This window comes from Lepisma saccharinum, chromosome 20, assembly GCF_977018435.1.
Source record: "Lepisma saccharinum chromosome 20, izLepSacc3.1, whole genome shotgun sequence".
Lineage (NCBI taxonomy): Eukaryota > Metazoa > Arthropoda > Insecta > Zygentoma > Lepismatidae > Lepisma > Lepisma saccharinum.
In genome coordinates, this window is record NC_139248.1 from 16,193,933 (window position 1) to 16,482,290 (window position 288,358).

The 288,358-nt window shown below is 38.0% G+C and overlaps 5 protein-coding genes across 11 annotated transcripts in view; 2 read left to right on the forward strand and 3 right to left on the reverse strand.

Moving 5' to 3' along the window:
- Window positions 1-30,171: 30,171 nt before the first annotated feature.
- Window positions 30,172-167,561, reverse strand: LOC146003744 (uncharacterized). Of its 5 annotated transcripts, none has more exons than XM_083142143.1 (6): window positions 167,427-167,443; window positions 99,789-99,903; window positions 97,629-97,762; window positions 92,350-92,453; window positions 42,231-42,318; window positions 30,172-33,101 (listed from the first exon to the last, which is right to left on the reverse strand). In XM_083142143.1, the coding sequence occupies exons 5-6, from the start codon at window positions 42,301-42,303 to the stop codon at window positions 32,599-32,601; spliced, it is 576 nt and encodes a 191-aa protein (XP_082998269.1). In that variant the 5' UTR covers window positions 42,304-42,318; window positions 92,350-92,453; window positions 97,629-97,762; window positions 99,789-99,903; window positions 167,427-167,443; the 3' UTR covers window positions 30,172-32,598. The 5 variants fall into 5 exon arrangements, with proteins under 5 accessions (XP_082998269.1, XP_082998268.1, XP_082998267.1 ...); XM_083142142.1 differs by lacking the exon at window positions 167,427-167,443 and adding an exon at window positions 109,535-109,593 and having other exon boundaries at window positions 92,350-92,450; XM_083142141.1 differs by lacking the exon at window positions 167,427-167,443 and adding an exon at window positions 109,535-109,593.
- Window positions 51,879-90,886, forward strand: LOC146003356 (uncharacterized). The gene is made up of 8 exons (XM_083141635.1): window positions 51,879-52,060; window positions 53,990-54,063; window positions 55,357-55,472; window positions 58,160-58,269; window positions 71,323-71,441; window positions 75,428-75,544; window positions 89,440-89,575; window positions 90,439-90,886. Exons 1-4 carry the CDS (start codon window positions 51,879-51,881, stop codon window positions 58,181-58,183), a joined length of 396 nt encoding a protein of 131 aa, XP_082997761.1. The 3' UTR covers window positions 58,184-58,269; window positions 71,323-71,441; window positions 75,428-75,544; window positions 89,440-89,575; window positions 90,439-90,886.
- LOC146003357 (uncharacterized) lies at window positions 78,215-78,949 on the reverse strand. The gene has a single exon (XM_083141636.1). It carries the CDS (start codon window positions 78,947-78,949, stop codon window positions 78,215-78,217), a length of 735 nt encoding a protein of 244 aa, XP_082997762.1.
- A 16,720-nt stretch (window positions 167,562-184,281) lies between the features above and the next one.
- On the forward strand, window positions 184,282-254,340 carry LOC146003743 (apyrase-like). Its single transcript, XM_083142138.1, has 9 exons — window positions 184,282-184,714; window positions 222,480-222,677; window positions 229,911-230,112; window positions 230,929-231,129; window positions 234,312-234,475; window positions 239,462-239,555; window positions 243,518-243,673; window positions 246,018-246,218; window positions 253,140-254,340. The coding sequence occupies exons 1-9, from the start codon at window positions 184,385-184,387 to the stop codon at window positions 253,343-253,345; spliced, it is 1,752 nt and encodes a 583-aa protein (XP_082998264.1). The 5' UTR covers window positions 184,282-184,384; the 3' UTR covers window positions 253,346-254,340.
- A 9,762-nt stretch (window positions 254,341-264,102) lies between these two features.
- LOC146003745 (heterogeneous nuclear ribonucleoprotein H-like) overlaps window positions 264,103-288,358 on the reverse strand; it is a 36,038-nt gene continuing 11,782 nt past the window's right edge. The window contains exons 6-12 of one of the 3 annotated variants that reach the window (XM_083142146.1): window positions 277,175-277,338; window positions 272,438-272,640; window positions 271,687-271,806; window positions 271,283-271,427; window positions 269,220-269,312; window positions 265,877-265,970; window positions 264,103-264,588 (exon numbers count right to left, since the gene is read on the reverse strand). In XM_083142146.1, coding sequence (XP_082998272.1) covers window positions 265,906-265,970; window positions 269,220-269,312; window positions 271,283-271,427; window positions 271,687-271,806; window positions 272,438-272,640; window positions 277,175-277,338 — 790 coding nt within the window. In that variant the 3' untranslated portion in view covers window positions 264,103-264,588; window positions 265,877-265,905. The remainder of the gene's footprint in view (window positions 264,589-265,876; window positions 265,971-269,219; window positions 269,313-271,282; window positions 271,428-271,686; window positions 271,807-272,437; window positions 272,641-277,174; window positions 277,339-288,358) is intronic. The other 2 variants (XM_083142145.1, XM_083142147.1) reach the window with 2 other exon arrangements.

The following is a 288,358-nucleotide window of genomic DNA, read 5'->3' on the forward strand; positions in this document are numbered from 1 at the left end:
CTTATTACTCTGCCTGATGTGCTGTTTAATTAACGTTACAACTAATATTACTTTATTTAAATTAATTATTAAAATTAGTAACATGTGCGACATAAGCAGTAAAGCAGTGGCTATATCACTGTGTTGCTTATTCATAAACATTTTGGCGCAAGGTGTAATCTATACTTTGTGGGTGGGTGATGAAATAGAACATTGAGAAGATCAAAGTCGAAAGTTTATTTACGTTTAAATACAGTATCGATCCGTTCTATATGCATTTAAAATAAAACGTATTGAGTGAGAGTGAACATGGGGGGGGGGGGGGCAAAGAGAAACTTTACCTGCTTGAGGTATTTTAGAGGACATGAAGTGCTTTGGGCGTTCAGAAGGGAGCAAGAAGGGGCCATGCCCCCTCTCCCCGAAAATGAGTGTCAACCTACGATTAGTCAAAAGTGGCAGAAATGCGACGTTAAATACCCCAATTTTGGTTAGGGATCCGGGTATCCGAATTTCGGTTAGCTAACGGTACCCGATTTTCGGTTCCGGATCCGCGTATTCGATTATGGTTAGAGATTCAGTCACCCGATTTTCTTTTCAGGATCCTCGCACCTGGTTTTCGGATTAATGTTTTCGTAATCGGTAACCCGGATTCGCAAACCGGATACAAACATTTTTGGCCGCACTATACCACATCCTACTTTCTAAAATCCTTGGTGGTGTTTATATTTTCCTAATCTCCTCACGTTAGCCTGAAATGTACTCGTGAGAACGTTTTACTTTTGTTTCTCGTGTGCATCAGTGCTGCCAGGTCGAAATGACAGCGGCTCGTAGAACTTCAGCCGTTGTCACTGTTGGAGATCAGGCGTGGCAAATTAGAAATGTTACCTACCTGTTCTTTCAATTGTTTTCTTTATTATTCCTTCTGTTTGATATGGATCAGCGGTTGACTTTCCAACTGTGTTGAAAATCTAAACATATATTTTACTGCTGTTTCATGATGACAAAAACTTGAAATGCCAGTTTCACGACTACTTCATTAAACTTCTAATTTGCTTTCGATCAGAGCACTTCTTGATTCAGTGCATTGCGTGTCTAGATTAGTCGATTTGGTAAGATTTCTACTTTAGATAGAATCATGAAAAATAACTCTTTCTTTCTTTAGGAATGCACACAACAAACATTTCATAGAATTTAGGCAACAATCTTGTGTCCGTTTCATAACTCAAGGAGATACAAGCTAGTTCTCCAATTCGAATGCTATAAAAATATCGCACTTAATAATCAAAATAATGTTGGTGCGCTACAAAATTTATATCATCTCAAATAAATTAAAGCTTGTGACATCATGCTCTCAAGATGTATAAAATACGGTGCATCTATAGCTTGAAGAAGCACGCTTACTGGTTGCTGAAGCACTGGGTGTTATGAAGCTACGTACTGTGTAAGAAGTTCATCATCCATTTTCATTGTTATGTTTAGCCTAGAGCTGTGGATAGTGGTGTACCAAGACTGTTATTAGTATGGGCTCCCCGTCAGTGCAGTGGCTATCTCTGTCCGTGGCGTTGTAATGAAAGGGTTCGGGGTCGAACCCCGATGTGCTTTCATTAATTGATTGTTTTGATTTATTTTACTTCGCTTTTCTGCCACTTTTGACTAGTAGCGATGATGAGGATGAGTGATGATGATGTGATACTCACAAAGACCACCCATGCCGGGATTCGAACCCGGGACGCCTGTCGTCGTGGCGCGTTTTCACGGAGGTCGGTCCCGGTGTACACATTGCACAGTTGTTTCGAGTGAAAAAAATGCAAATATCTCGTTTCCTTTTATATTCGCCCATCTCCGCGCCGGAGTGGTTAGCACAGCTGGCGCCCTATGACGCCTTGGTTCCGGGTTTGAATCTCGACCTGGTCATGAATGTTCTTTGGGAATGACCCTTCATCAGTTTCATCATATCATCACTAATTATCTTCGCGATGAGCCTAAAGTGGCAGGAAAGTGAAGTATAAACCTAATCTTTCAATCGATTCTACAACGTCAAAATAGTTAGATAAAGGCAATTAATGGGAACCATAGGTGTAAGGAGGGCACTTGCCCCCCTCCCCCCAATTTTCACACTTATGAAAACTTACAACTTAATGGTACTTTTGTTAACCTCCTGGAACTTGAGGAGCAAAGTAACGAGTAATTTTTATGGTTTTGCAAATCTACTAACAGTTATCAAAATAGTCCTGGATACTATTTTTATGGGCTTGAAAACTTTTTGATTCTCTCCCGCCCAAAGTTAAGCTCCAAGGCCAATCATGCCCCCATAAAGTTACGCATCTGATGGGAACGATCGAACATTGGGCAGTGATGTGCATCTACGTGTAAACAACAATAGTCTACATTCTACACGTAGACTATTTTGTACACGTAGATAACGTAATCCAGGTAAACAACATGACGAAAGGTAAAACTTAGGTAAGGGCGCTGTAGAAGCAAAACAAAATTATACGGCGTATCAGTTGCTAATGTGTGAGAAAACACTTTCATAATCTTCCTTTCAATTTCAACAATTTCTCACTTAGGAAAAAAGGCTAACGTAAGAAATATTTTAGTGTTTTGTGGGAAAAGGGCTACTTTTGCCTCACGACTGCCATCTGTTGTTTTTTTTTTTTGCATAAGATTTATTTTCTTTCGAGAGGAGAGAAATCTTGTTGTACGTAAATAGGGTTTTTGTCAGTTCATTAGGAACAAATATAGTTGAAAACAGGGCCGGCTCTACCGTACGTGCAACACGTGCATTTGCACGGGGCGGTAAAATGTATAAAAAATGGAAGCTGCATTATTTGTAGCAGTTTGGTCTTCTTGGTGCGGAGAAAATTCAAATTAAATCCATTTGCATATGCAGTATAAAGCAGAAACGGATAAGAAAAGCAAACAGTAACTGTGAAAGAAAGCTGTGCCGAAAGTTTCGTGTTCTCCCGTTTCGCCTTATTGCGTTTTCATCTTCCCCCCACACAATTTCAAATGATTTATGTGACATGAACTTTCTAAGGCGAAACGGGACATCCCATTTCGCCTTATCCTGTTTCCCACCTGGGAATATTATCGGCTTGAAGGGTAATTCATAATGGGTTAGGTTAGGTTATCTGGAAATTATTTGTTGCATCTGTAATTGTAAACTAAGGTGTGTCTGATAAAAGGGGAAAAAAAACTCTCGGATGCAGAATATCGTAAACGCAAACGAGAGAGAGAGCGCAATATAGAGAAACAAAGTGGAGCTTTTGCACAAATTTCTGAAACTTGAGGCAAGCGATGTAGTGAAAGCCGAAGAATTCGAAACCGGTGATCCTGAACTCGTGGCAGGTTGTTCTAATTGCGATCCTGATGATAATGGTGTATTTCAGCAAAAAAGTGAAACAGAATCTCCTTTTGCGGTGCTCAGGATGTAGTGGAACTGTGTGAAGAATATACAGATCCAGCAAAATGGAATCCACATTTGAGTGACGCCGAAAGAGCAAAGATCGTTAAAATAAAGGCCCACCTGAGAGACCGAAACCTGATTTTATTTTCCCTTGCAGCTCTAATGGTAGGAAATTTTCACCTGCATATTTCACTAGCGAATTAAGTAATGGAGAACACATTGATAGAACGTGGCTGGTTTATTCAATAGAAAAAATAATCTGTCTTCTGCTTTTGTTGTAAGTCGTTCTGTAATAACAAATTCTCACTCACAGTTGAGGGCTACAATGACTGGGGACACTTGTATGTGTACCTTAATGAACACGAAAGATCTACGAATCATTTACAATGCCACAGGAAATGGGTTGAACTTTCGTCACGTCTTAAATTGCAACAGACGATTGATTCCGTGCAACAAAAATTAGACTATGGTTATGTTATTCGCGACTTTGCAAATAGAAAAGCTAGAATAGTTCATTTGTAAGCTTTCCAATTTAAGGGGGGGAAAGGTACGAAGTGAATAGTGTAATCATGAATAAATCGTGCTTTACGAGCGTACATAATTGCACATACATAGTTTATTGTAAATAGTGATGAAGTGAAGATATGTTACTTCATGCACGTACAACGTTCTGGAAAATGTACATAATTATGTACAGTATAAATAGTCATGAAGAAATAGTGAAACAAAACAGGAGAGCTGAGAGTTCAGCACAGATATTTTATTATTATTAGGCTTAAATATATATTATTTTTTTATTTATGAATAACTTATCTTCTCACATTATGTATTCTTTCATTTTATTATGTTAAAAATTGGTTATACCATGTAAAATTGCCACGGATAACAAGCTTAGTTGTTCATACAGTACGTTTTCTTTGTACATATTTTGGGGTGGGGGCGGAAAGAAGTAAAATTGCACATGGCGGCAAAATTCCTAAGGCCTTGGCTGGTTGAAAATGTCACTTCCCTTTCATGAAAGCCTTCACAATTATTTTTGGTGTACTTTATATTGTCTACGTAGTCTATGTTAACTACAACCAAATGTAATTTACGCGTAGATTACGTGTAGACAACGCATGTAGACGTAAACTTAGAGTGTACTGATGGTGGATAGATATCCTTGCCTTAAATTTAATCTGTGCATTTTTAAATCGTCAAGGAATGAACTGGAAAATTTTGAAGGTGAATCAACTTGAGATGTTTACGCACTAAAAGGTGGCAGATAACGGGCTTGCTTATCAGATATAAACAAGTTTTGTGCCTGAGTGCATTGTTTGAAAGTTTTTATTGCTGCGACAATTAGTGCTGCAAACAATAAAGAAGTTTTAGTATCACTCACCAAACAGGCAGCGCCACCTATTGTACGGGTATCGCCTCGTGTGAAGAATTCCAATTTGTTCTACCACCGTTGTTTGCCAGTTGCTTTTACAAGATTGATTCCTTTGTTTTTGTTCTTTCACTGGGGAATAAGAGATTGCTGTTTTTTTATTCTTACTGTTGCGTCGGCGTCTGGGAAATGTACTCTTTTCTGTGCGACCTGCTTGCAAACAGTTCTCGAGTAGCAGTTTGAGAAATTGTGTTCCTTAATTGCTTTGTTCTTCTCCTGTGTCTGGATGTAAGCTGCAGACTTGTTTCGCTACATATCTCGAGAAATAACCTCATTTTATGCGAATGCATTTGACCTGATTCTCAAAGCTATTGTAAAAGTTAGTTGATTTTTTTTTTTCGTCTAAAGAAGGACTTCATATGAGCTTTAAGTTGCAATGTAACATTTGCATGATTCTTCACCGTCTCCTTGGGTGTAGTGTGATAATGCTCGGCTCTCGGGTTCGGTACTCATTTGAGATAGTGGTTCAAAGTTTACTCTTTTCCATTTTCTTGTCTCTTGGTGCCTCTTTGCTTAGCACCAGCGGCGACTCCCTCCGTATGGCACTATCTCTAACCCATGGACGCACACAGGGTGGGGCAAGGAGGGCAAATACCTTCCCCCCCATGGGTTTCGGAAGTGGGATAATTTTTATAGGTTGTAGCGCTGACAGAAGATACATACGTCAATAGTTTGTAGTTCCTGTGCATAAAATTAATACAACATGTTTCAAACTCCATGTATGGTGTTTTAGCACTTAGAGTAGTTTCTATTTAATGTGTAGACCTATATTTAATAGTAGTGATTGCTGCTACAACCTTTTCAAGCATTCCCATTGGCTGGTAGCTTTTTGGGGTAGCATATTATCTGTGATGGTTAGGTTAGGCTTGTCGGGTTTGGTTCTCTTAGAAGACGACGAAAAATGAAATAGCTGTTTCCTGTTAATGCTATCTAGATATCTAATCTTGCAACCCGTTCATTTATATCAAGTTATATCTGCGGAAATAATTGTCCAATTTCACATGAAGTATTATGTGCATGCATGCATCAATGTGTGTGTGTGTTCGTGACTGCGCTTGTGATTGGGTCTTCTGCCCCCCCCCCCCCGAAAGAATCTTCAGGGCGTCCATGCGTCTAACCTCTATTGTGCGCCTTTTACATACCTATTCCGAAGTCACATTTTCTATTTTTGGATGCATGTTGGGCGATACGATTATTTCTGGTGTTTTGGAAGTAACGAGCTACAAGTAACGCAGTTGCAAGTAACAGTTACTTTCTGCAAAGAAGTAATATTGTCAACAGTTACTTTTACAGATATTTTGCGACACTTATATTGTTGACTTAAAAATTTGTAACATGGGGGAAAAGCTAAGTTTTGCAACTCTGTGTACAACTAGGTATTTTCTATGGATGCTAAGGTGAAAGGATTTTAGTTTAGTTCAAAGATAACCCCAGTATTCCCTGGACAAATGGTCTGCTCTTGTTCTCATCTCGTTCTTACAGGCCCTGTCACATTTCTCTCTTCAAAATAAAACTTTATAGAATCTTGTAGAGCTCATACGCTAAATCGTTAGGAATGATGAAGCAAGACTTGCCAGTGTCAGTCTCGTTTTGTGAGTTCGATACCCGGTGCAGGCACATGCCACAGTGACTCGGATCCCACATTAAACTGTAGGCTCAGTCCCACTGTCTGTGAATAGATGAAACTTAAAATAACCATTCGAATTCATTTGTCTCGAGTTGTAAATGCCTGTCTCACGGTTTCGTCCCGTGTCTCTCCGACCTCCGTGGGAAAGTGGTTATCTCAACGCGCTACGACGCCAGGGGTCTCGGGTTCGAATACCGGCCTGTGCTGTGCATGGGTGTTCCTCGTGAGTGTCCCTTCATGAATTTCATCATATCATTCACATTCATCTTCGCGGTTAGCCAAAAGTGGCAGAAAGGCGAAGTAAAATAAGTTAAATCAATCAATAAATCGTCCCGTATCTCGCACACACACACACACTGTACAACCTGCAAAGCATATATAGAGGTCTTACAAGACTCTTTGCAGGGTTGCCCGGTCAAGCAAGCTTTAAAAAATATGATATTTCAAGAGAAGAAGCAATTAATTAATTTTCGGAACGTTTATGCAATAAATCAAAATATCACAAAGTTATTATCTAGAAACATCCTTTCTCAGTGCTCAAGTAAAATTTGAAAAGTTTCTGTAGACTGGTTCTCGACATAGTCGTGACCAAGTTGAACCATAAGCTTACCCGAGCTTGAAGAGGAAAATGTCTAGTTTCGCCAGGGTGTAAGAACGTCTTAATAGCTTTACTTCTCTGTAAATGCTAAGAAGTTGCATAGTAAACTAATTTTTAAAATATCTCACCGATCGTCAAATCTTGAAGGATTTGCCTTCGTTCTATTCTTGAGTGATAAAGGTTCTGTCCCTGGTAATCTAGTACACCAAAAACGGAAAATTGATTTTCCTCTCACAGCCAAAGACGTATTTAAGAGGGCCCAGAGGAGTCCAGACCCCCCGAAAGATTTATCAAGACTTAAAAGTAAATAATGAAAATATACATGTTTAGCATTTGTTGGATAATCTCGATGGTTAATTTCTTCTGAACTTAATATATTCGGATCATAGGGTTTTGAAGGACAGTACCAAAGAAGATTTATGCACACTGCTACTTATGATTATGTACAGTATGTAACATTCTTATTCGTACACACGGATTTTCAAAGAAAATGCTTTAATATCTGAAAGGAAATTCACCCTGCTTTACATTGTTCTTCAATATCTCCAAATAGATATATGCATCCATGATACCATCAATAAACTGGATGGTACCAACACCTTTGGACGACATACAGCCCCAAATCATTAATGACCCACCACCGTGTTTAACTGTTGGAACTGTGTTAATGTGATCATTGTCTTTATTTGATTTTCTCCAGATTCTATTTATCCCATCTGACCCGTATATATTAATCTTTGACTCGTCTGACCATATGACACTATCCCAAAATTCCTGGTCCTTGTGGATGTGCTCATTCGCGAATGAAAGTCTATTGCTGCGATTCACCTTATTTACATACGGCCTCTTTCGTGGTATTCTGCCATGATATCCATGCTTCCAAGTAGCCTAGTATGATTTGTGGTATTATTGGCGCGATAAATGATGAACCCCCCTCAGGCAGATTTGGCTACACTTAAAACTTGCTCAACATGCCCATATGAGCTTTTTGCTCAAGTGTGGTACTCCGTCTAATCCAAGATTTTTGTAAAAATGCCCTCGGGAAGTTTCTGTGAAATGATGAGCCCTCTCAGATTGATTTGTCCACACTTACAAAAGGCATTTCTGTCAGATTGTTGTCCATAAATTTGTTAAAAATATGCCCCTCTTGATATTTTTTTTGGATACACTTAAAACTAAGCCAAGATACACACACACACACACACAAAGCACATTGTTGAACCCAACTGATATTTTTTATTAAGTATAGAGTTTTGATTTGAACCCCAAGAAATTTTATATAAATGCCAAAGCCAAAAATATTCACACACATACACACACACACACACACACTAAATATACAAAACACACTGCTGAACCCAACTGATATTTTTTTATTAAGCATAGAATTTTGATTTGAACCCCAAGAAATTTTATATAATAAACCAACAAAATTCTAATATTTATTTTTGTTTAACAGGTACAACAAGTTCTGAGCACATAAGCAGTTTCTGAGGAATACAAGGCAGCAGCAGCAGCAAGCAAATAACTTATAGAAGGCAGTGTGTATTTTTTCTAATTGCATGGATAATCTTGACACAGGATTTTTTGAGAGAAGATGTATTTCAAAATACATAAAATCTAAGTCACTTGTTGATGTAAGCTTAGATTCTTTGGCCTGTCCGAGTATGACCTGTTTACAGTGCAAAATGAAACTGAAATGCAGTGGGTGCTTGCCAGTGACAGGCCATTCCAATGCCTATTTCTCAATTTTATCAGCAAGTTTGAAAGGCTTGTATACAACAAGTACAAGAGAATTGTTGGATTGTTTGTTAATTTTTATACAGACAGGTGCCATTATTATTTAAGGTTGAAATTGTTTGACAATTATTGGTTCAACAATTGCTATGAGCATTGTTTTGAGTATAGGATGCCCATGATTGCATCTCAGAGTTTAAATTGGAGACATTATAAATATTCAAATAAAATTATTAACAAGATATCTAAAAATAAGAAGATTGAATTTGTTACAACTGATAATGGGAATTTGTACAGTGGTGAAGATTTCAATCCAGAGTTTGTATCATATTCCAACTATATATATTTGAATGAGCTTGTCATGTATTTTATAAGGCAAAAATTTAGAGATTGCACTTATGATTGTATTGTTGAGGCACTGGGGCAGAATAATTTGCATGACATATGCAACTGTGGGAGAGTTTTGTCCAGCCTCTCAGTGTGATTTCAGGCACAGGAATCTGGCAGTTGGGAATCAACTCGCAGCAGGCAGCCCTGATTATTTCAGCAGAGACAGCAATCAAGGTAAATAAATATTTGCTGCAAGTGTAAATCCCTGCCCATCATAGCCAGGCTCGGGTCTGTATGCAGGAAGAGGCAAGATGTTTGTTTGAAATCTGCTTGGGTATAATTTTCTGAATCCTGTACCTAATAATAGCATCACAGCATAACTCTGATAGAGATAGGGACATTGAGTATCAATAAAATATTCAGAACAAACCTCTATAAGATATCACAACCTGCAACAATCTGGATGTATGAGATGTTTTATTGATTCTCTATTTTTCAGGCTCTCTTGTTACAATCTTGTTTCTCTCTGCAATATTGCCATCACTATAACAATATCTGCCACATGTTCTATGATTATATGCTCTAACAACATAAACCTGAAAACATATCTGTAATCAATAACTTGTCAGTAATCAATTCTAACAAGTTTAATTTTTAATAGGCTCTTCCTGTCTTGTTTTACATGCAGTTCCAAATCCCTGCCCATCAGTGCTGTAGAAATATCAGCCAGGCTCGGGTTTATGTGTGGGAAGAGGCAAGATATTTGTTTGAAATCTACCTGGGTATAATTTTCTGAAGCCTGTACCTAATAATAGCATCACAGCATAGCTCTGTCAGAGATAGGGACATATTTTTCAGGCTCTCTTGTTACAATCTTGTTTCTCTCTGCATCACTATAATAATATCTGCCACATGTTCTATGATTATATGCTCTAACAACTTCAATAAAAACATATTTGTAATCAATAATAATTATTCTTGTCAGTAATCAATTCTAACAAGTTTAATTCTTAATAGGCTCTTCTCCTCATCAGTGTAACAAATTTCCTGTCTTGTTTCACATGCAGTTCCATCCATGCCCATCAGTGCTGTAGAAATATCAGCCAGGCTCGGGTCTGTGTGTAGGAACAGGCAAGATATTTGTAGTTGAAATTTGCATGCAATAATCTGGATGTATGAGATGTTTTATTGATTTTATGTTTCTGTATTTTTCAGGCTCTCTTGTTACAATCTTGTTTCTCTCTGCAACATTGCCACCACTATAATAATATCTGCCACATGTTCTATGCTAACAACTTCATAATCTAAACCTGAAAACATATCTGTAATCAATAACAGTAATCAATTCTAACAAGTTTAATTTTTAATAGGCTCTTCTCCTGTCTTGTTTTGCATGTAGTTCCAAATCCCTGCTCATCAGTGCTGTAGAAATATCAGCCAGGCTCGGGTCTGTATGTAGGAAGAGGCATAGTTGAAATCTGCTTGGGTATAATTTTCTGAAGCCTGTACCTAAAAATAACATCACAGCATAACTCTGATAAAGAAGCAGCCATTAATGCAGATATTTGTGAAAACATTGACAGGCAAGACAGTGACCCTGGAGGTAAATCCAGAGGACACTGTTGCTGCTTTAAAGCAGAAAATACAGGATAAGAAGGGAATCCCTCCCGATCAACAGAGGCTCATATTTGCATGCAAGCAGCTTGAGGATGACAGGGTGCTTTCAGATTACAACATACAGAAGGAATCAATAAAATATAGTTATATTCAGAACAAAACCTCTATAAGATATGACAACCTGCAACAATCTGGATGTATGAGATGTTTTATTGATTTTATATTTCTGTATTTTTCAGGCTCTCTTGTTACAATCTTGTTTCTCTCTGCACCATCACTATAACAATATCTGCCACATGTTCTATGCTAACAACTTCATAATCGATGCATGAAAACATATCTGTAATCAATAATTGTCAGTAATCAATTCTAACAAGTTTAATTCTTAATAGGCTCTTCTCCTCATCAGTGTAAAAAATTTCCTGTCTTGTTTCACATGCAGTTCCATCCCTGCCCATCAGTGCTGTAGAAATATCAGCCAGGCTCGGGTCTGTGTGCAGGAAGAGGCAAGATACCTGCAGTGGTACATAAAATTTTGAAATCTGCTTGGGTATAATTTTCTGAAGCCTGTACCTCATCACAGCACAGCTCTGTCAGAGATAGGGACATTGAGTATAAACTTAATTGAAAACATATCTGTAATCAATAAGTCAATAACAAGTTTAATTCTTAATAGGCTCTTCTCTGTGTTGTTTCACATGCAGTTCCATCCCTGCCCATCAGTGCTGTAGATATATCAGCCAGGCTCGGGGGGTCTGTATGCAGGAACAGACATAGTTGAAATCTGCTTGGGTATAATTTTCTGAAGCCTGTACCTAATAATAACATCACAGAACAGCTCTGTCAGAGACAGGGACATTGAGTATAAACCTCTATAAGATATGACAACCTGCAACAATCTGGATGTATGAGATGTTTTATTGTTGTTTTTTTTTATGTTTCTGTATTTTTCAGGTTCTCTCTTGTTACAATCTCATTGCCCTGCCACATGTTCTATGATTATATGCTCTAACAACTTATCTGTAATCAATAATAATTTTTCTTGTCAGTAGCTCTTCTCATCAGTGTAACAAATTTCCTGTCTTGTTTTGCATGCAGTTCCAAATCCCTACCCATCAGTGCTCAGCCAGGCTCGGGTCTGTATGTAGGAAGAGGCAAGATATTTGTTTGAAATCTGCTCTGAAGCCTGTACCTAATAACAGCATCACAGCATAACTCTGTCAGAGATAGGGACATTGAGTATAAATTTAATTGAAAACATATCTGTAATCAATAAGTCAGTAATCAATTCTAACAAGTTTAATTTTCTTCTCATCAGTGTAACAAATTTCCTGTCTTGTTTCACATTTCCAAATCCCTTCACATCACTGCTCAGCCAGGCTCGGGTCTGTATGCAGGAAGAGGCAAGATATTTGTTTGAAATCTGCTCTGAAGCCTGTACCTCATCACAGCACAGCTCTGTCAGAGATAGGGACATTGAGTATAAATTTAATTATATTCAGAACAAACCTCTATAAGATATGACAACCTGCAACAATCTGGATGTATGAGATGTTTTGTTTCTGTATTTTTCAGGCTCTCTTGTTACAATCTTGTTTCTCTCTGCAACATTGCCATCACTATAATAATATCTGCCACATGTTCTTTCTAACAACTTCATAATCGATGCAAAAAATAAACCTGAAAACATATCTGTAATCAATAATAATCTTATCAGTAATTAATTCTAACTCATCAGTGTAACAAATTTCCTGTCTTGTTTCACATTTCCAAATCCCTGCCCATCAGTGCTGTAGAAATATCAGCCAGGCTCGGGTCTGTGTGCAGGAAGAGGCAAGATATTTGTTTGAAATCTGCTTGGGTATAATTTTCTGAAGCCTGTACCTAATAATAGCATCACAGCATAGCTCTGATAGAGAAGCAGCCATTATAAATATACATATAATGCAGATATTTGTGAAAACATTGACAGGCAAGACAGTGACCCTGGAGGTAAATCCAGAAGATATGTATATTTATAATGGCTGCTTCTCTATCAGAGCTATGCTGTGATGCTATTATTAGGTACAGGCTTCAGAAAATTATACCCAAGCAGATTTCAAACAAATATCTTGCCTCTTCCTGCACACAGACCCGAGCCTGGCTGATATTTCTACAGCACTGATGGGCAGGGATTTGGAAATGTGAAACAAGACAGGAAATTTGTTACACTGATGAGTTAGAATTAATTACTGATAAGATTATTATTGATTACAGATATGTTTTCAGGTTTATTTTTTGCATCGATTATGAAGTTGTTAGAAAGAACATGTGGCAGATATTATTATAGTGATGGCAATGTTGCAGAGAGAAACAAGATTGTAACAAGAGAGCCTGAAAAATACAGAAACAAAACATCTCATACATCCAGATTGTTGCAGGTTGTCATATCTTATAGAGGTTTGTTCTGAATATAATTAAATTTATACTCAATGTCCCTATCTCTGACAGAGCTGTGCTGTGATGAGGTACAGGCTTCAGAGCAGATTTCAAACAAATATCTTGCCTCTTCCTGCATACAGACCCGAGCCTGGCTGAGCACTGATGTGAAGGTATTTGGAAATGTGAAAAAAGACAGGAAATTTGTTACACTGATGAGAAGAAAATTAAACTTGTTAGAATTGATTACTGACTTATTGATTACAGATATGTTTTCAATTAAATTTATACTCAATGTCCCTATCTCTGACAGAGTTATGCTGTGATGCTGTTATTAGGTACAGGCTTCAGAGCAGATTTCAAACAAATATCTTGCCTCTTCCTACATACAGACCCGAGCCTGGCTGAGCACTGATGGGTAGGGATTTGGAACTGTATGCAAAACAAGACAGGAAATTTGTTACACTGATGAGAAGAGCTACTGACAAGAAAAAATATTATTGATTACAGATAAGTTGTTAGAGCATATAATCATAGAACATGTGGCAGGGCAATGAGATTGTAACAAGAGAGAACCTGAAAAATACAGAAACATAAAAACAATAAAAACATCTCATACATCCAGATTGTTGCAGGTTGTCATATCTTATAGAGGTTTATACTCAATGTCCCTGTCTCTGACAGAGCTGTGCTGTGATGTTATTATTAGGTACAGGCTTCAGAAAATTATACCCAAGCAGATTTCAACTATGCCTGTTCCTGCATACAGACCCCCCGAGCCTGGCTGATATTTCTACAGCACTGATGGGCAGGGATGGAACTGCATGTGAAACAAGACAGGAAATTTGTTACACTGATGAGAAGGAATTGATTACTGACAAGAATAATGATTATTGATTACAGATATGTTTTCACAATAAAGTTTATACTCAATGTCCCTGTCTCTGACACAGCTGTGCTGTGATGTTATTATTAGGTACAGGCTTCAGAAAATTATACCCAAGCAGATTTCAACTATGCCTGTTCCTGCATACAGACCCCCCGAGCCTGGCTGATATTTCTACAGCACTGATGGGCAGGGATGGAACTGCATGTGAAACAACACAGAGAAGAGCCTATTAAGAATTAAACTTGTTAGTGACTTATTGATTACAGATATGTTTTCAATTAAGTTTATACTCAATGTCCCTATCTCTGACAGAGCTGTGCTGTGATGAGGTACAGGCTTCAGAAAATTATACCCAAGCAGATTTCAAAATTTTATGTACCACTGCAGGTATCATGCCTCTTCCTGCACACAGACCCGAGCCTGGCTGATATTTCTACAGCACTGATGGGCAGGGATGGAACTGCATGTGAAACAAGACAGGAAATTTTTTACACTGATGAGGAGAAGAGCCTATTAAGAATTAAACTTGTTAGAATTGAGTACTGACAATTATTGATTACAGATATGTTTTCATGCATCGATTATGAAGTTGTTAGCATAGAACATGTGGCAGATATTGTTATAGTGATGGTGCAGAGAGAAACAAGATTGTAACAAGAGAGCCTGAAAAATACAGAAATATAAAGTCAATAAAACATCTCATACATCCAGATTGTTGCAGGTTGTCATATCTTATAGAGGTTTTGTTCTGAATATAACTATATTTTATTGATTCCTTCTGTATGTTGTAATCTGAAAGCACCCTGTCATCCTCAAGCTGCTTGCATGCAAATATGAGCCTCTGTTGATCGGGAGGGATTCCCTTCTTATCCTGTATTTTCTGCTTTAAAGCAGTAACAGTGTCCTCTGGATTTACCTCCAGGGTCACTGTCTTGCCTGTCAATGTTTTCACAAATATCTGCATTAATGGCTGCTTCTTTATCAGAGTTATGCTGTGATGTTATTTTTAGGTACAGGCTTCAGAAAATTATACCCAAGCAGATTTCAACTATGCCTCTTCCTACATACAGACCCGAGCCTGGCTGATATTTCTACAGCACTGATGAGCAGGGATTTGGAACTACATGCAAAACAAGACAGGAGAAGAGCCTATTAAAAATTAAACTTGTTAGAATTGATTACTGTTATTGATTACAGATATGTTTTCAGGTTTAGATTATGAAGTTGTTAGCATAGAACATGTGGCAGATATTATTATAGTGGTGGCAATGTTGCAGAGAGAAACAAGATTGTAACAAGAGAGCCTGAAAAATACAGAAACATAAAATCAATAAAACATCTCATACATCCAGATTATTGCATGCAAATTTCAACTACAAATATCTTGCCTGTTCCTACACACAGACCCGAGCCTGGCTGATATTTCTACAGCACTGATGGGCATGGATGGAACTGCATGTGAAACAAGACAGGAAATTTGTTACACTGATGAGGAGAAGAGCCTATTAAGAATTAAACTTGTTAGAATTGATTACTGACAAGAATAATTATTATTGATTACAAATATGTTTTTATTGAAGTTGTTAGAGCATATAATCATAGAACATGTGGCAGATATTATTATAGTGATGCAGAGAGAAACAAGATTGTAACAAGAGAGCCTGAAAAATATGTCCCTATCTCTGACAGAGCTATGCTGTGATGCTATTATTAGGTACAGGCTTCAGAAAATTATACCCAAGCAGATTTCAAACAAATATCTTGCCTCTTCCCACACATAAACCCGAGCCTGGCTGATATTTCTACAGCACTGATGGGCAGGGATTTGGAACTGCATGTAAAACAAGACAGGAAGAGCCTATTAAAAATTAAACTTGTTAGAATTGATTACTGACAAGTTATTGATTACAGATATGTTTTCAGGTTTATGTTGTTAGAGCATATAATCATAGAACATGTGGCAGATATTGTTATAGTGATGGCAATATTGCAGAGAGAAACAAGATTGTAACAAGAGAGCCTGAAAAATAGAGAATCAATAAAACATCTCATACATCCAGATTGTTGCAGGTTGTGATATCTTATAGAGGTTTGTTCTGAATATTTTATTGATACTCAATGTCCCTATCTCTATCAGAGTTATGCTGTGATGCTATTATTAGGTACAGGATTCAGAAAATTATACCCAAGCAGATTTCAAACAAATATCTTGCCTCTTTCTGCATACAGACCCGAGCCTGGCTATGATGGGCAGGGATTTACACTTGCAGCAAATATTTATTTACCTTGATTGCTGTCTCTGCTGAAATAATCAGCGCTGCCTGCTGCGAGTTGATTCCCAACTGCCAGATTCCTGTGCCTGAAATCACACTGAGAGGCTGGACAAAACTCTCCCACAGTTGCATATGTCATGCAAATTATTCTGCCCCAGTGCCTCAACAATACAATCATAAGTGCAATCTCTAAATTTTTGCCTTATAAAATACATGACAAGCTCATTCAAATATATATAGTTGGAATATGATACAAACTCTGGATTGAAATCTTCACCACTGTACAAATTCCCATTATCAGTTGTAACAAATTCAATCTTCTTATTTTTAGATATCTTGTTAATAATTTTATTTGAATATTTATAATGTCTCCAATTTAAACTCTGAGATGCAATCATGGGCATCCTATACTCAAAACAATGCTCATAGCAATTGTTGAACCAATAATTGTCAAACAATTTCAACCTTAAATAATAATGGCACCTGTCTGTATAAAAATTAACAAACAATCCAACAATTCTCTTGTACTTGTTGTATACAAGCCTTTCAAACTTGCTGATAAAATTGAGAAATAGGCATTGGAATGGCCTGTCACTGGCAAGCACCCACTGCATTTCAGTTTCATTTTGCACTGTAAACAGGTCATACTCGGACAGGCCAAAGAATCTAAGCTTACATCAACAAGTGACTTAGATTTTATGTATTTTGAAATACATCTTCTCTCAAAAAATCCTGTGTCAAGATTATCCATGCAATTAGAAAAAATACACACTGCCTTCTATAAGTTATTTGCTTGCTGCTGCTGCTGCCTTGTATTCCTCAGAAACTGCTTATGTGCTCAGAACTTGTTGTACCTGTTAAACAAAAATAAATATTAGAATTTTGTTGGTTTATTATATAAAATTTCTTGGGGTTCAAATCAAAATTCTATGCTTAATAAAAAAATATCAGTTGGGTTCAGCAGTGTGTTTTGTATATTTAGTGTGTGTGTGTGTGTGTGTATGTGTGTGAATATTTTTGGCTTTGGCATTTATATAAAATTTCTTGGGGTTCAAATCAAAACTCTATACTTAATAAAAAATATCAGTTGGGTTCAACAATGTGCTTTGTGTGTGTGTGTGTGTGTATCTTGGCTTAGTTTTAAGTGTATCCAAAAAAAATATCAAGAGGGGCATATTTTTAACAAATTTATGGACAACAATCTGACAGAAATGCCTTTTGTAAGTGTGGACAAATCAATCTGAGAGGGCTCATCATTTCACAGAAACTTCCCGAGGGCATTTTTACAAAAATCTTGGATTAGACGGAGTACCACACTTGAGCAAAAAGCTCATATGGGCATGTTGAGCAAGTTTTAAGTGTAGCCAAATCTGCCTGAGGAGGGTTTCATCATTTATCGCGCCAATAATACCACAAATCATACTACTCTTCCACAAGGCACGTCGGACAGTTTGATCGGACATCATCTTGCCAGCAAGATTTTCTACTAACGGTCGTAACTGAGGAACACTTATTCGGGGGTTTTCTCGCACTCTTTTTAAAATAAAGCGTTCATCACGTTTATTCAACCGTCTCTCTTTTGGTTTTCTCGGCACATTCTGTGTTGAGCCTTCCTCTCTAAATATGTTTACTATGTATTGAACTGTGGAGTGTGATTTATTGACTCTTTGTCCAATTTTTCTTAACGAATAACCTCTAAGGGCCAAAATTTATAATAGCATTTTTTCAGATCGGAACTAAGTTCCTTCACCTTGACCATTTCGAACACGCTGATAGATAGACGATAGGCCTACAACAATACATACGCCAGCATTCCACTTGACGGGGAGCGCACCTGCATGTTCAAACTTGTAACGAAGTTGAAAACTGTACGAAATCGCCCGAATAGCGATGGCGCTGTATGCGAGGAAGATTGAAACTTGCCTGTACGAATAACAATGTTGCATGAAACAGCGTGTTTTTATCTTTTCACACAAATTATATGCTCTCTTTATACACTTTGAACATACATTTTTATTGGCATTTGTTGGTGAAACCTTCATTGCCATTAATTTCCAGGTACATATGAAAATGATTGGGTTGGCCGCGGTGGCTCAGTTTGGGCGGCCCCTGTGGCGGAGTGGTTAGCACATCGCGCTACGACGCCAGGGGTCCCGGGTTCGATTCCCGGCTCGGCCATGGATGTTTGTGATTGTCTGTCCTGAAAAGTCCTGAAATTGAAATATGAATGTAATGATATGAGTGAATGAAGTGTGATGGGGGAAGCTTCCGCATAGGGGCTTTCCTTTTAGAAAAAAAAAAAAAAAAAAAAAAGTCGGTAACGCGTCTGACTACCATGCTAAAGGTCCCGGGTTCGATCCCCGGCCGGTTCAAATCCGGGAACTTTTCTAACTGTGAAAGCCGCCCCGGCGCCCACCCAGCGTCGAATAACATGGGTACCTGGGGGAAACCCTGGGGGGTAAAGGCGGTCAGGGGCGTGATGCTGATCACATCACCCCCACTCACGACCGGATCAAGAAAGTGTGGGGCGTTATCCCCACACCCCCTATACGCCTTCATGGCGTGGTGCTATGCACAGGGGCGCACTTTACTTTTACTTTTTATATGAAAATGATTATATTTACTATTAGATATGACATTTTTTTCTCGGAAATTCTATGTGTACGAATAACAATGTTACATACTGTATATAAAGAATTAATCAGGAACCTTTGGTCTAACATTCTTTTCTATTATTCAATAAATGTTCAATCCTTTATCTATTTGACATTAATTTCCTTGCCAGGACACTTGTTTTTATGCATATTGTGGCGATCTTAACTACACGTAAGCTATGAATACGTGATGTCATATCTCTATTCTTATGCCGTCTTTTTACCTATTTGTGCAATAATAACAATACAATATTATTAATTTACATATTTTAATTAGTATTATTTGAATTTTGTTTACTATAATTATTTTAATTTAAACATTTATTGTATTTCTGAGACATTTGGTCCGGACCTCCCTTCTCCCTGTAATATAGTATTTCTGCTCACAGCTGTTGTGGATCCTGAAGGGTTGCAATGGTTGTGGATAAGAAGAGGACCTGGCTATTTTGCAACAGACACCAGGTCGACTATTTTCAAACTTTTTGTCTCTCTGACGCCAGATGGCATACTAATCGGCCCAGGAGTTCTGAAGTCGGTTATCAACTTCTTTCTCGAAGTCGGCCACTAGCCATATGTCGGGTCTGCTGCTTCACCTCTGTCAGAAGCAACTCTTTCGGACCAGCAGACACTTCTTAGCGTCAGTGTCGAACCTTAATTACACCCTGTCTCGCTGGATCTCTGACAATTCCAAGCGATCGGGTCGGTTTGATAAGAGGGCGAGGCAATCACTGGCTGCCATTTTTGTTTGCACAAGAGATTGGAACACAGAAGACTACTGACTTTTTCTTCCTCTTTTATTGAACTCTTCTTATTCGGTTACGTTCATTTCTCAAGAAGCATGTCTCACTTTCAAAACCTTACAAACGTGAGACAAGCAAAATCAAGATATATGTCTGAGGAAAAAAGTGTTAAAAAGAATTACTGTCTGGAGCTTTTCATTTCTTTTAGTACCTTTATCCCAGTATTGTCAGCCGCTACGCATGAATAGGCGTAGCTTAGCAGCGGAAAAGGGAAGCGCTTGTTATTAAAATTTACAAGTTAAGGGCACTTTTGTTAAATTCCTGCTGTCTGAGGAGCAACGCAATAAAGAATAATATTTGTGATTTTACAAATAATCGTATTCGCTATTTTTATGGGATGGAAAACCCTATCAATTGTCCCCCCCCCCGAAGTTGAGGCCTAAGTTCGATTCTGCCCCCCCCCCCCCAAAGTTAGGTACCAAGTCACGCTCATGCAAGCACGTATCTAAAATATATTTCGGGAGAATTCAGAGCCATGTGCATCATGAATAATAATAATAATAATATAAATGTTTATTATCAGTGGCGGCGATTAGGGAAGGCAAGGGGGCAGTTGCTCCCCCATTTTTACTTTATCCCCCGCACTATGCTAAACCTTATATACAAAGGAAATTAAACTGTCCTTGCACCCCCAGATTTGGCACCTTGCCCCCCCCTCCCGGTTTTGGAAGCCAATCTCCGCCACTGTTTGTAATTGATGCATTAATATAATTAATAGGTCCAAATATCATAATAATTATTGAAACAGGTACATTTATTAATATTGTTATTACTATTGCATGAATAGGTAAAAAGACGGTGTAAGAATAGTCATAAAACAGCATGTATTCATTATCTTGCTTACGTGAACTTAAGATTGCTAAAATTTGTATAGGAACAATTGTCCTAGCAAGAAAATTAATGTTGATTATTTATTGAATAGTAAAACAGGGTGTTATGCTCAGTTAACGAAAAGTAAAGTTCCTGATTAATATTTTATGCATATTATTAGTAGCGTGGTTAAATCTTTTAGGTACTGTCAGTTCAAAGCCGTATGATCCTAATCCAATCCTTGCGTGTAAACTCGGTGGTAACAAATACTTAAAATTTTGATTATTTAATAATACATTAGAGTGTTAACATTTGAAGGTATTACGCGTATTATTGTCCACAACATAGACCAAAAATCATACTTTAACAGTTTTAAGATATGCACCTTTCATGTTTTTCTTCGTCATTTTCTCTTTTTCAGGGAAACAGGGAGAGGGAGAAAGAACGAACCTTTCTCTCAATTTCTGCACTTCTTTTCTCCCCCCCTCCCGCAAAATATATATGTATACTTATATTTATATTTTTTTATACCGGCCAGGGAGGTTTTTATCCCCCTCAAAGAAATTGAATTGAAAGCATATTTTCAGTTTCATAACTGTGTAACGAACACAATTGAGAAATCATTTGTGTCCATTAATGATCCAGTCATCAAAGATATCACTGTCGAAAAGTATGCGGCCTTGTAACCAGAGGCGAGTAGAGAGGCAGCACTTCATTCCTACGCGTCAGCAAAAATTCGATGCCACTGGTGTTATGTTACATCCGGTCGTAGCGGTGTACGAGCGATTTTATTGTTGAGTCAGCAGAACGTGTCTGATCACGTTGAAGACATCGGAAGCGGTGGGGGAGGGGGGTCAATGGATTTGTCACGTTGTTTCTTGATGTATGCTAACCTAACACGTGCGTATGTTTGTGTGTGTGTGTGTGTGTGTGTGTGTCTTTGGAGGAAATGCGCGCGCAACCATTGCGTATGATGCAAACACATGAAGAAATGATTTAAAGATGGCGCCGAAGGTGTTGTACCCCGAAAGCTTAGCGGCTAAGGTTATTGCTCTGTAAAACAAGAGGCGTCGAGGGTTCGATTCCTGGCAGAGTCAATATTGATTGATTGATAGATTGAGTTAGTTTTTTTTAAGTCCACTTTATGCACGGCAAGACTAATCAGGAGTGGACCTACAGTTGAAAAGTGGTGATTCGGACCACTATGTGCCTCCACCGAGTATCGAACCTGGGACCCCTTGATTACAAGTCGACGATGTCAATATTGAATGATTTCGATTAGCCTGTGTGTAAATAAAGCCAACAAAATGGTTGAGTTCGAAAATCGAGTTGGGTTAGTGGTTAATGTTGTCACCTGGCAATGAAGAGGTCGCGGGTTCGATTCTCTAGGTAGTTAAATTAGGCCAATTGTTTAATCCCGCCATTATAGGTTCCGATTAGTCCATCTGTGCATAAATAGTGATTGAATAAAATCAATATGGCGGCCTTGGGGTAGTGGTTAATGTTGTCGCCTGGTAATGAAGAGGTCGCGGGTTCGATTCTCTAGGTAGTTAAATGAGGCCAATTGTTTTGTCCCGCCATTATAGGTCCCGATTAGTCCATCTGTGCATAAATAGTATTTGAATAAAATCAATATGGCGGCCGCGTTTTGTGTTTAGCGGCGGCGGCGGCGGCGACCGGGGCGCGGGAAGCACTGGGTAGCAATTTACATAGACAGTAACTCCCGGGGGGAATTTTTTGATAGTTACGGAAAACCTCCACATGTGCATAACCATTTGCGATTTTTGGAAAATAACTCTAAATTCTATACGTACAACACTCATCAGATACAAAGTTACGGGTCTGTGTACTGTGGGCATTACTGTTTTCTGTATTTATTCCATAGAGCCTCTGGTAAACCCATGCATAAATTTCAAATTTTATTCCCAGTACCGATAAAAAACGACAATATTATAACAACTTATTTGCTGACTCGTAAATTAAATTTATAATACTCGGTACGTATACTAGAAAATATTGACAGTAAATACTGTTTGAAATTTTATACAAGTTACATATAGTCCTAATAGTATATTAATAATTTTGTAGCGTTACAGTTTACAACAGCTTACTTATAATATATATCTTGTTTTGTGTCTTTACAGAACAATGACGCAATATCCAGAGATGGGATCTTTCAATGCTAGATTGTCCTCTTTCAGAAACTGGCAATCAAAAGAATTCTCGTTTGTAGAAGCTCTGTCCGAAGCAGGATTATTTTACATTCAAAAAGAGGATAAAACAGTATGCTTCAAATGTGGTGGAGGATTATACCGATGGAAATACAGAAACAATCCAATACTAGAACATCGTCGATATTTTCCATTTTGCCCCCTGTCTATAAACCTAATTTCAGATCGACAATGCGGTTGATGCTTTAATTAAATTAATTAATATTTGTTATCCAATATTTCCTCAATATGACGTTTATGATATTCTGCTGATTTTTCTCTCACCATTGATCTTTGTAATGCCCCGCCCCCTCCACCTTTTTTGTCCAGCACATGCTTGGTTTGCTACGCGCGCATGCGTCTCAAAAACACACCCACGCATTTCTTCAAATGTATACCTGCACGCTGCGACATGCAGTATCTCGCAGTTCTTAGTCATGGAATCCTCTATTTCGATGCCGCTGAAAAAAGGATTTCAACCGTACACTAATTTCAAGGGGGTTCTTCAGAAAGAGAGCGATCAGCATTTACCTGAAGAACAAAAACAAGTAACTAGTCTTATACGCCAGTCGATATTATTTGATCACGTCTACTATTTGAATGCTTCGAAAACAAAAGTTATCTCAATCGGACTTTCCTCTCATCTGGATTTCCAACCTGTGGTCAGGCTACACAGAAGCGGGGCGGCCGGTGTTGAACTACAGTTGCAGGAGTGGCACGCTCTTCAGGAATTGTTTCCAGTAATCGACAATTACAGTTGAGCAGCCTCGTGTTTCCTACCCACTAAGTGAGCAACATGAATTGCTGATAACCACACTGTACAATCGCCGTCAGATCATTATAAGGAAGAAACCAGCTTACGGTTCCCTGGAGATAGTGTTCATCGCAGAAAGTTCGTGGCGGAACTTTATGAACATATTTGTGTGCATCGAGCATGCGAAAGTTATGTGTGAAACAGTGTCGCCGTATCTGAAATCATATTTTGGAAACTGTGTGGAATCTTGCATTCTCGACCTTCGCGAACAATGTTTCGGTTGCACAGATATTTCCCCTGTCCATGCATGTAATAAGGAGAAGTTTGTGCTTTCCCATCTACATGGATGTACAAAACCTGAGCCTTTGTCTATACAAAACATCGACGGAAAAGGACTTTCCAGAGAAGTGTTTGTTTTTTGCGAGAACATGCTTGTGGAAAAAATAGTGAAACATTTTAATTCAGTGGTTGCAGCAGAAAATGGATATGATAGTGACACAATTCCTTATGTGGGTGAGTGAACAAACTTGAAGAATAAAAACTTGTTAAATAACATGCTGATAAACTGGTGACACAATATAAACATTTTACATATGTATGTGTCTGTGTGTGTGTGCGGCTCTTTTGAATTTTGTAAATATTGGTAATAAACAGGGATAAAATATATGTCTTGGCTTTTTTTCACTTATCACCCCTTTAAAAATCCTCATGGTTTATATTTTTACTGGTAACAACGTTAATAACAACATTAATAATTAACTATATAATGAAAAAGTGTGTATTGTGGACTTGTCGAAGATAAAGCATGAGAGCTTTTCTTCACACTGGTAAAACTCGGTGTTAATAACAACATTAATAATTAACTATATAATGAAAAAGTGTGTATTGTGGATTTGTCGAAGATAAAGCATGAGAGCTTTTCTTCACACTGGTAAGAATCTGTGTTAATAACAACATTAATAATTAACTATACAATAAAAAAAATGTGTATTGTGGACTTGTCGGAGATAAAGCATTAGTGCTTTTCTGCACAGCGCTGGACACGCAAAGGCAAGTATCTTTATTTTCATTCTATTTCTAACAATGATTCGCTATTTTTTCTTGTCACTATAAAAAACTAATTCAATTTTTCTTTTATCACATCTGTCGCCATTTTGCTTGTTTTTGTTTAATTCCTCTTTATGCATTGAGGTTAATCGAAACATAACTTTAGACTTTTACATGGAATTGAAACAGAATCTTGCCTCCTTTGATTGAATCGAACCTGTGACTCCTTTTTGATCACAAAACAATAGTGACGGCCATCTTGCTTATTTTACCTTTATTTATGCATTTAAGCTAATCGGTACTGGGGCCCCACACAGCAAAACAACAGATTCTAATTTATCTTTATACATTAGCGGTAAAGTCTTTGCGTTGTAATCAAAAGGCATTTTGTTTTGATTTTTAATATATGTTCCTGCCTAAATACTAATGGGGACTCAACACACTTCTTTTTTTTTAAAAAAAACATAATTATCAGCCAATTTGATATTGTGAATCGAACCCGGGACCTTTTCATTACAGCATAAACATCCTATTTCCAATTAGTTCATTTTCTCTTTGTGCACAAAAAGCTAATCGGAACTTTTAAACAAATACAATTGAATATCCAATTTTCACCAACATTGGGAATCGAACCCTCAACCACTTGGTTGAAACATCTCGCGGAATAAAAAACACCCCCCGCGCCCGCGCCGCGCCGCGCCGCCCCGCGCCCCGGTCGCCGCCGCCGCCGCCGCTAAACACAAAACGCGGCCGCCATATTGATTTTATTCAAATACTATTTATGAACAGATGGACTAATCGGGACCTATAATGGCGGGACAAAACAATTGGCCTCATTTAACTACCTAGAGAATCGAACCCGCGACCTCTTCATTACCAGGCGACAACATTAACCACTACCCCAAGGCCGCCATATTGATTTTATTCAATCACTATTTATGCACAGATGGACTAATCGGAACCTATAATGGCGGGATTAAACAATTGGCCTAATTTAACTACCTAGAGAATCGAACCCGCGACCTCTTCATTGCCAGGTGACAACATTAACCACTAACCCAACTCGATTTTCGAACTCAACCATTTTGTTGGCTTTATTTACACACAGGCTAATCGAAATCATTCAATATTGACATCGTCGACTTGTAATCAAGGGGTCCCAGGTTCGATACTCGGTGGAGGCACATAGTGGTCCGAATCACCACTTTTCAACTGTAGGTCCACTCCTGATTAGTCTTGCCGTGCATAAAGTGGACTTAAAAAAAACTAACTCAATCTATCAATCAATCAATATTGACTCTGCCAGGAATCGAACCCTCGACGCCTCTTGTTTTACAGAGCAATAACCTTAGCCGCTAAGCTTTCGGGGTACAACACCTTCGGCGCCATCTTTAAATCATTTCTTCATGTGTTTGCATCATACGCAATGGTTGCGCGCGCATTTCCTCCAAAGACACACACACACACACACACACACACAAACATACGCACGTGTTAGGTTAGCATACATCAAGAAACAACGTGACAAATCCATTGACCCCCCTCCCCCACCGCTTCCGATGTCTTCAACGTGATCAGACACGTTCTGCTGACTCAACAATAAAATCGCTCGTACACCGCTACGACCGGATGTAACATAACACCAGTGGCATCGAATTTTTGCTGACGCGTAGGAATGAAGTGCTGCCTCTCTACTAGGCGCAACCACGAATTTTTGTCTGGGTTGAAGATAAACGTACCAATAATAATAATTGTAATAATAATAATGCTAATAATAATAATGTTAATAGCATTATTTTTATTATTGATTTGCTCACAAACATCCATGCCCAAGCCGGGGTTCGACCCCGGGACCAATATTATTATTAGTAGTAGTAGTAGCAGTAGTAGTAGTAGTATCAGAGACGTTGTTACCCTCGTAAATTATGCAAAAAGGGGGTATAAGTTGGTGCTAAAGCATTTGTGTTGGAACAAACGATTTGAATTATTTTTTCAACACCTTAGAATGCAAATATACGTGTAAAGGTTATCATAAGATTTAATGACTTAGGTTAGAGCCAATATTCGAATGTACTTAGAATCACAAGGCAATATTTTAGTATACTGACTGGTAACATATCGTTACGAGCTAAGGTTCCTGTCCGAGGGCTGGACCCTGGAGAGACAATTGGGGGCGTTAAAACTTTGGTCGTACCGGATTTCACCCTCTGTATTAGGGGATAGGACCCGTTGACCAACGAGCGACGTGTCAGAGGTAGAGCAGTTAAATTAACTAACTAACTCCCTAGCCTTCTTAAACCCGAAGGTTCATGGCTCCAGCAACACAGGCCTTCCATCTTTCCCTATCTTGAACAAGATCTATATACTCTTTTCCATCCCTACCGATTTCCCTTAGGTCCATCTCAACGTTGTCCCTCCGTCTTCGTCTTGGCCTTCCTACAGGTCTCATACCATCAGGTTTCCCAAGAAGAATCCTGTAAACTCCTCTTTCCTCTCCCATTCGTGCCACATGGCCTGCCCACCTAAGTCTTCTTGATTTAATTATTCTAATGATATCTGGACATGAATACAAATTATGTAGTTCTAAATTATGTAACCTTCTCCACTCACCTGTCTCCTCATCCCTTTTAGGTCCAAATATTTTCCTAAGGATCTTATTTTCAAATACTCTCAATTTATGTTCCTCTTTCAATGTAAGGGACCAAGTTTCACATCCATATAATACTACAGGCAAAATTACTGTTCTGTATATTTTAACTTTTAGTTTCTTAGATATTAAACGAGAAGACAAAAGTTTATGAAGAGAGAAGTAACATGCATTTCCTGAATTAAGCCTACTTTTTATTTCCTCTTTAATATAATTTTCATTTGTTAATATTACTCCTAAGTATTTGAATTTGGAAACTGGTTCAAACGAGTTGTTATCAATAATTAGATTTTGATTATTACCTAACACTTCGTTTCGGCCTGTAAGCATATATTTAGTTTTCTCTTTGTTAACTTCCAAACCTATCTCTTTAGCAGTTTTGAAAAATATTTTAGCATTATTCTTAATTGTATTCACATCATCCCCCGGTAAGTCTACATCATCTGCATATGCTAACAACTGAGTCACTCCATTTAATTTTAGTCATTCTTTAGTTTCTTTTACCTTCCCAACAGCATATTCTAAGGCAAAATTAAAGAGCAATGGAGAAAATGCATCTCCTTGTTTTAACCCATCATGAATTGTAAATTTGTCAGACATATTAATACCCACACGAATTTTACTTTCTGTTTCACTGGTGCATATTTTTATCATACTAACAAGCTTCTTAGGTATTCCAAACTCGACCAATATATTATATAATTTATCTCTTTTGACCGAATCATATGCATTTTTGAAATCAATGAATAGCTGATGGACATTTTGATTATATTCCCACTTTTTTTCAAGTGTCTGTCTGATGTGAAAAATTTGATCTGTAGTTGATCTGTTACGTTTAAATCCACATTGATAATCACCTATAATTTCATTAGTATATGGGGTTAGTCTTGTTAAAAGAATGTTAGATAATATTTTATATGTTGTTGAGAGTAGAGAAATTCCACGGTAATTATTGCAGTTCATTTTATCACCTTTTTTAAACACAGGAACAATTATGGATTCTTTCTACTGTTCAGGGATTTCTTCTTTATTCCATATTAAACAAATTAATTTATGAATTTGACATATTAATGAATTTCCACCATATTTAATTAACTCAGCTGGTATTAAATCAATGCCAGGTGCTTTGTTATTCTTTAGCCTTTTAATAGCATCTTTAACTTCAGTCAAGTTAGGTTCTGGAACTAAAGGTTCTGCTGTGTGGACTTCATTTACTTCTTTCTGATTTATCTCCTACATGGACATTTAAAAGGTCATTAAAGTAGTTCTTCCATCTATTTAGAATATCGCTTGGGCCAGCTAGAAAATCACCGTCTTTATCTTTTATCAAGTTTACTTTCGGTTGCAGTTAAATTAAAGAAACACTAATTGAATAGTTAAGTGACTGAGTTTATTGTTTGGCAAGCACTCCAATATATTATTAAGAGGGAGAAGTTAGGGGAGAAGGATTAGCACCATAAAGGGGCAGATACTTATCTCCGGATCGCCTGGACGCTGGTCCCGCTGCTGGCCTGGCCGGCTTTCGTTTAGGCACCCTATTATATTGGTTCCTGCATTTTTTGTTGAAATACATATATGAAGTGAAAGCTAATAGTTTGTGCTTCTCATACCTACAATTTTATTCTTTTACTGTGTCTTGTTTTTGATGCAGAAGCAAAATAGTACCAACTGGTCCAATTTCGGCAACTCTCCCGTACATCTTGTGGAGACCATAGCGATTAGACTTCTAGATAGAAAACACTTGGCGCCATTGTTTCCCTTCCAATTGACCAATGAAGATACCAATTTTGAACTTTATATCCGTAGAGTGCTGTGTCAAATAGTTAACTATCGATTGGAGAAATCGATAAGCAATGAGATCATATACTATCCATTAGTAAATTCGTGCTTTATTTATACATTAATCCTAACTTGTGCTCTCTTAGCCAAGTCATGGTCCCATTTCTCGTGGGTACTAACTTATTCGCTGTGTTAGGTCTTAAGTCCAAGCGCACGAAAGCTGTTAAATTTTGAACTTACTCATTTAGGTCAAATTCCTCTGCGCGAATTGAATGGGGTGGTAAGAAACAGCCCCCTCCCCACCCATTCCCAACAGGGAAAAGAAAATTATGTAGTGTTGTAGATATAGTACAGTGGCAAACTGAATACTACTGGAATGTGAAACCTTTGTGTAAAAATGAATATTTTGCACATGTAAATTATAATTACACAAAATTATATTTAAAAAATATACAATATGGATTTTCATAAGTGTACCTTAAATAATAAGGTTTTTTGCTACAGTTATTGAAATTGCAAACTAGAAATCGCTTTCATTTCACACATTTCTGAATCGCCACTTCTCCCTTTTGCTCATTTCGACCACTGAACACAATAGAACACATAGTTTCTTTGTGCACAATTACGATACTTTTCCTGTATTTATGTATAAATAATGCCGGAATCGACTCGTACATCTCAGCCACTGACGTACGCAGGGCGCAGCTGATGGGGCTACAACCCCTCCCGAAATTTTGAGGAAACCAAAATTTTCAAGAGAAAGCAGAAATCAACTCGGGAAAATGAAAGTGATAAATGCAAATCCACCTTGGAATGGCCCTCGTTATCATTTTTGTCTTTGAACAACTTTTAAAATGAAGGTTAGAAATAGTGATTACAAAATATGTTATAGCCTACTGCATAACGCCCACCCTCAGGAACGCAGCTATGCAATATTCACATTTACGATTCCAGCCCCCTCCGAAAAATAATCCCGCTTACGCCAGTGATATCTGCTACACTTTTGTTACAATTTAGTACACATTTTGTACATGTTATGTAGAAGAAAGTGCACCGAAAGTGTGCAAAAGGTGTATTTTTTACAGTGCGTGTTGAGTCCAATAAAGGCAAACTATTTGTATTGATAATATTTTATTATCTTCCAGATTGCTCTTCACAAAAACTGAAAGAAATGTACAAAAATCGTTATTTCTTTTTTTAAAAAATCACACATATGTGTTAGTAACAAATACAACCTTAACTGAGCAACAATTTACAGTTTTAGAAACTCGCAATCAGACAATTCACTCCTATCAAACTCTGGACTGATAAAGGGAAGATATTACACTTGTACTATATACATTTTTTGATCATCAACAACTCTATTACATAGTAGAAAAACATTTTTATTTCAATTTACGAAATTATGTTACTTTCATCTGTAAGAAACAACTCGAGGGTTTATACCGTTATGAAATTTTATTCAAGAAATTCACTACATTAGGTGGGAAGTTTCTGAGTTTTATAGTGAGTTTGTCAGTATAGTCGTGAGGTAGTTTCACGTGTCCATTTATGGTATTACATTATATTTTCTCGGACTTTTATATGGGATATACATAGATCAATCTCAAAATATTAGCTATCTAGAAGCACTTTTTCAAAGATTAAGTAGTTGTGCATAATAGATTAATTCAAAGAAAGTCTCAAGAGAAATAAATATCGCTGTAATTTTAGACAGAGGCGAAATAATATGGAAGAAAATACAAATATATAAGCGATGGTAAACGAGGATTGCACCATGAAACACATCTTAGATGAAAGCTACATCTTATAAATGTCATCATACACTGAAAATTGCAGTAAAACATTGCTGTCTCAAACTCAAATATTGTTTGCTTAATATAAACGTGCTTGCATTGTTGGGATCATGAATTTGTTCTTTAAAGTGGACTTAAAACAATTCATTCCATACCATACCATTCAATAATTTGTTCTTGCATAAAATATTGCACAGAATTCTACCTTTTAAAATATGTATAAAATATTTACGTACATAAGAGAAATATTATCTTGCAAGGCATTCGTAAATGAATAAAATATTTAAGTATTGTGAGGTTTTCAATTACCAGCATACTACAATACCGTATTTGATATATTCAGATTCAATCAATTTCTGTGAATATTTTGAGTGGGATACACAAGCATTGCCCAGCAAATTGTCCATTACCATTTACATTAACCTTTCTCTTGCACCATAAGTGTTTGTAAGGAATGAACATTTACGTAAGCTGGTAGCTTGTTTGGAGTTTTGTTTTAATGCTTGAAGCTCTCATTGCATAAAACAAAAATAATAAACTTGGTCATGGACAATTTGTTTGGTAATACTTATGCATCCCACTCTACAAAGTGCAGAGTAAAAGAGAAGATGACCTTCTTTTAGTTTCGAGCGGTAACTTGTTTAATATTTTATGTGAGGATTAAGACTGCATCTTAATGTTTTTCTTTCATGTACCGTTGCAGGTCAACCCAGGCACTGTACAGTGTTCAAACTACAGTAGCTATCAGAAATAGAAACGAAATGTACAAATTACGCTGATGCCTTTTCCGAGAGGAATACACCCACTAACAGAAGAGTCAAGTAAAGGAGGGGCATGGGTTTAAAAGGTATGGACAAGTGATAGGTGCAATGTGTTTCTGCTGAAACCAATTTGGGAATATTCAACTTGCCTTTATTGTTCTAGTACAGAGATAGGAGAAAGTTAAGTTAATTTGATAGAAATTTCTGTGTAGGTGGTCTAAGAGATAATCTTATTTACAGCACGAGCCAATAATGGCATATAAGGTTGAGTTAGTGTGACATCACTACTCAGCAAATCTTTGTGACCTCTTATTTGACTTGTAAGTTACTAAGATTTTGTGTACTCAAAGTTTTCCTTATGTTTTCTTCACATAGTTATGTGTTCCCTATTTTTACTGTATCATGTAAAAATCCTGAAAAACAGTAGTTATTACTCAGTACTTGTAGTTTAGTAACATTGAAACCGGACAGAAATAACCATCAGATTCTGGATTCCAATTTGGCATTTAATTGCATGAAAGTGCATAACCAAAGTTAAAGCTAGTATTCAAACAAAAACTTCATTATATCATCATATTGTAACTGTAAACTATGACTTGTAAACAAAACAATCTACAAGAAGTTATCTACATGTTTATTCCCTTTGGGATCCAAATAATTTCATATCGGTATCAGGCCGGATTGAGTTGTAATGTATATGAAAATGGACATTTCTGTTACAAAACTCACACAGTTTCCACATTTGATACATACTAACCCCAGACTATAGACTCGTTCATTTCCTGAGCAACTGTCATGTTATCATGTTAAAGCATCTTACGAGTGCCAAGCACAAGTACACATTAGTCCATCCATCATCAAAGTACAAACGGCATATATACAGACGCTACAACAATACAGTTCTTAGGTATTGAGTACCACAGTTGTAGCTTGAGCATAATAGAGATACTTCCATGTGCGGCAACAGTGATAAACTGAAAGGTAACAGGTGCAAGGAAGAAGTAGTCGAGTTGTCCCAGAACTGAGCACTGGTATTATCTATTGTTGCAGGAGAAATCACTGTACAAACTGGCAACACTGGGCAGGCTAATGATGTTCGAACCTAACTCAGTCGAAGTTGATGAAAACGCACTGGTTGGGTTCACGAGCACAGCGTACTGACATTGTTCGTTCACGGCTCTTGCAGATTCTATGAGTCTCTCGATCTCGAGTCGCTCTTGTTGCGAAAGTAGGTGCTGTTTCAGCCCCTGGACAACAGGGTGCTCGGAAGAATACTGCTCCTCTTCAACGAGGAACCGTATGGCTTCGTCCATGCAGTTATTGTAACCTGCCAATATGAGGTTACGATCGTGGATGTCGAGTTCATTCTCCCACTGTTTCCCCACACTGCTGTCTTCAGCCTCATCGTGCTCTTCATCCTCTTGGTTTTCGAAGTCTTCTGCATCATCATCTTCGTCGAACGAGAGGTCGCTTTCATCGCCAGACATGGTCCCCGATGAACATCTTCCAAGGATGGTAGTTAGGCGTTCGGCCACACCTGAAACGGAGAATACAACAGTTATTACTTCATATACTACACTGTAATTTTGACATTCCTTGAGCTAAGAAGCAAAATTAAAATATAAGGTGTCTGGAAAGTCATTCAACGGAGACTTTAAACATACGTAGCTTTTGTACACTCCTATTCACACAAAGTGCCACATTTTATAAGATTGAACAGTTCAAGAATGTGCCACTTTATCTGAACAGGACTACAAAAAGCGATAAAGACAAGAACGTTCAGTTTGGAAGAAAATTGCTTAAGCGTACAAGAGTTTTTGTATGGAGTAATATGAAACATGGATAAAAGATAGCTATGGAGTTTCATGCCATACTTTTCGATGCGTACCGATTGTCTCTGTGGGTATTTATGGAACTGATAAAAGAAGGATGCATTTTTACACATATTATGTATTACAGACGATGTATGGGGTTAATTATGACATATTAATAAAAACCTATGATTTTTTTCGAAATTACGAGGTGTACTGGTAACATTGGTCGTGTCAGAGGGCAGCACCAGTTCTGCCAGATATTTCGTTATGTTATTTAATCTATGCCCAGATGAAAGAAAAGATTTGAAATTTATCGTACAAGAAGATGTTACCACTACACCATCGGGAGTCACCGACTGGAAAAAGACTTAGGAGGAACCGTGGGGGTGGGCAAGTCACCAATTTTGCGACCTGCAACCACGATATCTTTTGTAAATTTAGAGCTTTTTAGAATAAAATTGTACAGCTTGTAGATATCTTGGGAGGAATGGTCAGCGAAATCCGGTGACGCGTTTCGAGATGGCCGACAAAAATTCACTTGGTGCGGTTTGATGAGCGAGAGGGAGATTTTCAAACTCACCTCATGCGGTAACTCCGATTTCCACCGCCAGATGGGGCAACGACAGGAAAGAGTGATTGCAGGAGGTCACTTGGGCCCCATTATTTCGCTCGAACGTGACCCAGGGGCGGACCGCAGCCGGGAGTTCTGCAAGCGTTCGTGAAGCATTACTTCGTGGTAAGCGCCATTTCTCACAGCGAGGCACCTATCCCTCTCCTGACTGATGGCTCGTGCTGTTTGCGTAAAAAGCTCGGAAATGAGACACGAAACTGTAATTACTCAGGAAATGGGTATTAACCGACATAATAACTAAAAATAATGAGCTGTTTGTCTAATACCCCCCCCCCACCCCCGAACCGCTCGCTGGTACTGAGAAGTGACGTCATTAGACGGGAAGTTTTCATTCTGGGTTAATTTTACGCCGCTTTTCTGACACTCTGGACTAATCGCGACGATGGGTAAAATTTGATTGATTGATTTTGATATCATCACATATGCGTAACTTGGCGAGAGCATAGGAGCAGCTTTCCCCTACCCAATTAAGGTTTATGAAAATTTGTAAAACAGTTGTTAACTAACAGGAATCTGAGCAACAAAGTCACGAGTATTTTTTTATGATTTTGCAAATGTAACAGTTATTTATCAAAATAGTCCTGGATGATATTTTTATGGGTTTGAAAACTTTTTCTAGTTGCATGCGACGACATTGCTCGCAGTCACAGCCCGCCGTGTCCATAGTTCAACAGCCATCACTGTAGTGACCGCATGTACGGTGTAGGACTACCCAATACGAAGAAAAAGTTGCTTCACAAAATTGATAAGAATCTTTTTGGTGGATTTAAATTTTTTTATTATTATTTATAGAATTTCAAAGAGAGCGGTCCTTTGGAAAACACAAGAAAAATACAGTTCTCACGATGATAAAAAAATTGAAGGCATATTGAAAAAGAATGGTTATCATAGCAGAACGCAGAATTGAATAAGCTAAATTTTGATGTAACTCGTTTTTATGTAGGTCTACTGGTTAATTTTTTATTGAAGTTCGAAGTCGAGTATCGACAAATGTTAACCCTATCGTAAACGAGACTTTGCCATTTTTTGACTGATCGCAACGATGAAGGTGAGTAATGATATGATGAAATTGATTCAGGAACACCTAAGAATAGCCAAGCTCAGGCCGGGATTCAAACCCGGCGTCGTAGCCGCTGTGCTAACCAATCCGGCACGGACATCAGCATTTAGTCATATTCTTCATAAAATGAGACATATTGATGGGTTATCAGTCGGTGCTCCAAAACATTGAAGAAAATCACCCAGCACAATTGGAACGACTGTTGTTGTGTTTATTCCCTGCACCAAAACAAGTGGCAATGCTCGAGCGAGGAGCCTGGCAGCTGCTTCCAGCAACCAAATCCTTGACCTGCTTCGTGGCAGCTGTGCCGGAGACGATCTTCCATGCATTCAAGACCTGGAGTCGAAATACATCTGCTCCGGTCGCCTTGAGGCCCTTCAGGCCGAATGTAAACACAACCTTGCACTAGCTCTCATTCAAGAACATTGCCACGGATAAAATAATGCCTAACCTCGAGTGCTGAAATCTAGGATTCATAATCTGTAAATTATGTTCACAATACTTGTGGGGTGCACAAGTATTGCTCGTCAAATTGCCCATGACTAACTACATTTTCCTCTTGCATTCTTCCGGCCTCTTGTTCGTGTCCCGGTGTGGGTATGGATGTTCTTTGCAAGCGTCCCTTCATCAATTGCATCATATCATCACTCATCCTCATCTTCGCGATTAGCCAAAAGTGGCAAAAATGTGAAGTAAATATTCAGGAATAAAATGTTTACGAATGCTTCTGCAGAAGCTTGTTTAGTGTTTTGTTTCAACGTGATAACTTCATTAGGTAAAATAAAGAGCATGAACTTGCTGATGGACAATTTGATTGGCAATAATTATGCATCATACTGTACAGGTAGAAAATGGACTAATCAACACTTAGTATGTTATAATGTGTTCGAATGATGTTCAAATGTTCTGGGATCCGAATCCCGGCCTCCACATGGGTGATCATCAATTTTATCACTCATTGTTATAGTTGCCAAAAAGTAGCAGAAATGATACCTAAATAACAACAATCAAATCATTTCAAGAGCTATATTATCAAATAAAACTAGCACTAATAGCCGCGGTGGTTCAGTAGGTAGGGTGTCCGACTGTCACGCAGGAGATCCGAGTATGATTGCAGGGTTGTGTGATTTCAGGTGGGGATTTTACCAGCAATGCACTTGCATGGAGCCTCAAATAAATGGGTACCTGAGGGAAACACTGGAGGGTAAAATCGGCCGCAGTGCTGTACTGATCACATCACCTTCACACATGTCCGAGTTGTGCATGAGTGGGGCCTTACTTCCAGAACCTTCACCTCCCCTATATGCCTTCAATACATGTTGCAACGCTACGACACCAGGGGTTACGGGTTCGAATCCAGACATGGACATGGGCGTTCTTTCATGAATTTCATCATTCTCATCGTCGCTATTAGCCAGAAGTGGCACAAATAAGGGCGTGCATTTGGATTGATTGATTGATTTCGTGTTTTAAGTTCACTTTATGCACAGTAAGGCTAATCGGGACTTGACATACAGTTTTAAAGTGGGACCCGAACCACTATATGCCTCCACATGGTATCGAACCCGAGACCCTTTGATTATAAGGCGACGACGCTACCACTGTGCCATCTGGGAGGCCCGTGTACATTTGGAGACACGAGTTTCCTTAATATAAAATCAAAACCCCGTTAGTCTAGCATTACTAGTTTCAGAAATATTTGGATCTCTTATTGATAGTAATTCTACCGGATACACTGTACACCAGCAACAACTACGAATACACGTTATTTTCTCATTGTGTCATAGACTTACGCATCACCCTGTACAGGAAGGAGGGGTGGGGGAACGCCCTGATTTGCATTTCCGTCTCTTCTCCCTCAAAAGTTCAATTACCCACCAGGATGTTCACGAAAAACAAGAAAAAAGTTACTTTTTAAAAGCTAAGTGACCAGCACCTCGGCAACTTGTAATGATAATGTTACAAGCCTTGAGCGACAAAAGTTAACACCAGTCCAACCAGAACATGGTCCGTTATCATTTCTTTCTGTCTTCTTTCTTTTGTAAAAGAATCTAGTTTCTGGAAGTAACCGTCTGGGGAGGGGAGGGGGTAGAAGAATAAGAAAAACCGTGTGGGACACTGAGTGATGTCCGAATAGATGCGCGGCGCTGCTTTCCAAAGTCGAAACACATCACTCGGCAACACTGAGTGATATACCGGGGCGTACAGGATTTATTCCGCAAGATGGCGGTTTCTGTACTTTTCCCCGCATGTGCCAAATTACGCATGCAAGCCCTTAACTTGTCCCCGGTTGAATGCACTCTTAATAACAGGTCGCGTAGGTTCCTTCTCAGCTCTGTCCAAATGAACAATTTGGTCGCGTTCGATATACCAGTATTTCAGGTTCTAATTGCAGCTTGGTATCGTCAATCACCGGTTCAGTTTGCTCTGCTACTGTGCTTCGGCTCTGAGCAGACTGGTTCACTTTTTGAAAGTCGTTCATTGACGTGATCCGTTCAAAAAGATCAGTTCGTTTGATTCGATCCCAAGCAAAGAAGGTACTGACGAAAAAAATGTAAAAATATACCAAACAAATGTAGCTGATAAGTGCTTATAATTGTAGAACACGTTTTGTTGGACATTTATGATTTGAAAATGATAATATTTAAAGTAAATCAAATAGTAAATTGCATATATGGAAACGGATACAGAATGTCAACATTTGAGCATGAAGACTAAATTGTGCTTCCCCTATTTTCACCTACACCACATTTTACCAAACTTTATTATTTCTTGCCTTCACTTCACAAAGAAAACTTTCTTCGGCCATATTTTTGCAATGTCTTGAACCAAAAACTCGCCTGCAAGAACGAGCGAGTTCATAATTGTTAAAATTGTGAGAAATACGTCATACTTTTGTCATCAATATCGCCATTGCCAGAAGGATTATGCCCCGTTTCGCCTTATTGCATTTTCACCTTCCCCAACACAATTTCGCGTGATTTATGTGACACTAACTTTCTAAGGCGAAACGGGACATCCCATTTCGCCTTACACACAAAAAAATTCCCCCAGGGAATATTATCGACATGAAGGGTCATTACTATTAACGTATTATTAACCTAACCTAACCTAACCGATAGGACAATGGGAACCAAGGTAGGCAACATCACAAGCTCTGCGCTCTCATTATGAATTACCCTTCAAGTCGATAATATTCCCAGGTGGGAATATTTTTGTATATGAGGGGAAACAGGATAAGGCGAAATGGGATGTCCTGTTTCGCCTTAGAAAGTTTGTGTCACATAAATCATTTGAAATTCTATTGGGGGAGGTGAAAAGGCAATAAGGCGAAATGGGATAAGGCGAAACGGGAGGACACGGCCAGAAGACACAAGGGAAAATGTATATAATTCCTTATAACCTTCGTTCAACAATAATGAAGTAAATTAAAGTGCGCTAGAAAAAGTTAATCTTCATTTTGAGATATAGGAGTTTGCTTTGGATTCATTACCAACATATTTTTTTTTATATATTTAAAATTATGAGGCTAATTATAATCTAATGAAAATTCATGTTTATTTTTCATGGTCATCGGCAAGATAAAAGAACAACCCGTTTGCAATTAATGCATGAAATATGTTATACGAGTTACATCTCGTCTAGTGTCTGTAAAAGTTAATTACCTTGTTTTATTTTTTAAAAAATAAACTTTTCTGTCACTAAGTATTTTTCACTTCGAATCTCGTGGTCGAGCTCGTCGGGGTTACCAAAAAGTGGCAGAATAATTTATTAAATATGTGAAACATTAATTTTTTTATAGGATACATTACCAAATCGTGCCTTTTGTATCAGGAAGGATTAAATTTTAATTGATTATTCTTTTTTCTCGAAGGGTGAGGAGTTAATAAGCTGGCTTCTCATCTCGACTCTGTTCATACCCTAGAAAGCATAAACTCGTGAGCGACACAACGATCAACTAACAGCATCAACTCTATGTACCACCCTGTTACAAGGAATGGTGAGAACGAAATTTTCGCGTGCGTCTTCTCACCGTAATGCTTAGTACGGCACGCCCCCTGTCATTAGGTATTGCCCGAAATCGCCCTGCCTTCAAAAATGAGGTTGGGGAAAAAAAAGATCATTGTCTTCCTTCACGTGCTACTTCGTCAACCACGAGACATATTTCACCTCGTGCCTTCGTTTCGGAACTGCATATTTAAAGATTTCACAGCGAAAAACAGCACCCTACGGAGATATTCAAAGGGGCGAACCATATTCAAGAGGTCAGCCTGGTTTCCTCTTCATATACCTTTACCTCCCCTTTCCAGCAGAATCGAATCGGGGAAGCCGGAAGAAAAGGAAAGAAGAAAAAAAAGATGAGCGCTGTTGCCACTTTCACTCGCACTGGCGCGGCGATCGCAGCGTGAGAATTTTTCATCCAGTCCCCTTTTACCTTTCTCTGTTATTCACACAAACGTACGAAACTTGGCGAAAACGATCTTTCTGTCCTTAAAATTCTCTGCCGAGACGTTGAAGGAAGAGAAAAAGGAGGAGGGGAGGTTTTGTCGTCCCTACGAGTCCTCCTTTCTCATGATATCTATGCGTGAGTCTTTTTTTTTCCCAGCCGTAAATTGTGTTTTGAGTTGCCAATCCGTGTGAGACGAAAACAGGCAGAGCCCTCTAGCCGCCGGTTCCAAACTCTCACGGACCGTACAAAACTGAATGCCTAAGATGGTCCGGTAGGGTTTATTCAAGAAAACACATTCAGAATAAATAATAAGCCTAGTAAGATACAGCATTGTTCGTGCAGAAAAGGGGGAGGTGGGTCCATCGGGTGAAGATTGAAACGAACCAACGGATCGTGGCGTTTGTATCTTACAGATAACTTCTCGAACAAATGTTGAATCACAAAATATCAGGTAAAATGCAAGGCAACTCTAATGGCCGCTAAGCGCCTTGTTCTATTAAATATTCTCGAGTTCCCTTGTACAGTGGGATCCGTGAGTATCACCGTGCAAATTGTCCATCACCATGTTCGTGCACTTTATATGATCCAGTAAGAGCTTCAAGAATTAAAAAAAACAAACTCAAAACAAGCTGTTGACAACTTCTGCACCAGCATACATAAAAATATATCGCTCAAAAACACATAGGATGTAAGAGAAAAATTTATGAAAATAGTCACGGACAATTTGCCGAGATACTAGTGGATCCCACTATACAAGGGAACCCGAGAAAATTTTATAGAACAAGGCGCTTAGCGGCCATTACAGTTGCCTTGCATTTTACCTGATATTTTGTGATTCAACATTTATTCGTGAAGTTATCTGTAAGATACAAACGCCTGTACAGGGTGATGAAAAGTCGCCTTTTCATTTCCAAACTCCAGGTCTACTTTGCCTAAGTTATGTTCTCAATGTCAGTGGTGCGGCTGTATAGTGATATTGTAGCGCATTTTCATTTGCAATTGATGTAGTTCCAACACATATTTCGAACAATGACATTTGTGCCTGTAATATTCTGTTTGTTCTTATCAAAGCTTGTTATTAGTTTGTGTCAATACTTTGCCAGGAATGGCTTAAACTACGAACATACATTTTCCGATCTGGTAATGTCTGTAATCACGACAAATAACGACGTCAATTTAACGAATTAAAAGGAATAATGTTACATATGTTATTCTTATGTGTGGGTCGTAATGGATAAAACGAGGACAAGTAAGCAACCGTCCTGTTAGGCCTCGCCATTTTATACACTACATCACAGATATAAAACTTTTTCCGTGAGGTTCTAAAAGATATGTCTGAAGAAGTTCCGATCGGAAGGCCTGTATCGTGTGAGTCTTATTATGACCACCAACCGACCATCTTTCTTCTGCTTTCTCAGACATTTTTTACATAGTTTTCCCAGTTGGCAGACACCGTCTTGCGCACAGTACTGCCTTTTCTGCGTTCAACTGTCGTTAGATTTAAGAAAGGAAGAAGAAGAAGTAGATCGTGAAACAAATACGGACGAGGAAGTGTAGCGTTTCGCGACCATCTTTTGTCAATTTAATTCACCAGCCCAAAGACGTTTCATGAGAATCTAGACTCCTTTCTGGGTTCTTCCGCGTGCCCTTGAACCCAACAAAAACTAGGGCATAAGGGTAGCCGAACCTTTGAAGAAAAAATTCCTTTTGGTAGAACCTCTCCTACCGTCTTCCCAGACCCTACCAACCCTTATTCTTTCTCCACCTCCCTTCGTTAACCATTCTTCCTCTTCCTCATGCACTTATAAGTCTTTGGCGAACCTAAAATATATCCTTACCCTCTGTCACTATTTCTTCCCCTTTCTTTTTTTTGTCTGTACCAGGAAGGACGGAACAGCGAGGAGAAGACAATATTCACCGACCCTTAGCAGGAAGAACCGTGGTCAACAATTAAGATACCTTTAAATATTTTGGTTCGTTAATCTCATGTTCAGCGAGGGAAAGCTGTAGTGACTTTACTGCGTTTTAATGCGTTCCTTTTAACATCAACTCACTGTCAAGTATTTATCTGCAATATCTATATACTAGGAATCTAAGAGAAAAAGAAGCAAAACATTCGTTTCAGATCGGTCCGTTTTTAAGTAATGTGCCCCGGAATGGGGATATGGCTTCATTCTTTTCCGCTTGTCGCTTTGTTTTGCTTCGTCTCACGTGCTCAACGGTCTTTTTTGCGTGGCCTTTGACGCAATGAGGGATCTAATCTCCACTTTATCCCCTTCTGGGAGAATTCTTTGTGCCTTTTCTGCTTCGTATACTTTGCACTTTGGTTTTGCAATGCGCAGAATTTTCTGATTATCTCCCGGGAAGAATTACCAAATCATATCTTTAAAATATGTGTATTGCCTAACTCTACGGAGAGAGCAAACTTCAATACCAACTTTTCAATGACAAGTCCTTCGATTAAAAAGGATTTCCCTCAGTTTAAAAAATCACCTTAATAAATTAGTTACGAAATTATATAGAGTACACTTTGATTCTGAATATGTTTATGAATTGTTGATTTTTTAAAGCCCACATTATGCATAAATAGGTTAATCGGGACTTGGCCTACATTTTTTCTAAGAAATGTACATGGCAACCCTCACCCAACTTCCAGGTCCTGCCATGCATCCGTGGCTCTTAATTATAGATCACTGAAAAATGTTACTTGCCTTGAACGTCTACTTCTCCATCTTCAAAACTTTTGGTAAGATCAAATAAGTCTTCAAGCTCTTCTGCAGCCATCACATCGTCGTCAGTCTGGAAGAAAAAAAATATACAATTACCATGGTGCACTAGTAAATACTTCAAACCTATAATGATCACATTGATGTACGAAACTATGTTTCATCTCATTGCTAAAAAACATATTTTATCGAATGAGATTTCAACAAACTATACGCCTAAAATATTATGTCTCCTACATTTATCAGTGGCCTCCCCTCCCAGTGGCAGCATCGTCGCCATGTAATCGAGGGGTCCCGGGTTCGATACCCGGTGGAGGCACATAGTGGTTCGGATCCCACTTTAAACTGTAGGTCCAGTCCGATTAGCCATAGTGTGCATAAAGTGGACTTAAAAACACCAACTCAACTCAGCGGTCATCGTTGTGAATTGCGTATGCCCGAAAGTTCGATCAACTTCATCTCTGTAATGGTGCACATGAGTAATAATCACTGTAATACATTCATATCAATTACAGTAATTGTTGTACATAATGTTAACATCACATCTATAACGAGATCTTAGAGGAAGAAAAAGAAGAATGGATATATTCTGTTCTGCTGTTAAATAATTACCATGGTGATTGGGTTAGAGATTGGACATCTGTGGCGCTTCCTCTCTCCAGTGTGGACTATTCAATTTCGACAGGCCATTCGATTTTGGCACTATCTACGGTGAGACGTTAATTTTTCACTCGCTTGATCACAAATAAAGACCTAACTCAATGTTGATATATCTCAATGAACTATGAGCTCTCTACAGCTTGAGGCTAATAAGATCAATCTCTTATATATTTTGGCGGAATCTATTATGTACACAACTACAAAAAATAGTATGTTAGGCTTGCGCACGGGGGAGCAGTTGCCCTCCCTAATCACGGACGTTCGCAGATTTTTTTTTTCACGAGGGGACAAGCAAAGCAAGGTATTTTTCCATGGGGCATATTACCCTGATAATAGTGTTGCCCCCTCAAAAAAACACCACCTGAATTTGAAATTATCGCATAATCATTAATGCAAGTTACTATGACTGAATTGTAAACGTGTAAAATAAATACTTTCAGGTTGACATTCGTTTTCGAAGGGGGAGGTGTGGCCATCCTTGCCATCCAGACGTTCCATACCCCTATATTATTATACTTTCACTTTAGAAATTTACGGAAGTAGTGTAGATGAATCTTATTGCTGTTATTAAACGATATTATACTCATAAAGAAAATGAAGTATTTTCAAGCCGATGAAAGTTCGAAGCAACTACTGGGGAAGGGGGTTCAGTGGAGCAACCATAAGGGGGCAGGGGGCATTTCCTTTTCCCAATCTTGGACGAAAATCAATTCTAGGGGGGCAAAAATTGAAGTAAAAGAATACAAGACTAGAGTGCGCGTCAAATCACTTGCATATGGCCTTGAACGGCTGAACAGCACCAGCGAATCACAGACGTGCGGCGTTGCCATGCTCTCCTTGACAAGCGTTTCGCTCAAGCACGCTCTGCCTTTTCCGTGTGAGATTTCGACATGGCACCGCTGCAGTGCGCTGCTATTGGCTATCGCCATATGCAGGAGAGGGGGTCACAGAGAGGCAATTGCTTCCTCGACCTCAAATGTTATACAAATAAAATTTATTCTCGTAAAATTTACTTGCTTGCTTCGCTCGCAATATCTGCTTTACTAGTAGCTACAGGGCTGCGAGAGTTATCCCTCTACGCCTCAATTTATATAAATTTGGATCGAAAAAATTTCTTGCTCGCTTCGGTCGCAATTTCTTACTTTATATAACAGTTTGGTTTGGAGGAAAAGGAGCGCGCACATTTCAAACACAATTTATATAATTTTCTTCATTTGGTTTGTTATAGGCCGGATGAATTGATTATGTAATGTATATAAATAATGTCATATATATATATATATACACACACACATGCAATAAAACTAAAAGAGTGACATAAAATGACATTTTTCTTTCCCGACTGAACTTTAATCAAGGTTTTTGCCCCCCTAATCGGATGGTCTGCGCACGCCTATGGTTTTCCACAATCTGATTATAATCAATTGAAATAGAAACGTCAACAAGTAGAGAATATCTGCTTCGAATCAGCAGAATTCCATTCCGTAAAACAACACAGGATGTAGAACCCCCCCCCCCCAAAGGATGAAAATATCGGTGGACTGACACTGTGCGTACCATGATATTTGCTGTTGGCTGTACACTGCTCTATACTGCACATAATCCAAATCTATGACAATGAAATAACAAAATTGTTAATACAAAGCATTATTTTCCCTCCAGAACTAAAAATCAAGCTTCTCCTTCCAAGATTCTTACACCCAGGTAGCTCCATTTCCTCCCAAACTATGTTCATTGGATCATTACGGAAATCCCGTTACTTAGTACACTATATATGCATTCACAATTACCATCTTCTGCAAAGCATTTACACATGTTTTATGCAAAATATTCAACATTAACTCCACGAAGCAAACCTCTCCACTGAAAACATCAAAACAAGATTAGGCAGATTTTCATAGTCGTATAACAACATACAGACCTACAACAATGTTACTGAAACGATATTTGGAGAAACATTGAAGACATGAACTCATAAAAACGCACATGCAATTAGTGCGTCTGCTGTAAGACTAACAGCTTCCACAAGAGACGAAACACTGTCGAAGGTTCTGCCTCTTGCATGAGTACAAAACATTATATTAAAAAACCACAGAGGATGAGATGCAACTTTGGGGGTTCCTACGGGCACTGTTTTGACAAGCTCCATGCCCACATGTTACCGTTGAGTGGCACCTCGCATATTACAAAGATTAATGGAATCTCATTGGAGGAAAGCACTCGCCTAAATAGAGCAGCTCATCTGCGTATGGCTGAAGTTTTTTTTTTTTCCAAGTAGTCTAACGAACGCCCCTCCGTGAAATTATGAAACTGTCTTGTTATGCAAATCAGTCGCGTTGGTCAAATGCTATGCATGGACTTGTTTCATTAGGGTGACGCTGAACTTTAGCATGATTTTGGAAATTTCTCTTTTCGAGAAGGCGATATCATATACTACCAATTTTGAATTCGTTCCAGGACATTTCATTAATCTTTGTGTGGTCTGCTTCGATGTTGTCTATGTATCTAAGATTGTTTCGTGGTACCTAAACCTATTTTCTAAGACAAGCATCTAGACCAACGGTTCCTAAAACTGTGCTTCAAAAAGACATTGTAAAAAGATATATGTGACAAGATCTCACATTCGTAAATTTGTGTGGCCAAGGAAGTCACCAGAAACTTTTGTAGGGAGCAAACTTGCTGATAAAAAATAATAATTATGATAATGATTATTATTGTACAGTTTTAACTATTGTAAACCAATAAAAGTAACCCATTTCATTACAAATTTATTACTATTACTATATTATTAAATCCTTGGGAAAGAGACATCCACCAGATGAGCGAATATCTAGCACAAATGTTTTTCATTAGGAGGGGCACTAATGTGGTGACTTCTCGCCCAATTTCCTCGTACTTCGACCATAACACAGCCATGGACGTCCGGAAGGGGAGAAAAATATGCCTCCTTTGCCCCCCCCCCCCCACCGGAAAAATCCTGCGGACGTCCATGCATACAGCCACATTATGCACAAAGATGTTTAGAAACACAGCCAGCTTATATCTGTTAAATATCAGATGCTTCAGTACTTGACGGTACGATCAAATATTTACTCTAGCATAAAAACGGTTTCGAAATTAGGGAAGGAGGTTTCAAACTCAAACGAAACACCCTACTACGGTGTTCACTCCACAATTAAACATTTTAGCACTGTGTTCAATCTGCGAGTAAATATTTTAGCAACTGAATAATGTAATATTGTATTTACTTTACTTTTACATATTTTTTTTTGCACTGTGTTAAATCTACAATATAATATTGTGGCACTATGTTCACTCTACAATTACATATTGTAACACGGTGTTCAATTCACATTTCAGTTGCATTGGCTTCAATTTATAATTATATTCTTGAACAGTGTCCAATCTGCAGTTCAATATTGTAGACACGGTGTTCAGTCTGCGATCAAATATTGTGGCACTGAGATCAATCTATGGTTAAATATTGCTACACAATTTTCAATCCACAATTAAATTGACATTATGTTCAATCTACAGCTAAATATTGTGGCGCTGTGTTAAATCTACAATTTAATATTCTAGGACGGTGTTCAATCTACAATTCAATCCTACCACTGATTTTCGATTTCAAGCAATTGTTGAGGGAGGTGTATCTTCCTCCACTTTCAGATACATTTTTAAGCAGTGTAGCTCTCAAATTGTTCCACTACAAATAACAAGAAGTGTGGAAGGTTAGGCAATTTAATGTAGATTTAATGAAAGCTAATATGTTAAAAATTCCAATTTTCTTTCCCCATGTTAGGAACGAATTTAGAAATGTAGTGTCTGGGAAATAAAATCGATGGGAATTCCCTGATCCCCAGAACACTGTCTAGCAAGGAATTTTTGATCTTCACAATTCAAACTTCTACTTGTACTTTCATCATAGACATATTTAGTGGGGGGGGGGGGTCTAGATCCCATTAAGAACTTACCAAGTCCAAAATTAAATAAGCAAAATACTTGTTTACTGCTGTATAATTTGAAGTGGAATAGATTGTGTGATTATACAGCTTTGCCTCCTTGATATTCCCTGCGAAAATTCATGCATACCAGTCATTGCTACTAATAATACTCATAAAATAATGAACAGGGAGAGAGTTTGCTTTTCATCAGCCGAATGTATTCAATAAATAATCCACTTAAAATTGCTATTGGCATTGATTTATTTGGTACGACAGCTGTTTATATACATTTTTTTGTGATTTTAACTAGACATACGCTAGATAATGAATAGGTACTGTTATATCTCTGTTCATATATCATATTTTTACCTGTTTATGTAATAATAACAATAACTATTATTAATGTACCTAATTTTATAATATTATTAGTAATACACCTATTAGTCTTATCGATCAATTATTATAATCTGTATTGTTGTTGTTATTATTATTACTTGGTTCGTACGCGTACCCTTGCCGAAATATGGATCTAGATACGTCTCTGGATCCGTGGCAGAGTGGTGCCATGGGGGTCCTGGATTCGAATTCCGGCCTGGCATGGGTGTTCTTTGTGAGTGTACTTAACTTCATAATATCATCACTCATCCTCATCTACGCGATTACTCAAAAGTGGCAGAAAGGCGAATTAAAAAGACAAATCAAACCATCAACGTCCCTGGCTTTCATGCGGATACTTTAACAGTATCCACTACATGCTTCATGTCTTAGCTTTATTTGGACTAGGAGAGGAAGTTCACCGGTGTATAAGCATCTATCAAACTCCTTGCTGGAAGCATTCCAAGGTCATGGTCATGCATTCGCGGGCGGAAATGCCTCCCCCTCCCTCCTCCTGTGACGCCATGAAGGCTTTTTAGATGCCCATCAGGGCTTGAATTTCGAGAATTGACCATTTAATTCCCCACTTCTTCCCCAAGGTGGAGGATAGGTCATTGTTCCTATTCGTATCTAATAATTACGACGCTTTACTCTCTTTTCTCTTTGGAGATACGCATTGCAGACAGGAAACGAAATATTATAAAAGACTAGCGTTGGTTGGTGGCTTGAAGCCAGGCAGGGTTGGGATGTTTAAAACGGAGTTTTAAACATGCTCTTTATGCTTGTTTAAAACGCATTTATTTGACACTCTGTGGTTATCTGCGTGTGTTGTAACTTTGTCTTTTCATTCAACTCGTGTCATTTTGTTTGCTGCGCAAAGAAATCTGTAAAATGGCTGAAAATGTATATTCAGTTAACAAAGAAGAGAATCCTATCGTAATCAGTACCCGTGGTCTATTACTGAAAGTTAATTCTTGTAGCTTTACTGAACTGAACACTTGACTGTACCTGCCCACCTAAATCCTTCATTTTATTTATCTAATGGAATAAATATGGTGCACCTAGTAGCAAAAGTGACTTGGAACCAGCTGAAGTAAATGAATTACGTTGATCCCCCTGCCTTATCGCACATATTGCAGCATGGTGCCAAGACATAATATTTTTAAATATATATTTTAGAAAAATATTGGTTAGCGTATTTCGCTGCGAACTCCGAAGTTTCAGGTTCAAAACCTGGCCAAGGCAACAACGGTTTTTTTAGTGTTTGTCCCACCATTCATTCCAACTGTTCTATCATTCATCGTCACGTTTAACCCAACAAGGGATGTAGAAGAACGAAGCATAAATTCCCCTTTACACACATTATTTAGACATAAAAGTCCTTTCACTTTATTCGACTCACTCTTTCACAATACTATTAATGCATTATCTGTTACTATACACAGTACACTTAGTGATATTATTTCCTCTCCCAAAATGCATAATTACTTCAAATATACTTTACCACTATAAATTCTCTCTCTACTTCATATGTTTTAATATTTCGAATTATTACAATATTCTCCTATTCATAAAAAAAATTGGCACACCACGCACTCCCCCCCCTCAATCCCTGCATTTGGAGCAAATTTCAGGTCCGTCGTGGGCGGGGCGGCTTAAGGACCCGGGGCGATCCCTTTCAGTGACACCAAAACCATGTATATATGATTATATAATTGCGGCTATTTGTTATAAAAACAAACGGAATTTTCTAGACAAGAATGAATTCAAGTTACCGTGACATAAGTACATTGCAAAATCACGTGGCAATTCAAGCTAAGAGATTTCTGTCATTTTGATTTCATTATGTAGGTATTAAATAAACAGATACCTACAATAAACATGTTCTTTAAACAGTAAACACTTAAAATATTTTTTTTAAAAAAAAATAAGGCTATTATGTTTCATTGGAACCGTAAATATATAACGTGGTCATGTTTCTCTTATTGGAGGAAAGTGCAAAGTTCGGGGGGATGGGGCTAAAAATCCACCTCGCCCGGACGAAAATTTTGTCTTGGGCGGCTCCCGGTCGTAAGTGCGATCCCCACCACCGGCAGAAAGAAATTTGCTCACATGAAAACGAGAGATAGGTGCTTGATATTGTCTGTCACTCTTACAAATAATATTATTAATGAAAATTTGATCTTTAGTAGCTGAACATATTTAATTGAATTGAACCTTTCAATGTAGGGATCTACTATGCATTTATCTACTTCAAGAGCTAGCCCCCCCTCCCCTCCGATTGCGTAGTAGCAACGTCGTCGCCTTGTAATCAAGGAATCCCGGGTTTGATACCCGGTGTAGGCACATAGTGATTCGGATACCACTTTAAACTGTAGGTCCAGTCCCGATTAGCCCATCTGTGCATAAAGTGAACTTAAAACAACAATTCAATCAATCAATTCTTGAAGAGCTGACAATACAATCTACACGAGCTAAAAACAAGACTGTGCTTTCAGCTTATATGTACTTCGAGGCGTTCGAAATTCTTTACTGTTTCTTTGATAATCATTGACTTTTGGTTCTACTTGTAACTGTAATTCTAGTCCTAGATATTTATTGATTTCAAAACCACCCTTTTCCTGCGTTGATTTCTGCGTTTATAGTGTCGCATATCAAGATAATACAAAATACTAACAATTCGTGCGTTCTCATCATAACACGTTTACGTTTTAATCATGGAAGTTTACTTCGTTTGGCAGTGGAAAAAATATTACACAAAATCCCGATTTTATATTTCATCAGTGCCCAGTTTGTTTATTTTGTTGCATTTATCGATATTTATCATCACGATGTGAATGGATCAGTGATAATGTGAAAGCTTATGAAAGTCTAAAAGCAAACATACCGATAGGTCCGCATTTAGGAGAGGGGGCTGCATAGGAGGTTACGTTGGGGGTAAATTGCTTCAGAAAAAGGTCCACAAAATTAGAAAAGTGAGATATTTGGAATGTTTTGAAAATATAAAACATATATAACTAACCATTTGATACACGTTGCACTGCGCCGGCATACCAGCCATATTCGTACACCAATCTCCAAGTTGTCGTGGCCAAAAAAACACTGAGACCTTAATTTAAATTGTATGAAAAATGTCTCTACACAAATATCCCTGCAATGTATAATCGTTTTGTACAAAAGTTAAAATGTAAATCTAGTTATCATCAGACCACAAACATGAATGTAAGCTCTGTTATAAAGATTAGATTACTACCGGTTCAGTATTATTGTAAACCTATTTAAAAGTCAAGTTGCGAAGAACATTTGTAGGCGAAATTAAATTAAGTATAGTATAACATTAGCAAAGGTCAATGTAGCTAATAATCTTGTGCCGTGGTAAGACAAAATTATGTTTGGGTTACAGAAATGTTTACATACAGAAGTTTTGTAGAAGCAATTTAAGACACCGGTACGCCTGTGAGCAGTAACGCAAACTTTTGTATTTGCTAAGCCACGTAATGATGAGCAACATATGGACTTACCTCTGATATTAAAAAATCTTCGATATCACAATCAGCACTTCTATAACTTCTGTCCCTCATCCTAAATGTTCAAGATCGCGATAACTGAGTGTTCTTGTAACGTTAACTTCTTCGAAACACTGTTCTAATCTACAGCATTATGTGAATCGTGCAATGTTCAGTAAGTTTGAAATGCCCTTGCACATTATAGGTACGAGATAGAAGTTCACAGATTATATATGCAGCCCGTGGAAGTTTGAATAAAACATCGATCCATATTCCGCTGCATAAAAAATAAGCTTGTTTTCAAGAAACTGACGTGTGGTTTCAATATCAGATTAGGAAGATCGTTATCGCTGATGTGGTTTGAGTGTAGCACTAGCAATGTACGAATATTACAACACACCCTTCACAATCACAAGAACACACACTCATACACAGAACTCGTTCACGACTTGTTACGTCTATCCACCACCTTTGGTGGAATGGTAGTTTTCGAAACGCTTTGCACGTATAGCTTCATCCAAATGCAAGCTTCCCCCTGGCTCGGAGGGGGAGGGAGTGCTCCAGCCAATGGAATCGCTCTGGTCCCGTGACGTCATCCAAACCGAAGCGGTATTCTGCAGGAGCTTCTGTACCTCGAAGGCATGCGAGACGAAAAAAGAAAAATAAAGCAGGAACGAAATAAACATCAAAGGGAGGCATCACAAGGTTCGGATTTAATTCAGAGCACTTCAAGCAGAATTAAAGGGTACGATACCCATCTATTCTAGTACCAAGAATAAAGCTAAATTTCCAAGCATGAAAAAAACAAAACGAAACTGATTAATATAACACAGGATGTTGAATAATAGTGAAAATAGCGAAAGACAATTTGCCTACTGCTATCTTAGTTGTTGATTGTACTATTTGGCCAGAAACTAAATGTTCGGTTGATGGTGATCTTACGAACAAAAACTCAACTCACACATAGAAAGATCAAATAGTGTGAGTTGCAAGTACCATTCCCTATATTGATTGCCTTTTCAAGAAGTTATGTTTAAAAAATGAGCGATAGAAAGATTTGAGTGGGTTACAGAAGGTAAGAACTTATAGCAGTGTAAGTAAGAACTTTGCAAGCTTGATAAGGCAACAAGAAGCGGAGGAGAAAAGACATGGTAGCAGAGAGGGAGAGATATAAACAAAGAAAAGAGGAAGATGTGAATAAAGAAGCAGAGGGAAATGGCACAAGAGAGAGGAAGAAAGAAATGAATATATATGGACACAACGGCCGAGGAAGAAAGACAAAGAGGAAGAGAAAGAGAGTTAAAGGCAAAAAGAGAAATAGCGAAAGCAGGTAATACAACAGAGAGAGGAGGATTGTTACCATCGGGAAGAAAATACAGAGACAGACATAAGGGAAAGGGACACAGAAATAGAGAAAAAGGGAGGATTACAGGCGGGGAAAGGGGACAAATAAAATAACGATAACACACAGAGAGTGAGGGGGAGGATATAATCAGTGAACCAAAGGAAGAGCATTGGCATGCTTTCCGTTTCTCTGTGTCTTTCTACATTATTTCGCTTAGTTTCCATCCACCTACCCCCGTCTCTCTCGATCAGTTTTTTTGCTTCTAACTCTTGCCCCTTCCCCCTCTCTGTTTTGCTTCTTTCTTTTCCACTGACACTGACACACAGAGAGAGAGAGAGGGGGAGAGTGAGAGAAACAGGAAGAAGAAGAAGCAAAAAAGTGAGTGAGAGAAAGGGGGAGTAAGTGGAAGAAGCTAAATATTTTAGAAAGACACAGAGAGAAAATGAGAAAATAAATGAGTGAGGGACATAGAGAGGGGGAAGAGGAAGATATAGAAGTAAAAACAAAAGAGTGAACGAGATAGAGGAAGACGGAAACAAATCAAATAATGTAGAGAGAAAAAAGGGAAAAATAAAGTGAATAAATGACCGAGAGAGAGCGAGTGTAGAAGAGAGAGAAGCAAGATACGGGAGAATAGAGGAAGAAATAGAAGTGAGCTAGAGAGAGATAGGGGAAGGAGAACCGTAAGGGCAGCCTGCAGAAAAACATTTCAAAACATTTGAGTTCGCTAAAATTACGACGGGTTAGTGTTTTAGGGTGAGTGGCGTGTCCAGGATTTTCGAAGGGGGAGATACGTTTGCCATCTTTTCCTTCCTCTTTTTAGGAATGCTGGGCTAAAAGGAGGGTTGTGGTGCCCCACACACCCCTTTGGGCACGCCACTGTCTAATGTTAAGTGATTGCTTTTCCATTTCTGGAATAAAAACTAATAATTTCCGAGAAGTTCCATACACTTACAGCCGACCTCCATAGCGGAGTGGTCAGCACAGCGCGCTACGACCCCAGACGTCCATATCATTCACCTTTGTAATTAAAAGGTCCTGGGTTCGATTCCCGGTGGAGGCACATAGTGATTCGGATCCCACTTTAAACTGTTGGTCCAGTCCCAATTAGTCTTACTGTGCATAAAGTAGACTTAGAACAACAACTCAATCAATCAATCATTGCTCATCCCCATCGTCGCGATTAGCCAAAAGTGGCACTAAATAACAAAGCGAAAACGGAAATTCGATTAGAAATACCACAATTTTAGGAAAATTTGAAGGCATCAGACTCAATGTTAGTTCAGATTCGTCCCTTTTTTTTCTTGTTTGAGTAGAAGCCTATGTCTATTTATATTTCTGTTATGTTTATTGTACGTCGCTTTCCTGTAATGATGAGAAAGATCGATTAATTTGAAATCTGATCAAGTTTCAAATCATGTACAGTCACGGATAGTTCTGGATTGTAACGATTCCATTGACTTTCAATGAAATTGTTGCAACCCAGAAGTGTCCGTCAGAGGCGAAACCACGAATTTTTGTCTGTGGGGGCGAGTACCAGGATAAACGTACCAATAATAATAATAATGTTATAATAATATTGTTATTATAACATTATTATTATTATTGATTTGCTTAATTTTACTTCGCTTCTTGTGCCACCTTTGACTAATTTGCGAAGATGGGGATGAGGGATGATATGATGAAATTGATGAATAGACACTCGCAAACATCCATGTCCAAGACGGGATTCGAACCCGGGACAACATTATTCTTATTAGTATTAGAAAATTCTACTACTACTACTACTACCACCACCACTGATAACAAAAATTATTAGTTGTTATAAATCATTATTAAATTGTATGAAGGGAAATATTCGTCCAGAAAGGGAAATTTTGCCCCTTCTTAACAGGAAATTGTACCCTCAGTCAGGTTGTGGCAACACTGGTATTTTAAAGATGGCGCCGAGTTTCAACTACTTTCGCTGGTTGATGATTACCAATTTGGTATGTATTAAAATTGTATTGTTTATTGATATAAAACTAATCACATTATATTGTGAAATAACGATAAGTTAATAAAACTCGTGAAGCTACGTAAAGTGAGCTTTTATTTATACACAGGAAGGGATACATTCGGGTGACCCTTCGCAGCATGTTGCAAGTCGGTAATCATGCTGTTGTTGCATCGTTTATTTTTATATACGTATTGTTAAAATATGTCAACTTCGCTCAAAAGTTAATGGGGAGAATTCACTACTTTCAATAGATACAAGAAGTTTGGCCATGCTTGTTTTTAGTCGCAAGCACAATGCCTTGATGTTGATTGTCACATGATGTAAATCCATGTCACATTGTGCTGTTGACTGGCCATTTGAAGAACTGAAACATCATCACAACCAAACAGGAAATTACTCTGGTAACAGTTTCATACATCGGAGACACATTTCTTCAATTTTACACAAGAAATTAGTTACGGAAATGAGTTTCTCCAAGGTTTACAACGTTCGTCTAGGTATTTTCTTACATCGTGGAATATATTTGACCGAGAAATCATGTATTTTTCAAGAGAAATATCTCACCGACGCAAAATTGCCATTGCTTTCATTTGCTTGCCCTACGACAACTGGATGCTGCGTACGTTTTATGACGTAAGCCCCTGTCAGTGTTTCAACCCCCCTTTTTTTTACTATGCTTGCCTAACGTAACCTAACCTAACCTTATCGGAAATGGTTCGTGGGGCTATCCGTGAATGGTTCATGGGGCTATCCGTCAGCTACCGTGCGTAATGTATAATTCCAACCAGTGACTAACACGATAGAAGGTATTTTTCGGTGCAGAAGGTTGAAACTGCACACCCACAACGTGAGTCAAGATATGCCCGCCATATTGTGTGTTCCGGAAGCGAAGAAAGGGATAAAAAAAAGCACCCAGAATGTGAAAAATTGTGTTTGTTTTCGTGTAAAAACCATAATGGCACCTTGAACTATGTTCCGCAATACACAATTGGTAAGTACGAACCATGCGAAACACAAAAATATCAGATTTTAATGTGTCTTCGATCTATGGAACTGTTACCAATTACTCTAACATATACATTTATTTTCAAATGCAGTGGCTCTGTTTATGCGGACAGTCAGCCAGAGCTTCAGCTGTGATTTACAGTCATGGAAAGTTTTTTATTAAAGCTTGCACAGTCTTGCGTTAATACTCAAGTAGTAGGTTTATTTCTGTTATCTCAGAAGCAAAGTACTCAAATTCATAATGTAGTAAATTAGTAATTAATTTTTTTCTCCTCAGTGTCTTCGTCGATCTTCTGGTTTATCCTGCTGATACAACTCCTTTGGCAAGAACTGCCCCTAATGAGGATGTCTTGGTTTTGGTTCAAAATTAAGCGAGAAGGAAGTAAGTTCGAAGTAAGTATTCTCTTTGGGGCCATTGACCCACTGAACCCCCTCAAGAATTATATTGAATATTTTTAATTAACAGATTTCGATATTTTAAGTAATATAAAATTAGTTACATGTGTGGAAAATCAAACAATGGAGATATTTGATCCTAAAATATGACCCGGGTCAGTAAAAACTTTCCATCTCTGAGTACTTTCGCTGCTTTTTATTAGTAGGAACCAGTTGTATGCACACTCAAAATAGCAAAAGAGCACGTTATCAAACTTCACAGTTCTAACCTAACGACATAAAATTTTTAACACCAACAAATCTAACACTCCTAACAATAATCACTTTTATTTTGGTTTGATAAGTTTTGAATCCTTCATGTTCGATTTACTTTATTTTAGAATACATATATGAAACGGTAGGTAATGCCCTCTCTGCTGCTTTTCTGGAATATGGTGTTGGGGGTGCTATATTCACTTGTACGAAGCCTTCAGGTTGTTCTGCTACATGCCTTGGTAACAGACCCACTTTACTTCACAATAAAACATTACCGCGAACTAAAAACAAATGAAAACATTCATAAACAACGTAATTTTCATAATCCTTGCAAAATAATTAATTTTTTCAAGGATACCTTCTCTTTTACTTGTGGTTTCATGGTATTCTTCACACGTTATTTTACCTAATGTTGAAAAGTGATTGAAACATATTCAAACTGAGTAACTTTTCTTTACGAGATTTTATATGAGATGGTAATTGAGGTGGCATCAGGGGTGGAAAATTGTCAGTAAAGTCAGCTTTTCATCTTGGTCTGATTTTCTAAATTTAAAGTCACTATTTTTGTATTCATGATCTCAATTGGTGGCCAAGCTCATTAAGTGGTCGACTTTCGATCTCGTCACCAAAGTCCCTAGGGATATAAGTGGCAGAAAAGAAACACTAAATATTAAAAATAATAAATGCAGCAATTTGTGATTTTTTGCATTTGTTACTGCATTTTGCTGGCTACCTGAGGGAAGTAACATTACTTACTATGTTTACAATACAAAATACAAAAACAGCATGATAAAATAGGCAGTAAAATTGGTTTGTGTTGTGCTTTCGACTCCTTAGTGGAGTCATTCGTCTGGCTCCTGAATTTTCAAATCCAGTTCAAAAATATTTATTTTTCACAAAAGTTCAGTTGAGGAAATTTCAATTACCTTTTTTTAAAAAAAAAATAATGAGTAAGTGATAGGTGCAGATTATAAAGAAAAGGTAACCAAATTTATAGTCTCTGTTGGTTACCATGATGACTTGATTTTGTTACAAAAGCAACTAAAAAATGAAATTTTAAAAAAATGGTCAAGCAACCAGAGCTGGACGGACCGTTTGGTATGACCCTGCAGTCAACCAGTTTGTAATTATTGCCATTCTAAGGCACAGTTTGTGATAAACAGAGGTATTGTAACACACTTGATGGGTTTGGAAATAGCAGTTTTATGGGTGAAATGGAAAAATTATTATCCTACTGAGCTTTGGTCTCCCTGGTGGAGTGGTTAGCATGGCATGCAATGATGCCAGGGGTCCCAGGTTGGAGTCCCAGCCTGAACATGGGTGCTCTTTCTGAGTGTCCTTTCATCAATTCCATCATATCATTATTCATCCCCATATTTGCCACTGTCCAAAAGTGACACAAATGCAAAGTAAAAGAAGCAAACATATTTCTTCGAATCCAAGGCTTCATCAAATTTGCTTCTGCTTTTGAGGGGAAAAAATACTTTGATTAAAGGTGCACAGATGAACATACCTGTACTTTATTAGAAAATTACCATGTAGTAAAATTTTGTTCAGGGTGTTTTTATCAACAGCGATATTTTGGTAAAACATCAAGGAAAAGAAACTAGATTATTGAGATTGGAAAATACTCCCATTCTGTATTACACTAATGCTGTGGTATATTTATACATATATACTCAAATTCAAGATGCCATCAAATCCAAGGTAAGGATTAGATTCGAAAAAGAAAAATCGTTTTGCTTGTACTGGATGAGACTTGGATGAACACTCTGGTGCAGGAATTAATCATTTTTTAATTGAATCTTGTGTTAATAAATAAAGATCACATTATAAAATGTGTAGCTTTATATTAGTTAGATTTATGGTTTTCTTTGGCCATATGAGGAAAATGAAACTGGCGCCTACTAGGTAGTGTGGCCTTGCAAAAGTTCTGGGAACCGAAAGTAAATTTTTCTAGAAATATACTTTCGAAAGAAGATTCATTGTACAGGAGTCCACGTGTTGTATCTACCAACCTCAAATGACAATGGAAAGATGCAAATGCTTGCAATAGCTTTATATGTTAATGAAATAAAAATATACATTACTCGTGGGGCTCTCCAATGTGTAACCCACCTCAGAGTGCTGTGTGTCTGGAACAGGTGCATGGCGATCCTCGTTCCACCGACGCAATCTGTGTCTGCACTGGCCAACGCTCCATGGTATACTAATTGCCTGACTCCAAACTTTCCATGAATGCTGTGCATGCACACGTGCATTCTGGCAGGATTGCCAACTCAAATTGGTAGATACAATATGTGTCACCCTGTATTATAATCGCATATATATATTGAGCAATTTTATCTGTTTTTATGTTATCCACTGACATTACTCTGTGAACCTCGATGTCAAGCTAATTTCAATAATGAACATTATTTTTTTTTCAGCAATCCACAGTGTTACTCTCATAAATATGGACCACAACGAGGGAGGATATCTCCATTGAAGCTCTGTGCCTACTGAAGATGAAGCAGCATTCCAGTATTAACCTGTTAAGGTATTGATTGGCATGGACATTACAATTTTATTTTATGTAAAGTCTGTGAGAATTTCTTGATTTGTTATCACTCTTCTGCCACTTTTGGTTAATCACGACAATGAAGATGAGGGTGACATGATAATTTGTGATAGGGCACTCTCAATGAACATCCATGCTGAGGTTGAGATTCAAACATTGGACCCCCAGCATCGTAGCACCCCTCCTAATCTGTGAGAATTTCTTATTCTGCTAATGAGTTGAATTTAAATATTTATGTCGTGCATTTAAAGTTATTTCTCTAATAATCATTAGGGTTGGAGGAATTTGTATGGAAAAAAATATGCACAGTGCACATAGAGGGTATTAAACCAAGTCAATTCAGTCAACAAGTAAAACTTGTGGAGTATAGTAAACCGAAGTTTAATATACTCCATAAGTTTTGCTTGTTGACTTTGTTGTTAATCCAGTCCCTGGCCATAAGACCCGAAGGAATTTTGAGGTGGACGAGTTATCTCTTTTGATCCTGTTAGGGCATGCCTAAAGAAAGGAAAAAAATCTTGGGTAGACATCTGGCATACCGGGCCGAAGATTTCTAGGGGCCCATAAATTCAAGATGGCCATCGCTTCACCATGCACCAACAAATGAAATCGATCATAACTCCTTTAATATTGGTTTTTGACAATTTTGTATAGAGACATATTTTGTTCAGAATTACAACCGGAACACAAAATATTCTTGCAGTTTTTCTCATATCTTGCACTGTTACGGATATATATCCAGTGAAAGAATTCCGTACCCTTTCTGCAAGGATTCTAAGCAATATTTTACACATTACTTGACATTCCGGCATATAAAGGGCAAAAATATTACTGCCTGTCATACTTTGTTGATGCCTACTAATGTCGTGCATGGCCTGTGTGACGTTATACATGAAAGATGGCTGCCTCTGAAGACATTAACAAAGAAAATCGAGCATGTCTCCTTATCTCATTCAGAAGTCATTTTGATCATTTGTAGGTTCGTTGGTTTTTGAATGAAGGGAAGACATGTATATGGAGGATGCCTTCATTATGAGGCATGCAATCATAAGTATGATACTAGGTGTTTTGCTGGACAATGTGTCAAGAGAAGGTACATGGCGTCTGGAATCCAAGATGGTCGCCACGGAGATTCTGAGCATAAAATACAGTCCATATCCTGATTTAGAGTTTGTTTATCATATTTTTCCAGAGGTATTATCTGTTATTAAATAGCAAGTGAAAATATATTATTATAATTTTTGTAACTACAGTAGTGTCCAAAAGTTAAACATGACAAAGATATGAGAAAATGTGATGAAATGTCAGAACTGCACAAAACATAGTGAAAATTAATCAAAACGTTACATGAATTAACAATTGTTTTTAGTGTGAAGACAAATAGTCCAAAAATAAGAAAATTGAAGTTGAAGAAATTCAACAATTCTTGGTAAAATATATGAAAATTAATGTTTTTTTATGTACTTCTTAGCATACATGTGTTCATATTTATATTTTGGTAACTTATCATAACGTTTGTAAATGTAGGAAACCCAATAAAATAATAAACGTAGGATTCTAATATCTTACAACATACAGCTCGAATGCCATTTTGCTGTACTGCCCCGGAACATATAAAAAACACCCCACCAATCAGGCAGCCAAAAAAATACCCCAAAACCCACTATTCAGAGGACACCTATGGTGGGGGTACATTAGACGTTGAGTTACGACAAAGGGTACAATGAGAAAAAAAGTTTGTGAACCACTGGTCTACAACAAGCTTCAGATCACTGATCTCTGTTCTACCTTGGTGCAAGGCCATGTTTACTCTGTTACAAAAGAAAGACAAATGGAGCCATTAATATGAAACCTCGGCCACGCAACCACAAGTGTACCACCTTCCAGCACATGAGCACTGAAGGCAGTGTGGTCAACCTAAAGAAAGTTGTGGTGAAAGTGCGGATAATTTTTTACTTCCCCTCGAACATGTTAAAATTAAACAAGGCATTAAACAGTGTTTGGACATTGTAAATTTTATAGTTCAGAATACATATTTATAATTATTAGTACATAAGTATATTTCATACCAATCTACAGGAGTTCTATTTTAAAATGTTCATATCAGGTTTTATGGTACTGTTCTATAAGTGAAACACCCCATTATTTGTGGTGCATCTTATGACATAGGGAGGCAATAAGTTTGTTTTCTTGACGTACTATTTATTAAATGCAAACAAATAATTGCAAGTATTGCACAGCTTACCACTCGTACAAACTTACCAGGGGTCCTGGGTTCGAATCCTGGCCTGGGCATGAATGTTTGTAAGTGTCCATTCATCAATTTCATCACATCTTCAGTCATCCACATCTTCGCAAATTAGCCAAAAGTGGCACAAGAAGTGAAGTAAAATAAAGCAAATCAATCGATCAATCGTACAGACTTACACATTAAAAAGAAAAGAAAAATAAACCTTGAGCCACTACCAAAGTCTGGCATCTACCAATCAGCTGTTCCAACTTCCAGCACTTCCTCTTTGTTATCTCGCTCCAGCCAAGGCGTTGAGGATCTCTAAGGTCAGTCACCTGTCTACTACATCACAGCGACAGACACTCATACCTCAAGACCTTTTTCTTTATGAACAACTCGGTACACTTGATTACAAAAATATTCAAATGATACAACTAAAATTTACTTCTTAACTCCCCTTTTTTGAGAGAAAAATTTCCTGCAAGTGAAATTTTTACTACATACCTATTTATAATTTACAATTACTACAAGTTTTGAACTGACTTGATTAACTTTTACACATGGTTATCATATCTACCCGCATACTTTATGCAGTTACAGTTAAACTGGTATTATACATCATGGTCAAATACACTGGTTATAACCATTACTACATCTAGTTTAACGAAAATATAGAAATAACAAATATATATAAATAATTTTAAACAATTTTCTCTCTCTCTCTTTATCTGGTTCTACAGCCCTTGGTGGGCCTTGGCCTCCTCCTCAACATTTCTCTCAACATTCTTCTTGGCATCCGGTCTTCCATCATTCTCCCCACATGCCCCAAACACTTTATTCTCTGAGCTTTGACAAATCTCACTATATCATCTAGATCTTCATTATATCTTATTCTCCAGTCATCATCTTCCCTCACAGGTCCATATATCTTTCATAATATCCATCTCTCAAATATTCTGAGGGCATCTTCATCTCCAGTTCTCTGATCCATAAGTGACAACTGGTCGTACCAGTGTCTTATAAATTTTAAGCTTTGTATTTCTTGTGATCAGTCTATTTCTGAAGAGCTGCTTATTTGCAAGATATGCACAATTACCTGCATGTATTCTTTCCTTTATTACTTTACTCATATCATTCTCGTTACATGCCATTGTCCCCAGATATTTAAAATAAGGGCCCCCTCAAACTTATTCTCTCAAATTGTCAGATCTTGAGGTGCTCTTCTGATCTCAGAGTTAGACATTCTCATGTACTTTGTATTTTTTCATTTGCAGTAAGTCCCATTTTTATTCCTTCTCTTTCCATGTGCTCATAAATTTGTTTAAGTGTACTTATTGTTCTAGAAATGATTGTAATATCATCTGCATATGCGCAGATTTGACTGGGTTTCCCAAATATTGTTCCCTTCTCCTGAACTACATTTATTACTTTGTGCAATGCTAGATTAAATAATACTGCCGAAAGGCCATCCCCTGTGTTGAATTCAAATTCTTCACTCAGTTTACTACTAACTTTCATTCTTTCCTTAGTCCCACTCATAGTCATTCTTATTAGTCTCATTATTTTGAAGGGAATATTATACTCCTCAAGTCAACAAATAAAAAATGCAAATCCACGTAATGTTCATAATACTTCTCCATCATCTGTCTAATAATAAAAATCTGACCAGTATATCTTCTGTGTAACATTTTATTCTCTCACTGATCAGTCCTTACAGACAGGATCTTATAGACCACACCTGGCCCGTACCCAAGGGAGCCATGTCCCCCCCCCCTCGAGCCATGAAAAATTTATAATTTGAATGTATAAAACCTACAAAAATTACGTTGTTTTTTTCAAATTTTGCATGAATTTCGATTTTGTCCTTGCACAAATAAATAGGTTGTTTCTGGGCAGAGGCAGGCTCTAGAAGTCTGCAGTCTGCAATATTCAGCTATTTTAATGCTATAACCATTGATGCAAGGCTATCAGATGGTCCAATTTAGTCTGGACAGTCCATTCCTATTAATCCATGTCCCGACCTTTTGCCTCTGCTCGGACACTACTTGCTATAAGGGAAAAAAAGACTCTTCCACCACTACAGACAATAGCCTACTGGTTATGTAGGACTTTCTGTAGAATACTGTGTACATTATTAAAATTGTCTGAGCTTTTTATGACTCATAAACAGTTGTTTTGACACTCGACAAATAGGAACCCCTTCATTATTGAATGGTTTCCTCTATTACAAACTCACAAATGTTTCACATAATTAGAATAGAGGTGAATTTTCTATACTCTTTACATTATGGAAGAAAGGTTCCTCAGTGACTGCAATACAAAACGAACCATATAAGGGGCATTTAGCTCTCCACCATCACCGCAAGGTCTGTGATCCCTTTTTGCTACCACTGAGCAGAAGGATAAAAAAACTTTGTTTTCTTTCTCCAACATCAGGGTTTTTCTGTAACTGATGTCCATCCTGTCACTCAATGGCTTAGGGTTAATTAATATTATGTAAATAGGAGAATCCACTTCACAGCAGAACCGTTGCTAGATTTTTGGTGCAAAAAATTGCCTGAAGTACTTTTAACATATATTTTTATTTGTTCAAAACACTCAACAAATTAAGTACATTATTATTTACGAAATTCTGTCAATCGGAATTTGTTTTACTGCAACTATTCTTCTTTTCTACTTGTAATTGTCTTGAACATAAATACACAGTGGTGTGACCGTACAACAGACAACTTTCACAGTGTGCAAAAGACATCAAGGCCAAAAAATTCGAGCTCCAAGCCATTTATAATGGCATTTTCTATCCCACATGTATGCAACCCCATTTAATAGCTTCTTGGATGCCACTGGCATTTATTTTTACTGTCGAATAAGATTCTAAAAGCGAAAATACACCATAGAAATATATTATGCTATGTGAGAGTCGTCGCCCCACTATCCCTCGTTTCTTTCCGGCCCTCTGGATTACTTCCTACTTTCATCCCTCAATCTCTCCTTTCACCTCACCCTGGGTGCCAAGCGAGCAGATTATATTTGCGCCGGAATTACAAAAGGGGGGGGGTTTCACATAACAATTTATATTTGTATGTCCCTGGTTCGTTTACACATATACAGCAAGTGAATATACAACTGGTTAAATGGACAGTACCGTAGTTCTTGAAATTAAAGCATTCTCGTAGGATATATTGGTTTATTTTACGTAGTTATATATATACATATTTTACAGAGCGTTTCCATGAGTGTCTTGCATAGATCAAATTACCAAATCTCTAATAATATATTTGCGCACCTATGGCATAACCATCGGCACTTCCCTTACCACCGAGTTAGCAAAACTATCTCGGTGGGCCTATCCTCAGCTTAAATGATATTCCGTTACAATTTGCGTTTCCTTACGCCTTCACTCCTTCGTTTGGGCATCAATTTATCAAATCCGGAAATATCCATATAATCAAAGCTTTTTCTAAAAGGGGACTTGGGACAGCAACAGGGGCTGGCATAACCAGATGCTACATTGTTATATCCAGTCTAGCCACCAGAAGTGGACTAAACTTGAGGAGACGTTCCTCTTTCGTCGATCAATGGGGAAACACTGTTTTTTTGCTAAAGCCCACTGGCTCTTTTTATAGCCGGGGTAAACGTCCGTGGACGTGGACCCCGTAGCGTTGGAAAATTCCACTGCCAACGGTCTTTTGTAAGACAGCTAGCTCCCCCAACCGGGGAGGTAAAAACAGGGGAATCTAACATCCAGCAAAGCACAATTCAATAATATACACTTACATGCAATAATAACATAAAAGTACACTCATGGAAGCATATTACTTAACCCTACACCTTGTAGCTGGCCAGCAATTAATTATTACAATATACCAAAACCAGTAATGGTCAATCCGACCGTTACATAGTTCCCCCCTTCAAGAGGAACAAGAAAAAAACAATACACTCAAAACAAGATTACCATATTTACAAAATCATCCAACACAATTACACAATACCCACTAAAGTATTCAACTGTTCTCAGAGTATCTGAAAAATGAAATAGTCACTAGTTCATTCACTTTATCACATTGTCCACAATGTTCACAGATTCACCAAGCTTCCTCTTCCTTGTGAAGTCTGCCACTGAAGTATCCTCTCTAGGATGAAGTCTTCCTGACAGCACCTTCTTTGAAGTTGGTTTTCTCTGGTTCCTGGTTCGACTCTCCACCGAGTCCTTGGCTTCGACTCCTGACCGAGTCCTTGGCTTCGACTCTTCACCGAGTCCTTTGTTTGACTCCCAACCGAGTCCTTGGTTCGCCTCCTGACCGAGTCCTGGTTCGACTCTCGACCGAGTCCTGGTTCGACTCTCAACCGAGTCCTGGTTCGACTCTCAACCGAGTCCTGGTTCGACTCTCAACAGAGTCCTGGTTCGACTCTCGACCGAGTCCTGGTTCGACTCTCAACCGAGTCCTGGTTCGACTCTCGAACCTAAATACACAATGTGTCTTTCTGTTTACAACTTGGAGACACGCAAATAAATAAACAGTGTTGTGAAAATGAAAAAAATAGGGGTAAGTTATATACAAATGAAAACTAAATAAAAAAAATAACAAATAAAAGAAGATCCGCGGTCGGCTATTATGACAGCTGGGATTGCTGGCTAGGCGGCCCGACGGTAGTCTTCCAAACCCTCATTAGGAGTTGTCGCGTGGCTCCCCTTGGCTGTTTTCTGTCCCTCCACCTCACAGCAAAAGCTGGTGGTTTATGGCTGGACAACCTGCCTGGTTCAGCTTACACAATCGGACAATCCTTCCCATTCTTTGCCCTGAAAGTATCTTCTCTAATCCTTCCAGACATTAAACATGGACCTGAGTGTTCCGTTTCAAGTTCACCATTAACGCCACGCAATGTGCCAGATATAGTGTGCTCTTTCAGCCATACCTTGCCTCCAATGCGAAATTTACATGGCTTACGTTTGATCTCGTTCTCTTCATCCGGGAACACCTTATGTAAGGCTGGGCTCGTTTTCTTGTATTTCAGTCTCACTTCTTCTGTCTTCCTTTTGCTGGAAACAGTACAGGGAACGCAACTTCTGACGTAGCGAGCGATATCTCGTGTCATTCCAAGCCACGAATATTTCTCCTTGATTTTCGACAAAGTTTTCTGCTTTCCATTGTGTCCTGCAAATTCAGAATCGTGATGTGACGTCAATATTTGAGATTTCAAACTCAACGGGACCCATATCTTGGCTGTTCCCTTAGAATCTTGCTTGCAGTCTATCCTCCTGCACAAAACTCCCTCCTCATCCAAAAACGACTGATTAGCCAACTTAGCAACTTTCTCCTTATACTTCCTACTCCCAGAGAAATGCTTTCCCTTCAGTTGTTTCATTATTTGAGATAACAAACTGTCTCTCATTTGCTCTGAAACAATCGATGAAGTTTCTTGTAGCCTCTCAGAAACCAGTAATTCATCATTTTCATTGTCCTCTAAAGCAAAAGGCAAAAATGATAATGCATGGTTCTTCTTGTCCGTAGAAATGGAATTTTTTCGAGGAAAATTGCATTCCCTTTTTATTCCCTTCCTCCGTTTTCTCTTTACCTCTTTCGAGATTTTCAGAGAGCATAATGCACCAGTGTTTGCAGTCTTCTGAACTTCGAGTCCTTGGGAATCCACTAATTGGCCCGTATCCTCATTCGTAGACTTCCCGCTATTCTCTTGTGCATGTGTGTTGCATCCATCCAGGCGCGAGTGATCTGACGAGTTATTCCTTTCCTGTACCACGTTATTTCTCTGCATAACTGTAACAGCGAATTCTCGTTTACATGCACGCTTCGAGAACGTGTAAATCACGTCGCTATCCTTGAACGACCAACCGTTCTGCTCAATGTGCAAAATTATCCCACTCTGCTTCAAAAAATCCCTTCCAACGATTATGTCACGGAAACAATTCTCAAGGATGATAAATTTATGCTTAAATTTCATGTTATTAATACAAACAGTAGCATACATCTCGCCAACTGATATAACGCTGCCCACAGCTAACGAAATGTTCCATTTTCTCGTCTTCATGAATTTATTTCCATCCCTCTCTAACAACTTGGCTGTCTCCAAACTTAGCGTAGAAGCTGAAGCTCCCGTATCTGCAAATAATACAAAGCGTTTCTTGTTAATCTTACATTGAATGAGAGGTTCGAGGTCTTGCTGAAAACAGCCTTCTCCATTCAAAAAACGGCCTTTGTTTCTGCGTTTTCTCCCGGCGGGTGACAAAATGTTTATTTGGGGACGCTGCTGACCTCCCTTTCCAGCGGGTTGGTTCCTTTTATTGGTCTGTTGACATTCCTGAAGTTTATGGCCCTCACAACGGCAGCCCCAACAAATTATCTTTGCAGAATTTTTATTGGCCCCCGCTTGCCCAAAAGTTGCATCAAAAGAGGGTCTCTTTTGTCCTACGGTCGTGTCACCGCCAATACCCCTTCTTAGAAACGCGGTTGTTTCACAGCCCTTGATCCTTTTTCCTAAACCTGGATTCAGAGAGCATAAGGGTAGCTGGTCACTCTCGATTCCCCCCTCGCTTGTCCTCGCGGACAAAGCCAAATGTTTTCCTCCTGTTCTTCGTGAGGTGTCCTCTTCAGTGTTGCAAACTTCAGAAAATGATAATTCCGTCTCACCGGCGAGCGGTGAAAAATAAAGCCTTTCTGAATACAACCTTCTCTGAACAATGGCTGCTTCAGATTCCAATTCCTTCAAAGTCTGAAATTGCATTCCATACAAATGCCTTCGGAAACTAGGGTGTGCATGAGATAGAATATGTTCTATTACTTCACATTCGTCTGTCTCTTTTTGCCTCATAGAAAACAGTTTCCTCATTCGACGAATAAACAAAACCAGAGATTCTTCGCTCATTTGGAAGCGATTCAGAATCAAACGGTCGATCTCATTCTTATAATCTACAGAATAATATTCTTCCAAAAAAGCATTTTCAAAGCTCTTGAAATCTTCAAACGGGCGTGAAAATCTAAACCAATCCCCTGCAGCCCTCCTTAGCGAAAACGGAAGAATCTTGTCAAACAATGACTTCTCCGAAATGCTCATGACATCTTTATAATTCCGCAACTCCTGCAAATAATCATGCGGCGAAATCTTGTCATCGCTCCCTGTGAAGACTGGAATCGGTAAATTTGACTTATCGAGAATTTTCTGAACTTTTTTCTCCTCTTCCTTAGCACTCCGCTGTTCAGTGCGCGATAAAGCAAGATTATTTAATTCCCTAATAATTTCCTCCTGAGATTTATCGCTTATATCCTGATTATCCAATAGCTGTCCAAGCAAATCTCTATCAATTTGTACTGCCATTTTTTCTACTTTACTTTTTCCACTACGTAATAACATTCACTTCTGTACGATCTTCGTTGTAAAAATTAAAAAATCTATCCGTCCGTCAGTCCGTCTATTTTTCAAACCTATAGACCTGACGACAATTTATACAACAAGATATATCCTGGACAATAGAGCCCCCATATGTGAGAGTCGTCGCCCCACTATCCCTCGTTTCTTTCCGGCCCTCTGGATTACTTCCTACTTTCATCCCTCAATCTCTCCTTTCACCTCACCCTGGGTGCCAAGCGAGCAGATTATATTTGCGCCGGAATTACAAAAGGGGGGGGTTTCACATAACAATTTATATTTGTATGTCCCTGGTTCGTTTACACATATACAGCAAGTGAATATACAACTGGTTAAATGGACAGTACCGTAGTTCTTGAAATTAAAGCATTCTCGTAGGATATATTGGTTTATTTTACGTAGTTATATATATACATATTTTACAGAGCGTTTCCATGAGTGTCTTGCATAGATCAAATTACCAAATCTCTAATAATATATTTGCGCACCTATGGCATAACCATCGGCACTTCCCTTACCACCGAGTTAGCAAAACTATCTCGGTGGGCCTATCCTCAGCTTAAATGATATTCCGTTACAATTTGCGTTTCCTTACGCCTTCACTCCTTCGTTTGGGCATCAATTTATCAAATCCGGAAATATCCATATAATCAAAGCTTTTTCTAAAAGGGGACTTGGGACAGCAACAGGGGCTGGCATAACCAGATGCTACATTGTTATATCCAGTCTAGCCACCAGAAGTGGACTAAACTTGAGGAGACGTTCCTCTTTCGTCGATCAATGGGGAAACACTGTTTTTTTGCTAAAGCCCACTGGCTCTTTTTATAGCCGGGGTAAACGTCCGTGGACGTGGACCCCGTAGCGTTGGAAAATTCCACTGCCAACGGTCTTTTGTAAGACAGCTAGCTCCCCCAACCGGGGAGGTAAAAACAGGGGAATCTAACATCCAGCAAAGCACAATTCAATAATATACACTTACATGCAATAATAACATAAAAGTACACTCATGGAAGCATATTACTTAACCCTACACCTTGTAGCTGGCCAGCAATTAATTATTACAATATACCAAAACCAGTAATGGTCAATCCGACCGTTACAGCTATCAGACACACTGCCAGGGTGAAGTCACTTAGCCGTTCCCTTCAGATAATTTATTTACAGGGTTTGCACACTGACTCCAAAGTTCTGGACAACTGAAGGAGTCAGGAAGACAAGGCTAGGACTGAGGTCATTGGAAACAAATGATTTTTGCTTGGCAGAATTTGTAACCGAAAACACAGTTTCGTTTTATCTTCCCAACAATCTTCATTTTCGGGTAATATTGCTTATAAAAACGTTATTTCATTTATTTTCAAAAATGTTCAACAAACGTGATTCATTTGATAAACTTACAAAGTTTAAGTGTAACTCTTATTTTTAACATGTTAAGTTATTACACAGTTATGTAAAATACTTGGAAAAGTCAGGGACTTTGCAAAGTGGGTGTGAACCCTCATCTATGAACCCCACACACATATGTTGCTTTTCATAGGCTATTTGAATTGTTTGCATTATGCACACATGTAACAGTTAGGCTGAAAAGTTCGTAGGCTGACTCATAGATGGCGTGATTTTTACTTAGTACTAACCTTCAAAAGATACGTGTATAAATTTCACAGCTGCCGGATAATTAGTTCGTGAGATATAGCATTGTGAGTGAAGCAGCTTTTGTTATTGTGAAAAAATGGATAAAAAAGAATTTCGTGTGTTAATAAAGCATTTCTTTTTGGCGAAAAAAAATACTGTTGAAGCCAAGGCTTGGCTTGATAAACATTATTCGGACTCTGCACCAGGAAAATCAACCGTTGAGAAGTGGTTTGCTAAATTTAAACGAGGCGAAATGAGCATCGAAGACGATGCACGCAGTGGACGCCCCAAAGAGGCTGTTACCGACGAAAACATCAAAAAAAGTCCACAAAATAATTTTAAATGATCGTAAAGTGAAGTTGATCGAGATAGCTGAGACTTTAAAAATATCAAAGGAACGTGTTGGACATATTGTGCATGAATATTTGAACATGCGAAAGCTGTGTGAAAAATGGGTGCCGCGCGTGCTCACAATCGATCAAAAGCAACAACGTTTTGATGATTCGGAGCAATGTTTAGCGATATTCAACCGTAATAAACACGAATTTTTCCCTCGATATATTACAATGGATGAAACATGGCTCCATAACTACACTCCAGAGTCCAACCGACAGTCAGCCGAGTGGACTGCACGTGATGAACCGAATCCAAAGCGTGGAAAGATGCAACAGTCGGCTGGCAAGGTTATGGCATCAGTATTCTGGGATGCGCATGGTATTATATTCATCGATTACCTCAAAAAGGGCCAGACCATCAACAGCGATTATTACATTTGTTGGAGCGTTTAAAGGATGAAATCACGAAAAAACGGCCCCATTTGAAGAAGAAAAAAGTGCTGTTTCATCAAGACAATGCACCGTGTCACAAATCAATGAAAATGATGGCAAAATTATATGAATTAGACTACGAATTGCTTCCCCATCCACCATATTCTCCAGATCTGGCCCCCAGTGACTTTTTCCTGTTTGCAGACCTTAAAAGAATGCTCGCTGGAAAGAAATTTAGGACTGATGAAGAGGTAATCGCCGAAACTGAGGCCTATTTTGAGGCTAAAGAGAAATTGTACTATAAAAATGGCATGGAAAAATTATATGACCGCTATAATCGTTGTATCGCCCTCGAAGGCAACTATATTGAATAATAAAATCGAATTTTGTCAAAAAAAATATTTTTTACTATGTTAGCCTACGAACTTTTCAGCCCAACTGTTAGTCTACCCATACCATACAATTTTTCTTTCACTCTCTGACAGAAAGAAATGTCAGTTTCAACTGCAAATATTTGTCACGTGGTTGCATACATATAGGTTAGAAAATGCTGTTCTTCAACATTTCGTAACAAAATGAGCAAATTTCTCTACCCACCCTCTCATATACAGCCGCACCCCCCCCCCCCACACACACACACAGTGTATAATATGAGAGAAAATTTATTTAAAAATTGCCTATGGGTCCCCCCCCCACAAAAATCCTGGGTACGGGCCTGGACCATACTTGAAGTGTGATGCCTCTGTAATTTCCACATATTATCATCTTTCTTATAAATTAGACACATTATTCGAGATTTCCATTTGTGGGGCATTCCATTTTCCCATATCATTACAATCAATCAATGCTCATTAGGTACGTGGTCATAATGTAATGGCTCATCTGTGTATATATTTAGCAATTTTATCTGTTTTTCTGTGATTTCATCCACTGACATTTATTTCTTTGTGGACCTCAGTGTCAAGCTGATTTAATTAATTTACTATTCTGAATCATATCTACATTATATTATCTCTTTTTCAGCAATCTACAGTGTTATTCTCATAAATATGGACCACAATGAGAGAGGAATGAAGATATCTTCTTTGAAGATCTGTGCCTACTGAAGATGGAGCTGCACTCCAGTATTACAGCTGTTAGAGGTATTGAGTAGCATGAACATTATAATTTTATGTAAATTCTGTGAAAATTTCTTGATTTCATTTGATTTGTGTTATTTAGCATCACTTTTCTGCCACTATTGGTTAATCATGGCAATAAAGATGAGTGGTGATAGGGCATTCACAAAGAACACCCATGCTCAGGCAGGGATTAAAACTGGACCTTTGGCATCATAGCACCCCTGATAACCTGTGAGAATTTCTTAACGTGACACGTATTCTGATAATTAGTTAACATTTAAATATTTATAATTTGTATTTCAAGTTATTTCTCTAGTAATCATTAGGGTTGCAGGAATTTGTATGGGGAAAAAAATCAACGTGCACAATGCACATAGAGTGTATTAAATCAAGGTTTACTATACTCCATGTGTTTTGCTTGTTAACTTTGTTGTAGGGATGGTACTTGATTGATATCTGCTATAAAATTACCGATCTGATATCTACATATTATAATTTAGTGCAATATCTCTCATTTTGGTATATTTTTTAATTGATATAAACATATAATCTCCATTCCCTACCTTTTTTTTAAGTAAACTTCTTAAATAAGCAGCTTCTTTAGAATTGCAGTCATCTGTTAACATACATTTATTAAGGAGGTCAATATACTATTTATGATCTTCAAGGACTATTTGGAATTATTATTGGATCGGTAGAAAATTGCTAATTTTCTTGTCTGTACTTTATCGGTATTGATCAAAATTTCATATCGGTCTATTATTGTTATTATTCTTTTCCCTTCAATTGGTACTGAGAGGCTATTCCAAGCAGTTTTACCTTAAACATGTATTTTAGCACATTAATTTTAATTTTTACAATGCTAATGTGTAACAAGATTTGACTTATTTCTCTTGTAGTCTATGGTTGTTACAAGCCTAAAAATACAGTTTTTTATTGTGACGTTCCAGGAGAACACACTCTCCCTTCATCAGACATTTATTTTTAGTTTGATTAAAGATACAGTTATAACAATGGTTAAAAAATTTTACAAAAAAGAATTCAGTTATGCTTTGGATTTTGTCAATGTTACATTGTTGTAAAAGTGGCCGCGGTGGCTCAGTCGGTAACGCGTGTGACTACCATGCTAAAGGTCCCGGGTTCGATCCCTGGCCGGTTCAAATCCGGGAACTTTTCTAACAATGGAAGCAGCCCCGGTGCCCACCCAGCGTCGAATAACATGGGTACCTGGGGGAAACCCTGGGGGGTAAAGGCGGTCATGGGCATGATGCTGATCACATCACCCCACTCACGACCGGATCAAGAAAGTGTGGGGCGTTACCCCCACACCCCCTATACGCCTTCATGGCATGGTGCTATGCACAGGGGAACACTTTACCTTTACTTTTTACATTGTTGTAATATAGCAACTTAACTGTGAAACAAGCAGTCTGTTTTATTATTATTCTAGATAAAACATCTTTATCACATTTTTTAAATTATAAATCCCAAATATCATCAGGCAGTTCAAAATCATCCTCGGGAATCTGTGTTGTGAAATCTATGGTGTTAATTAATATGATGAATGGCAATTTCACTGACTAGAAAGCGCAATGTAATTCAGAAAAACTAAATTTTACTTTGCCACTTAAAAACAAGAAAAGTTTTCTTGCTCGCACTTGAATCCCAGGCGTTTGAACCACCTCAACCGCACCTCGGGTGGGCTGTTCATCAGCGCAGTACAGTTCATGTAGTTTCCTCCACCGTAGACATTGTCCCTGTTAATGATTCTCTAATTGCAAAACCTTGATGACACCCTGCATCAAGGACATCACCAGGTAGCAGTAGTGTGCCTCCCAGCAGGCTCAGGTAAAAGGTAAAGTTCCCCGTCCATATATCACCATGTCATGAAGGCACATTTAGGGAATGTGGGGATAGGGCCCTACACATTCTTGACCTCGGGTCATTTTGAAGGTGATATGTTCAGCACCATGCTTCAGCTGCCTCTACTCCAAAGGCACCCATTGTTTTGAGGCTGGGTGAACTCCAGAGCTGCTTTATCTGGAGACAAGACCAAAAAAATTCTGGTCTTGCTCTGGCTGATTGGCCTTCCAGCAGCCCCGATCTCAGCCCATTGGTCCGTTTTGGAGGGCATGTTCTGTAGGCATCCAAACCTTGCGAATCTCAAGCGTTCTCTTGTGAAGGCAGTGGCGGACTTTCCCCTCGAGACCGTGCATGCTGGCTTCAGAGACTTCGGGCCTGTGTGAAGGCCAGATGTGGCCATTTTGAACAGTGATTGCTGCTCTGTGTTGGCAAGACCTGTACCTTTGTAACATCCAAATATTAATACATCAGCTTGCTCAATGTGCCTATAGTTCATTATTAACTTTGTAACAGAATTTATGATATGACTAGGTATTGTCAATTGTTTGTGAAATTTGTGAATGGTATATGCTAATACAGTATGCAAAATGCCTATTTTAATGTCTTTTTATTTTTGGTGCCTTTTTAAGAGTGCCTTTTCTTATTTTATAGCACCTTTTTAAGTGCCTAGTTGCATCATTTTTCATGCCTATTTGCCTGCCTATTTGAGAGGTTTTTAGTGCCTATAAATCTGCACCCTAGTCATGAGACTCTCCTTTATGTTGCAGCTACGAGCCCACTCACCTTTACTAAAGTTTATTGGTATATCATTAAAGAACACTCACAGTTATTTAATGCACTGATAGTTACATAAACCATCACAATTCAGGGAACCTTTCTCTGTAAAATAGTTACTTAAAAAATAATTTCTTACACATCATGATGAACATTCTGTCTTTTCATCCACCATTGTCCTGGCAACCGATTCAACAAAAGATTGGACAGTTCTAGTTCTCTTTATACCGGAAATGTGTTCCACTTCCGATAGCGTTTACTCATCATACAGACAAAAACTATAAGTTTAGTACATAAGCAGAGGAGTTGCGGCAATGACCAAGCAAAATAATAAAATTATTGCATTTTATATATTTTAGAGAAGCAGTAAAAATAATAAGTCAGAATACTCGCATATTTGTGCCAAGCGACAGCATGAAACAGCTCGAAATACACATCGAAATGAGGCCCCAGTACACTACCCCTCGTGCCGAACCCTCCTGCAAAGTTTCCTATTGAAGGCAATGGTGTTCGTCGACCCAGCTCATCGCAGAATGGTGCGAATCTCTCTGGTCTCTGCCAGTGCCGAGAACATCCGAACAGGCAGACAGTTCCAACGACCTGTACTTTTCCTTTTTTCAGCCCCCATTCCCATGTTTACAGCCACTGCAGGGTTTGTCTGGAGTCATCAAGATTCTTCCGAGTGTTCAGTGGCATGCTCAAGGAGGGGTGGTGAGGATCATAATACTGCTTAGGCTCAATATATAAGAAAGAAAAGGCAGGAAAATATGGCAAAATGAGGACTTCAGGAATGACTACTAAAAAGTACACGTAACCCCCCCCCCACTTCGAAAATCCTGGCCACACCACTCGAATGTCTACTATTTCCACTTGTTAAGAGGAAAAGCACACATTTAACAATATGAATCTGCTTTTCATTACCAAAATGACAATTGGCAGCAAACCATAAAGGTTCTTACCTTTAAGCGCAACAATTGAGATGTTTGCATTTCAGTTTCCATCATATTTAATAATTCTCGTCATATAGGATAGAATTATGGCTCTTTTGTAGTCGTAAGGTCTGTGGTATGAGCTTTTACATTGAATTGGCAGGTACCTTGGTGCTTATTGTAAAGAAATATTGTGCCCCTCCCCGCCTCTCCGTGGAAAGATCGACCCTGACTTTTGGCAAATCTTGCGATGACTACGTAAAAATGTCACTCTTCGCCACTGTACATAAGTATATTTCATACCAATCTACAGGAGTTCTATTTTAAAATGTCTTACAGTACTGTCCTATAAATGAAACACCCCATTATTCATTTGTCTATGTGTATTCAATATGGGAAATTGAATCAGTCCTTAAATTGAAATGCATTTCTTATTTCCAGTTGGAATCTGCAGTCAAATTCTCATTAACTAAGTTGTAGGTAGGTATTATTGGCATACTTTGATGACTGGGTGCGCAGATGAAGACAGACAACTTGAAGTAGTCAGCTGAGCCCAATGTGAGTACATGATTCTTTTTAACATTCTATTGTTCCATGTGCATTCAGGGAGAAGTGTAAAAAAGTAAAAAAAATGCTCCTTCTGGGCACTGAATTTCAAGATAAAAAGAAATGAAAATTTTGAATCCTTGCTCTTCGTTGCATTCATTGCCATGCTTCTGATTGCAATTTGTAAATTTTCACACTTCACCAAAGATAGTGGATTAATCCCAAACTATACCTACTTTATTAGTGAAAATATCAAACAATAAAAATTAATCTTTAGTGGATGGGAACTTTCAAGACATGTACTTTTCAGGCTTAACATGAAGTACAAAAGGAATTGTAAGTGCAAAAAGAAATAGAATTGTATGGCTCAGTCGGTAACGCGTCTGACTACCATGCTAAAGGTCCCGGGTTCGATCCCCGGCCGGTTCAAATCCGGGAACTTTTCTAACGGTGGAAGCGGCCCCGGCGCCCACCCAGCGTCGAATAACATGGGTACCTGGGGGAAACCCTGGGGGGTAAAGGCGGTCAGGGGCGTGATGCTGATCACATCACCCCCACTCACGACCGGATCAAGAAAGTGTGGGGCGTTACCCCACACCCCCTATACGCCTTCATGGCGTGGTGCTATGCACAGGGGAACACTTTACCTTTACCTTTTTTTTTTTTACTCAAGAACTGATTGCCGTAAAGATTTTTTTTTATGACTGGGCTTTTAGTGAAGGTGAATTTTATGCAGTACCTCCCAATAATGAAAGTTGTAGGAAGAAGAAAAAAAAACGGAAATTCGAAGCAAAGATTGGTGTTCTCTGTGGTATAGTGGTAGTACATTCCTACAACCATGCAAAGTTGCTTTGAAAATGTGCTGGTACATGGGGAAAAAGTAATAATGTATAAGAAGAAAGTAGTGTTGCCACGTTATGGAAAAGAATTAATAAAACGCACGAGACCACTCTTTGGGAACATGTAATGCACATTCCCCAATTTTGGAAACAACCAAAAAAACTATGCTAAATGTTAGGAAACTAATTGTTGTGTAAATTTGAATATTTGACTACTAATTGTTGCACCTTGTGAACAAGGTCTTATGTTTTTCATTATTACATATGGAAGTGAAATATATATTCAAAATGCGCTGGTTGAGGAGTAATACCCATTTGTAAACTCTATCCCATAATAATGTTAGGGTGGAAAATCAACATTTTCAGAGTTCGTTAATACAGTGGATTTTTTTTAGAATTCAAACAGAAGTTTATTATTATTACCCTTGAAATTCCTATTGAAACCAATGTTAAAAATTCATGTATAATTTGAATTTCCGTACCTTTTATTTGGATAATTGAAAGTCAGCTATCCAGAGACAGTCATAGGGAAGAGAAAGTTTGTTTTCTGGCATTTAGCTTCCATCCTCTCTTCAATAACATGGGATGGCCCACCCCTTTCAAGCACACGTGTTCATCCTTGAACCCCTATTAGCCAATGATTTGTGAAAATCATCTTATCTGAACCTCGTTGTCAGTTGTGATTAATCGGGATATGTTGTTCTCAATGTCGAAGCATAGCACACAAACGTTAGTGATGACTTATTCCATGCAATAAACGAAATTGAAGATATTGTTAATTAATCATGTAAAATAAACAAACAAAAGCAGACAGAAATTACAAACTTCAAGTGAAAACAGGTAGTTAATGATGTTACACATTTATTTAATTTTGTATTAAATCAGTGTACTTAAACATGTTTCCCATTAGAAGACTTAAGAAGCAATTTTCTTCTGGGTATTTTTTGCCCAGATTGCATTCTGCCAGGTTAACAATGGCAAGAAGACAACTTGCAAACAGAAGAAATATGTCAAATCAAAATTTCATCATAAGATGCCGGGAATGTGTGAAAGAAGTAGGCCACCACCTTCAACTACTCTTATGACACAGGTTAGTACTCGTTATACATAGCACATCGAACCTAAACATGGCCAGCTTTATTAAGGTCGGAATCCTGAAATGTGGCAATGCTGTCTCACCGGCCTCGTTGTAGCTGCAACATAAAGGAGAGTCTCATGACTAGGGTGCAGATTTATAGGCACTAAAAACCTCTCAAATAGGCAGGCAAATAGGCACGAAAAATGATGCAACTAGGCACTTAAAAAGGTGCTATAAAATAAGAAAAGGCACCCAAAATAAAAAGACATTAAAATAGGCATTTTGCATACTGTATTAGCATATACCATTCACAAATTTCACAAACAATTGACAATACCTAGTCATATCATAAATTCTGTTACAAAGTTAATAATGAACTATAGGCACAGTGAGCAAGCTAATGTATTAATATTTGGATGTTACAAAAGTCCAGGTCTTGCCAACACAGAGCAGCAATCACTGTTCAAAATGACCACCTCTAGCCTTCACACAGGCCCGAAGTCTCTGAAGCCAGTCATCGATCGCAGCATGCACGGTCTCGAGGGGAAAGTCCGCAACTGCCTTCACAAGAGAACGCTTGAGACTCGCAAGGTTTGGATGCCTCTTCCTACAGACCATGCCCTAGAAAACGGACCACAGCCTGTAGTCCAATGGGCTGAGGTCGGAGCTACTGGAAGGCCAATCAGCCGGAGCAATGAAATCAGGCACATTCCTCTGAAGCCACTCCTGTGTGGTTTTTGCCTTGTGGGCCGGTGCTGAGTCCTGCTAGAAGCTCCGTGGCTCATTGTTGAACATGGTGCGGGTTAACGATTTCACAAGTCGCTCCAACACTGTTGCTTGGTACACTTTTGCAAATGTTTTCATACCATATTCACAGAAGTGGAGGTCAGTTGTGCCATCGTACGAAACCCCACACCAAACCTTCACTGAGGTGGGATGATGGCCTCTGAGGATACATGGCGTGTTTTCTCGAGCTTCCTGGGATGTCGAGGCATAAACACGGTCGTTTTGACGATTGTAAGACTCTTCAATCGTGAAAACTTTTTCGTCCTTGTAAAGGATCCTCCTGTGGCCACCATTTGCGTAACACTGAAGGAGTCTTTTTGTTTTGTGCTCCCTCTGGACCTTAAGCTGTGGAGTGAGGAAGTGACCAGTACTTTGCCGATAAGCGGGGAGTCCTGGGCCACTTCCGAGCACATGCGACATCAACATTTTTGAAATGTTCAGCTCTCGAGCCATAACTGCTAGTTTCCTGACAGGATTTCGTTGACTCCGCGCCGCCACTGCTTTCACGAGCTTCTGGCTCCACATGCTGCGAGGTCTACCTTTCCTGGGGCGGTCCTCAATTGTTCCTGTGTCACAGTATCTGTTGATGGTCCGATGCACGAAAATCCTGCTGATATTCAGCTTTTTCAGGGTGTTGAAAATGTCCGATGGTGATTTGCCAACTTTGTGCAGGGCGATTACTGTCACATGGTTCTCGTATACACCCCACTCCATTCGACTTGCAGTGAAATTCACCTTTCCGCTACCACAGCCAAACACACAATGATACTGGTTGTTGTTTGATCCAACATTTCAGGGTTACCTTGCCAACCAGTGTTGCCATCCCTGTCTAAACTTTGTAACAGAATTTATGATATGACTTGGTAGTTTGAATCAAATCCTCATTTGCAGGAAAGCTAGGATAACACAACCTGGTTTCAATGTATTTTAATTGCATTTTTTGCAAGAGTAGATGAGCTCTTTGATTTAGTGTCAGTGCTCGAAATGAGTGGGCATGCGAGCGGATGACATCCTCACAACTAACACCAAGACTCGCTGCTTAGTGTAATTCTCCATACTCAACACAAAGCCACTAAACGAAGTTTATCACATAACTTAGCATTGTTGATTGATTGATTTGCTTTATTTTACTTCGCTTTTTGTGCCACTTTTGGCTAATTTGCGAAGATGCGGATGAGTGTTGATATGATGAAATTCATGAATGGACATTTACAAACATCCTTGTCCATGATGGGATCCGAACCCGGGACCTCTGGCGTCGTATCGCGATGTGCTAACCAATCTGCCACAGGGGCCAGCAACTTAGCATTTTTATATTCATAATTGAGGCAATGTAAAATGAAGGCTCGTCACAGTGTGCATTGTTCACCATTTATCCTTGTTCCCGAATAACACGAGGGGTACAGAAGTATTAAAACATTTTCAGAGGAGTGGGGAATTATGTGTGTGCAGCTCAGAGTTTTGAACAAGTCCATTACATAAAACTATACATATGTAGTACCTAGGTACATTTGGTATTTCCCATGCCCAAAAAAAAAAGTTTATTTGTAAAGTAATTTAACAGTTAAACATGTCTGCTTCATAAAAGCTTGACAGCAAATTACTTTCCCGTGTGGGGGCGACCTCCGTGGCAAACTGGTTAGTACAACAAGGCTACAAATCCGGTGTCCTGGCCTGTGCATGGTTGTTCCTTGTGAGTGTATCATCATCATTTCATCATGTCACTCATCCTCATTGATGTGATTAGCCAAACGTGGAGAAAAGCGGCGCTAAATAACAAAAAGTTTTCTGTCAGCAGTAAAACAACCTTCTGCAGCAATCCATTTTTTGATTAACACTAACACACTTCTGGCTGCCTACCTCCCTTCACACGCACAACAAAGCAGATGAGTACTGGTTGATTCCTAGAGGCTTTCATTTGGAAAAAAGGAAAGGGGTGGGTTGGCTTCTTTTGTCCAAGTATGAATCACCAACAGGTTGTCCAGTTTGCTAAACCTGATTCAAGGACATTTGGTATTTCCAAAGATCTGATATCCCTTGAGACTCTCAAATCTGGCGAATACCAGATTTCAGTCAGTTCAATGTAAACAATAGCTTACCTTCTTCAATGTAGGGAAAGCCAAAGAGACATAAAAAAATTGAAGTTTTAAAAAATGGCAGAATAGGCATGATTAAGCAAAATAGGCACTAACTCTCAAAATAGGCATTTAGAGGCATTATAAAAATGCATTTTTGGACTACAAACACCATGAAATGAACTTTAAACATTAAAACCTATGTTTTCCTACAAAGGAATATATATATATATATATATATATATATAGAGAGAGAGAGAGAGAGAGAGAGAATAAAAGGAAGGAGGGCCACAAGGTAGGCATAGGTATCTCGTGCTCTCAGTTCTCAACGTTTTTACAAGATAGTCTGTGGCTTATTTTACCAATTTTAATTTATAACACACCCCCCACCTCAAAAACTACAAGTTTTAGATTGCTTGGTGAAACTAACATAAGAAACCTCAGAGATAGCCTTAATGAAATAAATTTCTATGAATTGTTAAGTACCTGTAATAATTTGACTGAAGCATGGAACAAATTTACACATACAATTGTCGATATTTATAATGAGTGCTGTCCAATAAAATACAGAACTATCAGCACTGGTAAGAAGAAAATGAGAACACATCTAACATGGTTCACTCCTAAATTAGCGAACCTTAGAGCTATTATGCTCAGACTACATGATAATGCCAAAAATGGCGATCAAACTTCTAAATTGAACTATAATGAGATTAAAAAAAAATTTAGAAAGGAAATAAAATTAGCTAAGCTAAAAGCTAATGAAGAGTACATAGCTAAGGCAAGTAATAAATGCAAAGCTGCCTGGTCAATAATCAAAAAGGAAACAAAGATAACGGACAAAACAAAGTTGCCAAGTATCACACCCAATGAGTTTAATAGTTTCTTTATAAACAATAAAGAACATTTAAACAAAATTCCTGTGAACTATGAAGAAAATGTCAACAATGATCTTAATGGCTATCTTGGTAAGCAAAGTTTCCCACAATTTAATCATATAAATTTTAAGTGGATACAGATTAGTACAGATGAAATTTTAATTATTGTGTCAAAAATGAAAAACTCCTATAGTGAAGATTTTTTCGGTCTATCAACATTTATTATAAAGCATATAATTGACATAATAGCACTTCCAATTACATATCTTATCAATGGGACATTAAATGATGGTATTTTTCCTGATAACCTAAAAATATCTATAACAGTCCCTATCCACAAAAAGGGTGATAGAGATAACCCTGGTAATTACCATCCTATATCCCTTGTTCCAGTGTTTTCTAAAATTATAGAGTACTGTGTAAAAAAACAATTGACCCCTTATTTTGAACAGTATTCACTTATTAATGGAGCCCACTTTGGATTCAGATCGGGGTTATCTACTATTAATGCGGTAGAGACGGTCGTAAATGAGATAATTAATGGTTTCGAGTCTGGCTCATATACATGTACAACTTTGATAGATTTAAGTAAGGCCTTTGATACAGTTGCGCATGAAATCTTGCTTAAAAAACTACAGTATTATGGAATAAAGGGTATTGAACTATCCCTTCTTAAGTCCTATCTCACTAATCGACGACAGATAGTAAAATTTAATAATAAGAAATCTGATGAGCTAGACGTTTTGTCTGGTGTCCCCCAAGGATCAGTATTAGGTCCATTTTTGTTTTTAGTTTATATGAATGACCTACCTAATTGCCTACCGTATAAAACAGCTATCTATGCTGATGACACTACCTTTATTACAAATGATCATAGTATTCTTAACCTTAGTATCAAAAATAAAGAAATGTTAAATGCTTCCTCTTTATGGTTTAAAACAAATAGCTTGGTGTTAAATACGACAAAAACAGAAACTCACTTTTTCTACTTAAATAACCCACCATGCACCTTAAATAATCAGGATTATGTAAAATTGCTTGGCATATATTTAGATACAAAATTAAGCTGGTCAATTCATACCCAGGAACTATGTAAGAAACTTGCCCGTGTCTTATATCTATTGCGGAAATTAAAAAGGTCTGTAAGTGAAGAAATGATGATCTCTGTGTACTACGCTCTTTTCCATTCACACTTACTGTATGGAAATTTACTATGGGGAAACTCTACAGGTGCAAAGGAAGTCTTTAAATGGCAAAAGAAGGCTATACGTTGTATTAAAGGAGTACTGGATATGGAGTCATGTAGGGAATTCTTTAAGGAATACCGTATTATGACAGTGTCCTCTATAAATATTTATCATAGTTTAATGTACATAAAGGAAAACCTCCCCAGTTTTAGGTTGCGTTCTAATGTACATGACTATAATACAAGGCACAATCTGAATATAGAAATGCCATATGCTAGACTATGTAAGACTCAACAAAATTTTAAACATAATGGAATGAGATTATTCAATTTGCTACCAGCTTCTATACGTAATTTAGAAAACAAGCAGTTTGCTAAACACATTAATAATATATTAGTACGATATTGTATATATAGTGTCACGGAATTTGAAGAACACTTCCGTCAGGGCCTGTAAAATGTAAATGTCTACTCATAATGCATCACAGAGCTGTAAAATGGGTTTTTGTACATGACTTGTATTGTAATCAAAATAGAGTACTATTTTCCAATTGCTTTCGCTGTAATAAAACATGTAGTGTAATTTGCAAACTGTATTGTTGAATGTGTAATATTTTAATATGTATTTTTAATTTTCTTTTCTTTTGTAATTTTTTATATTAGTATTTATATACTTATTATGACGAAGTCTATTGCAATCATGTTGTCTAATGACTAATAAAGTATTCTATTCTATTCTATTCTAAAAAGTGAAAGAGGATAGAGGAAACACTCACCGGACAAAGAAAAAAATCAAATTTTCGTGATGGTATATCACATCTTCAGGAGTAGAGAGACGTTGTATAACTAAGTGACTAGAGGGAAGAGTAAGCATGACCTGCAGTGTTGCCAGGTCCCAAAGGGAAAAAAGAAGGGTTGACAGTACCACAAAATGGTTCTTTCGCCTGGCTTGTCGAAAACTGTGAGTGGTGGGGGGGGGGGGTTGGGAAAAGGTGGTGGTGAGGGTGAGGATAGGGGATGAGAGGCGTTACTGGGTGGCCTTGTTCAGGCCAGGAGGTGTGGTTGCATTCATGGTCGATATGTAGGCCCTCTCCTATCTTCTACATATTGAGGTGTTGGTGGATTGGGGCAAGGAGTGGACGATCGCTACCTGGAAGCAGTCATTAAAAGGAATATTGTGGTGATTGGTGTGAATGGCAACAGCAAAGTCCAGGTTTTGTGTGGACTGGCAACACTGCAGGTCATGCTTACTCTTCCCTCTAGTCACTTAGTTATACAACGTCTCTCTACTCCTGAAGATGTGATATACCATCACGAAAATTTGAATTTTTTCTTTGTCCGGTGAGTGTTTCATCTCTCCTCTTTCACTTTATATATATATATACACACACACACACACATACATACATACATACAGGGTGATTATAACAAAAACTACAGCAGATACCTCCCATGAAATAGAGACGAAAGTGACCCTTCCACTTTGCCGAGAGATGCCTACGTGAGGAGCTAGACAACGCCGAAAACGTGTGAAAATGAACTTCACACCACTGTACAGCCAGTACCAGTGAAGATAGAAAGGCGGAACAAAAGAAGTCAAAAGAAACACCGAAGTCGCCCATTCAAAAAACACCAGGCGGCAGCTGCGCAACGCATGCGCATGGGGTTCCACAAAGGAAATAGGAGTGTCCCGCAAGACAAGTGAAGGGAAAGGGTAGGGATCGACAACGCTAGGGATGAAAGAATCTTTGAAGCATGAAGGAGCAATTGCACAGCGGGAAACAAACACCATGGCTGAAGCAGTGCAGTCGAGAAAAGTAGTGCAGGGTTACACAACCACGGGAGGACGACGTAGGATGAAGAAACACACAGAGAATGCAAGCAAAGTGGTCCGTGACACTCTACAGGCAACAGACGCGTACATGGTTCGGGGCAGAAAGGCGGTGCTGGCAGTGCAGTGCATGGGGAGTCCCCAAACACAGTGGGGAGACACCGCAGGAAGAACAAAGCATGGTGCAACAAAAGAGAAAGAGGACCGGATGGGGAATGGTTCCTGCCAAGGAGACAACAAATGCAGGATGAGGGATTCCCCTTAGCAGATAAGACCATATACCCCGTACAGACGTTGTTACAAACGTCGTGATGGAACCCAATCAGCCTCTTAGAAATGAAGCCAGAGGCACATTGCTGGGTGGGAGTTGGCGAAAGGCTGCTGGAGTGTCATACGGACCCCACCACTCCATACAGTGGACAACACCAATGGGCGAGGTCGGAAAGTGTCCAGCCCGATCACCAGGTCCACCGTCCCCAGACCTGACGCGGCGGCTTCCTTCTAACCTCAACCCCAGCCGAACAACTCAGAGTCCCTCCTTGGCCGCAGCCTTCCACTCCGAAACCAACCGTGGCCTCACACCACCGCAGCCTCACACTGCCGCGTGGGCGTGAGACCGGGCTGAGCGAGGCTGGTCAGACAAACTGCGTGAGACAGCCGTGGAATGAAGCTACCTGGGGGTATGCATGTCTGTTCAACTGCTGGGTCACCCCACATTGGCTTACACAAACACCACACGATCGTATGTAGTGATCCCCGTCGGCTCTTGCAAAACGGACGAAGTACGTGTTGTGGGTGAATGGGGCAAGAATGAAGGATGCTACATGTGTTCCACGATGACAAGCCCCCAGAGTACATGGCCCCACCTGACGGCAGTGGTCAGGTAGTGAAGAGCACAGGCACGGGTGGCTCGGGAACGTCAGCTGATTGTACCACACCGCGGTGTGGATGTGTGGGCTGCAGGCGTCTGTTCTGCGTACACAGTGCCAGATTGGAAGTGCAGTGTCAGGGAGCGTGTCGGTGAAAGAGCCGGTGCGGTGGTGGTGTGCTTGACGTACGACAGTTGAGTACTTTGTTTCGAAGCCGTTGTTACCAGTGTGCGTGTGTGTGTGCCACCTGTGCACTGGAGTACAGTATTCCATAATTGGCACTGTCCTCACCATACCATGGAACGCTACACATTTGTAGAACTGAGGGACATGCATTTTGTCTACGACCTTGCAGATGGCAATGGTCGAGCAGCTGCACGCCTGTATCGCGAACTGTATCCAAACAGGCGACACCCTGACAGCAGGTTGTTTCCGAACGTGCACCGTACCCTTGGTGAATCGGGTGTGTTATGTGCAGGCCATCATGTCGGTCACCCAAGACATGTGCGCACCGCGTCGGTCGAGGAGGACGTACTTGCTCGCGTGGACGACACCATCCACTAGCACCCGTAGCATTGCACATGCAGTAAGAGTATCACAGTCAACAGTGTGGCGTGTCCTTCATGATGATCTGCTGTATCCCTATCATCCACAGCGAGTCCACGCATTGCTGTCTGGGTATTGCCCACGATGTGTGGAATTCTGTCAAGGACTGTTGCACTTTTGTACCGACGATCCCCGTTTTTTGCGCCATGTGCTTTTCACGGATGAGGCATCATTCACCCGTGAGGGAATCTTCAATTGCCGAAACAGCCATGTGTGGGATTATGAAAATCCACATGCAGCAGTCGAGGTGCACCATCAGACCCAGTTTGCAGTGAATATCTGGGCAGGTATCATCGATGAACAGATTATTGGTCCATTCCTGCTGCCACCACGTTTGAATGGCCGCCTCTATCGCACCTTTCTAGCATCAGTCCTTCCAGAGCTGCTAGAAGATGTACCCCTCAACGTGCGACATCTCATGTGGTTTCAATTGGATGCAGCACCTGCACATTTCGATGGCACAGTGTGAACCTTTTTGCACCATACCTACCCACAGCGCTGGATCAGCAGAGCGGGCCCCGTCCCATGGCCCGCCCGTTCGCCTGACCTCACACCAATGGATTTCTTCTTGTGGGGCCACATGAAAACACTCGTCTACGAGACCCCGGTGCCTGACCAGGAAACATTGGTAGCGCGGATACTTGCAGCATCGGCCGAGGTGTGTACCATGCCAGGGATTTTTGACAGGGTTCGCCAGAATTTCCTGTGACGCTGCAATGCCTGCATTGAATGTGATGGTCGTCATTTTGAGCAACTTTTGTAACGTCAGTCCGGGGTATGACTACGTACTATTCCTATCTGTAAGTGCACCTTTGCATGGCAATAAACCTCCTGTGCCCGTAGTTGCTGTGTTTGTCCTGCTGGCACACGACCTGTGTGACATCCCCTCAGTGCTTCTACAGGGAATCCCTCGACCCGCATTTGTTGTCTCCTTGGCAGGAACCATTCCCCATCCGGTCCTCTTTCTCTTTTGTTGCACCGTGCTTTGTTCTTGCTGCGGTGTCTCCCCACTGTGTTTGGGGACTTCCCATGCACTGCACCGCCAGTGCTGCCATTTCTGCCCCGAACCATGTATGCGGCTGTTGCCTGTAGAGTGTCACGGACCACTTTGCTTGCATTCTTGGTGTGTTTCTTCGTTCTACGTCGTCCTCCCATGGTTCTGCAACCCCGCACTGCTTCAGTCATGGTGTTTGTTTCCCGCTGTGCAATTGCTCCTTCATGCTTCATTGATTCTTTTGTCCCTATCGTTGTCGATCGCTACCCTTTCCCTTCACTTGTCTTGTGGGACGCTCCTATTTCCTTTGTGGATCCCCATGCGCAGCTGCCGCCTGGTGTTTTTTGAATGGGCGACTTTGGTGTTTCTTTTGACTTCTTTTGTTCCGTCTTTCTATCTTCACCTGTACTGGTTGTACAGCATTGTGAAGTTCATTTTCACACATTTCGGCGTTGTCTAGCTCCTCATGGAGACATCTCTCTGCAAAGTGGAAGGGGCACTTTCGTCTCTATTTCATGGGAGGTATATGTGGTTTTAGTTTGTACTCTACCTTTAGAATCACCCTGTATATAAAATTCACCCCCACCGAACATGGACATTGGGCAACTACCATGACATGGTAATATAGTGGCTCCGACCAAAAGGAACGGCACAACTGGTATCAGGGGAAATTTGTAAGAACACAGGAATTTGTACCAGTTCATCTTATATATTATGCCAATTAAAATGCATATAAAACTTGCACAAAAACAATTAACTTTAGTAATTTCTACGGAAGGCTATTGCATTGATTGATATGCTTTATTTTACTTCGCTTTTTGTGCCACTTATTGCTAATTTGCAAAGATGGAGATGAGTGCTTATATGATGAAATTGACGAATGGACACTCACAAACATCCATGCTCAGACCAGGATTCAAACCAAGGACCCCTGGCATCGTAGCGTGATGTGCTAACCACTCCACCACGGGGGCCGGCAGGTAGGCTTTTGAATTATTGATAATAATAATAATTATTGATAAAAATGTCACCCCGTTACTCAATCGGTTCCCTTATATAGGCGATTTGAAAAAAAACAACACAGTAAACTTGGCTTTATCCACCCCCTTCAGGATTGAAAGGACAAGATTTTGAAACTACCCGCCTTCTGCAAGCTGGCTTTCACCGTCACGTAGGCCATCCCTACAGCAAATTACATTGGAAACTGCATAAAAAAAGATGTATAGTTGTCCCTAAAAAAATAACATTGAACATACATAAAAACTAATAATAAAATGGATCTTGTAGTGATTCTATCATTACAGCTTCCAAGTGACACTTGCAGCTTATGTTGCTTTGATTCGAAAGGTTGCATTTACTTGTAAGGGTTGGTTTCTAAGAGCTACATGTCGCTTCCATCTTGAAGCTCCGTTAAGCAGGATTTATACACACATTCATGTAATATACTTCTGCATGTGTGTTGTGAACAGTAAAGATTTGTAATTGTCCCGAAACATAGAATATTTTGATATTAAAATTTGTTTCATATTTTATGACATCAAGATTTAAATTGAGACACAAACATGTAAAAGCTAGTTTTAAGTCCATTTCATGGTCAGATGTGTTCTTCAGGACTACACCTTGTTTTAACTCTAGCCCATGCCGTACAAGAAACTTGCATACCGGGGGCATCTCACAGGCCCACACTTTTTTTTTTTTATCACTAAAATTCAAGAAACTATTTTATTATTGAATCACTGCTTCCCTTGTTCATTATATATGTGGAGTTAGTAATTTTTGTAATTATAATTAATTAATATCATTAATTAAAAAATAACCAATTATTGCATGAGTGTCTCGCATATATTTTATGATTCACTAAAACTCACAAAATCCATAATAACATTTTTTTTGTAGAAGCGCAGTTGTTTATTAAATATAATAATTACCATCACTACCAACGAATTGTACACTGCCACTGGCATGAGTGTTTTCAATGAGACTGGTTCAAAGATGGCGCCTGATATGTCCACCAAGTGCATTTTGCCTCCTAATTACATGACATTTATGTTTTTATGAACAAAGGTAATACAGAAATATTGTGAACACTAGGAAACAATGTAATTTATTTTCGAACAGTTGAAAAATGTAAAAAAAAAAATTTTTTTGGGCCTGCAAAGCACCCCCCTCCTTCTCGATAAGTTAGGGTTAAAATTGTGTCGGAAACACTGCAATATGTGTCCACTGAGATTGGCCAATATCTGTCTATTGTCTGCTACATCATGTACATTTTTTAGCTAGTTGTAAAATAAGTCACTACAAACCTGTAAACTCATAACAGTAACTTAAGTCAAATAGGTTAGCTCCAATTGGTAAAAAGCCAGCTTTTTTGCAACTCTACTTCCAGGATCACCTATTGATTTGAAATTATCAGATTTTTTCCCCAAAAATGCAGGGATGTGTACTGATTGTCACTATGTGATTTCCTATTCATTTTAAAATCACATTAGTCACTAAATTTATATATGTGGATGGCATAATGCATTGTGTTTGTGCTATTTCCTGAGTGAATCTTACAACAAAATTGATCTGAAGAAGCAGCAAGGCAGTTCTCTCTCCTTTGAAGTTATAGGCACTTGTTATATTGTCTCAAGTTAAGTAAAGTCTGTCTCGATCTTGAAGTGCCTAGTCTTGGTTTGACCTCGAGTTTAGGTACATTGTACAAGGCATTTCTTTCATGTCTTATTTGAACAGGAATACATCCTAATGCTCCATGTTATTTTCAGCTGGTGTGAGAGATTCATATATTCTCTCTGCAATAATCTACCAGTGTCCAAAACAGGGTGCCTGGACATTCAGAATTCCTTTAGTGTTTTGTGAAGGTGTAGCCATCACGAGACCCATAAGAAATCTGTCTACAAGGTATCGTGCCTAAAATAATATACATTATTGTACTTTTTAGAACAGTGCCGGAAGGTTAAACAAATTTAATTTAATTAACTCTGCTGTCATTCTTTAGCATCTTTAACCCATCTGAAAATGAAGGGTACAGGGGGAAAAAATTCTGAAGTTTGTAACAGTTTTTTTAAAGAAAAAAATTGTGGCATGATATATCCTCTTTTGTTGTGTTTCCTTTGTTATTTGGTCTGATTGTAGAAGTGAAATTTCATATAATGTCCCTAAGCTGGCAACATTGCTGGTTTATATAGTTATTTTTTTTAGCCAGTTAGTCTCATTTAAATGAAAGTTTGCAGGAATGTACTACTGCTACATACCTTCACTTTTAAGTTGGAAAATGTATAAATTTTACCTGTGGCAGTCTTTAAGAATAAATATTTCATTTGTAGACTGTGGTTTGCATAAATTATAATTTTTACCATGTCATGTGAAATGTCTGAATGCAATTTTTCATGCATGTATATAGCATGAACATAATGTGTAATGAAACACATTAATTTGTATTACAGGGTGTCTATTGAATTTTTGATGAACGAGGAACATTTATCACAAGATTGTTTGTTAAGATTTTTTATGTTAAGAAATTGTAGCAGAGGTATAGAAGAATGTAAATTAATATAGCATTAAAAAGAAATTGAACATAGGTAGACAGACACCCTGCATTAATTGCCATTTATTGATTTTCTTTAGTAATGTATAGCTATGATGTGGTAGTACACAAAGAAAAATGTAGGTTAGTTTTCAAAGTTTGCTAAATTATAAGGAAACCAATGATAATTGTTGAAATTTTTATAAATTATTTGAATAAGGTATTTTGTTTATTGTAGGTTAGTGAGGAGGAGATCAGAATGCTTTGAAAGTGGCAAATACAATTGAGAGATGCATTACAACGAATGTAAGATCAAGAAGAAGGCAAAGCAGAAAAATCAGGTGGATGAAATGTGTAGAGAGATCAGCAAGTTACTGTGTTCCAATGAGGAATTATATTGGGTGGTACTGAATTTTTTATTTTAACACACAATAATATATGAATGAAAAATAGTGTGTGTGAATGCCTATACCCCTCTACCCAACTGTCTTTATTATTAATAAATTTAATTGTGTATATATAGGAGGGTCCGAGAAAAAAAATGCATTTAAAAATTAATGAAAAGAGTATCCGGTACAAGGATATTAAAATAAAAGATTTAAGACGTGTATAGATTAATAATCAAAATATTACACATGGTGAGAGTATATCATGTAAGAATCCATGTCATTGGCAACTATGTATTTCAAAGTACATAGTTGCCAAGAGCATGAGTATTTTTACATTAGTAATATGTTACAGAGGTTCCATTACAAAATTTCTTCCATCAAATGATGATGCAAGAAATAATCTTCCTTCTACCCCGAAGATGTGATGTTTGCAATTAGTTGGAAATTAGAAAGTGGATTAGTGGATTTTTTTTAATATTAGATACAAAATTCCTCTTCAGCTAAGGAAGAAATGTGTTTGATTATGCCAATCCCTCTCCTATACCTTAGTGTCTTTATATTGTGCATTTAAAAATATCACAATATCAAGACACTAAGGTATGGCGGGGGGGATGGCACATCATGACATAGTAGATGCAAAAGAACAAGAACCCAGAATTATGTAACACCTTGTACAGATCTCTTACCCAGAATAAAATATAAGTTACAAAAACAATGGGAGTAGTGGTGCAAAATAGATCTACAAAATACCACATCCTATAAGTGGCATGCTCAAGTCAGAAATCTTAGACCTTGTTACCAATACGTGAATCTACCTCAGACAGTGATTGTTTTTATAATGCGAACAGGTCATGTATTAGTAAATCAACATTTGGCTCGTTTAAAGATTGTGCCATCAACTTCCTGCCAATGCGGAGAAGCTAATCAAACACTTAATCATTTATTTTTTGAATGTCCCTAAAGACAACAATACCGAGACTTTCTATATAAAAACTTACATGATGCACAGGTACCATTTCCGATATCTTTATCTACACTAATATCTGAACCTTGCACTGCAGTTATTTGGATTCTCTATAGTTTCGCTAGAAAACATAGGTGTACTATTTAAACAACCACGATGATTCACACTACAATTTAAATTAATAACCTCACAAAACTGTTATACCATAACAGACAGTGTTTTGAAGAACGTGAATGATATTCAACAACAGTTTGGAACATACATATTAACAATAGAACCTGAACTCGGCAACTTTGGCTAGAAACTGCAAACGCGGTGTGAGCCATAAAATAAAGAAGAAAAGGGGGGGGGGGGCAAAAACTGGCAGATTTGTACCATTTCTATAAACACGAAGTTCTGTAAACATACATGTGCAACATTGCATTTAATAATTATATTAACATTCTGAATACATCGAAAAGTTCAACTAATGTGAAAGGCAATAGTTTTCTATATTTCTGTGGATGGATGCTGAATTTGAACTCTAATTAAACTAACATTTTGGCATGTTTGCTAAATTACATACTTTGACATTTTCTGAAAGAATTCAATATACGTGAATTTCATGACAATTTTTTTTTGTGGTAAATTTATTGGGTACAACATTTATGGTTTTGCAAAGTAGGCTTTCATGGTACAAATATATATACATTTACAAAGTAACAGCCCATTCGCCCCCTGATGTTCCTATACAGCATACGGCTCCACAGCCCTGATTTCAAATGAATGGAATAAACATACATCAAAGATGGCTTACCTAATTGTGTTCCTTGCGGAGGATGAATCACAGGATATGGGAATAACATCTCCACTTGTTGATTCCAGGCTTCCATATCTTCCACACACCCAATCCAACACCTGCTGGCAAGAAACAACTATTACATATAGATCACTCAATTTTCACTAAGGAAACAGTTATAGACCAAGTAGAGAGTATTTGGCACATTCAACGTCAAATCAACCAACGAAGAGGCACTTTTCAACCTGACATATTTGAAATTTGGCATATTGATGTTGAAAAAATTGCATAGTTTGCAACATTGTAATTTCGGAAATACAAAAGATACGGAAAATAAAAAAAAAAATTAAGGTTGAGGATCTTGTTGATTTCACATGAAATTAACCTATTAGGGATTTCATCCATAGCTACATTAGCACACTGAAATTTTGCAAAAGACATTTTGATGGTATAAAGATATAGATTTACAAAGTAGCAGAGCCCATTCACCACTTTTCATAATGGGCCTTATATAATTCAGTCATCTGAAAATACAGTTGGGTCATTTAATCTCAAATCATACAGCTGAGACTGTCCTAAATTGACGTTCATAATTATGAATTTATTGCAAGAAAATTAAGGTTTGCAACACTGATACATATTTCTTTTGTTTAAATAGTAGTTGATAAAAATTGAGCATCTAAGAATGGCTGTTAAAATTAATGCTCTCATGGTGATTGTACAAATGTATTAATATAGTTCCATATTTGAAGTTATGATATGTCTATATTTCTTATTTGTGCAATCAGTGAACTTAACAAAAAGGTAATTTCAGATTTCACAAAAGCCAGGGTCTCAAATCACAGTTAAACAATAAATTTCTCACCTTCGAATTACAAAATAAACTGAAAAAAATATATGTTAATTCTCTTGGATTTGTTACAAGTTCATAAAAAAATACATTTGGTAAAAACAAAAAATGTACGCAAGGAAAATAATGAAATTTTCAAACCGCTACAAGGTTTCCTTTATTTGAAAGCTTCTTTACAGCAGTTCCAAAACCTTATTAAACTAATCAAGTCCCAGTCATCTCATGTGAGATCACTTAAACAAAAACAAGATTCCACTACATATTTTGCAAGATCCACGATTTAAGTGTTAATTTTGTGTTTTAATATGCACGATGATTGATTGAAGTGTGAAAGAAAAGATTATGTGTTCTACAGGGTGGCTCAATAAGTCACTTAACACCCTCAGTACAAGGCCACTGCGGCATGGAATTTGAAATTGGCGATGACCAATCGTTATCAGGCCAAGGGGGAACCACATTGACGCTACCCACACGGTCGGCGGCCATCTTGATATCCGCCATCTTGAATTCAACTTCAGAATTTTAAATGGGAAGGGGGTCGTGCGACATATCAAAATGGGCTAGAATTTTACGAGAAATGCAATGGTGAAGGTTTTTTTGACGTATCTTTAACCAGTAAAAAGTTATGACTGAATTCTTGTACCAATTTGCTCCTTTTCGAGGTGTTAGAAAAATGCCTTAAAATTTGTTTAGCGCTTTGGTAGTGCATCGAGATCAAAGTGACGTCTATGGGGAGACGTTCGCATGCCATTGCACATTATTTTAATCGGATACATCCATGAAGAGCTGTGCATTATGAATTGATGTCGCGAACAATTTACAGTGTGATGCTTCCATTGAATTAAAAGTCCTTCACAGTGACAAGGCTAATGTTTATGTTCATAATGAAGTTTATAAACAGAATATGTGACCCTTGTCATCTGATAACTAACTTTGGACAAAAACTGGTTCATAACGTTCCCATAAGTATTCTGGTGTTCTTCCCTATTGAAAAAACTCTGTAAAAAGTACCTTCTTCCATAAGCAAGGATGAAAAAAACTGTTTATTTAACAAATCCAAGTAGCCCTAAGCATTTAAGGTTCCGTTGATGGAAAATTGACTAACCAATTGTGTTCCACACAGCACGCCACACCATTAACTTACCAACACTAACCATTCAGCTTTGATCTGTCAAAAATGGGTTATCAGATAAAAATCATCGAATATTCTGTTTATAAACTTCGTTATGAACATAAACATTGGCCTTGTCACTGTGAAGGACTTTTAATTCAATGGAAGCGTCACACTGTAAATTGTTCGCGACAACCATTCATAATGCACAGCTCTTCATGGATGTATCCGATTAAAATAATGTGCAATGGCATGCGAACGTCTCTCCATAGACGTCACTTTGATCTCGATGCATTACCGAAGCGCTAAACAAATTTTAAGGCATTTTTCTAACACCTCGAAAAGGAGCAAATTGGTACAAGAATTCAGTCATAACTTTTTACTGGTTAAAGATACGTCGAAAAAATCTTCACCATTGCATTTCTCGTGAAATTCTAGCCCATTTTGATATTTCGCACGACCCCCTTCCCATTTAAAATTCTGAAGTTGAATTCAAGATGGCGGACATCAAGATGGCCGCCGACCGTGTGGGTGGCGTCAATGTGGTTCCCCCTTGGCCTGATAACGATTGGTCATCACCATTTCCATGTTGCGCGCTGCAGTGGCCTTGTACTGAGGGTGTTAAGTGACTTATTGAGCCACCCTGTAGTCAGTAGCGCATCTGAGTGCCATGCTGGAGACCCTCGATCGATTCCTGGGGTAGGTGATCTAAGGTCGGAAATGAATTTTGGATCATTACATAAATAATTTTCATAATAGTCTGAAAACAGTAAAATTACTGCATGCGACAAATTAAAAATGGCTCAACACTTGAAGGATAATAAGTTTATAATATTTTTAAAAAAATTATGATGCGACAAGGGTTGGTCAAAATGGTATGGAATGCCTCTATTGTAAGTATTTTCTCACCACACACACACACACACACACACACATGCATGCACAAAATGTTATAAATAATATATTTCATGATCTACAGGTTTCCTGATAACCGGCAGTCAGAAACAGGATTGCCGGTCTAACACATTTTACATTAAAAATTAAAAAATGGCATTCCAAATAGTTAGTCAAACTTCCATATTCTATTATCCCAGCAAAACTCATGTCCTGTGGTTCTTCACTTTGAGGGTTTTATAAATTAATTCCTTAATAAAATTTTGGAAGTGCTTTAAACAAGTTTCAAATGAAGGAAACCTTAAAGTCTCTACCATTTTTGTATTTTTTTATTTATAGTAGTTTGAAAATTGCATTATTTTCCTTGCATAATTTTTTGACCAAATACTGTCTTTATATGTCAGCTTGTAACACTAACAAATCAACAGAAAAGAGAAAATATATTCTATTTTTGACAGGTATCATGAGGTTCTTTAACATATTTTTTCAGCATATAAAATCACACCCACTCCTCAAAGGTGTATAAGACCTTCCCTCTCCTGTATTTTGTAAAAACATCCCAATAGCTAGTGTCCCTACTGAATTATGCATATAAATTCAATCCCTCTCCTCAATTGTGTATACAAAGTTCCTACAATGATATCTCTACTGAATTATGCATATAAAATCACTCTTAACTTCTCAAAGGAGTATATAAAGTCCTACCCTCTCCTCAATTGTATAAAAAACATCAGAATAGTTAGTGTGTCTATTCAATTATGCATATAAATTTAATCCCTCTCCTCAGCTGTGTATATAAAGCCCCTCCCACTAATATCTTTACTGAATTATTCATATAAATCCATTCCCTCTCCTCAGATGTGTATTAAAGTTTACACAAGGCTATCTGTACTGAATAATGCATAAAAATTCAATCCCTCTCCTGAATTGTGTGTAAGAAGTTGTTGGCTCTAATTTCTCTACTGAATTACATATGAAAAGTCAATCCATTCTCCTGAATGGTGCTTAAAAATCCCTCCCACTAATATCTCTACTGAATTAAGCATATAAAATTACTCAAACTTCTCAAAGGTATATCGTATCATGCCCAGGCATGACTCGAACCCAGAACCCGGAGCATCATAAATTAAGAAGCTAATCACTTCATGAAAGGGGTTATGGAAGAAGCTGGAAAGAGCTTCCATCAAACACATAACATCGGCAACCTTCAGGAGATCTTGAAAAATCCTACCGGAACTCACTGGGGAAATAAGCAAACACAGCTTTACACTAAAAACGCCGATATCGAGAGACGTGCTCGAGACAACGGATTTAGCGATCAAAAGTTCAAATTCCAAATAAATAGTCCATGTGAGAAAAGCTCATTCTTAGTTGCCTTTATATATTCAGCAAATACGGTAATTGCTAGTCATTTTACATTGAATTAAGTCTTAGTAACTGAGCTCCTAAATAGTAAAAGTGAAAAGGAAAGGAGAAGAAATACGAGCGACAGTGATTGTTTAGAAATCGGGTTTACATTAGGGCAGTTTTGGGAGAAACCAAGTTACGCTCCCTAGTTGCGTTTTATTACAGGTTAGGACTCCGTCGAAACCAGGACCGCGAAGGACAAGAACTTCCAACAGTGCTACAGGTAACAAACATTCCTATGACTTTCATCACCCCGCCTCTTCAGTCAAGTGAAGTATTTAAATGAAATGTGCGCGTGTTCTTATTTCACGGGCAAGCCCCCTTGCTTGTTTGAGTGTTGACGTTGCTCTTCAGACCTGTATACCCCTTCCCCTTATGTTCCTCTCGTTAGCAAGCAAGTCGCCAAAGGCTGTCATAACCTTAAATAACGATCCCAAAATATAAACAACATTGTGTTTAGAAGGTATATAAAGTCCTTCCTTCTCCTGAATATTGTAAAAACATCCCAATAGCTAGTGTCCCCAATGAATTATGCATATAAATTCAATCCCTCTCCTCAATTGTGTGTATGAAGTCGGTGGCTCTAATTTCTCTAAATTATGTATGTAGTCAATCCCTCTCCTCAATTATGTATATAAAGTCACTGCATATGATATCTGTATTGAATTATGTGTAAAGTCACTGCCTGTAAAAAAAATATCTAATGAATTATACACATAAATTCAATCCCACTCCCCAATTGTGTGTAGGAAGTCACTGCCTCTAATATTTCTACTGAATTATGTATGTAAAGTCAATCTATTCTCTGCAATGGTGCATAAAAGTCAGTCCCTCTCCTCAACTGAAGACACTCCCACTATCATCTCTAATGCACATAAAATCACTCCCACTCCTAAAAGGTGGTATATAAAGTCCTCTCCTCAATTGTGTAAAAACATCCGAATAGCTAATGTCCCTACTGAATTATGCATATGACCTACTGGTTTCTTCACATTCCCAATTTCAAGTTGTATACATGCATTAAGGGCAACTTACATGATATAGATCTCACTGCATCACGGGCACCACCAGTGTGATTTCAGTACAGCTTTCTTCTTCTTGGAACTCTCTCTTCTGCAGGTTGATCCAGGATTCCAATCCCATGCCTCGTTTACCCCAGGATGCTGTTGCTGTGGAAATACAATTCTCTCTTAGGCAACATATTTTTTTCCCTGTAGTTCACTTTACTCAGATTTCAATTTGCATGTTTTACAAACTGTTAAGAGCTATTCTGAGCAATATACTACATTCTTGGCGACATCCAAAGTGCATATCTCTAGTTACTAGTAAGGTTTATTTAATTCAAATTTAAACTATTCCATCTCTATTATGACTATGAAAATCCAGGGTGTCTACAAATGATTGAAGCAGTTTCATGATGTTACTGTACATGCATGCATTATTGAATATAACATGAAACTTTGCAGTTTTGTAGAGAAACAACAAATTCTGTGACACATTGCAAGGTATGGGGGTTTTCTATTCCCTATGGCACCGTTGATCATATTTGTGACTTTCCGAAACTCAATGCTCTCTGTGCAATCTCAAAATTGAGAGTTTACGGGACTTTCTTCTTCAGCGAACAACCATTACAGAATACGGGTATCCTGACATGTTAGAAAATTGGCTCATGCCACAGTTGTAGACAGACATTGAGAACTTTATCCACCAGTTGGATGGTGTTCTGACCCAGTTCCATCACAATGTCCATGCATTCTTAACCACCAGTGTGTCAAACCGATGGATCGATTGTTTTGGAAATTATGATAAACTGCTGCTGTCATTGCCTCGCGATCCCCTGACTTAACTCCGTGTGGGGGTTATGTGAAGGATTTAGTGTTTGTGCCTCCATTACAGAGGGAGTAAATTATTGCTCTAAATACTTGTGAGATTCTACAATTGTCAATAGCTTGAGAAAACTTGTAAAATAAAAGGTTAGCTGAGCTTATTATAATAATAAATAATTAATGCAGTACAAGTCACAGGATATTTTCTCAAATCATGCTAGAAATGGACTTCTAACAGAAATAATAAGAACATATATCCAAGAAACAACAAAGAAAAAGAATCCAAAATTTTTATATAAAACATTTGCAGTATAGTTGAATAAGTTTGAAATGTGTTAGTACTTTGGTTATCAGTCACTTCCTTATGTGGGGAAACCATAGTGGCACATCATAGTTTCACCTATTATGATGTAAAAAACATTGCAAGGGATAATTGAGAGAATAGAATTGTGGCATAATTAAATTAGAACACTTGATTTTTAACATTTCTCAAAATATAGAGTATGTGCCAATGTTTTTCATGTTGTTTTCTTTCCAGTCCCATGCACTGAGATGATGCCCCCCTCCCTCCACTCCATTCCAATGGAAGCTTCAGTGCATTGATTTAACGTAATGGGTTGCTTGCAGGCAAAAAAGTACGGAGACTTAGACTAGTAAAGTGCTCAAAGTTGCTTCCTTCTGCCTTAATACATGTGTGAAGTAGTCTCAGAAAATTATTGACAATGGTCGCACACTGTTCGACAGTAATTTCGTCCCATGCATGTCATAAAGCTATTTTGAGTGCGTCCACTGCTTTGTATGGAACACGGGGAATGTCTCCTTCAAAAACAACCACACCACATGGCATCCAAGTCTCAGCAAATCTGAAGGCCAAATGCCCTTGTGCCCTTGTCCTGAAGACAATGAAACAGCTCTTCACACATTCCAATTGCTGAATCCATCTTCGCCGATGAGCTCTGTTGCCTGGGGTTCCAAAATGTCGCACAGAACGAGTTTCCGATAGCTAGCAGCATTGATTGTGCCATTCTGATTGATAAACACTAAAGGCATTTGTCCAGTTGCACAAATACCGCCCAAAATCATCATGCGCACCATAAAATGACAATGAGCGACAACAGAATTCCTCTGTTCCTTCTTCAGTAACAGACAGCAGTGCACATGCTCCACGATGAAAATCTTATCAGAAAAGATACTGAGATGGTCACCAGCAACCTACCAAAGCAAACTATGTGCTTTTTCCAAACACTTTTGTTTCATTTCACATTTTCTAGTTTAAAATTAAACAAGAAATTTCCGAACTTTTTCGCCAACCTTTATTAACATTCAAGTTGACTTACATGATTTAGTTCTTGTAGAAGATGTAGCTTACCTCAACTTTTTGATCCTAGTAGTTTGCTTCAGATCTTCCTCCATGTTTTTTTAAGGTGCTCTCCTCTTCTACAGGCTCCTTGAAGATCCAATCGAACACAATTTCCCTGCAGATTCTGTGGAAATACAATACTTTTAGGTTTCACATTTCCTTTTTCTATGGGTCACAATTGGCACTAATACAAATGTAACTTCTGAAACACAATTCTTGACACAGGCTTATAGAGTGGTGCTTAAAATAGATATATCCCAATTGTCCATCAACTAACTAGCTCACATTATCTGGGCATTGTCTACTTTTGTACTACACCACTAGTTGAGGAGACTGGGGTTCATTGTGACAAAATTAGGATATATTTCTTTCGCTTAACATTTTCTTTATTTTCACAATTTTTTCATCTTAAATGCAAGCATGTAGGGTGGAGGCATTAGTTTTGGCCACTTTGCTCTTCATAATTAATTTGTAGCTACCTAGGTGATTAAAGCCAATCAGAGAACAGCTTACATAAATCAGTGTAAAATAAGCTTTCCAATTGGATATCCATGTTTCCTCTTTGTACTTCCTGTAGGAAGTAAGCTTGTTGTAAGGAAGAAGCTCCTTGTTAGAATTTCTCATGTAATTTCGTAAGAAAAGAGAGCTACAATAATGTTTTCCACAGTTGTTATATACAGGGTTCCCACGCAAACTCCAAATCCATTTTCCCTGAGTTTTCCAGAATCCTCATATTTTTCCAGAGTATTGAATGCACAGTAAATGACTACTATAATTTCTATAATTTTACAATGGCCTCCTCCATTTCCCCTCAGCCATACCATCCTCACCTTCTTTATTACTGTTGTTTTCTGATGCAAATAACAACAATACTAGTTCAATAATAAAATAAAATTACACTTCTTTGCATGTAATTAAGAACAAAGATGACCAGTTTTCTAGAACTTTAAACAACTCTGAAACAATTTCTAACATATCTGATATAGAACACTGAAATATTTTCACACTTTCATAGATGTTTATAAACGGATACAATATCAATTAATCTGTAATGTGTACAATAATAGTTAAGACAAACAAATTATTGGATTTTTTAAAACATATAAAAATGAAGTGACAATTATTAGTACCAATTTAAAAAGGAATAATAAGTTATTGAGACTGAAATATAAAACAAGAAATGTACTTGATGTCGGATACAGCAAATTAAGAAACTTTACTTCTCAGAAGCTTCAAGTTTTTTTTAATTGTTCTGCAATAGCCTTTGCTTCTTCTTGCATCTTTTGTTGTTTGGCTTGTGAAGCACAGATCTCACTTGCTTTACGTTTCATTTCTTTCTTTTGTTTTCTTTGTGATCACATTTCTTTCTCATCTTCTGCAATGCTTCTTCGTATCTAATACGTGCACCTGTAACACTCTGGATCATATCTTTGTTTACTTCTACATTTGACACTCCTCCTACCACTTTCACTGCATCATAAACTTGCCGAATAGCCACAACAGACTCTTCTTTCAAGTTTTGTATTAAAACCTTCTTATTTACAGAAAACCCACTTTCCACATATGCATTATCATGTGATAAAATCAAAACCAACTTGACAGTGCTCCATAACTCAGAGAAGTCATCCTTGCCCTTCATGACACTTGTTAAAAAAAGAATCTAGTGCATCAGTTTTGATTGAAAAGTTACAAAACTTCTCTTCAATTCCTTTTCACTACTGACATTGTGCAACAATGTCTTAAACTGGCGAATTACTTTATCACCAGTTACAGCCTTCATTCTCTTTCTCCTGAGAAGTTCCTGTATCACGTCTTCCATGCGCTGAGCACATTGCTTTGGAAACTGAGTCATTTGCTTCGGAACTAAACAACTGGCGGCTCTCACCAACCTGAACTTAAGGGACTACGTTCCACAATCTTCTCTGTCGTTGGTTGCAAAAAAAATCTACAGCTAGTAAAAAACATAAGCTTCTTCTTCAATTTGCATTAATTTAAAACTATTTTTTGCATTGTTCAAGATGCCACTTTTTATGAATCTCCCTATTACATCTCTAACAACACTTTCTAGGGAGTCATGAAGAAATGGGAACATAGGTTTGGGGGTTTGGAACATTGTCAAATATGTCATTCTGACATATCTGTTGAGAAAACTATTTCACTACATGATATTAATGTAGATCTGCTGGTCCTACAAGTATTTTCATTTTACACATATGTGAGCTATTGAGGCATGTAAAAATTCATGTGTCATGTCATGACTATAACAATAGTTGAACATGATCAAAAACTTAAAATATGAACAAGTATTTATGAACAGTACACAATTCATATATGGCACTAGTAAGTAAATATTTAAAATTCTGTTCTAAATGCAGTAAATACACAACAATATTGTACAGTATATGAACAGTACATAATTCATATATGGCACTAGTAAGTAAATATTTAAAATTCTGTTCTAAATGCAGTAAATACACAATCAACAATATTGTACACAAAAGATGGCAGAAAATAAATATTTCCCTAAACAGGACACTCCATTTTTTTACTATTTTGTAAAAAAGAAGGAAGAAAAACTTAAAACTACTACCTAATAAGGGAAATCAGATGAACACTGGTTAACTTTAGACATCAGGTTATCTTTATTATGCGTTTTCCACATCTTGAAATATATTTTACATCATGTAAAAGATCGAAATCGGTTAATTAAATTTTAAAAATTGCAAAATTTATGAGGGTATACACTTGGTCACCAGCCCTGGAATCACATTTAAAAACAAGAAACAGACAAACAAATAGATATGAGTTCCTTGCTGAAAGAGAAATGCTACAACAGCTTGGATTATCCACAGACAGGAGCATATTATTATCCTTCAGTTTTGCTTCATTGGGAACCATTAATCAATTACAAGATTTTCCCTGAAATTTCCCTGAGATTTGTATTTTTTTCAAATTCCCTGAGATTTCCAGGTTTTCCATGTGTGTGGAACATACATATCAGGAACATATAATTTGTTCAGAGGTAAGTTTAAATGTTAGAATTGTGGTATTTATATCCTGAAATAGAAATAACCACAAAACAATAATATGTGTAGACCACATGGTCATTACTAGATGCAGGTTTGTAAAGATTCTTTGATTATGGCCACTGAAGAAAATGATTGCAGTTTATTAATGTATTGCTTTTTGCACAATAAGAATGGCTACAAAAGCTCCAAAGAAGCTTGATATAAGGAAGGAGAAGAGATTCCAGTATTTCCCTGCAAAAGTGAAGAATGCACTGAAAGCCATAGACGAAGGAATGAAAGTGGCAACAGCAATTAAAATACTTGGAGTGCTGAGCACAACTTTAAGGAACAAAATTGCAGGGATTTCTCCAAAATCTTCAACAGGACACTGTGTTCCACATTCTGTACTGCGAGAGAAAACAGGTTAGTCGAGTAGATACTTCAATGTGCACAAATGGAGTTCCCTGTGTATAAAGAAAATCTTATGTCTTCTGTTCAGAAGGTACTAAATGAAGCTGGGATAGAGCATTCTAAGCCTACTTTTGTGAAGAATCGTCCAGGGAAAACATGGTATTATGGGTTTTTAAAGTGGCTCTGTGACTGAAGAGAATATTCGGAAATGGTTCGATAAAGTTCTGACATCACTGAAAGATGGAGATGTCCTAAAGGATCCAAACAGAATTTTCAATATGGACGAAACTTGTTTTTGTCTTGCTCCAAAGGTGGATTAATCATTGGTCTAAGAGAATGTCAAGTACAGGGAGGTTATTTCAGTCGTTCACCGCCAGAGTGACGGCCGTTCGGCGGACTCTTCATGCAACAGGTCCCGGCAAATTGCATTACAGGAAGTCCGTAACAGAAACCGCTTGTTTTCTAATGTTTCCACTTTTCACAATTACAGTTACAATTACAATTGAAATAAGCACGTACCTTGTCGCAAGTATGCTGGAAAAGGTGTCCTCTCAAATACAAATATTTCTGGCACCATATTTCTGACATCTAATCTTAGATTAGTCATCGCTACTTTATCCTCAGTTGTCACGACAGCGCCGGCAGCTTATCGGGGGTTGGGTGAGTTGTCAGCCGCGAGAGGGCGCTTCATACTGCACGTGTCGGCAGTGATGCCAACCGTAGGGACATGTCCCTAAGCATAGGGACTTTTCACTAAATTTCGCCCGCGTAGGAACGTAGGGACAGATTTTGCCAAATGAGGGAAAACGTAGGTACTTTTTTCAATCTTGGTAAATGACATTTTATGAATTAGTTTATCTGGATACTTTAGCGAAGAGGAGAAAAAAGAACTAACTAACAAATCTCCATCAGAATTTTGGAACATGTTATCGGTTACCAAAAACTTTCAAGGCAAGTTCCTTTTTGAAAACATTTCCACTCTCGCGAAAATAGTGCTAACATTGCCACATTCTAAAGCGGAAACGGAAAGAATATTTTCAATGTTAAGTGATACAAAAACAAAAAAGGGAAATAAAATGGGACCAGAATTGTTAAAGACTGCAGGAAATACAGCATCACCAACCAACATCTATCTCTGCACAGCAGCAGCATGTATGACTTCAAATAACATAATCAACAGTAAACGACTCAACGTTATTCATTAGGGGTGTGCGGGATCCTTTACTTTAAAAAGTCGTTAATTCTCGACGTTTTCTGCCTTGTAAGTTTCTGGAACTTATCGAAAATTGTAAGTTTTTATTCTAGAAATGCAAAAACAATCACTTAAAGTGAAAATGACTTGTAAAATTCGAGATTTCCAGTGCTTCGGGAAATTTCGAACATTTCCCGTCCCGAAAATTTTCCGACTTGGTCGGGAAATTGCAAATTTTTCAGTCCCGAATGTCGGGATTTAAAAAAATTACCGTCCCGATCCCGTCCCGACCCAAAAAATTCTGTCCCGCACACCCCTATTATTCATTAAGGCAAGAATTTACAATACCGGACCCTTCTGTAATTTCTATGCTACGTCTTATACTCACGAAATAATTATTCGTGATGATTTATCTCAAGTTAACATGTTGGGGTGAGGGGGAAAAAATGTTAATTAACGTGTAGAAGTTGTAAAATAAGCATTTCAATTCTCGCAATGATTCTCCGTATACAAGTATGGTAGCCATATTTGTTGATATGAACAAATTACAATTAGTTACGCTGTCTACAGCGTTGCCACACTGTTGATTTCATACTTGGAGAGCATGGATTGTGTAAGAATAGCGGAAGAGAACAGTAAAAAATTTGTTAATGTTATACAGATTGTTAGGTGGAGTGTGCAGGAGGGCTAATTAATAAACTTATTCATTTCAGTATATTGCCCAAAGAACGTGCTTACATGTGACAGCGACAATCACGATGTAGAAGAACTGATTTGATTACAGGTAAATTTGGCAACATTACATCAATCATAAAATTGCAGGATACTAAAATGACGTCTTCGATGATGTTAAAGTGCTACGAAAAAAATATTTTTTATCGGTTCGTAATCACAATTACCGCAAAACCATTCAGGAATAGCCCCACTGAGCATTCTCGGTAAGGTTAGGTTAAGTTAGGTTAGGCAAGGCAAACATAGTTAAAATTTGGGCTCGAAAAACGGGTAGCCCAACAAACCATTGACGGATAGCCCCACGAACCATTCAGGTACAAAAAAGGTAAAGTGTTCCCCTGTGCATAGCACCACGCCATGAAGGCGTATAGGGGGTGTGAGGGTAACGCCCCACACTTTCTTGATCCGGTCGTGAGTGGGGGTGATGTGATCAGCATCACGCCCCTGACCGCCTTTACCCCCCAGGGTTTCCCCCAGGTACCCATGTTATTCGACGCTGGGTAGGCGCCGGGGCCCCTTCCAGGTACGGTTAGGTTAAGTTAGGATAGGCAAATGTAAATTCGCTCCTTCATTAATTGTGGAAGCACCGAGCAGAAAGACTTGGTAAGTAAATGTGTATATTTTATCTTCTGTTTTGCATGCTCATGAGGTGATAATTTTTTTAGTCGCTTTACTTGGCGTAGGGACATTTGGTCAGTTGTAGGGACATTTTGACTACGTCTGTAGGGACATTGCCGAAAAATGGTTAGCAACACTGTCGGCTACCAGACGTCAGTGTACGTTCATGTTCACTTCTGTTTGCGTTTATCAGTACACGTGTTGCTTATACTGTGTTATTGTAATGTGCTACTCATGGCCAGTGCTTTATTGTGTGTTAATTGTTATTAATTCATTAGTTATGTCGTTAAACAAATATAGTCTTGAACAGAGAGTTTTTATGTACAATAATTACGTGAAAACGAATTCTTGCAGAAAAGTGGTCAGGGAATTACGATAGACAGGATCTCTTGAACCTAAGAAACGTGTTGTATTGCTGTTAAAGGAGGTCATTTTCAACATCTCTTATAACACAGGAGGTTAGTGATCATCATTATTATTACTTTTAAATATCATTTTACGCTTTCGGTTTGCTTTATGCGCCGGGATGCTGTCTTCCCTTTCTGACAACTGACGATAAAGTAACGCTGTCTAATCTAAGATTTTCTGTCAGAAATAAGGTGCCAGAAATATTTGTATTTGGGAGGACACCTTTTCCACACACACACAGTATCCTTGCGACAAGGTACGTGCTTATTTCAATTGTAATTGTAACTGTAATTGTGAAAAGTGGAAACATTACAAAACAAGCGGTTTCTGTTACGGACTTCCTGAACGCAATTTGCCGGGACCTGTTGCATGAAGAGTCCGCCGAACGGCCATCACTCTGGCGGTGAACGACTGAAATAACCTCCCTGTATATGATGGAAGTAGTAACTGATAAAAAAATTAAAAAAACTTCTTTGTTTACTGTAAATGCTGCTGGAAAATTTGCTCCACCACCAACTCTCTATAAATATGAGAGGATTCCTGCTGCAGTAGCTCAAGCTGCTCCACCAAACTGGGGGATTGGGAAAACTGAGAATGGATGGACACTGTTCACACTTAACATTGCACCTGAGCTGTCTGTGCCGTGAAAATAAACGGTATGCCAGAGACCCGGGTTCGAGTCCTGGTTGAGCCTGCATTTTTCACTGAAAATTCTTACGTCACATTTTGTTGTTTCGTTTACTACGAAGTGACCTGAGAAGTCTGGAAATGTTAATTTATGTTGTTCAACTAAATTTACACTATGTTCATCCATTGAAAACTATGTTATTTACCTTTAATATATTGTGTTTCGTCTGCATTACTTCATTATTTGTTCATAGACAAGGTGGCCATAAGTGAATTTACGTGGCCATAACTGAAGAATAGTGTCATGTTTGGTTAATACTTTTAACACTTTTTTACTGACTAACTTGTTTGTATTTGTTAATGCTTCGTCCTAATGTACCGACTCTGTAACAGTGATCATAATTTTTGTAAGTAATCAATAAAATTATTATCATGTTAAAAGTTGTATACTATTGTACATTTTCCTTAACATGGCCATAACTAGTGCCTCCACCCTATATTTAGCTATTACCATGATATTTCAAATATGTTCAAGTTGACTCACAAGGGAGGTTATCTAAGTGTCCCCCCTCCGATTTCCATGAAACTTGGCAGGTGTATAGAGGGGGCCAAAGGAAGAAATACGTGTTTTTTTGTTTCGGCTAAAAAACTGTTTTAGGGGGCAAACCTCCCCTCTAAGGTCAAGATGAGGACAAATTTGAGGGTGCATGCAACCGGATTTTACTAATAAAAAGCGGCGTAAGTACTCCAAGATGGCACGTTTTTACTTACGCGGGCCATACTTTCGGATCAAATATCTCAGTCATCTGCACACTGGAACCAATTTTGTATTGCGTAAAACATCGAAATCTGTCAAATATAAGCATAATTATCGAGGCAGTAGAGTGGGTCAACGGCTCCCATAACTTCAAATCGAAGGAGTGTTCTTTGAAGCAGCAACGCTATTATGCAAATTTACGAGTCGTTTTCACGTTCAGAAGACACAATGGGCTCTTATGGGCAATGCTTTTCTTATGGGAAATACGAGCGCGCTGTTGTGAAATTTCTGGATTTACAAATTTAGCTTACGTAAAATCGGTACCTACAGTTTTGCAGGAAATTTTGTAGAGAATACGATGGTGAACACAAAAAACTGGTAACTTGCTTACATAATTTTAGATAAATTAAAATCGCAAATTTTCCGTGAAAACACAATTTTTACATTGTTTTCATTCCTAACGTTGAAACATGCCGTAAAATTGAAGCATTCATTATTTAAAAAAATTGACACTGTTTTTTAATTGTCATACTCAGAATTTATCAATACTTTAAAGCATATTCGCATTAAAAAATATTCAAATAAAGTATGTGGAGATTTTTTATATTCTTGCAGTAGAAAATGTCGTCGCTGGCCATTTTTTGTTCTGTAATTCCAAGTAAAAACTTCAAGCGACAAAGTTGTGGAGAAAATAATGAAATTATTTTTTATAACCACTCAAAGGTTCCCAGAAATATTACTTCCATGCATTTGGAGTTTCTTTTTAACCCGAACCGCGCGCGAAGTAAGGAGACGTTGTCTGGCCATCTTGAGCCGACTCACCGCAGCATTCCGGCTATCACCACCAAGTTTTCGAGTTGTTATTTTATTTCCATTCAGTAAAAATATGAACTTCATGCAGTTTGTTATAATAAAATTGAAATTACCTAAATTTAATAATTGACAATTATTTCCAATGCTGCTGTTGTGAGCAACATTAGTGCTGTCGCAAATACACGTTGTTTTCGTTTACATTACTGTCGACATTAATACTGAAATGAAGATCATCTTTCAGTTTCCAACGTACACATAAATTCATAGACACCATATTAACTTTTGAAAGGCTTTCCAACACGTGACAAAATATGGGACTTCAAGATAGAAATATGACATGCCTTGCTTGAGTCATTCACGTCTTATCAGTTCACGTCGGTCATAACTCATTTGTTTGTTTGGGTTGCAACTTGAATTTAACCCATGTGCCAGGTTCCTCTTACTTGAGTGAGAGATCTACTTTGGTCTGTTTAGACTTTTTCCCTCTCCCGAAAAAGTGTTTTCAGTTGTGTGAGCTCTCAGTGATTTTTACTTTTTTAAGTGATTTCTGAAGTGTCATATTCGTGCATTACACTCGCGTGTGTAGTGATCGCAATGGATCATAGTAAAAAGGGTAACTGTAACGTTCACAGTATAATATTTATATTAATAATTACATATAATTATCATTATATATACAAAACATGTAACACCTTCATTGTGAAGGAAGGTCATCATTTCCCGGCGACATGAGCTAGCGCTGTATTGGCAACACTGTGCGGTTTCTCCATAAGCGCCGTTGTGTCTTCTGAACGTGAAAACGACTGACTAACCTGCAAGTCACGTTTCCTCACTGAGGTAGGCTATATGCAGTGCTCGAAGTGGAATATGCAAGTTGGAAAACTTTTTGGTGGAGTATTATCCTAGCTGAGGGATAGTAAATGGTACAACTTCCGAATCCTATTACATTAACTCGCGATCCGTAAATCAATCACTGTTCATGAGCTCTGGGCGAAGTAAAAAGTGGTCCACATAGTAAAAATTTCAGATCTGACAAGTCGAAAAACCACGTGTTCTATTTCGGAGTTTTTAAGAGAAAATTCAATTAAATGTACCACATAACCTTTTTAGAACAGATAATACGGTATATATAACTGGTACAGATAATACTTATCCAGAAGCCACAAACTCTAGTAAAAAATATAAATACCTTAAATATTCCTATGCTGCACTTCAAGTCTATAGATAACAACAGGTCCGACATGGTTCGGCTAGCTTTCGTCCGACAGTCAGCTGTGTACAGTGTTGCCACAATCTATCAGCAAAATTTCCCTTTCCCCGCAATATTTCCCTCCATATAAAGAAATCGAATAAAATGAAGGGGTCGGGTGTAAAACATGGTAATTGACATTTTGGCCATTTCTGAGTTCATTAAGAAAAAAGGTTAATAGAAGTTATACTGTAGATAAATTGTTTTCGTATTGTGTCTACCAATTTCAGAAGGCTTCACTCAATCCAATGCAAATTGTAAAATTTAAGGATGGCACATTTTACTTTCTAACTCAAAAAAGAACAAAATGTCACTAAAGCATGTTTTACACCCGAGCTCTTAGTTTGATTTTTTGTTCACTTTATTAACAGTTAGGCTAATCGGAACTTGACCTAAAGTGAGATACGAACAGACCCATACCCAGGGGAGGGGCCATGCCCTCCCCCTCCCTCGGCAGACTCCAGAAGTCGGCAGCGTGCAATATTTGGTACTTTTAGCTTATAAGCATTGATGTAAAGATTCTGAACGTCCCGATTTAATCGAGAGAGTTGATCCCTGTCCCGACTTTTTTCGGACTACAAATATGATGCGAAAATGTCTCTTATTTCAAAACTCACCTTTAGACATGTTCTTTATTTTAATTTTAATTACTAACACGTATAATTTAATTTTAAAAATTATATTTTAAAACATAGAATTATGATGTTTTTCAGTGGTGGTTCTGGTATAAGAAAAGAAAACCTGCCTCCTGTGGTGGAGTGGTTAGCACATCGCGTTTCCGCTACGAAGCCAGGGGCCTCGGGTTCGAATCTTAGCCTGGGCATAGGCGTTCTTTGTATGTTTCTTCATCAATTTCATCTTATAATCGTTCATCGTCGCTATTAGACAAACGTAGCAGACAAACTTGTCCAATCTCTTGTTTTCCCTATTATTGATTATTGTGACACTGTTTACTCGGACGTTAATCACGAGCAAGCTAAACGCCTTCAGCGAATCCAGAACGCCTGCGACCGCTTCGTTGTCGACATAAAAAATTCCGAACATTTGACACCGTATTATACGAAGGTCGAGTGGCTTAAATTAAGTGACACACGGATTTACCACAACCTTGTCCTACTGTACAAAGCTCTAAAAATAAAAGATCCAAAATACCTTTCCAGGCGGTTTCAATATCTTTCGGACTTTCACTCCCGCAACACAAGATCATGTGAAAAATGTCTGCTATCCATCCCTCTCCACAGATCTAACTTCTACGCCAATTCGTTTACCGTTACCTCTGCAGGACACTGGAACAGATTACCCCCCGAAATTCTAGCCGCCTCCTCAGTTGTAACATTCAAAAAACAATTAAAATTATACATGCTAAACAATTGGACCTAGATTAAATTCCCAGAAAGAAATACGTTATACATTTAGCCATGGACGTCCGCAGGATTTTTTGCAGGGAGGGGCAAGGAAGGTATTTTTTTCAAGGGAGGGGCAAGGAAGGTATTTTTTTTCCACGGGGGGGCAAAAAAGTCACATTTCCCCCCAAAAGTGTTGTTCCCTAAAAAAACATTGCTTAAATTTGAGTTTATGGTGTTCATGCAATAATTAATACATATTATTGTGGCTAAAATGAAATTTTATGTGTGAAATGCATAATTTTTGGTTGACTTTCATTTTCCAGGGGGGGGGGGCACGGCCCCCCTTGCCCCCCCCCTTCCGGACGCCCATGCATTTAGCCCACGAAATATGCTTTCTATGTGGGTACTTGTGTGTGAATGTGTGTGTGTGCATGTAGAACTAACTGTATTGCTTTTATTTTTAATTTCTTCTAAGGTATATTTTTTCATTGTGTTAGTAAAAATAATGAGCAATGTACGTAATTAATGGTTAATCCAGGGCCTGACTGCTCGTATTCAAACTGTATTGCTTTCATTTTTCTTTTATTACTTTATTTTTCATTTATCTTTTTTAATTTTTTAATTGTATACAATTAACTGCAAAGAAAAAATGATCCCTGTAATTAATGGTTAAGTGGATGAGAAGGCATTAATGCCTTAACTTCGCCACGTAAACAACGTCGTAAATAAATAAGTAACGCAAAATAACCTAATTTAATCAACCTCACAGCATTTCTGATTTTCACTTCGTCCAGTGGCGGCTGGCCAAGTGCAACAAGTGCAGATGTTTTCACCTAATTTTGAAATTAATATTGACATTTTTCATTTCCTTGTTAAATTAAACTATTTCACAGCAGAACGCACACGATAATACTCAAATAATACGCCGCTCGGCGCTACGCACGTGAAGAGTTCGTCGTAGCTTAAACAAACCAAGAGCAGACGCCGCCAGGTTGCGGAAGACTTTAGCCGGTTGTCATGGCAACGGTGACGTCACCTACCGTTGGAATTGAATGGGTGTCGCCATCTACGTGCAGCAGTTCTCTCGTCGACAGAAAACATTGCATCCAGTGGTTGTGGCAAAATCGTTGCGTTCTCGCGAGATCTTGTTCCGCGTGTGTGTTTCGCGTTTCCTATCGTGTGTTGTGTTCATGTGTTGAGCTGAGGTTTGTACAATGAACTCAGTAAATGACTTAGTGTGTAATTTGTTGCAGACACCATTTTCCAGATGGACGGATGAAGACAAAAAAGACGTTTTAAATTGTGAGGGGGGCCACTGACACTTACTATTTGTTTTTCATTGCCTATAAATGTACTTCTTCACCTGTTATTTTAGGCACGAGCCGCTACTACGAAGTTCGTTCCACATTTTTGCACCAACCTTTCCCCCCCCCCCAAAAAATATCCTGGGTACGGCCCCCATAACAACATATACAAAATAAAGATAAATTGAAATGTTATTAATCATTGTAAAGCAAGAATTAAATAAAATCCAACACTTAAACATTTAAACTATTTTGTAATCTCTTCACATTTTATATAGGCTATATAAACACATTTTCGAATCTGGCCCCTCCCTCAAAAAATCCTGGGTACGGGTCTGGATACGAATGACTGTGCAATGATCCCCTTCCATTTTGTTTTGTTGTGTTAAATAGAGCCTATCTTTTGTTACATTAATTCTTGTGAACGATAGATGAAGAGAAAGTCTTAGTACTAAAGGTTTCTCCTGTCTGTGGGCGGTCCGGAAATTTAGAAAAAAATAATAAATTTCTGTGAGTGCTATTTGTTAATGATGTAAATGACAACCTAAGTTCCCGAAATCCTTACAAATCTTGTATTTATATACCTATTTATTTTGAATGCAACAATTATTTTTTTTGGGGGGGAGGCGTCCAGTGTTCCAACCCGAGACTACGTGATCGACAGCACTGTTAATAATAATCATAGTTATATTAGTAGTATTCGTGTCTATTAATTTGTGTTTGGTGTTCCATCTACTCACTGGAGTCACTTTAGCACCAGGTTCGAACCCTGTTACAAGCACACAATCTATTTCATAACTTTATCATTCATCCTCATCGTCGCTATTAACCGAAGATATAGAAGAGCGACATAAAATAGACGTAGAGGCTTGTATTCAAAGTAGTGAAAATAGCCAGTAACAGAAAAAAATGGATTTCAGCATAGAAAATTGTCTGAATTTCCCTGCATGTGGCAACACTGGCTGAGCTGTGAAACACTGAAAACTAAGTCAACGATCGAATCCCAGCGTCATATTATTTTTTTCTCTCTCTCGCAGAAGGGTTGTGTTTCATAACTTACTTCACGTACACAAAACATTTTTGGGCAGTTTTTTTCATGTAACTGTAAAATCTCGGATATTTACAAATAACCGAATAAATAATTTGCCTTACTTTTCGGTATTCCGAATATTCCAAATGGTCATGTTTAAAAGTGGTTCATTCTTGATGTTTTCTACATTAAAAATGTTTGAAATTTCTCGGAAATTGTTTTTTTTTTTTTGTATTTCTGGAATAAAAACTAACGATCACTTGATGGAAAATAGCATGTACAGGGTGGTTCAAAAAGTCACTTAACACCCCTGGTACAAGGCCACAGCAGCGCGCAACATGGAAATGGTGATGACCAATCGTTATCAGGCAAAGGGGGAACCACATTGATGCCACCCGCGCGGTCGGCGGCCATCTTGATGTCCGCCATCTTGAATTCAACTTCAGAATTCTTATGAACATAAACATTAGCCTTGTTACTGTGAAGGACTTTTCATTTAATGGAAGCGTCACACTGTAATTGTTCGCGACAACCACTCATAATGCACAGTTTTTCATGTATGTATCCGATTAAAATCTTGTGCAATGGCATGCAAACTTCTCTCCCTAGACGTCACTTTGATCTTGATGCATTACCGATGCGCTAAACAAATTTTAAGGCATTTTTGTAACACCTCGAAAAGGAGCATATTGGTACAAGAATTCAGTCATAACTTTTTACTAGTTAAATATACATCAAAAAAACCTTCACCATTGCATTTCTCGTGAAATTCTAGTCTGATTTGATATATCATATCACCCCCTTCCCATTTAAAATTCTAAAGTTGAATTCAAGATGGCGGACATCAAGATGGCCGCCGACCGTGCGGGTGGCGTCAGTGTGGCTCCCCCTTTGCCTGGCAACGATTGGTCATCACCATTTCCATGTTGCACGCTGCAGTGGCCTTGTGCCGAGGGTGTTAAGTGACTTTTTGAGCCACCCTGTAGATTTCGAAGTGTCGGGAAATTAAGTTACGCAAAGTTATTTTGTCCCAGCTAGGGTAGGAGTAAAACATTGGAGCTTACATTGACTTAAAACAAATGCTGTGGGGGGGGGGGGGACAACACGCATCGTTCAGCACTAGATACTATCGAGTGTGTTTGATTTCATGACTGTGGTAACTTTTTTTTTTTTACTTCCTGCTGCCTACGAAAATCTTTCTGGCACACACATAGCCTAGAGTAACCTAATCCGAATTGGACCTGCACTTTCATTTTGTGAATAAGTTTTGTCCAAAAGCATGTTCGTAGTCTTTTTTTTTTAAAAAAAAAAAAAAAAGACACATTTATGCACAGTAACAAGTGAGATCTCAACAATCTGCTTTACACCATGTGATCCAGAAACCTGCACACCACAGCTTTAACATTTTTTTTGTATTTTCACAGACATTGGCGTGCCCAGGATTTTCGAAAAAGGGAGGGGTTCCGAACCAAGCGTCTCGTGCTGATAAATGTTTAAATTAAAATAATTATATTAAATTAATTCAAAATAAAAATATTGATTAAAATATTCCATTAATATGTAAAAAGACGGTTCAAGGATAGGCATAAAACAGTGCGTATTCATTATCTAGCTTACGTGTAGCTAAGATCGACAAAATCTTTAAAAAAAAAACCTCTGGCAAGGGAATTAATATCATATAGAAAATGAATTGAATATCAAGAAAGAATGTTAGATCCAGTTGACGAAAAGCATATTATTATAAGTAGTAATAAATCTTCCTTGGTACTGTCATTTAAAGTCGTGTGATCCAAATATAATCCTTGCCTTCCATTAAGCTCGGCGAAAAATAAATAACCCTAGATTAAACAAATATATTTTCATTATTTAATTTTAGCACTTAGTAAGTCTTTGGGGGGGTGGGTTGGACCCCTTAAATACGTCCTTGAGGGGTACGTATACTTTTTAGTAGTCAATCCTCCTTTCGCCACGTTTTCCTGACTTTGACGTTTTTAAGGAACACTTCACTGCTCACATATGTGTGAACTACGCTGTAATACAATTTTTTCTCTTCAGTTTGGACCACTCTGCTAGCAATTTATATTTCTTCAATCTCAGTCATCGAAATGCCACTCCAAACTTCAGAATCTGATAATTTCAATAACATTTTAAATTGTAACCAACCTCCATGGCGGAGTGGTTAGCATAGTGCACTACGACGCCAGTGGTCCAGACCCCGGGTTCATATCCTTGAATAAAGCCCCTATCACACGGAACTGGATTTGTAGTAGGAATGCCCTAGTTGGTGCTGAACTAACTTTGTAGGTAACAATCATGGCCGCCAGGGACGTGCGGTGATGTCGACACTTGGGGTAGCAATCAGTGGCGTGCCCAAGGGAGGTTGGTGTGGGTCATAATCCCCCTCCCCCCCTTTAGGGCCCAGTATTCCTAAAAATAGAACAAAGGAAAGGAAAGGATTGCAAAATGAGGAAGGACTACTGAAAAGAAGCACGTGTTAATCCCACCAACTTTCGAAAATCCAAAACATGTTGATTTGACTATTAAGCCAGAGATCCCGGGTTCGAACCCCGCCCTGGGCATGGGTGTTATTTGTGTTTGTCCCTTCATCAATTTTATCGTACCATCTTGACGATTAGCCAAAAGTGTAGGAAAAGCGAAGTAAAACAAACCAAATGAAACAATCAATCAATGATTTGATTTATGTTGCTTAGCGTCGCTGTCACATTTGGTTAATCGCGAAGATGGTACAATACAATTAATGAAGAGACAAACACAAAAAAAACACCCATGCCGAGGTCGGAGTTCGAACCCGGAACTCCTGGTGTCATAGCGTGCAGTGATAACCACTAACCCGCGGTTGGTTGATTTGGTGTTTAAGTCCACTTTATGTACATAAAAGCTAATCGGGACTGGACCCACAGTTTAAAGTGGGATCCCAACCACTATGTGCGTCCACCTGGTACCGATCCGGGGCCACTTGCACTCCCCCACGGAGGTCGGCCGACAACAAAGATGAGTGGAAAGCTCTAACTATTCGGATACTTGGGTATCGGTAATGCAAACTGCATATTTACTCAGTGGTACGTAAATTTCAATTGGATTTTTGAAACACCATATTTGCATATGATTAACGTTTTTCCGAAAAAATTGCATTGCTTGATTTCCCTAATTTCTTCATCTCACGATCTCGTTACTGAAGGATCCGGTCTCGAGCCCTGGCCTGTTCATGAGTGTTCCTTTGTAACCACTTTTCATTCGTTTAATTTAATCAACGTTCATCGTCAGTTAGGCAAAGTGATGGAAAATCAACGCTAAAGAAAGGAAAAAGAAAATACAAATAATTTCCTCCCAGTGCATCTGCAGGGCACTGTGAAATCAGGAGTCCAGAGTTCTCTGTTTATGATTGTCCCTTGTGACTACTTCCATAAGCTCATTAGCTCCTTATCGCGATTAAAGTTACAGCTAGAAAAAGTGATGGAAGGTGGCAAAAATTAAATATACTAGGGGGAATGAACAGGTAACAAAACACACTTTTTTGTAGTTTCTTCAACAATATTCATTTGACTTTTTTAGTTCTGGGATACATTTTACATTCCAAATTATTTCATTATTCACTGCAGAGTACAACACATAGGAACGCTCGTCACGGGTTCGAATCCCGGCCTGAATTGTTATTTGTGAGGTCCCTTCATCAATTTCATTATATCATCACTCATCCTCATTTTCGCGATAACCAAATGTGGCAGAAAGGTGAAGTAAAATAAACCAAACCAACAACAAGAATTAGAACGCGCGTTTTCTTGACCAAATTAATACATCCGTAATTATGACTTTTTAGCTTACACATTTTTTATTGGAGGCCAAATTATTAGTATATTTAAATAAAACACTACTAAAACGAGAGCGAGAGAGAGCGTGAGCAAATATTTGTTATTTAATCATTATATATTCCATATTTGAAAAAAAGAAAAGAAACTATAACATTTTTGTCTGCACATAATACAAGTACGTTCCCATTTATATAGAAATAAAACTACATCCCATATTATACATACATATTGTACAACGTTTAAAAGGTTGTGGTAATACAGAGAACATAAGTACTGCAGAAAATTTTCCCCCCGAGTTCTTTAGACGATTTACAAAGGAATCGAAGGGAAACCTATCCCCTATCTGTCCTATAGGAGATAGACTGGAGGACCTGAAACCACGGGCTTTCAACCATGGGAGCGGGGGGCGAGGGGGCAAGGGAGGTACAGGCAGAAATCTTCCCTTCCCCTTCGGGCGGTTGTCTATACCTGGATCTGGTAAGGCGGAAGAAGAGCCAGCTAGGGTATTCAGCCTTGCCAGCTGATCACATCGAGGGACGAGAAGCGCGTGGAAAGAAATGTTGCATATGAACTGAGGCTTCAAGATAATAAATATTGTGATTTGAAAATAATTAGAGACGTGCGATTGATTGATCTATCTCTGCTAGACTAGCTACTCCTCAGTGCACGTCACTGATGGCCGCCTGGCTGACTGCTTGACTGGTTTGGAGGAATTGGACATGATCTAATTGCTACTGGCTTTCCTCGACTGGATTCTGTGGAACAGCCAATCAGACCAAAGTTTCGCCATGTGAAGATAATCTGTTAGTGTGCAAAGGAGCGTTTTTGTCTGTGGTTTCCGAGTGTTACTCCAGCAATGTATAACGTATAGAGCATGAAAGGCGCGTTGAGTTATACCATCTATGCTGAGTCCACGGTGTTTACATTTGAAACAATTAAAATATTCTTCCATACGTGTACAGTAAACGTCGTAAAGTATGTATTTAAGCAGCGCCATTGTTTTGAACCTAATAACGTTTTTATACGAAACGTTATTTCTCTCTGTTGAATAGTTATCGGCTTTTAAAAATGTGAAGTGATACATTGTTTACATCTCACGCGGCCGCCATTACAACTTCCCTCGTATGGGAACAAAAGTCTATCGACAAGTACGCTGATAAGTATCGTGTGAGGCGAAAACTAGCCAATTGGTAGCCAGTCCAGCACCAACTAGGGCATACCTACTGGAAATCCAGTTCCGTGTGATGCGGGCTTTAGTTTCATGTCATCACTCATCTTCGCGATTGGCCAAAAGTGGCAGAAGAGCGAAGTAAAAGAAATCCAACTAATAAACAATTTTATTTGCAAATACTTGATTTTCTAAATCATAAAATGCTTTAAAAAATTGTTGCATTTTCAGATTCGTTCGTACGGGAGCATCACCTTCCACCACTGACAAAACTGCAGTTTTACAACAGGATATAACATCAAGGATGTAGTTTTTTCTTAGTAGCTTCTTAGTGCGAAGATTGAAATATTTCTTCAGCATGTAACATTGCAAAAAAGAAATATTAAAAAACTGCCTGTCAGGGATATCTATTTGATGCAAATGCTAAACAAGTATATTTTTATTGAATTTAGTCTTCGTCACGAACGGCAAATTGAAAAATACAAACCAGGCATTGATGCATTTTTTCTTCAATGTGGGACCTCTGATAAACAAGAAAAACACATACAGAATAAAAATGCAAAATCGGCGTTGGGAAGACGCATAAACGGTCCATCGACCTCCTAGCCCGGGAAATAATGATACCCCGGAAGGGTCGATGGATAGTCCGCGGTGTTGGGCACTCGTTCTAGTGACTTTCTTCGTGGTCAACTTGAAGAGCCGGGCCTCGCCGCTGAAAAGCCAACACCTTACCGACTTTTTTTTTCTTTCTTTCTTTTTTTTTTAAAGGAAATACCCCCTACAGGGAGGTATCCCACACCATTCACACTTTTTCTCATTTTTACACTTTTCAATTGTTACAGTTTCTTATCATCTGGACAAACACAAATATCCATGCCTTACCCGGGACTCGAACCCGGAACCCCTGGCGTTGTAGCGCGTTCTGCTAACCACTCCGCCACGGAGGTCGACAACTGAGCTATGCCGATAGGGCGAGGACAGCGACTTTGCTCGGAGATTCGGATCTTTGTGGTCGCTTCGGCTAACTCCGGATATCTACGTCAACACTGACGTAAGCCTCGGGAATTGGACGACGTGCTCACGGCATGTTCGCCGATCGAATCCCACCCTCGGAACATTTTTATTTTTTTTAAAGATTTTTTTTGCTCTCGTTTATAAAAAAGCACGGTTTCAGTTACATTTTGTGGTAAATATCTTATTTATATGGAATGATCTATAAGAATTTTACAATGGGGTTCGCAAAATATACTTATTCACGTTTTTTTTAATTTCGGTCGGTCATTAGAAATTTTCCCATAGGAAAATACACTAAATATTTTTTTCTCATCTGTTTTCTTGAGGAACCAGAACAATTTCCTTCCTACCTGTATCTCGACATTGTCCAAGAAAATCGGATGTATACAAAGCAACCCTACTGTGTTTATTTCTTCAACAACTGCGGTGTAAATGAGACTTCTTGTCTGATAAAGTCGTTTGAGAAATCTCCAAGCCAATCGGGAGATTTTACTCCATTTACATGGCTACTGCACAGGTGAATTTCAATCAGCCAAAGTGTTTTATTGACTTCTAATTGTGTGCATGAAGAGAAAGGCAAACAAATGAAATCGACTTCCACGCCATTAACGACCTCTACCGGAGCTGGGCGTCGTTGCTAAAACGAATAATAAAAAAGGCACTTAAGGAGCAAATTTCTATCTCCTCAGAAGTTCTTTCTTTGTGTCATCGCAAGAAATGAAATGCAGATAACAAAAGATAAGCATCTCTCGGCATTTTCGATTTGAAATCAGAGTAATAAAAAAGAAGAAAACGAACAGGAAAGGTGTTTACACTGTGATCTGAATTGTAAGCACGTCAGCTATGGTTAACGAAGTGGGAAAATAGTTTTAAACTTAACGCGAAAGATGTCGTTCCTGTTCTGTTCGGCTGGCGAATTAACTGTACGTATATAGCGCAACCCCTTCACGCAACTTCGTAATTAATTTTTAAGCTAGGCTCTCTAACAAAACCTCTGCTCTGAAGAAAGGTCCTGTTTCTTCTTCTTAATGGTATTCAGTAACATGTGCTTCCAATCAAACATCTTAATTAGATACCGGGCTAGACCACCTATGAGATGTTTGACGAAGACCTACACTGATGTGAAAAACTTGCAACCTCTTGGGGCAGGTTTCTAAAGAAGAAGAAAAAAAAGTGACTCGAGTGTTTCCACATCAACGCCACATAACCTTGGTCTCCTTTTTTACCGTCGAACTTAATTTTGAGTCTGGTTTCGCTTTTCGTGCTACACAAATCTCAATCATATCTTCCTGTCGTTGCGTTCGAACAGGCAGAAGAAAATGCATCGTTTTATCGCGTGGAGCAGCTTATCTTGTGTACCCCTCGTTGGAGGCTTCCAATGAAGGGCCTAACTCGAAGATAAGAGGGATCTAAAAGCTTACCCGGTTCTCTCATTTTGATTGTGTTTTATATCAGACTGCGATAACTGTGGCTGCCTTTAATTCTTTCTTCGTGTTTGGGAAGATGTGCTTTGTATACGTGCCATTTTAACCCAGGCCAAAATGCAAAACACGTTCTGTATTCAAGGAGTTTCTATTAGGCCACTATTAAGCTGAATGTTACAAAACGTCCCTGACCAGAAAGATAAAACGTGATAGAAAGACCTACCACACACTAACACGCTTCACATTATATGTATATTTGTTAGAGAAATATTTGCCAATAAAGATAAAGCATTCACATTTCCAATGATCATATAGCATAAAATTACAAGTATTACGTGAGCAGGGACACTAATTTCACGGAAAGATAACTTTATACTTTTTATTGTTTATTTAACTATTATCTGTCTAAACTAATATGCTGAAGTTAAAAATTTGTTCACGAAATTTACTTCTACAAGAATATTGCCAGGAAACTAGAATTTTCCGCGAATTCTTCAATATTTTTCAATTCAAATGCAATTTTTTGCTAATACTTCGAATATTTTAGTATTTCCCCTCTTTTACGAGTTTTTCTCTATCATTGAGTTATTCACAAGGATGAGTGATGAAAAAAATTTATAAGGGACATACAAAAGCATAGTTAAGTGATCGCGTCGTTTAAGATAAATAGAGGAATGGGGCTGATTTCAGAGACGAAATAGGAAACCCGTTTACATTGTATGTTTTAAGGCATATTACATAAACTTGGTATGCCTTTTTGTTTTTACATTTTCTCCTACTGAAACTCGATCCAGTATTTCCAGAAAAACATGAATTGGAACATTTTCCCAGCGTAACTTTGACGTCATATATGTGTACGTGTGTGATTCTAATATTAGGAATCAATTAATGAGACCCACGTTCAATTGTCGGTGAGAGGCCCTAGATAAAACTATGCATTCAATCCCAATTAGTCTTAATTAATGATGCACCCTTAAATATATGAACCTTGAACAAGTAGCTCAAATTTCTCGCGCATAGAAATACTCTGTTCGCAATATCTGATAATGTGTAAATATTTCAAAACCGTGACAGGCCTTCACAGAAAAGAAATACTTCCCTTTAGAAATATCCCAACGAAATGTTTATCTTCCAACATCCTGCTATGTTTATTTCTAAATCGTACATGGTAGCAACGATGTAGCACCTTCGTTATTTTCTTTCCCTGTATTTAGTTACCATGAGATTCTACATAGATCTTTCTCTCTTGTTACTGTCTTGCAGTAATATGACACCGACCGATAAGAAAACGTGCAAGTCTTTGTGCGAGTGTATCGAAGATCTGGTTCTCGGTCCGTGAGCCTTGTAGCCTGTGACCACCGTTTCTTCCAACGTCCTTTGCCACTGACCGGTGGTCAAGCTAGTCCGACAAGTTTCTGTCTCTTCTTAAACCACAAGAACATCGAATGGAAGATCGAGATAGTGATAGAAATCTCGTCAGACTCTTAAAGTGGGCGTAGGGAGATTTTCCTTAAGAGATTTTCTTTAGATTAGAGATCTTTGTTGGCGAGAGAGTGAAGTAGGGTAGTCTGTGTAGAGCTCTTGTTCGCAATGTTGCCAACTACATGATTGACAGCAGGACTTTCAACTTTCTTCAACTTAATTATTTTCTAATACTGCTCATATTGTTTCTATTGTCTTGTGATTTGATTATTGCATTGTCTTGACGTTTAATTTCATTGTAATCCTTAATCGTATCATTATTTTAATATGTACGTTTTGGGATTAGGTTGTAGACCTGCAATAAAGTCAATTCAATTCATTCATGACGATGAGTGTACCTTGTCCATGATTCGTGGTTTCCTAGCTCATACTCTAACCACTCCGCTATAGAAGCTGGCTGCAGACCATTGAATTAAATTTTCGTCATAAAAAATATTGTTAATTTATGACGCTTTTCTACAACTTTTGGCTAATCGCAACGATGAGGGATGAATGATAATAATAAGCAATAGAGCGATTGAGTGCCAAAACTGGGGAAGGGGGAACAAGGACAGTTAACTTTCTCTTTGTAGACAAGGCTTCGTATTAAGAGGCCACACGAACAAGTGTTCTCGGAATACCAGCCTGGTTATATTGGCGTTAGCTTCCAACGTTTCGAGCGCATACATTGCTCTAATTACCAGCGAATGATGAGAGCAATGTATGCGCTCGAAACGTTGGAAGCTAACGCCAATTTAACCTGGCTGGTAACCCGAGACCACATGTTCGAATCATGTCCGCAAGAAAGCTACAATTCCTATTTAAGCCATAGTTCGGGGACAAAAATGGCAAAAAGTGAGGGAGGGGGAGGTAACTGCCCCCTCGCCGCCACTGTCGATAAGATGCATGAAGGGCCAATCACAAACACAACACAAGCACGCCGAGAGTGATTATACCGACTAAGGGTATGCGCGCCAGAGCAGAGCAGCCTCACTAGCCTTTCGAACTGTGTACAGTCACGGACAGTTCTGGGTTGTGATCATTCGATTGAAAGTCAACGGTAGCGTTACAACCCAGAAGTGTCCGTGACTGTACCATACCTTGCGGTATTAAAATTTTTCCGGAGGAGGAAATTTCCAATCACTCTCCAAGCACTAGGACATAATATTGCCCAAGGACAACAAGAGAAGGGGATGCAGAATCCAGAGGGAGAGGATTACTCCCAACTCCCTACAAATACAAACCTGGTAGCATATAGATTTGTCAACTGCTCAAGTGAGCTATGGAGGGGGTTTTAAATGGAGAAAACCTATTTTTCAAATATATAAAGTAAATAGCTACAACCTTTTTACCACACATCTATCTAAAAGTATACATTTCAGATAACTTGTGTTTTATTTTATTTTCACCACTTCCAAACCATGATGAGACTAGAAATTTCGCACGGAAGGGGATATGATCTCTATTTGAAATAGCTATTACTATATTTTTCCTGCAAAATCTATGTACAATTGGAATAAAGAAGAAGCTAAATAAACAGTAAATGAAAAAAGCAACGAAAAGGGGAAGAAGGAATTGAAACAGAGCGAGGGGGAGCAAGATAAACAGAAGTGAACATATGAGAGATAAATTAGAAAATACGCCAGTAAGTAGCCAAACATGCAGTGGCGGCGATTGGGTTCCAAAACTGGGAGGGCAAGGACAGTTTATTTTCCCTTGGTACATAAGGTTAGCATAGTGCGGGGGCAAAAGTGGGGGCAACTGCCCCCTCGCCGCCACTGCAAACATGTTACCAATTTTATGATCTCGTTTCTGAATTTCCAGGGCTCGAATCTCGACCTGAGCACGGCAATTCTTTTATCAGTTCCATGTCATCATTGTCACGTTTAGTGGCAGAAAAGTAACTCATGATGAAATAGAGAGTGAGGACTATGTTTAGTTCCTTTTACAATCATTCCGGAGGGCAGGGTGCGAAATCCTGGGGGAGGATTCCCCCCTTAACAATCTTGGCCTAAAAAATCCCCCACCAAAAATTTCCGGGGGGAGAGTTTTTGTTACAACAAACAAAAGATTACTTTTAATTTCAAATATATTTTACTAAGAATAATATCGAAAAAAACACACAAATTAGTGTAGTTCTGAGTATTGAATGCATTCTCTCTCGAGAGATCATTAACAAATCTACATCAATACGCACAGTAAAAGAAAAACAAGAATGCAAGAAAATAATAACTATGAAATCTAATTGATTTATTTTATCATAAAGCACAAACTAAACAAAAACTTACACACAAGAAAACCACTTGAACTATTTCATAATTTATTAACATCTTTAACCAGTTAGTAAAGGAATTGAGTAGCTGCTTTGCAATATCTGATATGTATAAAAGTAACAAATTAATTTCGTTTATGTAAATAATAATAATAATATATTTTTGAGTAATTTATTGTTACTTTTAATAACATTACAAATATGTATCGTATAATGTACACATATGTTGTGGAGGAGGGGGTTTGTAGATGAAGAACTTTCTCCCCCACCAGTTTTCAATGATTTCGCACCCCGCCGGAGGGTCCCGGGTTCGAATCCCTGCATGGGCATGGGTGATCTTTGCGAGTGTGCCTTCATCAATTTCATAAAATCGTCACTCATCCTTATCTTCGCGATTAGCCAAAAGTGGCAGAAAAGCGAAGTCAAATAAACCAAATCAATCAATCAGTTATTCCGAAAGCTATTCTGTTTTGTGAAGTAAGACAGGCTTCCAAAGTTAAAGAGTTTATTTTATCTATCAAAATTACATTTTCTTTATGCCTACAATCGGGAATGTAAAATTTGTATACAAACTAACGCGCATTAAATAGGACAGAGAAAGAGACGATACAAAAGCACTGCTAGTCTACTCTTCAATCATTTTTTTCTAAACTGGGAAATCACTGCTGCCATTAGAAACATTGACGTCGTGGACTTGGCAACATTGATCGCGCACAAAATGTTTTGGCGCTGAAAGCAAATCTTAATCAGATTTTGCAGAAGATCGACCAATTGTAAATTCTTTGTTTCTCGTTGACCACAAAGTTCACGCATCATGGAAATAACTCTGAAGGAACTGTCCAGCATTTTATATGCTACAGCAGCGATGAAAATTCTTTCCTGCCCAGCGTATTCTGTGAAACGCTTGTTGACGAGATTTGTCCCATGATAAGCCTAGTGCCTCCCTCTTCCTACAATGGAGGTAGTAAAAATTTGAAAAACGGCGCCTCGCTACACGTCAAAGCTTAGTTGGTGAACGCGGCTTGAAAAATTAAGACATTACTTTGACTCCCGTTGCGTTTTCAGATACTTATCAATTTTGTCGTGTCTGGCGGAAAAGTGGATACGTTTCTCTGTTGGATTTCAACGAACCGCAAGATGGCTATGGCAATTCAGCTTGGAGGAAAGCGGATTTATTTTTCTGTGGTAAATCAAGTTCGTATTTTGTATGGGTCTATTATTCTTTCAGCCTTCCCAGTTTTCGTTTTCCTGCCGTTTGTGAGTCTGTGGTTTGGTAGGGAAGTATTCTTACCTCAAGATTGTGTCTTGGACCTCGGAATTCAAATACTTTTCTTTGTGATGTTGGATCTAAAGCACAGACAACGAGTACCAGACTAAAGAGATAAACGTATTATTATTATTGCTGTCCTTATATCCTTGAGGAGACTTTTCTAATCTATCCATCAGAAATGTGAATATGCAGCACAACTATTTTTATTTATTTATTTTACGTTTCATGCATTGCATACCGAAATGCACAGTTATATTTTGTTATTAAGTTTTAGGTACCTCAAGAAAAAGCTTTAAAAGTAAGTGAGAAATTTTAGTCATAAAGTTTATGTTGTTTGACCATTCACATAAAACTTAATTTTTGGAATTTTGAAAACTGTGGAACCAGTTATTCTTTGGATTAAATGGTAAAACGTAACCTGGTGCCTGTATTGTAAACTCAATTTTTCAAGCTAACGCCGTTTTTCTTTGGTTATTCTGTTGGAATACTAGCTAACTGGACTATATTTCCGTTATTAACAATAAAACTAACAAACATTCTGCTATTTGCAATAAACGATGTCAATTCGGGGGGAAAGGGGGGTTCTATGAACCACTTCGATCCCACTTTCCGACACTCATATTGGTCCTATACTTGCCAAACAGCATTATATACAACCACTATGCACTATACAAGCATGTGTTTTATAGGACCGCATATGGGCTAAATGTATCTACTATACCGAACCGCTGGGTGAAGGATAGTGAATGTAACGCGCTACGAAGCTGGCTATCCTAGGTTTGAATTCTTATAAAGGGGGAATTTAAACGTTGGGACGGGAATTTTGGAACAATCACAAGGGAATTTCCAGTCTGATCCAGGAACAGCACTTGAAAAAGGACAGCAGAAGTGAAAATGACGGGGTCGCGGGTGGGCTGCTATTCTGAGAATTAAATCATTTTCGTTCAAATTTCAGAATTCAAAATGTTTGAAAATTCTAGCTCGATCATTCCAGGATTGTCTCCCTGTTGTATTTTTATGAAACTGCGAATATATTTTTGAAAATGTGTTACATAGTTTTGTTCCTGAACTTCCATTAATCCAACATGCCAGAAGTTTCGGAGGGGGGGTTGAACCCTAGAAACCCCACCTCTAAATACGGCCATGATCTTGAAGTTTATTAGTTAAATTTGAATTTGAAATTCTTGTACAGTTTACAATTTATAACTTGTATTTGTAGATGTATTTCGAGTCTGAGTATCTGAAATGGCAATATGTACTTTTTTATTGAATTGAATTAGAATTTTTGGGTGCATTGGAATCACACAGACCATTTATATTGTTAATATATTTGTGGGTGGTGAGAGGCGGTAATAAGTGAGGTTGAAATAGAGAAAACATCTGCTTGCACCCTTGAATTTTTGTAAAGTTCGCCTGGAAAACCGGGAATTATACTTGAATTTTATCATGGTAGCCACCCTGTTAATACTTGAACACGTATCTGATCTTGTGTGAGATGTGCTCATTACTGTAAATAAGATTACAAATGTGTTTTTTTCTGTGTAAGTTATACTTCATAAAAGCCATGCGCCTTCTCGGTCTTCTATACAGATTTAGCGAAATTCAAAACCCATCATCTCTTGCTTTATTCTTTAAATCTTTCATCTCGCCCATCCTTGAATACTGTTCCCCAATTTGGGCAATGGCCTCAAAAACCAATCTCACCAGAATAGATTCTGTTCTCAGTTTCTTTCTTGCAATTGTTCGCCATAGAATACCTTCCTTTCGACATGTATCCAAATCAGACACCATGGCTGCTCTGAATATTCACACTCCATCCTTTCGTCGTGATCTAGCTGACATGAAATTTTTATACAAAATAATAAATGGCAAAATCAGAACAGATCTCCTAATCAGTGAATTCTCACTTAGGGTACCCCAAAAGCTAACGCGCAACCTGCAACTCTTCCACAACCCAACCACTAGGCTATCCCTTCTACAACGCTCCTTGTTTTACAGGCTCCCAGAAATCTACAACAAACTTCCCCTGAATGTAGATATATTCCTTCCAGAACGTAACTTTTGTATATTACTGACGAAGAACATGTAAATCTATCCCATCTTGTTATTGTTTTTTATCTTTTGTTATTATTTGTTTCTACTTTATGTTGTTTCAGTGTAAAATGGCCAAATAAGACTGTATCTGAAACTCTGAGTAAATAAATAAATATTGTGTTGAGACAATAACGAGCATTATGCTTGATCACATAACACTGCTAGTATAGCGGTAGTGTTATATAGCATATTTGTGTTAATTGAGACAATTTTGGTTGTGTGTCAGTGACGTGCCCAAGGGGGGGGGGTTGATGGGGGTCATAACCCCCTTTTAGGCCAGTTTCCTAACAAAAAGAAGAACGTTAAAGGCAGAAAAAGATGGCAAAATAAGAAGTGACTACTAAAAAAATAATCTACGTAACTCCCAACCCCCTTTCGAAAATCTTGGGTACGCCACTGTTCTGTGAGATAAGACCATTGTAGAAAAAATGACTTGAAGACCTATAGACTTGGAGAAACAAGATATACGTTTATAAAATCGAGGCCAGGTCGACTCTAACGGAGCTTTCAAACCGATGCGCAAGCGACAAGCAATGCGCGACAGGGAGTGACAAACAACATGAGGCTATTCAGTCTACACCAAGCATTCACCGCTCATGTGCGAACAACAGTGCTGACACGATGCACGCCATTGAAGGAGATTTCAGACGGAAGCGACAATCAATATGTGTCACTTGGAAACGAATCCTCATTAATGCATGAAACCTATAGAACCATAGCGACACAAGTTGAACGTGTCACCCCGACTGAACCGATTTCTGAAAACTGTGTTGTCTCTCTTGTTCATTTGCGTTTCGACCGAAAGGGCATGTGTATCGCTTGATTGTGTTTATAGACCATTTGAGAGGGGAGCTAAATTACTCGGCAAAAGAAAGGGCGTGCTTTTCAAAAGAGCATGAATCCAATATATATCTCCGATGTCTTCCCTTCAATTTTGATAATTTTCCTAAAATTAGTATTTTCCCCCCTTTTCACCTAATTTTTTTCTTGAATTTCACCAAGGGAAATTTCTCTTCATATGGCAACACTGATCGACCAGGTTCATATTCAAGGCCAAACAATACTTTCATTCTAGAACGAGAATGAGACAGGTTTGAATTACGTTATTTTACGTCGCTTTTCTGCCACTTTTGGCTAATCGCGACGATGAGAACAAGTGACGATATGATGAAATCGATGCTCACAAAGAACACCCATGCCCAGGCAGGGATTCGAACCCGGGACCCCCGGCGTCGCAGTGTGCTGTGTTTACGACTCCACCACGGAGGTCGGCAATAACGAGACAGGACGCAACTCGGTACAATCCCTGAAAAATCAAGAACTTAAATTAGCGAAGAATTCTCTATTTGTTTACTTGTTCGTGGCTTTCGCACGTCTCTCTAGAATTTCCTTAGATTTTTCAGTTCATACAAAAATGCCTGCACAGTAGCGCCTGTATAGAGCTTGAGAAAAAGATTCCAAAGGAGAGATAAACAGGAATCCTTGGGAATTCGGGTGGTTGAAGGCGTCAAAAAGTAATCAGAAAAATCTGTCAAAAATCTTATCTACCAACTGACCACCATCTTTTCATTTAGCATCTTCGGAATCCCGCGACACCTGCCAGATTTTTATCTGCTGAGGAGTTTTCTTGTTCTCCTTGCCCTATCGACAAGTTACAAACTTGCTGTCCTAAAAGTTCCCCATGCTTTTCAGAAAGAACCATTTCAATGGGAGTGACCCTAAATCCGTTTCCATTCTAAACAAATCCCACGACAATGGTCCGAACTGTGGCTTGCCAAAGCACTAAGGTATCGTGACTTATCTCCTATGTCGAATTTGAATTACAATATCATATATGTGTGTTCTACTGAATGATTTAGCCTGCCCAATGGCGTAGTTGTAACGTAGTTGCTTTGTAATCAAGGGGTCTTTGGTTCGATACCCTGTGAAGGCACATTGCACCGTGGTTTGGATCGTACTTTAAATTGTAGGTCCAGTCCCGATTAGCCTATCTTTGGATAAAGTGGTCTTAAATCAACAACAACAACAATTCTACTTAATGACAATAGAGCCGTGGTCGGTACAGTCTTTTACTGCCACGCGCGAGACCCGGGTTCGATTCCCGGGGAGGGATTTCAAGGGGGGAATTTTTTCCAGTAATGTCCTTCCATGGAGCGCTCTAGGGTTCACCCAGTCTCTAATGAATGTGAATTAAGGGGCAAAGAATCGTGGTGTTGATCACATCAGCTCCATAAATGGTCGGGATTGTGAACGCGAGAGACCTCTCTCCACATCCCCTCCCATATACCATGCTGCAATGACCAAGGAGGGCCTCCTTGATGGCGTAGTGGTCACGCCGTCGCTTTGTAATCAAGGGATCACCAGTTCGATGCCGGGTGGAGGCATATATTGTGGTTGGGATCCCATTTTAAACTGTAGGCCCAGTCCAGGTTAGCCAACCTGTGCATAAAGGGGTCTTAATTTGTTTCTTTAAAAGAGAGCAAGTGGCAGCTTTGCCTTTGCTCAATAACAACGTTTAAATTGATCGATAACCAATTTTAGGTAATAACATGTCCTGTGCAAAATGAAACGTAATATAGACTGCAGAGGAGGGGGGTGAGGGAACAATTAAAACGCAAAAGGAGGACAGTATCATAAAATGTTCAATGTAAGGGGAAGATGAGATAAAATTTCACACTCTCCATCAGTGCAAAGGATCAGGGGACGCAAAGTAACGAAATTCGAAACCAGACCTGACCAGACATTTCCAGGAGGGTCCGATTACGCGACAAATCTTTGTAAAAGCTAGATGATACAGCGATTTACAGTGCAAGACTTCCATAATTGACGAGCTAGAAATCAGCCAGAAATAACCTGTGCAGCGTGGTTGCAAACATTCAAGATAAGAATGCCAGAGGGTTCGAAGCGTCGAAATGAAGCCTCAACAAGCAAAGCGTAATTAGGGAAAGTTGTTGGCCATAATGTCCTCCTCGAGCTGTGAAAGTTTGATCAGCGTCTGAAGTCGCGTGTAGTTTCGTCTAGATACCATCTACAGGGTGTCTCAAAAGTAATAGCGCAAACTGACACAGGTGAAAGTACACGATAATAGAAGCAAAACAGTCTCAGAAATCATGTGTCTGCAAACGAGCCGTTTTCGAGATAATCGCGAATGTGTGATTACAAGCCATCACTGACGTCAGTGTTTATAAACGTCGTTCTAGTTGGTAAAATGCTAATAATGTGTGCGAATGTGTGGGTACAAGCCGGCATTGATTGCATTTTGTAAACACCGAGTGCTTTACTCCTTGCGTGGTCCGAGGTTTGTTCTTTGTTACAAAACAGAAGATTTCCGAGAGGTGGCGTTGTAATCAAACATGATGGATACAATCAGTACACAGTGTAATCGTACTGTGGGAGTCACTTTTCTTACTGTATTATTAGCATTTTACCAACTAGGACGACATTTACAAACAATGAAGTCAGTGGCGGCTTGTAATCACACATTCGCGATTATCTCGAAAACGACTTGTTTGCAGACCCATGTTTACTGAGACTTTTTTTGCTTCTATTATCGTGTACTTTCACCTGTGTCAGTTTGCGTTATTACTAGAGGCACATATTTTTGGTAAATAAAAAAGCAAAATTTCGGTACAAGAAGAAGAGTCGATTTCGGGTTCAAAAGCGGTAAATAAAATAAAATTTCGGTGTTATAGCGGTGAATAATCACATCAAATGACATTTTGGTTTTAAAATTGTGAATATAATCCTAAATTTGATTTAAAAACTGCACTTACTACACAAAATAAACTTATCCCTTCTAATAGCACATTTATGTAGTTATCAAAGTATTAAGCTTATTCCTGTGTACAGGGGTCCATTTTTGCTTCTCAAATATTTACAGCAAATTAATCAATTTTCCGTGAATTGCATAACTCACAGGATACTTAAAGACTTCAGAAAGTGTCGCGTCGGTATATAAACGGTAAATTTCATGTTTAAGAGTCAATTTCGCATTTTGCAGTTCATTTCGCATCATTTCGTGACAAAACAGGGTAGAAAAATGCACCTCAGACCTTTCAGAAACATGAAAAATGAACATTACAGCACGTTATTTCATATTTCGTGTTTTCGTCAAAAACGAAATTTGCATGCCTCTAGCTATTACTTATGAGTCACCCTGTATAAATGAATTAAAAAATTGACAGGATGATGAAGGGCGGAGGGGCCTGGAAAAGGCAAAGCGGAAATGAGAAATCTGGGAGCTTTCTTGCATTGAGTACTGTCAAAGTGAGCAAAAGTGTTCAGCGCCGAGTAAAGTGAAAGACTTCTTAAAGAACACAGTTGCCAGCAGAAAATTGTCTAAGAGGAGGGAGGAGGAGAAAGAGTTACAGGGGAAAACAAAACTAAAGCAATTCAGGCGCCAGGTGCTTTTTCTCGGAAGCCAGTATTTTTTTTCCAACGGGCTAAGAAAGCCAGGAATTCAACTAAGACAAAACTAAAAATTTTGAAATTGTGACCTTAAAACAATATACTAATTATTTAAAGATTGCATTATCTTGCGCCGGAGGCTCAACTGGTAACAGTTAGAATAACTAAGCAGTACATACCAATACATTGCCGACTCCAGCATATACGTAGCTGCAGATTTCAAAATTCGGCTAGCAACAGTGAAAAAATTATACTGGCATGTTTATTACTCTGATTTAATGATACAGAAAACATACACATTAAAAAACACAAACTGTGCTTGTTAAAAAAAAGTAATGCAAATATTCATAATCAAACTCGAAATATTAAAAAAAAAATTTAGACCTGAATTTGAAAATTCAGGTGCCAGATAACATTTTCAGGCGCCCTGAATGTTTCTACTCCTGGGAATATTGTGACGTCATGCTTACGGGTAATAGTAAATGTAAGAGACACAGAGAGAAGAGTACAATACAGAGGGAGTTGGAGGGAAAGAAAGAAAATTGAAATATAGAAACATACAGTAATATGTTCCACAGATTGGGATAGAGAGAAAATAGGAGAAAATAGCCAGCAAGAGAGAGAGGTAGGTACAAAATGAAAGGAAAAGGAAGATTGAAAGGAAATAAGTTCCAGGGAGGAAGAGAGAGAAAGAGAGTGAAACGAAGAGAAATGAAAGTGACAAGAAAAAAACAGAAATAAAAGCGAATGAGAGATGGAAGATACAGAGAGAGAAAAAGGTAGGAAAATAAAGGTAAAGGAAAGATACCAATGAAATAGGTTCTAGAGATGGAGAAAGAAAGAAGAATATAGGAAAAGAGAGGATCAGAAATAAAGATGAAGAGAGAGAGAAAGGGGGGGAGCAAAGAAAGGAAAAGGAATAATTAAAAGAACAAGTTCCAGGGAGAGAGAAAGAGAGAAAAAACAAGAGAAATGAAATGAATGAGAGAGAAACAAAGGTAGGGAAAGAAAGGAAAGAAATGGAAAGCTAAAAAGGAAATAGGTTCGAGAGAGAGAGAGAGAGAGAGAGAGGAAAGGAGAAAACAAGAGAGCCTTCGCTCCCAAATGGCTGTTGTGCCACGAGGTTTAGCTTCAGTAAGATTTGTTAAGAGACCCAGAAACCCATTGGCATAAACATAATGAGAAAACGACGCAAGTAACCACAGCAGAACTACAGTCAGTGAATAACACTCAGAGTTGGCAACATCTCCCTATAGTTCTAATCCAGCCGTCCAGAGTGGAGGCTCCATGTTAAGCCGACAGTAATCACGCATTGTGCGAGGCTTGTAAAAGAAAGATCATATCATGCCACCAGGGTGTTGGAAGACAATGGCAGCCAATGAGTCAAAGTGAAGAGATACGTCGCTGGCATTCTTGTCCCATTGGCAGGTTGCAGTTTGCAAGATTTACTGCTAAACCAAGGCGCCACGTTGCACCTGTCTGCTAGGGTTATTCTGGTTCGCGACTTGGCCTGTAGAGACCGCTGATTGATTGATTTGACAGTCTGTTGTTCTGTTCAGACTGCTATCTTTCACGCAGGTACAATGTTATTTGGTTTGTATAGAATTAAACTCCCAAATATAAATAAATTGTATTTGTTCTACTAATCTGGATGGTATTTTACATTGCCCATGCTTGGGCATACAAAAGGGTGCAAGGGGAAAAATTGAAATCAGCCAAAAATCATATACAGTAAAACTTCTCCCAACGGACACCTCTGAATAACAGACATTTCCTAATTCCTCAGCAGAAATAAATGGGGTGCATGAAGATAATACTTCTTATTAACATTCTCAATAGGTCGGTATTGCTGCTACAACAATTTTTCGTCGTCGTCTTCTTCTTCTAAGAGAACCAGTGGCGGCGATTAGGGGGGGGGGGAGTTGCCCCCTTACCTTTTGCTACTTTTGCGCCACGCACTATACTAAACCTTATCTACCAAGGGAATGTAAACTGTCACTGCCTTCCCCGTTTTGTAACCCAATCGCCGCCACTCGAGAGAACCAAACCCAACAAGCCTAACCTAACCACCACAGATTATTACTACCCCCAAAATCTACCAGCCAATGGCAATGCTTAAAACGAAAAATGGTTGTAGCAGCAATCACTACCTTCTCAATAACGGGCGCGGACACTTAACTATCCGAACAACGGACAACAATGGCGATTTAATTTCCAATTAAGTCGATGGACAAAAGTTCATGCGGGTCTTTCTGGTTAATGTGTAATTTGTCCTTTATGATCCCAAGTTTATCCATCTTGGTCTTCGCACAGGTCAGGCAATCTCTAACATGTCTGGCTACGTCTTCCTTTAATTTAGGCCAAAAGTATCTATTCTTTACTCTTTTCAAAGTTTTAGCCATGCCAAAATGTCCTAACTCATCATGGTTCTCGCGTAAAACCCTATCTTTTAATTTCTCAGGAACACACAATTTCCAGGAGACTTCGTCGCCAGTAGTTTTTCTAAACAGGAGATTTCCGTACAACTGATACAACCTTCTCTTCTTCGGAGATAGCATTGTTGCAATAATGGGTAAAATGTCTTTTCCGCGCAGAAGCTGCAATGACTTAGTGGAGGTCAGACGTATTTAGGTATTTTTGGCGCTTGAACTAATTGTTGAAGCTCATTGTTGTAAAAATTCATACTGTAATTATCTTGTGAGACGTATTCTACGACATGTTCAGTACAGAACATGCAATCAAAACAATACACCTTATACTACTTTTCATGTTTTACTTTCGTGAATTTTTACTATTGGTTTTTGTCCTAAAGTGAAATTATACAAATTTCTTCATCAACATGAACATTTGATCGTATGATTTCCCGAATATATAGGATTCATTTTTCTTACTTCCCATGACACCTTCTCAACCGGTGCCAGCAGCCAAGTATTCAATTTAAAGGTGGAACTGGGCGGGACCTAGATAATTATATTCAGAGCTTGCATGCTTCCCCCTTTTTATTCTCTCTAGAAACTCAATAATTACCTCTATCCAGAGTGCCTGTTAACAAGTTTCAGTTTTTCTTATCGTAACACCTAATCCGTTCTCAGGAGCTTTCGTGATCTTTGTGTTCAAATACAGCACGAACTGTTTGCTTCTGTACAAACGTGTTGAAAGCTCGATTCTTGTAGCAATAATATCGTCCTGTTCTTAACAAGACAGCGCTTACATCGCTCCTAGGTTTACAAGTGAAGCCAGAGATATAAATCGCTATGGGCTGAAGCAGCTTCCAGGAAACACTATGTTGCTGACAACCAGGGTTGCCAGACATTACGAATAAGTTCCCATCAGAACAAGTTGGATTTTATGGATCCACCCCGCCATATTCAACATGATTAGATGATGTAACAGTTGAATGTAATTAATTTTTCATGCCTTCAACTTACGTTGCATTAACGTGAAAAGCCTTAAATGGAAGAATGCACCCCAGAACATCATGTTTATGGAACTTTGTGAAGTCGTCCAATCTACGTTACGGTTACACGAAAATTCTTGCACAGAAAGCGATAGATGAATCTACCTTTGAGTTCCATCTTGAGATTTCAGACATCTCTATGTCCTGAAAACTTCAATTGACGCACCTGCATCGAACCATTTACTACAGAGAACAAATGTGGTACTTGTGTAAAACAGTTAATGGCCTAATGTATGACAAAGTAACGATAGTGTGTTATTTTTGGAAGCATAATAACGGGAACGTAACGTGTTTTTTTCGACTAACTTAACTCTTGACTCAACTCTGCTGGTACATTTCCGTTAATTCGTACCGTGCCTCTAATAGTACAAACTTTTGAAGTCTATAATGCTCAGGCAATGTCTGACAATTTCCTATCAGACGAAGAAGCAACTCTGTTATGGGAATCAGGCACGTAGCCAGAGTGCGGGCAATTGCGTAAGGGGTCTTCCTTTTTTATCACTTACAAGGGAGGTTATCTAAGTGTCCCCCTCCGATTTCCATGAAACTTGGCAGGTGTATAGAGGGGCCCAAAGGAAGAAATACATGTTTTTTTTTGTTTCAGCTAAAAACTGTTTTAGGGGGCAAAACCCCCTCAAATGTCAAGATGAGGACAAATTGAGGTGAGGATCTGACCCCTGTGTTCCCCTCCCATTTCCATGAAACTTGGCAGGTGTATAAAGAGGCCCAAAGGAAGAATTACGCATTTTTTGTTTCGGCTAAAAAACAGTTTTAGGGGGCAAACCCCCCTCAAATGTCAAAATGAGGACAAATTAAATTGAAGTGGGCATTTGACCCTTGTGTCCCCCTCCGATTTTCATGAAACTTGGCATGTGTATAGAGGGACCCAAAGGAAGAAATACGTGTTATTTTTTTGTTTCGGCTAAAAAACGATTTTAGGGGGCAAAACACGCCTCAAATGTCAAGATGAGGACAAATTGACGTGGGGATCTGACCCCTGTGTCCCCCTCCTATTTCCATGAAATTTGGCAGGTGTATAGAGGGGCCTTATGCCGCCCCCTGTTTATTCCTATGTCATATTTACGTGGTTTCGGGGTCAGATCCCCACTTCAATTTCTCCTCATCTTGACATTTGAGGGGGTTTTGCCCCCTAAAACAGTTTTTTTTTAGCTGAAACAAAAAAAACACGTATTTCTTCCTTTGGGCCCCTCTATACACCTGCGAAGTTTCATGGAAATCAGAGGGGGACAATTAGATAACCTCCCTTGTTAGTTCAACATTTGCAATCAGTGACGGCAATTACAGGTGGGGGTATATGGGGCAGTTGCATTTTGCCACTACTCGTCCCTGTGCTTTGGCCTGTTAATGCTAATCCTTGACTACAAATGGAAAATAAACTTTCGTTGCCCCTTAGTTAGGACTTGCCCCTACATAGTTTTGGCACCGCATGAGCATGCCACTTGTTGAAACTTATCCCTCAACGATAATGCTTCCTAAATTTTATAATAAACATTCTGGCAACACTTGTAGTCCATCGGAGTAAAAATGATAAAGCACAGAATCGCCGAATGATCTACGAAGGAAAAAAATCCACGGGATGAAATGTTCGTGTACTTAAGAAAGCGCTTGGCACCTTGACAAAGGTAATTGCAGCTTTTCGGTTCCTTTCGGGAAACGCGAATCACGAAATCTTCCGAGGCTTCTCCCAAACAACACCTGACTCGTTGCTTGTGGTGTTTCGGCCGCCGCCTGTTTCCGTAATCAGATCCTCCGCAGGCAATTCCTGTAAAGGCGTGCATTTTAATGACGCCCCCTACGTCTGTCAGACTCAACGATTATGGAGTTAGAAGAATTTCCCATTTGGCGAGAGGAGGTAAGCTGGAACATTATGAGTCGCTACACAGAGGCTGTAAAATGGTAGACCTCAGTGTAAATGAGGGGCTAAAGCGCCTCCCGAAATTTTGAAAAAAAAATCAAATTTTTCAAATGAAAAGAGTAAAGAAATCTGGACAAACCAAAGTGATAAATACAAACTAACCTAAAAATTGTAACTAAGAAATATTTTATTGTGTACCCCCCCCCCCAACTTGCTCCGAAGAAATATTGCGCACGCTAGTGCCTATAGAAGTGGTAAATTATTTCCCCACATCGATTCCTGTTCTTTATTTACACTTCACTGAAGGTGTCTTATATGCTTTGTTCGATAGTTGTATATCTGCTGTTCAAGAGCAAAACCATTCATATTGTACGGCAAGAAAATCATCACCTGTTGTACGGCAATGCCAAACACACCATATATATATATATATTTAAAGGACAAGTTTGATTGATTGAATTAGGTTATTTTACGTCGCTTCTGGCACTTTTGGCTTAATCGCGACGATGAGGATCAGCGATGACATGATGAGACAATTACAAAGAATATACCATACCCAGGCCGGGATTTGGGACTGTAGCGGGCTGTACTAACCACTCCGCCACAGAAGTCAGCAACAAAGTCGGAAAAATTCCCACAGGTCACCCATCCCTGGGTCACTCGCATATAAGTCAGATGCCTAATCGGGTGGACGAAAATTATCATTATTAGACTTTCATGAAATATCATGGGAGGCATTAACGTATTCTCTCCATTGCACAATCAGATAAGTAGTATATATTCCCAGGTTTTGTTTATACGAAGTAGCCGCAGTAGCAACAGAACTGCGTGCCTTGTTGGCTCGTACCCAGTAGGGGAGGAAGCTAGGATTATAAAGCTTTCCGACACAACGCCTTTGGTATACTTCCTGTTACGCTGAGAAATGCTCGAATAACGCGCCCTTCTGTTGGTGCCGATACTGCGGTAGATTAGAATCTCCTCATGCAAATCATTTTCTTACCTCGCTTAGGGATTTCCAGCACCTTTCATGCAAAATGTAGAGGGACTGTGCGAGATGGTCTCACAGATGGGAGTGTGGAAAGCTGTATGTGCCATGTGCCTTGTTGACCTGTGAAAAGAGTGGTAACAACCTGTAATTTTCGTGGCTATGGTGTCGGAGAAATGACAAGATGTACTTTTGTCTGCACGTTGCTGTTCTCATCCTATCCCTTCGGGTGTTACACACGGAATGCTGACTTAAGGCAAGTTGCATATGTATGGAAACACATGGTTATTTGAATGCCGGTTATTCCATGTCAGTCTCTGAACAGACCCCCCTGACCAGGGCCGGACTTAGGTGTGCATACAATATACGCGGAGTCTATAACTAAATTTTTTTCCCGAGGTCTGAGAAAATCAGTTTCTTAGTCTGAATTACAGTTGTTCTATATAATCGCAAAACAAACATTATTACAATTGTTTATTTTGATTTATTATCTAAGAAGAATAAGCAGAACATGTTGTTGTTGTTGTTTGTTCTAAGTTCACTTTACGCACAGGAAAGTTAATAGGGACTGGATCTACAGTTTAAAGTCGAATCCGAACCATGGTACTATGTGCCTCCGCTGGGTAAGCAGAACGTGTTGAAGGTTAAAACCAGGAATTATAGGAGGCTAAAAAGGTTCTACATTAGCGATTCTCTTCATTTCGAATGTGCCACTTGTGCGACGTTCATTATATTTAATTTAAAAACTGTTCAATACTTATCAAAGTACCAAGTTTTAATCATATCACATATTATCTATATCAATTTTCTCTACTTTTCACTGAATTTTGACGATGTAGAGAATTTACATTATTTCACATAAAGTAATATTTTTACATCGTTCTTTCATTCCATAATTAAACGAATAATGCTTAACTAATTTTGATTGAAGTATTTGAACACGATTTTTTGGAAATACCTTGTTCAGAATGTCAGTAATTATGGAGCCGGCTCTGATTCTCTCCTAAAACACAGTGTTAGAAGGATTTCGTCAAAACTGAATAAAAGTTATCCACTTTTGATTAAATCCAAGAGTCAGAAGTAACAACCACAATTTAGTTCTTTCACGAGCACTGTCAGTATCCTTCCGCTCATCACCACCGTACTGTTGCTCCGTAAGAAAATATTCCCTGTTTATATCAACATTGGTTGGATGAAAAACTGACAATTTAAATGCTTATGACATTACTTGCTTTGTCCCAATATCTACGATTCACAAATAAATGTGCCGTACTATTAGAAGAAAATATTTAATCCTATTATTAAATTGCGAGAATGCCCAAACGGTTGGTTTGAGAAGCAAATCTTCGAGCATGGGTAAATAACGTGAATATATATTAATCTCGTATATTGATTTATTTAGTTTTTACTGTCACATTTAACAGCGTACCCAGCCTTGCATGGTGTAGATTGTCGGATCATTTCACGATAAACAATAGCCACTGTCGTGGATATCATAATGCTATTATAGAAATACACTAACAGACCGATTAGCAGATATAAGAATATGAAAATTGATATTGCATGTTCCACCTCTACAATTTTGTTTATCTTTTAAATAGTGATTTCATGATCTGGATGTGACGAACAAAAATTACAGACACATTATTGTTGGCCTCTTCTAAGCGCTTGCTAAATATAAGAAAAAGAACTAAAAATCAAGATTTAGCCTTCTTTTCAGCGAAAGTAGATACGTATAATGAATTCTTTTGCTTCGCCAGAAGAACCTCAACATACACAGGCTACTTTGTAATAGATTTCTTTCTTCTTCTTCTTGCAGTCAGGTAATAATGAAAAGATTCCCGAAGAAAGAAGCTTCGTCCTTTTTAGGCCTGATCAGATCAGTGTTGCTATTTGAGGGGAAATTTCTCACTGTGCTGGGGAATTTATGCTATGGTATTGTTATACACTGTATAAGAGGTCCGTTATATGTAACAAAAGATGTTGCCTGTAGCGTTATCTAATAAACCGATAACATAACTTCAAAAAGTAGGTCATGAGGATTCTGTACGTCTCTGAAACGAAGTGTTCAAAAGATGAAAATGTAAAGTTTAATATTTGAATGAGAAGATTTATCTTCATTGTACATAATACATAAGCGTACAATTTTAGTGTCACATCTGCCTGCTATCTAGCACAGAATCGCAACAAATTTGTTATGAGGAAGGTAAAAATCACATGAAAAAAGGGAAATGTTTTGCACGCCAAAGGGAAATTATCTAGAATCTGGCAACACTGTTAGTGAGGGATCTGCAAGACGTTGCAAGGAATCGAACAACGATAAGACCAAGCCCATTGATGTAGAAACCAGCTTCTCAAGACTACCAGTGAGGGCGCTTTTCACAAATGGACCTTCCAGTTTCTTTAAAAACTGACCAGAAGGAACTGAATGAGGGACGAAGACGTTGTGAAAGAAAAGCTACAGGTTTTCATCCAAGGAGAAGTGAATTGCAAACGCAAGGCAGGGCTCCTGGAGAAACCGGAATGACCATTTCCTTGGGTCGACCTCACCAAGTGGTCCCCAGCTACGTGTTATTATATCAAGCAAGGCCCATCCGTCATTTTGTGCCATTGAAAGAAGCGCGGCTTTGCCAGAGTTTCGGAACCGAACATTCCTCGATAAAAAGGACTTCCTTTCAAATCAAATTCCGTGGCCAATACATGAAGATCTCAAGTGTAAACTTTCAGACGTTTTCCTGAAGATAACTTTTTACCACCAAAGCGTGTTCAAACACAGCTTACAATGAATTTGCTTGGGAAACGATGCAAATATTGACATTTACGCAATGATCAAGTTTGCACAACGCGCTTATTGAGGATAATGCAAAATGTCCCTTCCTCACGCCCATGTTGTTAAGGTGAATTTCGTTTGTTGATTTTTGGGATTTACGGGTGTATTATGTAAGAAGTGAGAAGTCTTGCGGTTAGGTATTTAAAGTCAATATGCAGACCTATGTGTGTGATGGACACTGACTGATGGGAAATCGTTTACTGTTCGCCGGAAGTATATTATGCATCCCCCTCCAAAAGAAACTTGCATGTGAAAGTAAGCATGAAATGACATGGAGGGGAAAATGGAAAGATTTACATCACCATGAAAACAAAAATGCAAACAGTTGAAACGCAGGATTTCGAAGCAACGCCACAGTGAATGTAAAGATAGCAGTAGGCACATAGCGGCGTAACTAGGTACGGGCAGTAGGGACAGTGTCCCCCGACTATTGAGGGGATAAAAACCGATAAGGGCGGTTTGAATTTTTAAACTATGAGTACGGGCTTATGTAGAGGTCACAAATTTTTAATCCTGGCTTGTTTTTTCCCGTAACTTTATATATAGAATTTCCTTCAGTTTACCGTACCACTTATACAGGTTTTGACAAGGTGATTGCATTTGAATAAGACAGTAGCGTACGCAGGACTTCATCAAGGGGGGGGGAGGGTTATTTCGAAAACTTTCTACTAATTCACATTACCATTGTTTTATTATACTTTAATTAATTAATAATATTATAATATTAATTAATTAATAATACTTATAATTAATTAATTCGTTTAATTACTACTAATAATACTACTAATGCAGCTGCTGTTAAATATATTTATGAAAGCAATAGAACAAAATTACATTTTTTTTGTTTCTTTGTTACGAAATAATTGTCTAGTCAACTGTTATTTGTATATGATAGGTGAGAGATTCTAAGTGTGAAGAAAATTCATAAAAACAAGCAAATATATTAAATTTATTGAAATAATCAAAATATGAAACTCATTCAAGGGTCTCCGGTGGTCTAGTCTGACAAACTCGTGGGTGATCCGGGTTCGATTCCAGGAATTGGTTGGAATTTATCCAGCCTTGTCTCCGCACCCAGCCTCATATCAATGGGTACCTGAGAGCAACCCTGGGGGATAAAGGCTGCCCGAGCATGGTGCTGATCACATCCACTGCAAAATGGCCGAGATCGATAATGTGTGGGCCCCAGCACACCACTACATGTGCCTTCATGGCACGGTGCTATATGCACTGTGAAATTTACAATACCTTTACCTATGGAACTCACCCAGGATGATGATGAGGCGAGAGAATACATGTTGCCAAATTCCACCGAGTCTATGTTTTCGTTCAAAAGTACGTTTATAGACATTCCAACACAGTTATCACTTCTAGGTGATTCACAAAGCACTTCTTCAATATTATTTAATGATGTGGATGTAGACTCAGCATCACTTGAGAGTTCACAAGGGGATGCAATATCAGTACCGGGAAGAACGTTTGCAATAAAGTCGGCACACTGCGACGAAGCAAGGAATTTTCACAATTCTCGCGAGAGACTGCGTGACGTTTTGCAAAAGAATTGCAAAATTGAACTTTGTGGCCGCTTAGATTGTATTTGGAATGTTGTTTTTCTCCATGCTGCATTGGAATAATAATTCAAATTATTATTATTATTACTATTATTATTATTATTACTGTCGCAGATCTTTGACTGTGATAAATTAGCCATTTTTAAATTTTTCCTACAACATTTGCCATAATATTTCAAAAGCTCAAGAGGGGGGGGGTTAAGCCCGGTAACCCCCCCTTGCGTACGCCACTGGAATAAGATCTGATGGACTGTAGAAGGCGAAGGGAGAGGGGGATTGATGTGCACCTAGGAAGTGCATGCAGCGGTTTATACAGAATTTAAAGCAAAAAGCACCATAAATAGGTTCTTTGTGAAATATTTTAGGGGGTGTTGAGGAAATTTTCGTGGGTATTGGGGGTGTGTGGATAAATCACTTAGTGCATGGACGTCAGGGAAGAGAAGACAAAATACCGGACTGTTTCTCTTAGTTGCACAATAGACGCTGGTGCGAGCTGTTGTGTGCATTATACGTAATTCTGTGGTCATTAAAAGTTCTTAGCGGATTTGTGCGGCATTTTGGAAGAAATACCAATGAGGGAAGAATTTATAGTCTTCGAAGAGATTTAGAAGCAACTGCTTGAACAAGAGTTTGTTGATGATAGACAAGGAAGGCACTGTTGTTGGGGAAATTGATAATGATTTTGGGCGGTGATCCAGCATTAGAAGTAGGATAAGAGTCACTTCAAGAACGAATTAGTCGATGTCCAAGGAAGCAGTAGTTCTTCGTATGCTCCATCAGCACGAAAATGGAGAGAGAACAAAATTTCCTAAAGCGTACTGGGATGATGCATACAACATCTGAAGCCATTTGCTTGTGTGTCTAAAACATTCAGCCAATGCTCCTATGCCTACTGTCCATAGTAGCTATACATTGTATGGTATGTATACTTCGATATCGATCTAATACACTACTCGCCCCCTTCCTTGCGAGTTATTAGCGTTTGAAATTGTTAACGTTTTCCACGTCACACTTTGACTAGTGTAGTCATTATGTACGTCAGAAACGCTCTAGAGGAGTCATTTTGGGTAAATTTGCAAAGGTCTCCAACCTCCATCACCCGAAGATTCCCGAACTCACAAAAGTATCCGACGAGACCACCACACTTAAAGATATAATTGCAGCTAACCGCACTATGCTAACTAGTTGCTTCATCAATGAACGGAATCTGCTCATAATTTGTAAATACGTATATAATTATGTACATTTGTGCTACACTGGCGATACCTAAGCTTTTCGTTGTATCGAAATTTAATTTTATCTCAATATTGATTATTACTTTGTAATGAATTATGGCAACGAAGCACGTACGTACAATGAAAATAATCATAGAGTATAAATTCACTTGTTGAAAATCTTAACAAGAATTTCATGTGTGCTTTCAATTGTCATGTGGTTCCATCTATATTATAGGCGTGTAATTATATGTCGCACGCCCAGCAACCTGCAACGAAGCAGAACAGTTGGTCTAGCTATCGTTGTTCCCAATCTTTTTCCGAGGCTGAGTAACACGTCATCAAACACACATCTCTGACCGAACAACATGTAAAAAACCCCGAAGGTACAAGAGTTTATTAGTAACGAACGCAGATCTGTCTACCACAGCCAGTTAATAATTATTACCGTGTCTTGGTCAGACGCGCCGAGTTTGCCCTCTACCGGCAGCACCGGTAAGTGCTTCTAAATCTTGGTTTGATAGCTCTGACAGGTCAGGGCAATATTGTTCTAGATGGCCGCGGCCACAATTTCACTAACGCATTCTTGTAGACAGGGGACGGCGTAGCATATCATTATCCTTCACACTACCTATCAACAATGCAACTGCCTTTGCTGTAATTATACAAGAGGTGAAGATATTCCTGTTGCAAAGCGTTGATTGCTTTTCAGTTGGTCATTCGCTTAACAGATTTGCCACTCCTTCTGCTTCCTGCGCGAACAGTGTTGCTTACCCTGATTAGTAAACAAGTTGAAATTATGTTTAGTGTGCAGTTTCTTCAAAAAACTGACCAATCACGTTAACTTAACTTATATCAATGGCAATAAACTAGCATAAGGTAGATTTGAAAAACCAAAGTTTGTATTCGCAATAGTCTCTAAATAATCTAAACATATAGACGAACGTACCAAGAATATTTACAACGCATATATTTGGTGTATTTGAAACCTTTCTTAGTTTATGAGTAGGGTTCGGCAGTTGGTCTAAATTAGGGATGGCCAGATCCGGATCCTGGCGGATCCGAAATCCGGATCCGGTTGGTTCCTGATCCTAAGGATCCGGATCCTAAAATTTTTCGGATCCGGAATTTTCAGATCCGGATCCAGAACTTTCGGATCCGGATCCGTTTTGCCATTCCACATGCGCTTCGTAAGAATATGCTTATAACATGTTACCTGCTAATATACATATATATATATAATATACATACACATATATATATAGTGTGTGTGCGCGCGTGCGCGATTTGTAATTAATTAATACACTTACAAGGGAGGTCTAAGTCTCCCCCTCCGATTTCCATGAAACTTGGCAGGTGTATAGAGCCCCACCCCCTCAAATATCAAGATGAGGAGAAATTGAAGTGGGGATCTGACCCCGAAACCACGTAAATATGGCATAGGAAGAAACAGGAGCGTAGGGCCTCTCTATACACCTGTCAAATTTCATGGGAATCGGAGGGGGACACAGGGGTCAGATGATCCCCACGTCAATTTGTCCTCATCTTGACATTTGAGGCGGGTTTTGCCCCCTAAAAGAGTTTTCACCCGAAACAAAAAAAAAAAAACACGTATTTCTTCCTTTGGGCCCCTCTATACACCTGCCACGTTTCATGGAAATTGGAGGGGAACACAGGGGTCAGATCCCCACTTCAATTTGTCCTCATCTTGAAATTTGAGAGGAGGTTGCCCCCTAGAACAAATTTTTTGCCGAAACAAAAAAACACGTATTTCTTCATTTGGGACCGTTTATACACACACTTGCCAAGTGTCATGGAAATCGGAGGGGTACACAGGGGTCCGATCCTCACTTCAATTTGTCCTCATCTTGACATTTGAGGGGGTTTTGCCCCCTAAAACAGTTTTTTAGCTGAAACAAAAAAACACGTATTTCTTCCATTGGGCCCCACTATACACCTGCCAAGTTTCATGGAAATCGGAGGGGAACACATACGTCAAATGCCCACTTAAATTTGTCCTCATATTGACATTTGAGGGGGTTTTGCCCCCTAAAACAGTTTTTTAGCTGAAACAAAAAAACACGTAATTCTTCCTTTGGGCCCCACTATACTGCCAAGTTTCATGGAAATCGGAGGGACACAGGGGTCAGATCCTCACTTCAATTTGTCCTCATCTTGACATTTGAGGGAGTTTTGCCCCCTAGAACAGTTTTTTAGCTGAAACAAAAAAACACGTAATTCTTCCTTTGGGCCCCACTATACTGCCAAGTTTCATGGAAATCGGAGGGGGACACTTAGATAACCCCCCTTGTTAGTCGTACACTTTGTAATTATTTAACACTGCATATATTATAATGTTTTATTTTAATTTGTAAAACTGTAACTGTAGAACAATTGTATAATTTTTGAATAACATTTCTATCTTGTTATATGTGTTAAAGGTTTCATCCTGGAATGGAATGGCTCACATTTATGTGTGTTTTCATTTCCAATACATTCGAATGAATACATATTCGTTTCAATGGCATTTACAAAATCACCTCTGACATTTGTGCACGAGTGTGTTAGCCGATGCGTAGCAAAGTATTTTAGGAACAACACTTGAAAAAATTCTGGTAGGACTAACTAATGAAAAATTTCTTTGTAATCGAAGATCATAATACCTTTTAAGGTGTGGTAATATTATAATGGGATTGAGATACGAAACTCTCGGATCCGGATCCAGATCCGAAATTTTCGGACCCGGATCGATCCGGATCCAGATCAGAAACTTTCAGACCCGAATCCGGATCCGCGGATCCGGATCCAGATCCGTAACTTTTGGATCCGGATCCGGATCCGAATGGATCCGGATTTTTCGGATCCGGATCCGTTTGGCCATCCCTAGTCTAAATACTCCCCAAAATCAAGGTGTGCCGAAAGGGGGATTGAGGCTTCAACTCCCCTGAAATATATGTAAAATTGTAGCACTAAAAAGCGTGTAAAATTAGTTTTCCTTGACTATTTTATATTCGGAATATTTATATAAATTGCGAAACTCTCATTTTATTGTCCTCAGCTAGAGTACAATTGTCATTTGTTTGAGTTTTAAATCAACTTTATGCCCGATAGGCTAATCGGGACTGAACAAGAGGGTGCGCAGAGGAGGGTCAGGGGGCACTTGTTCCTCTGAGATATCTACAAGAACTAAATATAATTCGAATTCGAATAATAATAATGAAAGGTAAAATATTAGTTTTCATGAGTAAAGGGCAAGATACGAAACCTTATTCTGTCCGTAGTGCTCGAACTGGAAATTTCTGGTAATGGTGGGGGATACTTGTGTGGAATGGATCAACATAGGGAAAATGCAGTGGTGGAGGATGCCTATTCAAATTATCCTAGTGAGAATTTTCTTAACGGGGACATAGCATCACCCCCACGTTCCCTCACTTTGAGCATTGATGCTCTCCCCGAGAAATATTGCGGACTCCCTTGGGACTGAACCTACAGTTTTAAGTGGAATCCGAAACACTATGTGCCTCCACAGGGTATCGAACCCGTAACCTCTTGATTACAAAGCGATGGCATTACCACTATGCCAACGACGGTGCTGACTTGCACTACAGCTCGAAAAGCTAATTTCATTTTGCACTACAACTGGCGGAGGAGGGGGAGGTGATCAGATCACACATTTCCAGTTTGTACAGATCACGGCCTATCCCAAAATTTTGGTACTGGGAACGAGTCGGGAAAAAATCCCCCCCTAATCCTTCACGCTTCTGATTTCGGGAAATAATTATCTGATGTTCGGTATCCTGAACATCTGGAATTTAGAATTGTTCTGTACTAAACATGCTTAAGTGTCGAAAAGAAGTAATGACTTTTATTATTAAAGATGTGAAAAATTGCTCCAAGAATATATACCATTTATAAAATTTGTGACAACTCTTATTATGACAAATCCTAATTACTTATTAATTACTACCTATTCACAGCTTGCAAAGCCCTTGCCTTATACGTTCTCCTCAATGCCTCACATTACAATCATAATTGAGTATCTCTTAACCAAAAGTCATGAAAACAGCATGCAGCTTGCAACACTGTTTCGGGCATTTGTGGCACAGCAGCACTAGATGGATCCTCATGCCTTTAAGGTACAAAGTAATTCATTTGCATGCTTAATAATGAACCTCCTTCACTCCCACGCATTTTTTAGCGTATGAATACAGCGTGATAATTGCCCACAGGTTGTCAGTGTTGCCAAGTCATGTTCTTCATAACTAGACTACTGATAGTATAATTAGTCGTCTTACCATAACATTTCTTTCGCAAAATGTCAGTATCTTACTTTCATATAAACATCCAAAACTCTACAGCAAACAACATACGATCGCTACTGAACCAGAATGAACATAATAGCTACATCGTTACTATGCCCGAAGCAAGTCCCGTGACCTTACCGGGACTCGAGCTTAGAACCTTCAGTAATGAGGTTGTGACATCACATACTTCGACCATCGAGGTGACAAACCTGTTGAAACCACAGACTGGACGAAAATGAATCGAGCAGTGATTGTGTATATCTAAGACATTATTTGTACACAAAATGGTCTGAATAAAGATTGATATTTCTTGAGAGATATTGCTTACAAAGTTCCTAAATATAGTAGACTAAATACCCTTATTTTAGTAAATGGTGACAATGGTGGTGGACTTAGACGATGATGTGTTTTGAACTAATTGAATAAATGTTGGACGTGGTTATGTATCTGGCCATTGCTGGTATTAAGATATTGGTGTATTATTCAGCATTGTCCCCTTTCCCCCCAAAACAACTCACAGATAACGCTTATGGTTCAAGTTGACCAATGGCGAAAGAAGATATCCAGCCGCCTGCAATTCTCATTCAGATTCTATGAGAATATATACGGGTCACGATTCGGCAACACTGAGTACCATATGGTTGATTAAAGAGGAGATTTATCCCGGACCAGCCGCATTGCCTTTGGGCAAAGAGCTTTGGATGTCGGTATTGCAGCGAGAAAAACACGTCATCCGAAGTAGACAGCTTCTTTCTTGAAATGCCCGGAAGATGGCGCAGCGGGTAACAAATAATCAGCTTGCCTAAAATTTATTACGGCGATCCAATTCCGTTCCTTGCGGATACAGACTAATCAACAACAATATACGGTTTATTAATTTATCCTTGTTGCTTATTCTTTGAGGGAATGTAGAGTGTAAGCAAGAAGTATTACCAATCAAAATGCCCATCACCATGTTTATTCTCATTGTTTTACATAATAAGAGGTTGAAGAATAGAAACAAAACTGTTGACAAAATCTGCACAGGTTACGTAAAATTCCATCTCTTAAAAACACGTGGATGTAAGAGAAAAGAGAATGAAAATAGTCATGGACAGTTTGTTGAGCAATACTTGTGCATCCCACTATAAGGGATAAGCAATTCAATGATTTCCTTGTGTTCTTTGCAAGTCAACGACACCACAGACGCATTGCAATTGTACAGTGGGATGCATAAGTATTACCAAGCAACTTGTCCATCACCATGTTCAACCACTTTATTTTATTCAATGAGAGTTTCAAGAACTGAAACAAATAATAATAAAAAAATAAATCGACTTTATTTGGGCGGGCGTTTCTAACAACTTTTGCACTAGCATACGTAAAAAATCTAGCCCTTAAAAACACACAGGATGCAAGAGAAAAATTAATGTAAATAATTATGGCAATTTGCTGATCAATACTTGTGCATTCCAGTGTACGGCATATTCTACTCAATCTGAGATTGATTTGTCTCACATACTTCTGTGGGGAATGTGGTTCAGGTCTAACTTAAAGACAATCTCGCCAACTACGGGAACAAGACTACAGCAGAAAGTAATTTTCCACACGAAGTAACCTTTTTCTTCAGTGATGTGATGAAGGATGATGCCTAGCCGAACGGTTGCTGACAAGTTGTGCGCTGAATTTTAACCGTGGTTAGCCTTGTGTGAAGACTTGCATTTGAGTCAATGCTTTTTCAAAAATTTGCTCTAACGTTAGGTAAAGGGTTTGGTTGAAACTTCAATTTGTCTCGGTGGCGACTATTTCGAAAATAGCTGTCGTTTTGAATACGAAAACTGTTAAATTTTTAAAATCATGGAAGTACAGCGCCACATTTCAACCTGGTGGCGGAAAATTTAACTATTTGTTTTTATCGCCATCCTCTTCCCCATGGTCTGCATAGTGGATTCACCAAATTTCAGAGTTCTACGATGCCTCAAACAGGCTCAGAGGGCTCTGAGGGTAACTTTAATTCTGGCCACCCAGTATTATATCAGTTTAGAATTCTTCCGAGTATTACAAATATCTAGACTACAGTGAACGCAATGTATATGATTTTTTCAAAGCCTTCTAAAGAGGAATTACACACATTTAATGTTGGGTTATTTTCTCACGCAACAACACAAGTATGTTATAAAACAGCTGCATAATTCAGAATAATGACGACATAAAACACGTTTTAATTCTCGGGGAGGTATTCCAGCCGTTCGGCTCATATGCCGAACTGAGACGAAGCGTACCGAACTCCACCGAGTCCTCATATTGGTCCCAACTTTCATTAGTTTCAAATAAATTTACGGCTGCGGGTCTGTGCAATGCCGAGCCGAACAGTGAGTGGCGCACGAACCTTTAATATTGGGTCCCATGGCTTATTCAGAGATAATGGTAGTTGTCTGTCATTTATAGATAGGTTTAACATGATGGCAAATCAACTGACAGCCGATATCTTTCCGGGCTCAAGAATGAGACAGCGATTTAGAAATCGAAATGAGTCTTGCGTCCAACTTATGCTCAGATTGGCTAATCAAGACTGGGCCTAAAGTTTAAAGTTGGGTCCAAATCATTGAGCTATGTGCCTCCGCCGGGAATGGGACTAGGAAAAATTTTCGCAGTTAACACGTTTCGCAATTGTGCCTTTCGCGCTTATTCCGTTCGCGTTCAATCCGTTTCGCGCTTAATCTTTTCGCTTTTATTACTTCGCTCTAGTTCGTTTCGCGCTTAATCCGTTTCGTCGTTGTTCCTATCGCGCTTATTCCGGTGTTCAATTTTGGTTTCGGGCTTAATCCATTTCGCTGTTGTTCCTTTCGCGCTTATTCCTTCGAATTTATTCCCAGGAGCGTATATTCTAGGCTAGGTAGGCTATCTGCGAAGCCTGGTGATTCTGGAGTTGGCAACCTGATTTCCCATGAGTTGGCAACCTGATTTCCTATGAGTTGGCAACCTGATTTCCCATGAGTTGGCAACCTGATTTCCCATGAGTTGGCAACCTGATTTCCTATGAGTTGGCAACCTAATTTCCTATGAGTTGGCAACCTGATTTCCTATGAGTTGGCAACTTGATTTCCCATGAGTTGGCAACCTGATTTCCTATGAGTTGGCAACCTGATTTCCTATGAGTTGGCAACCTGATTTCCTATGAGTTGGCAACCTGATTTCTTAGGACTTGGTAAACTTATTTCTATTCATAGCCTTGGACACGTGACATATTGAGACAGCCCAGATCTTGGATTCAGTATACGCCACTATTTATTCCGTTCACGCATGTTCATTTCGCATTTAATCCTGTGTTTGATCTCTTTCGCGGTTATTCCACCAAGGGACCCCTAGAGATCCATTTGCAACTCGAGACGAGGCCACGCCAAATTTCGTCTCGTCTCGGTTACTCAACTGGCTTCACAGCGCCTATAGATAAATCCGATAGCTGTATTGTTTATAAATAGATAATACATATTGCTTAACGAGAAAAGCGTATATTTAAACTTACAATGTCTTCCTATTGTTCTCTTTCATTTCACACATATTTACACTGGCAACCCTGAAATTACACATAGCACTATAGGCAACCCACCAACACCTTGTGTAAGTTGGGTTTGCGTCGTATAAAATGCCGTTGTCTTGAGACTTTTGGCGAAAGCTGTATAGGGTCAACGAATTTAGTAATACGGTACACAAGGTTAGAAGCTTTTTTAAAATTTTGTCTTTATCGCAATCCAATCCTGTAGCTTGAATTGTATATTTTGCAATATGCAGCATAAAGAAATAAGCGAGTGTACAATCATAATAACATTTTTGATGGAGCAATAACCCTAGGTTGGTGGCTTAATACACGCTTTACTAAGATAAAAGGAGGCTCTTTCATTTTAAATTATTAATCTGTCATCTGAAACATATCTTAACTGGGGTCACTAGGTGCAAGAAAAAAGAAGGAAATTAACAATTTACAATACAGTTTTTACACCTTGCCAATTTTCTAAAAGGGGGTCCAGCTATCCGCATTCATCGTCCTCTCAAATTTAACCCCTTTACCTCCTCACCATTCTACAACCGATCATAAGCCTATCGAAAACAGGCCTGTGTCTAGTTCTCGCAGTTGAATTCCATCTCTGTTCTACATTCACGAGAGTTCTCAACGGAATAGGTTGTTGTTCTGTGGCGTTGTATATTCTATATTCTTAGCAAGTTATACTCACTATACCAGCACATTCGATTTTTATTTTTCAACAAGGAATGTGATATGGTACAGGACATTTCACTTCCTCTAAATTTCCCCACCCTGTTTCTATTTCTTTCGATCTGGAATTATTAAGAGTCTGTAAGGGATCTTCTGCCATCTATTGGGAGTTAGATTAACTATCGCGTGAAAATTGCCGGCAGTGCTTCCACCTAGACGTGAACGTTGCAACTTGAAGCACCTCGCACATCAAAGTTCTCGTAGAAATCAAAGTAGACTCACCACACAATGATTCTACTGTTCTTAGTAATTTTGAGCCATTAGATTGATTTAACTTATTCGTACTTACTGGAATTAATTTGCTGAGTATTTGGGTGATCCAATGAAGACTAAAAATATATTAATTATTAACCAATTCAGTGGTCCGCGATCTACTCGCGACCTTACATCACAGTAAGGTTTGGGTTCGAGCCCTGGACTCTGTAAATTTCATATCATTATTCACCCAAATAGTTGCGATTAGCTGAAGGTGGCAGAAAAGCTACGACAAATACTTAAACTGTATTTTCCAACATTGCTTGTAAACGCACAAAATATGTAAATTAATACCAGTATAGATTTTATTCTAAATTTTAATTATTTTTAAAATATTAATAATTTCTTTAATCTACTGTTGATCTGGTGGAGACACATAGCGGTTCGCATCTCACTTTAAACTGTAGATGCAGTCCCGGGCGATTAGGAATTAAAAACGAACTCACACAATTCTACTATGTCTTGCAGAAACTGCTCTTCAAGAGATTATTAAGTACCTAATTAGGTATTATTTCAAGGCAGGTTATTTAAATGTTATGGGCTTTTAAATATTATTTTTTTTTTAAGGTGAGTGATAAAAGATTAGATTTATACTCATCATGGACTGAACAATAAGGTACTAGTTTCTTTGTTTGAAATAGCTTTTAATGTTCACTAGCGCTGTAGATAAAATTTCTGAATGTGAAGTAATTTTCACCAGTGGCAAATACTTTGATTGCAAATATCCATGAACTTGCTGTAACCGAATCTGAGGAAAATTTGTTTTAAGACCAGTTGGTACAGAACAAAGATAAGTGCTTCCAACAGGATAGTGCCCCTGCTCGCTCATCTACAGCAAATACAAACCGTTCAGAGTGATATCCAAAAATCCAGTATTTAATGGTCATCATTGTTGCCATATTAACCACACTTCCACTAGTTTCTTTGGAGCCATTTTAATGATACGTTCTACATTAACAGCCCAAGGACTATCCAAGATGTAAATAATATCCGAGAAGAAATATAAGGCCATGGACCAGATATTCTTTGAAATGTGCTGTGAAATGTTATTGTAAGAGCGAAAATTTTGCACAGTTGAAAATGATGGTCATTTGAAAGATTACTATTTCATTTGTTAAAAAAAAAATATTAAAACTAAATAAAGAAATTAATCCCTCTTCGTTAGCGTTTTAAATATTATTCCTGGTATGACCAAGTCCACCAGAGTTTCAGGTCAACTACAAACAAATTTGTATATAATTTCTCACTGTGCTTTTGGTCTGGAAAATAAGTAGTGAAAAATTTCATTCTGTTCGTTTATTTTTTTGTTGTTGTTTTCTTCCGTGGAAAGTAAAATAAATGTTATTCCGTTTTCAAATAATTCAAAATAAAGCATTGTCGTCCGTGAGAGTGTTGTTTAACCCCTGGAATAAAATCTGGGTTTGCCCTTGACACACAGAACACACACATGTATATAGCTACGTGTGTGTGTTTTTGTCTCTTTGTGTGTAGGTATGTATGTATGTAGGCTATATATAACATAGACTCTTATATTATATGAAAATGTTATAGGATCCTTAACGTTTCACTAACATCTTTTTTAGTGAAATGGTGTGGCCGCATGTGAGTTTGTTAAATAAACGCATTATTTGTTAATTTACACTAAAATTCCAATTACGATAAACCAACGATTCGTTAAAGAAGGTAAAATGCGATGAGTCATTATTTCCTTGTCATTCACGTAAAATTATTACACTTCGCGACAACTTTATTTCACAGAATTAGCAAATGAATTAATTACCATTAATACATTGCTACATATGTTTCATAAATTGAACTCGTATCTGTGTAAAGTAAAATCTTAAAAAAGAACACGCATCTTGTGTGTCTGTTTTTAACGCAAATATATGAATATTATCAAGAAAAAGTTCTATCTTTTGACACAAAACACACAATTAAGCATAAAACAAAATTTTAATCGAGCATGCAAAATTGTTCACAGCTGTAGAGTAATGAACACAAATATGAAAGTAATTCAAACGAGAAACAAAATTACAGTTACAAAATTTAAGGAAGAAGTTAAGAAGTTTGTTATGTAATACGTTACAACAATTGAGGCCTAATTTAAGACTGTGCAATTCAAGATTTTTTCAGACTAATGTGAAACAAGAAGTAACATGTTTCTAAATCACACTGCAACTATCTTTAATCAGAAAATGACCATTTTGGTGATTTATTCGTCAACAAAATAATCAAGCTTTCCCCAACTGAATCATGACATTTTGCACCATATCTGTTATCTTGTCCATGCTCAGGCCAGAGAGCGAATTGTTGTTCCTCTCGCGTGCAAGCTTCACATAAGATTTCAAATCTTTTTCAGTCACCGTTGGAAACCTTTTCGCAATTTGGGCGACCAATTTCTGAATTCCTGACAATTTCTTCGCTTTCGAAGCCTCCAAAGCCTTTGTCTCTTCGTCGTGCACATCATCGACCAACGAGGGCAAATCTTCAACTTTATGTTGTGGATTGTACGAAAAAAGAGCTGCATATTGTAGGTCACTGCAAGATTCTTTGCTCGTGGGTGCAGAACTCGGGACAGGTTTATCTTTCAACTCACCGTTCATAAATGATGATGGTTTTCCCTCTGGTGTGTGAACAGAACTTGCACGTATGCTCTGGTCTCTTGAAATTTTCAGTCTGTCAGCCACGTTCATCCTCACGTTAGTCTTGACTTCAGGAGATCTTGAATACTTGGCAGTTTCATCGGTAGTTTTGGAATCGCAAAATCCCGTTCCCTGAGTGCTAACTGAACCTACATCTGCTTGCAACTTGCTAGTGTTGCCTTCATAATAATTTGCTGCTTGTGTTTTAGCAAGAGTTTCTGCTTCTGTTTCCTTAGGCTTTATACTGTTCATGCTCTCTATACTGTTTTGATGACTAACTGCATTGCTGTTCTCTGACATACCACATGATGTAGATTCCGCAGAATTCGTCCCGTAGAGTGTAACAGTTGAAGAATTTATTTGTTGCATTGAACTCGGGTACGTACCTTGATTATTACTATCATTGTTTCCAGGACGATCAGAGTTGTAGTCCACAGACTGGTTTGTGAAGAATCCTGCTTGCCTACTCTGCACCTCTAGTAAGCTGTCTATGAACTTATCCAAAGGACATGGTGGTTTAGGTGGAATCTGAGGCATAGCTATGTCAGGAAACGTGTTGCTGCTTTGCTGCTGAATGGATAACCGCTCCATGAACTGGCATCTCATATCGCTCAAAACCTTTAGTGTGCTCTCCCACATGGACACTACCTGTATTGTATATGTTCTTTTCGGTACGGTAGTCTCGCTCAAGAATTTGATGATTCCATTCAACCTGCCAATTTTATCGACGCATTCCTGGATGAAAGTATCGAAGACATACTCGCCGAATTCACGTTTTATGCTCAGGACTTCTATTCGAAGTTTCTCAACTAGAAGATCATACTGCACTTTCAAGTTTTCAACTTTCAGTTTTTGAGCTTTGAAGTGATCTGAAGTTGTTTCGACTAGTTTCCTGAGCTGCTCTTTCAACGCCTCGTTTTCTTTCAGAGTCTGCAGATATTTCTCTTCAATCTTCTTAATTATGTTCCCCTGACGATCAGTTTCATCTTCACCTCTTACCTGGAGCTGCTGGTTATCTTTATTTAAGCCATCAACCAATTTCAACAATTTTACTACAGTTTCATTGGATACTTCAGGTTTTTTTGCATTGCCTGTACTCTCTGATGAAGAATCTCTTGCTGACTGCATAAATGATGCCTGCTTTCTTTCATTAGTATTACAAACAGGAAACTGATTTTGATCTTGCATATTGGCGTAGCTTTGAAGGCTCTCACTTTGAGATCTCCATCCAAGGTAGTTCACAAGATTACTTGTATTAAATGTGTTCGATGGACGTTGTTCTTTTTGACTGTTCTGGATGTAATTCCAAACAGTAACTTGGTCTTTAAGTGCATCAATTTTGGCCGTGGAATCCATACTCAACACCTTCTCTCATGCAATACTTCTTAACATCGACCACACAACAAAATCAAAATGGCTGAAGAACTAGGAATATCTTTGTGTACAAACATTCACAAATCAAATTATGTGAAAATATTGGCTTTCACACAATGCACTCTGTAACCAATAGATAATTACGTCCATCAATTATTAGAACTTACTTATCCTTCAAATTTCCAAACTTGTGTAAAATATGTGAAGTTATGAGCATCTGAACGGTTGTTATTTTCGTTGAACACTTGACAATCGATACACAAACACAGATATTTAGTATCAGAGCAGCAATGATGTAAGACGCGCAACTTGGATTAATGATAAGGTGATAGTGTTGCGTATTTCAGACCATAAATGATAGATACTCATAGAAAGTTAGCATAATAATACGATAGCTGCTATTTGATCATCAGCCTGATTTTTTGCGGCTTAAAATTGACAAATGTCTGGAATTTATTGTGATAAAAATTGCTTTGGAATAATATATACGGTATCACGTGAAACAAGTTGGAATGAAAGCAACCTAGACCTATAATACTTGACAACCTTTCCACCAGTCTGGGTCTCGGAAGCTTTTGGGTACTTACAATGTTGATCAGGGGAATATTGCTAAAGTTTTAAATATTCTAATAACTTGCTAATTAAAATATATTATCCTTTAAATGAATTATTTCCGTAATTCATAAAGAAGTTTGTTTACTAGCAGTGTTGATTATTCAGACCTAACTTATTGATTTATCTGAATCAGTTTTGCTTCTTCACAGTAGAGGCGCCACTGAACGGCCTATCTGATTATAATTGCCTCATATTACACCCCTTGTAATCAAAGGATCCCGAGTACAATAACCTGGAGGCGCATAGTGGTTCGGATCCCACTTTATACTGTAAGTCCAGTTCCGATTAGCCTATTTGTGCATAAAGTGGACTTCAAAAATAAACTTTACATTAAATATTGTTTTCTGAACAATCCGAATCACAAAACTGAATCATTATGTTCACATTCGATTGTCTCCCAATCATCAATGGTACTTTGATTCGTCGCACGAGCCCAAAAAATTCAGAACAGAAATTTTTGTTAAGGAAATATTTTTCTTTCAAGAGACACACAACAGATTTACGCAATCAAATTAAAACAACATTCGAGACAAATATGTATAAACATGAAATCTTATTGATCTACTATTAATCTATTATTAATAGAAAGTAAAAATTACACAAAACTTATACTCCATGAAACCATTTCAACTATTTTGTAATATATTGACATTTTTAACCAACTGGTAAAGGTGTTATATGCGAACAAATACTAGATAAGTGACTATCTTTATATATATTTAATATTATATGTTGAAACATTTATTAATTTACTTATATGTATATGTAATAACATAATATGTATATCATATAATAATTTGATTTGATTTGTTATTTTAAGTCCACTTTATGCACAGTAAGGCTAATCGGGACTGGACCTACAGTTTAAAGTGGGATCCGAACCACTTGTGCCTCCACCGGGTATCGAACCCGGGACCCCTTGATTACAAGGCGAAGACGTTACCACTGCGCCATCGGGGAGGCCCTATATAATAATTCGTGTGTGTGTGTGTGTGTGTGTGTGTGTGTGTGTGTGTGTGTGTAACTAGGTCATCCCCCCTCCAACCAATCTTGAATGATTTCGAACCCTAGTTTTACTCTTTAGAACAATAGGGTCGGGTACCCTATTCTACACCCTCGAATTTTGAATTTTTTTTTCTTTCATTATGAAGGTTATGTGATCCTATTTCTGAATAAAAAAACATTGGAGCGCGGAAAGAAGTATTTACGACTCTACAGCCGTTTGAAGTGGCGATTTTGTCGTTTGCAATAGTTCGGACGTATTTTTAACTATGTTCGCCGCGCCTTCTTTTTTCGATGAATTTAGGGGTGAATTGAGTGCTAATGGAACCTAACCTAACAGGCCTAACCTAACCTTGTGTGAATGGTTTGTGGGGCTATCCGTGGATGGTTTTTGGGGCTACGAGTGAAAGGTTTCCGGGCGTTATCGCACATTTACCAAGGCATTAAAAATTAGCCGGTGTCACCTGCCCCCAACACTATTTCTCACTTTTGTCGCATTGACTCATGAAGAAACAAAAATTAGCCAAATTTAATGCTGAAAGTAAAGCTGAGAAGTTAACTTACCTCTTTTCCCCAAGGCCAGGCATTGCAGGTGGAAGTTGAAACTAAAAGTCGTTAAGTGCAGTCAGTCGTATGCAATAAGTCGTCTTTTTTTGTCCTTTTCCACAGAATATTGCCCTACCCCGTCGTTCCATGATAAAAATAAGAAGTCGCAAATTATCCCAGCCCACAAGTCATTCAGAAAACGGCCTACAGTTGCCGAAAAGAAATGTGCACGATGTTCCACAAGATAACGTATTTACACACGCTGAGGATACCGTTCAACAATATGTTGAATGATATTCCGAACAATATCCATTTGTCGCCACTGGCGTACGCAATGGGGAGCTGATGGGGTTAAAGTGTGTCCCGAAATTTTGAGAAAATCAAATTTTCAAATGAATGCAGTATAGAGTTCAGAAAAAAAAAAAACAGAGTGGTAAATGCAAACTCCCCTTAAAATTACCTCCGACAACAATTTTTGTCTTTGAACAACTTTTATAATGAAGGTTAATAAAGCGAAATTGCAAAATAGCTAATAGTTTATCTCATCTCTACCTTGAAATCAGGTATATCCACTTTCCCTTCCGAAAAAAATCTTGGGGACGCTAGTGTTTCCGACCAGTGTCCAACTACATTCGCAGCCTTTCCTGGCTCACTACACAGTACGGTTGCGTAAAATCATTTATCTTTTAAAACTTCACTTGAGCAAGTGTTGCTCTAACAATAGAATACGAAGGTCACGCGAACTTAAGTCTTTGTTCGTTATTGTTCCGGTTATACAGATGGTTATCGCTTTCACATCTCTATCCTGATAAGAGAAACCTAAAAAACAATACGCATGATGCAATTACACTGAAAAAGAAGAGTTAGTGCTGAATTTATGAGTAGATTACGACGCACACTACAATGTAGGTATATCAATAGATCACGCGATATCCATTGGGAGTCATACGGGAAACTTTCTTCGGGTAGTATTCGGCGTAAATAACACCCCGCAACCCAGTATTGGCTTCTGACTATTCGCATATTCGCACGTGCACACCCAAATAAATCTGCAATGCAATTAATTTTTGTTATGCTTATTCACTGGACACTATCTCCTTCAAAATATCAGACGTTCCGAAGCCCAATCGCCCCATCGGGTTCGCATTACCAGCGCCTGCCGCTGAGATACGTTCGCTCGGAACACAAGTCGCCCTGTGCTCGTTTGCCGCTGTTTGCAGCACGCAAGAAAAGAGAAGAGATTCACTCCTCTAGATCGCGGTATTATGGGCTTCACGCACACTGCTAGCGTTGTGTTCACGATACAGCAGTGTTGCAATCCCGTTCCATTTGAGATCGTGTAGCGGAGTAGAGGCAACCCACAGATCGTCGTAAATCGAGGGATATTTTTTTTGTTTTTTGAAAAGGGAATTTTTATGGTATCTTCGCCCACACTGTCCCCAGCATGAAAGGGAAAGAAAGAATGGAAGACGGAATGGGGGGGGGGGGGCAACTGAAAGCGAAACGCGTGCTTTAAACAATGTCTTGCATTGTCTTTGCTTAGTGTAGCTTGTCAAAATAAACTGCCCTTGTGCCGCTGTAGTCGAATTATCATATCAACCCGCGAAGGGGAATCGTGGATCGGTCAGCTGTGCCTGCTCGTGCGTTGCTAAATTTTTCCACTCTCAAAAGCTCCTTCCTGTTTCAGTGGAAAGTGTTTACTTTCATAATGAAAGGAAAAACTGTACATAGCGAAAGTAGAGACGTAATATTTAACGTTGATGAATTTTTGGAGGGAAGTTAGCTACAAAGCGTGTAGCGACTGCAGTAATAATACGGATACGGTGGAAGAGAAAGGAAAAGTTTGAACTACGAAGGGGGCAGTGTGGAGTGGACTGAGTGAGTACTGTTATTGTCCTTAATATTTATTATTGTCTTGATTTCGCTTGCTTCTGTCGGTCATTAGAAGTAAACACTGCTAGATAGATTACAACTGATTTTGTGCATGTGGTCGTTGGATCTGCTACCTTGTTTACAGGAGTGGCTCGAGATAAAATTTTCATCCGGGCGAGGTAGAATTTTGGCACCCTCTACTTTCTACCCTGATCCTCCTACTTCCCACCTTCCTCCAAAATAAATCATAATCATGTTATATATTTACGGTTTTAATGACGAAAAATAATAGCCGTAATTTAAAAATACTTTAATACTGTTCAAGAACACGTTTATTGTAGGTATATGTTTATTTAATACCTACAGATCGATATTTCTATGTTTATAGTGATTTTGTCAGGTTTTCGAATGTTGAATTATCTATACCCAATAATATCGCTCTTCTCGTGATCGACGGAAAATTCACCGAAGTATTTCCAATTTACATATATTAATATTTTTCATGAAATAAAACTCTTCCATAGCCTCATTTTCAGTAAAAAGTGGTCATAACTTGGGTTGCCAATACATTTAGCATCATAATGTACCCAAAAACGGGTGCAAGTATTTGAGAGGGGTTAAATAACACTTCTTCTGGACACGAGTCTGAAGTGCACACCCATAAAGTCAGACCACGAGCCGCCACTGCCGCAACCCCTGCGGCGCACGAGCTTCGGGGGCGCAGTAAGAATGAAAAATTAAAAAAGACCGATAGTTCACAAAAGTTTTCCTTTAGGCGTTAAAATATATTTTCAACCGAACACATTTTATTTTTATGGCCCTAAAACTGCAAACAGAAAATGTTAATCACTAGAAAAGTAGAAAGTGAATTTGCAAGTTAGAAGAAAACCTTCATTAGCTGAATAGTCATAGCTTACGTCGCCGAAGGGTAGACGACAGGCAAGGAAATGTGCTGGATACGTTTTCACCCCTCCGTTCCCTACTTACCGCCCACGTTTAAGCAAGGTTTGGTGGTGCTGTTGTTAAGTTGATTTTGTAGCAGTGGCGATTCCTCCATGTAGGAAGTGAGGAACTTCCTACAGTTTCATTTATACTTATTTCCAGTTTTCTACTTTTTAAGAGCTTAATGAGCGTTATAAAATTTTGAGCGCAATCAAGGTTCGCTACTCGACTGTCAAGAGTCAATGGGCTAGCTATCACCCACTCGATCTGTTGCCCAAAGACGTGAAGACGGCCGTCTTTGCCTTCCGCTGAGGAACCTTTCTCGTCATCCTACAAGCAGATGGGTGAGGGGCAGTGCAAGGAAGGTCAGGGGTATGCGGGAGGTTGCCCAGTTATGCGGTCCGCGAGGAAGATCCCTTGGGTTCCTCAACAGTGATGCCAACTCTAACATAATTGTTCTAAACCTAGAAAAATTTGAACTTCGTTGCCACCTAGCACTCTGTATTTGGCATAATGCAAAATCCTGCATCATCTCAAAAACGGGCGTCCTTGGGAAACAGATAAATTGAATTCTAATGAAGATATCTTGAGGAAATATTTATTTTTAAGAAAATCTCCAGATCTTGTATTGTACTTCTCTAGCGGACTTGTTTCAAACAAAAGGAAGTATGCCGATCAAGGGACAAGCTTTTTCAGACCCTGATCATCATCTTGTTTTCATTTTTTTTATCCTCCCCGATTTAACAAGGGAGGAGCATTTCATAAAAGGAAATCGGTAGAAAGTTGGAGGTCACAAATAAAACAAATGGACGCCGTTACCATTTCTTCAACTTTTTCAAGCACTATGCTAACCCATTCTTTTTCTTTTGAATGGTCGAAATTCCTAACGTTGCTTAACTACAATAAATTAATCAATAAGGCAGTTCGCAACTCCAAAATAGCAAAATAAAATTGAACTTAAAACTACTACAGTCATCAGAAAGTGATAATATTAAATTAATAATAATTGTATAATAATAATAAACCCTAGCATAATTTTATCACATTTAGCGTAATTTATGACTTGAAACAGCGCCTTTTCTTATCAGGAGGTTGGTATTGGCAAAGCTGTTCTTAATCCACACATGACAGGCAGGGAGGGCCTGCAACTAACATTACAAATCCAATGGCTAATCCAAGTATAGGCGATACATGTCACTTTGTAATTGAACGCATTTCCGAAAACTTTCCTCGGTCTGTTTGCCATAACTTCCTCCACCCCAAAAATTCCACGAGTCGCCACTGTTTTGTAGTTGTTGTAGGGGAGTCTGCTACAAATTTCTCGGAGAAATATGAACAAGATACATAGCTACAGAAATTGTTTTATTTCCGAATGTAGAATCAACTGAAATCATAAGAAGAACGCTGCTAAGCATTGAAAGCGATCGTGCTCGAAAACTGGACTTGACGAAACTACCACAAGAATTTGCTTCCATCAATAAACACAGAGGACTGTTATAATGGACATTTAACAATATCGTAATTTTTGTAGTAAAAGTGCATTTTCATTTGTAATTGTAACACAATTTTTTAGTTTGTCTTTTGAAACCTTTCGTACCAGTTTTTAAATAGATTCAAATTACATACATGTATTTTCATATTTGTAAATACCTAATATAAATGCAGAAGTGATTTAATATTTTAGAAAATAAAGGTTTTTTTTTAACAAAAAGGATAGGAGGGCACAACTGTAAGTTACGGAGGGGGGTGCAGAGCTTGTTAGTTACGCTACTGGGCTATTCAGTATGCTTTTCACTCCACTGATTGATTGATTTGGTGTTTGAAGTCCACTTTATGCACAGTAAGGCTAATCGGGACTGGACCTACAGTTTAAAGTGGGATCCGAACCAATGTGTACTTCCACCGGGTATCGAACCCGGGACCCCTTGATTACAAGGCGACGACGCTACCACTGCCCCATCGGGGAGGCCTACTTTTCACTCGAATTTTATTCTTGTAGCTCAAATTTCAGATTATTTATTTGATTCCCATGATTTCGCTAATCAAATACAAATTATTAATAGTAAATTATTATTTTATTGTGAATCCATTCACAACAGATGAGTGAGGCTTCCCGATGAATTGACTTTCGCAGAGGGGGCTGATGGGACTATAACCCCTTCCGAAATTTTTGAGAAAATCAACATTTTCAAATAAAAGCAGTGAAGAACTCGAAAAAAAAAGAGTGGTAAATTTACCCCCTCTCCTAAAATGACCCCCGAATGCTATTTTTGAGAGTGGAAAGTTCGAAATGTATAAACTATGTTATTGTGTATACCGTCCCCCTAGAAACAAGCTACGTACGGACCACGAAGTTAGTAGTAAGGGGTATATTGATACACTTGTAGTTTTAATTTTATCTTCTGCAAATATGCTGTATAAAGAAACAAGTTGCCGGAGTACTAACTGAGGTGAGTGCACTATCCACCTTCATAATTCCAGCCCCTCCTGAAAAAAAAGTCCTGCGTGTACGTCAGTGTCCTGATGGTGTAGTGGTAACTTCGTCGCCTTTTTATTCAAGGTGTCGCGGATTCGATATACGGCAGAGGCACATAGTGGTTCGGATCCCACTTTATAAGAAATAGACCCAATCACAATCAGCCTTTCTGTGCGTAAAGTGAACTTTAAAATGAACTAACTCAACAGGTGAGTGTTTATGCTGCACAACTGTTTTTCTTTACCTTTTACATATTCTATCGTAAACATACTGAAATTCGTAGTCGTTCTATTTGGTTCATGACTCTTATTCACTTCGCTAAAGAAAAGTTTCTGAAAGTTTAGGAGACATCAGGGGCGCCGACTTGTCAAAATTATTGGGGGGCTCTGATCACTGAAATAAATGAATGAATGACTCACTTCCTCTTTTTTTAAAAAATAAAAATTACGTCTTCGTATAGGAGTTTTTAGAGTTTTTAAGCACCTATTATATTCCTCATGCAAATGAAATGTAACGTGAAAAACGTTTAGAAAATGTTTCAAAGTCTCTCTATGTCTTTTGAGTCTGCTCATTTTTTTATATCATTATCATTTTTATTGAAAAGTATGTATTTAATGTACATTACGAGACCAACCTGACAGTTTTATGCCGCCTCGGTAGCCGAGCGTGTTGGGTGGTCGACTCAACTCGCTTTGATCCAGAGGTCTCGTATTCGAGGGTATGGGTATGGGTGTGTTTTAATGTCCGCAACAGACATGTGACGGGTTGAAAATAACCTTAGTGTTGACGTACCCACAAAATAACGAATATTTACAATATTTAAGTTTTATTTAATTATTTACATAATTGCTAACACAAATCGCAGGAAAATAGTTTTACTTTTTTGTTTTTGCTACAATATTTTACTTTTTTAAATTTAATTTTGCAATAATAAAACAAATAGCATGTACACTAAGATATAAAGTGACATACACAACAAATACATATGAACATGATTTAAAAATAAAGCAAAAGTTGTTCTATGCACTGGGTTATTTCTTTATGAACTCATTAACGAGCGGTCTCAGGTCCAAATTATCAAGCAGAGTTTGATGTATGTGGAGTACCGCTAAGCTGCTTAGTCTCTTCTGCCCCATTGTAGATCTCAAATATGTATTTAGTCGGCGAATAGCACTGAATGACCTTTCGGCTGTGGCTGTCGTCACTGGCACAGTGCGGAGGACCATCATGAATTTAGCAACTTCAGGCAGAAGCTCCTGGAGGGTGTTGTGTTCCAAAAGAAACTTCCTTGTGTCACGCGTGGTAGTTAGAACCACTTTCTTCTGTTTGGCGATATCACCAAGCATGGACATGTGTAAGGAGAGCCTATCGGCATCCAAATCTTGGCGAAAGAATTCTCGCATTTGCTGAAAGTTTGTTGTGCAACTGTTCACAGCTGAGATGCATTCTTTCTCTACGGCTGTTACTTTTTGTAGTCCTGTAGATTCATGTCCTTGTTTAACACATGATTTTGCTGTGTCACAGACGTCAGTGTATATTGATTTATAATGCTATTTTGGAGTGTAGAACGTGTGATGTTTGGCAGCATCAGGATTTTCAAGTCTCTTAGGGACGTGACATTGCCGGAGCAATTCTGGCTCATCAACGAGGCTGGGTTTGCCCTCTGTGCATTTCTGCCAGAACTGCTCAAAACCCATTCGCTTTTCTTGAAAGATGTCAGTCAAGTATTTTAGTTTTGATTCCACTTCTGTAGCACCAATGCGTAGAAACTGAATTTTACAGTTTATCTCTTCTATTGGACCCATCACATGGCAGTAGAGGGAGAGAAAGAAAAATGTCTTGAAGTGAAGCATTCTCTCCAGGTATCCAGCACATTTCAATGCTGTGTCAGTAGAATCTTCTTCAGAAAATTTCTCAAAAAAAATTGAGAAGGTTTTCATAGTTCCTTAAGATCTGTTGCATACTGGAGCACAGATTAGATTACTGGAGGCTACCAACGTCCACCGACGAGGGCAAAGTGGTCGCAGTCCAGTATGGGCAGTCTTCTCATTCACATCAAAAATATTCCTAAGTATTTGCATTCTTTTGGGGGATTCCCAAACAGTCTTTAGCAAGTCGTTGGCTAAATTAATTGTGTGTCTGATTAATATATGTATAATAGTAAATAATAATTATATATAAGTATATATAAGTCATGTGTTTTGCTGCCTCCGGTTATAGCCCCCCCCCAAAGTTGATGGTTTAGCGGTCTCAGCCCCCCAAAGTTGATGGTCTAGAACATTTCAAATGTGTATTTAAAGTTAAGTTCATGTGGCACAATTCAGTGTAAACTTTACAAGAGAAGCAAAATAATATATTAGATCCTCTTAAGGAAAATTATTTGGGGGGCTCTGCCCCCACATCGTTTACATTGGGGGGGGGGGGGGGGGGCTCGAGCCTCCCCCCAATCCCCATGGAGTCGGAGACATTATAGTTGTAAGTTTACCTCGTGTGTCGTATCACATTTTTTTTCTTATTTTTTTAAACAATATAAACATCTGTTCTTTGAATTAAGTGGTAGAATACTAAACGTGAAGTTTTGATCATCTTCCTCTACTTAAACTCAAAACTATATCTAAGGCCTTTTTTATTTTTCGAAATTTTGAAATGAAAGATGTCAATTTCTAATCAGTCGATCCCACTCGTGGTTAGCATAGCCACAACGCCAGAGGTCCCGGGTTCGAATTCCGGCTTGTTCATGGGTGTTCTTTGTGAGTGCCCCATCATCAATTTAATCATATCATCCTCATCATCGCGATTATCCAAAAGTGGCAGAAGAGCGAAGTAAAATAAACACAAATCAATCAATCGACAAGACCCGCTTAGGGAGAAAATTACGTGTAAGGGCAAAAAGGTTAAAACACGACAACACCCTTTTGCTGGTTAATAGCTAAGGTAATATTACAAAAGTAACATATAGGGACAAAAGTTAAACTAAAAACAAAGCAATGACAACTTACCGATAGTGTGAATGATAGTTTGGATTCCACCACCACGCTTCAAGTGGCGCCACTGTTGAAGCTTTGCGACATCTCTTTGGCCTGTATCCTAGTGTGTACCCATGCAAGGGGTTTACATCCTTTGATCCAACTCTTCTGCAAGGAAAAAAGTCAAATTCATCAAAAGGTACTGACACATAGCGCCAACTAACATAAACAAAGAAGCCAGCCACCCAGAAAAATCAAACATTCATTTGCTGGCGTTTAGATCTCATTGTCAAGGGTCGTCGCCTTGTAATCAAGGGGTCCCGGGTTCGATATCCGGTGGAGGCACATAGTGGTCCTGATCCCATTTTAAACTGTACGCCCAGTCCCGATGTACCAAGGGAAAGTAAACTTCTTTGCCCTCCCCCACACTTTTTGCACCTTGCCTCCCTAGTTTTGGAACCCAATCGCCGCCACTGCTCCCCACTATGGCCTCTTAATGCTAAGCATTGTCTACCAAGAAAATGTAAACTGTCCTCGCCCCCCCACCTTTTGGCACCTACGTCGGGTCATTATGGGCTGCTCTTGTCGCCATGAGGAGAAAGCACAAATTAGCAATTAAATTCTACCACTTCAAGGATCACAATACATTTTGTTTCATGCAAATGCGATGCTATTTACAAAAGTTATAAGTATTTTTCAGTAGGGAGTCACTTTCGAAGCACCCTGTATAAAGTGACCGAAGCTGCGTACCTGTAACCTCAACGGTTATGACTACGGCTCGGATGTTGAAGACAAATAATTTTTTTCTTCTTCTGAGCTTTGAAAACAATGCTAAACCTGATATCAGTCAGTTTCCCTTCAGTTAAGGCCGTACTAAAGGCAATTTTGTGGTAATTTTTCGATAACAGATGGCAGCACAGTTTGCCATGGTAACCGAGGGCCAAGCTGCCAGATCTCCTCGTAATCAAGGTAGATACATACAGGTTGGTCGATTAGGGTACTCCTTGATGGGATATGACGTCACGTTGGTTAGCAGATTTTATTGAAAAAATCTAAGTAGATGTGGAGCAAATTAATTGTTAATCATGAGATTTTAATTTATGTTCTTATTGAAAAAAAATACAACAATTTATCAGCAATGGAAGATAGTAATAGTCGTAATAGTAATATAAAATCCCTTTATATTGTATTATGTATTTCTTTTAATATTTCGAAAGCAGAAGAGAACGTACAAAGATAACTGTAGTTAATTTAAACACGAAATGCATAAAGTAAGGAGAGTAATTGAAGTAACCAGAAAACATTACTTTTATTTTGCACTTTTCTTCATTTTCTAGGCCTTTTTTCTTCCTATCTTGTTGTTTCAAAAATTTTAAATGCATTTGCTAGCCAAAACCTTGGACGAAAAGTCCTCGCGCACCTTTCCCTTCTTCCCTTCAGCTTAGACCATAAGGAAGCATGGTCCTCCTCACCTCCTCGCGGGAGGACGGGGCACAGGAGTCGCGGGTCTGCGCAGGTTTTTTTTTGCTTGTGGTTCCACTATAGCAATTAATTGCTTTTATCCCTTTAAACCATCAAAGAACTGGTGATATCGAATTATTCAACTACTGTCTTGTAATTTATGAAAAAAAATCAAGCTTTCATTTTCAGAGCGAAAATAATTTTTTGTCATTTTAAAAATTTCGAGGTCATTTTTTTAAGAATTTTAAGGTCATTCCATAGGTCATTTCTTGACATATTTTTTAGGTCATCAACTTCCGACTCCTAGTTATGAAGATAAAATATCCACGAATTTTGGCGAAACTTAAGCCTCAAGATATACAGAAAGGGCATGCTCTACTGAAGAATCTAGAAAACTGATACTCCTTTTTTTCTGACCATGGACGATATGTTTGGAAATGGAAGTGTAAGTTGGCATGTTTTTGGCCTTTCACAAACACGAAAGAAACGCACATTTTCCAGCATTTAACAACGATATCGTCACAGAACTTAGACAAAATATCCAGTCTCCCTTCAGAAAAATTGGCTTATGTTACACTATTCTTAAGGATTCGTGGATATATACTTACATGAAAGAGTTAATTTACATTGTGAATAATTATTAGTATAAAATCAATCCCGTTTTGTTACTATCTCATATCTTTTATGGTTCAATCATAGTGAATTAAAAAAAATGAAACAAGTATAGACTTTCCAGCTTTACTTCACTTTTGTTTCCATCAAAAATTAATAAATCTGTGCTGCCATCTATGAACAAAAAATGCAGGCTGCATACATTCACCGAGTGATTTCATTGTCAATCTAAAGAGTAAATAATGGATATTAATGGAAACTCATTTAACAACTGGCGTACGCAGGGGAGAGCTGATGGGCTTCAGACCCTCCCGAAATTTTGATATAATCAAAATTTTCAAATGAAAGCAGTAAAGAACTCGGGAAGCCCCCAAAGTGGTCAATGCGAAAACCCCTTAAAATGACCCCGGATTACCATGTGTGTCCTTCAACAACTTTTAAAACTAAGGTTAAAAATAGTAATCAACGAAGGAGAGGGAGAGAGGGAGAGAGGGAGAAGTGGGGGAGCAATGAGAGGGGGGGGGTAAATTTAAAATTGCAATGTTCCCCGCGCACATAACACCGTTCCATGAAGGCACATTTAGGGCCCCACACATTCTCGATCGCGGCCATTTTGGAGGTTATGTGGTCAGCACCACGCTCCGGTCGCCTTTACCCCAGGTACACATTGTTTTGAGGCTGGGTAAGCCCCAGAGCCGCTTGATGCGGGGACAAGGCCGGAAGAATTCAGACCTTATATCACCCACCCCGGGAAACGAACCCGTGTCTCCCCAGCAGTCAGACACCATACCGACTAGACCATTGCGGCTCTTGAACATAAAATATCATATTTTTGGAATTTTGAAAACTGAGAAACTATATATTCTTTGGTGTTAATGGTAGAATATGAAAGGATAACCAGGCTCCTGCATTTTACACTAAATTTTTCGAGCTAATGCATTTTTCAATTTGGTTATTCTGTTCGAATACTAACTAACTGAACTAATTTATATTATTAAGCATAAAAATAAGAAGCTTTGTGCTTTTTTGAAACTTGAAACGAACTATGCCAATTTGAAAGGTGGGACGGCGGACCGGTTCCACGCCCCCCCCCCCCTACCTTCCTCGCCCATGTTCCAGTCCGCCCCTGGTTCGAATACCAGCATTGGATAGTCTCGCTCCCAAAAGCAAAAGTTTAATTCGCGAACTGTTTATAGCTCTGGTTGCTTCCGAAATACAGACACGCCTCAGTTCGGTTTGAAATTTCCATTTTTCGGGAAATTTCCTTCTGAATCCAAGAACCTATGTACTCCTCGAACGCTTACGGTAGTAAGTGTGCAGAAACGAAATTCGGGACTTTCCTGAAAACCAGTAACCATTTGTAATCGTATATAGAGTAAACACTTGCACAGGCTTTCTGCCTCTTTAATGGCTCACGTGTACAAACAAAACGTTGAAGTTGCCATAGCGACAGAGATTGCATCAGTTACACACAGTAAATGTGCGGTAGACGTGTACACACATTTGCTGTCTGCACATCAGGGTGCGATATTCTTGAGGAGGGAGGGAGGAGCAGGGGTTTTCCCCCACCAACAATCTTGTCCTACAAAAAAAATTCCGGGGGAGGAGTTTTTGTTACAACCACAAAGAAAAGCAATTGCATTGACTTCAAAATGTTTGTCTGCCTATCTCTCTCTCTCTCTGTGTATTAGTGTTGCATTAGTGTTTAGTGTTATTGTTTCTCTTTCAAGATACATTAGCAGCAATAACAATATAAGCACAATAAAAGTAAAACAAAAGTGCAACACAAATATAAGTGTGAAATCTAATGAATTTATATTAATGAAAAGCAAAAATTACACAAAAACTTATACATAATGAAACCTATTTTGTAATTTATTAACATTTTTAGCCAGTTGGTAAAAAGGTTTAACCTTGCTATCTGACAGAGCCTATATAAAAGTAGCAAATGAATTCCATTGTATATATTTAATAATCAGGGAACGTGTTTATATGTCAATACATATTTATATATGAAGCTGAAATGAGTTATGTTCTGTATTATCTTTGCCCATCATGGCATGTAGATTCGAAAAATTCAGTTTTTATAATCCATAATTTTACATATATTAGGTTTTGGTTTGGCTCATATTTCACATATTTTAGTTAGTTTTATATATTATTTCCATGTTTCAGAACATTTCTCAACATATACTCCATATTCGTGCAATAACTACATGTCCCCGTGTGAGCGAAAGAGTGGGGTGAATTTCTTGCGAATAACCGACAAATTTGAAATACACTCCCATTACTTCTTATGATATTGAACGCAGTTTTAGTCGATATAAATTCATGTGAAGAGAGAACAGAAGGAAATTCACGTTCGAACGCTTGCAACAAAATTTTGCTATATTCATTATCTGTTGTTTTACAATTAATGTCAATATAGCTCAGGTAGTGTCCTGTATTATTAAAAACGTAAATTTTTACACTTTTAAATCCATATTGTAATGATAGAATCACTACAAGATCCTTTTTATTATTAGTTTTTATGTATGTTCAATGTTATTTTTTTTAGTGATAGCGATACTTCTTTTTTATGCAGAGCTGGCCTACGTGACGGTGAAAGCCACCTTGCAGAAGGCGCAGTGGCGAAGCGTCCTATGAGGCCAGGAGGCCGGGCCTACCCACACCATTACTCTTTTAAAGGTGTCTTTACTTATTTCTTGAAAACATATCTAATGCAATGCTAGATTTGGAATTTTCATTTATGATAATTACAAAAAAATTCTAACCCTGTCCAGTATACGAACTCTCTGGATTAAAGGGGAACACTCCAGTTCATGAGAAACCTTTCTCTGCAATTTTTGGCGTGGCTGCCTGAAGCCATGCTTCTTTGAAAAGTTTTCCAAAATTAAGTTTGGTTATTTTCCTTGCATTGTCGGTTTGTTTCATGTATGAGTTGCATGCATTGTCAAAATATGTTTTTAGTGGTTTAAAAAATTACCTGTCTAGTGGCTGAAGTCTTTGTGTTGTGTGACTGGGAAACACCATCATTTCAATGTTGTATTCCTCACAGAATTGCAGTGCATCCAGAGATTTGTGCGAGGAATGACCGTCAAGTAAAAAAAGACAAGGGCCTTTCACCCGATTCTTTTCAAAATGATGCAACCAAGAAAGAAACGCACCCTCATTTATCCAACCACTCTCTGTCATAGTAACCGGAGATCCATTTGGAGCACCCTCATATTAGTATGAAAAATACTTCTTCCCTTTAAAAATTATCATAGGTGGAATGGAGTTCCCTACTGCGTTTGCACTAGCCATAACAGTAACTAGTTCACCTCTTTGTACACTTGTTTGTCCGTACACATATTTGGATTCTTTATCACACAACATTTTTTGGTTTAACCGATTATTTAGTGCCAAACCAGTTTCATCACAATTATAAATTAATTCAGGCTTTGTCATTAGCTGCAGTGCTGTAAGAACGTTCTCTAATTTACTGAAATAATCAAGAACATCATCTTTGTTTAGTCCTAGCACTCTTGCCTGAGAAAGGCCCTCGGGTTTTCTCAGAGAAATGTCTGGATGTCTGCGTCTAAATCCAGCCAACCAATCATAACCAGCTGCTTTATTTTCGTGTGAGAATTTGTGTTTTACTTTGTTTATCATTGCAAATCGATAGGCACACTTTCTGATATCAATAAGCGTTAATCCAAAACCACAATGTGACATCTTGTTTACTTTTTATGCAAGCTGTAATTCCTGCTGGTGCGTAAAATAGGTTTGTCCCCCTTTCTTTTTAATCTGCTTCACATTACCTGCACAACCAAGAAGCCTCCGCTGCAAACATGTTCGTAGAACGTGATACAACTCAGCAGCTCTCCTCGGCCTCATTCCTGCTCTCACTGCCTGTTCTGCTTCACTTCATTTCTGCTGTGTTTTACGACTATTTTTCCCCATCTAAAATAAAAAAGAACATTATTTTTATTTATCAACGTCAGGTTAATTACATACATTTAGCATTTTAATCAGAAAAGTGGCCCTATTCACCCTGACTGGTAATATATAGAAAAATGAGTGGGAAACCCTACTTTGGTTCATTTCCGATAAAGAAGGAAGTCATGACAAGTTGTATTTTGTCTTTGTTGAAGCTAAGAAAATTAAAGTTCTAAACTTTCAACAAAACAACAAAGCATAACAAGAATCAATACATGACAGAAATATTAACAATATGCCATATTTAGGAACACTTACCTTCGATTGTTGATGAAGACTGCTGCCCAACACAATCAGCACTCAAAGTTCACGGAATCCAACTGCGCAATAAACTTGTACAGACTCGCAGTCGACCGACGGTGTGGCGCCGGCTTCGCCTCCTCACTTCTATAGCATGTAAGACTGATTTATGTTGTGAGTGGCCCGATTCATATGACGGCCTTATTCGCCCCAGTTTACCCTATTATTCTTAGAGAAACGTCGTATCTGAAGGAATTAAGGGACACGTTTATTACAAGAATATGTCTATCCGTTGGTAACAAGCCAAGTACTTTGTTGCGCGAAAGTATTAGTTTCAATTTGTAGATTCAACACTGTCAAGGTGTCCGGTTTTTATTTAATCTTGGGTTACAGGGTGGAAAAAGAATCGTATCAGATTTGTTTTTATATATTTTCAAGAACAGCGCATAATTAATTGTTGTAATTTCATTAAAGTTTATTTTATTTTTGCGTGGCAATTTTCATTATAATCAAGAAAGGGAGGGAATTACAGAAACATGTCATGTATGCTAGTGACAAGCTAGATACATTTTTTACTAGTAGTGCTGGTCTAGGGCAGCGTACGAACCTCTCATATACATATTACAGTGTTTCAATTAAAGAGGATCATGTCATTTTTTATGTGGGGGCAGGGGCGCCAACTTGTCAAAATTATTGAGGGGGCTCTGATCACTGAAATAAATGAATGAATGACTCACTGCCTCCCTTTTTTAAAAATAAAAATTACGTCTTCGTATACCAGTTTTTAAGCAGCTATTATATTCCTCATGCAAATTAAATGTAACATGAGAAACTTTTAGAAAATGTTTCAAACTCTCTTTATGTCTTCTGTCTGCTCATTTGTTTTTTAGATAACAATTAACATTTTTATTTAAAAGTAGGCTATGTATTTACATTAAGAGGCCAACATAACAGTTTTATGCCGGCCTCGGTAGCCGAACGTATTGGGTGGTCGACCCAACTCGCTTTGATCTGGAGGTCTCGGGTTCGAGTCTCGGCGAGGGCATGGGTGTGTTTTAATGTCCGCAATAGACTTGTTAAGAAAGGACATGTGACGGGCGCAAATAACCTTAGTGTTGACGTACCCATAAAAATAACTAATATTTACAATATTTAACAGTTTTACTTAAATGTTTACATAAATGCTAACACAAATCGCAGGAAAATTAGTTTTACTTTTTTGTTCTTGCTACAATATGTTACTTTTTAAATTTAATTTTACAATAATAAAAAAACACATAGCACGCTGTGCTTTAGCAATAATCTTTGATCATAGCCGTTCCCGCTTTCGCAATACAGACTTTTCATAAGCTTTCCTTGCGTACTTTACTGCAAGCCAGTGTTAAATAAACTCAACGACTTTAGAATTATTTTCCCCTTATTCTTTGTACTAGAGGAAGATATTTCGAGGATAACTAAATATCGTACATATCAATATTGCCTGAAAGTCGTGTTTACGACCTCAAATTGTTCAGAATTCACTAAACAACATACTGGTATAATTGTCATATCACCTCGTTATTTTGAAACTCTTTTTAGTAAAAATATTAACAATACTCATAATTATATAGTAATAAGTCATGTGTTTTGCTGTCTCCGGTCATACCCCCCCCCAAAGTTGATGGTTTAGCGGTCTCAGCCCCCCCAAAGTTGACGGTCTAGAACATTTCAAATGTGTATTTAAAGTTAAGTTCATGTTGCCCAATTCAGAGTAAACTTTACAAGAGAAGCAAAATAATACATTAGATCCTCTTAAGCAAAATTATTTGAGGGTCTCTGCCCCACATCATTAACATTGGGGGGGGGGGGGCTCGAGCTCCCCAAGCCGCATGGAGTCGCCTATGTGTGGGGGTTATTTCATATGTAATTCTTTGTGCATATTTAAGCAACGAAATAAATAGTCTATTATATATTTTTAAACAGAACGTCTGATCTATCATTCAAGAATTAAAGAACGGAGTTTTCCCTAATATCCATGGTAATGAATAAGGTAGTTATTCTATGTCTTTAATTCGATTGAACCGTTATTGTTAGTTTTTTTATTTGTTTTTCTAATTATTTTGCCTGGGGAAGTAACGAAGACAAGTAACAGGTCGAGCGAAGGCAGGTTACTCCGCAGAAGAGAAATAGAGCATTACAATATTTAACTCCATATTTTGGTGAAAATAACTAAATATATATTTACATATTTAGCACATTTTAACTATATATAAACCCGTTCCCTGTTAATAATTTATACGCCCAGCACTTTTTTTTCTGGGAAGAAAGTTCCTGGTACTTTTCAAGTTGGTATGTTATTGTGTTCAGTAGATGTGCGTGTTCCCTCTGACCTTGAAGTCAAATGTTCTGTCTGTTATCACCGGGCTTGTAATGTTCTGGACTTCTTTTTATGTCCCCAATAAAGTATAAGTACTAACCTTCGGGATTGCCATGGACATTACGACGATAAGATACGTTCTAACTTAATGCACGAAACATTAACAATACAGAAAATTACTTTCAGCGTCGTCAAAGCCCCACATAGTATAAATTCGGAAGCGAAGAATTTCCCTTTAACCCGCTTGCGGAGTGGCAAATCCCCTATGTAAATTCATCGATACATCTAAAAGTACATAAGGGAAGACAGCAATTGGGCGGAGCGAAGCAGTGTCCGGTGCAGCTGGTAGCTGCAGTTGTATTGCCCCTTTCATCTTTCCCTCTCACGCGCTCATTGGTCGAGCTCTGTCGAGTCACTACTTGCGCAGAGAATCGTTTTCGTTCGCTTGCTCCAGAGACTCCCGACACAGAGTATAAGCATATTCATTCATGTGGTAGATTGAATAGAAGAGTCTTTCCAGGAATATAATAATAACACTAATAATAAATTCGAATTAAAAGTGATTAATTTCTATTAGTTTATAATAGTTATTATCTTATAATAACAATCATAACCATGATGATAATTATTATTCAATTTTTATCAATGGTCTGTGACCGTCCCTGTTCATAGTCTTTGGAGCACATTCTTTTGTTCGTGGCAAGGTCCAACGCAGAGAGACAACTTTACTTTTACCTTTGACCTTTGGGCGACACTCTACTTCCGTCCTAAAACCCAAAGGGAAGGTCGCTGCGTCGCATCGAAGACCTTCAAGGTCTTTAGGTCACTCTGTCAATTCTCCAGGTATGCACAGGTCAAGGCAGTCGAGCGGTGAAAGGTGAGAACGAGCTTTGCCAATCGTAAGGATTGGTAAGCATATTTTTCAGCATTACAGAGCTTTCGGGCCAAAGCGACACGTTATCAATTGGAAACAAACGGTTAGAAATAAATGCAACATTTCGTACCGGAGTGATACGATAAGCTGGACGTGTAGCTCTGGCTGTGGCGTTTTCTCAATATCGTGCATCGTGTCCATTCGGCCTGTTGGTAGCGCATGCGCAGTGAATGTTTTTCTAGACTGAAGCTCTTGTCGGTTGTCAATTCGGTGTGAAACTCGCGTGGCTCTTTCTCTCAAGTGTTTCTCAACAGCCGGGCCGCGGCTAGGTATCGGGCTCTAGAGTCAATTATACCGGGCCGCGAGAGGTTCGCCTGAAGTCTGCGATTTGCAGCCCGATCTGGCAACCACCTGGAAAGATGGCCTTTCGTTCGGGGTTGATCAGCGATAAAGAGGAAATTCCTTCTCGCCTGTGCTGGTGAATAGGGCCGGAGCTAGTCCTTTTGCCGCACTGGGCGGTGGCGGAAGATGCTGCACTCTTTCGAAAGCCCCCCCCCCCCCCCCCGTCATTACGCAGCAACGGGAAATCGAAACTCAATATATTTCTAAGTAAAACATCAAACTATAAAATAAACAATACGCTATTTCAATACTATTAAGAACAAAATGATATCTCGCTCGACCACAGTTAAACTTTAAAAAATGCGACACTAATTTTATATTATTATTATATTTTAAGAAAACTCTCTCTCTCTCTCTCTCTCTCTCTCTCTCTCTCTCTCTCTCTCTCTCTCATACGTATTTTCAATGTAACAAGTATTCGGAAAGAAATGAAGGATTGACTTCATATGTTTACCGTTGTAGGTCTGTGATATATGATTGGATTTTTACAAGAATTACATGTAATATTCTCGGATCTCCCGCGTACGTGATCTAAGGTCTGAATTCTTTCCTACGTCGTCCCCGCATAAAGCGGCTCTGGGGTTCACCCAGCCTCAAATTAATGGGTGTCTGGGGGAAACCCTGGAAGGTAAAGGCGGCCGGAGAGTGGTGCTGATCACATTACCTCCAAAATGTCAGAGATCGAGAATGTGTGTGGCCCTGCCCCCACATCCACTAAATGTGCCTTCATGACATGGTTCTATATGCACAGGGAACTTTACTTTTGCATGTAATATTCTTTTTCGTATAGGCCTAATGTTATCTAACATAAAATGGAAACAAGCGTGTTTCAGACATGACTGACCGAATATAGTATTTTATTAGCCTTAATTTCCAAAAAAAAACCTTTGTTCGCCACTTGCCATGGTTACCTACAAAGTTAATAAATTCGAAGTTCTACACTCACATTAGGTGCAAAATCATGACCCTTTATCAGTTTAAGGTCTCCTTTGGTGTAATTGTTTTATTATATCCTAAAACACTTTTAGTTCATATTTTAATTCGGTAACCTTTATGTGTTAGCATTCCGACAAGTTTTCTACACTTTTCAGACAAACGATCAGATGACATGTCATTATGCTTACTAATATCATAAAATAAATTGAAAATTCACTATGATGTTTAAGCTGCTCAAATCTTTCTCTTAGAGCTAAAATAATCGTCTAGGACCTGGTAATAAAAATCAGCTTTGTACCGATTTTGTGGATCTTCAACAGTTTGATCATACTGAAACTGCTTCTTCTTTCGATTTCGGCCCTGTACAGTGTTGCCCATCCTTGCGTCATCTATATCTAAATTCGATGCCAATTCTTTCTCATCAACCGGGGGTCACAGGTCGCCGCCCCCGACGCCTCCACGAGTGGAAGGAGAGGCCCTGCCAGGCTGCCAAGTGGCGTCTAAGAAACTTTGAAATTTTTCATCACGCCTGCTTATTTCAAAGCTCTGATATGTTTGCAAAGAATCATCTAACAGCATCTAACACATCGTAGATTAATGTTTTGAAGACATTTGCTCATTACATTATGTGGAGTTAAAAGTCATACCAGATAACTAGTGAACAAAGGAATGTAAAGCAACGAAACTGGTTTGCAATACACTGAGCCTCATGTGCGACCATTTGGACAGTTCTATTGTATTTATCGCCACTTATTTGAAGGAGCCCATCACAGACCTCTCTCATTTGATATCTCAACGGAGTTAAGGCACGGAATCTGCTTTCCCACCGTGTGACACTCGGTGGTTTTCAAGTGACACTACTGATATGTTCCTTCAAAACGGTGGGTTGGCATGTATTAACTTCCAAGTTAGATAATATAATACAAGTTATATAATATAATATAATATTAAAACTTTCAAGTTTTCAATAGGCTTACTTTTTTTTTCCTTCTCTTCAAATTTTGCCGCTCTGGGCGGTGGCACGGTTCGCCCCCCGCCCCTGTTTCCGCCGGCCCTGCTGGTGAGGATTCAAAGCCGCTGAGAGGGCACTGTTACCAGTGCAGCCTTCAAATTTGAAATACAACCGCAGGGCCGTTCTCGGGTTGGGGCCTGAAGGATAAACCGACTTGCAGCCCGAGCTGGCAACAAGCTGGAAAAACAGTCTTTCGTTTGGGCCTTCACTGAGATAACAGAAAATGCTTTCGTGTCAGTGAGTAATCAAACGATGTAACCAGCGGACGTTGCTTTCAGATTCCAAATTTGGATATTGACGGACGGGCACCACAGTGAATTTAGTTTGCGTAGCAATTTTCGTTAACAAATATATGGAAGTAGATATATTCTGATGAATTCAAATTTTTCGGTGTCCGAAAAGGATCATTCCAATAAAAATCAGCACTTACCAAATTAATTTAATGATTTTGGCCAGGGGAACCTAAAAGATACCATTAGATCCAGTCGTCAACTAATTTAAACCAAATTTTATATTTTGTCAACAATCCTAGACATAATCGAACTAATACTCTCTATGATTATGCCATAATTTATTTATAAACATTAAATTTCAAGGGTACATATTAATTAAAGTTTTAAAAAATCATAAATATATTTACGAGTGAAATTATTGGGATCAGGGCATTGCGTTTAAAAAAAACGAATTTACCGGGCCGCGGGTAAAGTTGCGAACATAGGCTCCGACTTTGGAGGGGGGGGGGGTAAGGCATTTCTGCTACCCAAAATTCACGTAGAAGGACATATTTTATGTATATTTACATATACAAAGTATTGTTTATGCCCCCCAAAATTTACTTTGCTCCCCCCACCCCCAAAGAATCTTAAGTTAGCACCTCTGGGTGTGAAACACTGCTCTAAGATCAGCCGCACACCGAATCCGTCACGACGCGACGAGTCATTCTTGGCGCAAACAGTCTGAAGGTTTTAACGTAGGTTATTATAGTCAGCCGCTAAAATTTAATAAGTTACATTCACCATTTGAATTTACACAATCTCTTCTTTGATCCAATTATTGGTTAATAAATCCTTGTATGATTCATGCAATAACAGTATGAATACATACACGCACGCGCGCGATATAAAGACCCACATCTCTGACTCTGACCCACGAACACACTGGAAAGGCTGAAGCCGCCACTGTGCAGGTACAGCGTAGATATTCGAATAGCATTGCTGGTTTTCACTTTGCCAACCAAATTAACTAGCACACTGACATTTGGGAACCTTGCCTACAAATGGTTGGCAACACTAGGAGGAACGAGCACATAGTCTTGGTGAAAGTTGACCGTCGAGTTGACCGGGGACTTACCGCAAAGGTGTTCCTGGAACTCCAGTCTTCGGTCGAGCTACTTGCATACAATGCTAACCAGACCCGTAGCCAGGATTTTATTTCGGGGGTGGGGGAGGCTCATCCCTTATCAGCAAGGCGTCACCAGAAATAGGTACAGGAGGGCACGCCAATGATAAAACTTGATTAGTAGAAATAATAATGACAATAATTATTATTACCGCGGTTATAATTGTCCTTTTACAATAATAAACTATTATAAGTTATTAAAAATAAACCAATTTTAATCCAAATTTATTATTATTATCATAATCATTATCCTATATATAAATGGATGTATGTGTGTGTATGTTTGTTCCGTCATAACTCTCGAACGCCTGGAGCGATTTCAACCAAACTTGGTACACATATCACTTGCAGTCTGGAAAGAAATACTGTGGGGGTAAGACACCCCTGGCACCCCTAGGGGGGTGGGGGTGGGAAGGGGTGACATGTAAAAATAATCAAAAACGACCGATATTAGTGTGAAATCCATAGTATTCGGGGTCGCTAAGATGAATAGTGACACTCCCAATGCCGTTCAACTCCAAGTTAATTTTACACTATAGTTAGATTTCATTATTTTCCTGTCTATAGAAGATTGGGATAAATAAATACCCGGGCAACGCCGGGCAATCAGCTAGTTATTACATAAATGGAGATTTTGCTACTCGATCCACCGTATGAGTGAGTATCCAACACAATTGTTGTCTATTATTCTTCTTACATTTTGTACAGTTAGTGTTCTGAAATTCATAGTTATTGTATTTTCTTATTAACTTTTACGCATTCCATTTAAAAAAAGGCTTTAAAAGTTAGGACCAAATTATCATGAAGTTTATATTGTGTGACCTCTCACAAAGAAAACTATGCATTTTGAGAGCTGTGGATCCATTTATTCCTTGGATTAAATGGTAGAATATATATAAAAAAATAACCTAGTTCCTCTATTATACACTAAAGTTTTTTCGACCTAATGTTTAATCCTGCTAAGGAAGTAAAATTAATTACCACTATACTATTTAAATTATGATTTCGGTGGGGCTCTAACACTTTAGCTCTCTCCCTGGCTGATGCCAACTATCTCAGGAACTGAAAGCTAGAGGAAAATTCAAATCATAAGTGTACTTGGCGGGGGGGGAAGGGGAATACCCACCCTCCAATTTCCAGATGTTAGGGTTTTCTAAAAACCTTCTGGAACATCAGGTTCATGTACTGCCCCCTACCCCCACATCTCACCCCAAAGTTAGGTCGCAAGTTACGCTGCTGGTTCAAACTATAGTTTTACCGATATCACCTATAATATAGTGTGATACCTCAAGGATAATTAACAAAGATAACAGTGATGACGATGCATATGAAAAATATCGACAAACCAAGACACAAGCATATAAAGTCAGTTAAGGATATAAAGTATTCTTTCAATGTTCACTAGCACAACTAAAATGGCCATTGTATATTATTAGTATTATTAATCATATTACAGCAAATGAATACAAATGGTATTTTTTAAACACTTTAAATGCAAATAGTGTCACATACGTTAATTTTAAGGCATGATGAACGCATATCGAGGAATGTGGAGACAGGACGCCAACATATTCAGAATTTCGGCCATTCCACGAGGTGGTGTGATCAGCACCAAGCATCGACTGCCATTAACTTCCCAGAGTTGTGTTATAAGACAGGGATCATTTAATAATGCAAATGTGAAGTATCATATTTCGCGACATACATACACATGATTCTCTGAAATATATATTTTACAACTTGTTCACTGAAACCATACACATTTTCACTGAGAGATCAATATATATATGCACCCGCCCCTTTCCCTGTTATCATGACGACACGATTAACCAGGTTCTGCATAACCATCAACTCAAGGCAAATAGGATGTTCCAGAGAGCCTTGATACTTCATTAGACCCTGTTGTCCTTTGTCCAGCAACATTACACACGCAGCAACAACAACGACATTAAAATAATTTTAAATCGTAATAACCTTTGCCCTTAAGAATATTTCAAGACAAATGGAAATATTTATTTTAAGGAAACAAAACGTTACATCTGTAGTTTACATAACCACCCCTTGTCGATTTATTTTTTGCAAAAAACATTGCGCAAAATCCATTACGGCATTAGCAGTTATGATCATCGAAGGAGCACAAGCCAGGATAGAGTGGAATGCATAAATATTACCAAACAAATTGTCCATCATTGCGTTTATTCTCTTTGTTTTACGCAACAAGAGATTCAAGAATTGAAAAAAAAATGCTGCTGACAACCCCTGCATCAACATATGTAAAAGAAAACACTCCTTAAAAACACGTAGGATGCATTAATGAAAATATTCATGGAAAATTTACCGAGCAATACTTGTGTATTCCACTGTACCCCCTCCCCTTTTCTTTACGTTTTCTCTCCCAGACCACATTTCCAAATATCAACCGAGGAAGGAAAATTTCCTCCCCTTTTTAATCATTCGTCAAGAATTTGCAGTATCATGACTTAACATTACGTGGTAAAGTAATAATTGTACTATTCGTATATTAAATCTTCGTGAAGTGAAACTGTAAGTTTTGCCAAAACATAATTATATATTTTAAATAAAAAATAAAAATGGTCTGTGGTGGTTTTTAAAATTAATATATCTTAATGACAAAATATGAATTGGAATTATATTATGTTCATATCACTTTAATCAAAATCCAAGTAGGGCATTCCAGTGTTACGTGTGTGACATTCACCCATAGAACGTAAGGTTCTACACATGCGATTGGATTAAAATATTCATAATGAACTGATTTTCATAGAAATATGAAGTACTTCGTGGTGTCTACTAACAAATTAGGAAACTTGAGTATTGTGACATAGCCTGAATGCATGAAAAGTATTAACGAAAAAGTATTATGTGTGTGATGCTTTAAAAATGTAGCAAATTTTGACTTCATTTGTCTGTGAAGCTAATAATTTTTGTTGGTGAAATACGCAAATTATATGCATTCACAAACATTTAAACCTTAATGCAATTAAAAACTATAATAATTTCCACATTAATTCACTTTGTTGGACACATGGAGCAGGAGCACTTTCCGTGGAATTCACCAAGACGTTTCTGGAGTTTTCCTCTATATATATTGTCCAAAATTCTCACTTCTAACTCTACAGATCGTACATTTGTGGCTCGTCAGGTACAGTCGACAGTTTGTGACCTGTAAGAAAACACTGGCACTAACATACCCGTTTTAAGTGCCAAAACACCGTTGATGGACAAATTGTCGCACGCCTTCGGGATGGGCGTTTGTTTTGTTCCGACAGAAACAGGAAACTTTATTCCAAGAAAACCGTACAAATAGCATTATCTGAAACAACCGTGGGTATTTCCTACAGGGACAATTTCTTAATCTATGCTTTTGTTTTCCTTGTGCGTTGTGTACAACGTTCCTGAACTTGCAACAAGATTTTTTCGTGCCCTACGTCATTGAAGCAGACCAACAAGAAAGTGTACTGCTTATCATTGTTACGTCACTATAAAATGAACAGGTAATTTATCTGTGACTGTCGAGACTTTATGCTCGGTGCGGGGCCTCTCAATGCAACACCGAGTGAAATGAACTAATGAGTCTTTTCATTTTGCCTAGTGGCGCGAACTGACAATCAACTCGCAAGACAGCTTTTACAAAGTGAGGTGATCGAATACATTGTGTTCGCCTTTCTGTGTATACAAGTGTTGCAAGAAGTTAAAGCATGTTGAACTTCCAAGTGTTGGTATGTGTGTCGCTTCTCTCTTGTGCATTGGCAGATTTCAACCTGACGATCGTGCATTTAAATGATTTCCATGCAAGATTCGAACAGACAAATACCAATTCTGGAACATGCAGCGACCAAGAAGCAAACGAAGGAAAATGTTTTGGTGGAATTGCGCGTATCTACTCCAAAGTGAAGGAACTACGTGAGACAATGCCCAATGTTATAGTGTTAAACGGTGGTGATAACTTCCAAGGAACGTTGTGGTACACTGTTTATAAATGGAATGTCACGTCTACATTCATGAACTTACTAAACCACACAGCAATGGTAAGTGCATATTGATTCTATTCTACTGTCAGTCACATTGGTGGATTTAGCGGGTGAACACGGGGGCACCTGCTCATCCCAAAAGGGATGACAAGGTATTATAAAAAAATATAGATAGCAATATATTACGAACAAAAAATGTTCGAGCAATACTTTTACAGATATTAAAAGAACAAAACAAAGTTTGGCAGCAATACATTAATCGGGATCCAATACTTAAGGGGAAGAAGGACAGTTTCGCACCAGTTGTGTATTTATTTCAATTTATTGTCTGAATGGGCACTGGTACTTTTTTAAAAAAAGTGTATAAGAGAGTATGGATTTCTCCTCACGTTTCAAGTGGAAACGTCTTTTTATGTTCGTTATTAAGCTAGACACGATATTTGAAAAATATAAGAATTTTCAGAATCCCATGTATTCCTTAAGGAGGTAAAAAACGTAACAACTTCAAGTTACCGTTAATCAAATTGAAGTTTCGACTTTTCCGCCTGTCAATTACATCTTCAATCTGCCCTCTTTCCGTTGATAGTGGGGCAGGGGGGCGGACGCCCCTGTTCATCGCCAAACGAGTGCACGAAAGAGCCAGAAGTGGCTCCAAAACAGCTAAATTCGCAACAGTGCTCGCAGCCGCATCCTATGCGGCTTTAAAGAATGGATTTTTACGTATCTCGTTCATAGGTTGTCAGCAGCACGTATGGGCTTTTGCTTCAATTCTTAAAGTTCTCATTGCTTAAAACAAAGAGAATAAACAAGATGATGGACAGTTTGCTTGATAATATTTATGCATCGCGATCTACAAGAAAATTAACATAACAGGGATACATTATTCTATTGCATTCCTGTACGAAATTTCCAACTCTTCAGCTACACAAGATTTGTCTGTTTTCGATTAACGCAAATGGTTTCAATTTAAATTTTTATATACGTCAATTTGTGGATTGTACGCATAATTTTAACAGCGAATTTTCGTAGCAATTTTTTAGATCTTATGCTCGGTTTTTCATATTTTAATTAGTGAAGTTAGCACGCCCCTGATTATTTTAATTACATGGCATGAGTTGAAGTTTCAAGTCTACTTTATGCACAGGTAGGCTAATCGGGACTGGACCTACAGTTTAAAGTGGGATCCGAACCAGTATGGGCCTCCACCGGGTATCGAACCCGATTGATTACGAGTCGACGATGTTACCAATACGCCACTGGGAAGCTCTTTAATTACAAGTGCCTTTTAAGTTTTACGGGGTTTGCAGCCAAACAGCTGATCAGCGCTGTCCAGCTGTTTGTCCAACACACTGCAACCTTGAAATCTCCTCCCACAAGCGGCCAGCAGGGAAACTGGATTTTTATCAACATAACCGTTCTGAGCTGTGAACGGGTCGGCATTATCTTGATCCGGGTATAATCGTCATTCATAAAACAGTCGCACTGATGTAATGAGTAGACTGACTTCTAAGCAAATGCATGTTTTTATTGCAAGGGCATACTTGAAAAATAATTAATTCTTTAAGTATTTCGACAAAAATGTAAGGAAATGGAGGCATATTTATGTTGCACATTTGGCCATAAATGCATATTTTATTTTATTTTGCACATAATGTGCATATTTTACAGAATTTGGCAGGAATGGTATTTCTTCTCGGACAAATGTGAGATTTTCAAGATTGTAAGCTTGTTTGCACCAGTTTCCAAGGTTACTTATCCCAAATTAACCTCTTGCCACCACCACCTGGATGTTGATAAGGTCAATGAGTCACCCCAACAGGGGAGAGGAATGGATCACTTGAAGAAAGTTTGTTTGGGTTTGAAAGGACATTGTGATGGTATATTGCCAGAAAAGCAATTATTGCATGTTCCGAAAATGAAGTTTGCCCCGGATACGTCGTGTGATGTTGGGAGATCATTCTCTGCCTACAGACTACTGTTAACAGACGAAGAAGGAAATTTACAGTTAAAAATGTAGAAAAAACCTTAGTTTTTTACTGCTACACGAAGTATTGCACACAGCTTTGACCCAGCATTTTTATTAAAAGAGGAATACCTTGACATTTTGTATTGTATTCGTGCATAGGCGCCGACTCCATGGGGCTTGGGGGCTCGAGCCCCCTCCCCAATATTAAAGATGTTGGGGCAGAGCCCCTCAAATAATTTTGCTTAAGAGGATCTAATGCATTATTTTGCTTCTCTTGTAAAGTTTACTCTTAATTGGGCAACATGAACTTAACTTTAAATACACATTTGAAATGTTCTAGACCATCAAATTTGGGGGGCTGAGACCGCTGAACCATCAACTTTTAGGGGGGGGGCTATGAACGGAACGGAGACAGGAAAAAACATGACTTATTACTATATACTAAGTATATAATTATGAGTATTGTTAATATTTTTACTAAAAAGAGTTTCAAAATAACGAGGTGATATGACAATTATACCACTATGTTGTTTAGTGAATTCTGAACAATTTGAGGTCGTAAACACGACTTTCAGGCAATATTGATATGTACGATATTTAGTTATCCTCGAAATTTCTTCCTCTAGTCCAAAGAATAAGGGGAAAATAATTCTAAAGTCTTTGAGTTTATTTAACACTGGCTTACAGTAAAGTACGCAAGGAAAGCTTATGAAAAGTCTGTATTGCGAAAGCGGGAACGGCTATGATCAAAGGTATTATTGCTAAAGCACGGCGTGCTATTATTTATTATTGCAAAATTAAATTTAAAAAGTAAAATATTGTAGCAAAAACAAAAAAGTAAAACTATTTGCCAGCGATTTGTGTTAGCATTTATGTAAATAATTAAATAAAACTGTTAAATATTGTAAATATTCGCTATTTTTATGGGTACGTCAACACTAAGGTTCTTTGCACCCGTCACATGTCCTTTCTTTACAAGTCTGTTGTGGACATTAAAACACCCATGCCCTCGCCGGGACTCGAACCCGAGACCTCAAAGCGAGTTGAGCCGACCACCCAACACGCTCGGCTACTGAGGCCGACATAAAACTGTTATGTTGGCCTCTTAATGTAAATACATAGCCTACTTTTAAATAAAAATGTTAATTGTTATCAAAAAAACAAATGAGCAGACACACGTTTTTCATAAGGAATATACTCTATGTGATCAAAAGTATCCGGACACCCACCTGAAAATAAAATACAAGTTTGGGTAACCCTCCATCGGCAACACTGGCAGTCAATACAGTGTTGGCCCACCCTTAGCCTTGATGACAGCGTTCACTTTCACAGGCCTACTTTCAATCAGGTGCAGGAAGGTTACATGAGGAATGGCAGCCCATTCCTCGCAGAGCGCCAAAATGAGAAGAGGTACTGATGTGGACCGGTGTGGTCTAGCACGAAGTCGGTATTCCAAAACATCCGAGATATGTTCTATGGGATTCAAATCAGGACTCTGCGCAAGCCAGTCCATTAGTGGGACGTTGTTGTCGTCAAACCACTCCCCCACAAGCCCTGGCGTATGGACGGGTGCTCGGTCGTGTTGAAAGACACAATGGTCATTCCCGAACTGGTCTTCGATGGTAGGCAGCATGAAAGCTGTTAAAATGCCAATAGATCTAAAAAATTAACTTCCGCACTATTTGCAAACACTGTTTGTTATGAGGAACTAAATATTTTCACGAAAATATTTGAAATGTGCCTGAAATCGAGGGTGTAGAAAGGGGTACCGGAGCCAAAAAAATAAGTTGAATAAACTAGCGGATACAATTTGGGCGAATGAAGCTATTACGGGATGAATAGGCTACAGAAAATTATTACTTTTTTTACGTTTGAACATTTTTTCTAATGTTTTCTTCCGAGCAACCGGCTGATGTCACAGTTTAGAGAGTTGCCAAATTGAAGGCTCCGGCCTCCCTTTAAAGATGGCCATGAGTTGTCCCATTTTTATTGCCATCACTGTACATAGCTAATGTTGAGATTTTTTAAAGTCATCAATCCCCCCCCTTTACATAGAGGTTCAAGGATCGAAACGAAACAACAGACAATTAGGTTTGCCACGGAACCAGCTTAACTTTAAAAGAAGGAGAAGAATATTTGCGATGGGCAATTTACCTGGTAATTTATACATTGTATTTTGTTATGTAGCGTTGAGGACTATTCTGCCACTTTTAGTCATCACGACCATGAGTATGAGTGATGATTAAGTGAACCTGATGAAAAGACAATCGCATAGAACACCATGACCGGATTCGAACCCAGAAACTCCGGTGACGAGACCGAAAGTATGCGGTCGATCACTGAACCGGCACCTATACCCCGTCCCAGCTAACTGTAGAGCAGGGCCGCGCATATAGGAAGAGGAGGAAGAGGAAAATCTAGTGGTGAAAGCGCAGCGTTGTCAACCGTACGGTCCTGACCGTACAGGTACGGAAATTTCGTGACATGTACGGACGTACGGCCCAGACCTTACGCTAAATGCACGGCTTGTCAAAATTTATTCTTGCAGCTTTATCCCTAATATTTCCCTAAGACATTCTTAAACCAATCGTACGGACCTGGAGACAAAAATACGGTTCGTTTGGCATGTGCGTTCCGTATTATCCTTGTCAAAAGTTTGCAACGCTGACAGAGAGAAGGAGGAAATCGGGTAACTCCCGTCGCGCATTACGCAATCCCGTTTCTCTCACTGTTCATTGGTGGAGCCGTCCCGCGTCACTACTTGCGCAGATACTTGTTCTCGTTTGCCTGGTCTACAGTTAGCTGGTACGGAGTTTAGTAATATTTATGCACCCCATTGTACTAGGCATGGATCGTTGTTCACACTGATTATAACGAAACTTGAAGTGAAAACATACACCAGAATATATGTGAAACGAATCATCTCTAAAGGAACAAATGCATGGAGAATAATTACCGTGAGAGTGTTCACGCCACACCTTTTTTTGCTTATTTCTAAAACATATCTCTTGCATTGTTCATCTGCGTAATCTAGACTGATTTATATGCACTAAAAACTATCAAAATATGCACGCCAAAAAACAAAAACAAAAAAAAACTGAAATATGCAAAATAAAAATCTTCTTGGCAACTTCTAAGCACGAATACAGGGGCGTCGACTTCTCAAAATTATTGGGGGGCTCTGATCACTGAAATAAATGAATGAATGACTCACTCAATCCCTTTTTTAAAAATAAAAATTACGTCTTCGTATAGCAGTTTTTAAGCAGCTATTACTCTATGTGATCAAAAGTATACGGACACACCGCGAAACGTGTGTTTATCATAGAGGGCGACACCGTACTGCCATCTACCTCGTGGAACACATAGTCTGATTTTTTTTCATTTTCTTCTTAGGGTTGACTTGTGCAATGGGAACATTTGCGATTTCGATATGTTATTTGTGTTATATATTGGCGGATTGGACATTTCAGACATTGAATTTCATTTATGTGACTTCAGAAATTGGAATTAATTATTTCTTTTTGGCATCTGCAGGCCGTAAAGGGGAGGGTTGTATTTTCTAAATGACTTGTGGGATGGGATAATTTGCGACTTCTAACAACTGGACTGAAATACAATTTGTTTTGGATATTTTTAGATATATTTCACTTAACAATCCAGAAAAAAATATTACCATATTCGTGTCTAGAACTACAAATTATGGTGGTAACACAAAATTTTAGAGAAATTTCTGTGTTTCAATTTGATAATGAAAAGAAGATGTATGTATGTATGCAATATACAATCACTAATCAAGACTCGAAACTAATTTAAAACATGTTAACACAAATTAAAATTCCAATCTGAGAAAAGTTGTGTGCACAAGGCATTACATCGTAGGCTTTAAAGCTACTCAAAAGTACAAGGATGAAACTATAACACAAACAAAACTTTGTAAATCTTAAAAGAGCATGAAATTTAACAGGTCTACTACTACTACTACTGCTAATGAGCTACAAATGTTATTCCGAAATTATAGAACATAAAATAATGGCAAACTACACAATTATCTGAAACATTCCATGCTTGATATGATATGTAAAGTTGGCCTAATTCTTACTCCTTATTTCCAGTTATTTATCAGCAAATATATTTCCACTGTTACTGCAAGTTTTCCACTTACCTCGTAATGCGAAATTTTCAAAAACTAGAACATTTTACTCAAGATTCCCTAGTTTTCTTTAGAATCAACGAAAATTTCACTATTCCTGCCTTGATTTTCAAGCCGGCGAGACAGTGTTGCCACATTTCAGCATTTCGGCAGATCATTCCATGTCAAATCATCCAGAATTTTGTGAAAATGTCACCCACCATCCCCGATTTTGATGAAATTCGGTATACTTATGGAATTGTTAATGCTAATTACAAAAATGACATTTTTTTAGATTGGTCAAGGGGTTTAGAAGTTACGCGCTTTTTAAAATCTCCGTGTACGCCACTTGCGGCTTCACTTTGAATGACACGCATTAGGTTATAAATGATGGTATCTTCCCTCAGGTTTTCCGTAGAAACTTCAAGTTTCTTTTCTTTTGTTCAAAATAGTGTAAGCTTTCATTTAAATAAGGTTTCAGATGATTGTATTAATAACCATGTATTTTATGTATAGTTTCATGTATTTCTTTAGAAGAATAAATGACTAACTTCAAGAGCAAATTTCGTGCAATGCACCCCCTTCAATTTCCGCCCAATTTTATATGTAGGTAGGTCAAAGTGTGTACTAATGCCTGATGAAAAATTTGGGTTGGGTGGTTCAGAGACAGGGTGATAAAAAAATAATTTGCATTAAATGACATTAAAAGTTAATCTTATTAAAAATGCTTATTTATTTAGCACAAAGCCTGAAGTACAATATGTTTTAAGGAAATATTCAAAATTTCTGTTCACTATGTGTGAAGGTAAGCATAGGCGTAACCTGGCGGGGGCAAAGGAAAGCATTTGCCCCCTCCAAAATTCATAAATTATTTAAATTTTAGAAATAATAATTCAAGTGGAACCCCAATTTCAAGTATACATAAAATACGTGGTTATTAATCCAATCATCTGAAACCTTATTTAAATGAAAGCTTACACTATTTTGAACAAAAGAAAAGAAACTTGAAGTTTCTACGGCAAACCTGAGTGAAGATATCATACTTTATAACCTAATGTGTGTCATTCAAAGTGAAGCCGCAAGTGGCGTACACGGAGATTTTAAAAAGCGCGTAACCCCTTGACCAATCTAAAAAAAATGTCATTTTTGTAATCAGCATTAACAATTCCATAGGTATACCGAATTTCATCAAAATCGGGGATGGTGGATGACAAAGCCTGGTGAATTGACGTGGAATGACCCCGGCCTTAATAAAGGTGGCCGTGGGCAAGTAGATCCTGAAATACCCGCTTCCCTGCATGGCGGTATGAGTGTTGCCTAACTCTCCGGCGACGTTGGAAGTTGAAATTGAAAATTTGCTATTAAAATCCACTTATCGCCGTCGAGTTATGCAACACGTAGAACGCCTTGCAGGGAAGCAAATATTTCAGGATCTGGGTGTCCCAGTTGTATTGCCACCGTCTGTACATTACAAGGTCTTAAAACTACATTCAGCGCAATCACCTGAAAGTTATTTTAGATATGAAAATGTAACGTGATTTTTTTCTTAAAAAAATCACGACTGAAACTAAGAAGGGAAAATAATAAGTACAATTTTAATTATTTTCTATTTCTATCGTTTTCTGCTACCAAAGGACAAGAAGGTTTTCCCCCTTGCACCCTCTCGCTCTCTCTCTGAACTTGAGCTGAAGCAGAAGATAGATTTTTCGTTGTAAATTTTTGGGGCAATCAAATAAGACAAAAGTGCATTCAGCGCCATCGACAGAGGAAAATGAGCTACGTAATCTTACCAAAAATTCAGTGACTGCGCAGTTGACACCCCAGCAAAGAGAAAAAAAAATGCTCTCCCAACCTAAATATGCATTTTTCTATGGTATTTGGTGGTATATTAAATGTAACGCCCGAAAATATTCTCGATCCTTCTAACATTCCCACTCATTTTTTTCGACGCCGTTAGTGCAAAAACACTGAAAAAAATTACCCATGCAGAAATAGAAACCGTTCCTGGCTCTAACTGAAGAAAAACGGACTACTGTTTTATTTATTTATTTATTGAGAAAATATCAGATGCAGAACAAGTGGCCATTTTACACCAGTGGCTTTTGTGGAGTGTAGGGATATGTTATAGTAAACCGAGGAATGTTTGAAAAATGCGTTCGATTACATTCACACGTATTGCTTGTACTTCGCAACTTCTTATTTGACCGCCCTGAAAAATTTCAAAGTCCGGAATTCGTAAATTTGGCAGCATAGCGCTTCAGAGCCAACTAAGAGTAGCCAACTTTGCAACATTTCTTCTTCCTGAATGAAAACGCTCGTGAATTTTTTTTTCATTCTTTCACATTCCATAAAGTAAAGATACCCTAAAGCACTAATAAAATACATGAGTAGACAAAAAAATGTTAAGTAGAAATACGAATGTTGAAAATATTTCAAGATTCCTCGCTCTGAATTTGAAAAGAGGTAAATTTATGTGCATTTTGAAACACTGAACAAGTTCTCATCCACTTGGAAAGAATTGCCGTCACATTTGAATGCAAGGAGGCAAATTCATGATGATTTTATACGAAATTTTTATGAAAGATACCTTGCACAACACCAAACGATTCTGCAAAGTGTGTCTTTTCCTTGGTTATTGGCGAAAAATGGTTCGAAACTCCGGCACAAGGTTTCTTCAACTGAGATCAACGTGCTTTACTGAGGTTTTCGTTAGAAATCTCCTGGAGTAGTTGGTTAGATGACAACACTTTTCATTTTTTACTGTTTTCGTCAAGATCGAAACATCGTAGGTTCAAATCCCACCCCTTCCTGATTATGTTTTCTTTTTTATTTACCGAATACGAAGTGTTGTAATAACGTAATATAAGATTATATGATATTACTGTAAATATTTATGCGATGCATACTCAGTGGCGGCGATTGAGTTCCAAAACTGATGGGGCAAGGTGTCAAAACTGGGGGTTTCCCTTGGGAGATAAGGTTTAGCATAGTGGGAGGGCAACTGTTCCTCTACCCCCCCCCCCCCGTCTAATCGTTGCCACTGTGCATGCCTCAAGTAATATTTCTACTAATGTTCTTAAACTTTCAGTGATTGGCAGGATGTAGGAAAAACTTATCCTTTCATTCAGCTGTCATAAGTTATGTTAACACATACGCGTATTTTAAGAACTTATATGTCATTAATATCTGTTCTTAAACAGAATGTTGTAATCAAGGGGTCCCGGGCTCAACACCCGGTGGAGGCACGTTGCTTCGGATTCTAGTTTAAAATATAGATCCAGTACCGAATAGTCTGTCTGTGCAGCAAGTAGACTTAAAACAACAATAGAGAAACATATACAAATCAGCGGCGTATACTCTGGGTCATCTAGGTAATAGCAGATGACCCGGCTGTATTTCTTTTTTTTTTTTAAAAAAATGTATATATATATACACATTTCTTCCCAATTTTCTTCCAAACCAATTTCGATGCATACATTTCCTTGCTTCCAGCGCGCGAATACTTCCAATCGTTTGCCACCGAATGTCCGGGAACCTTTCTCCAGCCGGTGGAATGTCTACAGGGAATCTCACCCTGACGTCATTCCTCCCGCTTCCCTTGCAACCCTTGGCGAGGAGGGAGGAGAAAGGAAAGAGGGGGAGGAAACATTGCATTTCAGGCGCGGTGATTCCTTGCCCAGGGTAAGCTCCTTCTTGTGAGAGTCCACCGGTCGCACTCTCAACCTTCAGAGCCTCTCCATTCCCTCCGCTGAATAGGGAAAACATACCCGGTAGAGTGCGAAGAACAGGAAAACTGAATAACATGGGCAAACCAATTCTACGCTAATTTTCACTTTACATTTGCTTCTGTAATAACGTAATATAAGATTATATGATATTACTGTAAATATTTATGCGATGCATACTCAGTGGCGGCGATTGAGTTCCAAAACTGATGGGGCAAGGTGTCAAAACTGGGGGTTTCCCTTGGGAGATAAGGTTTAGCATAGTGGGAGGGCAACTGTTCCTCTACCCCTCCCCCCCCCGTCTAATCGTTGCCACTGTGCATGCCTCAAGTAATATTTCTACTAATGTTCTTAAACTTTCAGTGATTGGCAGGATGTAGGAAAAACTTATCCTTTCATTCAGCTGTCATAAGTTATGTTAACACATACGCGTATTTTAAGAACTTATATGTCATTAATATCTGTTCTTAAACAGAATGTTGTAATCAAGGGGTCCCGGGCTCAACACCCGGTGGAGGCACGTTGCTTCGGATTCTAGTTTAAAATATAGATCCAGTACCGAATAGTCTGTCTGTGCAGCAAGTAGACTTAAAACAACAATAGAGAAACATATACAAATCAGCGGCGTATACTCTGGGTCATCTAGGTAATAGCAGATGACCCGGCTGTATTTCTTTTTTTTTTTAAAAAAAAATGTATATATATATACACATTTCTTCCCAATTTTCTTCCAAACCAATTTCGATGCATACATTTCCTTGCTTCCAGCGCGCGAATACTTCCAATCGTTTGCCACCGAATGTCCGGGAACCTTTCTCCAGCCGGTGGAATGTCTACAGGGAATCTCACCCTGACGTCATTCCTCCCGCTTCCCTTGCAACCCTTGGCGAGGAGGGAGGAGAAAGGAAAGAGGGGGAGGAAACATTGCTTTTCAGGCGCGGTGATTCCTTGCCCAGGGTAAGCTCCTTCTTGTGAGAGTCCACCGGTCGCACTCTCAACCTTCAGAGCCTCTCCATTCCCTCCGCTGAATAGGGAAAACATACCCGGTAGAGTGCGAAGAACAGGAAAACTGAATAACATGGGCAAACCAATTCTACGCTAATTTTCACTTTACATTTGCTTCTGTCTTGCTGATTTCTGTTACTTGAACATAAATTTATCAAAAGGGAAAAACTTAAATATTGAAGATGAAGCAAACTGAATTAAAATTCAAAGCTTAAGAAATTAAAGCACCTATTTGCTGACTCCCCCCAATCCTTGTATTTACAAAAATAGTGATTGTTTCTCCTCTCTAATCTTCAAAAGCAGCGAGAATACTTCTTTCACGGAACTGAATATTTTTTAAAGGGAAAGATATGAAAAATAAATTATATATATTAGTTAATTTAAGTTGCTATATTCCGCCTGTTTAGATTAATAGTGATGAAGATGAACGAATTAAACATAAACGAAAAAAACACATCAGGCACGTAACCAGGTGGAGGACTCGGGGGGGCTGAAACCCCCCCTCCCCGAAATCCTACAAATATCTAATTTAAAAAGTGTATAGTGATAATTAATTTTACTTCATTAGCAGGATTAAACACTTTCCATAATACGTTGTAATAATCTGAGATTCATCTTCAGGACTTCTAACCCCACTGTTTCAACTTTATGTGGCGGCTGCTAATAAGGGATGATCCCCATCCCGAAATAAAATTCTGGCTCTGACCTGCAATGATTCGAACTTTTAAAAACCTGTCATTTCGAGCTCGGAAATGGATTTTTTTTTATCATTCATAGGGAATTTCTTTCTGAGCCAGGAGCACAACAACAGAAGTTTGGCGCGTGAAACTGAATGCGTGTAGTCGTTGGCTTCGTGTTTATTATTTATTAAGGTGTTAGTGTTTGTCGTGATAGTGCTGTATTAAAGGGTAATGGATGTGATACAAGATTTGCTGGTGAAACCTTTTGGAACAAGATCTTTTCAGGAGAAGTTGCAAATTGTTAATACAGGTAGGCCAGTGTCATCGCTTGAACTTATTTCTACACACAAAGACAAAAATCGGGAATATGCGAGGCATATTCGCAAGCAAATTATGACAAAACACCATGGTTGACAGGAAGTATAAGTGTTAATAAGCTTTGCATTTTTGTTGGCCGTGCTTACTTTTCGGGGCTGAAAAGAATGTATGGACGCGTGGCTGATACTGTAATCTTTGCAACACTTGTGTCAAACATGAAAAATCCAAAAGTCACATAACTTCCTTTGTTAAGCTGCAATCTTTCGCAAAGACACGTATTGACGTGAACTGGACAAACAGCGTGCTTTGGATGTGGTACGGCACAAGTGATCGGGTCCTGGAGTAAGTTGAATTTTGCACTTAAATTAATATTGCGGGTTTTTATTTCACTAGTGCACGTCTTTCATTTTATATTTCACAGGCTGTTTTTTATAGCTTTATAATACTGTCTTGTTTTATTATTTGAAATTCTACACGTATAGTAAACTGCAATAACGAGAATTAATTGATTGTGATCGTAGCAATAAGACAAATATTCCGACACAATATTCCTAAATCCAATATGGAGCTTGACATAAATTGCACGGAAACTTTTGGAGTTTGAGGATCAAAAGGTCGGAGATTACCCACTCGTTAGAACCAGCATACACCACTGATACAAATAGAATGTTCTTTGCTTGGAAGTTACGAGTGAGTAGCGTAACCCGGTCATAAAAAATCTTCTATAACGGCTGAGGGCTCCACGTGCTGACCCCACGTCACCTCATACCAGTTGAAGAACTCACACCTCTAGGTAGAATTGTGGGAAGGAGACTGGCAGTCGGGAGATAGGCCAAGGCCCTATATGCTCGTCAATACTCGTCAGAAATTCAATCAAATTCATTCAGCTGTGCGTCATAAGTTGTGTTAACACACATTATGAGTCAATAATAATAAGTTAAGAAATTGACAAGACGTTTCTGTACTGAAGGTAACTAGAGGTTGTTTTCTTGTAACGTCGTTACTGTGTCCAGCTCGGCATTGTGATTAAAATTACTCTATCTGCATGTTCACTTTCCTCTTACATAAGTTTTCCTTTCGCGAAAACATCGTTCCATAGTTTCCAGTTTCTCAATATATTTTTCTATGAAGTGTTGAATATAATTCTAGCCTGCTTTCCACAAGCTACACAACTTCTTCCTCTCTCTCTCTCTCTCTCTCTCTCTCTCTCTCTCTCTCTCTCTCACTCAGAGGTGCAATGTAACATAATTTAAGAAGGCCATTGTTGCACAAACGATAAACGAACATGTGTTAAATTCGGTAAGATCAGCAGGTAAGGGAAGCTCGATTTTAGCTGCAAATCAGTGCCTTCGTTACAGGAAAATCCCCAACAAAGCAAGGAAATAACTAATGAATGGTTAGATATGCTTTACGATCTTTAGGGTTAAAAATAGGTGATCTAAATCTTTAAAAGAAAACCGTTTTCCAGATAGAATAGGTGTATGCATGAATAGAAAACAAAAATTAAGATATTGTATTAGCTGTGGAGTTCATTCTGTTGTAGCTTTGTAGCACATCCGGTAAAGGCACCCATTTCCAGTTCCACTTGTGTCTTTGATTAGGGTTCGAGCCTCACTTCATCTGGATATTTTTATTTATATTGAGGCCTGTAAGACAATAATATATGAAAGGTTCCAAATTATTTCTTACACGAGTGTATTTTTTTTTTAATTTGTTAGTCCTGAAAAGGACTGTTTGGGAAAATTGAACATTTATTTAATATCTTGTCCAGTAGCCACCTGCATCTATGACATGTCTCAGGCGTCGAGGAACGGATTGCACAAGATGTCGAATATACCTGTGCGAAGTGCACACTTCATTCCAGGCATTGTTGACGTGGTCAAATAGTTCATCACTTCTGCGAGGTGGTGGATCGGGCCAGCTTTCTTTCAAACATCGAACGACCTCGGCCCACATATTTTCAATTGGGTTGATGTCGCATCCCATGGGTGGCCAGTCAATTAGATGTATGTCGTTTCGTTCAGAAAACCAACGCTGAACGATGGCTGAATCATGGATGGAGGAGTGGTCTTGCTGGAAGTCAATATTTCCCTCGGGATACAAAGCTCGCACGCCAGGAACCATAACATGCTCCAAAATGTGCACATACTGTATCCCGTTGAGACGTCCTTCTATGCGGTGTAGGTCACCTCCGCCACCGAGAGATATCCAACCCCAGACAGGCACGCTCACGCGTCCACGCCGACGTGAGTTAGCAAAAAAATGGGGATCAAATCGTTGTCCTTGACGCCGGTAGACCAGAACCGGACCATCATTTGCAGTAGAAAATACTTTCTCGTCTGAGAAGATTACTCTATCCCAAATCCTATCAATATTTTCTTCAGCAAATGCTAGCCTATCAGTTCTGTGTGCATCCGTCAAGACCTCCTTCTTTGCTGCCCTTCGTGCCCGTAAACCAGAAGCAGCCAGCCTCCGCCGAACTGTCTGTGGGCAACCAGGAAAATCGGCCCTTGCCTTGAGTTGAGTGGCTGACTGGAATGGATTGGCTTCACACTCCGCTATCAGCCGATCGTCTTGCACTGGTGTCGAAACACGGCCCCAGCTCTCGCGTCTTTTCCGTGATGCCTCACCAGTTTCTTCGTATCGAGCCCACCACCTCCTGGCTGTCCGTGCTGGAACGCCATACTGCTCGCCAGCTAAACCAGGTGACAATCCAGCTCCCTCGATCAAACCGATCACTCTTTCTCTTGTGGATTTGTTGTAGTGCTCCATTCTTCGCGAGGTTGAAGAAAGAAATGTTGCATGCCTCTGTTTAGAGCGTAGTTCAAAGGAAATAAGGTCTTCTATTGGTATAGTTAATCACGTGATGCTGCAGTTGGTTCAAAGACGACTTCCAATTACATTCAGCCATGAAAAGTTTCGTACGAATTCATACCAGAAAAGGATGTCAAGAATAATAAAATAAATTTAACCATTATTTACAATTACATTACTTTCATTTAACAAATAAATAAAGAATAATTATGACAAATGTGCTACAACGAGTGCTCTTTACATCCATGTGTAAAAGTATTTGGTATTACTAAACACGCACACACGTTCGGAACATCTGTAGCGTAGTTGTAACGTTTCAGACAAGCATACATCTTCTTACGTTCATCTTTTCTCTTTGAGGTATTGGTTCAAACCCGGCTCAGCTTTCACGTTTTTTTTTATGTAATACTTAGTAAAGTTTTTGTCACAATTTTTTCGTCCACAAAAAAAACAATAAAAACAATAATTAAACGATCTTCTCCCCAAAACAATAATTGCAACATCATATTTATTCACATAATAAATCTATTCCACTCATAAAATTGATTCCTTCGGGTCTTAATGCAACATCACCGAAACATTCAAGTTTCAATGTTCATGTTGGAAATTGAACAATAAACAGTTTTGGGGACACATTGCTTTATATAAAACCTCATGTTATTATAGAAATATACACAAGACGTCGAATGAAAGTATGCGTAAGGAATACTCTTGAAACTCTAGAGTTGTAATCATGCGATTTGTTTTTCATAGAGTAATCTGTTATATTCAAGGTTAATTATTTCAAATTTTTTGTATTCAGTAAATATCGTACTTCTGTGTTCACTTCAACAGAAAAGAAATTGAGCGGCTAGGATTTGAACCTGTGATCTTTCATTTTAGATAAAAAAAATACACGTCTTACCAACTGTTCTACAAGGAAATAGACAAAAAGTTTCCTAACATGGTTGCGGCAACAACCACCTGCCAGTGCTCCAAACATTTCTTTGCCACAGATTGTGGATAAGTTCCTCTCTACACAAATGCCCGGTATTTTGCAGTGTATTTTAGCTCAAATTTTGCCTAAACTCATGCGAACTTTGATGAAGAGGATTTACCGGGATATCAACGAGGTTATTTCTGGATAGGCTTCCGAGGTTTCGAGAGCTCTTTTATCTTCAGGGATTGAAGGGATGACGGATAACGTGCTTGTTACTGGCAAGCGTGGTCGTAACTGCGATTCCTCATGCTGCCGAATTTTATTTTCGGAAGGAGTATGGCATCGGACGTAAAATATATATATACTGTTCTTGGATGATCTCTCTGTGTATATCAGGAGGTGGCAGTAATGATGAAGCGTTTAGAATTTTCGGAAACCATTTCAATTATATTACTGAATCACGTGCCACGTGGAATGGCAGAATCAAGTAACGTATAAGCAAGTCTGAGGGTGGCTGTTTTGAATATTGCGAATTTGGTGGAAAGTTCGTTAGATATACTTTCTGTTGAAATAACAGTATTATTTTGTTGAAATTAGACAAGTATTTTGGATATAAAGCAGTGCCGAATTAATGATCATTCTCAAGTTTTGCATTTATTAGATGTCACGTAATATATAAATAGTTATTAGTAGATTTTTATCGCATCGGCCTCGGTCGCAAAAGGTATTTACTTACGTTTATTGGGGATTTATTATTAGATTTAGATGCATTGGAAGATCGAAGTGAGGGGAACAAGAACAGTCATTACTAAATAAACGACATCACATAACCAATCTTAGCGAATTGAATACATTAAACTCTCCCGTTCGTTACAAAAATTCAATACATCAATGTAGTGGATTATTTCCTATTATAATTGTGTGTGTTTGTGTGTTAGTATTTTGAAATAATTAATATTTTAGTTGTGGAGTGAAGAGCGTACACAATACTTATCTTAAATTCCATTACTTGATTGATGATTTGGTTTAATTTACTTCGCCTTTGTGACGTTTTTGGTTCATCGCGAAGATGAGAATGGGTGATGGGATGATGAAATTGATGAAGGAACACTTACAAAGAACACCCATGCCTGACCAGGATTCGAACCCAGGATTAAATACCATTACCTACAGCATCCTGAATGCATATATATTATATGTAAATTAGTCATAATGTGTGTTAACTCAGCTTATGACGAATAGCTAAAATACAAAAAGTTTTAACCTTAAATCCTGGCAAGCAACTGAATAAGCATTAACCTTCTTAGGGAGAAAATGTGCAGAAGAGACATCCCTTGAAGTGTGCATCGGATATTTTACAGTGTTGAAATATCAATTGTCTCTGTTTAGCACACACACACAAAAAAAGAAAAAAAAATAGAGGGTGGGATTTGAACCCGCGACCTTTCAAGTATGTTGAAAAATATGGATACCAGCGTCTAACCAACTGCTCTACGTTAACTTAATGACAACATTCCCTTACAAACACGTAGATGTTTATGATAAAATCGATCTTCCTGTGTTCCAGCATGTTTTCTCCACAAGTCGTGAAATAAATTATTTCTTTTAGATCTGTTCGATATTGTGCAGGGCATTGTAAATAAAATGTCGCATAAACTCCTCAGAAATTTGCCTCTTTCTACTCAAACTTGATGGCGATTTACTCCAGGAGGAGAAAACCCCTGTTCAGTGTTTCAAACCTATGTGATATCAAGTCGAGCACGCAGAATTGTTACAATTTCGCACGATTCTCATTCTTATTCTTATTTCAATTTACTATTTCAGTTTCAGTGTGTATTATATTAGCGATTGATAGTTTATAAGTTCATGGAATGTGCGAAATTGGAATCCTTTCACCGAAGCGTTTTTCGTCTAGTTGAATGACGAACTCAAAGTTGGCTACTCTCAGCTGGCGCTGAAGTGCAATGTTGCTAAGTTTACGATTTTCGGACTTAGAATTCTTTCGGGGCGGTCAAATAAGAAGTTGAGAAGTGTACTATTCATTGCATTTAGAATGTTAGCTGCAGGCCCATGCTAATTTTGAACTATGAAACATTTAAATGTGAACCTATAAAAACAGAGTAAAATAACATTAACGATATTTCAGATTTTGCAAGAATTTCGATTCTCTTCCCCCTCCCTGTCGTCATTGGATTGACGATAATACAAAGTGCTGCTTAAACTTCGAAATTATGCCAAATGCTTCTAAATTGTGCTAGGATTTATTAATTGTAATTTTGCATGTACTTTTCTAGAGTTTTGAACTTGCGTTACTTATTATTAACAGTTACGTCATAGTGTAAATTTTCCCCAAAAATTGTTTAGAATGGTGCAACAAACGACATGGATTCAACATAGAAGGGTTTGAGAAAATTGTGTACCACCAATTTTCTACCAATTTCTTACTCTAAAATCTCCCTACGAACTAAATCGGGCAGAATGAAGAAAAGATAGAGGATGAATCGTGGCATGATTGTAAAAGAGCTTTCTGCTGGATCGGCATACTCCAGTGGCGAAGCGTAGTCTTACGAAGGAGGCAAGCAATGTTTCAGTACAACAAAACATGTAGTACAACGACATGCCGAGGGGAAAGATTCAAGGTTTATAGCCTCATTTACCCAGTCGCTGGATTTGTCAAAATATCGTAATAAAGTGACTGTACTAAAAATAAACCATATGATCCGCAAACGTCACATTTACTTTTTTAAAAAAATCCAGGTAACGTTATTCATATGATATTAAACGTTTTGCATATGCGAACTTTCCGCATACGACTAAAGGGAGACGGAATTTCTTACTTACTTATTAGTACCTTTATTTGTACATTATTATTTAATATGGTCAAACGGTGACCAAACCGATTTAGATAAAAAAAAATGGGAATCATTTGTTTATTTTACGCTGCATGATGTAATTTAGTATTTTTGGGCACCCTAAAAACCGCATTGGAGTAACTTAAACACTAAATAAAAAGTTAAACACAAACAATAAAAAATTCATTTCAAAGCAAAGAAACACATGCATAGACGATGTACTCACCACAATAAATTTCAAACTCTTGGTCCATTGGATGCCACCCTTTGGAAATGTCGCACAAAGCCCCTTGGGCTAACTTGTTTTTAAGTCCGGTAAATGCGGTGTTGGTATCTCTCTCGAGCTAAACGAAGCAATTTTCAATTGCTCAATAATACACCCGCACTTCACATCAACCGTTCCTAAATACGCGTTCATTCCGATAAATTCACAGCACAAAACACGAAGCAACAAACACTCACACTATCCCACGCGCTTTCCACAACTGCAAGCATCCACACAAGATCACTTTGAAAATCTCTGAAACAACAGAAAGTGATACCAACCTATTTCCTTAATTTTTTTTATCCGTCACAAAAGATATATCAGTTTGGAGATAAAAATTACGCGGAGGAATCAGAATCATTTCAGCAGAACGAGTATGTACATTAATATTTAAGTAATAAAGTGTCATTCAATGGCGTGCCCGGGGCGAAGGGGGGGTGGATGGTAGACATAACCTCCTTTTGGCCCAGTATATCTAAGAAAAAACGTCAAAGGAAGGAAAAGATCACAAAATGGGGACCGTAAAAAGACCCTGGGAACACCACTTGCGTCATAATAATAGAACTTAAAACATATTCGGGCCTCCCCGATGGCGCAGTGGTAGTGTCGTCGCTTTGTAATCAAGGGGTTCCGGGTTCGATACCCGGTGGAGGCACAAGTGTTTCAGATCCCATTTTAAACTGTAGGTCCAGTCCCGATTAGCCTTACTGTGCATAAAGTGGACTTAAAACAACAAATCAATCAATCAATCATTAAAACATATTCTTGTGCTCATAATATGCAGAATGTATACGATTTACTTCTATGCCATGTACAAATATCAGTAGATAGTTCTTTCTCAGATAGCTTTATTTTCACCCCAAGTTTTATTCAAAAGCAGTCAATTTATTGATTGTAAAATTTGTGAAAGAGCTCACTTGAATTACTGCGTAAATAATTTGGCAGTTGCAACACTGGTAGCGGTCAACACTTCTGGCGTAATTTGAGCTGGACCGACCAGGAAGCAGGGTGCAGGACCAAGGTCCGTCCAATCTTCCCTCCCTCCCTGAGAAAACTCTTCACGGGGGTGCAGAAATTCCACTGCCCCAACTCCCAATGTCAACTTTTTTTACGCGTTTTACATTTCGCGAAATCTAAAATAATTTGTAATATAATATGATATATATGGAATTTAGAACAGTGATAATAACTTCTTTTAGTTATTTTATGACTAACAATTATTATTATATTTGCGATCTTGTTTACGTGTTCATGAAGACAAATATTCGTTACTAGTTTTTGCTGGCAACGTACCCATAGATGAATCCTTCTGCTTTCGGTTGAACTCGGCTATTTTCGGGAATCACGCAAGCTCGGAAAGCACAGCTTTTTGTAGAAGCTTTGTGGACGGGTTCCACCAGAATTTCACGCTTCGCCATGTGACTCCTTCGGAGGCCTTATTTTCCCGCAGAACGGCTGCAAGCATTGAGGCTGGTGCTTGCTACAGAGCTGCTGGGGGGAGTTTGCGGCCGCATTTTTTCGGGAAATCGAGTGCGATGGAAACTAAATATGGTTAGAACATTAAGTACATTAAATGATATTCGAATTATGCAAGCAGTGCTTGTACTATATCTTCGCCTCTGGATACTCCCTTTCGTTTTAAACATGTCCGCTGGTGAAGTAGAAATAAGATTTGGACACAATTTTATTTTCATTTTCTGAAAACATATTCTTTTGAATTCGATTTTCCTCTCCCAGGGATTAGCGTTTGCAGATTATGCTAGATTTTACCATTATTCCAAAAGCAGGGTGCTAAGTGCCAACAAAGATCAAACTGTGCTTGGTTTACTACCATTTTGCTGGGGTTGGCATCGCTGATTGTGAGGAATGTCTTGCAACCTTACCCCCTCCGTTCACTGCCCCTTCCCCTTCCTCACCCATCTGCCCGTAGGAAGACCGCCAAGTTTCTTCAGCGAGGAACAGAAAAGCCTGTAACCATAGTCTTTGGGCTGAGGCTGAGCGAGCGAGAGCACTCAATTCTTGACAGTGGCTTACCTAGGCAATTGTTCGTACATTGCGCTCATAATTTTATAACACGCATTAAACTCCTAAAAAGCAGAGAACTGGAAATAAAGACAAATGAACTGTAGGAAGTTCCTCACTTCCTACATGGAGGAATCGCCCTTATTTAACACTGAAATTGTCAACAATCAAAAAAAGAGCAAAACTTGAAATTAAGAAAACAATACAAAAAAATATTATCAAAAATAACTAGAAGATGGCATTATTTGATATTATTTACCAGCATTTTCTTCTGATGGAAGACAGAAAGACATACTCTGAGAAGAATACATCAACACTTAATGTGAAGTCATTATATTGTGTGTAGAAGAGGAATCTTTTATTTAATTTCCAGTCTAGGTTATTCTGTGTAAAATAGATTTGTGTTACGTGTTGTAAGTTTCAAGTCCCCATCGACTTACAATCTCTTGTCGCATCAAAAGAGAATGAATGAACATACTGATGGACAATTTACTTCTACCCTACACAGACAGTCTTGTTAAAAGAGTGCGTTAAAATTAAAACCAAGAAATGGCTACACTGCCACATTTTCTTCATTATCTACGTAACTTGAAATCTCACATCAGTAGCAAGTGTAATGGATTTCAAACATGATCCACGTGATAAAAACATTTCACACTTTAAAGAACAAAGTTAAGGATCTTTCTTATCTTTCGTCCTTGTAAGAGAACAGCCTTTTGTGTTTCGATTGTTATTGTCACATAAGGATGACAAAGGTACGGAAAACTATATCATTTTAGTTTAATTCTTTCTCGACAAATTAACCGGTTGAATACCTAGAACGGAACTGTACAAACATTATCCAACAATGTCTGGCGACTAATTGCTCTTCGCACACGCATTACGTATCGCGACAAATTACTTTAAACGTGCCTCTCCATTACACCTAACTGAGCTTTTGAGCAGCTTATGTCAACTTTGTACTTGAAGCTTGCTCGTACGAATGAGAGGTCCATACAGATAAAACAGCGTTGCCAGAACTAAAAGAAGCGAAAGTTCACACGGTTATGCAGAACACGGTAGTATTTCGAGAAACCTGACAAGAATTGAATCCTCTATGCGTGCCCAGAATTTTCGAAATGGAGGATTTTACCATAACGGAGGCTTTGTCTTATTTTCTTAGTAGTCAATGCCATATTTAAATATCTTGCCAAAGGTATGAGCTCCATCAATTGAGGCACGCCACTGCTTCAATACCAAACTACATATATTAGAAAATCACTGTTGCCATGCTAAAAATCCGAGCTAGATCTGGCCCTTCTGTACTGTTGGTTAGTTCCTAAAATTGCAAGGTACTCCAAGGAGCATTTTAGCTCCACAAGAGAGAGAGGAAAATAATTAGATGCTTTGAAATCTAACCCTTTTGATACAGCCGCAACATATTTCAATAAAGTATTAAAGAAATTAGATAAATTCATAATCTGGTTTCGTAACAGAAATTTATTTTCCAACATTTATATGTTTCTTACGCGTTCTGACCTATACCGTGTCATTATATTAACAACAGCCACAATCTGTACCATTTTTATTTAAAAAATACAATTGTGTAAGTGTTACAGTTTGAGAATTTTCCTTCTTTGCACAAAGATTTTGCATGTAGCTATAACCACAGATAAACGTACATTATATATCAAAGAGCATATACGCTCGCTCTTATATACGTACATTTGTAATTTTTTCACAGAAAAAAATAACTACGATAGTACAGTGGGATCTATGAGTATTATCGTGCAAATTGTCCATCACCATGTTCGTGCATCCACTTTGTTTGACCCAATAATTACTTCTGGTGGTACGCTATCTTTGTAAATCTGTGCATGTGTCCGTGGGTGAGTGATACCTGTTTGGGGGGGGGGGGGTTTAAAGGGGAATTTCTCCTTCAGCTTGCAAATGTTCATTCTTTTGGGGATGACTCACCACCCACCCACATACATACATACATACATATACATGCCAAGGTGGGTGCTGTCGCCACCAGTTTGAAAACCTGAACATATTGAATAAATATTTACACTTTATGGAAATGTGAATAGTTAAATAAATAATTAGATATGCAGCGCTTAAAGTGACCCGGAATACAACGGAACTCTGTTCCGGCAAATCAGTTTGGTGGCGGAATTCAATTCCTTCTATGATATGGCCGTAGGCAGGGGTTGGGTTCATCAGAAATTGTAAGAGGGATCAGACCATTGATAAAATTTCAATAATATAAATAATAACAATAATAATAAATATTATTATACAATGTTAATCAAAATACCATAACACTGATCTAATTTAATTCCATTATTATTATCATCATAATTTTAATTACTATTATTACTGCTGTTATTATATCCTTGAGGTGACTTTCAATCTCGATCCATCAGATGAACAGCATAACTGTTTTTGCATTGCATTTTTTATATTTAATACAGTTAGAGTACACGAAATGCGTAGTTATTCTTTTTTGTTATTATCTTTTATATAAGTTGTTGAAAAAAAGCTTTCAAAAAATTTCTTGTTTGTCCTCTCACATAAAACTTAACATTTGGATTTTTCAAAATTTTATTATTTCGATTAAATGGTAGATTATGATATATATAAATAAAATAGTTTCTTTAATATACACTATTTTTTCGATCTAATGAAACATTTACTTTTGTTAATCTGTTCGAATACTAACTGAACTTTATTTATATTAATAATAATAATGTTTTGTATCTTGAAAAAAAAATGTCAATTCCAGGGGATCCATGGATCGGTTCGGTTCGATCCTCTCCTCCTGATGCTCATAATTGTTCTTATACTTACCAAACAGCATTACGACAGTCGCTATGAACTAAGTAAGTGTTTTATAGGACTGCATGTATACACTGCATCGGCCGCTGGGTGGAGGGTACGCGCTAGGCTCCTGTCAAGGAGAATTAAAACCTTATCAAATTGGGAATTTAGAGGTCGGAAAGGCAATTTTGGGACACTCCAAACAGAATTTTCAGTCAGAAAAAAACACTGGAAAGATAACAGAAGAAGTGAAAATCGAGGAATCGAGGATTCCGAGAAAAAAAAAACTGTTTCGCACAAGTTTCGGGAATTCCAAATGTTTGAAAATTCTAGCTCAATCGTTTGATTGATTTGGTTTATTTTGCTTCGCTTTCTGTTACTTTTAGCTGATCGCGAATATGAGGATGAAAGATGAAGGTAGGGATCGATCGTCTCAGTATTAACTCCCTGTTGTATTTTGAAAAGCTTCGAATAAATTTTTGAAAATGAGATACTGATTTTGGTTCCTGAACGTCCATTAATACATTTAAAACACGTATTTTAAAGAGTAAACAAATTTGAACAAAAAAAATAAAGAAAACGAAGGCATGTGTTTTTTGTCCCGGGTTCGACACCCGGTGGTTCGCATCCCACTTTAAACTGTAGATCCAGTTCCGATTAGCCTTACTGTGCAAAAATGGAACTTAAAACACCAAATCAATCAATCAAAGCATATGCTTTTTGCAACATTTAATATTTTTGTTTCAAAATCATGCTTAGAAGTTAGTTGGTACTTGTGTGGTGTTTGCTTTTACATATGGATTAATATATCTCCTTATATTACTACCCTTATAAGGTCTTTATCTATTATGGGCTTTAAATATATTGGATTGTTCTATCTGTGTCTAAGTAAAGCACTTCTAGTCAAGTGAAAATATCTGCTGGAAAATAAAGTACTACCAGTCTTCCCTTTCCGCCGAAGCTTTCCTATGAATCATCCAGCGCATCATTCTTCATGCTTCCATAGGCACGAAGACTCTCTACCAGCAGGGAGGAATGTGCAGGTAATTCTTGGAATTAGGCTTGAATTACATTCGATGTCAGGTCAAATAGTATGCAATGTGAGCTACAACGGGAACAAAATGTTATAGAGAAAATTGAAATATTATATTGGGAGAAGGAAATTTATAATAATTATTCTTGAAAACAAAAATAAATTAAATTTAATTCTACCTCCTCGCGTCTCGATCTGGCCCCACCATAACCCTCACCCTCCACACGCCCTCACCCTCCGCATCCGCCCTCACCCTCACAAGTCTTCCGTAGGGTGAGGTCTGCCCTCACGAGGGTCGCCCTCCGGAGGGTGAACACCTCTGCGCCGCACTATGTGACTGTAACGTATACCTTGAAAGCAGCTGAAAAAATATCACGCTTTGGCCAGGCACGTGTCCAGGAATTCCTTTCGGGGGGGGGCTGAACACCATTTTTTAAGGGGTATAGATAGAACCTCACAATTGTATGTTTAAGGCAGTGGTGGCAAATGTGTTCCAAAATGGAGGGGGTACAAGGAGAGTTTACTTTCTCTTGGTAGACAAGGCTTAACATTAAGAGTCCATAATGTGGAGGCGAAAAAATGGGGAGCAAATATCCCTTAAATCGTCGCCACTGTTTAAGGCCGTCATTTTAATCAGAACGTGAAATCGGAAAATTTGTCACCACTCGACCCCTCTGTTTCCATGCTGGAAGCATCTCAGTATGTGTGTTTGTCTCTTCTCATAAGGCATCAAAACATCTACGGTGTCTTTGAGTGTTTTTATGAAGCTGTTACACATGAACGGGATGGACAATCCACTCTAGAACGCGAGATTCAAACTGTGGGCTGCGAACTGAACGCAGACAGTTCTCGAATATTTCTCTCCGATTCGAGCCTGAACACCACTACTGTGGCACTAGCAAGTGTTCAAAATTGTCTGTCACAGCTTCCGCAGTCTTGTCATATATCGGCACGAAACAAAGGAAGTCTTCTCGAATACAGCTTAATCGCGAAACAATTAATGCACAGTGAAAACCCTTCCGTTCCCAACACATCTAATGTTCCGTATCCCAATATGATCAAATTCTTACTAACTTATCTCCAATGGCTTGCCCAAGGGAGGGTGGTGAGGTCATAAACCCATTTGACCCATTATTCCTTCAAAAAAGAACGTCAAAGACAGGAAAATATGACAAAATGAGGACTGACCATCAAAAATAGTATGCGTAACCCCTCTCTCCCTCATACGAAAATCCTGGGCACGCCACTCTTTATCACATTTTTTTTAAAATCAACTCACCAGAATTTTTTGTGTGTGTCGAACCCAGTAGGGTTAAACAAAAGTATTTTTTTTACGACATGAAATTCTCGGACTGTAATCATCTCTCAAAACTTTGATTTTTAGTTGATCTGTGCAGCTTATTTCCTTTTTAATAAACCGCTCCAATACCGGTACTGCTGAAATATTCACTCTACAGAGAGCTCGACTTGAACTAGCACTATACCGCGCTTGTTACAACCTGTCCCGGTTCCCGCGCTAGCTGGTCGCTGGCTTTTCTCCGTGCTGGGGAAAGTCAAAGCCAGGCAGCCAATTAAAATGCGCAACGTCGCAACAGCGTCTACGTAAGCGCCTCTCTTCTGGCTTCCATTCGCTCCTCGCTGCCCAGCAGACGATTTTTACCTCGGGACAGGTTCTAACAAACGCGGTATACGAAGTTCCACTGTCGTTAAAGTCTTCAGCTTTGGACCCGAACTGAAACTATGCTTCGTTAGTTGATGGTATTTAGTCCATTTCATTCTTGAATCACCAATGGACACTGACTTGATCACTAATCGACTGTATGAATTGTCACACTTACTTCTGAAGTCTCATTAAACCGATTCTGTTGTATAGATCAACCGCGAAATTGAAGCTGCATATTTATATCCTCATTATATTCTAGAACATTCCGCATATAAAAACTATTCGTTAGTATTGCCAGTAGTTCGACTCCTGCTATTATTCAAGAACGTCCCCTCTCCCGCTTTCCAGAGATTAAAAATTACAACTAATCGCCCTACGTGTGGCGCTACCTTTGTTGTGCAGCTTCTAAATGCTGACAAGTCTCTACATAGTGCTCAAGTTCGCTGCGACAACACCGAAAGCGCAAGAAAGGTTTACGTGCAATATTATCAACAACAGGGTTATAGGACATTCTCCGTCTTCCCTTGATAAGTATTTCTCTCCTTAAATTATCGTCACATTATTCAGGAAGACAAAAACCTAATTTTATGTAGTGTAATATTAAAAAAATCCTGGGGGGGCAGCCCCCTGATCCCCACCTTGGATACGTGCTATTAACAATAACAGGGTTATAGAACATTCTCCGTCTTTTCTCGATAATTATTCCTCTCAAATTATCATCACATTATTCAAGAAGCTAAAAACCTAATTTTATTAAGCGTAAACTGAAAAATTTCGTGTAAGGGGGGGGGGGTTCTCGAGCCCCCTAATTCCCACCTTGGATACATGCTTTTAACAATAACAGGGTAATAGAACATTCTCCGTCTTGCCTCGATAATTATTTCTCTCCTTAAATTATCGTCACATTTTTTTTATTTCACACAGCAATTAACCAAAAACCTCATTTTATCTTGTGTAAACCGAAAACTTTCGGGGGGGCTCGAGCCCCTTAGCCCCCCTCGGATACTTTCCTACTTTCAGCCTTTAGGGCTGTGTTAATTATTTCGGCGATGTCTGTTCCGCGAAAACGCAATTACCAACGGAAAATGAGTATAATTGTGCGATTGAAGACTTGTTAATATCGTTTAGTGCAAGAACTGTTCGAGAACGCGTGTCACAACAGCCCGTTAGGGACAGGACCTAACGACTCTCGGCATCACTCCCACCTGTCGAGATGAGAGATCAACCAACCCAGTTACGGGGTGACGTGTGGTCAGCACGACGAAACGCCAGTCGTTGGTGTAGGTTTCCATGACCGGATTACGCCACTCATTCGTAGCTCTCCAATTTCCTCACGATCTTGGGTGGCCACCGGTCCCATACGCAGGCCGAAATCTCAGGAGAAAAGTCGTTAGGCTTCCCCCAGGATACTTGAACGGTCGCTTCCCTTTACCGAAGCCAACAGCATGACACCTTACGGTGCTGGACTTCATGTACATTTACTGCTTTAAATTAAAGTTACTTAGAAACTATTTTTTTTTTTGGTTAGTCCACTCCGCCGCGGAGGACGGCACCAAACAAAAGAAAGTGTGCATATGTGACACTTGTCATTCTCCTTATGTGAATCGAAGACAGCTGATTGTGACAGGAGTATATGCTAAGGCTTTACAGTACACACTCGTGTGGAGTTCATTATTTTTAAACTGGTTACGGTAGTTGAAGTTGCTGAGTAGGTCAATGGTGAGGTTATTACCAGACTTGCTTACAAGTTCGAGAACGTCACGCCACTGATCTGTAACGAATTTATTTTGCTCCATGTCATGATGTACCGGAAGAAAATCTGATTCTGTATGCGTACTTAACTAAGCTTCCTCAACGATTTAAAGATTTTAGATGCATAAATTATAACATGAGGATTTCCAGGAGTCAAGAAATTTGTTAGGAAGGTTCGAAAATCTATGGGGTAACTGCGAAAGTTGAACGTGTCACCGAGTCGAAAAAATCGAAGTTGTTCTGCCCTTGAACGAAAACTATGAGTATGGTGTTTACGTTGCATGACTGTGGTTCGGCTTTCACGATTTAGTTGTGTAACTGTCGAGTCATTGCATAGCATGAAATAATTAACCTAAGCCTTCATTTGTCGCCTGACCATTGTGTTTACCTGTGATGGCGACGATCATAACGATGGATAAAAAGTATCAAATCTTCCGCGAATTGAATATCTAGATCGGAGTGTCGACAAACGGTTTCCTGGACGGAAGTTGCATCCACGAAACTTTTCTGGGGTGAGAGAATTTCTTGTGATGGACATTTTATTGATTAAACGAAGCAATAATGGAAGGAAATTTAGATTACAATGGCATTTAAGAGTTCGATAGATTGACTCGGTTTATTTTACTTCACTTTTCTTCCACCTTTGGCTGATCGCGAAGATGAGGATCAGTGATGACATGATGAAGTTGACGAAGGTACACTCGCAAAGAACACCCATGCTCAGGTCGGGATTCGAATCCGGGACCCCCTGGCGTCGTAGAGCACTGTGCTCACCACTTCACCACAGAGGTCGGCATACATTTAATAGTCAATGCAGTATATCAGTGGCGTACACTGAATCCAAGATCTGGGCAATCTCACAATGTCACGTGGTCCTAGGCTACGCATAGAAATAAATTTACCAACTCCTAAGAAATCAGGTTGCGAACTCTTAAGAAATCAGGTTGCCAACTCATAAGAAATCAGGTTGCCAACTCATAGGAAATCAGGTTGCCACCTCATAGGAAATCAGGTTGCCAACTCATAAGAAATCAGGTTGCCAACTCATAAGAAATCAGGTTGCCAACTCATAAGAAATCAGGTTGCCAACTCCAGAATCAGCATCATCATCTCACTGATATGAATAATATAATTTACAATTTCTGATCGATTTTTCTCCTGTATTTTATTCTCTAGACTTCAGGCTTCGCAGGCAGCCTAGCTAGCCTAGAAGATACGCTCCTGCAGTATATCGTATCAATCCATAAGATTGTATGTTTATTTTATTAAGTCTCTCTGAACGCTTCATGTTGACCAGGGCATTCACTTGTTTTTCTCAGCTGTCTCAAGCCTCTTAGGCATGTTTACAATGCATTGTGTTGTGCCATGCAAACCTCCTGAGCATTCAGGAAACAGGTAACACTTCTGGTTTTAGAGTCAGCGGTTTGCATGGTAGCAATTATGATAATCACACGATTCGTCGATTCGGCATCGAGGAAGAGCTCGATGGCCAGGGAATATAGAGGTGAGACAAGCTGGGAGGTGACTGGACTTTGGGCATTGAGTTGGGAGAGAGAAGGTGGTCAGCAAGGCAGTAGGTGAAGAGTAGAACGACGCTCTGGTCGACAAATAGGAGAGAAGCTCACAGAGGACTTCGCTATTTTCATTCAGCTAAATACTTCAGATAGACAGGTAATTATCCTACACCCAGCCATGATACAGGTTCAACGGTTCGCAAAACCCAACGAGTGACCATTGTCTTTTCTGTAGTTTAATTCCTTTGTGTAATTTGTACTTTTCGCATGCCAAGCGATAACTCGTCATGCTAATGACGAGTGGTCTCATCAAGAGGATGAATGATGAGTAGTTTACATCACCCCATCGATTAACTGGTTCAGATCCCTTCATTCTATAGAATGACACGTGGTGGAGATGCGGGGCAACGATCCCCGTACCTCTCGCAAGCCAAATCAATTATTACTCTGGCTAAGGAATTGTAAAGGTGGATATTATCATACACTTGCGTATCAATATTAAATCGTACTGTTGCAGGTATTCTAATTCGGGGAGGATTTGCCGTTAAATTTAGCGAAGCTAGTATTCAACAATCTGACAAAGTTGCTCTTTCGTATAAAAAGCAATCCATAGGCTACACTTCCAAGGTTATGTGAAGCACTTTATGGGATTGGAAATAACGATTTTATGTCCAAAGTGAAAACGTGATATTTTAGTGAATATTGGTTGGCAACACTATCAGTACAGAATTTTATCAGCAGCTGCAGGCTAAGTGTACATAACCTAAATCCGGAAGTTCTTAAATCGGCTTATGTAGCGCGAAGAAGGTCTGCGCAAGTAGTCAGACACCGCTAAGCAAATGGTTTTATTTTTCCTCTCTGAAACACCCAAGAGCACTTAACAAAAAAACAGTTTTATTAGAGTTTCGTGTAAATTGTCTTGTTGTGACATAAAAATCTCACGACGCCATTGCTCTAATTAATGATGAACCCTCGTATTTATGTTTCTCGAAAGATGATTCTTGTGGGGGTTCTAAAGCGTATATACGTACGTATCTTATCGTACTTAAAATCGCAGATATTCCTAACCTACTGTTCTCGCCCCGAAAACAATGTAGAGAAAATCAACAATAAGTTTAAAGTGAAAGATAAGCCTACACAATTATTGGAAAGGTCATGAACTCATAAATTCGAGACTTTATAATACCGTTATTCGCGAAAAATTGATATTGTAATCTTTGAGATTATGTTTCAGATATTATATAGCAGAAAACACTGTCGTCATGCGTGCCAAAATGAATGCAAATTTTGAGGTCTTTTCCATCCAAATGAAGTTCCGATGAAATTGTAATGAAACTAAGTGTGACAAAGGGATATTAAAAAATGTATTTCCTGGTGAGAAACTACCTCTTACCTAGGTAAATTCCACACAAGATGGAGGACCCTTTGGAAGTTTCTGTACGACAGCAGGGTTGCCATGTCCAAAAAAATTAGTGGAAAAGTTGTATAAAGTGCAATCACGAGAATTAAGAAAAAAGCGAAAAGTTTATCATTTTGACAATCGATAACCGAAATAAAGTTCAGTTAATTAGTAATTCAGCAGAATAATTAATTTAAAATTGAGTATACAGTACAATAACTTGATTAGAACTTAATTTTCATATCGTCCCGCTTCATCCAGAGAATAATTAGTTCGATGAGTTTTCGGAAGAAGATTTTTTTGTTACATGACAAGCAACATAGCTGAACTTCATAACAAAATTTTCCTCATGAACGAGATGTCTAAAATGTAATAATAAAATTAGTCCATAACAATAATAAAATTACTACTATTATTATTATTGTTGTTGTTACTTCCCTTTTAAATGCATTATCAACAACCTGACATCCTACAAAAATTTCTGAAGACGTCCATACTTATATCAGTCTTGAATTTATTTAACACAAGCGTGAGCATAAATGTAAGAGATAAAAAAATCAGATTTTGAACAAATTTATGACTTACTTCTACTGTAATATTGAAAGCAAATTTAAAATTATCACCAAAATATTTTTTTATTAATTACAAAAAAATATGGATAGGCCTACAAGAGGGTTTAAAATTTTAACCCTGAGACTATTTCTATCTTAAGTAGAATAATAATAATAATAATAATAATAATAATAAAAAAACAATAATGATAATCATAATTCAGAAAATAAACTTTGCGGGACAAGGATTGCAACTCTAATATTTCCTACAGTATTATTACAAGGTGGTGTTGAATGTCTTTATACCAAAACGTTTATACGTACTTGGTGCCTGCTTTAGCACCTTCAGACTCAGAGATATCAGTTCAGTTGAGAGTTCTGTTGGGTGAACGAAAATACGTAATTTCTCTTCAAAGAGTTCTTTCTTCGAGAGTCAAAAGGGAAAATCCCGTTGCTTCCCCAAGGCTGGATCGATGTTCTTCTAGTGTCTGCGATTTTAAAGAGGATGTTGTCTATTATACAACGTGGTTGTTGTTCCACGAGAAACATGAGTGATTGCGTCAGGTATGTGGGAAGCCGTTATCATCAATTTCAAGAGTTCTTGTACATTGAACGAATCTAAAAATAGAATGTTAAAAAATGGTCTAATCAGTCAAGATTATCAGTTTTTTTCTGTTTAGACACGCTTCATACTCGTTTCAATTTGCATCGAAGGGATGAAGGCAATAAAACAACGTTTGGAACAGCATTTTTACGCAAAAGTAATTTTTGGTACCTTTCCTAAACTAGTTCATTAAGATCTAATTTAAGTATACTAAGGTGACCAGACATCCCGTATTAGCCAGGGGAATGCTTTTGGGGAGATGCTTGTGTGGATTGACACGGGCAGAATGCAGTGGATCAGGGGGGGCTCAAAATAAAATTTTTACCCGGGCGAGGTGGATTTTTGAATCCCCCTATTTTCCACCCTGTCTTCCCCTCCCAACTTTTTACCCTATCCCCCCTACTATCCACCAATAAAAACGACCATTTATGGTTTTAATTACGAAAAATAATAGCCTGAGGGGTGTAAGTATACCCTGTACACTCAATTGTCAACCTCACTTCTACATAGTAGTACACCCTGGACTGTATTTTGCAGACTAACGAGGCTCTGGCGTCTGGTCCTACGCCCTGTATAATTTTCTGTGGGGCTGTGTGTGTGTGTGTGTGTTTTCCTTGTGTGCCCTTTACAGCCAGCTTTTAACCTAGGAAGAATATTTTAGTCTTCCGACATTACAGTTAAGTTTCTTTACTTATATTTTAGTTATGGTAAGGGGCTGCACCCCTTATAATGTGACAGGTGCAAAATAGGCTAAGTGCTGACGCACCCAAAACTTCAAATTCATACAATAATAGCCTGATTTTTAAAATTTAAGTGTTACTGTTAAAGAACACCTTTATTGTAGGCATTGTAGGTATGTGCAATATACAGTTCTTATTATTATATCCAGCAGTAACTTCAATTAATTCTTCACTACACAAATCCAAGTTTTTTCAAAAATAAATAACCAAGCTTATGTTATCAGAAATAAGGTTTTGGTGCTACTCAAGTGGGACACCCTGGGTAGTCGCCTGGCCCTTAAGTTGCCCCTGAGGTGGGGGATGATTATGAATATTATCCTACCCAGATTCCCTGGTTTTGCACTATGGAAAAACTACAGGAGTGTTACATGTTTTAAGACACACATGTGGGGAAATTATGAAAACTTTTTCTGAATCACTGGGGTATTATAATATAAAACATTCCCCAAGGGGGTATGCAGTCATCAGAAAGTGGAATTCTCACTCTACATACTATCCCTCATGTGTAGGTGTAGAGAGGGAGGAGGGGATTTTTTTATATTTGCAACAATACATTTTTTAATCACTCCATATGTAGAGTCTGTGCATGCGTACATAAACAATCTGTCAAACTAAGATAAATAAAACAGTCATGAGACACGTGACTTCTTCAAAATGACATACAGAGGCGAAGATATAGTACAAGCAATGCAAGCACTGCTTGCATTATTCGAATATCATTTAATGTACTTAATGTTTTGGACTTATTTCGTTTCCATCGCACTCGATTTCGCGAAAAATTACGGCCGCAAACTCCCTCAGTAGCTCTGTAGCAAGCACCAGCCTCAATGCTTGCGGCTGTTCTGCGGGAAAATAACGCACCCGAAAGAGTCACATGGCGAAGCGTGAAATTCGAGTGGAACCCGTCCACAACGCTTATACCAAAAGCTCTGCTTGCTGAGCTTGCGTTATTCCCGAAAATGGCCGAGCTCAACCGAAAGCAGAAGGATATATTGCCACCAAAAACTACGAGTAAAGAATATTTGTCTTCATGAACACGTAAACAAGATCGCGAATATAAAAATAATTCTTAGTCATAAAATAACTAGAATAAGTTATTATCATTGTTCTAAATTCCATATATACCATTTTATATTACAATTTATTTTAGATTTCGCGAATTGTAAAACGCGTAAAAAAGTGGATATTGGGAATTCGGGCGAGATGGTAAAGGGCGGGGGTTTGTGTTTCCAGGAAGTGAAATGTCTACACCCCCGTGAAGAGTTTCCCCAGGGTGGGAGGGAAGATTCGACGGACCTTGGTCTGCACCCTGTGTCCAGCTCGGTCCAGCTCAAATTACGTCAAAAGTGTTGACCGCACCAGTGTTTGCAACTGCCAAATTATTTACACAGTAATTCAAGTGAGCTGTTTCACAAATTTTACAACCACATTCAATAAATTGACTGCTTTTGAATAAAACTTGGGGTGAAAATAAAGCTATCTAAAAAGAACTCTCTACTGATATTTACACAGCACAATTAAATCTTATACATTGTACACATTATGAACACAAGAACATGTTTTAAGTTTTATTATTATGACACAATTGGTGCTCCCAGGATTTTTTGTAGTAGTCTTCTCATTTTGTCATCTTTTCCTGCCTTTGACTTTCCTTTTCTTAGGAATACTGGGCCAAAGGGGGGCCAACCCTCCCCCGGCCCCGCCTCTGGATGACACTTTATTACTTAAATATTATGTATATACTCTTTCTGCTGTAATGATTCTGATTCCACCGCTTAATTTCTATCTCCATACTGATATATCTTTCCTTCCCATGAGGGATAAAATTAAGGAAATAGGTTGGTATCACTTTCGGTCGTTTCAGAGATTTCCAAAGTGATCTTGCGTGGATGCTTTCCAGTTGTGGAAAGAGCATGGGAGTGTCTTCACGTTTTGAGAACCTTGAGACCCTAAGATTTGTTGAATTGTTCCATAGCGGGAAATTTCTCATATATGCAAAGGAGTTTGGAATTTATTGTGGTGAGTACATCGTCTATGCACGTGTTTCTTTGGTTTGAAATGAATTTTTTAAAGTTTGTATTTAACTTTTATTTTAATGTTTGACTCCGAATACGATTTTTAGGGTGCCCACAAATTCAAAATTACAATCACGCAGTGTAAATTAAATAAATGAGTTATTTTACCTTAATCCGTTTGGTCACCGTTTGCCCACATTAAAAAATAATGAACAAATGAAAGTACTAATAAATAAATAAGAAATTACGTACCCCTTTAGTCGTATGCGGAAAGTTTCCATATGTAAGACGTTTACTACCATACGAATAACATTACCTGGAATTTCGAAAGTAAATGTGACGTTTGAGGATCATATGGTTTATTTTTAGAACCGTCACTTTATTATGATATTTTGACAAATACAGTGACCGGGCCAATGAGGCTATAAACCTTTAATCCCTCTCTTGGCGTGCCATTGTACTACATGTTTTGTTGTACTGAAACATTGCTTGCCTCCTTCGTAAGACTACGCTTCGCTACTGTGACATAAATATATTCTCTGAATGTTGTAAATGATGAAAACTGACCATAAATCCTTCTAAACGCTCTTACATAAAAATTTCATTGAAAAAATACATTAACTAACTAACTAACTAACTCTCTAGCCTTCTTAAACCCGAAGGTTCATGGCTGCAGCAACACAGGCCTTCCATCTTTCCCTATCTTGAGCAAGATCTATATACTCTTTTCCATCCCTACCGATTTCCTTTAGGTCCATCTCAATGTTGTCCCTCCATCTTCGTCTAGGCCTTCCTACAGGTCTCTTACCATCAGGTTTCCCAACAAGAATCCTGTGAACTCCTCTTTCCTCTCCCACTCGTGTCACATGGTCTGCCCACCTAAGTCTTCTTGATTTAATTATTTTAATAATATCTGGACATGAATACAAATTATGTAGTTCTAAATTATGTAGCCTTCTCCACTCACCTGTCTCCTCATCCCTTTTAGGTCCAAAGATTTTCCTAACGATCTTATTTTCAAATACTCTCAATTTATGTTCCTCTTTCAATGTAAGGGATAAAGTTTCACACCCATATATACCCAGGCAATATTACTGTTTTGTATATTTTAACTTTTAGTTCCTTAGATATTAAACGAGAAGACAAAAGTTTATGAAGAGAGAAGTAACATGCATTTCCTGAATTAAGCCTACTTTTTATTTCCTCTTTAATATAATTTTCATTTGTTAATATTACTCCTAAGTATTTGAATTTGGAAACTGGTTCAAATGAGTTATCAATAATTAGATTTTGATTATTACCTAACACTTGGTTTCGTCTTGTAAGCATATATTAATTTTCTCTTTGTTAACTTCCAAACCTATCTCTTTACCAGTTTTGAAACATATTTTAGCATTATTCTGAATTGTATTTATATCAGTCCCTAATAAGTCTACATCATCTGCATATGCTAACAACTGAGTCACACCATTTATTTTTAGTCCTTCGTTAGTTTCTTTTACCTTCCTAACAGCATATTCTAAGGCAAAATTAAAGAGCAATGGAGATAATGCATCTCCTTGTTTTAAACCATCATGAATTGTAAATTTGTCAGACACATTAATACCCACACGAATTTTACTTTCTGTTTCACTGGTGCATACTTTTATCATACTAACAAGCTTCTTAGGTATTCCAAACTCGACTAATATATTATATAATTTATCTCTTTCGACCGAATCATATGCTTTTTTGAAATCAATGAATAGCTGATGGACATTTTGATTATATTCCCACTTTTTTTCAAGTGTCTGACGTGAAAAATTTGATCTGTAGTTGATCTGTTACGTTTAAATCCACATTGATAATCACCTATAATTTCATTAGAATATGGGGTTAGTCTTGTTAAAATAATGTTAGATAATATTTTATATGTTGTTGAGAGTAGAGAAATTCCACGGTAATTATTGCAGTTCATTTCATCACCTTTTTTAAACACAGGAACAATTATCGATTCTTTCCACTGTTGAGGGATTTCTACTTTATTCCATATTAAACAAATTAATTTATGAATTTGACATATTAACGAATTTCCACCATATTTAATTAACTCAGCTGGTATTAAATCAATGCCAGGTGTTTTGTTATTCTTTATCCATTTAATAGCATCTTTAACTTCAGTTAAGTTAGGTTCTGGAACTAAAGGTTCTGCTGTGTGCACTTCATTTACTTCTGATTTATCTCCTACATGAACATTTAAAAGGTCATTAAAGTAGTTCTTCCATCTATTTAGAATATCGCTTATGTCAGCTAGAAAATCACTCAAAAATACATTATTGAAGGTAATTATACACCCACTCACCTCCCTCTAACAAAAGAAACACAACACCGAGATATTGGTATGCTCATGGATTCAAAACTCACCTTTGAAAATCACATTTCAACCATCACAAAAAAGGCAATGCGTATGCTAGGCCTAATGTACAGATTCACAGAAATTAATAACCCGAAAGCATTTTTCATTTACTTCAAAACATTCGTGTCCCCTATTGTATTGTTCACCCAGGCTGTGCATTCTCATATCTCTAAGATGGACAGTGTTCTTAGTTTTTTTCCTCTCCATCGTTCGATTTAGAGTACCGACCCTGAGACATCTACCCAAGAGAGAGCTGCTTGAAAATTTACACATTAATCCTCCAAAATCATGTAGCTACATTGCAGATATGAAATTTCTACATAAGGCCATAATTGGAAACTTGAGTAGTAGCATCCCACTTCACAAACGCTCCTTTAGAGTGCCTGGACATAAAACACACTGCAACTCCCAGACTCTCACTCATACAATGTTCATTATTCCATAGGCTATCTAATCAGTTTATCACCACCCTACAAAAAAATGTACATAAGTAATGATATTGTGAAACTGAGCTCTGTTTATCTTGGTATTGTTTTGTTTTATTGTTTAATTGTTATTATTGTTTATTTCCAGTTTAAAATGGCTTATGCTGTACTTGAAATTTCACCAAATAAATAAATAACTAAACAGTTGATTATTAAGGCTTCTCTTTTTAGGCTATTGGAAACCATGAATTTGATGACAAGATCAAGGGCATTGTTCCATACCTGGAGGAAATTAATTGTCCCATTGTTGCTGCTAATATAGATGATACACTTGAGACGAGCTTCCAGAACAAATACAAGAAATCCATTGTAACAGAAGTGGCTGGAAAGAAGATTGGTATTGTTGGCTACATGGCAAAAGATACCAAGGTATGTATATAATTTTTGTCATTTTGGGCATGTATAAATTATATATCACCTCAGTAACCATGCTTGTTGAGTGATTAACCCACAATCTTGCCACCAAAGGCTCCAGGTTCAAGTCCCAGTCTGAACATTGGTGTTCCTTTGTGAGTGCCCATCAGTGTCATTTGAACACCATTGTGGCAATTAGTCAAAAGTGGAAGAAAATCAATTTCAAATTCCAGAAATTAACAATATTATTTAATATGGATATTTTACAGTAATATTTCAAATAAAAAGTACCTATGTGAGGGAGACAAAGGAAGGACAATATTTTTTGGGTCCACAGTCATAATCACTATGTACTTAATTAATAAGCTGTGGATCAACAGCCTGTGAGGGGCCAGGGACTGTTGGCCTCACTCCCACATGCCTCAGCAGAGGCGAGCGATCATCTAACCAGTTATGGGGTGACATGTGGTCAGCACAACGAATATCCAGTTGTTGCTGTATGTCTCCATGACTGGGAATATACTTAATTATTGAACGTTAAATGTTATTCTTGGGTAAAAGTTTAGTTTATATTTGAATGATGCTCCCTCTGGTTTCTTAGGTACTGAACGAAGTGTTAACAAACCGTCATATAGTGTGTCAATACACCAAAAGAAATTTAGAACCCATCAGTTATTGAAAATAAACTTCCCCTCCTTTTAGAGTCTAAAAGCCAATGAAGCAGTAGGCCTATTGTAAATTATTATATTAATCAGTACTAGTAAACTCAGTATACTCAGGGCTTGGAAAACAGCTTTTTCATTGTAATACATGGTCAGTTCATCAAGTCCCATTACCGCTGTTTTCTGGCTTTCAAAACTGGAATTTACTAGAAGCTGCATCTCATTTAAATTAAAAATGCAATTACATGATACAATAAATTACAGTTTAATATTTTCACTCTTTTTCCTGAATACTTAATATATGCCACTAATACAAACTTAGCCCCCTAAATTAAATTATACTGCAAATTCTTGATGAATAGTATAAATGAACTATGTCAGTACCAGTGATCAGAACGCTACATTTTAAAAGTAGCTTAGCTACAGCTACTCTTCCAAAATGTAGCTTTGCTACAGCTACAGCTACATTTACCAAAAAGTAGCTTGCTACACTACTCCTGTTCGCTACTTTTTGCGCTACTTCAGCATAAAAAAGTTAAAAACAACCATATGGATATTCAAAAGAAGCCCCTAGTACATCGTTTCTCAACCTATGGGGCACGACCCACTGCTGCATCCCAAGTGGGCATTTGGTGGGTGGGTCACAAAGTTGGGCTTAAAACTGTATTTAACGTGTCTTAAAAACGTATTACATTTAAATTAATAAGTATTATCTCATCTCTCTGCTCTCGGTAAAGAGATTGAAAATTATTTTCCAGAAAGTTACAGTGAATTCAATTGGATTTGAGACCCATTCTCGCATTTTGAAAGTTCAAACATGTTGTCAGTAAAACTAAAATTAAATTTTTATATTCAGACTTAACAAAGTTTTGGATATCTTTAAGAGGTGAGTATCCTGAGCTTTCGGATGAGGCATTAAAGTTTCTTATGCCGTTCTCCACCTCATATTTGTGTGAAAAGCAATTTTCAACTCTGATTCAAGTGAAAAGCAAGTACAGAAATAGAGTTGATGCGCACTCAGATTTATGATTATTAACCATCATTGAACCCAACATACCCCAGTTTATGCAGAAAAGGTAGGGTTACCAGATCGCTGTAAGGGAAATGTAGGACATGCTGTCCTAAAATGTAGGACATTGAGTCAAAATGTAGGACATTAAATCAAAATGTAGGACATTAAGTCAAAATGTAGGACACAAAACAATTCTCAATAAATATTATATATTTCTGTAGAACACGTTAGAAAGCAGTTGAAAAATGACACTTTTCAGTTTTAAAGAAATGAATTCTGAATGAATTTTTAAATTTCAAAACTTGCAATCATACTAATCAATGCACCTCTTACTATATGATTTAAGTGATACTTCTCAGAGGAGACAATTTTTATCAAGGTTTAGTCAAAATATATTTATGTTGGAGTGGACAGTCAAACTCTTTGAAATTATAGGGACCAGTACCAAACATTTTACACACTTTATGAAAAAATAATTTTTCTCGTGAGTCTGTTGTGTTGATTGTAATGAAAGAACTCTCAACATTTGAATTATGACCTGTAATGGCAAACAAATATTCAGCAATTACCGTAATTTAAAATGGTTCCAGAAGTTTCACTTTGGGTACTTTTTAGTTCAATAACAGGGTGTCTACGAAAATAACACATCCATAATTCTTGACTTTTTCTGGACTTTTCTAGACCTATCTTCCATTTTTCTTAACGTTTATTTATTCGACCCCTACTTAGGTAAAGTTGGAAATTAGTAATTAAGAAAATAAATACTTATTTAACAAAAACCCCTACCAAAAGGGCCAGTTAAGATGAAAACTGAAGCTGAATTTAAGAAGAGAATTAGATCTGCTTTCTCGTATTAATACATCCTGAACTGTATTTGGCAGACAAGCGAGGCTTTGGCATCTGGACTCACAGCCACTATAATCTTATGTGGGGCTTGTGGCGCTTGTCCCTATATGTTTGTGATTGTTCCTTCATCCATCTTATCTTACCACCATTCATCCTCATCTTCGCGATTAGCCAAAGGGACAGAAAAAAGTGAAGTAAAATAAACTAAATCAACCAATCAGTCATTATGGTAGCAAAAATTCTTGACCACAAGAATAATTTATTGCCTTTGTATTGACTTCTTGACCTATTTGTTGATTTCTTTACTTTTTCTTGACTTCCATGATTTTCTTGACTGGCAGACACTCTGAATAACTTTGTTCTCTAAACCCCTGCTTTAAAATCAATTTACATTGAACATTGAGTAAGAATGGGCAACACCTTGTTCCATCAGTATAAACCCTAAGGCAAGAAATTCTGCTCAGGCATTGAACAGTGACGTTATCAGAAAGTGGTCCCCCAAAACTTTGTTCATTATTGCTTCCGTTTTCCCATTTGTTTAATAGCAGGATAAACTTTTTTTTCTTTTTGGGCAATGACTGAATCAAAATAAATTTTCCTATTGAGTTTGGAAGCGCAATCCATAGACTTGTAATTTGCATAATTTTTTCTATACCGTATTTTCCTAATTAATATTATGTGACGCTCAAAATGTAGGACATTTATGATATTTTTCAAATTCCTCCCGGACGCCGGACATAAGGCTAAAATGTAGGACATGTCCGGGAAAATCCGGACATCTGGTAACCCTAAGAAAAGGCAGCCCCAACCGTCACATTAGTTCGGTTAGTAAGAAAAAAAAATGTTTTCAGTTTCAGCATGTGTGTTTAGTTAGATATTAGACTAGAGTAAATTAGTCTTCTAAATTACATATTTACTTTTCTAGAATAAAGTATGTGTAATTTGTTTAAGTAAGTGTAAAAGAGGGCTTCCTAAATTACTCGATGTTTGCAAAAATTGGGTGCACACCCCTACAAGTAATTCTGCCAGCGGCCTGCTTATTGGTCCCATGAGTGTAATATCCTTCAAGGTGGGTCCCAGACTGAAAAAAGGTTGAGAACCACTGCCCTGGTATGATAGTTGTACTTGCTGGAAAATAGATTCTGTTATTTATTACACTGGTCTACGTCCATTTTGCTGACTGGAGACTGATGGTTGTTCTTTAGTAATTCGAGGGTGGTAAATCCAAAACCGAAATCCGTTTTTTTCTATCACGTCAGGTTTCGGAGGAAAATAGAAAATTATCTAATATTAGGGATGTATATTTAGAGCAATGAAACAACGTAGTCCGTAAAGAGGTCACAAGATGGCAGCACATGGACTATTATAATGAATATTATTTCAATCAGTTATTCGAACATTGTTAACCCCAAAACCAAGGACAAATATTACTGACTTTGTAAGGAAAGCATATAGTGCATATTTCGGATAAATCCTGGGCACCTCATAAAGTATGCAGGACCTGTGTAGACTAAAGGAAAGACATATGGTAGCGTCTGGAACAACCTTCATGTATCGGGACAGAGAGAGGCAACTATTAAGATATTTTCACAGGGGCTAAGAATTTGTCTATTGTACAGATGTGAAGGGACTATTTGAAGCTATGGGATGTACGTATAATGCAGAAGAATGGAGGCTTTTTATTGATAGCTCGAATAGGAGTTTAAGTGTGTGTTGCTGCATAATGCCAATAAGTTAGCATCCATTCCTGTTGGCCACTCCGTACATTTGAAGGAAAGCTACGAAACAATGAAAGAACTGCTTCGAAAGATAAAGTATGCAAATGACAGTTGGCTTGTGTGCGGAGATCTCAAGGTCATTTCAATGTTACTTTTGTGTTTATGGGACAGTCGAGCAAGGAACGAACATTGGGTACGAAGGCTGTAGCCTGCCAGGAAAAGCTTTGAAGTCGGGGCGAAAAACATCCAGAACAAGCCGGTTGTTGATCCTAAGAAAGTGTTACTTCCTCCACTGCACATTAAGTTGGGATTAATAAAGCAGTATGTAAAAGCTCTGGAAAAGAATGGGGCTTGCTTTAAATACATTTGCTCAAAATTTCTTGCATTGACGCATGAGAAAGTAAAAGCAGGTATTTTTGATGGTCCTCAGATAAGGATGCTAATGAAAGATGAAGAATTCTTACAAACAATGAACCGCACAGAGAAAGGTGCATGGTGTGCCTTTTCTGATGTCATTACAAACTTTCTTGGAAACTTCAGGGCGCACAACTACGAGGTTCTAGTTGAAAGTTTGTTGGTGACGTTTCAAAAGTTACGAGTAAATATGAGTGTCAAGCTTCACTTCCTGCACACCCACTTAGATGTATTTCCGTCCAATCTTGAAGAACAGGGCGAACGCTTCCACCAAGACATAAAACCCATGGAGCACCGATATCAGGGGAGATGGAATGAAAACATGATGGCCGACTATTGCTTGCAGCGTGACGTTTCTGAGGCCACCTACTTCAGAAAATCAAAGAAACGAAAATTTTTGCCTAAGTAGGTATGCATGTTGTGCTATTCTGTGGTGTATGTTAAGTTTAGCATAAGTACAGGCATCAGGTGTTGACTGTATTTGCTCGTGAAACAAATTTATAAATTTGCCGGAATTGCCTAAACGTTTTGTCCATTAAGAATTCCCTATTGAGAAAATAGAAACGTATGTTTGTTAAACAACGTGACGTGATACTGTGCATGGACATCTGACTATGTCGCATTATCTTTGCAAGTGCTGTTGGAATGTAGCCGGATATAATTTTCTGAAAATTTTGAAATGTGACTTGTGAAACAATGTAACTTAATACCTGTTATCAGCTACGCCACCTATGTATAGTCCTATAATTTAATTATGTGCAGATATCTATATGGAAAATTGTTGGAGTTTAGCCCAGTATTATAATATTGTGAAAATTTTCAAATGTGATTTGTGAAAAATTGTGACGTGATACACTTTTTCTGACTACATATTTGGAATCAGCGACCTCAAATTATATAGAATCAGTTAAAATATCTAAGTCAGCAGAAAAAGAAATTTAATTATGTGCAGATATCTATATGGGAAATTGTTGGAGTTTAGCCCAGTATTATAATATTGTGAAAATTTTCAAATGTGATTTGTGAAAAATTGTGACGTGCTACACCTTTTCTGACTACATATTTGGAATCAGCGACCTCAAATTATATAGAATGAGTTAAAATATCTAAGTCAGCAGAAAAAAATAATTCATATGTAGACCAGTGTTATCATGATTCCCGTCATTCGATAATTTTGATAGCAGTGTTACTTCAGTTGCTTATTTTGACTATAGTGTTTGAGAATAATGTACCTATGCAAGTGGCATATCAATTCAAATTTGATATATGAATATTGCAATTAGGTAGGATGTTACCCAAATTAATGATTTCAACTATACACAAATAAAATTTGGTAGGACTACGTATTTATGTTCACATAACATACTTTTCTTGATAAATATTTCATTTCTTAATAGACTGATATGAAGGCAGCATTTTGAATGAAAAGTACCTGGGGCTCTTTTGTAATCAAAGGAAAAAGTAGGAAAAATACATAAATTTGAAAACTATGTATATTAACTAAAGAAAATTATCATTCATCAATAATGCATATGTACTTTTTACAATATGATAAAATATATTGAGGAAACTGTCGTGTAAACCCGAGTGTTCTAAACATATTGTAATTTTAAAAGTTGTGAACAAATATTATCGCAAAATTAATTGTAATTCCAGAAATTCTATCGTTTTTGTAACAATAATTTCTTGCTGGTGAGATCCTATGACAAAAATCAATGCTGTTAACGTACTGAGCCATTTATTGCTGGCACTATTGCTTTGTCAGTGTAGTGGAAAATCGATCGCTCATTTTTGCACTGTAAGTTGTGTTTTACTCAGTAGTTAATGATGTCTTTTATACCATGGATATCCACAGGATTTACGAGGGTGACACAAACGAGTCATTTTTATCCAGTGGTGCACCAAACGAGGCATATCCCTTCCCAAAATAGCGATGCTGCTAAAAGAGTAGCTGTTAGCTGGAATATATTCATATATGTCAGTTAGTTATCTGGATATTAGAATTATGCAGATACTAATGAAATAAATTATGCAGATATCTATAATATCAAGATTATTTATAATCTACATTATCCGCATTTCCATGTAATAGACTGTCTTCATGAACCTCCTGCAAAAGTTATTACAATTTTTTCTGACGCTGTTGCCACATTCAAAATTTACCTAAACTTGCTGAGAAAAAATGTAGCTGTAGCTACAGGAATTTTGTAGCTTCACTACCGCTACAACTACCATCTTCAAAATGTAACGTCGCTAAAGCTACAAATTTTGTAGCTAGCTACAGTAGCGGCGCTACAAGTAGCATGCTACTTCTGACCACTAAGTAGTACAGCAGTCAGAGGCAGCGGCAGCAGCGTATTGCTATGGTAAACCTTGCTATGGTAAACCAGGCCAAATTTTCGGAATACGAATTTGAAATGATGATTTTAGCATTCTAAATTCAGCAAATGTATAAGCATAACGTCGTCATATTGAATTAATATTAATTTCTCTGTTGGACTCAAAGTGTGTTACATATCAAATTGTTACTTGTTACTTATTTTTCTGTATTACACAAAGATAAGGAAAGCTCAGTATATTTTATTTTCATTTACAGACATTATCAAATCCTGAGAATTTAATTTTCTTGGATGAGATTCCAGCCATAACTACAGAAGTTGAAAATCTAAAGAAGCAAGGGGTTGACATCATCATAGGACTTGGCCATTCAGGCATTGAAGTCGACAAAAATATAGCAGCAACTATTCCAGATATTGATGTTGTTGTTGGTGCACACTCACACACATTCTTATATACAGGTGAGATTTATTCTTGAGGACTTTGGTGTGTGTATGTGTGTGTGGTGAGAGTAAACAATACCTAGCTTTCTTTTAATGATATGTATCATGGTTTTCTAGATTTTCTATGATTTTCATGAAAGGGAGAGGCTATGTCATATATGAAAATGAAAGTCAACCAAAAATTATTTCACACATATAATTTTATTTTAGCCACAATAATATGTGTTAATTATTGCATGAACACCATACATTCAAATTTAAGCATTTTTAGGGAACAACACTATTTTTGGGCAGAATGTGCCTTGTCCCCCCCCTGGAAAAATATACCTTCCTTGCTCCTCCCTGGAAAAATCCTGCGGACGTCCATGGCAGGCCCTTACAGGGCTGTCGTGTCATGGAGTTTAGTTTAGTTAGTTAACTTCTTAGGTGCCTCCCCAATGGTGCAGTGCTAGTGTCATCACCTTGTAATCAAGGGGTCTGGGTTCGATATCCGGTGGAGCCATATATAGTGGTTCGGATCCCACTTTAAACTGTAGGTCCAGTATCGATTAGCCTTTCTGTGCATAAAGTGGACTTAAAACAAAACCTCAAAGTTAACTTTTAAGGAGATAATGGCATATTTACCATCACACATCAGCGCATTGTGATAAAAAATATAACTTAGAAATCTTAAACATGGAGACTTGGATGCAAATGATGTAAATTAATAGAACCAAAGTTTATACCCAGGTGTATCAGATGATACTAAAGAATCTTGATATCATTACAACAATTGACGCAAGCATCAAAAAGCATATTTCATTTGTGGTACCTTATTTCTTTTATAACTTTCAGGTACACAACCATCAATAGAAATTCCGTATGATGTGTATCCTGTTGTTGTGACTCAAAACGACACTGGTAAGAAAGTACCAGTTGTCCAGGCATATGCATTTTCTAAATATCTAGGACTTCTCAGTGTTATATTTGATGATGCCGGCAATGTGAAGTCATGGAATGGGTCTCCAATTCTACTGGATAACTCTGTGCCTCAAGGTAAGAGATTAGAGAATAATAATATGAAATAAAGATGACCATAGTTGTCTAAATGTTAATGACAGTGGCAGTGGCGTATTCTCCCATGTTACCTTGTTTACAGCCAGTAAACCAACTTTCTTTCATATCTTATAGAAATTGCTGGAAAATTTGAAATTGTCGAACTTCTGTTTTTGTTTTACTTGCATGCCTGCATTAGTGTTTTATTTCTATTAAATCAAATTAACAGATAATAAATTTATGCAATAAATAAGAACTATTGCATTAAACCAGAAAAAAATTTCAGAATATGTTAGTGGACAGTGGTTTTTATTAGTAGAGCAAGGCATTTGATGATTTTGCATCTATTTTTTTAAAAAAAATGTTAAAAAATTGCTCAAATATGTAAAAACATGTATCATGAAATAATTCGTTAAATAAAGGCAATTTGTTTGGCTATTTTTGAGGAATTGGTTATTTTTTTTGGCAATTTTTATGTCATTTTGGATATTTTTAGATGTTTTTTTCTGGAAGGCAATGCAGTTTTTTACTTATATTTTGAGATGTTATTTATTACCGGCTATTTCTGCCTGTTAATACTTGTCCACACACAAGTAAAAAACATTTCCAGGAAACGAAGTAGATCTATAGCAATAGCTCCTACCCATATTTTTAAAGTTTTGTCAGGTGAAAATTTTTCTCTTGCTGACAGTGAATTAAATCCAGGAGACATTGTTTGAGTTTTATGTTCACAAAAAATTCCATAAATCCTCCCTTCCTAACACTAGGTGAGACTATTCTTTGCAACACTGGGAGGTTTCGTGGTAACCAGTGGCATAGCATGGGTATTTCGGGTGGGAATGCCAAGTCCGAAGGAAAGGTCGGCCCTTTTTTGGTTAATAATTTACTTATGGAGTTAGTCGCCACAGGTGTTGTTTATTTGCCTGAAGTCAGCTGGGTTTGCAATAAAGCATCATCATCCATGCAGTTTTTAGCTAGAAAATTAGATGCCTCACTATGCAACAAATGTTTTGAACTCTGGTGTTTTATACCTTTCGGCATGACACAAATCATTATAAAACCTACCTCAATCAAAAGCCTCTGGACAACAGTAGACGTCATTGTTGTGAATGATCCAACTAATTATTGATTTAGTTTATTTTACTTCGCTTTTCTGCCACTTTTGGTTAATCGCGAATATGAATATGAGTGATGATGATATTGATGAAGGGACACTCACACAGAACACCCGTGCTCACCCCTGGATTCGAATCAGGGGCCTCTGTCATCTTGGCGAGCTGTGCAAAACACTCTGACACGGAGGTGGACGGATGATCCAACTATCGTACACTCTACTAACGTAACAGTGCTGATTAGTAATCCAGACCACTGTTTATTACGTCTTGAGAATGTTGATAAACATTTTAAAATAATTTTGTCCAGAGACCATTCGATGTTAAGAGTTTTCAAATGAATGCTAAACATTTCCATTGACACAATATTAAGCAGTTACATAATAACGAAAAAATAATAACCCGCAAAACTATTATTATTTTTTTATTAAGTGGTAGAGCAGCCACAGGCTGAGCTTCTACCACGAGGACTTCAGCAACTTATTTGACAAAAACTGTGTTGATCTTTTAGTTTTTAATGCACATCGCTGTTCGTGCGATAAATTATACAATGCAGTGGCCATTAAGAAGTGCTATATTTCAGTTTGGTAAAGTTACGTCAGTCAATATTGCGTATTGTAGCAACACATAGCACGAGTGGCACGAGCGCGAAGAACCAGATAGGAATTCTACCGCTGTCGTCTGCTTCAGAAGGCAGGAAGGGTCACGTGAACCAATCACGTAGCCCTCTGCTCCATACGCTGGCGTAAGAGAGAGCATTTGGGTGCTTGCTTTAGAGATTCCAAGCTTTCCCTCCAGAAAGGCAGCAAGGAATATAGGGTCCTGTACGCCGAACTTGCTCGGCGTCCGGCCAGGAAAGGCATTGAAAAAAAAATGCTAGAACGAGTGTTGTTAGTGGAGCGTTGCAAGCGGATCGCGAGAAATAGCTATTATAATGCCATGAAGGTCAGACATATATGAAATTAGTCAACATTTACTTTATATTTACAGCATTTACGCATTTTTGAAATTTTAAATCTGGGAACGCCGGGCGTACGGGCATACTATAACGCTACGCTACTGGTGGGAACTGAAATTTCTTAAACCTTTCCAGTTCCAAAAACAGTTGGAAAACTGAATAGCTTTTTATCGTTAGCTTCCTTGACTACTTTACGTAACATCACTTTTTTTATTTTCATCGTAAAAAATCCACATATGCTTGTCCTGCCATGAATTTTGAACATGTTCTATCACCAGCATATTTTGTTTCCTATTTACTTGATATTATAATATTACAATCTCGCATATTACAGTAAAACCTCATTAATCCGGACCCCGATAAGCCGAACTTCGCTTAATCCAGACAGGCCAAAAAAAAAAAAAAAGCAGAATGCAAGGTTTTAAATGTGGCTTAGAAGTCAACAAGAGAACTTCCCAAAGAAAAGGCAGTCAACCACTGATGAATTCTGTCCCGCAGACTTTGTACTGTACTGTATAATGTATTTAGGCCTATGCCCTTTAAATACACCATAATAAACATGTTTTGTTGCTATAAATGGAGTTTTAATGCACTTTCTACTGTTCTTTTAGGTTATTTCAGTTAATCCGGTCAACTTATTCCACCCATTAGTCTGGATTAACGAGGTTTTACTGTACTTGAAGACAAACTTGTTAAATCAGTAACAGCTAATTTTCAAAACGAATTTAAATCTACAGTATACGAACACTGGGCAAGCAAGAGTATTTATGATTGTCCACTTGCAACATTGAATAACAAATACAACAGAAGTACTTTTTGCCTACATTTAATTCCTTCATTGAAAACAAACTCTAATGTTATGGATTCTTTTGAAATTATTTTGTATGCTTTTCCTTTCCTTTCTCATTATACTTTGTGAAAAGTCATGTAAGCTTTATTTAAGCAGTAAGGTGGTAAAAATCAACAAGTGAATTGTTACAAGATTGCATATTTACTAAAGCTATGAAACTTCTCTTCGATAAAATAACATCAGTGCCAACTTAAGCACACAAAATAACCTAATGAAACAGAGAATCTTTCATAATATTTATTATGCTTTTTCCATGTTTCAGATCCATACGTTCTGTCCCTTCTGGAACCGTGGAAGCAAGGTATTGATCAAATTGGAAACGAAGTTATAGGCTCTTCTAAAGTTCTACTCGATGTTGATAATGGAGCCTGTCGAACAGGTGAATGCAACTTTGGAAGTTTCTTGACAGATGCAATGGTAGACAGTGTAAGTACTAATTCAATATTTAGTTCATTAGACTAATCAGTATGTTCTCCACCTCTCTCTGTGTGTGTGCATTTACCCCTCCAGTTCTATTGACTTTCGGTGATTCCTAGCCCCTTCCACAAATGGAAACGATTGGTTTGTTTTGCTTCACATTTCTGCCACTTTTGGCTCATCGCAAAGGTGAGGATGAGTCACGATATGATGAAATTGATGAAGGGACACTCACAAGGAACACCCATGCCCAGGCTGGGATTTGAACCCGGGACCCTGGCATCGTAGCATGGTGTCCAGGAAAAAAAATTGGTTTCACATATTTATGAATAGTTTAGTGTGTTCCTAAACATAAAAATAATACTGTTCTGAATGTGACAGTATTAAAAAAAATCCATTGCAATGTCCCATAAAAAATGTAAAGTGCCAAAAGTAAGGAAAAGAAATTAAATATTTTTCAGTTGCTAATACTTGCATGTTTTCTCTAGAAATAAGTTGTGCATTTTATCATTTTATATAAATAATCTTGTTAAAGATATTTTCTTGGGATACCAGCCAGGTCAGCTTCCAAGTTTTTGAGAAGCAATGGCCCTCTCATCTCCAGGAACTGAAGTGCAGAGATGGGTCTGAAGCCCGTTTTTATGTATTTCTTGTGGAAGGAATTAATTGTAGGTAGCAGGCCAATCGGCTGTCATCTCTCCAACATCCGTATTCCCAGTTGACTATCACCAGCAGTGGCATGGCGTGGGATTTTTAAAAGTGTTACCGGTTATCAGTAGGACATTTAAGGGAGGAGCCATAAGACTTGGGCACCTCCCACCTTATGCCCCCCCCCCCCATGTCTTCCAAGTAGTTCGTATAATATTATTCTGGTACGACTGCAATTCGATACTAGATTTTGGTAATTAGGCTTGTAAGTAATATTTTCACCCAATAACAGTTCTGCTACCTCAAAAACATTGCTTGAATCCGAAATTAACGCATTCCTGTGACAACGTATGTCAATCTCAATCGGCCCTTTCAACAATTATCACAAATTCCTGTAACTGAAATAATATTATATGTGTGAAATATAGAATTTTAGGTTGACATTTTTAGAAGGACAGCGAACCCCTTGACCATCCCCATTCCTCTCCTCTCCTTCTCGCCCATGATGTCAAAAAAGGACAAGAGGACTTTTGTAATCGCTGATATTTAGTGTAAATACAAAATATCACTTTGTAGTTTGCTTTCCCCAGTGTGATTTTTTTTTTCGATTTGGTGTTTTATGTCCACTTTATGCACAGTAAGGCTAATCGGGACTGGATCTACAGTTTAAAGTGAGATCCGAACCACTTGTGCTTCCACCGGGTAACAAACCCGGGACCCCTTGATTACAAGGCGGTGACGCTACCACTGAGCCATCGTTCCTCAGTGTGAGTGGACACCTTCAGAGTAAGATAGACCCGATTAGGCAATTTCTGTCAATTGAATATGGCAACACCGATCTGTATCCAGTAAGGATCACCGGCAACTGTGGCGGCTAAACAGGCATGGCAATAACCTGCCTCCTCCTCCTGCCGTCAGTCTTTGCCGCAACGCAAGGTCTTCCTTGCGTGGGCTCAGGGCCCTTTCCTCATGTTGCCTCAGGAGGATACCGGAACAGTCCTCCTCTTCGCTTTTGCCGGTGTCAGAAAAAATGTCAGTCTGCAATATTTACTTTACGACAATATTATCAGTTTATGTATGTAATAATATTTTATGACAGGTTCTTCAATTCTTTATATTTTGCTGTTGCCTGCGGTAACAGCGGTTATATGCACGCCACGCCTCTGATCACCAGTCAGGCTGGGTCCAGCTTGATGCATGGTTGAGTTTGGAATAGGTCGTGCGATGCTTCTATAGATCAATGTTGGCACAATACAATAAGTTCAGGGGGGATGGGGGCTCTTAAAAAGGAAATATTAACAGGGACAAATGATTTCAAACTAGCCTGGCAGACAATAGTCAACTGGTAGCAAGGACAACAGCCGATTGGTACACTGCTTACAGCTGACTGCTCATGAGAAGATCCTAACAGTGAAGTGATGCAGCGGCAGGCAACTTGACTCTTCTGTCAGGGTGGGGGGGAATGAACCCTGTATCAGAAACATATGCTCGTCTCAGTATAATAGGTACAACGACACAAGTCATTGACATATATTTTCTTTGAACGGCATATAGGCAAAATAATGTACAAGATAAGCAATATAAAAATATTCTATGCACTTAAAAAAAAAGTAGCAAATGAGGAGAAATCAATTGAAAATTACAAACTTAACAAAGAAGAGAAAAATTTGGCTAAACTTACTGCATTTATGATGGAGGTTGTTCTAGATCAGCATTCCCATCATCCTCTTCATTGCAGCTTGCTGTGCTTTTGGTTGAACTGTCACTGTCCACTGCTCCTCTAAAAGTAATAATTATTCTTTCAACCTTGTTTTCAAGTTCTTTTGGTTGCTATTGCAATGCTATGTTATAATACTTATATGTTATCATCATGTACAGAATTATTCTTTATCTTTAGATCAAGCTAACTCAATAACATTCAGATTGAATGTTTACAGTGTCTTGTCCACACAGAAGATTTTTTTGTGGGTTATTAGCTGGTATTAATTCATGCATTTCAATGTTCTCATATTTTAGTTAAATGGGACATTATGATTTGTCAGCCATGTTACCATATCTGAAGGGACCTTATCCACATGTACAGTGTGATAAGGGGCATTGTCTATGATGACAACAGACTGATGGCATACATCTGGGATCAGTTTTCCTTGAAGGAACTGTTAATATTGAACTGTTCATTTGCTCGCTGTAGTCTCCTGTAGACAGCCAGCTTGCATTCGGAAACCCATTACTGCAACCTCAATGTACCACAATGAACTGATTATCACACCTGAAATATCATTGGATTGCCAATATTTATTTGAAATAATATTGCTGTCCACAGCCATTTCATCAACATACACAAGTGTATGATTGTTTTCACAAAATCATCACATGACTTGTAAATATTTACTACACTATGCTATAATGTTGGAACTCCTCCTTCCACAGAAACTTAATTTGTTGTCAAATATCAAAGTTTACAACAGGGTGCACTTTTGTCATTTACATACATGTAACAAATCATCTTCCTCACGACAGTGATATTGAAATCATCACATTTCAGTGTAATGATATTTTTCTATGCTTTCCAGAGGATGTGAGTTTTCTCGTTGGTAACCGATTGTTCTGCTTTCGCAACTCTCTCTGAATTCTCATCATCATCGACTCTGACAAACCTGCTACCACAGAGGCACGCTTTGTGTAACTGAGACCAAATATTGTTTGTCTGCATTTTTACAATCACAGAAATCAATTACTTCGCTTACCATCTCAAATGCGTCACTATGCACAGTAGCACCTTTCCTCATGAGCATTGCCAGAAATTTTTGCAGGGGGGTCAAGCAATTGAAAAAACTTGACTAGTAGAAATAACAACAATAATAATTATTATTATTTTGCTTTTAATGATTATTATAACATAATAGCTATTATATGAAAACAGACACATTTTATACCAAATTTATTGCCATTGTTATCATTATCTTCTTCTTGGAGAGACTTCTCCCTGGTCCACCAGATCAATATCCAGCACAACTGTTCCTCTTATTTTTCTATTTTTTATATTGCTCATAGTTAGTGTACAGCTCACCGCTCAGGAGATGATCCCCGCCGCATGCGAAGTGACATAGCAGCAGGCAACTCCACTATTAGGGTTGGGGGAGTGCACCCTGGGTGAGAAACACACACTGTTGTCTTGCTTTAAGGTGTTGGTTTTTTGACAGAGTACACAGATTTGTTTGGTATAAAGAGCCTGCCGATTGTACTAACTTCAATGTTTAAGAGATTTTCAACGACGGAATTGGCTGTTACAGCACTGGCGTTAAAAGAAAATAACATAGAAGAAAAAGAATCGCGAAAGCGGTGAACGTTTATTTGCACTTAAAATGCGCAAAACTGCAAATGTCAACAATGGTAAACACTACATTGTGGGTCTAGGTTTGTCATGAAAATTTTCAGGCTCATTGTTTCACATCGACATTGTTGATAGTTTCTTTTATTCGAAAGTTTCCGACGGAACACGTGACAAATATATTGAAGGTTGCATGGTGATAGCTTTAAAGGAAAGGAGCCCATCCCGATGTACTATCGTTTTCTCCCGTGGTCGTCATTTGAGAGTGAAGCATCAGTCACATTTGCTAGTCGATTATTTTCTCTATTTAGTATGGGCTTCGGAGATAGACTAGCTAACCTAGAATATATGTGCTGCCAAATACATAAAAACAGACTTCAGACACATCTCTGCACTTCAATCCCTGAAGATGAGAGTGACATTACCTCTTGAAAGCTTGGAATCAAGCCAATTTCTTTTATTTTTCTTATTGAGCATCACTCTTCTGCCACTTTTGGCTAATCACATCAATGAAAATGAATGATGATATGATGAAATTGATGAAGGGACAGTCATAAAGAATACCAATGTTCAAGCTGGGATTCGATTTGATTGACTGATTGAGTTGGTGTCTTTCTCTCTCTCCCTTTCTCTTTCAGAGAGAGGGGAGAGAGAAGAACAGAAAAAAGTCCACTTTATGCACAGTAAGGCTAATCGGGACTGGACCTACAGTTTAAAGTAGGATCCGAACCACTGTGTGCCTCCACCGAGTATCGAACCTGAGACTCCTTGATTACAAGGCGACGACGCTACCACTGCACCATCGGGGAGGCCCTAAGCTGGGATTCGAACCTTGGATCCCTGGCATTGAAGAACTCTGCCATGGAGGTCAGAGGTAGCCAGAAATGAGTTGGCCGATATCTCAAGAGAATATCTTTGACTGGCGGGAAAGTTGCAAGAAATAAGCTTGTTGTTTAAACTATGTTCAGTTGTTCTATCACAAGACTAAAAAAAAAAAATACTTCATATTTTGTCAGTTTGTGCAGTCTGCTGAACCAGGTTCCTGGTCCTTCGCACCTATTGCAATATACAATTCTGGTGGCATTAGGAATTCCATAGAAGAAAAAGATGGTGAGTAATTTTTCTGTATTTCATTGCATTTTTATTTGATTAACCTTCTTTAAAATAATGTAAGAAACTGCTTAGAATGTGATTTTATTCTAGTTTCCAACATTCTAATCACAATAGCATGAACATGATTTTATCACACTGTGAGGTGAACTCACCTCAGAAATGTAGGCCACTTTATCTATTTTACGTTAACTGTGACAGTGAGGATGAATGATGAATGCACACATCTTAGCTAGGATTCAAACCCAGAACCAATGGTGGAATACACAGTGAATTAAGCACTCGACTCACTTGCACCCCAAAATGACAAAAAAAAATCATGTGTTTAGTACTATTTGTTATTTTACATCACTTTGCTGCCACTTTTAGCTAATCACGATGGACAATGATTGTTAGATGAAACAGATAAAGGGACACTTGCATGGACATAAACCCAGAACATTCAGCAGCTCGGTGGGTGAGCACATTAAGTGGCCAACTTTCAATCTTGCCATCGAAGTTCCCAACTTCAAGTGATAGATTTGGTTTACTTTACTTTGCTCTCCTGCCACCTTTGACTAATTACGAAAATGAGGATGAATGATGATATGATGAAACTGATGAAGAGACAATCACAAAGAACACCCATGCCTTTGTTGGAATTTGAACCCGGGGCTCCTGGCATCGTAGCATGCTGAGTTAACCACTCCACCATGGAGGTCGACAAAAGAAGGAGAGAGAGAGAGAGAGAGGAGATTTATAAGAAGCTAGGAAGAAGGAATGCCATGGTAGCTCAGTCGTTAGGGCATCTGACTACCATGCAACAGACCCAGGTTCGATCCACGGCAGGAAAAGCTGGGATCTTCTCTACCTGTTCAAGTGGCTCTAACGCCCACCCAGCATCCTATAAAGTGGGTACCTGGAGGAAACTCTGGGGATAAAGGCAGCCAGGGGCATGGTGCTGATCACATCACCTCCATCTACGGCCATGATCAAGAAAGTGTGGGGCCCTAACTCCACACCCCTATACACCTTCACGGCATGGTGCAAAGCACAGTGGAGCACACACTTTTTTTTAAGGAGAAGGAGAGAGAGAGAGAGATATGGGAAAGAAGCGAAAGAGAGATTCATTTACTTGGTTTATTGTACTTTGCTCTTATGCCACCTTAGGCTAATCACAAAAATGAGGATGAATGATTTGAAGCTGATGAAGGGATGCTCACGAAGAAGACCCATGTTCAGGTCAGGACTTGAACTGGGACCCCTGGTATCGAAGCACACTGTGCTAACCACTCCACCATGAAGATCGGTGCTTCTCAGGTTCAAGTTCTGGTATGGGTGTTATTTGTGAGTATGCCTCAAGTTTGTTCGATTTAAACCAGGTTGATTTAAATTGTGTATTTTTTTAAAAAAATCAGTGATTTAAATCAATTTAAATAAATAATTTATAGAATAATGTACATGTGTTTACTAGAAAACATCTTTCACATAAAAAAATATCTATATGTACTGTGCCAAAAAACATACATGCAATTTTATGCATTAAAAAGAAATCACCAAAAATGATTTTTTGAAAAAAGCAAATCATGATTTTTATCCAACCCCTTCATCAATTTATTTTGTCATGATTCAACCTAATCACCACTATTAGCTAAATATGGTTGAAAAACTATGCTAATTAACAAAAATTTGAAAAAAAATCAAAAGCAAAACAAACCCAGGATACTCTGTGCTGAGATTGATATTGAGGCAGCTTGGCATTTAATTAATGCTTACACATACTGTGTAATTTCACATTGATGAAGTAGTACCTAAGTTTGTTGTTATGTATCATCTAAACACCATGTTGTTTGCCCCACACCTCAACCATGTCTTAACACCACGTTGTTTAAATTTTTGAATCATTATTTAAGGCCATGACAGCCTTTGGCCACTCGCTTGCGAGAGGAACATAAAGGGGGAAGGGGTATACAGCTCTGAAGAGCAACGTCTACATTCAAACAAGCAAGGGATTTGCCCAGTGAAATAAAAAAACACACACATATTCAATTTAACACTTCACTTGATTGAACAAGCGGAGTGTGGAAAGACTTAGGAATGTTTGTTTACCTGTAGAGCCGTTGGAAGTTCTCGTCTCCTTGCAGGCCCTGGCGTCGATGTGGTCCTACACTGTAATAAAACATAACTAGGGAGAGTACTCCGTTAACTCCCAACTTTGCCCTACGTCATCTCGAAATTCTAAACGATCACTTCTTAAACGTAATTCTCTCCTTTTTCTTTGACTTCGATTATTTAGCTCAGTTACCAAGACTTAACTTCGATGTACAACAGAAAGAAACTAAGAGCGACTCTGGAGCTCACTAGCAATTTGCTATATTCAATGTGGATCTAAAAGCAACTAAGCACGAGATTTTCTCATGCGGACTATTCAATCGGAATTTGAACATTTCATCTGTAAATCCGTTGCCTAAGTGTGTCCTTTGGCGATAGCGATTCTGAAAAAAAACGCTGATTTCCTGATTTTCATATTGTGCCAGCCTAATGCAATGTCAGCGGAGTTTTTCCCACTCCGCTGAAGGTCGCTGACATGATTAGTTTTTAAGAAGCTCTTTTCCAATGCTTCAGCGGGACCCCTTTTTATAACATGATTAGCTTATTTAATGCCTCCTTTTATCTACTGCATATATTGATAATTTTTTTCCGGATATACGTTTCTCATGTTGTTTTGAATGTTTTAGAACCCTTTTCATTTTGCCTATTTTGCCTATTTGGGACTCCACTGCCTATTTTTAATTATAATGCCTTTTTTTGCCTTTTTCAATTAAATTTGACCATTTTTTAAAAAAAATGTGCATATAAATTATTTTTCTACCAAAAAAAATTGTTGGCATTTATTTTTCTTTCGTTTATTATGTGAATAATTTTCGCCTTATTTAAGTAATATTCAACTCATGCATGTTTCAACATTGCTGAAGGAGAAAAGTGTGAGAAAAATGTATTTCATGCTCAGTTAGGATATTGCCTTTCGGTTAACATTTCCTTGTGCATGATTGACTGCTGAAGTGGACAGGTTGATTTCGAACACAAAGAAGATATTTCTGAAATCTCCCTCTCGAACCCGAAAATTTAAGGAAGTTGCATCTGAGCTTAGTTTACCTCCGCAACCAGTCTTGACCAGATGGGGAACCTGGATATCAGCAGCTATATATTATGCTAACAACCTTGAAAAAATCAGTGAGGTGATAGATGCTCTTCCAGAAAATGAAGCGGCTTCAATTCGTGAAGTGAAAAAACTCCTGTGCTTTTCAAGTTTATTTTTGCACATTATGGTGCATTGCCAGAGACAATTACAATTACAGAACTTAAAAAAACACCTTGTAGCATCCATGAAAATGTACGAGGAATCTATGCAGCAGATGATGGAAGTGCCAGGAGAAAAGGGGTCAGCTCTTGCGGTAAAGTGCAAGCGGGTAGTGAGTGCAAATGAGGACTTGAAACAATTGAAAACAATTTGTGATATTCTAAAAGGTGAAAATGATGTTACCGAAATGCATCCAGCTACATTATTGTTTTATGTATGCTCCAATAACTTCTGTCGAAGTAGAAATATCATTTTCTATTATGAAAAACATTCTCTCTGACAGACTACTATCAATGAATGTTGACTAATTAAAAAAGCACCTTGTAGTTATGTGCAATCAAGACGGAGAAAATTGAAATGCTCTTCCCAATGTAGATTTTAACATGTTGCCAGAAATTATAGATAAAAGTAAGCAACTTCCAAATGTGCCTTTTTTTGGTTTATTTTGCCTTTTTTCATCTTTAGCGCCTATTTTCCACATTATAAATGCCTTTTTGCCTGCCTATTTTAACGAAAATAAATGCCTGAACTTCCGGGCTCTATTTATGTATGATCCCCGGGTTCGAGTCATGCCTATGGCATGATACGGTATATAAAAAATAAATCATACTTTCTCTTGCAGAAATAACTTTTGGAGATTTAGCCACCACATCACCATTTCAAAATACAATAGATACTGTGGAGTTAGAAGGTACATACGTAACTGACATGTTTGAGCATGCTGTAAGCAGACCGGGTGAAGGACAAAAAGATTTCTTTGGCTTTCTTCAAGTTTCAGGTAATAATCATTAATGTAATATACACGTTCAGCATTAAGGTCTGTGTTGCTTAAAGCTTATATATATATATATATATATAATGTTAGTTAGTGTATTCTTTTAAAATATGAAGTAATCTAAAAATAAATTATGGACTATGACTGTTTATCATACAAAATTCTATTTTCTGCTTATGAAATGCTTGTACTTTAAAATTCATATTTTTTTTTATAATGCAGTCTTTTGACAAACATGTAATACACACTTGCATGGCACGATATGTTTATAATCAAATGTCAATAAGCGTTTTGGAGAAATTGCAAATATTATAGTCAAGAGCAGGCAAGTACCTGGAAATGTATTTGAGGGTGAGGGGGGGCGTCGAACCAGAAAAAAATATTAATTCAAATATGTAGTTAATATTGTATTGTTATTATTACATGAATAGGTAAAAATACAGTGTAAGAATAGAGATATAAGAGAATGTATTCATTATCTAGCTTATGTCTAGTTAAGATCAGCAAAATGAGTGTAAAAGCAATGGCCATGTCAAGGAAATTAATGTCAAATATTATATGCATAAAATATTAATCAGGAACTTTAATTTTCCTCAACTGGGGTTTTTGTTATTCAATAAATAATCAATTCTTTAACATAAGTATTAGTGTGCATAAATCTTTGGTAGTGTCTTTCAAAGCCGTATGATCCCAATATAATCCTTGCCTTCCATTAAGTTCAGAGGAAATAAATAACCATTGGCTATACAACAAAGGCTAAACAAATATACTTTCATTATTTAATATTAGTCTTTCGGACAGATATGTGCCAGCTGGTCATAGAGGTTTACAGGCACCGGGGTGGCCAAACTGCCATAATGCATGTGGATATTAACTCCTAACCAAAGTAACTGAAAGGGGCCTTCAGCACCCATTAAAAATAAGAAATGAAGGGGAAGGGGGATTTAACCTTGAGTATGTTCCAGGCAACAAAGCTTCATTCGAGGGGTTCCAAGCACAAGTGGCGTAACTCTACTTTTTGTGGAAATTGAGTTCCATATATAACAGGGTAGTATCAACATTTCAGTGCTAGAAGTAAGTATCTCCAAAGTTTCAAATTCTTGCTCATAAAGGCACCACTGTATGTTTGTGCCCCAACACATTGTTAGGGACATTGAATTTTCGCGATGCGCGAAATCGCGAAATGTGAAAAAAAGATGCAACTTTGAACATTCTGAATGTAACTACACCCCCAATGATGAAATATGCATGAGTTTTATTCGCGAAGTAATGCGAAATGTGTGTTTTTCCACGAAATGAATGCTTTTTCGCGAAATATCATCAAAATAAGTAGAAAACACCCAAAAACCGGCAATCGAGGTTGTGCGCGCAAACTGTCGATTTGTAACGAAACGTTTGCCTAAGTTTCCTACCACTTGCAGCTGAAGAACGTTTTATCTTCGATCACATCAGAAAGATGCTTTCTTCCACTCACAGGTTAATGTGGAAGAGTGAGTAAAAATATATATATATATGCACAGTGAGACTTAGAACTGTGGTTAAGTGAAATTCTTCTTTTTTTTCAGTGCAATTACCAGTGGCAGCAATTCGGGGGGGGGGGGGGGGGGCCCACTTTCTTTGCCCCTGCACTATGGCCTCTAAATACTAAGCCTTGCCTAGCAAGAAAAGTAAACTATCCTTGCACCACGCAATCGCCGCTACTGGCAATTACAGTTGAAATCTAAGTACTTGTGTATGTGTACAGTATATAAAAATGAAGTAGTTTCCTCTCATAATGAAAAAGTGTGTACCAATTTTTTTTTCCATCGCTGGTATATACCGCTGATCTAACATTTTATTCACCGCTCTCCTCAGTTTTTATTTACCATAAATTTGTCTCGCTACACATTGTTAAGTTGTTTAAATTCGCCTTTATCTCAAAACTGTCTTGAATGAAGTTAGATATGGCAACAAAATCCAGATTTCAAATTATCCGATATCCATTCCGGATGCAACGGATAATCTGGATATCTGAATAGTAGATTTGATGAAGGATTCGTAGGAAATTGCACAATGAAATACTAATGTAATGAATAAAAGAATATGTGGATAAACAATAAAACTGTCCAGATAATGCTCACATTCAGATATCTTTACATTTTGGATAATCCAAATATCGGATAATTCAGATAATTCGTATATCTGGATAATTGATATCCGGATTTGGCTTTCCCTATTCTGAACCCCTCATTTCTCTACAAGAGTCAATTTCCAGGTTATGCTACATTGATATTTCAGTACCTTCTGAAAAGGTCAGGAATTTGTGTACATATTCTTAAGTGAATTCTTCTTTTCCTTTGCTTTGCAGGTGTTCATGTTACATATAACATTTCACAACCTGTGGGGAAGCGAGTAAAACACCTAAAACTTAGATGCGGACAATGCCGTGTACCAAAGTATGAAGATATTAATCCAAATGCAATGTACCGTATTGCATTGAATTCATTCTTGGTCACTGGAGGTGATGGCTATGCCATGATTGGTGAGAACATGAAGAATCACACTGCAGGTACTTACTAACATGATGGTTTCTTCAATTATTTAAATCTAAGCTTTGTCAAGAAATTTCGTTAAGTTTCACATTAGCAAAAGAAAATAAATTTTCTTGATGATGGTTTTTAAGCTCAGTATTGTAATATGGAAAAGCCCACATGAACAAAACTATACTTAATATTTAACCTTTAAAGAAGACCATGCATTTTTCGGAAAAAAATGTTTTGACCAATATATACAGTGTGCAACATTCTTCTTCATACACACGGATTTTCAAAGAAAATGTTCTAATATCTGAAAGGAAATACACTCTTTTGAAATTGTTTCTTTACAATTCAATAACCAATATCATTAGGAACATAAAATCTTACCCAAATTCTGTATAACCAATGACAATAATAAATAAAATGAAACTGAAAGAGAAACATGCCATTTTTTGTACAACTTTTCTATTCGTACAATTAATAATATAAAAGAAAAAATTACATTCAGAGCAAATTGACTGACAGTTTTAATACTTTGATGTGTATCCTTTGGCTTTAATTACTGCTTAACACCTGTTCTTCATAGAATTAACCAGTTTCCGAGCTTATTTTATTCCACTCGGCTTGCACAACAGTTTTCAACTCTTGTTTGGACTTAACTCCTGCTTTATGGACTCGCCTCTTCAAAATTGCCCATAAATGCTCAATGGAATTTAAGTCTGGACTTTGAGCTGGTGTTTGTAGTAGTTGGGCACATTCCATATTAACCAATTCATGTTAACTCAGCACTCTGCTTTATATTGTTCTTCAATATCTCCAAATAGACATATGCATCCATGATACCATCAATAAACTGGATGGTACCAACACAGCCCCAAATCATTAATGACCCACCACCGTGTTTAACTGTTGGAACTTTGTTAATGTGATCATTGTCTTTATTTGATTTTCTCCAGACCCTATTTATCCCATCTGACCTGTATATATTAATCTTGGACTCGTCTGACCATATGACACTATCCCAAAATTCCTGGTCCTTGTGGATGTGCTCTTTCGCGAATGAAAGTCTATTCCTGCGATTCACATTATTTACATACGGCCTCTTTTGTGGTATTCTGCCATGATATCCATGCTTCCACAAGGCACGTCAGACAGTTTGATCGGACATCATCTTGCCAGCAACATTTTCTACTAACGGTTGTAACTGAGGAACCGTTAGTTATATGACATGTACATAACACTGTACATATGAATATGATTATATTTACTAGTAGATATGACTTTTTTTTCCCTTGGAAATTCTGTGTGTACGAATAACAATGTTACATACTGTAATAACATAATTGTTACCATAAGCAATACTGTGTATTAATTTTCCAGGTTATGAGAATGTTTGTATACCTGCCCATTTGTCATTTAACCCTCTCTCATGCCTTTAAAAAAATTCTGATGTTACTACTATATATTTTCTATTTCATGAAATGTATTAATATGTCTGACAAATTTACAATTCATGATGGGTTAAAACAAGGAGATGCATTATCTCCATTGCTCTTTAATTTTGCCTTAGAATATGCTGTTAGGAAGGTAAAAGAAACTAAAGAAGGACTAAAATTAAATGGTGTGACTCAGTTGTTAGCATATGCAGATGATGTAGACTTACTGGCGGATGATGTGAATACAATTAAGAATAATGCTAAAATATTTTTCAAAACTGCTAAAGAGATAGGTTTGGAAATTAACAAAGAGAAAACTAAATATATGCTTACAGGCCGAAACCAAGTGTTAGGTAATAATCAAAATCTCATTATTGATAACAACTCGTTTGAACCAGTTTCCAAATTCAAATACTTAGGAGTAATATTAACAAATGAAAATTATATTAAAGAGGAAATAAAAAGTAGGCTTAATTCAGGAAATACATGTTACTTCTCTCTTCATAAACTTTTGTCTTCTCGTTTAATATCTAAGAAACTAAAAGTTAAAATATACAAAACAGTAATTTTGCCTGTAGTATTATATGGGTGTGAAACTTGGTTCCTTACATTGAAAGAGGAACATAAATTGAAAATAAGATCCTTAGGAAAATATTTGGACCTAAAAGGGATGAGGAGACAGGTGAGTGGAGAAGGTTACATAATTTAGAACTACATAATTGGTAACACTTTACTATACCAGAGACGGATTTATTCAAATTTACAGGAGAAAGTACTTACGCAAATCATTTTCTGTAGCGTTGTTGATGTTCGGGAATGTAGTTTTGATCCATTTTAATGCGAAAACATGTCTTTTTATACGAAAATCTATTTCTGACGCGCTATTGCTGCTGCCGCCATTTGCTTTCTGCACGAGAGCACAATACGCTCTGTATTGTCCGTATATGCTAAATTGAACGAAAGGAGTGCTAATGGAACCTAACCTAACAGGCCTAACCTAACCTAGTAGGCATACCTCTTCCCCGTGATGGTTTGTGGGGCTATCGTGAATTTTTGGGCTAATGTCAATCGTTTTTGGGGCTACCCGTGGGTGGTTTGTGGGAAATAAGGAACAACAGTAAGTACTTGTTAATGTAAGAAATAGACATTATTTTCGTTAGAAATTCATTATTTCACCTAAATAAATGTTCCACAATGCAGAATAGTACGTTAGCAATGTAAAAAATTGCAAAATAAATCATTGATAGGTGTCTCTGGTATAGTAAAGTAGTACCACATAATTTGTATTCATGTCCAGATATTATTAGAATAATTAAATCAAGAAGACTTAGGTGGGCAGGCCATGTGGCACGAATGGGAGAGGAAAGAGGAGTTTACAGGATTCTTGTTGGGAAACCTGATGGTAAGAGACCTGTAGGAAGGCCAAGACGAAGATGGAGGGACAACGTTGAGATGGACCTAAGGGAAATCGGTAGGGATGGAAAGGAGTATATAGATCTTGCTCAAGATAGGGAAAGATGGAAGGCCTGTGTTGCTGCAGCCATGAACCTTCGGGTTTAAGAAGGCTAGAGAGTTAGTTAGTTAGTGGTTATTTCATGAAATGCTTAAACAGGTTTATAATCTTAATTTTTTTTGGGGGGGAGGAGGTGGGGCAGAACAAAATACTTACTTACTACTTACTGGTCGACGCTACAGTCCATGTAGGTCCTTGGCCTTCCTGACTACCTCTCTCCATTCATCTCGATCCTCTGCTTTTCTTCTCCATCCTTTAACTCCTAATCTTCTTAGGTCCTCTTCCACGTCCTCCATCCATCTTTTCCTGGGCCTACCTCTTCTTCTCCCTTCCGGTTTTCCATTGAATATTTTCTTGACAACCCGTGCTTCTTCCATCCTCTGAACATGCCCAGCCCATCGTATTCTACCCTGTTTGATCTTCACTACAATATCTGGCTGCTTAAATAATTCCTGTACTTCCATATTTGTTCTCATTCTCCATCCCTCTTTATCTCTTACCGCTCCAAATATCCTTCTCAGTATTTTCCTTTCCCACCTTAACAACCAATCTTCCTCTCTTACCGACATCACCCAACTTTCTGAACCATACATTACTATGGGTCTTAATATTGTTGTATATATTTTATTTTTTGTGTTCCTACTAACGTTCTTAGATTTAAACATATTTTGCAAAGAAAAGTAGCATCGATTTCCACTTGTTATCCTTTCCTGTAGTTCTGTAGCTGTCTTGTTATCTGCTGTTATTATTGAGTCCAAATATTTAAAGGCTTCCACTCTTTCATATTCTTTTCCATTTATTCTTATGTAAGGTTCTCTTCTGCCTCTTTCTGGATTTCCCATCTTCATATATTTTGTTGTATTTGTTTTCACTTCCAGTCCTAGTTCTTGAGCTTTCTCTTCTAATACTTGATAACTCTCTTCCATAGCTTGCTTATTCCTTGCTATTAAAGCTACATCATCTGCATATGCTACTATTTGCATAAGTCTATTTAATATTGTTCCTCCAGGGTTGATTGGTAGTTGTCGGATTACTTTTTCCAATGCTAAATTAAATAGTATTGTAGAAAGTAAATCTCCCTGTCTCAGTCCTTTCTCTACTTTAAACACGTTTGTCATTTCCTGTTCTACTCTGACTTTACATTCCGTTGATTTCATTGTCATTTTTGTCAGTCTTATCAATTTTCTTGGGATTCCAAACTCTTTCATTATACTGTAGATCTTATTTCTTTCCAAGCTGTCATATGCTTGTTTAAAATTGACATATAGTTGGTGAAGTTCTTTTTTATACTCATAGAACTTCTCCAACACTTGACGCAGTAAAAATATCTGGTCCATCGTGGAGCGATTTTTTCTAAATCCTGCTTGGTAATCTCCCATGATTCTTTCCATCCAATCTTTCAATCGTGTTGCTAAAATTTTACCAAATACTTTATAAGTTCCATCCAGTATAGATCCACCAAGCTTTCTGAAACCTCGGAAAATATGCGAACTAACCGGCCTCCCCCACCTCCTTCTTTCATACCCGGTGTTTGCTCTGGCGCTGGTCAGGCAAAGACCTTCCCACTTCCGCTGACACAGTGTTGCTAATTTTACTCTCTTCAAGAATTCGAGGAGTGTTGTTGATGTGCGTAGACGTGTTTTTGAGTAAGTGTAAAGTGTCGAAAGTTGTGCACAGCAGTGAGCAAAATTTGTTACTACGAATCATCGAGAAGTGTGAAGAAGAGAAAAGAGACGGGTGAAATTATCCTCGCGATCAACCCCTAAAGAGAGCAGTATATCTAACGGGACGGTCGGACTCATTGCTTAAAAAACTGAAAAAAAGAAAAAAGATTTACAAACCCCTGACCAGAAATTGTCCATGAAATGTACGTAGTGAAAAGAGAAGTTCCTACAATATTGAAACTTTTAGCTATTGCTAAGGAAGAAATTAATTATCGGGGGGGGGGGGGGGGGGAGAAACATTACGGAAAATTATGAAACAAATAGGCGTTAAATTTAAAAAATGTAAAAACTCTCGCTTAGCTCTGGTTGAACGAAGCAACATTGTCATTTGGAGAGCAAGATATCTTCGTGCGATCAACAGATTCCGCAACGAAGGGAGGCCTGTTGTTTACATTGATGAAACTTGGATTCAGGTTTTTTTTCTTTTTTTCTTTACATAATTTTTTTTATAGTTTACATAATTTAGAATATTAATCTTATGTGTTTAAATTGTTGATATCCTTCTGCGAGACAGCAGGCGTGTTTAACTTTAGTGTCCCCCTCCCTCCTCTCTCTTATGCTATGTTATTTGAATTACCACGTCTAGAAACGAAACTTAATATTCGGCCTGCATATTTGCTTACTTGCAAACCTTTCACTGCACACGCCCACTTCTAGATTTGGCAACACAGGGGGGAAAACACGTGTTTCTGCCATCCCTTCTCTTGCCCCAGAGTTCCCGAGCTCCCCTCCTAAACATTCGACACTAGCACCACTTGTTTCTGGCCAGGGTTTCAAATAAGTTGGTGGATCTATAGTGTTATTCCACGGTAGTTTTCACACTTAGCTTTATCCCCTTTCTTATGTATCGGGCATATTATTCCTACTGTCCAGTCTCTGGGCATTTCTTCTTTTATCCAAACTTCTTCTATCACTTCATATATGGCCTTCTTCACTCCTTCTCCACCATATTTCAACAGCTCCGATTCTATGCCATCTTCTCCTGGCGCTTTATTATTCTTTAGAGACTTTATCTTTTACTTCCTTTAAAGTTGGTATTATCTCTTCTTCCTCTTCCTCACTTATTTCTTCCTCTTCATGACTTTTCCCCTCTTCTTTATCCTCCTCATTGGTTCCGTTAAGTAATTCACAGAAATACTCCTGCCACCTTTCCATCATCTTTCTTTTGTCTCCCATGAGGTTTCCTTCTTTATCCTTGCAGAAAACTGCTTGGAGTTGGTATCCTTTCTTCAGATCTCTTGTTCTCTCATAAAACTTTCGTATCTCATTTCTATCTTTCATTTCATCTAACTCTTCTATTTTATTTTTCTCAAACTGTCTTTTCTTAGCTCTACATGTCTTATCTGCAGAACAAAATGGTAGATAATACTGAACCTTTCTTCACATAATCGGTCTTAGTTATGAAAGAAATAAAGATAAATATATACACATGACGAATGAATACAGCACAGCATATTTTCAACAGCTCTTATGATCAACTTGGTATCAATATCATGTCACCATAGCAAACTGACTTACAATGAATGCTAAAAATTTTTTTCCATGAAAAACACTGATTATAACTACATTTATGCTTGATACTGAGAAACATGGCCAATTCAGCAGGAGGGAAAAGGTATAGAGTTGTAAAAACTTTCATATACTGTAGTTCATTGTGCTTTTTAAGTTGAAAAGTAAAATAATTTTTATCCCCTTTTACAAAATAAAGCATTGCAACAAGCGAAGCATGTATTCCTTGACCCCCTCCTCGAAAAATGTCTGGATTTGCCCATATCTATAAATGTAAGATAATCGTACATACATGGTAAATAAAGGTTGCTGCATGTATTTTATTATTTATTGACTTTTCGCTCAAGGCAGAAAAAAGTGTTCTTCTACATTGCATTTTTACAATTTGCTTTTACAGAAAAGAAATTTTGCTTCATTCTCGAAGACCCAGGGGAAAATTGGAGTTTCCATTTCAACACTGAACACAGCGAATGAAAAATTTAAATCTAGCAGCTTGTCTTCGGGCAAACTCCCTTTATTTGCATGAATCTGGCTTACAAGCACGGACCAGTCATGCGACCAAGTTGTGGTTTTGTGACACATGAAACCCACCTATAAAGCACAATATTGATTCATTTTATAAACTTCATTAGAAAGAAACTCACCTTTTGAAAGAAGAAACATACAAGTAAAGAAAAATGGCATGTCATGTTTATATCAACCTATGCAATAATAATAATAAAATGCTTGTTTTCACAAGGCTCTTCACGCACATTTATCCTGTCTTTTCAGGTGGACTGGACACTGATATTTTTGTCGCCTACGTCAAAAAGCAAAGTCCAATTACACAGGGGATTGAAGGAAGGATTGTTGTTCTAGCAGCAAATGAAACTACAGATGGCATACCAGACAGTAATAATTCGAATGGAAGCAACAATATTAAAGTGTCAATCTTACCCATTGTGTTATTTTTTAACACACTGAGATTGATTTCATGAATGTTGCTACAGCTATGATTGACATAAGGGAATCAGAAACTTTTCACTTATGTATGGATTGTTGAAAATAATATAGTGATTAATATGAATGGACCATATTCCCCAAGTTACTCTATCTCAGTAGCCAGTTTATTTGTTTGGTAACACTTTACTATACCAGAGACGGATTTCTTCAAATTTACAGGAGAAAGTACTTACGCAAATCATTTTCTGTAGCGTTGTTGATGTTCGGTAATGTAGTTTTGATCCATTTTAATGCGAATGCATGTAGTTTTCTATGAAAATCTCTTTCCGACGTGCTATTGCTGCTGCCGCCATTTGCTTTCTGCATGAGAGCACAATGTTCCATGTGTTTGATGACGTAAACGCCGTAGTCAGTGTTTCAACCCATGCCGTCTTTTCACTATTAGATGACGTGTCGTTGTCCGTATATGCTAAATTGAATGAAAGGAGTGCTAATGGAACCTAACCTAACAGACCTAACCTAGTAGGCATACCTCATCCCCGTGATGGTTCGTGCGGCTATCGTGAATTTTTGGGCTAACGTCAATGATTTTTGGGGCTACCCGTGGATGGTTTTTGGGGCTAACGTCAATGGTTTAATAATTACTCTTTATGTCAAAAATTGAACTATTTTTCGTGAAGTGTTTTTAAATTTAGGTATTTTTCGGTGAACAAGGTTGCAACACTGCATGCACACTCCAAATCGACAACACACTGGCACAACGCACGAAGAACGGGTAAGCTATCGCCATATTGTGTGGAAATAAGGAAGAACAGTAAGTACTCGTTAATGTAAGAAATAGACATTATTTTCGTTAGAAATTCATTATTTCACCTAAATAAATGTTCTGCAATGCAGAATAGTACGTTAGCAATGTAAAAAAGTGCGAAATAAATCATTGACAGGTGTCTCTGGTATAGTAAAGTAGTACCATTTGTTTTTATACAAGCATTATTAGTTTTGATTTCACTCATATATATATATATATATATATATAACTTGCCAAAAATAAATAGAGCTTTCTACCATTTGGGGCTACCGTGTAGCCAAATGAATAGCACTCTCACCTTTGGTGTGAGTGGTCCCAGGTTCGATTCCCAGTGGGAACTAAAGAATGGTGTCGACACAGCATTGCAAGGACAATTGAGGAGCTGCTTGATCAGTTCCTGCGGATGTCCAAACTGAAAGTCTTGACTTCACAATCTTACAAAATTTCTGGGTGTACACTCATTCACGAGATGCCATTATATATTCTTTGGTAATTTTATGGCTGGACCTGTGATTTGTTTCTATGAGTGGTATGCTCAATAGTAAAGGCTTGCAAGCATTAGCTTTCAATATACAGTTTAAAGGAGAGGAGGGAGAGTACTCATGGAGATGTCCAACACTGACCATCATACTTTTGCTGTCTAAAATTACATGATCACCTCTCTCAAAAATGATTGATCTTCCTTCACTTCTAAATTGACCCTAGGGGTCTATGGGACCCAGGTGATAATATTTCTATAAATCTTCGATATACTTTCTCAACATACTGTATTGTCATTCTCAGTACCTTCCAGGTAGAGGTAAATGTCTGTTATATCGGAGACACTTTTCTTCAAATTTACAGGAGAAACTACTTACGGAAATGAGTTTCTGTTGCATTTATCAAGCTTTGTGGAGGTATTTTGTCAGTATGGAATGCTGCACAATAGAAAATAAGAACGTTTGATGTGCGGAGCGACAACATTATGCCGTTGTTTCCATTATGAACCTGCAGATGGCGCGAGTGTCGAAAGTCACGCGGTCTCGCGAGAGGAAGAAGTGTTTCCAAACAAGCCTTTTTTTACCAGAATTTTATTTTTATTTTTTTAACTATGCTTACCTAACCTTACCTTGCCAGAAATGGTTCGTGGGGCTAACGTGAATGGTTTTTGGGGATATCCGTCAATGGTTTTTGATGCTATCGTGAATGGTTTTTGGGGCTATCGGGAATGGTTTTTGGAGCTATCCGTCAATGGTTTGTGATGACATAATCAACACGAAAGTAGGTATTTTTCGGTTAAGAAAGTTGCAACACTGCATGCCCTCTCCAAATCGACAAAACACAAGCAAGACGCGTGATGATCCACAGCTGTGCACGAAATATTCTATGTTCCGCAACGGAAGAAAGGACCCAAAATAATTACTCGTAATGTGAAAAATCGAAGTTATTTTAGTGTAAAAAGCATAATGGCACCTTGAAATCGGTTCTGCAATACACAATTGGTAAGTACGAACCATTTGAAACTGAAAATATGCGTTAGAAAAGTGTCTCCGATATAAGACATTTACCGAGGTCTCTATTTGTATCATCGAGACATTCATTGCATAAGGCATTCTGCTACACGTGTTGAAACTTGTACGAGTCAAGCAGACCCCAGCCTGTCCATTTTACATGGGTTGGAAATTTAATAGTGGCAACTATTAATTTACAAATGATACAAAAGAGATACCTCTGTGAAACTTTTACAGCCCTTCGATGTAGTCGCCAGCATTGTGTACAACCATTGCCAGCGATGTGGAAGTCGTAGTATTTCTGTAGCAGTGCCTCTTCTGTTGATGGTTCGAATGGAGTGGTCTATTGCCTGAAGAATCTCTGGAACAGTTCGGAAGTGAATGTCTTTCATCTTAGGGATCAAATCAAAGTCACAGGGGCTTAAGTCTGAGAAGTATGGGAGATTGTAGAGCATCTGCAGTGGCAGCACCAGAAGGGGAACGAAGGGGTGCTTGCGCAACCCCTACTTTTTTCTGCACCCCTTATTTAAAACCTATGTTGAAAACATTAACTCTTACAATGTCATATGTCATAGTCACATTGAGTGCCCGATTAATAGGTATTGTAGTGAGACCGCTGTTATTGTATACAACAGCCAAGCATTGAAATAGGAGCCAAAAGTATTTTACTGTACTGTCGGCAGTCTCTATAGAGATCAGATCAGAGGCCACTGTCTTTTTTCATCAGTATTGTTGTTAAGAATGGTTTCTTCTTTTGTTTTGAGTGGTTTGTTTGTGTTTTTCGATATTTGCCTACAGCTCAATGAGTTCTTTTTTGGCACTGTTGTTAAATGGTTTTATTGTCCGCCTACTTGTTGTTCCTCTTTTCTCTAAGTCCTCCTCTTCCAAAATTGAAAGCAATTCAATATACTTCTGGTATTGTAAATTCGCTCCCAAGTAATCACCAAGCCTCTGAAGTATGTACCAACAGACATAAATAGAAATCGAACCATGTTAAAAATGCCTGTGTACCAAGATTAGTTCTGAATTAAACAATCTGAACTTGGGCCAACTAGCCTATACATTATATTTCAACTACTTTAACAGTTTGGTAACTGAAGGAATTATGAACATCAAATGGAAGCAAATATTATGATAAACTGCACTCCCAACAACTGGTAGACTGTGTACCTATGCCCAAAAATAATAATTATTTAGTCAGTTAATAGCAAATTATCATTTCTGTACCTTCAATTTTGTGGTACAGGATTATGCATCTAATTTCTATTATAGCTGTTAAGTTTAACAAATACAATTTATATTTATCAAAGCACTTATTTTATGCTTCAAGTAAATATATCAAAGAAAAATCAGGAGTTTTTATAGATGCAGATGTATGCTTAATTTTAAGACTGACTGTATATCCTACAAATAATAAGGCAAGATATTGGAACTGGAAATTAACTCACCAGTGTTGTAAAGCTGTATGGCAAACTTGCAAAATAAGACAGCCCAGAAATATTTCACTGATGTTTATCAAAGTCCTTTACATAAACAGAGGAATTGAAAAACACAACAGATGGTAACATATTTGAAGCTACTACATCAACAGGTGTGCACCAGACAATATGACAGTGTTGCCAACTCCTATTTTCTTTTGAGTTTCCTGTGAACTGTGGTAAAAAATACAAAAGAAAAGGAATATTTTAATAAAAAAAAGTACTGGATTGATTAATTTCCTTTACTTTTGAGAAGTATTTTGGATATTCAAGCTTACCACAGTAGCCCTATTTCGAAAGACAATAAAAATGGTATGCAAATTGTCCATCATCAAGTTCTGTCACTTTTTGCTATTATTTTTGGCAAGAAGTGAAACAAAAGCACAAATGATTTAGGTCTCTTCCCCAGCATTAATTGTACTCATAAAAACAAAGAATGTTAACAAATTGAATGTAAATAGGTACACTCATCTCAATTCGTACTCTGGCAGTTGTTTCTTTATACAGCATATTTGCAGAAGATACAATTTAATCTACAAGTGTATCAATATACACTATATAAAACACAACTTATTACTAACTTTGTTGACCCTGTACAGCTTGCCTCCTATTTTGCATGCTGTACAAATAAAACAACAGGAAATGGCTTCTCATTGTGGATATTATACTTCATTACAACAGACCTGCAACACACACTTAACCCCTCCTGTAGATGTGATCTTTAGAAATGCCAAATCCACTTGCTTTTCTCATAATTTATCCCTAGCCAAAAAGCAAATAATGCTGATATTTTTAGCTTGTCTACTACCAACAAATGCAAGTCTATGAATTTTAGAGCATCTTGGGCATAATTTGAAGTTTTTACAACAATCTAAAATGCGCGTGTACTGTATAACTAACTTTTGGGTCCCATTTCATATATATATATATATATATATATATATATATATATATATATATATAATGGATAAAAGCAAGGAGGGCCAAAAGGGCTAAGTAAAAATCAAATAAGGTAAAAGCAAACACTCACCGGACAGTAGGAAAATTCAAAATTTTCGCTAATTTATAGCATCATCGGTGTGAGAAGAAACAGAAGACGGAACCGGACATACGGTTCCGTCTTCTGTTTCTTCTCACACCGATGATGCTATAAATTAGCGAAAATTTTGAATTTTCCTACTGTCCGGTGAGTGTTTCCTTTTACCTTATTTGATTTTTATATATATATATATATGCATATACACATACAGTATGTAACATTGTTATTCCTACACATAAAATTTCCGAGGAAAACATGTCATATCTACTAGTAAATATAATCATTTTCATATGTACCTGGAAATTAATGTTAATGAAGGTTTCACCAACAAACGTCAATAAAAATGTATGTTCAAAGTGCATGAACAGAGCATATAATTTGTGTGAAAATAGAAAAGCACACTGTTTCATGCAACATTGTTATTCATACAGGCAAGAGTTTCAATCTTCCTTGCATACAACGCCACCGCTATTCGAGTGATTTCATGCAGTTTGCAACTTCGCAACAAGTTTGAACATGCAGGCACGATCCCCGTGCGGAATGCTGGTTTAGGTATTGTTGTAGGCCTATCGTCATTCAGCATGTTAGAAATGGTCAAGGTGAAGGAACTTAGTTCCGATCTGAAGGATGTTGTTATAAATTTGACCCTTAGAGGTTATTTGCTAAGAAAAATTGGACAGAGTAAATAAATCATACTACACAGTTCAATACATAGTAAACAAATTTAGAGAGGAAGGTTCAAAACAGAATGTGCCGAGAAAACCAAGAGAGAGACGGTTGAATAAACGTGATGAATGCTTTATTTTAAAAAGAGTGCGAGAAAACCCCCGACTAAGTGTTCCTCAGTTACAACCAGTTAGTAGAAAATGTTACTGGCAAGATGATGTCCGATCAAACTGTCCGACGTGCCTTGTGGAAGCATGGATATCATGGCAGAATACCACGAAAGAGGCCGTATGTAAATAAGGTGAATCGCAGGAATAGACTTTCATTCGCGAAAGAGCATATCCCCAAGGACCAGGAATTTTGGGATAGTGTCATATGGTCCGACGAGTCCCAAGATTAACATATACGGGTCAGATGGGATAAATAGGGTCTGGAGAAAATCAAATAAAGACAATGATCACATTAACACAGTTCCAACAGTTAAACATGGTGGTGGGTCATTAATGATTTGGGGCTGTATGTCGTCCAAAGGTGTTGGTACCATCCAGTTTATTGATGGTATCATGGATGTATATGTCTATTTGGACATATTGAAGAACAATATAAAGCAGAGTGCCCAAAAATGGACATGCTGCCTATTTACAGATTCCAACAAGACAATGACAGTAAGCATAAGGCGTGAGTTAAGATGAATTGGTTAATATGGAATGTGCCCAAACTACTACAAACACCAGCTCAAAGTCCAGACTTAAATCCCATTGAGCATTTATGGGCAATTTTGAAGAAGCGAGTCCAAACAGAGTTGAAAACTGGTTAATTCTATTTAGAACAGGTGTCAAGCAGTAATTAAAGCCAAAGGATATGCATCAAAGTATTAGAACTGTCAGTCAATTTGCTCTGAATATACTTTTTTTCTTTTATATTAAGTGTACAAATAGAAAAGTTGTACAAAAAGTGGCATGTTTCTTTCAGATTCATTTATTATTGCCATTGGTTATACAGAATTTGGGTAAGATTTTATGTTCCTAATGAACTAACTAACTAACTCTCTAGCCATCTTAAACCCGAAGGTTCATGGCTGCAGCAACAGGCCTTCCACATGTCCCTATCTTGAGCAAGATCTATATACTCTTTTCCATCCCTTCCGATTTCCTTTAGGTCCATCTCCACGTTGTCCCTCCATCTTCGTCTTGGCCTTCCTACAGGTTGTTCCTAATGATATTGGTTATTGAATTGTAAAGAAACAATTTCAAAAGAGTGTATTTCCTTTCAGATATTAAAGCATTTTCTTTGAAAATCTGTGTGTAGGAATAAGAATGTTACATACTGTATATAACAGAAATTATTTTTAAAAAAATTATCCTGTTGTACATATAATTTTTATGCTTAATTATCTAAGTTTGTTGTAAATTTGTAAGATATATGTAAATTTCAAGAAATGTATGTTGTACACTTGTCAATATATTTTGCAATTAAATGCTTCTGATCTTGTGGAAGTTAGTGTTTTAATCCTGAACTACAATGATTCATGGCGTGGCAGTTCTTCTCCCAGTTGAAGAGATTCTCATAAATCATTCCCATCATTAGAATAATTTGCGTAGGTATTTAATCTGGTGTCTTTTACAGATGTTTTCATGCTTCACCATTTAAATTATATGAAGGCTTTCCAGATATCTCAGGGGTATAGTATGCAAGTGCCCCCTGCAGGAAGCCTTGACTTATTACTAACAAGTGTTCGAAAAGTCACGCAACCTGCTGTTTACGACTGTATAACACAATAGCGAAACTGAATGAGAAGAAACTGTTTCTGCCAAGAGAATGCCCTGGATATTGGGAAAATTTAGACACACACATATGTAAGAACATGCATGTTTTAATAACAAATAAGCAAAGTGTTGCCAAAAGTTGTTTTTTTTTTTCTTGCAAATTGTGTATTGATGCACAGAGCTCACCGAGGTAAATTATTGCAACATTTCACAATACCAACAAACAATTTGAATGGCCATCTATTGAATTTGAAGTAAAAAAAAATTTTGACGAAGTTTCAAAAACATTGCCCGAGGGAATAAATGGGCTGTTCCAAAAATCTGTTTTCGCAATATTACGAGGGACACTGGCAACACTGTTGCTGTCACGTGTCACTATTCCGTTATACGGTCGTAAACACTGGGTTGCGTGACTTTTCGGACACACTGTACAATACCTACTCTCTCTATTTTCACTGTTCGGTAATCCTAGCTCTTGTCCAGCACTGGGTTGTGTGCTGTTGTTACATTTTGGCATATTTAAGTTCCTGAAAATGTTGTTCTATAAAAGATTCTATGTTTTGGTACAGGCAAAGATAATAGTATGCAAATTGTCCACCATTCTCATTCTCTTTTGTTCTACTTCCAGTGTTTTTTAAGTAATGGAATTTTGCTGGATCAAAGCAAATGTCCTCTGCTTATTGATCTTTTATTTCAATTCACAATCATATTGTGGAAAATGGACTAAATGAAAATGCTGACGAGATAATTTGCCTAATTTTACTCTTGCCACTGGGTCAGGCGCTGTAGGCACTATAGCGCACAGGATCAGTGAACCCCCAGTAATATACAGTATTCACCTCAAGAATAAACAATAAACATTGTCTTTTCCTTTTCACAATATTTCACTAATTTTTTTACACAAGTCATGCATTTCTGTCCGCTGAGAAGCTGTGAGTTGAACCGGCATGGTGCAGTACCTCAGTTGAACCCCCCACAGGAGAGCTCGTGCCATAGCGAATCCTTCGGTTGGCGGCAGGCAGAAGCTCAATGTGGGCATGTGGGCAATTTACATGCACAGGGGTTCAGCAGTAGTCTCATACACGTGGAGTTCGTGGTCTTGCTGCTTTCTCCCTTTCAATGTTGCCCTGTGCGGTTCAAGTTTGAACCACATAAACACAGTCAAAAAAGCTTTGCATCACCCGAGAAGTGATGAAAATAGCATCTGCAACATGCCGAAGAGGACAAGAACCGATGAAGCAGAGCTCATTGTGCAAAGTAACGTGGTCAATGTGCAGTACCAATCACCACAGACGACTACCAGAGTCGGCAAGTGCATGCGTGTGTTCGAGCGTAGCACCACGGTAGTTGGCGAAGGTTGGTTAGGTGTTCCTTGTGTCCAGTTAGCGAAGGTGAGCGAGTGCAGCTGTGTTCAAGGCATGCCTAGGCGTACAATAGTGCAGTTTGATCCGGCCAGGATCATCATGCTACTGCAGACTGGCATATCACAATGGGCTGTTGGAGTGGCACAAAGTGATGTCTGTAGGACCTGGAGGCGGTATACAGACACAGGAACGGTAGCAGATCGTCAACGGACAGGTTGTCCATGGGTCACACCACCAGCACAAGACCGCTATGTACAACTCTCAGCTCGGCAACAGAATACCATGACGGCAAGGAACATCACTCATGCCCTCCGGGCAGCCTCTGCTGTGCGTGTGTCAAACCAAACTTTCTGTAACACTCTCCGAGGAAGTGGTTTACGTTCCAGAAGACCTCTCTGGCGCCAGTACCTATTGCCACAACATCGGCGTGACCGTGTGCATTGGACCCGTGCACATCGAAATTGGGGACCCGATCATTGGGCTCATGTGCTCCTCACCGATGAATGTAGGCTCTGTCCAAGGCCAGATTCACGAAGAGGACGTGTGTGGCGAGGCCCTGAACTGCAAGTGGGGCTTCGTAGTGTCCAGGGGGTCCATCCATACCAAGGAGGAGGAATCATGGTGTGGGCAGGGATCATGCTCGGACGTCGAACGCCCCTAATTCCAATTAGAGGGACACAAACAGCTGTTCGTTATGTCAGGGACATTCTCCAGAAGACTGTGGAACCATTTCATCAGGAAATTGGTGACAAATTTGTCTTGGTGGATGACAATGCCCGTCTACACCGCACACATATGGTTCACGATTATCTGCAGGCGGCGAATATTCGTCGCATGCTCTGGCCAGCGCAAAGTCCCGACATGAATTGCATCAAACATGCATGGGCAATGCTAAAAAATGTCATTGCAAACCGTCCTGTGGCTCCCACCAATCTTCGTGAAGTTCTTCTAGCAGTACAGGATGAATGGGATCGCTTACCGCAAGATCACCTTGATCGTCTCATCCTCAGTATGCCACTGTATGTTCAAGACCTTCTTGCAGCCAGGGGAGGACACACGAGGTGGTAGGCAATGTTTCTGATGGATCCGCTATGACGAACAGTCTTCTTGTGACAGTTTTGTTTTTTCGCCTCCATCATGAATTGTGCCATTTTAGTTTTAAAAAACATTTCTGAGAAAATTGTACGTTTTTTGTTCCCTTTTCATTCAACATGTCTTGTTCTTCATCTTTTCTTTTGTATTCCCACTGTCATTGCCAATAAACTTTGTGCTTCATGTATATTTTGTCATTTTCCATCCTGATGCAAAACTTTTTTGACTGTGTTTACATTACATATTCAACCTCTCTTTGTATCATGTTTGCGCCGACCTTCTTGGAATAAATGCAAGTTTGTGTCAGAGAAGGATGAGTAGAAATGAATGAAAGCTGGAATTAGATGTGATGAGACCAAAATAGCTCATGCACGCATTCAGTGGTTTTACCTAAAATGTGGAAACACTTTGGGTAAAAGATTGCCACAAAGAAAGGAAGACGTGACTTGCTGTCTTAAATTTGTTCGTTAGTTTTTGAAGTGTTTGGATAGTTGTTGGTAAATGATGCTGTGAGTGAAGCAATGGATGGACTTTACCTAGGTTAGGTCATTTGATGCAGTGCATGGGTTTCCTGTCCGTGCAGGTAAGAAATAACCGCTAGAAATGCATATAATTAACGTAAACAAATTTCCTTGACCGTTGAAAGTTAGATATAAAGCGTGTGCTGGTCAACCAACTCTAAATTTGAACAAAGCTGCCTGCCTTGAGGTCAGCTTAAGTCCTGTGAGAATCAGTTTCTGAGAAAACTTACTTGTTTCGATGTCCTCAAAACATTCTCAAAAATCATGAGTGCTGTACAGGAAAGGAAGGATCACAAAAAAATACTTTCTTGAAAAAATGGCAATTGCATCATATTTTGCAACAACATCTTGTATACAGTGAAACCTCAATTTTACGTTTTTCAGAAGACCAAGCTGGAAAAAAAAAATGCAGGAAAATGTAATATCGGGGAAAATTTTATAGCATTTTGCTCTATTGGGACCATAAAATTGGGGTTTTACTGCATATAAAAGAATGATAAACTATGAATAACTTTTTTGTATTACAAGGAAGTTCCGGTACTTGTCCTAAAATCATTACAACACACCATAAAATTACAAAAGTGAATTTATTGATTTACGGGTGACATTTTCACAGAGTGAAATGCGTGATACAACATAATGAAGCAGAGATACAACTTTACAGACCATTAATGCTTTTCTCCTTCATTGACAATGTTTTTATGTTTACACAACTATAAATTTAAATTTCATGTATTCCTACAACTCTATCAGACAATTTATATGTGTTGATGTGTAACATAATTTCACTTGTTTGTATTCTAAAGCAATATTAAGACGTGGGTCTGAAACGTAGTGCAGCATCTGCACATGAAATAAAAACACTTTCATTCCATTTGAACTTCTAAGATTTTTCTTCTCCAAATGAAATGCCTCATGGAATATGTTAAGGAAAATAAATGTGATAACTAAGCTTATAAATAGGAATTATTGTAGTTTCCACTCATCTGGCTGCCATATCCCATTCCATTTCCAAGACTTCCTTGATATCCACCGCGGAAACTTCCTCCCACTCCTGGAAATGACAGAAAAAAAAGACAAAAGAATGAAGATGCTTGTTAACGAATTTGCCGATGTCATAACACAAAGAAGAACAGAGACATATAAAGATAGCGAAAAAGAAGGAAAGTAGTGTAAAACACATTGAAATGCTCACTCTCCAAACTGTGTGCTAGTGCAATAAAGAAAGCATACATTTACAAAAGCTTACCAAGTTCTACCCAACTAATTCTCCTATCCCTACAGAACACTGAGAAAGTGTGTTTGTTTTTACAATTAACTTAACACCCCCCCTACCCTCAACATACTACCATGTACAAAACATACCCCTGACCTGAATCTAGCAAATTTTCCATCCATCCTTCAAAGTAATCCTACAACCCACACAATTTTTATTGGAATATTATAAATAACTTTGAAGCTGGCATGACACACACAAGCTCAGTATCTTGTAAACATCCCATGAGTTTTTTCAAATGACCCCCCCGACCTCCAAATTAATCACATTATATATTTACATAACCCATTTACTTCCAATTCTAATAGTCATTATTCAATTTTATCTTCTGCTCCAATGGCTGTAATAGCAATTTTTTTTATATAAAAAGAAGGATGTGAGTGCAAGATGTTCTATTGAACAGCTGCAACTATTCCTAGTGCTTACATCCTTTCAATTAACACACTAAAGTGTCTTTAGTTCACTAATGGGAACTCTAGCTTTCTAAGCCTTTACATCATACTCTTGAAAATTCTTTTACTTAAGGCTTGGCTGGGCCTTTGGCCTACACCAGGGCAGCTGTTTTTGAATTTTTCTCTCCTTTCGGAAAAAAAAACCTTTATATCCCAAAGTCTGAAAAATTATATACACTTAGAATTCTTGCTAGAGCATTCACATGCATCTTCATGTGGTTTGCTTTTGTTGCTTAGATATTTTCAATAGTTTTGTGGCTATGTTAGCCTATTAAACTATTAATATATAGACAACAAACGCAAACGACAGAAAGATTCACATGAATGCTCTAGAAGGAATTCTAAGAACAAGTAATTTTTCAGATTTTGGACTATAATAGCAATTTTTAAAAGGTGAGGAAAATTTGAAAACGTCACCCCTGGCATCAGCCAAAGGTGAAGCCCAGCTTTAAGCTCATAGGGTGCATTTAGAATTTAGACAATTTTGTCAAGATTATACTATTTCTAAATCAAGCAATAATTATGACTTCTAGGAGCAAATTTTAGATGAAAGTTCTAGCAACCCTCCCACTAATTCTGTAGCTTAAGAATCCCCTAAAGGAGCAAATACCCACTGTTAACAACAATTCTTGGTTCTGTGTGTTTATGTAAAAAACCATTTCCCTGGGAGTCGACTAGAGATCGATGAGCTGTAGCCCAGCCTTACACCTGAAAGAACGAAAACTCTAAACAACTCAAATCAAATACTCTTACTTTCTTCAAAAGTGGATATCCAATGTAATATTAAATTAAAATAAACAAACTATGCCTTTAGTATTATTGGGTCAGATGCTAGAATAGTTACAAAGCTCAATGAAATGAGTGTGAAAATAAAATATTAAACACAGTGCACATTTTAGTGATAAATAGCAGATTTGCAGGTCTGTTGATTAAATGAACTTCTTCAACAAGTACATTTTCATGGAATCTTCAACAAACAAGGGCACTAGGCAGTTTAAGATGACTTTCTTTGAATTCCTGAAGTACATAATACATTTCAAGAGCAAGGTAAAATATATAGAATAGGAACGGTTACAGTTACCCAGTACCCTAGTAGAAAATGAGGTTGGTACTGTAGATCTGTAATTTTGACAATTTTTCCAATCCGATATTTATTATTGTGCTCAGAACATAAAACACATATGTGGGAATATCGAGATTTTGTTCACACACACATGAATGTTCTAATATGCAATTCAAAAGGTGAGAAGTGTATTTTAACACATTGTCACAAAATCAATTTACTGTCCTGAATTTGTATTGTCCTGTGAGCTATGCATAATTCTGGAACAATGAATAGTTTGTAAAGCACAATGCAAGATGAAAAAATATTCCTTAAAAGTAAATAATAATGACAAGGAATACATTTTATGATACCCTAGCCTTCACATAGGTAAAAAATTAATGTTAGGATGGACTGATATAAAATTCCAAATGGTCCTTAAGAACCTGAATGGTTTATTGTATTTCTTAATAAATGTGTTTCTGGGTGATGAAATGCAAAAGAAGTTGCATATTTAGATATTTACTATATCTTAAAAGTATGGCATGGAGATTATCCACAAAAATTATAACAAAATGGCAGAATTTTGACTAAATTATAAGATATTTATAGATACATTGGATCGGGTAAAATAATTGGTAACTTACCCACATACCTAAAGAGTACTGTTAATCTATCCCATCCCTAGAAATTTATATTTCATGCAAAAAGTGTAAAACTCCCGACAAATTTGAGATACCATCAACCACAAATTTTTGTTGCCTGTTTGGGGGTGCAAGGAAGAGCACCAGCCTCATCCTTATACCAAAACACCATGTGACTCAAATTATTCATCTGAGCTGAAGCAGCTAGTACACGAGATCTGTGAATTTGATAAGGAACCATAGTTGGGTAATGTGGAAGCAACCTTATATCAAGAACTTATGTTCCATTAACAAAATTTCATTTCGTAGCAAATTTATAAGACCTTGAAAAATTCTTTAAAAACGCAGCAATAAAATGCAAAACTTACGGCAAATGGCTTTAAAAAAGACATGCATAATTTCATAAAATATTTCTTACATGTCTTTTTCAGTTTAGCACAAATCTGTGCTGAACATCCCAAAAATTTATAGTAATAAAAACTTCACTTTGTAACAATATTTGAACATACATCAGGGGAGCACCTTGTGAAGAAAAGTAAAACATCTGGATCCACTCAAAGATGCACCATCCCAAAATAAAAATAAAAAATTGTTGAAGTAATATATTCGATCAGAAGGTACCTGTGAAAGCTAACTTTACCATTATGTATGATTACAATTTGACTTCTTTTCATTACAAAAATAATAACTGCAATATTCTCAATGAATATATTTCTGCCCAAAAAAGTTCATCATTGGAAATTCACGTTATCTCAATAATAACAATTATAGTAATAACAAGTATCTTTTTATTGAAGTCAAATATGAGTATCAGAAGGTCGCAGATCCAGGAATGGTCCTTGGGTGAGGTGATTTTCCCACAGAAGTCCATGCTAACCAATATTTACATAGTTTTTCCATAAAGAGCTTATAGGGATTAATGTGCACAGGGTAAAAACCGAGATACTGGATCTGAATCACAGGTAAGTGAAGGATGTTTATTTTCTTCTATCATTATTATATTTATCCATTGTGATAAATGTAACGATACAAAGATATGACAAAAAGTAAGTGGGGAAAACGAAGTAGTTTTCTCTGGAATCATGTCAGCCCTGTTGTGCCAGGAAAATGTAAGCATGGGGGTCATTATTAATTTTTTATTTGAAATGTTGATTATTACCAGAAGACATCAGTCCAGAATTAGGGACAAATAATAATAATTAGTACTGGGCCGATACCGGTGAAGTACAGATACCGATATTTTACAGATCCGATATAAAATTCCAAATGGCCCTTAAGAATCTAATTGTTCTTTGACCTCTTTAATAAATGTATGTTGCTAGATAACCGTAATGCAAAAGAAGCAGTGTATTTAGACATATACTTACAAAAAAGTAGAGAATGGAGATATTTTATAGCCATAAAAATTATAACGAAATGGCACAATATTGCACCAAAGATATTTATAGATATATATCGGATCAGTAAAATTATTGGCAATTTTATCAATAATCTAGTGCTTAGCATACAACTAAGGCTGTTATGTTTTCTGTGCAAATATATTAATTTCTGTGTATATATTTTTTATATTACAGAAAATATGACAAATGCCATCATCTGCTGGATTGTGTGGAAATGCTCCGGACAATCTGGCTCATGTGACTGTTCGTAATTAGTATCAGCACAGTTTGGTGCTTACTTTGATCACCGATATACTGATATGCGCATATTGGCCGATAACGATAGTGTCGATTAATCTGTCCTATCCCTAATAATAACTATTGATAATTGACATTTAGTTTTACAATATTTAGAAAATATCTAAAATAACTACCCATGTTGTTTGATACCATTGAAATAAGGGATAGCTTACATATAGAATACGGAGATACGAATAAAATATAGATTAAATACAATGTATACAAAAACAAAACAAAAAACAACAACTAGTCTAGGCCTTTGGGAGGGGCATCTGTGCCTGGCATCAGCAAATATCGTCATTTGAAAGTGCTTTCCGCTCCGTCTTAACATGAACCACTTCTTGCAACAAACTTCCTGTGTGTTGTTTCCCTAGTTACATCAAAAGCACTCTTGACAAATGATTTCGACAGCAAGGTTTGGCTCGGTGCCCAATGGTTATTTTAAAACAGGCCGTTCTTCGCAAAAATCTACGACAGTGAAATAAAATTAGGCTAAAGTAAATTCTCTATGCAGCTGTAAGTGCAATTAAGGAACTGTGGTTCGTGAAGCAGAAATTATTTACAGACATTACAAGCGGCAGTAACTAAATACCTGAATCGAATCCACGGCCTCGTGAATTGAACGCTGACGACCTTCCACCTAAGCCTCCAGATAGGCCGAGACGTGGGTTGGAAAGTGAATTGCCTGGGAAGCACGAAAAGAGAAAAGACCAATTTATTCCTCACAATAATGCCACCAATGTGGATCAGGAAAACTGAACCGAGTGGCTTTGTTATAAACTTATCCTTTCAAATCATTACAGGCAAAACACTGGAGTATTCTCCTCAAATATTTAAATCACTGAATCTGGTCTTGTCCATGAAGCTACTGTGGAGCCTATTTGCGTTAATGTGCCTATGGTTGGGCACAGGGTCGTTCGGCAGCACCAATATAGTCCAAAAAAATAAATTAATGTCATGACACTTACATTTTGTAATCGTTAACTTCTTTTATGTCTTTTTTTTTTAAAAAAAAAATAATTATTTTATGTCATATACAAATGACAATTTTTAACCAAGCTGATCATAATGTGCTCAAAAAGTGAAGATACCCAAATTAACATTTTTTTCTTCTGCACAGTGTTCACATATAAGACAATGAACTCTCACGACGCTCGGCAATATCCTTCAAAAGTCCAGAATGTTTTGGTACTACAGTGTTGTGTTCTCGAATTTCAAAAGAAAAATTTTGAACCCTCGGAACCTTCTTTCTGGTGAAAAATTCTTCCACCAATGACCAACAATACATCCAACTCTGAAAAAGAACAGAGACCTTTGCGTAACGACCCAATGCCAAACCAGAAGTACACAGACACAAGATGTGCAGTGTAGCATTGCCATCGTATCCCAAAGTATTTTGCGGCAAGAATGCTGGAGAGGACGAAACTGTTACATTCACAGTAACACAAGTATGAATATACACACACAGAGAAAAAAACTTATCCAATATCTGGATGTTTGGCCCCAATTCCTACAAAATAACAAAAGGAAGAGGATACATTACAAATACTTCACATACAGGAAATCCATTCATTATTAGACCTAATATCTGCAGTACATTCCCAAATCCCTCCTCAGTGTGAGGTCCATAAGATAAATCAATCTGCAGTCACAATAATTTGGTTGAACATTCTTTTACAAGGCTGACTGCCACACCTGTAAGAGCTACACCTTAAATAAGGCATAACTTACACAACATGCCATCATTTTACTAAGTAATGAAGTCCAGTTTTGGCATGTACTTACTGCTTTCCTCTAGCTTTCATCACATCATGTGGCTTCATCAGGATCTCAGACAAGAATAGTCAAAGTTTAAAACATGAAGAGGTAAGTTAAGGTTAAAAAGGTGAAAGACAATACAGTGCCCTATCAATCCCTCCTACTACAATTCAGTTGCCAGCCAGAGCTGCCAGTTGTTGTCATATTCATGAATTTTCCTTGGGGACAGCTATATAGAGGGTGTTACACTCACTTTCGGCCTGATTTTTATCTTATAAAAATAAAACTATTGGTCATAATGCAATGAAATTTACTACGGACACACCTTGGTGTAAGAGAAGCATGGTGACGTCACAGCAAGTGTTGGAAGTGGCTGCCATTAACATCAATGCAAGCCTACATATGCCTCTCCTTGTTGCAGAAGGTATCCACAAACACGTCAGGAGTTAGTGTCAATTTACATCCGAATGCAGTATGCGTTTTTGGCAGCTCAATCACACATGCTTGTGGAAACTCCACTTCCTGCACAATTGCTCTTGGCACTTTTGGACGTCCAACAATGTTTCCGTTGCATCTCGTCTCTTCACCAAATATTGAATGGGAGACTTTACAGGATGTTTCAGTCACAACAGCAGGGCCAAGAATTCGAGACTGAAAGCACATGTCTATAAAATTGGCATTTAACGGCAGAATCACCCAGACATGCATGCCCACACAAGGACTAGAGTGTGTGTGTGGCGCCATCTCCAATGACGTCAGCATGCTTCTCATACACCAAGGTATATCCATATCAAATTTCATTATATTATAACCAATAACGAAAATCAGGGGATGAGAGAAGTGAAACACCCTGTATAAAAAGTACAAACAGCAAACAAGTATGCTATGAAAGCTCACCTCCTCTGTATCCGCCACCGAACCCTCCTCCCATGCCTCCAAAACCACCTCCTTGGCCTCCTCCCATGCCACCCATTCCACCACCGCTGCCAGGGGTTGAATTCAGGAACAACTCAATGTATCGATGTTGCATGTGGGCCTTGTCCTGAAAAATACAATTCTGTATTACTTTCCAACGCTTCCATGCAGCGTAATTCCTGGCTATGATAATGCCAACGAAACAGAACTAACTAGTATCAAGCTTATAATTATCAAAACAGACAAAATGTAACTTGTCCTCAATGAGGGTGGCCACTCTAGTACCATGACAAAATTCAAGTCTCTAGTAGCAGAGGAGAGCAATGTATAGGATCTATAAACTTACAAGTATTTTTGCGCAAATACTTACAAAACTATTTACTAACCTTTGACATTGCCTTTACGGCTTCTTCGTGTGATCCAAATTCAACATCAGCTTCTCCCGACGCTCTCCCGCTGTTGTCATAGATAAGACGGATGTTGACTGGGTTGACTGGCCTGAAGAACTGGAAATAAAGAGTTTCATGAGAAATACATAGAGCAAAATATACAAAACAAACAAGTATTTAATTATTTTGCTCCTTATAATTATTAGAACATCCAGGTTTTACTTTACCATAACATAACCAGCTTGCAGCCAAATTGGAAACAAAACTTGTTGTTTTCCCTTGTAACACACATTATTTTGATTGTCTTAGCTCCTATTATTATCAAGAAAATCTAGTTTGTTATTTTTAACAGTCTGATATTTCTATAAATAGTAGAGATGGACTGATATGAAATACCGACAAAGCACAGATATAAAATTTATGATACCAATCACTGATATTCTACCAATCAAATATAAAATTCTAAATGGTTCATTGACCTCCTTGTAACCAGATGAAGCAAGCCTAGTATGGAAATTATATGCTTACATCCATAAAAATTATAACAAAATGGCACAATATTGCACTAAATAGAAAGATATATATATATCGGACAGGTAAAATTATATTGATAATTCTACTGATAAACCGATATGTCTATATTGGCATATACCAATTAATCTGTGATTACTATCAGATATCGGTAAATTTTATGTTGGTATTGGTAAAAATTGCATTTCAGCCCAACTCTAACAGAAAACAAACTTACATCTGCAATGTCTGCTTCCGATGCTCTGAAGGGTAGTCCCCTCATGTGAATGCAGTGGCCTCCTTCGTTCTGCCACACACCGCCACCTCTTCCGGACCCAAAGCCAGGTTTTATGTTCCCTCCGCCACGGCCTCCACCTCTAGGTCCACCACCCCAGGAATTGTCGTTGCCATACCAGCCATCTTCATAGTCTCCACCAAAGCCTTTAAGGAAGGAACAACAAAAGTTATTTCTATGTAAGCTTCATGCTCAGATAACAACTGGACGAGCAGTTTAAAACTTCTCTCTGTACTTCACAACACTGTAGTAATTTGTCAAGTGTAATATTTTGACTACAAAACAGTAATCAATAACAAGTAATGGGTTTAACATTTCTTTCAGATTGGAAGAATATTTGCTAAACTGTCACGAAGCAATGATGTCCGTTGATTTGGACTTTTCAATTTTAAGATATATTCATGAGTAGGGCTCGGATAATTATGCATTTTGCATATGCAGGTTCATATTTGTATGAAAATAAGTGATGTGCATATTTTTGTACCTACAACCAACACAGAGCATATACTGTATTTATTTTTCTTCTCCTAGCTTCTCTTTTCTTTATCTTTTCTGTCTTTCTTCTTTCCTTTTTATGAAATGTGGCAAGTACATCATTCTCACCTCAACAATCGACTAATCTGGCAACGTCGTGTTTGAGTGTCGTCTTGGGAGTCATATGTGAAACTGGACAAGGACTTCAGCACAGACGGAAAAGTGTTGTTCCGCAAAGTTTGCGAGTGTGCTGTGTCGTGCAAAAGAAAATTTCAAGTGCAGCAACACATGCAAACTGGGAAACATGTGAAAATGAAATCTCTCGGGACATCACATAAGCAACAGACACTTTTAAACTTACAGTCACACCTGGGTCCAGTAGGGTCTGAATTCAGTGCAGATTCATGTAAGGCTTTCGTCTCAGCAAATATTCGCTTGCACAAGCTTCAAAGGAAAAAACCTTGTTGGTTTTCTAGAAACATATACGCATCATCACGTACCCGGTGAATCAACCATTAGGAAAACTATGTTCCGGAACTGTATCAGGGAACTTTAAGTAAAATGAGGCTAAAAGAAGGCCAAAATAAGATTTGGGTATGACTTAACAAAACAACTGACGTAAATGAAAGGTGTGATGTAAATTTCATGTTGGGTGTATTGGGAGTAGAAGAAAAGCCAAAATCTTATTTGTTGACAATTTAAGAACTTGAAAAGGTGAACCATAACACAATAGCAGCTTTCTTTAATAACACTGGGGAACAAAAATAAGATTTTATTTTGTGGCATAAAGTTTAATAACAGTTTCAGCACGCAAAACAGCTTTGATTGCCAATTGTATGATTGGTTCAGTTGAATTGACTCCAGTTATAAAAATAAGCACACCATGGAAAATGTAGGAGGTAAAATTACTCCACGCTTTTCTCGGTAATATCAAAATTTGATAATAAGCTGAAATTCCCATAAGAAACTTATTTATTTATTTGTAAATTGTTGCTAGGCAACTTATGAAGTATTGCTAGGCAATATATCTCTTAATGTTGAATTTTGTAGTATAACTAAGCGAAATGCGTTTAATGTGAATACATTGGAAATATGAGTTCCTCACGTAGTAAGTGTTTCAATAACCCAAATGTTTTTTTGCTATATATGTGGAATATATTGTCTACCATCACAGAGAAGAAATATCACGGATGTAGTGAGAGATTTGTATCAGGCTTATTTTGCCAAAAATCTAGAACAGAATAAAAAATGGGTCCCACATATAGTTTGTTGGATATCACTTCGTTATTGGGGCCAAGGCGGACGAAAGGGACTCAAATTTGGAGTTCCCATGACATGGAGTGAACCAAAAAATCATGTTAATGATTGTAATCACAAAAAGAAATATTAAATTGTTGTTGGAAGTTCATTTATATGTATGTGTTATGTTTCAGCCATTTTGGTTTAGTTGCATTTATTTCATAAATTAGAGCCAATTCAGGAAATATATTATTATATCATTATTCAGCAGCATGAAATCGCCCTAAATTAGCTCTCAAACACTGTGCTGCAATTTCACTGTTCCCCAGTGTAATTCTCTACAGTTATTGCGGCCAGACAAGACAGTGTAGGGTCATATTACGACCGAGTGCTGCTCCATATATGGCCAGTCTTAAAATATTGTATCCGAAATTGCACATGCGCTGAATCATGTGTCTGAATCTGAATTAGTGCGAGCAAACTTTCATAATATCAATGAACTAATTTCAAATGTGAAAAAGGTATTCCCAGTTCAATTGTTGGGGATAAACTTCTATGGAAGAATGCTCAAAACACCTAGCAGTGTAAGTTTTTCCCAGGAAGTAGCGGTTGACGTGCACCATCTCCTGTATACATTGTGCATATAATCACTCATCCTCATCTTCGCAAATTAGCCAAAAGTGGGACAAGAAGCGAAGTAAAATAAAGCAAATCAATCAATCAACCATCTCCTATGGTTACTAGATGGGGCACGTGGATTGAGGCTGCTGCATATTACGCCGACAACTTTGAAATGGTGAAACAGGTTGTTGATAGACTTGATGCTCAGGAAGCAGTGTGCATCGTGGACGCCCAGCGAATACTTTCCACAGAGGGAATTCGAGAGGATCTTGCCTACTTCCGAGCTAATTTCTCTTGCCTGAAAGATTCCATTCGTGTATTGAAAAAGAACAGTGGGTATGCAACAATGGTGAAAGTTTGCAAAATCCTGCATACAAATGGACAACGTGTGGATGATCTGGAACTTGATGTGTCTGACTTTTTTGCCCTAATACAGTCCACTTGTATATTGCGAAGTGGAACGTGTGTTTTCTGAATTTAAGACTATTCTAGCTGAAAACAGAAGTGTTTCAAGTTCGAAAATTTGAGCCATCATGTTGTTATCAAATGCAATCATGATCTTGATCTGTAATGTATTGAGTTTCATTTAACGCACAACCATATTAATTGAAAAAAATCTGTGTAGCAAATGGGCATTCAGAATAATGCATATTCATTGCCTGGCATGTAATCTTTCATAGTTTGTAATATACGGCATTTGTAAATTAAACTGATTTTTAAAGTGCATATTTTACACTTTTTTAGTGCATAACTATCAGAGCCCTATTCATGAGTATTCTGTGAATCCTTACCTCGCACTAGAGTACTGTATGGGACCACTCTCGCTTGCTCATACTCAATCGAATCTTAAATGCTCAAGTGTATAGAATCAAATATCATTTCAATGTGACAATAATCATAGAAATATATATATGTAAAAATCTGCCCTGGTCATTTCAGCCCATAATTATCCATTTAATTTTCATATATTGCTATGTATTGGTAAAACACAGGAATAGAATGAGAAAAAGTGCCAGAAGGGCAGATAAACAAAAATGATTAAGGAGACAGTCAACACTTACCACACAAAAAGGAAGAAGTTAATATTTACCGCATTTTCAAGAGAAAAAGAGGTAGCACAGTGTCACATAGTATAGGGGCACAGTATACTAATGATACGTAATAAATTTTACGTACTTTCACCCGTGTTTACTGCATGGTGGATGGGGAAAGGATTATTGGTTGGCTAGGTTGAGTCTGCGGGGTATAGTGGATGCATGCCTGATATACGTATAGGCCCTTTCCCACCACCTACGGGAAGACACAACATGAAAACAGTTGTTGGTGGTGTAGACTAAACTACATTTTTACATGGAGATGATGACTATGTTCACTTAGTTGTAAATTTCACTGTGTCTTTCACTTTAGCATTAATATTTGAGGGTGCACTACCACAGAAAATTACGGTTATAATTCATCTACTGGGATCTGCTTGTTCGAGCGTTATTCGCCCCAGCGAAGAATCTCTCAACTCTGTATGCTATCTAGCATCATCATCACAACTATTAGATGCTCGAGCAAAGCACTATGTTGCACCAAAGACAGTTTACCTAGTAAGAAATGATTTTCAAGTACCGGCAATACCAGCACAATTAAAAGAAAAATGCCTCAAATAATTATTGTACCCCAATTTTTTTCCTAAGAAAAAGATGCAGTGAAATACAATATACTGTACATGGTTCCTGCATATTTTGTCCAAATAAATTACATTAATTTTCTGGGTAAATAAATTTCCATACCAACACATAATGGTGTTGCCTTCTAATTGAAACAAATTAAGTTTATTAAAGTAAAATACGGAACCATCTTTACAAGACACATTATCAAACATGAAGCTGATTGGAGGAACAAGTGAAAATTGTCATCATTCTACGATCCTGTTCATGTAACCAAGACTTTTTATTTTTAACGACATTCCCTGCTTTTTCACTCAACACTGTTTCTCTGACCTTCCCAGTTGATTGGGATTGCCGTCATAGAACTTGTGACACGAAAATGTAAAATTAGTTTGATTTTAGGTTTTTCAAGGAATCAAGATTAAAATGCAGGAAAAGAAAATCTGGGAATGTGTAAAATTGGGATTCACTATTTGAAAATCAGGCTTTAAGGTGTTATTTCGAGTAAGAGTCTGACAACCCTGACAAAGCCAGAGCAATGATAGAAATACACATTGATCTATCAGCTGCTGAGCTGGTAGTCTACAAGCATGAAATGTCAAATTCCAGATTTGAGCCCTGGGTGAAAGACACTACTTCCTTTTATAAATACGAGGGTATAATGAATTAAAAAAAGGTTGACACAACTCACCTTTGAAACTTCTCGACCCTCTGCCCATTCCGTATCTGTTGATGCCTCCGAACCTGTCGCTCCTGTCGTATGGAGCTGGTCTTTGAGAGAATCCCATGGGACGCATTTTGGGCCCCATAGCAGCTCTGACTTCAGACAAACTGCTTCTGAAAATTTCTATGTACCTGGAGAGTAGGATTACAAACTGTCAGTACAGACTTACTGGCAAAAAAGCCATACACTTCATGGTTCAGATTATTGTAATTTAGGTGAATGCTGATGAATTATCAAAACAATGTGCAGCCACTCAACATTCAGTGTATGGAAGTTAATTAACTTGATTACAAGGTACAGCTCAAAACTTTCAATCATGAATAGTGTATTTAAAATGTACTATATATGTATATATTTATTGCTCAGCATCATGTGATTGCAACGTGTAGCCTTTTGCAGTTACTTCTGATGAAAAATATTCGGGAAATGTAGACTTTTAGTGCGTTTTAGTTTGCATCATTTCAGATTTTTTTCTGCCTTCAAGTTAAAATAGATTATGTTTGTCACCAATTATTTTCATTCTATTGTATATACAGGCAAGCTAACTGGGATTAAGTGGTGTTCAAATTGTGCTCACACTTAGATTAAAGACCAGGATTCCTCAATTATAACAAATGTTAGCTTTGGAATTCTAACCGCTCAACGTTCCATCCTTCCTATTAATTTGACATCAAATTAACTGTTGGTTTCGAAACTATGAGATCACCAAGCATGGGATTTTGTCGGTTGCGTTTGCTTTTAAGTCCAATTTTATGCACAGAAAGGCTACTCGGGACTGGACAAACAGATTGAAGTGGGACCCAAACCACCGGATATCGAAGAACAGACTCCTTGATTACAAGGCAACAGCAATTGGATATTGTTAAATGCAGTATTGCACACCATATTTTTACAGGTAAGTCCTCTAAGTTTGTAAGATCAATCTATGGATCTTTTAAAACTAAAATGACAATCTTGCCTACTGTCATCATGCATGTAGTTATACTGGTATGTGTGACTTTTATGTATTTGCACAAATGTTAGTCCACCTAACATGAATCTTCTTTTGTGTTTCCAAAAGAGAAACAATCCACTAGTAAAATGAAGAGTGAATATCCTGGTGACACTTGACACTATCAATGCCAGTGATGCTATGAAGACGTTAAAAATCCATATTTATGGGGTTGAATACGGAAATCTTAAATATAGCAGCAAGTCTTTTACAAGTAGATTATGCCCACATGTTCCAAAATTACTCTTAGAAGGGTACAAAACTACAAAAACTTAAGCACAACCAATGTGGTTACTTATTAAAACTTGTAAAAATTCTCTGGAAACAGTTGCAAGAAAGTGGCAAGACAAGTGTACATCACACTGATGCAGAGCAAGAAATTGTAGATGTGTCAAGTTACGTGCAAGTATCACAAATGGTAGCATTACCTTCTCACAAGAATTGGAACGACTGTCAAAATTCAGTCACAGAACTTTCTGGTGCTATTGTGTCCTGTTACCACGACATTGACAGTTCTTCCAAGTTGTCAAGGGACTCTAAATGCAATACTGGCAATGTACATGCCCCTTAAGTTTACTGAGTTTTCAAGTTTCTTTCCTACAGAAATTACCTTAGAGAAAACTGAAATAAAGTTTCTGCTCCTCCAGAGATTTGAACTCTGCAGCTCAACAAACCAGGCAGCTGTGCTATCCTGTACAACACCAAACTTTTAACTTTTCCCTTTACAGACTGAGAAACTCAAGGCATGTGGTACGATAGAAAGCAAATAAGCATTGAATGGCTTTTAAGTTTTCAGTAGAGCATTAGTTATATTCTACAATAAGATTAAAGTGCTTTGTAATAGTGTGAACTAAGAACACTAAATTTCAGTTTGTTGATTGTTGGGTCTCAGAAATTAAACAAATCATGTGATAAACAGCACAATCATTTTAAAAAAGCAGCAACGAGAACTTCCAAACCTAATGCTGCAGTTTATCTGCGAACACTGAAGCAAGACTTCTATTGCCACATGTTACTTACCACTGACTAGTTTCAGAGGGAGGCTCTACCATTATTCATAAATTGATGGCATCTTAAACACTATCATGCTGTCACAGAATTTACTGTCAAGTGGTTCAACTTGCTTTAATGTTTAGCGGAACTAGAAGCTGCCTCCAAAATTAATAGTGTTTAACATACATGGAAAAATGAAACCCATTCGTCAGACATATTACAGTGTTTTCTGCACTACATCATGTCTGACACAAGTAATGCACCAAACATATAATTGCTGTTGCATTTCTGCTTGTTAATCCAAATATGAATAAACTTAATATCATCTTGGGTATTTTTTTTTTATACTTTGATGGAAGCTTGGCTCAGACATCGTAAGATTAAAATTAAATGTGCAATATTTCAAGGCCACTTCGTTTCTTCTGGGATATTAAACAAGAATACTTACATGTGTAAACGAGTAAGATTAACAAATATAAAAACAGGTATCCATAGGAAATGACTACAAGTGACTTCTTAACTTCTGATGGACACAGATTTTTATAATTTTTAAACTCCACCACTTACGCATGTAAGTATGCCTCTTTTCATACACCTAAAGTGAAATGATCTTGATGAAATATTGGAATGCAACCATTCAACATGCCAAGGTAATTTCAGTTTAATATTTTTGTACTTAAATAAAAGTAAACCATATCATTTTAAATTCACCACAAAGCTATGGAAAAAGCTATATGAATTATCTGATACATTTTCTGTTTATTACATAATGTTCTCACAAAACTGAGCTATGTGTTTTAAAAACAAAGCACTGCCCTATAGCAAAATATCACTAATGCAAAGTATGAAAGTTTTGAAACTGTACGCACTGCAAATGAAAGCACCCAATGAAACAGATCTAAGAGTTTATGCACAATAAACAAACCCTATGTTAACATCAAAAAAGATAATTATTAAAAAAAGGGAGCTCCCGCCCCTTCACCTCCCATCTGAAGACGCATCTACCTCCTCCTTTATGATGAATTGGCAACTCAAGCCTCCCACCGTCCCATCTTCGGCAGCCGTCACTTCCAATGCCTCACCCACCCAAAGGGAACTGAGAAAGGTAGAGTGCCTCGTGCAGTTTCGCCTCTACACACTGCACGACATTAACACTGATAACATATCATTGTAACACATCTCATAATTATTTCATGCTATTTGCAGTGAATAATTAGTTAACAACCATTTTCAATGAGGTATCTTAAAAAGAAAAACACACAATACAATACAAGTATTTACTGCCTTGTACTTCTATCGAGTATAGTTATCACAAGTAACATATGTTAGTGGAAGAAATTGTATTTTCTCGCCATGAGGAGAGGAGGGGTAATTTAAAAGTATATACATGTATTCTGTACTACAGAAGAAAAAGAAACAGTGGTTACAAAAAAAGAAAATAAAAAAAACACACGACAAGTTTAACATATAAACTTTCCTATTTATGATGGATGCGGTAAACGTGAGCATACATTACTTACGTGAAATTTAGAAATTTCGCACTTCCGTATTGCACAATTTAATGGTTAAATCTTATTAATTTCGAAGATTCACTCTCTTCATTCACAAAAGGGTATGGCGTCTACCCCTACCTGTGAACGAAGACAGTGGATCTTCGAAATTAATAGGATTTAACCATTAAATTGTGCAATGCGGAAGTGCGAAATTTCTAAATTTCACGTAAGTAAACTTTCCTATGTTCTTTGAACCATCACTATGTTGACTTTAATACCTATCAAAAGTAAACATAATTCTTTTGTTTTATACAAATTTTATAGCTTGATTAATGTAAACACAAATTTCATGTTCCCTACTGAAGTAATTTATGGCAAAAAAAAATTTAATGTTCATGATTGGAAATTTGACAACACAATCAGTAAAACAAAGATGAAATAACTGAAATATTCTTGCATGCAAATTAATACCCAATATTCTCAGTATGACTTCCTTCATAAACATAGCTCATCAAGTTATTTGGGTTAAGAGATTATTCAATTTCATTCAGGCGAGTACAACAAAGCAATATTTTTTAGCAGCAGTGAATTATTGTGTTACATTTTTACTTAAAAAAAAAATTGTCACTGGCTGCCACGAGAAATGCAACTTGTTTACTCAAGTTAAAATGGTTCAACAAATGAAACAAAAAAATAGTGGGGCTGAGGCGATATGCATACCAATGCTGATATTCTTACAGATATTTGAAAATTGTAACAAAATAATGATTAATACAGTAGAGCGTCGATTATCCGAAGTAATTGGGGGACATGGGTGTTCGGAAAACTGGTTTGTTCGGATAATCGGACTGTACATGTTTATTTGCCAAAAAGAAGTACTGTACAGTAAATTTATTCATAAAAACAGGCATCTCTTTAAGTATTACAAAGTAACGTACAAAGGCAACTTTAGTAGGAATATATAGTATGTGGTACAGTTTATTAAACAAAAATATGTACATATTACATACGCATTTTGCATGAACAATACATACACCGACAGAAGTGTGCTGATTGTTGAAACACAGCGACTGGCGGCTTGGCCGGTCAGCAGCGCCTTATGAAGGCCCCATTAGAAGCAATGTTCCGCCAGCGGTGGCTCAGTGCGGCGACTACTGTGGGAAACTTGGTTTGGGAGTGAGGGGGATGATGGATGGTAGGGTGGGAGAGTAACAGGTGCGAGCGAGTACACAGTTCGGTTAAGCGGTCGTTCGGTTGACCGACGTTCGGATAATCGACGCTCTACTGTACTAGCGTGCGAATATTCCACTTCAATTCACCAGAGCTTAGCTACAAAATATTAGGGATGGGCCGATATGAAATTAGAAATGGCCCCTGAAGAATTTGAAAGGTTCATTGACCTCCTTAATAAATGTGTTTCAAGGTGAAAAAGAAATTGCATATTTCGACATTTACTTGTTTAGAAATTAGGGCATGGAGATTATCCATAAAAATTACAACAAAATGGCAGAATTTTGCACTAAAGTATCGGATATTTATTGATATCTTGGATCAGTAAAATAATCTGTAACTTTACCGATATGTCTATATCAGCCGATACCAATGAGTACCGATTAATCGGTCCCATCCCTACAAAATATTAAAGAATTGCATCAGAATATCAAAATACCTGTTATGTAAGCACAAAAGACAGTTTTTCACATAACCTTGGTGGAAATGGAAAACTGAATTTTGCACACCCAATGGAAAACCAAAATGTCAGAAAATTATCAGCTAGTATCAGAATAGAAAAACCACCTGACACTTTCTGATACCACTGGTAATGGCTGATACCAAGGTGCTGGCATTGGCTCAACCACAGAAAACAATCTTCTCAGTATATAGTGTAAACTAAATGACATTGTCTAATTATCCTGGAAATTATGCAAATTCAAAATTTCCATTCCTTTTGCATAATTATTGTGTGAAAAACTGTACTTTGTAATTCTATTAGTGTATTTTAATATTCTGATGTAGTTCTTTTTTAACATTTTGAAAGCAAAACTCAAGTAAATTGATGCTTACAAATTGGAGTGGAATACTCACCCACTAATATTAACTGAAGGGTTCGGGTGTAAAACAAAGCAAGTGACATTTTGGTCATTTTTAAGTTACAAAGTAAAATGTGCCATCCTTCAATTTTTGAGTGAAATTACCATGTCATACAATTTGCATTGGACTCAGTGAAGCCTTCTGAAATTGGTAAACACAACACAAAAACAATTTATCTACAGTATAGCCTCTAATAACCTTTTTTCTTAATGAACTCAAATGATCATAATGTCACCATGTTTTACACCACAGCCCTTCAATTAATATCCTTGAACCTTTAACTCTTTCGCTGCGATCGTCGCATTTATGCACAGCACGCCCAGGTGCCTTGCTCTGTGGAAGTCGCATTATTGTGAGTTCATACTTCCACTCGCTGCGGGTGTCGCATTTCCGAAGTACGTCGCTTTTAGTAGCCTTCTGACATCTGTTGATAGTATTTGGAATCATTTGAACTTGTAGTTTTGTTTTTATCGGTATGATGTCGCTAATTACGCCTCCGTTTAGAATTCTTTGACATACGAGCGTTGAGTGCTCTGACATGTCAGTTTCAAATGCATGTTCGAATGTAAACAACATGGCTTCGTCAAGTGGTCAACATTTGTCTGATAATGATTTTACTCAACTGTTATTTGCCGACTCAGAATCTGAAGGTGAATTAAGTTGTGACGATAATAGCGACAGTTTTTATGAGACTTCAAGTGGTTGTGTAGTGTCTGTAACATCATGGAGCAGAGTGCAAAACCGCATTGATCTAGGTGTGGGAATTTCAAAATTTTTCAAAATATCATACCACCAGGGACTACAGAATGGTTTGCTAGTGCAAGGAATGACTTGTAAATTCTCTAGAACATATTTTGCAATGTAATTGTGTAAAATTATTGTTTCTGAAAACATGTTTGTAAAATTATTGTTTCTAAAAAAATGGTCTTTTTTTCTTCAAAATTTCAAAATATCATACCACCAGGGACTACAGAATGGTTTTCCAGTGCAAGGAGTGACTTTTGTAAGTTCTCTCTCATATTTAATGCAATGTAATGGTGAAAACTATTTGTTTATAAAAAAATATATTTTCAAATTTAATTACGCAGCCAAGGGATATTGTGTGCCAGAGAATTCCGCAGCGAAAGAGTTAATTACTACAATTTTCAAGCATCATATCAGAGTATGTACATTGGTTCAGACCTATTTTTTAAACAGTTTTTGAACATTATGTTTAGTACAGGGTTCAGCAACTAAACCTGACTGTTTTTAATTACAAATAAAAACAAAACACTTTCATGCAACTAAGTCAATGTATACATGTTTTAGGAAATTGACATGAGAGGCAGTTTCATGTAGTTTCTTGACAAGGACAGGTTATTTTTTGAATGACTCCTCAAAACAGAGGCACGATGTCCACCAGGCGTTCTCATTGCTGATGCCGTCTCCTTGAAGTTCCTTACCCACAGTGAAATGGTATTCCGACTGGGAACATGCAGATTACGGTGAATGTCGTTACCTCGAGCAACAGGTGTGCTATTCAAAAAAATGAACTGTCCTTGTCAAGAAATTGCATGAAACTGCCACTCGTGCTATTTTCCTCAAATGCTTTGAGATGTAGTACATGTATTAAATTGACTTCGTTGCATGACAGTGTTTTGCTTTTATTCGTAATTAAAAACAGTCAGGTTCAGTACCCAGACCCTGTATAATAGTAAGTTTTCTTTCTTGCCCCAGAAGAAAGTGACTTGAAGAATTGAAACCAGTGACCAATGTATGTGATGACATTTGTCATATATGTGTTCATGATATTTCTAAAGGTTGGCATATATGCTTTTAGATATATTTTTGCTCGAATGTTCTAAGCAGGACTGAAAACTATCCCACCCATTATCCAAAACTAAATTATCTGACTTGTTCCCACCACACTTCAATGGGGCATTCCACAAAGTGGTTCTACTCCATGCAAATAACAACATTAATTAATCTGAAAATTATTATTGTTTTTAATAGCATTAAGGTTTAAATATTTGTGAATCTATATAATTTGCAAATTTCAACAATAAAAATTATCTGAAATTAGTTCATTATGAATGTATTAACCCAATCTCATGTCTAGACCCTTCCATGTGTGAAATGTCACACACTTCATGCTGAAATAGTCCTAATGATTTACATATAAATATATGTTATTCTTCAACCTCAAATGAAGCTTTGAATAAATTATGCAAATAAAGTTTTCATACAAAATTACCAAAAAACAATTGGGGGAGGGGAGAAATGTGTTTTCACTTTTGAACGTCTTTACAAAAATTCCTGACCTTTGAACTATTTTTGAGTCAGTGGGGACCCTGACAGCACACCATTATAACAGGGAATCACTTCTCCGTTAGAAATGTTACAGTGGTAGGGAGAATATACCAATTTGTATGGGATACATAGATCTAACTCAATATGAAAAATTCTTGTAAGTGGTACATACAATGTACTCAAAGAATACATTACATGTCCATTACATTAAATAGTTCCTTATATAGTAAACATGGCTAACAATCGTAAATCCAACTACAATACATTATGAGAGAAAGTTGAAGTCTACTAATGCCACAGATATAATAAGAGATTCATATTAAATGAACTGATGCCATCACCACGAAAAACTGGGCTCACAAGAGGATACGAAAAAAAAAGTGCGCACATACAAAAATAACTTCCAAGACATACATATCAGTGTTCATCAGATTATTCAAAATTCATTCTATAGAGGCTATCCACGAGTAAACAAAAACATATCGAATGGCACAATTGATTGTGGAACTGTAGCACAGCAACTTCCAGTCCACTGCCGCTGCATAATTCAAGAGCGTACAAGTGGATCACATGAAAGCACTTAATGACGAGGAGAAGATATATCTGAACAAAGAAGAGGTTTTCCACATCTATTGGATGAGCAACTAGGAAGTTATACGAGATTATTCCAGGGTAATGAGCAACTAGGAAGTTATACGAGATTATTCCAGGGTAATGTAAGTTTGCTGACCGTTGTTACATTTGGCGATATTTGTAGCATATATTTCTCCTACAGGGGACAGGCGCTTGAAGCATATAAATCTTTGGATGCCTAAATTTATGTTTTAAGTGAAAAAGTGCGAGAATTATGGACACACACATTCAAGAGTGAAAAAAAAATTCAAAATTACCAGACACTGAAAATTTTTAATTACACCCCCAATTTCAACCTCAGGCAATAATTGATCTTGTATTTCTGGAATAAAAACTGCTAATTTCAATAAATTTCGGACACTTAGAGCACAAAAAATACGAAGGGAATAAACCACTTTTAAACACTATTATTTAGATTTTCCCGAAGTCGGGATCAGGATGGAATTTTTTCCCTGCCCCGACGTTTTTACATCCTGCGCATCCGTTGTGAATACTGTGGAGTCTACTGCTGGTAGTGGGCTTCCAATTTTCATGCCAGACAGCTTGAATGCAATAATTTCGACAGCCTACATTTACCCCTGACCATAGTTTATATCCCACAGCTACACACCCATTCGTTCCTTTCCTATATGACAAAATCTGAACTCCCTTTAGCGACATGTTGAGAGCCTGCGAACCGGAAGTTGTTGTGCTACAACTATGGCATCCGCCGGTGGATAGCCCCTACACGGTGCTGCATGAATCTTGTCCATTTTATGCTCGGACAGACTAATTACAGACTGGACCTGAAGTTGAATCTTTAGGACTGTGAAATTTATCTTCAGGCCACTAGACCATCAGCCAGGGCTAGTTTTTCTATATGCGAATAAAGACCGGGTTCGCAAATAACTATGGGTTACTGAAATTTCAGTTTTTCCATCTGCAGTTAGCTCCTCAACTGGAGTTTAAGTGGCAGTGGACTTGATCTGTGCTTTATCCGGTGGTCTGCGAGATGACTGGCAGTTGCAAACAAACATGGCTGCCACCCTCAACAAGACAATTTCTCAGTCACATTGAACAAGAAATAATTCAATAAAGAGTTACTTTGGTGTAAAAATAAACTAGTGTTTGACAAGAGTTCAAATGTAGTGTGCAGTAACAGACAAAACAAATGGTCGCCAGACTTCGATTTCTGTACACGTACTGGAGATATCTGTACTATTGTGAAGCAAGATCCCAAGTGGTAACATGTGGAAGTGGATTAGCACGGTAGCTTAAGAGTGCAGGTTCTGTTCTATGTGGTGAGTTTGAGTCCTGCTTTTTTTTATCATTAATTTGCCATGTTCTTGACATTAATTCTGTCTTTGCATGATCCTGAAATATATATTAAAAATTGTTGCTTTTTATATCGTTGGGTGGACATAATGTGTAAAAGTTGCCTATAAAGTGCAAATGTTTAATGAAAATATTAAGTTTCTGTGATGTTAACTTCTAGCCCGAAAAAAAAAAAAAGCTTGTCGAAAGCAGGTATAAACTTTTAGTCAAAAGATACATGCAAAATTACATAGCTAGATAGGAGTTATTTATACTTGATGTAGTCTCTTGTTCTGTAAGAGAGAATAATTATTTATTTGATTAGAATTTAGATATCTAGATGAGTTTTCAAATTTCTCGCCTCAACATTGTCAACTCAGTGGCCGCGGTGGCTCAGTCGGTAACGCATCTGACTACCATGCTAAAGGTCCCGGGTTCGATCCCCGGCCGGTTCAAATCCGGGAACTTTTCTAACGATGGAAGCGGCCCCGGCGCCCACCCAGTGTCGAATAACATGGGTACCTGGGGGAAACCCTGGGGGGTAAAGGCGGTCAGGGGCGTGATGCTGATCACATCACCCCCAATCACGACCGGATCAAGAAAGTGTGGGGCGTTACCCCCACACCCCCTATATGCCTTCATGGTATGGTGCTAAGCACAGGGGAACACTTTACCTTTACTTTTTTTTTTACAACATTGTCAACTCACAATTGTCACGTGCCCAACGTACAGTCAACAAACCTTTGGTCATTTTCACATTGAACAATCTGGTAAAGATTGGAGGTAAACTTCAACTGGTGGTTGGCGGCCAAAAAAGTTGACCAGACATTGGAAACCCACCCCCCTGGACAAGTTAATCATGACTGGATATATAGTTTAAAATGAGATTTGAACCTCTGTGCAATGTACCTCAACATGGGACTCCTGTATTACAATGCTCATCTGACATGATATGGAAATCATTCTCAATCAAGAAATATTCTTACATTAAAGACATTCAACATTACGGAGACATCAATGGACAAGCACCAAAATAAGACTGATCAATTAATTTTGATTAGGTTTTCTGCCACTTTTGGCAAATTGCAAAGATGAAGATGAGTGATGACATGTCTGGGCCAGGAGTCAAACCCGGCACCCGCTGAAATTAGTGCTCTTTGATAAACAAAAATAAGAAATGTAGCTTCCGCACCCACCTGTGAACCCAGTTTCTCCTTTTAACCACACTACCTACAGTCTATGATGCCACACTAAATTAAACGGTACTTCAAAGTTAGTTATACTGCTCCAAAAAATACATTCTACTTACCAACAAATCCTATATTATCCAATGGAATTCTAGTTTTACAAACAATTTTTTTTAAAAAA

What these genes read in the sequence shown, in the direction of transcription:
- LOC146003357 (XM_083141636.1), bottom strand. Translation starts at nt 78,949, where the DNA reads ATGGAGTGGGGTGTATACGAGAACCATGTGACAGTAATCGCCCTGCAC.
- LOC146003744 (XM_083142140.1), bottom strand. Translation starts at nt 50,805, where the DNA reads ATGAGGGACAGAAGTTATAGAAGTGCTGATTGTGATATCGAAGATTTT. An exon ending in AAGATTTTTTAATATCAGAG is followed by an intron (nt 42,319 to 50,745) that starts GTAAGTCCATAT and finishes TTTTTCTTCCAG; the next exon opens with ACTGACGACGATGTGATGGC. An exon ending in TGGAGAAGTAGACGTTCAAG is followed by an intron (nt 33,102 to 42,230) that starts GCAAGTAACATT and finishes TCTCCGTTTCAG; the next exon opens with GTGTGGCCGAACGCCTAACT.
- LOC146003356 (XM_083141635.1), top strand. Translation starts at nt 51,879, where the DNA reads ATGGTAGCAGAGAGGGAGAGATATAAACAAAGAAAAGAGGAAGATGTG. An exon ending in GGTTGATGATTACCAATTTG is followed by an intron (nt 54,064 to 55,356) that starts GTATGTATTAAA and finishes TTTTCTCCTCAG; the next exon opens with TGTCTTCGTCGATCTTCTGG. An exon ending in GAGAAGGAAGTAAGTTCGAA is followed by an intron (nt 55,473 to 58,159) that starts GTAAGTATTCTC and finishes TTTTTTTTTCAG; the next exon opens with CAATCCACAGTGTTACTCTC.
- LOC146003743 (XM_083142138.1), top strand. Translation starts at nt 184,385, where the DNA reads ATGTTGAACTTCCAAGTGTTGGTATGTGTGTCGCTTCTCTCTTGTGCA. An exon ending in TACTAAACCACACAGCAATG is followed by an intron (nt 184,715 to 222,479) that starts GTAAGTGCATAT and finishes TTCTCTTTTTAG; the next exon opens with GCTATTGGAAACCATGAATT. An exon ending in CAGATGCAATGGTAGACAGT is followed by an intron (nt 234,476 to 239,461) that starts GTAAGTACTAAT and finishes ATATTTTGTCAG; the next exon opens with TTTGTGCAGTCTGCTGAACC.